A 288,358-nucleotide genomic window follows, 5' to 3' on the forward strand; every position below is an offset into this window, starting at 1 on the left:
ACTGGCCAGTGATCACGGATGAGGGAGGACTTCTGCTCCCTGTTTTTCTCTTCCTTACCCTAGACCTGGGATCCAAGGGATGGAGAAGAGCAAGTGTGTGCATGGTTGACTGCACCCCCAATTCTCAGGTGCCAGGCAGGGGAGTAACCCCCCCTCCCTTCTCCAAGTCCTAAAGTCTCAATGTCTTAGTCTATTTGGGCTGCTATAACAAAGTACCACAGAGTGCATCACTTACACACAACAGAAATTTATTTCTCACGATTCTGGAGGCCGGAAGTGTGAGATCACAGTGTCCACATGCATGGCCAGGTGAGCGCTATCTTCTCACATGTGGACTTGTCATCATATCCTCACATGATGGAAGGGGTTAAGGAGCTCTATGGAGTCTGTTTTATAAGGAACTAATTCCATCCATGAGGGCACCCTCGTGATATCAACACCTCCTTGAAGCCCCACATCCTAATACCATCACCTCTGGGAGTTACGATTTCAGCATATGATTTGGAGGTCAGGGGTGGACATGAGCATTCAGACCATAGCATATTGGTAGGGTCTTCCCTGGGGGAGAAGAGAAGGGGGTACATAAATGGAGTTTCAGGGACTTCTCTGGCGGTCCAGTGGTTAAAGCTTTGCCTTCCCGTGCAGGGGGTGCAGATTCAACCCCCTGTTGGGAAGCTAAGATCCCATATGACTCATGACCAAAAACCTAAAATATAAAACAGTGTCATAACAAACTCAATAAAGACTTTAAAATGGTCTACATCAAAAAAAAAAAAAAAAAAAGTCTTCAAAGAATAAATGGAGTTTCAGATTTCAACTGGACTCAACATCTAATAGTGGCAAGTGACAGGAAAGTGACAGAATCTTGCCATGATGTTGCTAAAGAGAGGAATCAACATACCCAGCTGAAGGCAATGGTTACAGAAAGATGAAACCATCTCACGTTCCTACCCCGTTAGTTAAAACTGTTCAGTGAACAATGCAAACACCCAAAATTTGGTGTCTGATTGTAATATGTACATGAGCAACCAAAGATTTTTTTTAAGTCACCCCCTTCCCCCATTTTAAAGATGAGTAAATCCAAAGAGAGGAGGTGGTATTTTCAAAGATGCATAGATCACTGCAGAACCTGGAGAGATGGGCAGCACTGGCTCCTGATGCGTTAAATGGAGTGTTTCTGTGTGGTTTTGTTCTTAATCATCCAGCTTGAGCTACAAGGGCAGTGCTCTAAATTCAAACCACTGAATAGCCTCTCGTGTCCCAGGACTGCCTGAGGTAGTGTAGAAGCCAGCATAGATGGAAGAGAAGAGCTCTGAGATGGCGCTTTGCATCCATTTCAGAATTTGAGATCCAGGAAGGGGGATAGGAAGGTGAGCTGCCTAATGCACTAATTTGCTTGAAGCCCTGTGAGTTTCAGCACACACACATCTACATTCACACATAAGTCAAATAAAGGCCAAAACAAATCAAAAATACAAAGACTGTTAGATGGTGTACCTCCTTGGGATACCTACCCCTTACTGGTCCCCTCCAGAGCTGCTGATTGCGGCATTTTAAAAGTTAACTGCCACAAGGTCTAATTAAATGGAGAAATGGAAGAAAATGTGAATAATAAACACAAATCTCACGTGCACCTCCAAGGGAAGATGTGCTTTCAAGTTTACCTTAAATACCACTGAACCGTTCCATTTTTCAAAAACTAGAAGCCAGCCTTCCTTTCCTGTTAGAAATTGTGCAAACACGGCACATCGTCAGCATGCCTTGCTAACCACAGATTCCATTATGTGTTTAATAATTGACTATTCAATAGAGCATTGATGCATTTTGTCTGGAACTAATTCACCTTTGTCTGTGCCTCGGCACGAATGTTCGGTGAATCACAGATGGGATCGCAGAACTGTTTCGAGTGCTGCTGCCCAACACAGAGTCACATCTCGGGATTATTCTTGTCAGGCCCTGTGCTCACAAATGTTCCAGCATGCTAAAGCCACCTGAAAACATGATGTATGAAAGCCGCCAAGTGCGGGACAATACCTCTTCCCTTCTAATGAGGACTCACAATTCACAGTCTGCAGGCCACTTAAACCAGGGAGGAAATTGTTGACTGCGAAATTAACAAAAATGGATGCCCTAACAGCCCATTAAGACCGTGTTGCTACCCAGTTGGAAATCAGGCTGAGACGTGTTGGTTGGGGAAGTCAAGGGTTAGTAAATGCATACGTCTTGGACTTCTCTGTATTGGAAAGAAAACCCCTCCTCTTTCCTAAAGAACTTCTATGTTGCTTTTCTTTTTTAAATAAATTTGTATATTTTTAATTGAAGGATAATTGCTTCACAATACTGTATTGGCCTCTGCCATACATCAGCAGGAGTCAGCCATAGGTATACATATGTCCCCACCCTCTTGAACCTCCCTCCCTCCTCCCACCCCTTCCCTTCACCCCTAGGTTGTTGCAGAGCCCTGGTTTGAGTTCCCTGTGTCTACAGCAAATTCTCATCGGTTATCTGTTCTACCTACAGTAGTGTATATGTTTCCATGTTACTCTCTCCATTCATCCCACCTCCTCCCTCCCTGCTGCCGGTGTCCTTAAGTCCTTTCTCTATCTCTGTGTCTCCATTGTTGCCCTGTAAATACATTCATCAGCACCATCTTTCTAGATTCCATATATATGTGTAAATATAGTATATTTGCTTTTCTGACTTACTTCACTCTGTATAATAGGCTCTAGGTTTATCCACCTCATTAGCACTGACTCAAATTGTGTTCCTTTTAATGGCTGAGTAATATTCCATTGTATATACATACCACAGTTATTGGTTGGGATTTATGAATTGGAGCAGCATCGAAAACAGTACAAATGGTGTGTAATTTTGTGATGAACTGGGTGCACCATCCTGCAGGGCTCTTTCCTAGGGAAGAACCAGTGCCATGTCTGGGCTCAAGTGCTGGCTGGGATTGGCATAGTATGAATGCCACAGGTTTAAAAGGAGGAGGGGAAGAACTTACTCCAAAGCTGTTCTTATCCATTGCAATTATCTTGGCTGTTTTTTTTTTTATGAGAAGCAGAGTGCTGGCTGGAGTGGGCATGCCCTCCAGCAGGATAAGGCCCGGTTGCTTCTGCCCAGCCATGAAATTGTATTCTAGTATGTGGAAAATATTTCTTTTTTAGTCTTTTGTAAAAGCTGGGTATATGATTTGATAGTAAGCACACTGTTTCATAAAATGACCCATTTATTTAAAAACCCAGCCACAGTATTCGGTATCAAGACCGCCTTCTTGTTATAGCTTGAATTTATCAGTGGAATTTCCATTGCTTGGGGATATGAGATCATTTTTTTTAATTTTAGTGATTGTCCTAAGGTAATGGGTGATTAAATTCATCTGTTCCACTAAGGGACTCTATAGTCTTCTGTTAATCTCAGGGGAGGAAAACTATTGCCTGGCTTTCTCTGCCATCCTTGTTGCTCTGATTTGCTTCATTTTGTTGACTTCAGTGCAGGCCAGCATATTAGCATAGCCCGTGCTTCTGAGGGCCACCTGTGCTTTTGGGGGCAGCCAAAGCCTATGATTTGAGCTGCAGTTATAATTAAGTCTGAACCTGGGCCAACACTGGAAAAGTTTGGCCTGCTGATCAATTCTTTTTTTCATTAATCAGCAGAGTTGTTAAAATACCCTCAAACCATTGCCTAGACCTCAAAGCCTCTTGAATGAACAGGACCCAGATGCTGTTTTTCCTTTAATATCTTTTTCCAGAATAGTCTAGCTAGAGAATAGTCTAGCAGCTGCTGCTGCTAAGTCGCTTCAGTCGTGTCCGACTCTGTGCGACCCCATAGACGGCAGCCCACCAGGCTCCCCGTCCCTGGGATTCTCCAGGCAAGAACACTGGAATGGGTTGCCATTTCCTTCTCCAATGCATGAAAGTGAAAAGTGAAAGTGAAGTCACTCAGTCGTATCCGACTCCTAGCGACCCCATGGACTGCAGCCTACCAGGCCCCTCCATCCATGGGATTTTCCGGGCAAGAGTACTGGAGTGGGGTGCCATTGCCTTCTCCTATGTTAGTTGCTCAGTCATGTCCAACTCTGTGACTTCATGGACTGTAGCCCACCAGGCTCCTCTGTCCATGAGGTTCTCCAGGCAGGAATACTGAAGTGTGTTGCCATTCCCTTCTCCAGAGCTAGAGAATTAGCTATAATAACAACATAAACTTATAGAGGTGCAGTGCATGCACACTCAGCCGTGTCCAATTCTTTGCGACCATATGGACTGTAGCCTGCCAGGCTCCTCTGTCTATGGGATTCTCTAGGCAAGAATACTGGAGTGGGTTGCCATTTCCTCCTCCAGGGGATCTTTCCAGCCCTGAGATCAAACCCATGTCTCCAGCGTCTCCTGCAGATTCTTTACCACTGAGCCACCTGGGAAGCCATAAACTTATAGAGTGCTTATTCAAATGCAGGTTCGGTTGTGTTTGTACCTTTTAACTTATTTAACTATAATAACCATAAAAGGTAATTATCTCAAAATTGCAAATATGGAAACTGAGGCACAGAGAGGTTAACAATTTGCTCAAACTCACACAACCAGTAATGGAACTGGGCTCGGAACACAGGTGACCTGTTGCCATAGCCTATATACTAAATCACTGTGTTTGCTGCTTTGTGTGAAATAAAAATGCAACATGTGACTGTGTCATTAATGACTAAAGGCTTTTGATCATTCTTGTCATGAATTCCTTCACTCAGAGCCTAGAAAGTACACCGCATTGTGATCAACCTTAAAGGAGTAATAAAATATAGAATCCTTCCCTTCCAAAATCCAAATGGAATAGAAAGCTGAGTATTATGCGATGGTGCAGAGACGAGGCAGGAGAAGCAAGGTTTCCAGCCGTGTTCCTGCTTGCTCTGTGAACCTGGTGATCTAACTCACCTCTCTGAGCCCTTCTGCCCACGTGCATCGTGGAGCACTGCCTCACGGCACCCCATCACCTTGCGGGAGAGGTGTGCACACAGGTGACAGTGGTGGTCGCTGTAAGATGATGAGGGCCAAGGTGTAGGGTAGGGACATACTCAGATATAGCTTTGGTCTGCAGTTCTGACTTCCAGATTTACACAAACTCCCAAGGTAATTGTGGTCTGGAAACAATGCCATAAAAAGCGGGAAAGAGGCCAGGGCAGTCTTCCTGAAGAAGAAGTTGAATTGGTCTGAATCATGAAATTAAAGATGGCTTTCAGATGTTAGGAGCCCATAGCTGTTTGATGGGACCTTTGATGATTCTAGAAAATCCCTATCTCATCACTTGTCTGTCCTGAACTGCAGTGGTAGAATAATAAGACGCTACCCAGAGCGTGGAAAGGGACCCTTCCCAGAAGGTGGGGCAAACTCCCACATGCTTGGTCAAGTCTATCATCCTCTCTGGGAGTAGATGGGAGTAGACTGAAGCGCAAGGGGAAACCCACTTCCTAGGGTAACCTCCCCAGACTTCATGACCTGGGGCCTCCTGCCAGCACTGAGTGGGGCAGGCATGACTCGGAGGGAAGAGAAAATGAGGAGAAACAGATAGTTTGTGCATTCATGCAACCAAGGTGTCCCAGGCCCTGGTACTGCTGGGTGCTGTGGTAAACAAGTACACCCTGTTTACCCCTTCAGAAATGAAAGAGGATACACACACTCAGTCTGTAAACATCCATTCTACCTAAGGCAAGGGCCTCATCCATTGGCACCCTCATCGTCTGCACCCACAGCACACTGGCTGATGACTGTCACTGCCTCCAGGCTGCACAGACACAGAGGGGCTCCCCTGAAACCTCACACCCCAACCAAGAGGCTAGAATCTGAAGCTCACCAGGAGACTCTGAGTTCTAGGGCTCTAGCTACTATATGAGGAGAAGGCAATGGCACCCCACTCCAGTACTCTTGCCGGGAAAATCCCATGGGTGGAGGAGCCTGGTAGGCTGCAGTCCATGGGGTCTCGAAGAGTCAGACACAACTGAGCGACTTCACTTTCACTTTTCACTTTCATGCATTGGAGAAGGAAATGGCAACCCACTCCAGTGTTCTTGCCTGGAGAATCCCAGGGACGGGGGAGCCTGGTGGGCTGCCGTCTATGGGGTCGCACGGAGTCGGACACGACTGAAGTGACTTAGCAGCAGCAGTAGCAGAAGCTACTATATGAGTTTCAAAGGGCTTGGTAATAGGTAATTCTACCAGGGAGGGAAAGGTTACTAGCCAGACTCCGACCTGCCTGGTTTCCTGTCCCACACTCTCTCCAATCTATACACTTGGGGCAAAGAAAGAATTGCCATTTGCTGACAGTCCAAATGGGCCAGACACCGACTTGGAGATTCAACTCTATAAAGTAGGTGTTAGCAAGCATGAGAAACTGTACAATTAGCTAAATAGCTATACGATGTTAAATAGCAGAATTAGGATTTGAGATCATCAGACATACCATGGGCCTGTCTGATTCACTTTTCTCACACTACAGCCTGGCTTATAAAATGCTTCAAGCCCAGACTGCCTCTCCAGCCTCACCTTCCTCACATTCTTGCTCTCCCTGAATTATTTGTATTCCCCAGGTATCCCAGGGCCAGTGCCCAGGCTCTTCTAAGTCCCACCTCTGTCTGTCCAATGCCTCTCAAAATTCAGTTCAGATATCATCTCTGCTGGAAGAAGACACCCTGGATACTCCCCAACCCCCTACTACCACCACCAAGGCTGAGCTGCCTCTGGGCTCCATGGCACCTGTTATCATTGTTGTTGTTCAGTCGCCCAGTCGTGTCTGACTCTTTGCGACCCCATGGACTGCAGCATTCCAGGCCTCCCTTCACTCACCATCTCCTGGAGTTTGCCCAAGTTCATGTTCATTGCATCAATGATGCCATCCAGCCATCTCATCCTCTGATGCCCTCTTCTCCTTCTGCCCTCAATCTTTCCCAGCATCAGGGACTTTTCCTAATGACACCTGTACTGATCTCTATATGACTGACCAATGTCATTGTACTGAACTTTTGTGTCCTTGAGGCCAATGCTGGGTTAGATTTATTCTCTAGCTCAGAGCCTAGACCTTGACCTGGCTCAACTGGGACTCAAGAATTATTTATGGGAAGAAAGGAAAGAAGGAAAAGAGAGAGGGAGGCAGGCAGCGAGAGGGGAAGGGAGGGATCCTGTCCCCACACAGTCTGTCATACCTCCCTTCCTGCCCTACCTGGTCTGTCTGACCTCTCCCCACTACCTGACTCTCAGATCCAACAAAGACTGATTTTTCTATCCCCAGATCAGGGGACAGATTCCCAGGCTGGGGCCGAAAATTGACCCTGCAGTCAATCTTCAGTCTTCCTGAAGGGCACAATTTGTTCACTTGTGTTCCACAGTGAATTTTTAATCACATCAGCTCCTCCCCTCCCCCTGACCTGACAAGTCTCAGTGCTGCCTGTGCTGAGGGACTGGGGACTCTGTTTGCCTAGGATCTGCAGTGGAACTAATCAGAAGGGAGGATTGCTGCTTAAGCCTCTGCACTGACGGCTGAGCCTCCTGCAAACATTTTCATATGGTAACTGTCCCCACAGTTCTGGGGGAAGTTCAGAGCTGAGAGCACTGAGTTGCAGGAAGAGTTTTCTCACACCAGGTTATAAGGTTCATTATTACCAAGAAGGTTATGGAAGTTAGTGAAATAAAATGTGTAATAAGGGCCCACGTGGAACTAGGCTTCCCAAGTTATAAAGCCTTTCACGTGTGTAACCTCAGTGAATCTTTACAATGACATAGGAGAGAGATCATTAAAGCCGTTATTTCACTGGATGCTTATGAGAGGCCAGATCCTGCACACATTTGCTTTATAAATACTATCTATTTATGTCTTCAGCACCTATGAGCCAGGTTCTGTTCAAGATTCTTATTTTATGGATGGACCCCAGGAATGTTGTTTCTTTTCTAAAGTCATATAGTTGAAGGATGGGAGGTCTGGAGCTTGAATTCAGATCTGTCTGGTAACAAAGACCATACACTTGACCAATTTCAGAAGCAACATGCCCATGTTGCAGATGAAATTTAGTACAGGGACTTCCCTGGTGGTCCAGTGGTTAAAAATCAGCTTTGCAAAGCAGGGGATATGGGTTTGATCCCTGGTGTGGGAACTGAGCTCCTACATGCCATGGGGCAACCAAGCCTGTGCACCACGACTACTGAGGCCCCATTCTAGAGCCCATGCATGAAAAGAGAAGCCCACACACCATAACTAGTGAGGCCCACACACACCACAACTAGAGAAAGCCTATGAATTGCAACAAAGACTCGGCACAGCCAAAAACAGTTTTTTTAATAGAAAAGTGCATAAACAGTAGAACCAGGACAGGATCTGAGCAAAACTGCAGAGAAATGAGCCTAGGATCGGGAATCTGATAGAAAGGGCGATCTCTCTACCACTTACAAGATGTGTGTCCTTGGGCAAGTTGCTGAGTCACCATCTTCCCAACTGTAAAACAGGGACACAGTGCCTGTCTTGCAAGATTATTTGCTGCAAAACTCCTCAAGGTGCTACTTTGAGAAAATCAAAAGCTTTTCATTTTGGGCATCTTCTAGACTCCTGGTACAGTAAGCCTTCTGAAGGCATTGAGTCACCACTGGCTCAGGCTCTCTCTGTGTTATATGTTCATTCACTCGATGGCCACAGGGTAAAAGGAATCATTATTATTGTTGAGCCCGACTGTGATTCAGGCCCTGTGCTAGGCGCTGTCACATACTTGCCACAGGCCTGCAAGGCAGGAAGTTTTAGGCATCTTACAGGTAAGGAAACTGAGGCAGAGGGAAGTAAAGTGAGGGTCTCAAGGTCTGGTCTGGGGCAGAGGCCAGGTCGCCTGGCCCCACCACTCTGGCGGCCTCATCCTGCCTGTGATTGTCTCCGCTGTCTGTCACCTCCAGGAAATGGCCTTTCTTTGTTCAGGACACCTGCCTTTGGATGAAGAAACAAAACCAAATCTTGTCTGTATAGGTTTGGCTGAATTTTAGACAGCCCAGCTATACTAAGTATGTGGCTTCCCTGCTGGCTCAAACAGTGAAGAATCCACCTGCAATGCAGGAGACCTGGGTTCTATCCCTGGGTCAGAAAGATCCCCTGGAGAAGGGAATGGTAACCCACTACACTATTTTTAACTGGAGAATTCTATGGACAGGGGAGCCTGGCAGGCTACAGTCCATGGGGTCGCAAAATGTCAGACTCACTGAGCAACTAACACTAACACTACTAGGTTAAGAACTTAATTATTCAGCCTTTTATTTTTTTACTTTTCAAAATAAAATGCATTCATCACCTGGGAAAGAGTTTTTTCCCTCCTGTTTGCAAATAATGTTATTTAGTCTTCTTGATACCCAAGAGAATTTACTTAGAAGTAAAAAAGAAAAAGAGGGAAAAGAGAGAAAAAGGAAGAAATTACCATGAATCGAAGACCTATGGGACATAATTACAGAAATACTGCAGGTTCTGCATTAACCGGAAAATTGCAACCATTTCATTGTGGGAGTAAAGCTATTTTCTTTTATTTTAAAGTGGATCCTTCACCTTCCAAAAGGCTAATTATGGTGCTGCCCACATCTTGTGTTCATAGGCTCCAATTTCATCTTTTCATTAACCACAACGGCAAATAACAAAATTGAGCCAGCACTCTGGAAGCATCTCTGTGACGGCTCTGGTAGCAGGCAGGAGGGACATAGCAATCACTCATCTTGTGACTCAGGCCATGTTTTCCATAATTGAGCCCGCCGCGGACCTTGTCAGAGGCCCCTCCTCTAGCTCAGTCAAGAATTCATAAAACAAAGCAGGTAGATAGCTGGAGCCAGGAGGAGCTCCAGGGGCTGTGAGTGGAAGGGAGAGTAACGCAAGAGCTGTTAGAACATAAATGCCCTAAAATGATGTTTATGGAGAGTTTTTAATGATGTGAGAGAACGTTTGAAATCTTAATGCTTAGGAGAAAAAGCAGGCTATACACTATGTCGACAGTACGATTTCAACTATGTGAAATATCTATATCTCCATCTAGGACTATCATTACGATATTGGACTATATCTGATATTTAATACATCTCAATCACCAGATTTTTTTATACAATTTTATATCTTCTTGGCTGTGCTGGGTCTTCGTTGTCATGCGGGCTTTCTTTAGTTGTGGCGAGTGGGGGCTACCCTCTAGATGTGGTGCATGGGCTTCTCACTGTGGCGCCTTCTCTTGCTGTAGAGCATGGGCTCTAGGTGTACGGGCTTCTGTAGTTGCAGCACGTGGGCTCGGTAGTTGTGGTCCTGGGCTCTAGAGCACAGGCTCAATAATTGAGGTGCAAGGGCTTAGTCGCTCCAAGACATGTGGCATCTTCCTGGATCAGGGATCGAATTGGAGTCTTTTGCATCTCCTGCATTGGCAGGTAGATTCTTTATCACTGAGCCACCAAGGAAGCCCCCAGATTTTTTAAATGTCTAAATATAACTCAATCTCACAGAAAGGCAGGGATCCAAAACCTCCTCCTTGAGATGTCAAGCCTCCCCTGAGAAAGGGGGATTTCATTTTTCTAGAGGTTGCCCTTCACCTCTTATTCCAAAGCCTCTCCTGGTTCTGTTGTCAATCCCCTCAAGAGACCTCAGCACCGGTCCCCTGGTCCCTGCTCCTCTCCCTAAGCCACTTTATCGCTCTCTGAACAGGGACCTATCTTCTGCATTTGCCAAGGCACCAGCAGCATCAGGCTGTTTTGCAAAGAGGCTTTTATCCAAAAGTTTTGAGGATGGGGCAGTAGTGAGTGGGGCTGGGGCTGGGGGAGGGGGAAGTATTGTATAGCAGAGAGTGCGAAAATGCTGAGAGCTAAAAAAAAAAAAAAAAAAGCATTTGTCTCTGAAGTTCACTGTACATGCCAGTGCCCTGACCAAGCAAAACCTGCTTGGCTTCTTGTCTGACAAAGCAGGCTGGTGTCACTGGGTTTCACTCTCCGCCTGTGTAGGTATATGTTCCTGTTCCTCTCTGGTTTTCTATGTGTCCGACTCTGGGTCTTTCTGTGTTACGTGTTTTCCATTTTATCCTTCTCTTTCTTTCTCTCTCTCTGGGTGTTCCTCACTTTTTCCTTACATGTATCTCTGTCTCAGATCAACTCTTAGACTTTCACTCTGTTCACATTCTTTCTTTTTGGAGCCCCCTAAACAGATCCCCTTCCTCTCTGCTTTCAAGAAAAGATTTTAAAAATTCCTGTCTGATTAGCATGCAGAGAATTCAGAAAACTTCTATTTCAACACATCCAGACTAGCCAGGTAGAGCAAGGGAGGGCAGCTAAAAAGCCCATTAAGGTGTCTTCCCAAACAAATGCCTTCCTTGTCCTTCTGCCCAAACACAGAACAGCTGCAGCTTTAAAAATAGCTTGCTTTCATCTTTTGAAGGAAATATGCCAAAATTTTAGCACTGGCTGTCTTTGGGTGGCAAGAAGTGCTTTAGCATTATTTATTTCTACCTATTTCTCTGAGTTTTCCAACTTGCCCAAGGCAAGCCTGAACTACTTTATCATAATAAAATCTCCCATGTATTATGCACCTGCCAGACACCCGATTTAATCTTCACAACAGCCTTAATGGGTAGATGTTATTATGCACATTTAGAGGTTCAGAGAGGTCACGCAATTTGCTGAACGTCACACAAACATAGGTGGAGATCCAACCAGACATTAGGCTCCCAGTCACTAAATCCTCTGCTTCACCTGCAGGTGTAAGGGCTTTCCACACCTGAAAGCTCACAAGACCATTCAAGCCACCTTGCTCTACTCCTCACTGTAAATGCAAGTGGTTCTGCAGGTTGTGACTCACAATACTAGCCTTCCCTGGGAGGATTCTACTTTCCTGCATCAGACCTGTGGCCTGTGGGATGACTACACATCCTAAGCCTGTTGAACTTGAAAGTGGCATATGATCTACTCGGGTTAATAAAACATGAATAGAAAGGCCATATCACTTTTGCGCCAAAGCAGTAAGATCCAGCTTATGCTTCTCCGTCTTTCTCCCTTCTGCCACAAGGCAACATCCCCAAAAAGGTCCAGGTGTAAACATGGAGCAGAGCTGTAGTTAACCCAAGATGTACACATAGCCTGAGCAAGAAGTAGATCATCGTTTTTATAACCCATTGAGATGCGGGGATTGTTTGTTGCCACATCATAGCATAGCCTAAGCTGACTAACTCAGTATATGCAAAAGTTTAAAAGCATAGGGGCTCACAACCATGTTTCATACTTCCACCTCTTGGAAGGGAAAAATAGAGGGAGTCTTGCCCAAAGCATTAGTGTGAAGTTCAACTTGTCCTTTTCAAAAATGATCTCGGGAAAATTATCCCCTCCCGTAGGGTTTATTTCTGCAGCACATTCTCCTGATGAGGCCAGACTGTCAGAATAAGTCCCAATTACATGTCTTGGAACTGCCCAAAGAGACACAGGCCAATTAGTGCACAGCTCTAATTCTGAGAGGAACCCATGGAAGGGAGCACTCTGCCACTGACTGTGGCCACAACTGGAGGCTCAGGTGCCATCTGGGCAGAGGGAAAGCAATAAAGATGGACGACTCAGGGTAGTGCAATCAATTACCACATCTGGTCTGAGATACGAAGAGCAACACAGCCTTCACAGGCAATCTGTTCTCCATGCCTTTAGCAAAGCTGCCTTCGAGGGAAGAATGGAGACTTAATCCAAAAGCTGAAGGCTCAGAAGAAAAAGAATTGCTGTCATCACTGAGGAATGGGCAGGAGAGAAGACACCTCTGCCTCAGAAGGAAGCAGTCAAGTGATTTTTCAAAGAACCCCTGGGGGGATGGACACAATCATCTCATCCCTAAGTGACCCAGTTGGTAGTTCTGTTGCTGAAGTATCTTTATTCAATTTGTTCTTTTCTCTGGCTGTCTCATCATTCCTGCATTCTTTTATCCGGACCGTCCTTCTTTCCTTCACTCACGCCATAGTTCATTCATTCTTTCATTCATTCAGCCAGTGGGACCTCTGAGCACAGCACTGCTCCAGACGTCAGCAGCCTAACAGGCATAGACAAAGACTGGTTGGTAGAAGGTGTGGCAGAAACAGATCCACTGCTCAGATCCACCTTCAGAAAGAGTGGCTCCCATATGGGAGGGGCATGGCTTCCTGACCACCTCCAGCTGGTAGGCCTAGTTTTCAAGCCAAGGTCCAGCTACTTTCACAGCAAACTCTGGCCAATGACTTAGCAGAGTGGGCCTATAGGGCCTGGTCATTTCTATCTAACACAGGATGCCTCTAGAGGGCATTCTGAACCCCAGAGCTCCACCAGCTGTCAAAGACCATAGGGTCTCCATCATGGTCTGCTGGCTCCCCCTGCCCATCCTACTTCTACCCCTTCTTTTTCACAGGCGTCACTCCCCTGTAAACTTTTTACACCTTTAACTCCATCTCAGTGACTGCTTCATGGAAAACCACACAGGCACAGAAGAGGAAACGTGGGAGGGAGAAGAGAAAGCACAGGTTCCTCTGACATCAGGAACTCTGTGGTCTGAGACCGAGTAGTGTTTCTCTCCAGCTCCTTCTCAGAAGACAGATCAAAGCTGATTCTGACTACACCATAAGGCTTTAAATTCAACATTAAAAAAACTAAGATCATGGCATCTGGTCCCATCACTTCATGGCAGATAGAAGGGGAAAAAGAAGAAAGAGTGGCAGATTTTATTATCTTGGGCTCCAAAATTACTGCAGACAGTGAATGTAGCCATGAAATTAAAAGACACCTGCTCCTCAAAAGAAAAGCTATGATTAACCTAGATGGTATATTAAAAAGCTGAGACATCACTTTGCCAACAAAGGTCCATACAGTCAAAGCTATGGTTTTCCCAGTAGTCATGTACAGATGTGAGAGATGGACCATAAAGAAGGCTGAGTGCAGAAGAACTAATGCTTTCAAATTGTAGTGTTGGAGAAGACTCTTGAGAGTTCCTTGGACAGCAAGGAAATCAAACCAGTCAATCCTAAAGGAAATCAACCCTGAGTATTCATTGGAAGGACGGATGCTGAAGCTGAAGCTCCAGTACTTCACCACCTGATGCAAAGAGCCAACTCATTGGAAAAGACCTTGATGCTGGGAAAGATTGAGAGCAGGAGGAGAAGCGGGCGATGAGGGATGGGATGGTTGGATGGCATCATCGACTCAATGGATTTGAGTTTGAGCAAACTCAGGAAGATAGTGATGGACAGGGAAGCCTGGCATGCTGCAGTCCATGGAGTTGCAAAAAGTCAGACATGACTTAGCGACTGAGCAACAACAGCACCATAAGGAACTCTGTCATCTCTTGCTAAAGCTGTCACCATTTAGGAGACAGGAGGTTAGTGTGAAAGGCCAGAACTTAGCCCTGTGGCCCTACAGACTAGCTGGCCACACTGGTCCTGGACAGACGACCCTGAATGTAAGCATTAGTGTTGACTCTGAAAAGCTTTTGGAGTGCTCCAGACGCTAAGGGACCAATGGAGGTCAGGGCTTGGCTGAGAAAGAAAAGTGGAAAGGGCAATATGTTTTGACTGCAAGGATATGAATCATGGAGGGCAGCATGGAGGAGGAGGGATATTTTATCTGAGTCTTAAAGAGTGAGCTCCCTAAGGACACAGGTACAAACCAGGACCCATGGCCTGTTCTGCACTCGTGTGTTTATAAATTAGAATAAGAACAAGGCATCAGCAACAGAAACTGACTCTGGATGATGTAAAGGATTTGCTTGGAGGCCATGGGAGAACAAAGAAGCAGGCAGGAGGCAGATAGAAACCTGGCAGCTCTGGGGCCTTATGTGGCAGGAGCTCTTCAACAGCTCCTCCAGGGCACTGCTGTGAAAATAGGAGAATGCCATTTTAGTGTCTTGGTTTGTCCACTCAGTATTCAGTTTTCAGGGAGGGGCAGAGTGTCCTCACTTTAGCTAGGATGTGATCTGATGCCTTGAGTAGTAGGCCTGCCAAGGCAGGATGCACACTCCAAGACGTAAGAAGAGATCCAGGAGAACGTGAGCTCTCAGGGCCAAGAGAGAAGTTTCTACAAATGCAGTGGTGCGCATTATCAACGGCAGCACACAGGGACAGTCAAACAGGGACGAAGATTTACCCATGGGAATCAGTAATCAGCTGATTGCTTACTTTAGTGTGGAGGCAGGGATGAAGCTTGATGCTCTGGGTAGAGGATTCAATGGGAAGAGAGAAGATGCAGACAGACCACACCATTGAGAAGTTTGAAGAAGAAGAAAAGGCAAGGGATTGGTTGTTTGAGAGGACCCTTGGGTAAGGGTGGATTCTTTTTAGAACAGGAGAGATTTGAGGTTCTTAGATGCTAAGACAAAGGAGCAGAGGAGAGGCAAAGGTGAAAAGATATAAGAGTAGGTTGTACAGTTAGCGCTCAGGGGCAAGAGGATGCTCAAGAGCCTGGGCAGAATGACTGGCCTTTGAACTCTCTTTACCATTGTTCCTCACTGCTCAGAATGTATTATTATAATTATTTTTAATATTTATTTGGCTGAATTGGGTCTTAGGTGCACCATGCAGGATCTTCGTTTCGGAGCACGGGCTCAGTAGTTGTGGTGTGTGGTCTTAGTTGACCCCAGGCATGTGGGATCTTAGTTCCCCAGCCAGGGACTGAACCTACATCCCCTGCATTGCAAGACCAATGCTTAACCCCTGGCCCACCAGGGAAGTCCCTCAGAATGTACTATACATCACAGGCTTTTGCTCTCTACTTTCTTAAGAAGATTATTTTAACTTCAAATCTGCCATCAGCTTCTTGAAGGCAGGAATCATGTCTCTGTAAGTAGAACAGGAAAACGAAAAGTGAAAATGAGCATGTTGGTTGTTCAGTCATGTCTGACTTTTTGTGACTCCATAGACTGTAGGCCATCAGGCTCCACTGTCCATGGAATTCTCCAGGCAAGAATACTGGAGTGGGTTGCCATGTCCTTCTTTACAGGGATCTTCCTGACCCAGGGATTGAACCCAGATCTCCTGCATTGCAGGCAGATTCTTTACCACTGAGCCACCAGGGAAAGGTGCTGTATAAAAGGGATGGAGAGACCAGAGTTCTAGGACCAATCTGTATTATCAGATTGTGAAAGCTGTGTGTTTCTGACACCCAACTCTAGGGGCCTGGCCAAATAGGTTTTTAATTTTCTTACAAAATAAGAAGTCTGTAGGCAGGCAGTTCAGAGTTGGTACAGCAGCCCCATGGTATATTTGGTATATCAGACTCCTTCTATTCATCTGCTCAGGCAGGGGATAAATAGCCTTAGCAAGTACTTTAGAGCGGGGGTCCCCAACCCCGGAGCAGAAAACCAGTACCAGTCCATGGCCTGTTAGGAACTGGGCTGCACAGCAGGAGGTGAGAGGCAGGTGATCGAGTGAAGCTTCATCTGCCGTTCCCCATCACTACCCATCACTCCCATTACTGCCTGCACCATCCCCCTCATTGCTCTCGTGACTACCTGAACCATTCCCTCTTCCGTCCATGGAAAAGTTGTCTTCCACAAAACCAGTCCCTGGTGCCAAAAAGGCAGCCAACCGCTGCTTTAGAGGTCGTGCTTGTCACTTTAGACTCAAGATGGCTGCTTGGCCTCCAGGCCCACATTCTAAGACAGAAGGAAGGAGGAGGTGAGGACTCCCGTGTTTGAAAAGAAAAACCTTCCTAATAATCCCACATGAACTCTTGCTTGCTCCTCATGGCCTTCTCTAGCTGCGCAGCAGTCTCATGCTTTAAACTAAACAGGCGTTTCATTGTATCCTGATTGCCCTGCATCCCTGGCTTCCTTCCAGCAGCAACTTTGGGGGTCCTTTGGGGATTTGCCTCTCTCCACCACGAGGCTTAGCAGAAGAGTAAATTCAGGCAGCTTCCTTTCAATAACCAAAGTTGAAGGGCTTTGCCAACACCTACCCCAGGACAGCCAGGGGATCATGTCCTAATCTTGTCAAATGTAAGGGGCCCTCCTGGGACCTGGGCTCTTGCATGAGTGAAATAAAGACAGAAGTGGCTAAAGCTTAATCATCTATCCCGGCAGTGACATCCTCCCCAGACCATGTTTGCTAAGAGATTATTCCTAGGGTTTTCACTTTCTAGGTTTTCAGAACTTCTTTCTTTCTGCCTGCCCCTTTCTAAGTCTGGATTTTCAACCTTCCCATAAATTATGAAGGTCCAATCCTACCAATAAATTCCCAGTCTGAGCAGAGACTTTTCCATTGCTTATAACAACAATAACAAAAAAATTCTGACAATACTCCAACCCCATCTCTGACAAGCTATGCATAAACCTGCAAAAAACATCTAACTTCTTCAGGTCCTCTCTCCTTATCGAAAAACAATGGTTTATTACTAGCGTACTTTCCAATGTGAATGATGCATTACGACTTTGACCTCTTTCAGAAGGCCTGCCATGTACAAAGTGAGCCTGGATCAACAGTACTGTCTGGATTACAGTTTTAACAACAGGGTTAGAATATAAAAGCTCCATCAGTAAGATGCTGCTACTGGAACATTTCTTGGACAATTAAGCCCAGGTAGAGGCTCACCAAAACCACTCGACTGCTGGTAACACCAGTGTATAATATTTTCATTAGCAAACAGTCACTGTTCAGTGTTATCTTGCCATGATGTCAAGGCCTCACCTACCAATTCTATATTTTCAACTGTTCTCTATTCCAAATCCACTTCTCGCACCACTATAAAACCTATTTTTTAGGGAATCTTTGTCTTCACCTTAAAGTCCTTTCTGCAGCAGACACGCATCTGCCTTACAAAATACAGAATCTGCCTTACCTTTAGAATACAGAGCAGAGTAGTCCATACCTTCAAATAAAAAGTACTTTGTAGGAACAGCAAAGTAGCCCCAGTTTGGCCTTATGTTCTAGAAAAAACTCATTACTTAGCTGCATTTAATAATCCATGAAACATTTCTATTAACTTTTGTGTGTGAATCATGTGCCGCAAAATGGGTTAAAAAAAAAAGTGGGAAGCAGAAATAAAAGATATACAGAAAATAAAAATAAGTGAGATCGTAAATATTTGATTAACGCCTCAGTTTTCAGATAAGCAGTTACCGTTTGGGGCCCTCATATGCCAACAGAAGCCACAAAACGCCATTCTAAATTATTAAAATGACCAGGGGAAAGTTTTCTTACTATGTTTTAATGAGTACATATCCCTTCAAACTAACCTCTGCTTAAATACTAACACAGATATTGGTCAAATGTAAAAGAGTCAAAGTTCTAAGCTGAACATTCACCTGTAATTATGAAGTAGATTATATAATGCATCTCACCACTTCATTTTATTTCACTTTTTCTCTCTCTCTGCTCTCACGATCCTTCCCAACTTAAGAGGAATCCAATCTGGGTGAGTTGAAAGTCTGCACTCTAGGATATTTTTTAATTGTATGCTTACTGATTTTGTTTCTATTTTTCATAAGTTCAATGCATTCATTCATTCAACAAATATTTCTTGATTACCTACTAGGGGCCAGGCACTGCTCTAAGTGTGGGGATAGGGAGCTCCCTGGAGGTCTTTTCTCCTTTGCTTTTCACTTCTCTTCTCTTCACAGCTATTTGTAAGGCCTCCCCAGACAGCCATTTTGCTTTTTTGCATTTCTTTTCCATGAGGATGGTCTTGATCCCTGTCTCCTGTACAATATCACGAACCTCCGTCCTTAGCTCATCAGGCACTCTATCTATGAGATCTAGTCCCTTAAATCTATTTCTCACTTCCACTGTATAATCATAAGGGATTTGATTTAGGTCATACCTGAATGGTCTAGTGGTTTTCCCTACTTTCTTCAATTTAAGTCTGAATTTGGCAATAAGGAGTTCATGATCTCAGCCACAGTCAGCTCCCAGTCTTGTTTTTGCTGACTGTATAGAGCTTCTCCATCTTTGCAAAGAATATAATCAATCTGATTTCGGTGTTGACCATCTGGTGATGTCCATGTGTAGAGTCTTCTCTTATGTTGCTGAAAGAGGGTGTTTGCTATGACCAGTGCGTTCTCTTGGCAAAACTCTATTAACCTTTGCCCTGCTTCATTCCGTATTCCAAGGCCAAATTTGCCTGTTACTCCAGGTGTTTCTTGATTTCCTACTTTTGCATTCCAGTCCCCTATAACGAAAAGGACATCTTTTTTGGGTGTTAGTTCTAAAAGGTCTTGTAGGTCTTCATAGAACCGTTCAACTTCAGCTTCTTCAGCGTTACTGGTTGGGGCATAGACTTGGATTACTGTGATATTGAATGGTTTGCCTTGGAAATGAACAGAGATCATTCTGTCATTTTTGAGATTGCATCCAAGTACTGCATTTCGGACTCCTTTGTTGACCATGATGGCTACTCCATTTCTTCTAAGGGATTTCTGCCCACAGTAGATATAATGGTCATCTAGTTATATTCACCCATTCCAGTCCATTTTAGTTCTCTGACTCCTAGAATGTCGATGTTCACTCTTGCCATCTCCTGTTTGACCACTTCCAATTTGCCTTGATTCATGGACCTAACATTCCAGGTTCCTATGCAATATCACTCTTTACAGCATTGGACCTTGCGTCTATCACCAGTCACATCCACAACTGGGTATTGTTCTTGCTTTGGCTCCATCCCTTCATTCTTTCTGGAGTTATTTCTCCATTAATCTCCAGTAGCATATTGGGCACCTACTGACCTGGGGAGTTTCTCTTTCAGTATCCTATCATGTTGCATTTTCATACTGTTCATGGGGTTCTCAAGGCAAGAATACTGAAGTGGTTTGCCATTCCCTTCTCCAGTGGACCACATTCTGTCACATTCTGTCAGACCTCTCCACCATGACCCATCCGTCTTGGGTGGCCCCACACGGCATGGCTTAGTTTCATTGAGTTAGACAAGGCTTTTCAACTGTGGTGTTGGAGAAGACTCCTGAGAGTTCCTTGAACTACAAGGAGATCCAACCAGTCAATTCTAAAGGAGATCAGATCTGGGTGTTCTTTGGAAGGAATGATGCTAAAGCTGAAACTCCAATACTTTGGCCACCTCATGTGAAGAGTTGACTCATTGGAAAAGGCCCTGATGTTGGGAGGGATTGGAGGCAGGAGGAGAAGGGGACGACAGAGGATGAGAAGCCTGGATGGCCTCACCGACTCGATGGACATGAGTTAGAGTGAACTCCGGGAGTTGGTAATGGACAGGGAGGCCTGGGGTGCTGCAATTCATGGAGTTGCAAAGAGTCGGACACGACTGAGTGACTGAACTGAACTGAACTGAACTGGAGATCTAATGGTTAGGACTCCACACTTTTGCTGCAGGGGGCATGGGTTCAATCCCTGGTTGCGAACTAAGATCCCGCAAGCTGCTCAGTGTGGCTAAAAGTAAATAAAAAAAATAATAATAATAAGGGTGGGGATATATCAAGGAACAAGATATATAAAGACAGAGTCCTTTGGGGACCTTACATTTAAGCAAGGGAGACAAATAATAAAGAAATACATATTCTGGGTCTATGGTGGTCCAGAGGCTCCCAATACAGGGTGTCCGGGTTCAATCCTTGGTCAGGGAACAAGATCCCACACAACACACTAAGTGTTTGAATGCTGCATTAAGACCTATTGCAGACCTTTTTTTTTTTTTTAAAGAAATACACATTCCAATGACAGATGGTAAGTGCTATGAATGGGGTGGTACTTGGGAGTGTTCATTGTTTATGTCTCAGGTAGGTGGTCTGTTCAAAAGCTAATCAAGTGGATAAATTACCTTGGGACCAGGGGGAGTATACCAGTTCAGCCAGTGAGAACAGCAGTTCAGTATCTCTGGGGTGCAAACAGGCCTAGGGTGTTCAAGAAACAGCAGCAAATTCAAGGAGCCTAGGGGTGAGGAGTGGTCACTGTCAGGAGATGATGGCATGGAGAGTTCATCAGGGCAGATCTTGTGAGGGCCTTGGAGGCCATTGGGGAGAACTTGCTGTTTTATGCTAATTGTGGTGGGAGCCACTGAGGACTTCTGAGTTGGGGAGTGCTGTGTCCTGATTCTGTGGAGAAGGCAATGGCACCTCACTCCAGTACTTTTGCCTGGAAAATCCCATGGACAGAGGAGCCTGGTGGGCTGCAGTCCATGGGGTCGCTAGAGTCGGACACGACTGAGCGACTTCACTTTCACTTTTCACTTTCAGGCATTGGAGAAGGAAATGGCAACCCACTTCAGTGTTCTTGCCTGGAGAATCCCAGGGACAGGGAAGCCTGGTGGGCTGCCGTCTATGGGGTCGCACAGAGTCGGACACGACTGAAGCAACTTAGCAGCAGCAGCAGCAGTGTCCTGATTCGTATTTCAAAAGGATCAGTTTAACTCAATAGTAACTATGACCAATGGAGCCAGGTTGATGAAATGGTACCTTCTAGTGGAAGCCTGTTGCAATCAGCCATGTAAGAAAGAATCAGCATAGGCATCATCTGTTCATTACCTATAAGAAAATATCCACCTTTTAATTAATTAATTAACTTATTTATTTTTGGCTGCACCTGGGTCTTCATTGCTGCACATAAGTTTTCTCTAGTTGTGGCAAACAGAGGCTACTCTTCCTTGTGGTACACAGGCTTCTCATTGCAGGGGCTTCTCTTGCTGCTAAGCAAAGAATCTAGGCTCACAGTCTTCAGTAGCTGTGGCATATGGTCTCAGTTGTTGCAGCTCAGGGGCTCTAGAGCACAGGCTCAGTAGCTGTGGTGCACGGGCTTAGTTGCTCTGGGGCATGTGGAATCTTTCTGGATCAGGGATGGAATCTGTATCCCCTGTGTTGACAGATGGATTCTTAAACACTAGACCACAGGAAAGTCCAATATCCACCTTCCAAAGTCCTTAAATGGATTGAAAAAGTTGTCCCATTTGATTATTTTAAAAGTCCACCAATCTCCTTTTTTACATTTTACTTTCAGCAGCCAAAGCTTGCACTTTCTGAGAGCTTAGCAGCCAAGGTTATGGGTTCATCCCACCACAGAGGCTGACTCAGCTTGCAGCACCATCAAGGTCCTGTCTAAAAGCAAGTTTTCCAGAATGTTCATAGGTCACACCTGTAGGCCCGAGATGATATGCAGAAAGTGCTTCATCAGGTGACAGAAGGAAGCTTCAGAGTAGATAGAGCTTGATCTCATCTGGTTACCACATGGTACATGCCTAGAAGTATCTGTAAAATGTTCAGAATAAGCCACCCTGTCAGCTCCAGTGTTTTCCTTTTAGTGACCTCTCTTCTTCACTCTTTCTTAGGTGGGATAATTCTGAGCCAGATTCTTTACATATTCTTTGCTTTCTAGAGTTTTCCTACAGGACCAAAATCCAATTATATGTAGCTGGCTTAAAATGCATCCCAAATAAATTTACTTATTGGCTTCCCAAAGAAAGCACTTGCACTTGAATCCCTGTCTCAGGATCTGCTTCTAAGGGACCCAAACTGAGATGCCCTCTGTGTAAAACCCTCCCCCATCCTGAGGTGGCTTTACCTGGCCACATCCGTTACTCATAAAGGCAGAGAGGATTCAGGAGAAATGAAATTTACCCATAAAGGAGCGATAAAAAAAATTACCCTGTTATATCGGTGATTCATTAGCCCTTTGTGCCCTGAAGCAAAGGGCCTGACCCTATCTAGATAGTCCCTGATTTAGAGTATTAGGAGCTAACTCTCCAGAATGGATGTCTTAACCACTGCTCCTCGCCCCTCCTTGACCTGGGTTAAGTGAAGCAGGGCTATTGTGTAAGGTTCTTACCTCCTACCTAGACACTAGAAGACACTACCTCACACCCAGACACACCCAGGCACTACCTCACACCCAGTTGTTCAGTCTCTCAGCTGTGTCTGACTCTGAGACCCCATGGACTGGTAGCACGCCAGGCTTCCCTGTCCTTCACCAGCTCCCAGAGCTTGCTCAAACTCATGTCCATTGAGTTGGTGATGCCATCCAACCATCTCATCCTCTGTCATCCCCTTCTCCCCCTGCCTTCAATCTTTCCCAGCATCAGGGTCTTTCCCATTGAGTCAGTTTTTCACATCAGGTGGCCAAAGTAATGGAGCTTCAGCTTCAGCATCAGTCCTTCCAATGAATATTTAGGATTGATTTCCTTTAGGATTGACTGGTTTGATCTCCTTGAAAGGCAATGGCTAAAGAATGTTCAAACAATCACACAGTTGCACTCATTTCACATGCTAGCAAAGTAATGCTCAAAATTCTCCAAGTGAAGCTTCAACAGTACATGAATCGAGAATTTTCAGATGCTCAAGCTGGATTTAGAAAAGACAGAGGAACCTGATATCAAATTGCCAACATCCGTTGGATCACAGAAAAAGCAAGAGAATTCCAGAAAAACATCTACTTCTGCTTTAATGACTAAGCCAAAGCCTTTGACTTTGTGGATCACAACAAACTGTGGAAAATTCTTCAAAAGCTGGGAATACCAGACCACCTTACCTGCCTCCTGAGAAATCAGTATGCAGGTCAAAAAGCAACAGTAAGAACCAGACATGGAACAACAGACTGGTTTCAAATTGGGAAAGGAGTACATCAAGGTTGTATATTGTCATCCTGCTTCTTCAACTTATATGCAGAGTGCTGCTGCTGCTGCTGCTGCTGCTAAGTCGCTTCAGTCATGTCCAGCTCTGTGCGACCTCATAGATGGAAGCCCACCAGACTCCCCCATCCCTGGGATTCTCTAGGCAAGAACACTGGAGTGGGTTGCCATTTCCTTCTCCAATGCACAAAAGTGAAAAGTGAAAGGGAAGTCACTCAGTCGTGTCCAACTCTTAGGATCCCATGAATTGCAACCTACCAGGCTCCTCCATCCATGGGATTTTCCAGGCAACAGTACTGTACATCATGAGAATTGCCGGGCTGGATGAAGCACAAGCTGGAATCAAGATTGCTGGGAGAAATATCAATAACCTCAGATATGCAAATGACACCACCCTTACGGCAGACAGTGAAGAACTAAAGAGCCTCTTGATGAAAGTGAAAGAGGAGAGTGAAAAAGCTGGCTTAAAACTCAGCATTCGAAAAATCAAGATCATGGCATCTGGTCCCATCACTTCAGGGCAAATAAATGGGGCAACAGTGGAAACAGTGTCACACTTTATTTTTTTGGGTTCCAAAATCACTGCAGATGGTGACTATAGCCATGAAATTAAAAGACGCTTGCTCCTTGGAGGAAAAGCAATGACCAACCAAGACAGCATATTAAAAAGCAGAGACATTACTTTGACAACAAAAGTCTGTATAGTCAAATCTATGGTTTTTCCAGTATTCATGTATGGATGTGAGAGTTGAACCATAAAGAAAGCTGAACACTGAAGTACTGATGCTTTTGAACTGTGGTGTTGGAGAAGACTCTTGAGAGTCTTGGACTGCAAGGAGATCAAACCAGTCAATCCTAAAGGAAATCAGTCCTGAATATTCATTGGAAGGACTGATGCTGAATCTCCAATACTTATGCTTCTTCTTGAACCAAGGCTTAATCTTCATTACCCCAGAGAAAGAAGCATTCCTTGCAAGGATAGGTCATTGCCCATCCCCTCTTTGGCATTCTGTGTCAAGCCTCTTCTTCCTTGAGTCAGGGCCCTGACTTAAAATGATATAGCCCTTGATTTTAACTCAACCTATAGTTCCAACATGCTACACACAGATTTTAAGTCCCTAACCTTTCTCACAACCTTCCCACTTTGCTGGGAGATAAACCATGTTATCAATAAGAGAACAGCCAAAGATCATTATACTCTAATTTCTTTAAGATCTCAGAGTGGTAATGGTCTTTATGGTACAAAATCCAGAAGCAATAATACGAAAAGGTCAATAAACTTGACAAATATTTAAAATTTCTGAGTTGCTTAAAAAAAAAAAAAAAAGGAGGGGTTTTAAAAAAGGGAAAAAAAATCTTCATGCATATTACATGGGCTTCCCAGGTGGCGAAGAGGTAAAGAATCTGCCTGCCAATGCAGGAGACACAAGAGATGTGGATTCAATCCCTGGATTGGGAAGATCCCCTGGAATAGGAAATGGCAACCCACTCCAGCATTGTTGCCTGGAAAATTCCATGGACAGAGGAGCCTGGTGGGCTACAGTCCCTGGGATTGCAAAGAGTTAGACATGATTGAGCACACAGACAAAATGCATATACATATGAAACCACTTCAGTTCAGTTCTGTTCAGTCGCTTAGTCGTGTCCAACTCTTTGCGACCCCATGAATCGCAGCACGCCAGGCCTTCCTGTCCATCACCATCTTCCGGAGTTCACTCAAACTCATGTCCATTGAGTCAGTGATGCCATCCAGCCATCTCATCCTCTGTCATCCCCTTTTCCTCCTGCCCCCAATCCCTCCCAGCATCAGAGTCTTTTCCAATGAGTCAACACTTCACATGAGGTGGCCAAAGTACTGGAGTTTCATCTTCAGCATCATTCCTTCCAAAGAACACCCAGGGCTGATCTCCTTTAGAATGGACTGGTTGGATCTCCTTACAGTCCAAGAGACTCTCAAGAGTCTTCTCCAACACCACAGTTCAAAAGCATCAATTCTTCGGCGCTCAGCTTTCTTCACAGTCCAACTTTCACATCCACACATGACCACTGGAAAAACCACAGCCTTGACTAGACAGACACTTTTACCTCTGATTTCAGAGAAGGATCCTGAGGTTTGGAGAGGTAAAGAGATTTTGCTCAAGGTTAGCTTGTTGAGGCACATTTCACACCCTAAGGGAGTCACTCCTGATTCTAGGAAGATGGATGAGGAAGAAGAGAGAGAAGGGGACATGGGAGGCAGAGCAGAGGAAGGGGAAGGGCTGAACTCCCAGGAGAGAAGGGGTGTCAGGGAGGGCGTGGACACTGGCTCTTCAGTCTGAGTAAGAAGACGAGGACTAAGCCTATCACCTGTCACCTGTACACTTATTGTGTGCTAGCCGTGTGCCCTGTGCTGTTTCAAGAGGGACAAGTACAGGCCCTCCTAAAAGTAGGGACAGTATGCCACTCCAGCCAGTCTCGTGGGAGCAGTGTGAGGATCAGGTGACCAGGCAGGGGGACCCAGAGCCAGCTTTACAAAACACTCTGTACTAAGAACCTGTCATGGATGCTAGGAAGGGCTGGGAATGAGGTGTGCGGCAGTCATAAAACCTTGACATCATCCTCGATGTCTCTTTCTTGCACACTTCAGTTCACTCCATTAGGAAATCCTATCGGCAGAAACTGATGCATCTTGACCTTCACTTCTTCTGTAAGGACTGGGGGTTATGGAGGGTTCTGGGTGAGCAGAGGAGGCCAGGCCGCACTGGGGAAGCAAATTCAGGAAATAAATTGCCTACAAAGATCTCAGAGAACACGGATCTGAATTTCCAAGGCCCCAGCATTTTGTTGTGATTGCTTTCCCCATTCTAAATAAATTTTCATTCACAAGCCTTGATCCTGTAGGGCTTTCTGTAACAGTCCTCTTTTCTCCCCTCCCCCACAACTATATAAGCCCCAGAAAACTTTCATCCACTCCTGGTTTAAGGTCTCAGAGCTCACCAAGGCAGGACTTGAGAACAGAGGTGTAAATTTGTCATGAAGGTGGGGGCAGAGCTGCAGTAAAGAGTAAATCCTCATCTAACATGGCAGAAAGTCAATAGATAAATCAAGAAACCGCTATGTAAGCTTATTTTTTAGCGACATGGGGGCAACCACTAGAACTCAACAAAGGAAGTGATATAAAGGACCGCGTGGAGGGCGCAAGGGAGAGGACACTTGCTTTCATACTAAGAACACGTAAGTAGGTAATTTTATTTTGTAAAAACGTTCATGCATTACTTTGATATATTTAAAATTTTGATCTTTAAAAAAAGAAAGTAAAAAATAAAAATAAGAAATAAAACGGAATGCAAAACAAAAATAAAATGCAAACGCACACACAATAACAGTGAATGGGGGCAGGGGTGGGAGAGTGGGGCGAGTGAGCGTGGTTTCTAGGGAGGGGGTGGGGCATGGGAACCCGGTCTCCTTTAGGGCCCGCCCCCAGTGAGGAAGCAGGGTGCCCGCGGTTTCTCTCTGACTCCGCCCACCTCGGAGAACCGGAGTAGCGCAAGGTCAAGTTCTCCTTAGATCCTCCCTCTTACCCCCAGCGCGGGGGCGGGGCGGGCAGGTCCCGGGCTGACCCCGCCACCACCCCCCCCACCCCCGCGGAAAGGACGTTTCATGCGCAGGTCTGGCGCGGTTCTCGCCGGGCCTTCGGTGCAGGGCTGTTCGCGGGCGAGGAGCCCCGGTTCGGCGCCTCCGGGCCCCTAGTTCCTTGGAGTCCCCGGAGGCTCGCCGAGTGCCTCTGCGGAGCCCCGCAACGCGCAGGTAAGCGCAGCCATCTCCGGGCCTGTTCAGCCCCCGTTTACCCCGGCTGGCGGCCGCCGACACCTGGCCGGCGCCGGAGCGACAGGTGGAGGCGGGGCGCGGCGCCCGGTAGCCCATCCGGGTCGGGTGGACACTAAAGCGCCTCCTCTCTACCTCTGGCGCCGCCCATTCTAGCCACAGCATTATCAACCTAACCCCAGCAGCCCTGTGGCTCAAACCCGAGCCTACCTTCAGCACTCGTGCACTCAACAAATACAAATAAGGTTTCACCCAACACTGCATGCCGTTGCGCTCCGTGCTGGCGGTATAGTGCGGGCCAACGAACTTGGTGCCCGCCCCCGTGGAGTTTGCAGTCTGGTGGGAGAGACCCACAGCAAATAGATAATCGCAACACGCTAGTGTAAAAGTTGAAACTGAAAGATCGATGAAGATAGTACGTGCAGAGTGCTGGGAGAGTAGGTAGCCGGTGGTCCCTATCTATAAAGAATACCGGGAGCTCACTCTTCAGTATGAATATAAGGGTCCCAAAGCGGAGAACCACAGAGCAAGCACACTTATTGGGAGGGACTGTGGCTTCTTTGAGAAAAGGAAGGTCTGGGGGCCTGGCCCACTGAGAGCTGGAAGAAAAGCAAGTTCCTTAACTTCCTCCTCTGTAAAATGGGACTGTTCCTCCCCATTAGCGATTGAGACGTTGCATGTAAGTAATTTAGAGGTATTCAAACGTGCAGCAAGTGAGGTAAAGGTGAAGATGTTTAGATTGGGCAGGGCATTGATCTGGGCTGAACGCAGTGTGCTGCTTACAGGCAAACTCACTTCCCCTCTCCTGGAGTCCTGTCTCCTTGTCTGAGTAGAATCTCTCAAACAGCTTCTTCTCTGAAATGATGACCAATTTAGTCACTCACTATTTAACTGATGCCCACTCCCCACTGGTCCTGCCCTCCTGGAGCCCACGTTGGGTGAGTCAGGTGAATTATACTGACAGTCCCAGCCTGGTGAGCGTGGTGCTCTGGGAGCAGAGCCTGACCCTCTGGCCTTGCCAGGGAAAGCCCTTCTGCTCCCAACCAGGGCCGGGTATGCATTTCCCAGAAAGCCTCGGTTGCCGCTGCCAGCTCAGCGAGCCCCCTGAGAACACAAGGCTCATACTCCTCAGCTGAGCGTTGACTTTACTATTTTCATTGGTGGCATTACTGCTTCAGGAGACAGCAACCCTGCTGGTCCCTTGCTGGACCCTCAGGGATTTAGGAGCACGTTGAGGGAAGCCTTCTCCCAGGAGAAGACGCCTGGCTGCTGACTGCTTGGTATACTTTATTGTCTTGGATGATGCCAATTCCTTCTTTGGCTCTGTTTATAGTGTTGGTGTTGACTGAGGATTTGCCCCATGAAAACAGGCCAGGAAGCCCAGAGAGTGGCTAACACAGTTGAGAGAGAAGTCTGGCGTGGTTTGTGAATAGGGATTAAAAGAAACAACAACAGAAGGTTGCTCGAGGAAAGGGGAGGAGAGGGCCAGCTTTGGGCAGCCACTATGTTTCCCCTCACAGACTGTAGCAATACCACTTGTGGAGAGCAAAAAGGCAGTGCTGGGTTAGGCAGTCACAGACCTGGGTTCAGATTGTTACTGCCTAGCTCTGTGTCTGGCCCTGGGCAGGTCACTTATTGTCTGATTGTGGGAGCTGAAGACAGCGTTTGATATCTAGTTGGCTCCGAAGAAATGTAACCTCCCTCCCTCTTCCCCTAAATAAACTAAAAGAGCGGTAGTGATAGTGTTTACTTCAGAGCATTATTATGGGGATTTAATGTACATAAAATACATAGGTCAGAGTCTGACATGTAGAAGTTACTGCTGCCATTGCAATTGTTATTCTTTATTCTGGGTAAAAATTGATAAAACGAGATGGGAGGTTGGTTCTGAGGAACTGTGAGGGGTGATTAGTGGAGAAGTTGGGTTATCTATTGCAGTGGTTTTACCGGAAAGCATCAGCCCTGGCAGCAGAAAGGGGTGTTCTGTGTGATAAAGGGCCTTTTGAGCAGCCAGGCTGTCAGAAGACTCAAGCCAAAGAAAAGAGCAAACGCATGGGGGTGGGGTGAGGGTGGGGTAGTACAGTTGAAAGAGACCTAATGTTGTCTTGTTTGGGTTGTCTCTAGCCCACAGCTGGATGTGGGTCCCCTGTGAGGGGCTGGCTGCCCCTGCTCCTTGCTGGCCCCTGCCCTCCTATGGATATGGTAATTGCCTGAGACTGGTTGGTCCAGGAGCTGTGGAATCCGATTCTGTAAGCCCTGTACCCAGCAGAGTACTGGGGGCATAATGAATGAATGAATGAATGAAGAAACCTAAACCTGCAGGGCAAATTTCCCAGTGTATTTAAGTGTGCTGTTAAAAGAAAGGAGTATGAAGATAGGGAGAGATAGCTAATGTTTTTAGGCCCTTGCTAAGGGCTGTTTTCATGTATGTTGCAACTTAGTGGTGAACACTGCAGTTTTGGAGTCAGATGAAATTGCTGGTGTGATCTCACACGCATCACAGAAGCTCTTTAAAGTGCACTTTTGTATCTGTAACGTGGGACTCATTGTCCCTTATTCACAGGACATTCAGTAATGCTTGTATATAAGTATGTGGCTTGCTGTCCTCGGCACACAGGCTTCCCAGGAGATGCAAGAGACATGGGTTTGATCCCTGGGTTGGGAGGATCCACACACACACACCTGCACACATCCTTATCATGCAGCATGGGGTATCAGAAGTACTCAGTCAATAATAGCTGCAGTTATTATTATCTTGATAACTGCAGGTAATATTATTATTATCTTGATAATTCTCCCAGTGATCTCCACTGTGAAGGCAAAGAGAAGGCCACAGACACAGATGGGTGGCATTGATTCTAAGCTCAGTCCCGTCTGGAAGCAGAGGCTCTGTGCAGTTTGGGCAGACACTAACCAGACAGCTTTATGTGCATTTCATTCATTACTTAAAGCTCTTGACTATGTGAAATCTTAAAAGGAAAAAGAATTGCAAAATGATAATTTATGTGCCTTTCAAGTTCAGGTATTTTATCATCGAGATAAATCTTCCATGCATCTATGTTAAACCACTTTGGGCTGTCGAAGCTTTTAAATAAAGTGGCTCATCCTGACCAGTGTCTGTCTTTGCTCATTTATCATAGTTCCCTGATAGACAGACAGATCCCATTTTGCAGGGCAGGCCTCAGGACAGCAACTCCTGCCCCACTGTTTTAGACATGCAGTTCTGCATGGTGTGTTTAACAAACCACAGTGGACTCATGATCCCTTCATCACTGTCTCACTCACGTACTCATAGACCCACAGCACCAATCTTGGAACGAGGAATAGAAAGGCATTCTGTGGTCAGTGTGAACCTGGGGAAGTCAGCTCCAGGGGAATCTCAGGTTCCCAGTGATGGGTTTGGGGATGAAAATGCCTTGTATGAAGGTGGCAGTGTCTTCTAGAAGTCAGGGCTGTCTGCCCTTCCCATCCAGAAGTCCCATCTCTGGGCCTGACCTCCCGCTGGGTAAAGGTCTGATCTGCATCTCTGTGCCTCCCTGCTGCCCCTGCCTCTGGCCAGAGCTTCCCTGAAAGCCAGAACCCCTGCAGCACATGCAGGAGCACAACCTGCTTAAGGAAGCCTTTCTGAATCGACCCTGTATTCCCATGGCCCCAGTGGGCATCTCTGACGGGTATTGCCTCTCCAGCTACTCTGTGGGCTGTGAGCACTTCCACAGCTACTGGACTGAGCATCCCTGGTACCCAGCACCTATCTTGCTCATTGTCCTCTCTCCTCCCCGCCCCCCCACCCCCACTTCTATTCATTCTTCAGGCAGCGTCCTGGGGATTAGAATGCTGAGACGAAGTGACACAGCCTCCACCCTCATGCAGCCCAAAGACATCATGAGACAGATTATTGATAAAGACAGTATTGAGCACATGACCACACATATATTGTCAAATTTTAAACTGAATTTACTGCCTTGAACGAGAAGCCTGGCATGCCAGGAGAAGCATAAGGTGGGATAGATATAGAAATATATCAATATACATAGAAGAGACCCATAAATGTTAATTGGGGGCTTATACTCAGTTATTTATATATCTTTGAAGACTATTGGATAGTATAGTATTTTTCAGTAAATGCTGGCAAATAATATATTTTATGTGACCAGGGTAATCTTATAAGAATGTGTACTTTAGTAGAGTGGCACCTGGTTGGTGGCGCCTGTCTCATATCAGTGAGGGACAAAACAACTCCTTGTTTATCCCAGCTTGGCTTTTGCTCTGTGCCCATGCCTGGTTCATGCCCTGGACACATGGGGAAAAAAAAAAAAAAAAAAGAATGTGTACTTTAAAAATCATTGTGCTTTGGCTTCAAAATGGGAGAATAATGCTAGCGCTCCAGTTTACTTAAACCCCAGGGCCCCCAGGCCACAGACTGGTACTGGCCCATGCTGCACAGCAGGACTGAGCAGCGGCTGGCCTGTTAGGAACCGGGCTGCACAGCAGGAGGTGAGCGGCAGGCAAGGGAAGCTTCATCTATATTTACAGCTGCTCCCGTCACTCACATTACTGCCTGAGCTCCACCTCCTGTCAGATCAGCAGCAGCATATAATAAATAAAATGCGCCTGAATCATCCTGAAACCACCCCACCCCCCAGTCCATGGAAAAATTGTCTTCCAGGAAATCGGCCCCTGGTGCTAACTGCTGACTTAACCCTTTACAGTTACAGAGCCCTGCCTTGGATGTTGTCTTGCTGGGTGTGCTAGTTCTCAGAATCACACCTCTTATACTGGGTGGTGGCAGCTAACGGACGTCCAGCTTGCCTCATGGCAGACCAAGCACAGTGGGCATTGAAGCCCCGTCCCTTCAGAGCCATAGGGTCCACTGAGAGCCTGTTTTCCTCTCCTTCTTTGATACCTCTAGGCCCCAGGCTGAGGTTCCAGCATAGATTTTATGACGTTGCGTCTAGAGACCTATGATTTGAGGGGGAAGGACACAGCTGACTGCTCTTGTCCAGGTCGGGAGGGGCACCTGTCTGCATGCAGCAGAGGGTGGGTGGGTGGGTGGGTGGATGAGCTGGCAGCGACCTGCTCCTGCAGAGCCCTGCCGTCCCAGTGTGGTCCCTCTTGAGGAGCCAGGGTCCTCTCCAGAGGGGCACCACACCTGCCTCAAGCCCAGTCAGTCCCTCTGAGAACCAGGAGAAAATCATACTAGAAGTCCAGCGTTAAATAAGACATGATCCAAACAGCCCCAGGAAACGTTCCCTCTCCACGACTGAATGTTATTAGAGAGTTACTTTGTTTGGCCAGTGCTGATGGCAAAATACATCTTTGATCCCCACCTGTCTTAGAAGTGGACCTTATTATGCGAGATGAGCGGCCGTTTTCCCCGAAGCAAGGGAAGGGAAGCTGCATTGCAGTGCAGAAATTGAGCACCAGTCTTGGTGGGTTGGGGTTGACTGCTGTATTCTCAGGGTACAGCTCTAATAGGATTGCAATCGTGTGGCTCTGGAAATCTGCCTTCCATAAGGCTGACACACAGTGGTGGTATTTATGCCTCTCGGAAGTGCATGTTAAGTGGTAGGTATTTATGAAAAGGGTTCTAAGGAGTAAACATGCCCATCGGTCATCCCGGAACTTTTTAGAGCCCCTAAGATGGTTTTAAATTAGAGCCTACCTTCCTTCCTGCCGTCCCCCTTCCATCAGCAAACTGCTCCCTCCTTGCTTCCTGTTATAAAAATGAACTGTCAAGGCAGGACACAGCCCAGGTAGGAGCGTGGGAACCGACTGGCAGAATTAACATATTCAAGGCAGACATGTAAGGGGTAAGCACCTTGGTTCCGATCCTTCCCACCCAGTCACAGCACTGGCAAGAGAGGAGTGTGGGGCATGACTGACCAACAGGAGCAGCCTAATTGCCCCTTAACCACCAGCACCAGCTGCTCTGCTGTCAGCCAGTCTGCTTGCTGAAAAGGGTTGGCAATTGGGGGGAACGAATGATGAAGACAAGTGATGCAAACTAAGCCAAATTTGGGCTCAGTCAGTGGCATATGGGAGAGGATGAATGTCAGTCAGTCAGGGAATCCCACCAGGCCAGGGAAAGAGCAAGCTTCGAAAGGCTAGAAGTTTCTCTCTGAGCAGGTGATCATTAAAACAGAATGCCTGTTACACGAATTAGGGTGTAGGAGTCTAACTTGAAATTATTGCTAACTTTCAAATGTTCATTTTAAAGATCAGAAATTGGTGTTTATTACTCGAACCCTATAGTTAGTTTCAAAGACTGCTCTGTTTTTTATTTCTCCCATCTGGCCTTCCTTTGAAACTTTTATGATAGTGTTGGTCCATCTTGTGTTAATATTTTTTTGTGTGAGATAAGGGATGCCAGTGTTGCCCAGCTTATATTTTATGACTAATCCAAGGACTGTAGATGATAAAAGTAGAGGGGCTGCCTGTTTCACATGTCACTGAATTGCTACCCTTTGGTTTCTGGAATTCTGTCTCAAGAAAATAATTGAAAAATGGAAAATGCCACTATATAAAGATGTATCATTATTTATAATAGTGAAAACTTAGAAGTGACTTACTCTACAGTATAAGAGGGTTAGTCAAGTTTCAGAGACCAGGTTGGTGGAATATTTAAAAATAGGAAGATTAGTAATGAGGGAAGTCATTACCTGTTCAGTGAACAGAACACTGTTATATGAAAGATGTACTCAAGAAAATAGTCTAGGGATGTCCCTGGTGATGCAGGGGCCAAGACTGCACTCCCAATGCAGGGGCCCCAGGTTCAGTCTCTGGTCAGGGAATGCCACAAGTAAGACCTAGCGCAGCCAAATAAATATTTTAAAAAAATAATCTGTAAGGGATGCCTTGAAGGGACAAGACTTGCAGTTGAACAGTGGAACAATGGATACCTTTTTCTCATATTTTAAACTTTCTATTTTTTTATTACTCCTCTAACATTTTTAAATTCTAAAACAAGCCAAATTAAACAATGATCTTTATGCTAATTGCCGTTTGAAGTTCAATGCCTTCATGGCCTTATCCTGATTAAACCTTTCACTTAACAATTTCTAAGGCCAAGTTTGGCTCCCTGCCTCTGTGTCTCTGGTCGAGGCACATCCTCTGGGTCCACTGGCTGAGTGGCCCAGAGATGTGCTAACTCTGGCCATGCAGACAGATTTTCTGGGTTGTTTGAAGTTAAAGGAAGTTACTGCCCCTCCCTGCCCTGCAGCCTCACACCCTTCTGTCATTATTTCTCTTCCCTATTCCCCACCTAGTCCCCAGTGGTGGGTGGGGTTCGGCAGTTTGGGTTTGCAACCTTTGGAGGCCTCATTGGTAAAGTTTCAGCAAACTCTGTCCACAACACACACACACACTCACACACATACACATTCACTCACACACACACTCACACACACACACACGCTCACTCCCTAGGTTAGTTACCACCATAACTGGTAACCCATAGCACTCTGGCTTTTTGTCCTGTACAGGTCTTGGTATCCTGTACCTCGGGGCCTGGATTTTACATTCTTGATGTCAACTCTCCCTGGGTCAGCCCTGTCCCTGCATCCTCTGCTGCTTAGTGCTAGCAGCAGTTCTTGAACTCAACAGGCCATACACTGGGAAATCATGACATGTGTCCTTACTTGAGACAAAGATTTGAGTCTACATGGCTTATTTGGGAGGAGATTCCCAAATAAAGAAGGGACATAAGGAAGTAGAGGAATGGGCCAGAGAAGCACACATCGAGCAGGTCACCATCGTGAACCACTGAAGTGTAAACCTGCTAGGAGTCTCTAGCAGCCAGTATAGAGCACCCCTCCCAGCATTAACCTCTTCTGGGGATTGGCACCTGCCTATGTATATCTCTCACTGTGATCCATCATTGGTTGAACATTACTCCTTATGGGGAGTGATTTCTCTGGGCCTTCCAGCAGCGTCAAACACCAGGTAAAGCACCAGGGCAAAGGGATGTCGATGCAGACACACAGAAGATGCTGGCTTGCTAAACGACGAGTCCTGAGAGTTCAGGGCTCAGCTCGGACAGTGTCTCCTGGATATTCTTCCCTAAACACCATGAGAATGATCAGTGCACTAAACTGAAATAACCAAATCCATGGAACTTCCCTGGTGGTCCAGTGGTTAAAGAATCTGCCTTCCAATGCTAGGAGCGAAGGTTCAATCCCTGGTTGGGGAACTTAAATCCCACATGCCACACCGTGTGGCCAAAAATAAAAACCAAATCCGTAGTTCTGTGCTGAATCAGACACCTACTTATACTAAACTGAAGACTACATTAAGGATAACCAACCCTCAAAGTTTATGAAAAATCATACAACGAAAACTTTAAGTATGAATACTACTACCATATTTTCCCCTGTATGTTGGGCTAGACTTCCAATATTTTATTTGTCACAGAACATAAGTATTCTGCAGCCATGCACTTTGAGACCCAACACTTTAAAAAAGGGCCTGAGTATATAGTAAGATTTATCTTTATTGTGGCAATGTTCCCCCTCTTTTGCTGTAGCTAGATTTTTTTCCTGTTATTTCTCAAGTACACTAGGATGATGCTAAAAGAAAAAAATCATTGGGAGAAAACATTGAACCTCATTTGTATCAACTCATAATTAAATTATATTTCCAGTGTCATGTTTTAATATTAACACTGGATTCACCATCCTGACACTAATACCAGAGGATGGGAGAGAATTTCTGTAGTTACGGCCTTAGACACTGTGATAAATGTTTTGTAGTCATTACCTCTATATAGAAACACTCCATCTCCAATTAAAGATTTAGTAAGCTCTTCCTCAAAATATCTGTTATTGAGGCGCACACTACGGCTGTGCTGACATTTCAACTTAATTCACTCTATAGTTTAACTCGCATTCCATTTTATATGCCTGTTTGTATTTTTTTGTACGGAGGAGGAATAATGGCAGAAATTTGGGCACATATTGAAGATTCTAGAAATATTTCCATGTATTTATTATTATTGTCTATTGGCATATTTGTCACTACAAATGAAGGCCTTTCTCCAAGAGATGATTTAAAATTGTTCATGTAGCAAGCTCAATAGGATTTAGTAGCTAAATCTCATATGCTTTGAGTTATGGGCATTTTGGTATTTGCATAAGGATTCAAGATCCTGGTGTTTTAGAGAAATGAGGCCATTTCCCTTTAAGGTATGGTTTTGATACACATTCCATAAACACTGAGATGGTGAATGCTTGGTGCTTGCACCCTATTCCCATGTCCTGGGTATATAACAGACCTCATTCCCTGATACCTGAATCTGCATCCTTGTCCTCAAAGTGCTCCCTGCGGCCACTCCAGGTCACTGGTACTGGCTCCCTAGATGAGGCCTATGGGCTCCCCGTGCCATGGCCCACCTTTTCATTGTGCCATTGCTGTGAATGATCAACAAAGGAATCTTTCACAGTCTCTCTACCAAAATAGGAAAATAAGAAGAATTCCAGAGGTGGTTGGTTCCCTTATCTTGTACTTTTTCAGCCACCTCAGTGTTGTGCAGATGGCAGTCATCCAGTGTGTTAATGCTTGTCTCCTTTTTTCCTTTTATTGTATGCATTTTGATTTTTCTCTTTCTTCCGTTTTCCCCTCTCATGTTGCTCAGAAGATAAAGCAGGGAACCCCAAATTATTTGCTATTTGGTCTCATCAAGTTTAGTTGCAGTGCTTTGTGTTGATGGGAATGTGTTGATGATGAACGTTGGTGAGATTTTCCTTTCTTCCCCCCCTCTTCAGGAAGAGCTGTCCTCTAGAGAGGTCACAAGTGACCTCTGTGTTGCAAAATCTTCCAAAACTTTCTCAGTCTGTCTTCGGTGCAACAGTCGACACCTCTGGCCAGGCCCACCTCTTGAACTTTCCTTTCATGCATTTTCCTCCTTCTTCCCTGATGATGATTCTTTGACTTCTACCTGTTCCCTTTCCTCCACTGATGTTTTCAGTGGGGGCATCCCCAGGCCTCCTCTCTTGACTTCCCTTAGACTCCACATGGATGCCTTCATCTTCACCCCTGGTTTTAAACGACCACCTTTACGAACAATATTCCCTGGTGGCTCAGAAGGTAAAGCGTCTGCCTGCAACATGAGAAACTTGGGTTTGATCCTGGGTCGGGAAGATCCCCTGGAGAAGGAAATGGCAACCCACTCCAGTACCCACTTCCAGTATCCTGGAAAATCCCATGGATGGAGAAGCCTGGTAGGCTACAGTCCATGGAGTCACAAAGAATCGGACATGACTAAATGACTTCACTTACCTGAACACCCTCTGCATCCTCAGCTCCATCACAGCTCCTCTCTGGAGCCCAGACCTTGGTACCCAGCAGCCTGCCAAAGGGTGCCTCTTGTGGCCCCCAAGAGCATCCACAGTCACATGTTTCATTTGTTTAGACTATTCTTACTTTCACAGGGCCAACTAAATACTTGCCCCCGGGGTGGTTTCTGCTCCCTCCTTGGGGTTATAGGTAAACTGTTCTAAGCGTGTCAGAAAGCTTCCATCTTGGAAAATCAAGTGTAAGACAAAGGCACAAACCAAGGACTGCTCCTCAAAACTCAAGGACTGAAAAGAAAACAAGTATTTGCTTATGGTCTCTACAATTCTGGGCGTTGACTGGGTTCAGTGAAGCAAGTCTCACCTTAAGGGTCTCATCCAGGGGCAGTTAGTTGGTGGCTGGGGCCGGAGCTATTTCAGTGGCCCTCTCAGTGGGGGCCTAGAAGCTGGGACCTGGTTCCTACCTGCATAAAAGCTGGGTTCTGAGAACAGGCATCCCAAGAGGACCAGGCAGAAGCTCCATCACCTCTCATAACACACCCTCAGAAGACTCAGAGCATCATTTCTTCTGTATTTATCCACCTACCCAGTTGCAGAGGGACAGAACAGAGGTAGGAGGCATGTCAGTGTCATATTGTGACTGTTGGAAATGAACCTAGCTACAGTCTCCAAACGTGTCTATCCCTTCAAGAACTACCCTAAATGCCACAGAAGCTTTACCTTTTAAGTAAAAAAAAATTTTGGAATAGATGACATATTTACATGATTGGAAAGTTAAGAAAAAAGTAAATATAAATATACACAATGAAAATGGTCTTTCTCATCCCATATCCCACACCCCTGCCTCTCCATAGACAGCCACTACCTTGTAGCTCCTTCCATCCTGCACTTACCTGCCTCCTCTCACCGGACTGTGGATCCTCTGGGTCATGAACTATAGCCGTTGTCACTCATCCCCACACTGCCTGGCACGGGGAGCTCTGTGTCCACACCGTGCGGAGGAGGCCTGTGCCAAGAAGCAGGGAAGAAGGAAGAGCAGGGTAAGGTGACTGAGTATAGGTTTCTGGGTGGCCTGTGGTCCACCTTCTCTAATTTCATTTGGAGCCATGTCTCTTAAAGGCAGTTACCACTTGAGGCCTACGTGGGTCCTCTCTCCCTCTGACACTGAGACTGGATCCTGGTCCCACCCTGTCCTGCCTGGCTTCATGGGTATACCACTTCAAGGACCACTCTCTGACAGCTTGTCTTGTCCAAAAACAGCACCAGCAGGGATTGCTGGGGGAAGGTGTAGTTGTAAGATATCGTTAATGAGTTGCTGTCCTGATTAACATCCAGGAAAAGAAAATTCCTGCTTGAGGAAGTATCCTTAAATCACGTAGTTTCACTCTTTCTCTGCTGAAAAATATATTCCCTAAGGAATATCAATTGTTTTTGTTAAATTAAGGAGGCCAATGGCTAACCCCTGTGAGAAAAATTGACAGTTGTGCTAGTTGTTTTAAAAAAGGCTTTCTGAGAATGTTTAAGATACTTATCTGTTACAAGGAAAGAAACTTCACTCAAACTAAGTCAAGCAAAACTAGAAATATGCTTATTAGAATAAAAAAATGTTTCAGTGTATCAGGTACAGCTGGATCCAGGTGCTCAGTTGATGGACTGGGAATTGCACCTTCTCTTATCTTCCCGGAGAAGGCAATGGCACCCCACTCCAGTACTCTTGCCTGGCAAATCCCATGGACGGAGGGGCCTGGTCGGCTGCAGTCCATGGGGTCGCTGGGAGTCAGACACAACTGAGCGACTTCACTTTCGCTTTTCGTTTTCATGCATTGGAGAAGGAAATGGCAACCCACTCCAGTGTTCTTGCCTGGAGAATCCCAGGGACGGGGGAGCCTGGTGGGCTGCCGTCTGCAGTTCCTACCACTGTGCTGGCTTCAGTCTCTAAGATAGTGACAATGGCAGCTCCAGACTTTTTATGGTGTTTACAGCTCCTGATTTCAGGGTTCATATTGAAAAGGGGCTCTGATTTGTCCTGTAGTTAAAGTTTTCTGGCCATCTTGATTGCATGACCTTCCAGAATTGTATGAGTGGTAGCAGAGCAGTTTCCAAAACAGAGATGCAAGACCCACACATAAAGTGGCCCATTGCAGGTGGGGATTCAAATTTCAGACTGTGAAGAGCACCTGAATTGCTGGTGGTAGGCCTAGGAGTTAGTTAGGAAAAAAACCCCATTGTACTGATGTCTCTATTTTTGTATATATTTGATTTTTTTTTTTTTTTGGTAATAGTACATTTTAAAAGAAATACAGTATAAAAAATAAGAGCAGTTTTTTTCTGCCTTGGTTTGGGAATTCTCAGCAAAAAGGCCTGCACATACCTGTATGTTTATTGTCTGATTTTCTCACTCTCTCATTTTCTTTTCATTGTGTAAAGAAACCTTAATCCTTACTCTCCTCTAAGCTAGAGATTGGGACAGGGGAAACACATCATATTTGACTCAAGATTTGTGGGGTGTGCTAGAAGGGGCCTAAGGGTAAGGCAGTCAGGTGCTCTTTTAAGTCCATATCTTCATGGTTCCCAGGACAAAAGGCTTGGAAAATTCCAGCCAGAGGAAAGAACGAGTCTACGCTGTCTCCTTCTGGTGGTCAGTACTAGAGCCTTGGTTAGTGTGGACAGAGCGGGTAAGAGTTTCATGGAGTCCTGGACTTCCCCACATATCTTGCTGGGGGAAGGTTGAGATCTTCAGACAGTCACAGACTGGCTGCTATAAGAAATATTAGAGAGCATTTAGGTAGCCTTTTTCATTTTGTAGGTGGGGAAACTGAAGTCAGAGGGGTTACATGACTTGCCCAAGGTCACACAGTGAATTAGCAGGAGCTGAATCTGGTACCACTTAATAGCTGCATAACCTTGAGTAAGCCCCATTACCTCTTGGAGTTTCAGTCTCCCTCACCTGTTGTGGAGGACAGAATAACGGCCCCCCAAAGTGTCCACATTCCAATCCCCATGATTGGGTTTGAAACCTGTGATTAGGCTTGGTTACATGGCAGGAGGGAATTAAGTTGTAGACAAAATTAATGTTGCTAATCAGCTGACCCTAAATTTATCTGGGATCATCCAAATGGGCACCATGTAATCATAAGAGTTTTTATAAATGAAACAGCAAGGCAGGAGAGGCAGTTAGAGTGATGCAGAGTGAGGAAGACTCAGCCGGCCTTCGCTGTCTGGGAAGATAGAAGGGGCATGAGGCAAGGAATACAGTGGCCTCTGGAAGCTGGAAAAGGCGAGGAATGGATTCTCAGATTTTCCTGGTGATCCGGTGGTTAAGAATTCTCCTGCTAATGCAGGAGACATGGGTTTGATCCCTGCTCTGGGAAGATTCCACATGCCATAGGGCAACAAAGCTCATGGGCTGCAACTCCTGAGCCCGAGCTCATGAGTCTGTGAGCTGCAACTACTGAAGCCCTTGTGCCTAGAGCCCATGCTCTGCAACAGGAGAAGCCACCACAGTGAGAAGCCCGTACACCCCAACAAAGAGTAGCTCCTGCTCACTGAAACTAGAGAAGGCCTTCACTTAGCTATGAAGACCCAGTGCAGCCAAAAATAAACAAACAAAATTTTTTTTAAAACCTCCCTTGTTTGGGACTTCCCTTCCAATGGTTAAGACTCTGCACTTCCATTGCAGGGAGCATGGGTTTAAAACCCTGGTCTGGGAATTAAGTTCTTGCATGCTATGTGGCATGGCCAAAAAAAAAAAAAAGAAACAGATTCTCCCTTGGAGCCTCCAGAAAGGACTGCAATCCTGCCAACACCTTGATTTTACTCATGTGAGACCCCTGTTGGACTTGTGACTTCCAGAACTAGGAGATAATAAATGTATGTTGTTTTCAGTCACTGAGTAAAGGAGGGGAGGTTATCATGTCTTTCTCAAAAGACTGGAGTGTGAAGTCAGGGAGATAATGTCCAAAAATTACACAGCAAACCCCCGGATTGTAGTAGATGCTTAATGAACAGTGTTGATGGTGAACAGTGGCGGTGGTGGACAGTGGTGATCATTAACACAGAATAAAGGGAGAGGAGCTGATGGCAGGTGCTTCTGAAGAGCCAAGGTTGCTGCCTTGGTGAGGTGTGAGGTTCAGAGCTAGCAGGAGGCAGGTAGGAAACACCACATGGCCCAGGTCGGTGGCCAGAGGTCCCATGCAGGGAACCCTTCTGCTCTAATAGTCCACACGGCCTTCCTCCCCCAACTCTTCAGTGCTTACATCTGGCAGCGCCGTCTTACATGGGAGACATGGGAGCTGGGAACGGCTGGCCCTGGGGTCTCCCAGCAGGCAAGCCCTGCTTTAGAGATCTGTGGGATGTGGGCCACTCTCTGCCTGGACCCTGCTCAGCCTCGTGCCTTTGCCTGCCCTGTAGCCTTAAGGGTGATCACTGCCACCCCTGGTGGTGGCCACAGAACCTCAGGGAGCTTGTTCCGGCCCAGGCAGTGTGCCAGGCACTCCACAGCAGAGCCTGTGTCACTGTCTCCTCCAATCTTCATGACCGTCCTCTGAGGCCAGCCGCATGTCCCATGTTACAGAGGAGCAAACGGAGGCTCCAGAAGCTCAGGCCATCTGCTCAAGGTCAAACAGCTTATCAGTGGCAGAGCTGGGCCTACGGCTGGTTTCCTCTGACCAGACCCAGCCTCCTGTACAAGACTGGTCACTGGGTGGGAGAAGGCTGACTGGAGGGGCTTGGGAGCACTGCATTTGGATGCAGTGGTACTGTGAGGATGGGGTCCCACAAAGTCTCCAGAAAGGGCCCTCCCACCCTTCTGGGGATGACAGCGCCCTCTGGTGGGAAGGGGTGAGCAAGTTTGCTTCCCTGGGGGCCTCATAAGGGCATTCACATCTGCTCTGTCTCTCCAGGTCATCTAGGCTGTATCAATATTTTACTTCCTCAAAAGACATATGCTGACATTTGTACTGTTAGATGATATTGAGGAATTTTTGTTGATGTTAATTTTGTCAGGTGTGATCATGGTATTATGAATAGGTAAGAAAGTGGCCGTGTTTTAAAGTGTCCTGTATTTTTAAAGTATTCAGAGGTGGAATGTCATGGTGTTTATAATGTGTGTACTTTAATATAATTCAAGAGGAAAGAAAGGTGAAGTAAATGTGGAAATGTATTAATGAGCGTATGGAGACAGTTGTGTTGCAGTCCATTACACTGTTTCCTCTACTTTTCTCTATGATGTAATTTTTTATAATAAAAAGTTGTTTTTTCCTTTTTTAAAATCATTTGCTGATGCTTTCGGACACACTTTAGACATAGCCCTGTACCCCAGTGGAGAAGGAAATGACAACCCACTCCAGTATTCGTGCCTGGAGAATTCCATGGACAGAGGAGCCTGGCGGGTTACAGTCCACAGGGTCACAAAGAATCGGACAGGACTGAAGCGCCTTAGAACTGTACTCCGGAAATCCACAAATAAATGACAGCGGGAGTGGGCGGGGCTTGGGAGCAGAAGGGGAGGCGCATGCAGGCAGAAGGCGGGGCAGCCCCCGGAGAGCCGGGCTCCTAGGAGAAAGGTTCTGGCTGTCCTAGTTGTAGGTGCTCTTGTAGAGCTGTTTGTAGTCAGTCGGGATCTTTTTTGATGGCTGACCGCAGACAGAGTCCCTGCGGAGTGCTACTGTCCTCCCCCAGGCAGGCTGAATTGTCCTTCGTGGTGGCGTTACACCTTTCATGTGATGCTAGGAGGAAAGGACTGTGGTGTTTTGTCCAACATTTTCTCACGACACAGACACTAGACGAATTCATTTGTCGCTGCTGATTCCCAAGCACATTTTTTGTTTGTTTGTTTGGCAAATTCTGTAATCTTTTGGGTTGCACATGAAAGTTCATTTTTCAAACTTAGCATTGGAAGAGATAATCAGGTTCCCTGATCTCCCGTCAGCCTCCTCTTTCTTTCCATTTTTCCTTATCAAAATAGGCAGCCGGTGAAGAACAGCCCACAGAGTGTTTGTTCTTACTTTATCTTCTCAGTATTTCCAAGGACTTTGCCAAATCTGTAGAACTGTGTTGAACATCTTTTAATACACACATCACTGCCAACCAAGAGGCCAGCCTTGGCCAAGTACTGGTTTAGTTCTCTAAATACCATGTCATTCTTCCATGAGCACTCTGTTTCTTCCCTATAAGCCTTTGGAGATAGGAACACATAATAGGTGACCTCTGAGTGGTAATTTCATAAATTCTGGGTGAAATGAATTGTATCAGATCAATATATCTGTAGACTCATCACATTTTCTGAGCTGCAAGGGACTCTAAGATGAATCTGGTACAGCTCTGTTAGTGGAGGAAACATTCATTTTAACTGCATAGTCAATTCTCAATTAACAAGGGTAATGGAGTGGAAGGAAGTCAGTGATAATCAAAAATCATGGTGAAAATAAAATTGCAGTCAACAGTGGATTTTCTGGGGGCTCATTAACTGGTTTGTGAATTAATTGAGGTTAAGCCACAGTGGATCCCAGGATGTCATTGCCATGGTAATTGGTCAGCAGCTGCTCACCACCTGGGCTCCACCCACCCTGTCTGTCCCAGGGAGGAGAAGGGTTTCCTGGGGACTGGTCAAGCAAAGCTAGCTGACCTTGGCCAGACTAGTACCATGAAGACACAGATTTCAGTGCTGGGAGTTAGATGAAGACTGCTTTTAGGGCTTGTTGCCCCACCCCTTGAGAAGTGGTTCTCAAACTTGAGCTTCATCAGGCCCACCTGGAGGGCTTGTGAAGCCCCAGATTGCTGGGCCCCAGCCCTGGTTTCTGATTCAGTAGATGTAGAGCGGAGCCTAAGAGTTTGCACACCTCACAAGTGCCCGGGTGATGTGATACCTGCCAGTCCAGGGACCTCACTTGGAGAACTGTGGCTTTCCAGACCATTCTGGTTCTCCCAGCTGCACATTAGAACCACTTGGGGAGCTTTATAAACCTACTGGTAGCTGATACAACTTATCCAGTTATACGAGAGGCTGTGGAGGTGGGACCCAAGAGCAGGTGACTTTAAAGCTCCGGGTGATCTGAATGTGCATCTAGGGTTGATGACCACTACTCTCGGGAATGTTCTCCAACATCTCAGTTATCTGCATACAAGTCTCATGGTTTTTCCCCTATCTTTACTCCCTGTACATTTAATATTTCTTTAAAGTTTTTTATGTAAATAAACATTTTAAAAGAAAATTATATTCCCCCTTCATGTAGGAAAATTAGTTTCACAGGCCAGCTGTGCCTGTTACATGCTTGTAATAGCAAACACATTAAAGAGTGCTTAAATATGTATGGCTTAGAATCATCTTGCACCCCATCACACTTTGGGAGTCTCTACTCTAGAACTATGCTTTTTACTCTTTTTTCATAAAGGTGATGGAATACAGTATTTCTGCTTTTCCTCCCCTCCCACTGGTCAGGCAAGGTTGTGCTAACTCTTGGCACACCTGGTCTTTTCCCCTCAGAGATACAGGTTGGAATGCAAGTGAGTGTGATTTCATTACAGAACAGCCTTGGTTGAGAGATAATCTTTACTGTTAAGAAACGAATTCACCAGTGGGAAAAGAATCTAGATAAACTGTGGTATGGCCAGAGAATGGAGTACTACTTGGTGATGAAAAGGAATGACCTATGGACTCACCCCCTGGGTGACTCCCAGATGGTGTGCTGCGTGAAAGCCAGACTCAGAGACTAGACACTGCAATTTAGAACAGTAGTTGCTTGTGGGGAGGGGTACTGGGAGATTGAGTAGGAAGGTGCATGAGAGGACTTTGTGGGGCAGTAGGATGTTCTGGGTCTTGATAGGGCTTGGAGTTACATGGTTGCATGCATTTGTCACAGTTTGTTGAATGGTACCCTCAAGATCTGTGCATTTCATTCTATGTTCAAAAAATGGGGAAAAGAGTTAAACCAATAGTGAACTCCAGTCAGTGATATCCTTGCTGCTGTTTTCAGGGAGAAGGGTACTGCTTTCTGCAGCTTACTTTGAAAGGCATCCAAAAGCTAAGCTGGATTGATGAATGGATGGATGGATAGATACATGACAAAACAAACACAATAAAATATGAATGGTAGAATCTAGGTAGGAGATATCCAGGTGTTCCTTTTAAAAGTCTTTCAACTTGGCAGGATGTTTGAAAATCTTTCCCATGAAAGATTGAAGAAAATTTGACATATGCATTCAAAATAACAAACCAGCACTTCCCCCACATGTCTGAACTCTCTGTATCTGCCAGTGCAAGGACTCCCTCAGAAGACAAGCTAGAGGGTCAGAGGCGTGAGCCAGGTGTGGAAGGATGGGGGACCCTTAAGAGAGGCTGCTGCCCTAGGAGAGAGGCTCCCTGTGCTGGGGCCCCTGCAAGAGGAGAAAGTCTAGACACTCCCTTCTTCCACCTATGCTGTGTCCTGGGTGTTCCCTGGGAGGGGCTGTGCAGAGGCTGTGTCAGATGTGACCTGCAAAGACCACCTGGACCCCGTTATAGAAAGGCAGTAGGAATGGGTGAGGAGTAGAGGGCTTTCCCAAGCTCCTCCAGCCAGCAGAACTCCAGCACATGCCAGCCCAGGGTCTCCCTGGGTAGCCCTGAACCCAGGGATGTGTCTGGGGGAGAGTCGGGGCACTGAGGCTTCCCATCATGGGGATCAGGCAGATGCTGTGATGGACTGTCTAGGGGGCCCACAGCACTGACCAGGGACCTGAGGCATCTCCCTAGACTGTTGGGTCCTCCCCACCCTCCACATGCCCACACTACACACCTGTGACACACCTCCACAGCACAACCCCACAAGACATCCACAAGCTGGGAACAAAACCTATAACACAGGAACTGTGAATCATTTAGTCTGTGTCTTACCCAGGATACAGCCCAGGGGCCAGCCTCTCAGTAGCTCTGAGGATCTGTTCCAGAGAGATGGGGAGGAAGGAGGTCAGCATATCTGAGATTTTGGCGATGGGTAGGTGTAATCAAGCACACGTCTCAGTGGAAGGTTGCTGCTAAGTCACGAGAATCAGACATCTTAGTTAACAGTTTTAGTGCCTTTCCAAGTATGGAAAGGTGCAAGAACTGGAGTTGTACAGTCAGGCCACTCAAGATGGCTGTTCTCTTGTTCTCTGGACATCCCATGCCCGACCAGTGCCTGCTTCACCTACACCCTCTGCACTGGACTGACTGGACTGACTGGACTGACCTTCCTAGCTACTCATCCCCACCCTGACTAGTGATCATTCTTATCAAAAGGGGCTGTGAGTGGTGTGCTGCCCTCTGCTGGTTTCGCTGATGACCGATGAGCCAACCTGAAGTAATCCCCTCTATGACTGGCAACCTCCCCCTACCCTGGGAGCAAAGACGGCCTTGCGTCCTGCCCGCCAGGTGCCATGTCACTCCAGGACTCCACTCCAGACTCGTAAGCTCTCCCATCCTTTAAACCATTGATGACTCTACTGCTGACTGCAGGCTTTCTTCCATCTGGAAGCTGAACAAGCCCAGGGCTTGTAGGCCTGCAGGGTGCGACCCAACAGGGGTTCATAAAAATTTCTCCTGAAAATATCTAACTCTCTGAAGTCCTGTTCTGCCAGATTTTCCCAGAACACAGAGTGCATTCTGCCTGAACCCCTTTCAGGATGTTTTGAAGATTGATGACTACAGTGGCTGAGGACTTCATTCTTGTAGAACTAGGTGGCCAGTGGCATTCTAAGTGGCACACCCCAACTGCAATCCCACCAGGCCCTCCACAGCACCCCCTCAGTGCATACACCCCTGACAACATGATTTCCACCACACACAGTGTAGCATATCCCCTGTCACCTGCCCTTGACCTCCCCACATCCACCACATACCTCCCCATGAAACACCTCGTAGACCATCTGTCAAACCCCTCCCTGACTCCTTGCAACACACACGCCCAACACAGCCACAGCACACCCCCCACTGTGCATGCACGCACACACATATGCACACACCACCCTGCTGAGCTTTAAGTAGAGGCCCCCTTCCCTTTGCTATTGAGGGTCCTCTATGCATTAACCTGGAGATCCAACCAGTCCATTCTGAAGGAGATCAGCCCTGGGATTTCTTTGGAAGGAATGATGCTAAAGCTGAAACTCCAGTACTTTGGCCACCTCATGCGAAGAGTTGACTCATTGGAAAAGACTCTGATGCTGGGAGGGATTGGGGGCAGGAGGAGAAGGGGCTGACAGAGGATGAGATGGCTGGATGGCATCACTGACTCGATGGACATGAGTCTCAGTGAACTCCGGGAGTTGGTGATGGACAGGGAGGCCTGGCGTGCTGTGATTCATGGGGTCGCAAAGAGTCGGACATGACTGAGTGACTGATCTGATCTGATCTGATCTGATGCATTAACCTGCTCTTACCTTTCCCAACTCTCGCAAGGATCTTGAGCTACACTGGAAGGAGAAGAGTTTACTCCTGAGGGAAGGATTTACGATTGACGTCTAAAGGACGGTTAATATGTTGATTACATCTATTGTTTCTTGCAAAAATGAGTGAGCCCATCTTGAATAGCAGAAAGCCTGTGGCCTGGATGGAGGGGCAGTCTGGCCCCATCTTGGTTTCTCTGCCTTCGTGGCAGCAGGGAGTGAAATGACCCAGCCTTTGTGATCAGATGGGAGCTTGTCCTGACTCTGTGTTTTGAGGTACCGCATCCTTGGATGAGCCTCGAGCTTCAGGGAACCATCAGAAACAAGATGATAATGCGTACTTCTCTGCATAGTGCTTGCAAAGATAAAAGATAACACAGAAGACAGCTCAGTCACCAGGCACAGTATAGATGCTGACAAAATATGAGTTAGACCTAAAAAGTTCCTAGTACAGAGTACACTAAATAACTCTTAGCTGTGGCCATGGTTCCTATTGATTATTGACTTAACATGATTGGGATATATTATTGTCATCCACAAGGGTTCAAAATGTGAAGAGAGCAGAATTTAGAATTTCCGTGGCTACAATGACATGAGCTTTTGCTTTGGCCACAAATGGCATTTTGAACATTTAAGTAGCTGCTTGGCACTTTTCCCATGCCTTACCCCCAGCTCCAAAGCAGGGTCTGGGTCCTCTGTACCCTGAGCACAGCACCACAGGGAAGATGTTAGGAATCTGGGTGGTTGGCATGGTTTCTTGATGAGCAAGTCATCCCAATAATGAAACCGTGCAGCTCATCAGAACTGGGCTTTAGAAACAAAGCACCTTCCAAAGCCACAAAGCCATGGTTGTGTTCTCATTTACATGCTACTCTGTCAATTAACATTACATGCCAATTAAATGGGACATTAAGCTGCCAATAGGCATGCAACGCTGCATGCTCAAATCCTCTCCGCTTCACTCAATGACCTGAATTCCTTGTCTCCCATCCATTCTCAGGGCTCTTCCTCACCCACATCCCAACCCTAACAGAGACAAGCCATGCCCCTGTGCTGGGTCTCCTGTGGAAGTGAGGTTCAGGACACCAATGAGTGTGGCTGGATACTTGTGGAATTCTAATCAGAATATGACCAAACGTTTCAGTTGCTTGGATGGATCTGAGTTAGCAACAATCCCATGTTTAAAAATGCCTCCTAGAAGCAGAAAAGACTACAATGCGAGAGACCCGGGTTCGATCCCTGGATTGGGAAGATCCCCTGGAGAAGGAAATGGCAGTCCACTCCAGGACTATTGCCTGGAAAATCCCATGCACAGAGGAGCCTGGTAGGCCACAGTACGTGGGGGTCGCAAAGAGTCGAACATGACTGAGCTCCTTTGCTCCTTTGCTCCTTTGCTCTGCTCAGTGGCTGAGAGCACAAGGGATCCCCCTGGTACCTAAAGCAGCGGATTTTCAAGGAGCTGTTCTGCTGCCAGCCCTGCTCTTCCTAGTTTTAGGTAAGCTGATCACAATGTGCAAACAATTGCACTCATCTCACACGCTAGTAAAGTAATGCTCAAAATTCTCCAAGCCAGGCTTCAACAGTACGTGAACCGTGAACTTCCAGATATTCAAGCTGGATTTAGAAAAGGCAGAGGAACCAGAGATCAAGTTGCTAACATCCGCTGGTTCATGGAAAAAGCAAGAGAGTTCCAGAAAAACATCTATTTCTGCTTTATTGACTATGCCAAAGCCTTTGACTGTGTGGATCACTACAAATTGTGGAAAATTCTTAAAGAGATGGAAATACCAAACCACCTGACCTGCCTCTTGAGAAATCTGTATGCAGGTCAGGAAGCAACAATTAGAACTGGACATGGAACAACAGACTGGTTCCAAATCAGGAAAGGAGTACGTCAAGGCTGTATATTGTCACCCTGCTTATTTAACTTATATGCAGAGTACATCATGAGAAATGCTGTGCTGGATGAAGACAAGCTGGAATCAAGATTGCCAGGAGAAATATCAATAACCTCAGATATGCAGATAACACCACCCTTATGACAGAAAGTGAAGAAGAACTAAAGAGCCTCTTGATGAAAGTGAAAGAAGAGAGTGAAAAAGTTGGCTTAAAGCTCAACATTGAGAAAACTAAGATCATGACATCCGGTCCCATCACTTCATGGCAAATAGATGGGGAAACAGTGGAAACTGTGACAGACTTTATTTTGGGGGGCTCCAAAATCACTGCAGATGGTGATTGCAGCCATGAAATTAAAATATACTTACTCCTTGGAAGGAAAGTTATGACCAACCTAGATAGCATATTAAAAAGCAAAGACATTACATTGCCAACAAAGGTCCATCTAGTCAAGACTATGGTTTTTCCAGTAGTCATGTATGGATGTGAGAGTTGGACTATATAAAGAAAGCTGAGCACCAAAGAATTGATGCTTTTGAATTGTAGTGTTGGAGAAGACTCTTGAGAGTCCCTTGGACTGCAAGGAGATCCAACCAGTCCATCCTAAAGAAAATCAACCCTGAATATTCATTGGAAGGACTGATGCTGAAGGTGAAACTCCAGTACTTTGGCCACGTGATGCAAAGAACAGACTTATTTGAAAAGACCCTGATGCTGGGAAAGATTGAAGGTGGGAGGAGAAGGGGATGACAGAGGATGAGATGGTTGGATGGCATCACTGACTCAATGGACATGAGTTTGAGCAAACTCTGGGTGTTGGTGATGAACAGGGAGGCCTGGTCGTGCTACAGTCCATGGGGTCACAAAGAGTCAGACACGACTGAGCAACTGAGCTGAACCGAACTGATCACAGTGCACAAATGCACTTAATCCAGGGAGCCTGGTCTGACACAGCCCACAAGCCAGCACTTCATTTTTCAAACCCTTACTTTTATATTGCCATTGGCAATAGATATGGCAGTGCTTAATTCTTCCCTCCTTCTGTGGCTCGGGCACTTTAGTAATTTAAAAGTGGTTTTTTTCTTTCTTCATCTAGAGAAGTAAAAATAATTATAATAGAAGATGGGCAATTTGCAGCTACAATGCCAGGCTGATAATCAAAAACTTGTAAGTGGAAACATGAGCATATGTTTATCACTTCTTGAAATTAGGATGCAATTGAAAGTAGCTGTGGCCTCAAAGAGAGGGTATTATGGAAGGGAAAGCAGGCCGAGTTGTTTGTTGGAGACCTGCCTGCTAATGAGGTTTGTAAGTTGCTATTGCCTCAGGAGCTGTGAATAAAGGAAGGTGTCCCTGGGGGACTGCTTTGCTGCTCAGGAGACCCTCAGGTAATCACTTGTGGATTGAACATTCTGTGTAAGTGTGTCTGGGCTCCCCAGCCACCACCATCAGGATAAAGCTCCACCTTGACAACACAGAACACAAGGCCCTTGGCAACCAGGTCTTGGAGCACCCTGTCATTTCCCCCCTACACCACCCCATCCCCCTCCACCAGCCTTAGCTACTCCATTGACGCTCTTACATCCCTAAATCTAGCAAGCCCTGTGGTTTCCCCCTTCCCCAGGTTTGCAAGCACTGTTTTCCCAACTCAGTCCCCTACCTAACTCCTGTTCATTCGTCAAAGCCCCAAACACCTGTTACTTCCTCTTAGAACCTTTCTATGTGCCTTTTGCACACTGTCAGCCTGACTGGGATGGGAACCCTCTTCTGTACACTCTGCCTCCCTCTGTTTCCATTTATGCCGATTCCAATATGCGTTTTGAACAGCAGGTAACTTGTCTGCCCCCGCCCAGCACAGCCCTTTCCCTTCTGTCTCCCCACTTCCTGGCACACTGCCTGACACATAGTAGATGCTGACTGATGTTTGCTGAACGAAGGGATTATTAATGACAGTGAAGGAGTGTGAAACAATTTTAAAGTTTTGTCTTTAAAACACAGTTATCCCATTGATGAAAAAAATCCATAATGCATTCTATAGCCAAGTGGGAGGTTTGGGTCTTCTGGGTCCACATTCATTTTTGTGATGAACTGATGGGTGGGTCATGAGGTTGGCCTGCCCAGTTTTTAAGTCAAGAGCAAAACTGGCCTGAGATACCTAGTGGTTTCACTTCACCTGTCTTCCATTCTACATGTCTGTGTATCATAATCAGGACAACAGTATGCTTACTGCTTTGCATCTTATTTTTGTGATATTATTGGAAGCATGGACGGGCATACAAGTGCTTTCGGCATGAAAAGGAGGTCAGCCTTATTAATAAAGCATCCGTGAGCCCAGGAAACAAGTTCATCTCCATTGTGCCCTTCCTCTGTAACCCAGAGTCCAGCTCGCTCTCTGCCTGCCGCTGAGTAGACACGTTCGCCAGTGATTGATTTTCTCATCACTGCCCTTATTTCTGAGCAGTTCCGGGCTCATGGGCAGTAGAGGTGTGACTTTTACATTTAAATCAGCTTCCTTGTTTGAAGTTGATTTTATTTTTATCTTCAGGCAAGTTAGCTCTCACACCCCAAGCCACGGGAGAGAAGAGGAAGGTGTGTCTCTCGCCCAGGGTCTCCCCTGTAAGACACTCACATAGAGTGGGGATGCTCCAGAGCCATTCTCAGGCTGGGGCTGTGCCATCTCCGGACTCTACATGTGTTCTGTGCTCTCCCAACTCGTGGAACCCAGGGATGAGAGAGGTCTGGGAGGGAGCAGGATCTGACATGAGGTCAAACACTGCATGTCCCGACAGGATCCCTTAGCTTGTCTCCATCCTCCTGACCCATGAAGCACATGGCAGCACGAGCCAGGATCTCTGGTCCCTCGTATCTGCATCCAGCTCTGAGATGTGGTCACGCCCTAGGTCTGAGTTAGAACCTGTTGTCCTCTGTGATTCTGGCAGTGAGTGAGTCCAAGTAGGGAGGGGAAGGGGGTGTCTCGGCCACCTGGATTTGCTAGAAAGGTTCAGGAGCTGGGGTAGGACTGGCCTGTGGGGAGGCCTATTTCTGCATTCAACCAGTGTTTCCTAAGCCCAGATTACCTTCCAGTCCTGTGCCAGACACAGAGATCCTAAAGACAGCAAGCTGAGCCAGGCTCTTCTGGTCTGGAGTGCATAATCCAGGGGGCCAGACAGGCCAGGCATACACACACACTGCCCTCAGCCCCCCGGTCCTGGCCAAGCCCCCTGCCCACCTTCTCCTGCCACACCTCTGGCATGCAGCTCTTATCAGTCAGTTGCATTTGTTTCCAAATGTGTTGGTGCCCACTGTACTCGTAGTAAATTGTAGTCATGGATGACATTACTAAATGTTGCATAAACTGATGGATTAGGGTAGGGTGGGGAAAGAGTAGGGCTTTTTGAGGATTGAATTGAATACTTTGAAAAAGCTCAAAAAGATGAGTGGCTCTCCTTCCCACCCACCAGGTGTTGGTGAAAGAACTTGACTATAAAAAATTGGCGGGGCGGGGAACAGATCAGAAACATCAAGACAGATCCTTGCCCTCAGCTCCCCCGGTACCCTCTCCACCTGGAAGAAGCTGGCATGGGGAACTGATGCTGATGGATAGGGCTTGTGAAGCTCCAAGCCCTGCTCAAAAACAGAGCCTTGGCCCTGCATCAGACCACTCACTTGTATGGGACTAATTTAAAGCTAAAGTTTTGCCTAGACTTTCTGGGGATGATTCTCTGCTTTGACCATTTGTTTGTGCTTCCCCAGCCAGAAATGAGGGTAAGAAGGCGTCTTTAGCAGCTGGGGTGGGGCCGAGGGCTTACTGCTAGAAGCTGAGACTTACACAGCCATGTTACAGACCACCCCTCTGCCTTGTCAACAAGCTTGGGCTCCATCCTGAGGACAGAGGGGAGGATGAGCTCAGTGTATTCAGGAGAGGCTGGACAGGGGAGCGGGGAGCAGGGGAGCCATGTGGTGGCCCCATGAACACAAGGAAGGCCAGGGCCAGGCATTCTGGGGGCTGGGGGGTGGAGAAGAAAGGCGGTAAGAGAGGGACCTGAGATGTAGAATGCACAGGAATCCATGATGGATGACTTGAGAGGAGGGTGGTGGTGGGAGGGGAAAAAGGGGGCCTCAAATCCCTTGCACACAGCTGCCTAGATGACAATGCTGTTCATTTATGGAAAGTTGGAGAAGGTGGTTTAGGTAAACTGAGGGGGTAGGGTTGCATTCCGGGTGTACAGTAGAGCTCCCAGGAAAGGGAGGAAGCAAGAGGTGCCTGGCCAGATGCCTGCCTCATGTGTTCAGTGAACATTGATTAAGCACCTTCTGTATATTAGGTTGAAGGCCAGGAATGCCAGGAACAAGCATGTTGGTCTCAGACACAGAGGAAGAAGGGCCAGCCTGGGAGAGATGCGCAGCTGCTGGGTGGGCAGCAAGGCATGAGGTTTCCACCCCTCAGTGCCATCCCCAGGACTGCTGATGTGGGACAAGGAGCCGCTCTCACAAGGAAATAGTGAGTTATGACCAGTGGAGTTCAGGGAGGTAGTAAACGGTTGGGGGGAGGGTGTTCTGGACAGAGGCCAGAAACTCACCTGAGGATATGGAGGCAGAGAAGCACAGGGAGAGGTCAGCATTCTATAGTTTTCTATTACTTTTTAATTACAGGAGTTTTTTTGTTTATATTTCTAAGGAAAAAAACCTTTTTTATCAGGTTTTTAACAATAGCACTTAATTGAGAGGTGTGAGGTTTTTTGCATCAGAATTTTTTTAAAAATACCTACTCTGAGTCTGGTTTTCTTTGCAGAATGACCTCTTAGGAACCTTTTCATCCAAGCATAAGTATTTTTATAAACTGGAGTAGACACAGGAAATGACAGAATACCACCAATAAGATGACATTTATGAAGCAAAGATTCCTTAAACTGAAACCTCTTGTATTTTTTTCTCACTGTGTCCATCTGTTCAACATTTTAACTCCATTGTTTCAATAAAATAGGGGTAGGATGCATATCTTGAAACCTGTTTTGTACTTTGAATATTTTTAATCGTCTCTTGAGTGAATGTGCATCTCCTTGGTGAAGGACCTCACGCTCAGGATTTTCTTGACTTGCTTCTGGACTTCCAGAGTTACAGCCAGCACTGACAGCGATTGCTAGCTTCTCTCAGGGGAGGGAAGAGACTGTGGTTTACTGGATTTCCATCCTCCCTGCTACTGAAAGAGGCTGTGGGGGATCTGTTTGCCCTTGCCTTCAAAATTAAAGCAACTTCCATTTAGTTTTGAGAATTTTGCGGTTCCACTTCAACACTGTGCTGTTGGGGACCTGGGAATCCAGGCTGTGAAGTTCCCCCGAGTGTGTGCTCACGGGTCCACATGCTGTCGTCTGGTTCATACCCAGGTCTTGGGAGGCAGCCCAAGAGCCCACAGTGTGGGGTCAGGGCCCAGCTCGCTCCTCCACCGTATGTAACCTGGAACAAGGTAGCTCACTTCTCTTTGCCCCAGTTTCCTCATCTGCAAAGGGGGAATAATAGCATCTAATTGAAATAACGTGCGTAAGCCATTAGCAACGGTGCCCCATAAATGGGAATGACACATGTGTGCTCTGTTACTTCAGTCGTGTCCAACTCTTTGCAACCTCATGGACTGTAGCCTGCCAGGCTCCTCTGTCCATGGAATTCTCCAGGCAAGAATACTGGAGTGGGTTGTCATGCCCTCTTCCAGGGGATTTTCCCAACCCAGAGATTGCTCTTGCATTGCAGGCAGATTCTTTACTGCTGAGCCACCCAGGAAACCCCCAGTAGTTACATGATCTGGCGCCACTGCAAACTCCCCAGCTTTCCTTGGCTCATTCACACAGAGCTGCCTAGCCTTGTTTCTGGGCCCCTTTGCATTTCATGAGTACCTGCACTAAATCGGATTATGGTTCATGGGGCTCTTCCACCAGCCATGGACCACCTCTGGACTAAGATGCTATTGAATCTCCTCTGGGAGCCCACACCTGGCCCAGGCACCTGCTGGCTCAGGGTGGACCCCAGAGGGCAAGTCTTCTCCAGGCCTCTGTCCTCCAAGCATCTCCTCCAGCCTGGGCTCCAGGTAAGGACCTGGACCTTTCACTGCTCAGGCCTGAGGCTGGGTGGAAGATGACAGCTGGACACATCAAGCAGTGGGCCCCAGATATCCCATCAGTAGAAGGGAGATTCCTGAACACCTGGGAGGAGTAGAGGGCATTTAGAGAAATACTTACTTTGGAACAACAGAGAAGTGGCTGGAACAGGAGCCCTGAGTCATGGCTTAAAGAAGCTCTGACAGGTCATTAGGGGGTTGAGTGGGAGTAGGGGAAAAATAAAGAAGGGTCATTTTGTACCCTTGTCCAGGATTCTGAGACCAAGACTCTGGTGTGCTCTGTCCTAGGACCTGCCAAGGGGTCCCCCTGTGGGTCAGCAATAAAAAAAATCCACCTGCAGTTCAGGAGACAGGGGTTCAATCCCTGGGTCAGGAAGATCCCCCAGAGAAGGGAATGGCAATCCACTCCAGAATCCCATGAACAGAGGAGCCTGATGGGCTATTGTCCGTGGGGCCACAAAGAGTCAGACACAACTTAGTGACTAAACAACAGCAACAGACCTGCCAGCTTCCCACATAGGCAGCCTGCACTGTGCCATTGGCCTGGACCACCTTAACTCCAGCAGCTGCCTTTGAGCCGCACCCCTGGATTCTCAGGAGCCCAAAATCTCATCATCTGATGAAAAAGCAGTTCAGAGCCATTGGCAGTGGGTCAGCGGTATCGTCTTAGATAAAGTGCCGCACATTATTAGCTTCCGCTCTCTTAATATCACGGATGTTGGGCAGACTTCCTCCTCTCAGAGTCACCTCTGGCTTTGGACTCATTTGGCATGAATATATGTGGAATCATTGGCGGAGTTTTTAATCAAATTTTCCCCCTTTTGGATTACTGAGAAATGTACTTTCTCCAGCTGAGGTGCACTACAAAAACAGCTTTGCAGAAAGAAAAAAAAAAAGGACTTCTTATAAAACTTGGAGATAAAATTCATACAGTGGGAGCTGCTGCATGGTTTCTGACTCGAGAGTTTTCATGTTACAACTGTTTTATTTTCTGCAGGTCTCTCTGTATTATCTTTTCTGCCGAAGTTCTTCATATAATCAAGCTTGAATGAGTCTCCAGTATTCTTATAGATTCCTACAGAAGGCATAGTTAAGGTTTCATGACAACTCTGTGGAGGTCCCAGGTAGCTCAGTGGTAAAGAACCCGCCTACTAGTGCAGGGGATGCAGGTTCAATTCCTGGGTCGGGAAGATCCTCTGGAGGAAGAAATACTCACTCCAGTATTCTTGCCTGGAGAATCCCATGGACAGAGGAGCCTGGAGGGCTAAGTCTGTGGAATAACAAAGAGTCAGACACGATGGAGCGACTGAGCATGCACACACAGAGAATAACTCTGTACTGCTTATTTTCCAAAATGCTTTCCTTTTACGGTAGAAATGTCCATAACTAATTAAATTAGGAGGTGATTTTAAATAATTACTTCTGAGGTATCAGGTGAGGACAGTTTTATGTTTTTTTTATGTAAAAGACCACGAGTTGATTTTCTCTGGTTATTTCTTGGATCCTACTGTTGAGAGGAAATCAGATACTCCTTTTTGTAAGTGAAGTTACAATATCTTCCCTGAAGGGTTTTAGAAATAAGCTCCATCTCTCCTGGAATGATGTCTGAGACTTCTGCTTCCAGGAAAGGAAATATAGTAGAGAATTCCTCCAGGCCCTTTCCAATCTCGTATTTCTCTGAATTTATTACCTGTGCAAAAGGAGTCTTCTGCATTCCCTGCTTTTGTTCCAGGCTGCTGGTCTCATTAGGCCTAGTGATGAGGATTATATATCATGATGCAATCCTTGGATAAAACCTAAAAATCTCCATAACCTAAGAGCTTGGCTTATAAGGCAGCATCACAGTATGTTAGAAGTCTCAGTCCAAGCTCTGATTCTAGCTCTGTTACTAACTTACTGTGTGACCATGGATCAGCAGCTTTGCCTCTCTGGTCCTCAGTTTCCTCAACTATAAAACAAAGGGTTTGATCCAGATGTTCAGATTCTGTGAATGGAAGCACAAAACCAACAGGGTTCAATATTTGTTGGTTTTTTTTTTTTTTTCGCTCACCACACGGCCTGTGAGATCTTAGCTACTGGACCAGAGATCAAACCCACACCCCCTGGAGTGGAAGCACAGAGTCTTAACCACTGGACCACCAGGGAAGTCCCAAGGGTTCAATATTTGGATTAAGCCTGAGCCTTCTAGATATAGCAGTCCCTCTGCTTAAGGACAAATCCATCTCCCAATCTTTTGTTTTTGCAACAGTTTCTTTAAAGGAGATGAAAGTCTTTTTCTGAAATTTGTAGTAAGGAATCATAAAATGTCATGACTTTTGATGATTTGCAGCAAATCTTGGAGAAACATAGTTGGAAAAATAAACACTTCATATTATATAGGAGAGAGAGAGTACTGTTTCCTTTCACTCCACAAAAAGCAGTAATTTCACTGAGAGCCATCACTGCAGAGGTATTGGCAGAGACCTGTTACCTTCACAGCCCTGTGCTCAGAGGGCATGCGTTAGAGATGGAAGTGACCTGCGACCCTGCTTTTATCTGAAAGGGAATTGCACATCATGGTTTCTTATTGTCCAGAAATCTCATCTTTGCTTTGATGTCCCGAGGTACACTCCTATCACATCTCCAGAGCCCCTGAATTGAATAGGGGGAGGTCAATGCATATTTCCCCAGCTTTATTCATGACTTTTTGGTGCACAGTTGATCAACCTGATTGTATGTTGATATCAAAGAGTGCTTCCAGTGGGCAAGTAACTAGGGGACTCTTTCGATCCAAGATCTCTGTCTTCCTGTGTGATGGAGTGTGGTTGGGGTGCTCTTTGGGGTGCACTCTGAGGATCCTTTTCTAAGGCATAAGCTCCTGTCCTGCTGGGCAGCTCACTAAAGGAGAAAGGCTGTGCTCAGACAGTTCTGCTCACGAGCAAGAAAACCACCCTTCCAGGGGGCAAAACCTTTCAAAACATCCTCATGTAGAATTTCTCTGTGCTCCAAAGACAGATTCCCCATGGCTTTGAAGCAAAACAGATGAGCCAGTGAATAGAGGATTTGCCCTGCTCCTGTGGAGGAGACAATAGACACACTACCCTGGGCCTCTGATCTGCTATGTGTGTGTACTCAGTCGCTTCAGTCATGTCCGACTCTCTGCGACCGCATGGACTAGAGCCCACCAGGCTCCTGTCCATGGGAATTCTCCAGGCAAGAATACTGGAGTGGGTTGCCATGCCCTCCTCCAGGGGATCTCACCAACCCAGGGATCGAACCCAGGTCTCCTGTGTCTTCTGCATCACAGGCAGATTCTTCACTGCTGAGCCACTGAGGAAGCCCTCTGGTCTGCTGACTATGCCATTTTTTTCTTTTATAAATAAAAACATGGCAGCACCACTAGAGAACTTTGTATAAAAACCAACATTTTTGCCTCCAGCCCTGCGACATTAGCTGGTTTACAGGCAACCTCGAGAAGTCACAGCCAGTTTCTAAAGATCTCCAGCCGCCCAATCCTCCCTCTGGCCACAGTGAGCCTAGTACCTACATGGCATGTCTTTATTGCGTGTTTATCTTTTCTTTCTTAAACCTGCAAAACCTACACACTTAAGGAGAAAAAGGATTCATGTAAAATAAGAAGTCTGTCCCTCCTCCTACTGTCCCCCCAACAAACCCTCCCCTTTCCAGAGATATGACTTACATTTGATGAGCACTGATCTGGGAGATATACACACATATATAGGTGTATATATTATGTATTATTCCTGTGTATTACAACATAGATGGCTTCATTCAACCAAAATGAGAGTATTATAATACTGTCTATAACATTCTTTCTTTTCCCCTCAACATTTACTCATTGATAACCTCCCATATCAGTGTATGCATAGAGATGCATAGAGTTGTGTGCCAAAATACCCTGTTGGTAGACGTTCTGGTTTCTAATATTTCACTCTTCCAAATAAACCTTCAGAGAATAGTGTTGTGACATACCCTCACAGGCATCTGGCTATGTTTACTAACAACTACAATGAATTTAGGGTTTCCCAGGTGGCTTAGTGGTAAAGAATCTGCCTGCAAATGCAGGAGACTCAAGACATGCAGGTTTGATCCCTGGGTTGGGAAGATCCTTTGGAATAGGAAATGGCAACCCGAGCCAGTATTCTTGCCTGGAAAAATCCCATGGACAGAGGAGCCTGGCAGGCTACATTCCATGGGGTTTCAAAGAGTGGAACGTGACTGAGCGCACTGAGCGCACAATGCATTTATTTGAAGATATGCTCCCCTGACACACACACACACACACACACACACACACACACACACACACACCCACACACACACCAGCCCTATCTAAGCCATGAGGTTAATTTATGCCAAGTTTCTTAAATCCTTGGTACCTCCTTCACACTTGGGCTTCCCAGGTGGCTCAGTGGTAAAGGGTCCCCCTGCCAATGCAGGAGACACATGTTCAGTCCCTTGGTTGGGAAGATCCCCTGGAGGAGGAAATGGCAATCCCCTCTAGTGTTCTTGCCTGGGGAATCCCATGGGCAGAGGAGCCTAGCAGGCTACAGTTCATAGGGTCACAGAGAGTTAGACACAACTGAGCAACTGAACATGCAGACACTCCCTTCCCACTTACATATTCAAATGTTTGCTTTAAGAACTAGACATTGGGACTTCCCTGGTGGTCCGGGGGGAAGACTCTGTTCCTAGTGCAGGGGGCCCAGGTTCGATCCCTGGTCTGGGAACTAGATACCACATGGTGTAACTAAGAGTTTGCATGCTGCAACTAAGACCCGGCACAGCCAAATAGATAAATTTTTAAATAAAAAACTAGATATGTTTGCTTCATGCACTCAGCCCCAAGCTTCAGGAGGGGAGTGGCCCAGAGTCATTCCTGAGGACCTGGGCAGGGGGTGGGGAGTGGGGCTGCCTGCTTTTCTTACCCTGTGCTTGGTGGACCTGACTACTGTACATTCAGCCTTCTCACTGGCCACTTGCTTGGAGGCAGGAAGTTGAAGTCTGCCACCGCCAAAGGAACCAGAGTGTTTGGGATGGTTTTGTACAAACCAAAACCTTCCCCTGCAGCACCTCTAGAAGCATATTAGTTTCCTAGGGCTGGTGTAACAAAAGATCACAAACTTGGTGGTTTTAAACAACAGAACTTTATTTTCTTAGAGTTCTGCAGGCCACAAGTCTCAAGTTAGTATCACTGAGCCAAAATCAAGGTGTCAACAGGCCCACTTGCCCTCTGGAGGTTCTGGGAATGTGTGTGAGGGGCAGGACGTCTGTCTCTTGCCTCTTCCAGCTTCTAGTAGCTGCCGCTATTCCTTGGCTTGTGGCCACATCACTGTAGTCTTTAAGACTATCATCTCCAAATTTCTCTCTGTATCATCCTCACGTGGACTTTCCTCTCTATGCGTGTCAAATCTCCCTTTCTCGCCTCCTTACATGTGACTGCATTTAGGGCCTTCTGCATAATTCAGGATAACCTCCTCATCTCAAGCACCTTAACTTAAGCACATCTGCAAAGACTTTATTTTCCAAATGAGGTCATATTGACAGGTTCCAGGGATTAGGACCTGATACATTTGGGGACGTCTTTCAGCCTCTACTATGGGATTCTCCAAATCCCATAAAGAAATCTTCTTTTCTAGTGTATACTTTAGCTTCCTGCTGGGGCACACTTGATATTTCCTTTGAACTTTGGAAGAATGTATTTTCATTCATAAGGAAGACAGAAAAAAATGTTATTTCACTCTGTGCATTGAAAAGTAGGCAGAAAGTCAAGGTCAGACAGAAAATCTCTGGCTGACAACCTCTTTAAACTGGAGACTACATGGCATGAACTGCATGTACAACTGTGATGAGTTAAATCACAAGTGTGTCTGTCTTCCTATTTTAAGTTGGAAACATTTAGGCTTCCCAAGTGGCTCAACGGTAAAGAATCTGCCTACCAAGCAGGAGACCCAGGTTCGATCCTTGGGTTGGAAAGATCCCCTGGAGAAGGAAATGTCGACCCATTCCAGTATTCTTGCCTGGGAAATTCCATGGACAAAGGAGCCTGGCAGGCTACAGTTCACGGGATCGCAGAGTCAGACACGACTAAGCAACTAAACAGCAGCAGCAGCCATCTTATAGTTCGTATGCCTTCACTAGAAGGAGTGGAGAAGCTGTCTGTTCTTCCGTCCCTCCTACAGATCAAAGCATGAAATTCATCTTTTAAACCTGCACAGAGGGTGCACATACAAGTATTTTACTGTTGTGAAAACAATGGGGCAGGGGAGCAGTTGGGGGAGGGGGCACTGAGCTATATTAAGGGCCTAAGGCCAGGAGCAGCACGTGCGTCTCAGGCGGTTGATGCTACAGAAACACCAGGATGAGGTCCGTGAGCACACATTAACCTACAGAGCATCAGCTCCTTCAAACTCACCAGTGTGAAAGGCCTATTATAGCTTCGGACCTGGCCCTGCCCTTGCCACGTGAATGCTAATGTCGCGTACTTCCATTTCCCAATTTTACAGCAGACCTGCATGCTCGTAAATTAAACTGCATTGCTTAGCATTATCTGTGTGCGTTCCAGGATTTAGTCCAAAATGGCCCAAACTACTGCCTATTTCAGCAGAACTCCCTTTGGCTACCACCTGTTAATATGTTATAGAGACATTAGAACAGTGATCTGAGAGTGCAGACCAGGCAGGTGGAGAACACAGTTTCCTGCACAGAGGTCTGCCAGCAGGTGAGAGTGACCCAGGGCAGTGAGCATGAGGGGATACTGGCAGCAGCCTTTCAGACAGGGGGTGGGGCCCAGGTAGACCCACCTCACCAGAAACACAAGAGGTGGTGTGTCTGCCAATCTTTCTTATAGCGAATCTGGAATATGAATAGCTAGAGTTGAAAGATAACTAATCAGTTCAAAGAAATTAAATAAAGAAAGCCCTGAATAGGGCTGGGTTTTGTCACTTTCTAAGACAGTGAAGGGAATTAAAAAACATACTGAGATGCTAACCACTGAACCAGGTTATCAAAGGTAAAAGAAATATAGCGATGCTTTGCTTCCCAGCATAATAGACTAAACACTGATACTTTTGTAATCAAAATAATGCGACTAATTCAGAAGGGCCTTTTAATATAAAGTTATAGCTTCATCCCTACCCCACTTGCCTGCCTCCCAAAGGTAGCCTTTTTAAATTATTTGGGGGGTTAAACATACGACGGAGAAGGCAATGGCACCCCACTCTAGTACTCCTGCCTGGAAAATCCCATGGATGGAGGAGCCTGGAAGGCTGAAGTCCATGGGGTCACTGAGGGTCGGACACGACTGAGTGACTTCACTTTCACTTTTCACTTTCATGTACTGGAGAAGGAAATGGCAACCCACTCCAGTGTTCTTACCTAGAGAATCCCAGGGACGGGGCATCCTGGTGGGCTGCCGTCTATGGGGTCGCACAGAGTCGAACACAACTGAAGTGACTCAGCAGCAGCAGCAAACATACAAAGATAGCCATTGAGTCCTGTTAAGAAAGATAGGTTTAACTCAATTATATTTGTACCCTCCCCTCCTTCCTTCCTCCCATTTTCGATGTTTTTATTATTTTTTCATTATTTTACTGGTTACCTTTTTATTTTAAATAGTATACTTTTATTTCTTGAGTCACAAATGATGCATTCTTAATATCCACTCCTACTTTTTTCCAAACAAATCCAGTTTTGTTGAAAGTAGCAATGTGCCATCTAAACAAACTACACTTCTCTGTTTTCCTTGTGAAAAGGACACTCATGTCACCGTGTTCTAGCCAGTAAGATATAAGCAGTTGTGGATGGGGCGTCAGGAAAGTTCTGCTGACTCAGCAGGTTGGCCTAGTTTGCCATTCTCCCCACTTTCTTCTTCTTACTTGGAACGCAGATGTGATGGCCATAGCCATAGCAGCCATCTTGTGGCCATGAGACAAGATGAACTAGTCTATATTCTAAGAATGACAAAGAAATCTAGAGGGATCCAGAGATACTTAAGATAGCAGACCTGTATACTACCCCTGAACCGCCTACCTTCTAGCTTCTTTTTTTGGAGGAAAAGTTTATGCTGTATCTTGTTTAAAGCACTACATTCCCCTTATCTGTTAGAATCAAATCTCTGTTTCTTATTCATAAACTGTAGTCAGTATCAAGACTCTCTATGAGGTAAGAAGAAAATACTGGAGCTTCTCCTCTTTGTCCCATTATTCTTTCCTTAACTGTTTCCCTTCTGGTAGCTGTATTCTCACATTGCCCAGGGTGTTAGCATTATCTTTGTATTATGGTTTTATAACAGATTGACTCCAAAGGTTGTATACCATTAAATAGCATGTAAGTCATTTTGACTGTGTGAATGTTCACTCCAGGGTCACTCTTGGCCCATTCAAAGGGAAGTTCCTAACATCAGAGTCAAATGAATTTTCTTTTCTCATGTTCCGTCAGGGCTTAAAATTGTGTCACATTTTAGTTTACATTATTATATAGCTTTCTGTTTTACTTGGATTTTTTTCCTTCTAGTTATAGCTGAGAGAGAAATGCTTTCACTCTCATCTCAGTTTACCCAGGCTCTCAGCAAACACCTTTTTCTTAGAGGCCCACCTTTTCCTCATCTGCCTGGACGTGCTCTGCCACGTGCACAGCTCTCATCCTAGTTTCACCAGCCTCCTAGGTTGTATGCCTTGCCTTCTACTTTATTAGTTTTTCTTCTTGGTTTTGCTGAAACACACTCCAGTGAACTTCTTAAGAAAGTGTGCCTCAGAGGTAAACTTTGATTCCATTCATGTCCAAAAAGTGTATTTACTCGGTCTTTATACTTAAATGATAGTTTAGCCAGATAGAGAATTCTAGATTCAAAGTCATCTTTTAGAAGTATGCAGCCATTGCTCATTATCTTTGACATCTAAGATTGCAAAGGAGAGGTCAGATGCCAGTCTTATTTTCATTCCTTTGTCTATGAACTTTCTTATTCCCTAGAAATCCTTAGCATCTTTTCTTTATCCTTAGTGTTCTGATTACTTCAGATCAAGTGTATTAGCAATTAGGTGATTTTGGTTGCAAGTCACAGGACACCAACTCAAAGCTGCTTAATGTTAAAAAACTTACTGGCCCACGTAATTGAGATGTCCTAGTTAGGATTGATTTTGGGAGCAGTTCAATCAGGGCTCTGGCTTGTTTCTCTGCAATTCTCTTGGTTTATGCAGCTGGGTAGGTCTCAAAACAATCTGGAGAGAATAGAAAACAAAGAAGCAAAGCAGAGGTTAATGAGCAAGACAGTGCAATTGGAGCTTGGCATCAGAGAAGCCTCACCAAAGATCTTTGATTTTAAAATTGTAATTGTGGTAAAATACACATAACATAAAATTTATCTCTTAACCATTTTAAGTGTATAGTTCAATAGTGTTAAGTACACTCACAGTGTTATACAACCATCTCCAAAATTCACATCTTACAAAATTGAAGCTGTATTCCTCACCAAACTCCCCATTCCTGCCATCTAGTGTCTGGCAACCATTCTATTCTCTGTCTTTATGAGTTTAACTACTCTAGGCACCTCATATAACTGAAACCATAGGGTATTTGTCTTTTTCTGATGCTTATTTCACTCACAGTGTCCTCAGGTTTCATCTTATGTTGAAGCATACACTAGAATTTTCTTTTTTGAAGGCCAAAACATAGTCTGTTGTATGTAAATATCACATTTTGCTTATCTGTTCCTCCATCATGAACACTTGGGTTGCTTCCACATTTTAGCTATTGTGACTAGCTCTGCAAATATCTCTTTGAAACTCTGCCTGCAGTACTTTGGGGTATATACCTAGAAGTAGCTCTGATGAATCATATGGAAATTATATTTTTAATTTTTGATTTTCTGTACTGTTTTCCACAGTACTTGCACCATTGTACATTCCCAGCCATCATGCACAAGGATTCCAGTTTCTCCACATCAACACTTGTTGCTTTCTGTATTTTTGGTAGTAGCCATGCAGATGGGTATAAGGTAGAAGCTTAGTGTAGTTCTGATTTGCATTTCCCTAGTGATTCATGATGTTGAATCTTTTTATGTGCTTGTTGGCCAGTTGTATGTCTTCTTTGGAGAAATGTATATTCAAGTCCTCTTTTAATTGGGTTATTTGTTTCTGTTGTTGTTAAGGAGACTTTTTATGTTGCCCAGGGGAGCAAAGTTAGATAGGTACAAATGGATATAGTAGGTAGAAAAAGCATTCTAGGCAGAGGGACCAGGCTTCCACAAGTCACCAGGTTGTGCTGGGCCAGAAGCACAGACAAGCAGGCAGCAAGGCACTGAACCAGAAAAGACATAGCTGTCCCCACCTGGAGAGCTGGGGGGAGGAGAAAGTCCTCCAGGGGAGCCATTGAGGGTGTGAAGACAGTCCCACCAGATACAGAGCTGACCTCAGGTCCCTGTGGGGACGTGGGGACAGTGAATGCAGTTGAGAGGGGTCTCTTAAGAGGCTCAGGGGGCAACTTCCCCTGAGATTAGATTCTGAGGGCCCAGGGTCAACCAAAAATCGTGTTCAAAATAGTCCCTGGAAAATTCCCAGTACATTAGCCACATGGGGTCCAACATACCACCCCTCCCTGGGACCCACACAATTGGATTCCCTCAAGGACAGGTGCAGTGTCTGTCTCTGGCTTGCAGCCCAGATGAAGTGGCTGCTGTAACTTTAGGGACCATATCATGCAGAAGGTCACTGTCTTTTCACACTGGAGTCACACTTGGCCAGCACACACCATAAGGGTGAAGCAAGAACCAAGGCCTCCTGAAGTATATCCGCTTGGATTCTTCAGGCCACAGGTAACTTACTACCTGACCAATAGCTGTGGCAGTTAAGGTATTTTAGCAGCTTAGTAATAAAGTCCAGAGAGAGGTAGTACTAGGTTAAATCAGTGACTTGATGAGACCATGACTTGGGTAGCCCCTTATCTCTGCAGCTCTCTAGGCCTTTCCTACATAATGACAGGAGGGCTGTGGCAGCCCCAAGTGGCTCATCCTATACCAGAGGCCAGAGCGGGAAGAGGCAAAGAAAGGGCCATCATGTTGCTGCTCTTTTGTCTGGTCGGAACATCTTTCCCAGAGGCCCCTCCTCTTACATCTCATTGGCCAGGACTGGGTCACATGCCCACGCCCAACCAATCACAGCAAAGGGGACAGACTGCCATGGTGGATGTGGTGCCATGGTTTCTGTATGGGTCAGTGTGCCTCCTCTTTGAGCAAAACCAGGTTTGTTAACAAAGTGAACAGGTGATCACTGCTACAGGAAGGACCAGCATAACTTCTGCCACATCATACTGTGGAACATCTGCTTGTGGAAGACAGTGAGCTTAAATCATTTCATTTTGGCTATATTTTCTTTCACAATTTAAGTTATCATTTTGTTGATCTAGTGAGGCCTTCGCCTGCAAAATTCACCTGAGCCAGAGGCCTGTGGGAGGAAGCTTCTGTCTTAATTTTGGAGCAGATACCTCCAGATTTCTGTGTCTGGCTTTACCCCATCCTTTGGGCATGTGGTGCTCTGTAATTCATCTGGCCTGAGTGGGTTCTAACTCTATCCATTGAGCTTGAGGCTGGGGGATATTCCTGTTTCCCCTTCAGCCAGGACTCTCCTTGTCCGGGCCTCTGGGTAGCAACTCTGCTCCAACTCCCAGGGACCCTGTATTCTTGCCCTGTACCCTCATAGATTACCATGTAACACAATCTCCTGTAAAAAATGCCAAAAGCCAGAGGGTTCCATTTAAATAATTTGGTTCTTCAGAAATCATAGGAGCAAATTAATATCTTTGCATAGTGGAAAAAGGCACCAAGTCCTGACTTCGTGGGAGGGAGCCTGGTGCAGGTCATCTGGAGTGTTGTGTATGACATGACATGCTGGTAGATATATTGGGCCTCTGATTCTCCCAGCCCAGGCCTAAGTTGCCTCAAACACCGACTTCACTAAATCCCTCATTCGCTGCATGTAGGGCTCATGCCCAGAGATAAATAGTGGCCTCATTTGGCTTGCTCTGGCAGGAACAGATTGAATCTGTCCTGGACCGGTGGAGTCTTTAATCAGGGCTGGCACAGGTGAATCCTGTTTCTTAACTTTTTAATGGAAGGCTTCCTCCTCCTCTTAGAGTTGTGTAAGAGGTGAGGCCCTGATGTGTCTCTTTCATTCATCTTCATGACACCCCCATGGATGGGTATTGGAATATCCTCATTTTACAAAGAACTGGAGGGCTTGTTCAGAGGCATAGAGCTTGGAACAAAAAGACAAGCATTTTCCATTCCAAAGGTCCCCCAATTGCAAGCACAGATAACCTCAATTCGAGGCCAGAAGTGCTCCTTGGGCTTCATTGTTTGAGTACACATGTCCTTGTATGCATGAGAAATGTTGACCTGCATATCAGCTTCCTTGGAGATGTGGGCAGGGCCTGTGCTGCCTCTCCTGCTAGTGGATTCTGAAGCAGTAACAGGCAAGAAACAAGACAAGATTTGTCTGTTAAAGATTCATAGAGGCTGCAGTAATTTCTATGAACTGCCTACCATTTGGCCCTCATCTCTGACAAGCGCAAAAGTGATTGTCCATAGCATTAAATATATGTTGAATGAACTTGGTTAAAAATTTTAATTAATCACAGTCCAAAACCTGGCTCAAGTTGATCTGACTTCATAGATCACTGCACAGATTTGCAGTTATCTGCTCATGACCATCACATTCTGCTTATAACTCAATAAAGAAGGGAAGATGGGCTGCTCGTCTTATAATTTCTGGAGGAAATTATATTACATGAGATGGGAAAGGATTGCTCTGGACTTGGTTATATTGTGCCCAGTGACATTCTCAAGTGAACACCTGTCTTTCAGAAGAAAGACTTGCCAGCATCTCCCTTGGCCTCCACTGGCCTGTCCTGCCTTCATGGAGGTCCCGGCCAGCTCCTCAGCTTTCCAGGTATTTCAGGAGCTCCCTGTCACACCCTCTCCACCCTTCTGCCCCATGCCTGGAGAAACTTGACAGCAGCAGCAACTTGTTTTCTTTTTAAGTGAATGAATAAACAAGCAAGGTAAACAAGCTGCCTTCTTTGTTAGAATTTTTAATTTGATTTTAAGACTGGTCCTAAAATTCAGTCCAGAGGAACTTGGGATAGAATAGAAGGCAGTTGGATGGAGCCCAGAGAGGGGTTGGAAGGTAAGTGATGAGCCTGGTGAAACAGGTCATGACCAGATTATAAGGGTTTATGGATGCCATGCTCAGGAATTTCCACATTACTCAGAATCTGATTGGGTGGCAGAGGATTTAGCAGGGAACCAGATGTGCATGTTAAAAGATCCCTTGGGCAGCTGAGCTGAGGGTGCATCAGAGGTGAGACTGGAGACAGGAAACAGGTTAAGAGTGTACTCAGGTCCAATTGAGAAATAATGAGCCCCAGTCCAAGACAACAACTGTGGAATTTGAGAGAGAGCTGGATAATAAAGATATTACAGAGGTGGAACTGACAGGCTGTCATGGCCAGGGAGGAGGAAGAGCCCAGATGGCTGCCGGTTTTGAGGTTTGGTCCCTAGAAGGGCCCTGGTGCCATCCCCTGCTGTCATTATGAACAGTTCTGCATTTTGCTGCCATATAGGAAAGCCCCCCCACTCCAGGACTATAGAGGGTATGGAATGGCTTTCCCAACACTAACTGTGTCTCACTGCCCCCTGTTGGACTGGAGCATGGCCTTGGGCATGCACCCTGGACAAGGCCTGGGCAGAGACAAGAGAGGGAACAAAGGAGTCAGATGATGTGTCTGAAGGAGGAATCAGGATCCTGGGTGGGGTCTGGACAAGACAGCAGACACAGTTCATGGGGTGAGAGCAAAATTCCAGTCCAGAAGGGAGCTGACACCCCAGATTGCGAGACGGAAGTTTGAATGGGTTAAAATAAAGCAGATTGGAGACCAGAAAGTGTTGGTTGTTGGAAGCAAGAGGGAAAGGAAGTTGGGAGGGTGGACAAACCTGGGGCTCTGCTCTTCTGATTTGGAGGATGTTTCCTCAGTTGCCTCTTCCTGCTTCAGCCTAGATCAGTGCTCCCTGGCTCCCATTTTCATCTACTTTTCACTTTTACCTTGTCCCCCAGTGAATAAGGTGAATATTCCTTATCCGCCTTCAACTCTTCATGAGAAGCACTGGGATCCTTGCCCTCAGGGCTTTACAGTCTGTTCTGCAAGAAAAGTGTGAGGACTCAACCTTATAGACCTTGAAGAGGTCAGAAAAAGGAACACTTGACTTCCAGGTGGGCCACCAGGAGGAGCTCTGTGGGAGGGTTGGCTTAGAAGAGATTCTATCTCTAGGAAGTGGCTTAAACAGAGACGCCCCCCGCCACCCCCACCCCCAGAAGCAGAAAGACTCAGAAGACTCATCAGAATGTGGCAGGTGGTCCCAGCTTGGTGAGGAGGTGGAGCACACGGAGGGAACAGAGAGAACAGTCAGGAGACAACTAGGAGAGGTGGAATGAGGCCAGAGTCTCCAAGTCTACTTCTGATGCCAGATGAAGGACCTGACCTAGCTCATAAATGCCAGTAGACAACAAAATTACTGAAGATTTTATCGCTGGCGTAGCACAAAGGCCCAGATTTTGTCAAGTGCTTGGTGCACAGTGAACACTCAATAGTTTATCACATTGGTCTGAGTGATTGAACCCAAACTTTAGAACTAGTTCATCTGCTCAGAATATTGAGAAAAGATTGGATTGGGGCCATATTGGTGGTGGAGAGGTGATTCAAGAGTTTCTCTCACCTTATCACATGTCAGAGCCCTCACTGGGGCTGGGGGTGAGTGTCCAGTCCACATGCACTGCCCCTCTCCGGGAACAGCACTGTACACTGGTGAGAGCCCCAGTCACCATGTGTGTACCATGGGACCCCACCGGGCTGAGACTGTGACACTGTCCTGTCCCCAGGCCATCCTGAAATCTCACGTTCAGCTCTTCCTTTATTCTGTACAGTGGCCTGATGGCCTTCTGATCATGCCATGCTCCTTCACTGCTTTGCTTCTGGTGGGGAGGGGAATTGAGATAACCAGAGCTCCTGTCTCTTATTTGCACTTGCCCTAATTGGTACAAGAAAGTGATGAAATCCTCTAGTAGAGCAGGTCTCAGTTGTGATGAAAGGTGACCTCATGCAAAGAATATTGGATGCACTTGGAGGCTAATTGTATTGGAGGGACATGAGGAAGGATGAAGAAGTGTCATAGCTAACTGGCAGGTCTTGATCATTGGTGACTGAAAACACAGAGAAGGGGTACAGGCAGTCCAGAAGCAGGTGTGGGAGGTGGTGAATTCTGTTTTGGACACACGGAATAGAAGTTCTGGAGAACCTCTTATGGGCCAGCACTGTTCTGAGTACCCCATCTGGTCAATTCCAATAATCTTCATGACAATCTGAGGAGGTATGTGTAATTATCTCCATTTTCCATATGGGTCACTGAGGCTCAGAGAGTTGATTTAACTCATAACTGCAGGGCTATTCACCAAATATTTCTGGCTCTCTAACTTCAGGACACAGAGTCAGATTATATTTTCTAGCTTGTTGAAGTCAGGTGGGTTTGCTGGAAGTGACATGTGCCCATTTGACCTTCCAGAGCCTTCTTTTTCTCTGCTGCAGTGAATGACTGTTCCAGATAGTGACTCCTCCACTGACTTGGGTTCTGGATTGAAGACAAAGATGACACAGAGCAGAGCCCTCAGTAAGCAAGGACTGGGTGTCTAAAGGAACATGAAATAAACTTTCATTGTTTTAAGCTACTGAGATTTGGGGGTTGTTTGTTAATGTACCTCACCTGGCCTCTCCTGACTAGCATGCTCAAGGTCACTCAGTTTGGAAGTACTTATTGGCTTTGAATCCATGTCTGTCTGGCTTGCTATCAAGCCAGTGACAGATGGCCCTCCATGGACCTATAGGGGCCCATAGCGGAGTCATGAGTAGTGCAATAGATTTGGGTGTCATCTCTACAGTTGGGAGAGGAAGCAGAGAGGAAGGAATGGGGAGTTAGTCTGTGGACTTTGGCATGAGACTTCTCTCTCTCCCTCATGTTCTTTCTCCCCTGATGGTTTGTGGTCGGCTCCACGTGCCTGCTAAGTAAGTAGGACATCATTGCTGCCTGCTGGGTCTGATGGTTCAGAGACGTTGGCTTGAGCTTGTTGACAGCTGCACACTCATAACATTGCTAAAAACTTCATAAACTCTGAAGTCTGGAAATAGCCCAAGTGATTTGAGGTTTTGCTCACTTGTAAATGTTTGAGTATTGTGTCCACAAATTGCAAATTGAGTAACTCAATTTTGAGGCACAGCTGTTATTTGGAAAAGACCCATCTAGGAATGCAAACTCCTTGCAAAATGATTGCGCTTCATTTTTGTCGAGTATCAGAAAACCATTAAACTGCCAAGCCATATGGCAAATGCCCACTCGAAGCAGAGTGCGACAGCGCACCATAATGAATCTGTTTTGGGGGGAAGGAGATAGGACAGAGTCTGGCTTTTGTGATCCACAGAAAAGCAGATTCACTACTGCACATTTCAGCCTTCTAGAGTCCTGAGTAGGGATTTTTCCTCCTATGAAAAATTCATATACAAAATTAAGTGATGGTAGAATTTTTTGTTAGGTATATTTTCCCTTCAAACAATATCCATTTGAGTTTCTGTATATAAAATAGGTTTAACAGGGACAATAGAAACTTAAAAGTTTACACACTTTTCATTGTTTATATCCAAATTCAATAAACATTCCTTGTGTGTGTGTTAGTTGCTCAGTCGTGTCTGACTGTTTGTGACCCCATGGACTGTAGCCCACTAGGCTCCTCTGTCCATGGAACTTCCCAGGCAAGAATATTAGAGTGGGTAGCCATTCCCTCAACCTAAACTGATTTAGGTTTAGTTGCATATAACAGAAAATAGAAAATAATAGTGATTTAGGAGATTATTTCTCTCCTCAGTTTAAAAAAACAAAAAACAAAAACACCTGGAGGTCAGCAATCTAGGTCCTCAGGGTCCTGACTTTCTCTTGGCTTGCTCTTTGGAACCCCATGGATTGTAGCTCACCAGGTTCCCCTGTCCGTGGGGATTCTCCAGGCAAGAATACTGGGGTGGGTTGCCATGCTCTCCTCCAGGGGATCTTCCTGACCCAGGGATCGAACCCAGGTCTCCCACATTACAGGCGGATTCTTTATCATCTGAGCCACCAGGAAAGCCTAGGAATACAGGAATGGGTATCCTATCTCTCCTCCAGGGAATCTTCCTGACCCAGGGATCGAACCCAGGTCTCCCACATTACAGGCGGATTCTTTATCATCTGAGCCACCAGGAAAGCCTAGGAATACAGGAATGGGTAGCCTATCTCTTCTCCAGGGGAACTTCCTGATCTAGAAATCAAACTGGAGTTTCTTGCATTGCAGACAGATTTTTTACCAGATGAGCTACCAGATAAGCCCTTCTCTTGGCGTATTCTCTCCCAAGCCTGGAGTTGATCGTCATCCTCAAGGTCCAAGCTAGCCGTCATACTCCAGTAATCATATTCTAGACAGCAGGAAGGGAGAAGAGGAGAAAGGCATGCCTTTCCCTTTTAAATAGAGTTACTGGAAGTCCCACTCAACACTTCTATTCATAGATCACTGGCCAGGCCTTAGTCATGTGGCCTCACCCTGCTGCACAGGACACGGGAATGCAGCAGCATGCCCAGCCAAAGACTGGGAGAGGGAATGCTGGGAGCTCACTGCAGACTCTGTCCTACCTGATGTCCTCAGTACCTGCAGGATTAGGAGGACAAGGCCAGATTTCATTTAGCCCTGTACCTCCAAGGCACTAGCACAGTCTGCTACTTCATGCTCCTCATAGCAGACCCCAGGCACCGCTTCTCACCAGTTACCTCCTCTGATACCATCTTTATTTGAAGTTGGCGAGTTGGCTGTGATTTGGGGCAGGTTTCTTCAACTTAAGAAGATGCTGTTTCTACCTGAGTGACATTAAACTATTCATTCCTCTGCTTCTCAATATCAACTCAACTCAATTCTAAGATAAGTAATGCTTCAAGTTGATTGTTACAGCTAGAACTTGCCTAGGTGTTCCTAGGTGGCTCAGAAGTAAAGAATCCACTTGCCAATGCAGGAGACACGGGTTTGATCCCTGGGTCGAGAAGATTCCCCTGGAGAAGGAAATGGCAACCCACTCTTGCCTGGAAAATCCCATGGACAGAGGAGCCTGGCAGACTGCAGTCAATGGGGGTCACAAAAAGAGTCAGACACAACTTAGCAACTAAAAACACAAATGAAAAGAAACCACAGCAGTGATATGTGAGAGTGGTCTTTTAGGGGAGCCCTCTCCTATGGCAGCAACTCAAGCTGATCTTAGTGAGTTACCTCCCAGGTTGGGAATGCTGACGTATTCCTAAAGTCTGCCAGGTTTTGATCATGGGTGGCTGAAATGGTAGGCTCTTTTTCAAGCAAGGTGAACAGGTATGTGGAAGTGGATGTGAGGTTGATGAATTCTGTTTTAAGTATAATGGAAGGGAAGAGAAAGGAGCTAATATTCCTGGAGAACCCACTGTGGGCCAGGTACTGTGCTAAGTGGGTCAACTCCGATGACCCTCAAGACAGCCCTAAGAGGTATGTGTAATTATCTCCATTTTCCATGTGACTGAGGCTCGGAGAAGTTGATTAGACTCTTCACCAGAACTCAGGCACCAACCCTTTCCTTCCAGGCACGTTGGAAGAATCAGCACCAACGTGTGCAAGGTTTCCACACAGTGCCCAGCCTGTCACTCAACAAACCCTGTAGCTGCTACTCACTTCCTCCCTCCTATAACAGTGAAATCAGTCCCAGCTCCTGAGTGTGGGGTTGCAAGAGACCGCGTTCCATTCCTTGGCCTCCTCCAAATCTTTTGAAAGTTCTCAAAACTGAAGAGCCAGGCTTCCTGCTTTCCTGCGATCCTCATAATTAGGACAAGTGCTTAATTGGCATGTTTGTTTCCTCCAAGGGGAGCCTGGCGGAGGCGCCTCACAGGACAGAGGAGGCCGGGTCTGCTTTTGTTCTTAGCAGTACTGCGTGCCCATAGCAACAGCGAGCAAATCTGGTAAAGTTGAAAGAAAAAGTGCCCCAGAGTTTGCGTGAAGGTTGATTGCCCTGGAGAAATTGACGCAGTCGTGCAGATGGGGATGATCTCCCTGGGTCCTGAAAACTGTGCTCGTCAACTCAACAAATCATACTGCGTCTCTTGTTTTCTTTAAGACGAGGAGTCCAGTCAAGAGGTCTGTGTAATGAAAGATGTTTGTGGAATCCATTTCTATTCTGCCCGAAGCCATCTGCTTTATGTCTAAAATAAACAGGGATGTTTTCAACCACTTTCCCCAGGCCAAGTCGCATTAGAGTTACTCTCTGCAGGGAAAGGTAAATTGACTGCCTTCCCAGCAATGAGCATTAGTACATTACATCTGCAGCAACAACACTTAACCTTCCCGGCTCGCCTTTCCTTTCTGTGTCTCTGCGATGGCCTGTGACAAATGGGCTGAGTGTTACATTTGTTAGAATTTAGTGCGTGTGGGGTCACTGGCCAGCACACATTACCTGGTGATTGAGGTGAAATGTAGGCAACAGGAAAAGTCATCCTCTCGGAAGCTGGGGACTGCCTAACCTTTGCCAGGCAGAGGGCCCTAGGGGTAGCAGCCATCCTGGGGCTTGCTTCCTTGCACACCATCCTGGGGGGTCTTGAGAGCTCTTAAAATCCTTCAGAGGTTCCTCATTGCCTATAAGATGAAATCTAGACACCGCCCCCAGACCACTTGGAGGCCTGTGTGATCCTTGCACTCTCTGCACCCTTACCTTGGGCCACCTGCACAATGGCTCACGTCACATAGGGTCACATAGCCAGTGTGTTCATCACCTTCCTTAAGTGGTGGTTTCTGAACCTTTGCAATGCTGGTCCCTGTGCCCGACACACTCTTTCATATCCTCCTTACTGGCTCAATCCCTGAGCCTTTCCTGCCCCAGTTTGAAGGTCTGCCCCAAGGAAGTGAGTGTATGAGTTTCCTGCGACTGCTATAACAAACTACCACATATTATTGGCTTAAAACAACACAATTTTATTTTCTTATAATTCAGGAGGTCAGAAGTCTGAAGTCAAGGTGTCAGCAAGGCTGCACTCCTTCTCGAAGCTCTAGGCAAGTCTCTGTTTCCTTGTGGGCCCGACGTGCACTGCTGGGCCATGGCCCCTCCCTCCGTCTTAGTGCTAGCAGCAGAGCATCTTCTTGCCCCTTGATCACTGCTTTGGTCCTTACGTCTTTCCCTGTGTGACTGTCCTGTCTCCTTATTAGGATCCTAATCATGTTAAAATTAGGCCCACCTTGGATAATCCAAGGTACCCTCCCCATTTCTGATCCTTAATAACACCTTCATAGTCTTCTCACCTGGCAAAGCCACAAATGATGACCATCAGGGCAGAGGAATGACCTTGGTGTCAGTGTGCAGGAGGCCCGTATATCCCTGTTCATGGGATCCTGGCATCAGAGGTGGTACAACAGGGCAGGAACATCTTGTTTGATTTCAGCCTGAGTTGGGTAGACTGGGGTCTTGGAGAGGGGCCTTGGGTGCTTCTGGGAAGCTGGGAAGGTCAGCTTATATTCCTGGAAGGCATAGTCTTGACTGCTTTGGACAAGAAAAGAGAGGAAGTCACTATCTGAAAAGGACGTTGCTACAGACTGGTTCCAAATAGAAAAAGGAGTTTGTCAAGGCTGTATATTGTCACCCTGCTTATTTAACTTCTATGCAGAGTACATCATGAGAAACACTGGGCTGGAAGAAGCACAAGCTGGAATCAAGATTGCTGGGAGAAATATCAATAACCTCAGATATGCAGATGATACCACCCTTATGGCAGAAAGTGAAGAACTAAAAAGCCTCTTGATGAAAGTGAAAGAGGAGAGTGAAAAAGTTGGCTTACAGCTCAACATTCAGAAAACTAAGATCATGGCATCTGGTCCCATCACTTCATGGCAAATAGATGGGGAAACAGTGGAAACAGTGTCAGACTTTATTTTCTTGGGCTCCAAAATCACTGCAGATGGTTATTGCAGCCATGAAATTAAAAGACACTTACTCCTTGGAAGGAAAGTTATGACCAACCTAGATAGCATATTCAAAAGCAGAGACATTACTTTGCCAACAAAGGTCCGTCTAGTCAAGGCTATGGTTTTTCCAGTAGTCATATATGGATGTGAGAGTTGGACTGTGAAGAAAGCTGAGTGCCGAAGAATTGATGCTTTTGAACTGTGGTGTTGGGGAAGACTCTTGAGAGTCCTTGGACTTCAAGGAGATCCAACCAGTCCATTCTAAAGGAGATCAGTCCTTGTGTTCTTTGGAAGGAGTGATACTAAAGCTGAAACTCCAGTACTTTGGCCACCTCATGCAAAGAGTTGACTCATTGGAAAAAACCCTGATGCTGGGAGGGATTGGGGGCAGGAGGAGAAGGGGACGACAGAGGATGAGATGTCTGGGGATGGTATCACCGACTTGATGGACGCGAGTTTGAGTGAACTCCGGGAGTTGGTGATGGACAGGGAGGCCTGGTGTGCTGCAATTCATGGGGTCACAAAGAGTCAGACATGACTGAGCGACTGAACTGAGCTGAACTGGTCAGAAACAGTCCTTCATTCTCTCATTCATGCCACCACACACATTCCTAAGCACCTGTGTGCCAGCACTCTGCAGAAGTTAAAGGGCCTAGATGAATAAGAAACTTCCCTGTAGGAGTTCACCTTCTACTTGAGGAAGAGCGACCTGGAAACAAAGCAATGACAGGTCTGTGGTCCGATGAAAGAAGAAAGTGATAAATGTGTAATATGTAACAGGTACAGTTAGTACAGTGGGAGAGGGACGCACTGGGTAGAGACTAAGAAGAAAGCCTTGAAGACAGGACCAAGGTTGGTGTTTCAGATGGTTGGAAGAGTATTTGCACAAGTGAGGAAAAAGGAGTATCGTGTTGTATCTGAGGAAACAATGAGAGGCCATTGGGCTTCCTAGGTGGTACAGTGGTAAAGAATCCACTTAATGCAAGAGACACAAGGGAGATGGCTTCAATCCCTCGTTTGGCAAGATCCCTTGAAGAAGGGCCTGGCAACCCACTCCAGTGTTCTTGATGGGATAATCCCATAGACAGAGGAACCTGGCAGGCTACAGTCCATGGGGTCGGACAAAGCATCAGACATGACTGAGCACACAGCACGATGAGACGCTGTTGGGATGACTGTACAGTAGCAGGCAGGATCCAAAGGTGGAATCTGTTTGTCTTGCCTCCAGGTTAATGATAAATTCCAAGAAGACCGTGTGCCACTTTCTCTACTTGTTAAACCCTTCAGCTGCAATTACTGCTCATTCTGTGGACCTCCCACTAAATGCTTCTTGATGAGAAGTGTTTCCCAGTAGCAAAAGACCCCCACGCTTGCTTCATCTCACTGGATACTCACTGGACATGATAGAACAAATGAGTCACTTTTTTTTTCTCTCTTTTTAATTCTGTTTTATAGATGAGTCATTTATGGCGTGCATCCAGCTTTTGAGATGTGCTCAAATTTGAGCCGGGTTTATTCTCTGGTGGACCCCAGGAGGGAGTCCGTCTCAGACCTGTCACTGTATTCCTCTGGGTTTGGGCTTGGGAGGGTGTTTAGTTGAAGCCAGCTGGAGAGTACAAATGATGCAACAGTGCAGGTGCACTGACTTCATTCCTGAGCCTGGCAGCATATGCCCACTGCACCCTCCCGCCTGAGGCACAGTTAAGACAGGGCAAGTCACTCTCAGAGCAGCGTGGTTCCAGGTGCCCATGCGAGGAAAGAAAAGACAGACAGACACTTGCTACATATGATTTATTCTCCTTCCCAACATGGCACTGCATCACATTGATGCTGCCATTCAAACTAATGTTCTAATTTACAGTTTCTGGGGACTTTGGGAAAATACATCAAAACCCCAGGTTACCTGAGATGCTGCAGTTAGATGTTTTAAGGGCTCTAAAAACATGATATTTTGTCAAAATAAAATAGAATTTTGAAAGGCCTCCTAACAATTGTTTAAAAAAAAAACAAGACAAACAAACAAAAAAACAAAACCAGCCATCCTCTTCAGCTACACTCATCACAAGGCTGCTCCTGTGAGTAGCTCAGCACACTCTGCAAATACTCTCTCATTAAAGATCCACCCTCCCCTGGAAAAAGCCAGGGGCAGCAGTTCTCACACGCAGGCTACTTTCTTCTCACATAGCAGGGGATGTCCCTGCTGCCTCAAAGGAAGTGAGAAGCAAACCACAGCCTGCCTCAGTTGAGACTTTTTTATCTTCACACCACTGTAGCTCAGAATACTCCCAGGACAACTTCTCTTTGTACCTGAGAAAGTGTTTAAGCCTTCCCAGTAATAGGACATGGGTCCACTGGCCAGCTGGCCGGTGCCCTTTCAGTCTCCATCCAGGCCTCCTCTGGGCCAGGCTCTGTGCTGGAAGTTGAGATCAAAAATGAAGAAAACACCACTCCTTCTCTTAAGGGGCTTACTCTCTGGTTGGGAAGACAGACATAAGAATAGGTTTTTCCAAAAAATGTGGTATGTGACTTACTAAAGGTGAGCAGAGATCAGTTAGCCTAGGTGTCAGAAAAGCCATTGTGGCAGATGCTGTGAATTAACTAATCCTATTCCCAACTCCCTTTTCCCTACTGCTTCCAAACTAGAGGCTACAAAGCTAAAGACTTGCTCTTCCAGCTTCTCTTGCCTAGAGTGGCCACTGGACCTATGGCCATGAGGCAGAAGCAAAATCTACAGAAAAGTTCTTTAAAAACTTTTGTGTTCTTGCTTAAGAGGGGCATCTAGTCTGTATAGCTCTTTGCTCCTTCTTCCTGGCTTGATTATAGTCATGATGGATGTGGCTACAGCAGCAATCTTGATGACCTCTTGCGACCATGAGGGAAAAGTGAGCAAACTGTAGGTCATTGTTGAGCCAGTGATCCAGTGCCAGCTGCTGCCTACTTCTAGATATTTCATCATGTGGAAAACAGATAAACCTTTATTTGTTTAAGTCGTTGAGATTAGCTTCTGGAACTTGCAGCCAAATACCTCCCTAACTGATAACAAACACCTAGCAGGCAATCAGGACATAATGATTGAAGTCACATACGTAATATCATCACCTGAGTTGGGTCTTAACAGATTGGGATGTGCTGTGAGTATTCCAGTTGGAAGAAACTAAAGTAGCATATACTGGGTTGGCCAGAAACTTTAAGATGTTATGGAAAACCCAAACAAACTTGTTAGCCAACCCAAAATCAAAGCACTTGAAGGTGAAGCAGGAGGCCATGAGGAGCTCACAGAGAAACCACTGAGAAGAAGTTTGTCACAGCCAGACTATAAAGTGTGAAGCAAGTAGTAGTTGGATACAGCTGGTACAAGCAGCAGCAAGGGCCAGATTAAAACAGTTTCCTCCAGTACAGAGAGGAATCAGTTTCCAGTAACCAAGGACTATCCATGTTACCCTTTTAACTGCAGAATTACAGCCAAGGCCAACATAGCAAGAGGAGTAAGGAAGAAGTAAATGCATCCCTCTTGTTGGTCATTCTAATAGTTACCTGTTGCTGCATAACGAATTACCCCCAAACACAGCAGCTTAAAATGTCACACATTTATCATCTCACAGTTTCTGTGAGTCAGGAATCTAGAGGCGGCTCCACTGAATTGGGGTGTCTGGTTCAGAGTCTCTTACAGGGTTGCAGTCAAGGTGTTTGTGGGGCTGTGGTCTCACCCATTCTCTCCCATGGTTGTTAACAGGACTCAGTTTCTCGCAGGCTGTCATCACCAGAGGACTTTCAATTCTTTGCCCTATGGGTCTCTCCATGAGGCAGCTCACAACATAGTCGCCAAATTCTTCAGACTGAGCAAAAGAGAAATTGAAAGAGGTGAAGAAGAGGGAAGCCAGAGACTTTGTAACCTTCTCTGAGAAGCGGAATCCTCTAGTGAGGAGTCTAGTGGAATCTTCACTAGAAGCAAGTCTGTAGGTCCTGTCCACATTCAACGAGAGGGGTCTACAGGTAAATACCAGGAAGTGAGGGTCACAAGGAGCCTTTTTGAAAGCTGCCAAGAAAAACCCAAGTAAGACGGTAGGCACTGAGAGAGGGCATCAGAGGGCAGATAGACTGAAACCACAATCACAGACAGCTAGCCAATCACATGGACCACAACCTTGTTTAACTCAGTGAAACTAAGCCCTGCTGTGTGGGGCCACCCAAGACGGATGGGTCATGGTCGAGAGGTCTGACAGAATGTGGCCCACTGGAGAAGGGAATGGCAAACCACTTCAGTATTCTTGCCTTGAGAACCCCATGAACAGTATGAAAAGGCAAAAAGATAGGACACTGAAAGATGAACTCCCCAGGTCGGTAGGTCCCCAGTATGCTACGGGAGATCAGTGGAGAAATAACTCCAGAGAGAATAAAGGGATGGAGCCAAAGCAAGAACAACACCCAGTTGTGGATGGGACTGGTGATAGAAGTCAGGTTTGATGCTGTAAAGAGCAATATTGCATAGGAACCTGGAATGTTAGGTCATGAATCAAGGCAAATTGGAAGTGGTCAAACAGGAGATGGCAAGAGTGAACATCAACATTCTAGGAATTGGTGAACTAAAATGGACTGGAATGGGTGAATTTAACTCAGATGACCATTATATCTGCTACTGCAGGCAGGAATCCCTTAGAAGAAATGGAGTAGCTATCATGGTCAACAAAAGAGCCTGAAATGCAGTACTTGGATGCAATCTCAAAAACGACAGAATGATCTGCTCGTTTGCAAGGCAAACCGTTCAATATCACAGTAATCCAAATCTATGCCCCAACCAGTAATGCTGAAGAAGCTGAACCTGAAAAATTGTATGAAGACCTACAAGAACTTCTAGAACTAACACCCAAAAAAGATGTCCTTTTCATTATAGGGAACTGGAATGCAAAAGAAGGAAGTCAAGAAACACCTGGAGTAACAGGCAAATTTGGCCTTGGAGTACAGAATGAAGCAGGGCAAAGGGTAACAGAGTTTTGCCAAGAGAACACACTGGTCATAGCAAACACCCTCTTCCAACAACACAAGAGAAGACTCTAAACATGGACGTCACCAGATGGTCAACACCGAAATCAGATTGATTATATTCTTTGCAGCCAAAGATGGAGAAGCTCTATACAGTCAGCAAAAACAAGACCGGGAGCTGACTGTGGCTCAGATCATGAACTCCTTATTGCCAAATTCAGACTGAAATTGAAGAAAGTGGAGAAATCCACTAGACCATTCAGATATGACCTAAATCAAATTCCTTATGATTATACAGTGGAAGTGAGAAATAGATTTAAGGGACTAGATCTGATAGACAGAGTGCCTGATGAACCATGGATGGAGGTTCATGACATTGTACAGGAGACAGGAATTAAGGAAGTGGTTGACCACTTCCCCAAGAAAAGAAATGCAAAAAAGCAAAATGGTTGTCTGAAGAGGCCTTAAAAATAGCTGTGAAAAGAAGGGAAGCAAAAAGCAAAGGAGAAAAGGAAAGATATACCCATTTGAATGCAGAGTTCCAAAGAATAGCAAGGGGAGATAAGAAAGCCTTCCTCAGCAATCAGTGCAAAGAAATAGAGGAAAACAACAGAATGGGAAAGACTAGAGATCTCTTCAGAGAAGGCAATGGCAACCCACTCCAGTACTCTTGCCTGGAAAATCCCATGGGTGGAGGAGCCTGATAGGCTGCAGTCCATGCGGTCGTGAAGAGTCGGACATGACTGAGCGACTTCACTTTCACTTTTCACTTTCATTCACTGGAGAAGGAAATGGCAACCCACTCCAGTGTTGTTGCCTGGAGAATCCCATGGAGAGAGGAGCCTAGTGGGCTGCCGTCTATGGGGTCGCACAGAATCTGGACATGGCTGAAGCGACTTAGCATCAGCAGCAGCAGAGATCTCTTCAAGAAAATTAGAGATACCAAGGGAACATTTCATGCAAAGATGGGCTCAATAAAGGACAGAAATGGTAGGGACCTAACAGAAGCAGAAGATATGAATAAGAGGTGGCAAGAATACACAGAAGAACTGTACAAAAAAGAGCTTCACAACCAAGATAATCAGGATGGTGTGATCACTGACCTAGAGCCAGACATCTGGAATGTGAAGTCAAGTGGGCCTTAGGAAGCATCACTACGAACAAAGCTAGTGGAGGTGATGGAATTCCAGTTGAGCTATTTCAAATCCTGAAAGATGATGCTGTGAAAGTGCTGCACTCAATATGCCAGCAAATTTGGAAAACTCAGCAGTGGCCACAGGACTGGAAAAGGTCAGTTTTCATTCAAAGCCCAAAGAAAGGCAATGCCAAAGAATGCTCTAACTACTGCACAATTGCATTCATCTCACACGCTAGTAAAGTAATGCTCAAAATTCTCCAAGCCAGGCTTCAGTAATACGTGAACCGTGAACTTCCTGATGTTCAAGCTGGTTTTAGAAAAGGCAGAGGAACCAGAGATCAAATTGCCAACATCCACTGGATCATGGAAAAAGCAAGAGAGTTCCAGAAAAACATCTATTTCTGCTTTATTGACTATGCCAAAGCCTTTGACTGTGTGGATCACAATAAACTGTGGAAAATTCTGAAAGAGATGGGAATCCCAGACCATCTGACCTGACTCTTGAGAAACCTGTATGCAGGTCAGGAAGCAACAGTTAGAACTGGACATGGAACAGCAGACTGGTTCCAAATAGGAAAAGGAGTACGTCAAGGCTGTATATTGTCACCCTGCTTATTTAACTTCTATGCAGAGTACATCATGAGAAACGCTGGGCTGGAGTAAGCACAAGCTGGAATCAAGATTGCCAGGAGAAATATCAATCACCTCAGATATGCAGATGACACCACCCTTATGGCAGAAAGTGAAGAAGAACTAAAGAGCCTCTTGATGAAAGTGAAAGAGGAGAGTGAAAAAGTTGGCTTAAAGCTCAACATTCAGAAAACGAAGATCATGGCATCTGGTCCCATCACTTCATGGCAAATAGATGGGGAAACAGTGGAAGCAGTGGCTGACTTTATTTTTCTGGGCTCCAAAATCACTGTGGGTGGTGATTGCAGTCATGAAATTAAAAGACATTTACTCCTTGGAAGGAAAGTTATGACCAACCTAGACAGCATATTGAAAAGCAAAGATATTACTTTTTCAACAAAGGTCTGTCTAGTCAAAGCTGTGGTTTTTCCAGTAGTCATGTATGGATGTCAGTGTTGGACTATAAAGAAAGCTGAGCGCTAAAGAATTGATGCATTTGACCTGTGGTGTTGGAAAAGACTCTTGAGAGTCCCTTGGACTGCAAGGAGATCCAACCAGTCCATCCTAAAGGAGATCAGTCCTGGGTGTTCATTAGTAGGACTGATGTTGAAGCTGAGACTCCAATACTTTGGCCACCTGTTGTGAAGAGCTGACTCATTTGAAAAGACCCTGATGCTGGGAAAGATTGAAAGCAGGAGGAGAAGGGGATGACAGAGGATGAGATGGTTGGATGGCATCACTGACTCAATGTACATGATGAGTTTGAGTGGACTTTGGGAGTTGGTGATGGACAGGGAGTTCTGGCGTGCTGTGGTTCATGGGGTTGCAAAGAGTCGGACACGACTGAGCGACTGAACTGAACTGAATCACAAACATACTGCCACCACCTTTCCCCTTCCCTTCCTCCATCGTGTGGTCAACAGCAACATCCTTTTTATCATTGCATCATCATCATCACAGTGACAGTGGTTATTTATTAAATGCTTCCTGTGCACCCAGACATTTTCCATCCATAGTTCATTTATCCTTACAACAACCCTGTAAGTGTAAGTAATAATGTCCCCATTATTACTGACATATTACTCCATATGTCTGCATATGGAGAATCTAAGGCTTGAAAGGGACTGTGATTTGCACTAGGTCACATAGCCAGTAAGAGGCAGAACTAGGATTCAAACTAAGGCCTGAACTCCAGTTGAGCACTTCACCAACACTGTAGGAGGCAGTGCCTCAGAGTTAAGAGAGCCCTGTCTGCCAGCCTGTCCTGGAGCCCAGGCTGTTTTCTGCTTTACTTTAACCTTAAACTTCAACCTCTTTACCTTAACCTTACTTTAACCAACTTTCCCCAGTGCTGAAAGCTACAGAGTGAGGGGACAAATGGCTTAGCCTGCCCACCTCAGAATGCTAGGACTCCAGATAAAGGACAATGGGTGAAATCAGAAAAGATCTATAGATTAGATAATACTACTGTAGCTTGCTGCTGCTGCAAAGTCGCTCAGTCGTGTCCGACTCTTAGCGACCCCGTGGACTGGAGCCTACCAGGCTCCTCCGTCCATGGGATAATTTATAGTAAATTAATAGTACTTAATTTTCTGATTTTAATCATTTCTCTGCAGTTATATAAGAAAATGTCTTTTCTCTTAGAAAATATATACTGAAATATTTAGAGGTAAAGAGATATTATGTCTGCAACTTATTTTCAGACATTTCAGAAAAAAATTATTTATAGGTATATACATGTATGCATGTGTATATGGAGAGAGAGAATAAATGATATATAGCAAGTGTGCTAAGATGTTAACATTTAGGGATTCTGTGCATAGGAATTCTTTGTAAAAATTTTGCAGCTTTTTTTGGTAAGTCTGAAATTATTTTAAAATAAGTTTTTAAAAAGTACCACTCCTCTGCTCTGGGGCATTGTGACTTCTATTTGGACTATCAGAGGTGGCATTTGGAGCATCTTACATACTCCTTTTGACCCTAAAGTGAAAGTGAAAGTGAAGTCGCTCAGTCGTGTCCGAGTCTTTGAGACCCAGTGGACTGTAGCCCACCAGGCTCCTCTGTCCATGGGATTCTCCAGGCAAGAATACTGGAGTGGGTTGCCATTTCCTTCTCCAGGGGATCTTCCTGACCCAGGGATTGAACCTGGGTCTCCCGCATTGCAGGCAGACATTTTAACCTCTGAGCCACCAGGGAAGCCCCTGGTGACCCTAAGGTGACCCTCAAAGCACAGGAAGAGTATAGAGGTTACAAGAAAACATGGTTTCTAGGTCAGGCTGCCTGGGTTCCAGTCTTGACCTTGCAGCTTCTAAGCTCCTATAAGTAACCACTCAGGATTAACTTGGAAGGATTTATTGAGATAAGGGATATACTTTGGCTCAGTTCCTGACCATGGTAAGCCTCCTGTAAATGTTGTTATTCTTGCCTCCTCAGTCATCTTACAAGTAAGAAATAATGGCCTGTATGTGGTTCAGAGACACTGATTTGGACAGTTGTCTTTTCCTTTTGTAATCTACAAAAACTTTTTGTTTATATCTGATAAGGCCATTATCCTACATAACCACAACAGATGATCATAAAAATCAAGAAATCCATATTAACTGTAATTTTTAGATGCCATTCAAGTTTCATAGTTATCTCAGCAATTGTACACTTGTCTTGGTGCCAACTCTCTGACTTGAGTTTTTGTCCCAATGAAGGCAGGGTGGCTGCAGCAGCGGGTGTGGATGTGTCTGACAGGATGAAGAGCCGAATCCCTGTGGTGCTCCTGGCCTGTGGCTCCTTCAACCCCATCACCAACATGCATCTGCGCTTGTTTGAGGTGGCCAGAGACCACCTTCACCAAACAGGTCAGTCAAGGGGCCCAGGCCTACGGGAGGAATTGGTGAGTTGGGCTTTGGGGGGCTTTGCTGGCTGCTATCATCATCCCCATTATTAAAGCTGCTTATAGCATAAGTGGTGACATACATTTCTTCCATCATATTCAGAGGGCTAACACTCCTTAGCTATACGATGTATGTAAGTCATACCCCTGGCCATAGAGTTGAAATGCTTCTCAGGATCCACTATCCCCCTGTCCACTTCATGTTGACCATGAATACTAAAAAGACACTGGGCCTGTTATAGAACCTGTGTCTCAATCAGGGGATCCTTCCTGGTGCCCCAGGAAGCATTTACCCAAACAGCCAGATGAATACATAGCACATGCCTTTGAGAACTCCTGCTACTACTCTTCAGTGGGTAAGCAAATATTCTATAATGGGGATTTTGACATTTTCTCCTTCGAAAGAATAGATCTTAGACAATTACAAATTAAGTCTTGTATATAGGGCATTTCTAATACAGATGGCATGGCTTTGCCAGAAATATCTAATCAGCTGGAAATGTTTAATCTGGGAATGTTTCATCTCTTTGACTTTCCATTTCATTATTAAAAGAGTAAAATGGCATTTGGGATCTGCTTGATTATTTCTAAAGACTGTAAGTCATTTATTTGTTGATATCAAATACATATGAAAGTTTTATTTATTATGTGTTTATGTCTGTCTTATGTCTGGAGGAGGAAATGGCAACCTGCTCCAGAATTCTTGCCTGAAAAATCCTATGGACAGAGGAGCCTGGGAGGCTACAGTCCATGGGGTCACAAAGAGCTGGATATGACTGAGCAAGAGCACAATATCTTATGTATTCATATATGTGTTTTGTATTTTTGCATTGCTCAAAAATGTTTGTCTTTAAGGGCCATGTTTTTAATACCAAAATCAATTTCTGTTTACTTTCAATATAGAAAAAAAATGTGAGTAACATGTAAACCATTTCTTCAAAGAAATTGCATACAAATGTTAATTTATTTTAAAAAATCGTTGTTTATAAGATATTTTTAATTATTCACAAAGTGAAATAGATATTTATTCTTAGTAAATGAATAGCTGTTACATAGGAATAAAAATTCAAACAATCCACTTGAAACTGGTCAGTAAACATTAGTAAGCCATATGCAAAGAAGAAATATAACTGGACAATAAACTTGAGAAAAATTTCTCAACTATGATTGCTAATAATTAATGAAATGCAAATAAAAGAGTAAGCATCACAAGATAATAAGCACCATGTGGGCAGCTACTATGACTGCTTGAACACTACACAATTGCCACCATCTGTCACTAGGCTTATAGTTGGTGCTCAATAAATATCTGTTGTGGGACTTCCCTGGCAGTCCAGTGGTTGACTTCACACTTCTGCTGCAGAGGGCACAGATTCAGTACCTGGTCTGGGAACTATCCACATGCTGCATAGTGCAGCCAAAAAAAGTTTTTAATTAGAAAAATAAGTGTCTATTTTAGGAGTAAATAGTGTGAGATTGACAAAGATTAAAGGCTGTCAAATTCAGTGTTGGCAGGAGAGGGAGGGAAACGAACACTCCCATGTATTGGTAGTGATGGGAAATGATAAAACATTTTTGGAGGGCAGTTTGGTTTTCTGTGGAAAAAAATAATTGAAATCTATACTCACATCCATAATGAGGAGAAAAATCAACCAATGAAAATTGAACCAGAACTGATGCAGATGTTAGAATTAGCAGACAAGGATCTTAAAATTTACTATAGTTACATATGTTAAAAAATTAAGTAGAGACATGGAAAATATAAAAAAGACTCAAATATCTAGAGATTAAAACTACAGTATGTGAGATAAAAATTAAACTGGTTAGGATTAACAACAGAGTAAACATTGCAGAAGAAAAATTAGTAAACGTGAAGATAAAACTATCCATCCAAACTGGAACAATTCAAAATGAAACATAAAGAGAAAAAAGAATTTTTAAAAAGAAAGAAAAGAGTACAAGATAATTTAAATCATCCTAATATACTTGTAGTTGAACTAGTTCAATAGAAGGGGAAAAACAGGAAGAACAGAAAAATATTTGAAGAAGTAATCACTGGAATGTTTTCAAATTTGATGAAAGCAGATTTCATGAAGTAGCTCAACAAACCGCAAGCACAAGAAACATGAAGAAAACAACACCAGGGTATATAATAATCAAATTTCTCAAAACAGATAATAAAGAGAAAACCTTAAAGGCAGCTGATGCTACTGCTAAGTTGCTTAGTCGCTTCAGTCATGTACGACTCTGTGTGACCCCACAGATGGCAGCCCACCAGGCTCCCCCTATCGTGGGATTCTCCAGGCAAGAACACTGAAGTGGGTTGCCATTTCCTTCTCCAATGCATGAAAGTGAAAAGTGAAAGTGAAGTCGCTCAGTCGTGTCCAACCCTCAGTAACCCCATGGACTGCAGCCTACCAGGCTCCTCCGTCCATGGGATTTTCCAGGCAAGAGTCCTGGAGTGGCAGCTACAGAAGAACAAATAAAGAAGATAGTAAATTTCTTGCTTCTGAATTCAGCATAAGGGAATTCAGTGGAAAAGATCTTTAAAGTACTGAAAGAAAAAAACCTGTCAATCTAGGATTCTCTATCTGGCAAAAATATCTTTCAAAACAAAAACAAAGTAAAGACATTTTCAAATCTATAGAATCTGGATGATGTCACCACCAGCAAACCTGGACCATGAGAGATACCAAAGTCCTTTAGGCAGAAGGAAGATGATACCAAATGGAAAAATGGACCCCCACAAAGGAATACAGAGCATTGATAACTACATGGGCAATTATATAAGTTGTTTATTATTTAAATTTCTTTAAAAGATAATTGACCACTTAAACAAAAATAACAATGTATTATGGAGTTTATAACATGTAGAAGTAAAATTTATGACAACAGTATCAAAAAAAAACTGGGAGGGGAGTAATAGAAGAATACTATTGTAAGGTTTCTATTCTATACATGAAGTGGTATAATATCACTTACAGGTAGACTGAAATAAGGTAAAGATACATATTATAAACCCTAATGCAACCACTAGAAAAAGGCAAACAGTTTTAACTCATAAGGATTCAAAGGAGATAAAATATAATCAGAATATACTTTGATTAAGAATATACATCATAATCTAAGAAGAATGAAAACTGACATTTTCCAGTCCTGTGGCCACTGCTGAGTTTTCCAAATTTGCTGGCATATTGAGTGCAGCACTTTCACAGCATCATCTTTCAGGATTTGAAATAGCTCAACTGGAATTCCATCACTTCCACTAGCTTTGTTCGTAGTGATGCTTCCTAAGGCCCACTTGACTTCACATTCCAGGATGTCTGGCTTTAGGTAAGTGATCCCACCATCATGATTATCTGGGTCATGAAGATCTTTTTTGTATAAGTTCATCTGTGTAGTCTTGCCATCTCTTCTTCAGCAGAGATCTCTTCAAGAAAATTAGAGATACCAAGGGAACATTTCATGCAAAGATGGGCTCAATAAAGGACATAAATGGTAGGGACCTAACAGAAGCAGAAGATATGAAGAAGAGGCAAGAATACTGAAGTGGGTTGCCATTCCCAATAGCATAGAAAAAATAAATAGAGATAAATCCAACAAAAGTGTACAAGACCTATATGCTAAAAGTGACAAAACATTGTTGAGCTAAAGACAACCTTATTAAAATAGAGAGACATGCCTTGTTTTGTGGGTTGGAAAACTCAACAGTGTTAAAATTTCAATTTTCTCCAAATTTACCTATAGATTCAACTCAACCCCAGTAAGCTTTTCTTGGTAAAAAATGATAAGATAATTGTAAAATTAATATGGAAATGCACCAAAATAATTTTTAAAAAGAATAACAAAGTTGGGAGATTAAATTACTGGATTTTAAGACTAATTATAAAGTTACAGTACTTGTTACAGTGTGGTATTGGTATGAAAATAATTAAATAGATTGATGTTACAGAATAGAAAACACCAAATTTTTCTCCCCACTGACATAGACAATTGATTTTTTGACAAAATTGCAAAGGACAATGCAGAAGAGAAAGAATAATCTTTTCAAAAAATTGTTGTTCAATCACTAAGTTGTGTCCGATTCTCTGTGACCACATAGACTGCAGTATGCCAGCCTTCCCTGTCCTTCACTATCTCCCTGAGCTTGCTCAAATTCATGTCCATTGAGTCAGTGATGCCATCCAAACATCTCATCCTCTGTCACCCCCTTCTCTTGCCCTCAATATTTCCCAGCATCAGAGTCTTTTCCAATAAGTCAGCTCTTTGCATCAGCTGGCCAGAGTATTGGAGCTCAGCTTCAGCATCAGTCCTTCCAATAAATATTCAGGGTTAATTTCCTTCAGGACTGACTGGTTTGATCTCCTTGCTATCCAACGGACTCTCAAGAGTCTTCTCCAGCACCACAGTTCAAAAGTATCATTGTTCAGTGCTCAGCCTTCTTTATGATCCCACTCTTATATCTATACATGACTACTGGAAAAAACATAGCTTTGACTATAGGGACCTTTCTTGGCAAAACACTGTGTAGGCTTGTCATAGCTGTTCTTCCAAGGAGCAAGAACACCTTTAATTTCGTGGCTGCAGTCACCATCCACATTGATTTTGGAGCCTAAGGAAGTCTGCCACCATTTCCACTTTTTCCCCATCTATTTGCCATGAAGTGATAGGACCAGATGCCATGATCTTTGTTTTTTGAATGTTGGGTTTTAAGCCAGGTTTTTCACTCTCCTCTTTCACCTTCACCAATAGGTGTGGAACTACTGAATATTCATCTGTCACCCTCGCCCCAGAGAAAACACTCAACCCAAACCCTGTACCATATACAAAAGCTAACTCAAAATGGATCATAAACTTTAATGTAAAAACCTAAAACTAGAAGAAAACATAGACAATCTTTGTGACCTTATGTTCAATAAAAATTTTTTAAATAAGACACTACCAAAAGCATGACCCAAAACAGGGAAGTGGGCGGGAGACGAATTAGACTAACCTGAACCCTATTATTTAAGGTATTAATAGGTAGAGGAGCCTCACATAGAACCTCAAGCATCTTTTTGCCTTTATTCTCAATCATTCCTCCATAGAAAGTACCCAGTCATTATTGAAAATCCAGAATGGATTCTGCTGGCTGTGTCTTTGCGTGTTACCCAGCAGGTTGACATCTTTCAACATTATTCAGATACCTACTGTGTCTTCTTCACGCCAGGCACTGTTGCTAGAAATAGAATTGATTAAATTGCATCTCCTGCCCAAACTGGATACACAGCATAAGTGATGAGAAATACATGACTGTGGCACTCGGTGCAGAGGAGAGATGTCTCCCACCTGAGGGTTGGAGAAAGCTTTTTGGAAGAGGTGACACCAAAGGCTTAAAGAACATAAGAGACTTAGCCAAGCGCTGTTTAGAGGGCACTGTCTGCAGAGAAAGCAGCACAGGTAAAATGTGGAGGTGGAAGAGAATCTCGTTCCAGCACGTGGGAGGGAGATGAGGCTGGTAGGGAGGACCAGGTCTTGGTGTGTGGTGTGAATTTCTTCTCTGCACAGCTTGGCTTCAGTTTCCCTGACCCACAGCCCCAGTTGCTGGCTGCAGCCTCCCACAGCCAGCAGAACTGTGCACCAAGTCTTCACCCAACCCTTTGTCTCTCCTGGGACAAATATTTAAACAGAGCCTTTTCTCTCAATCAGAATCAGCTCACAATTAAGGTTGGATGAAAATCTGGCCTCACAGCTGACTTTCTTTTTTCATGAAGAAAATGAAATCTCCCTTCTGTTGGTGCATTTTCACTGAAACAACTCACAATTTTAATTCGATATTGTGTGCATATAAATTGAACTAAACAAGCTACAGTAATTTATGTAGTACCTTTAAGTAGAAACTAATAGTGTCTTCCTAGTTTGCTGCAGTAGCTCTAATGACTTTGTTGTTTTGAGCTCTTTCCCCTTTGCCAAGCACCCTTTCTTAGTACCACAACTGTCCTTCCTTTTTTTTCTCCCAAAGCAACAACAAAAGCTTAAAAACTGACAGAAACACTATATCAAAAACTTTTTAACTGTCTTTAGTCCTATAATAATACACCCCTTTATAGTGAAAAAAAAAATTATACATTGGATGAAAACTAGACCTGAAGGTTTTCATTGCTAATACCCTGACAAAGTCATACATGCTCAAAGGAAGAAACGATGAACCAGATATTTTTTTTTATATTCTTTACTTGAAAGAATGTTCAAGAATATGACAAAGGCTGGTAGGAATGTGTGATTTCTGTGTTTTGTAGTGTTGTCTCCTAGCCATGGTGCTTTCTTGCCTTATACTAGGTGCTGCATGGGGACTTCTCCAAGAAGATTCTCAAACCTTTGATGGATGAATTTATGTGGTAGCTGTGGATGGTTTACAAAAAGTTCATTTGGGAGTTTTATTCTTGTTTTGCTGATTTTTGACAGAAATAATTCAGCCCTACCTATGACTAGTCAATAGCATCAGGCATACCTAAAGCTTTCATTGAATATATTAAGAATTTGAGTCCCCATTTCTCTTAAGATGTTAGATGTATTCCCAGTTGTAAGAAGCTGTTTTCCCAGCATGTAGTCACAGACTTACAAATGCATGTTGAATTAAATTTAAATCTTGTTTTCTGTTACTCAGTTTGTTATTTCTAGTCAACACGATTTGGCCGTTGGCCTATATGTGAGTAACAGCCCACTTGTACTTCTTTTTTAAAATCATATTTTCTTTCTGGTTCATTAATACTTATTCATTCAATGACTATTTAGTACCTGTTCATTTTACATGTTTAACAAACACACATCATCCTTACTATTTGTTGGGTAGTATTCTGAATGCATTACATTTAAACAAAGATCACTGAATCTTCATAACAGCCCTATGAGGTGAGTGCTGTCGCTCTCCCTGTTTAACAGATGGGGAAGCTGAGGCTCAGAGAATTTGAGTGACTTGCCTGACATCATACACGGGGTAGAGCCAGTCTTCCCCAGAGTCTATGCTTGTAGCCGCCACATCATGTTGTCTCCATTTACTCAACAAGCTTCTTGAGCACATGTCTTGCTGGGAACTGTGCTAGAAGCAGAGATAACAAGAGTGGACCCTGTGCCCCTAGGGGAGTGCCTCGGTCAGTTTAGGCTGCTATAAGCAAAAATGCCATAACTGGGTGGCTTGTAAACAAGAGAAATTTACTTCTCACAGTCTGCAGGCTGGAAATCTGAGATCAGGGTGCCAGCATGATCGGGTTCTGCTGAGAGTCCTCTTCAAAATTGCAGACTCCAACTCCTCATCATGTCCTCATATGGAAGAGAGCAGAGAGAGAAAGCAAGCTCTTTCATGACTCTTATAGGGGCACGAATCCCAGTCATGAGGGTCCCACCCTCATGACCCCGATTAATCCCAGGCACCTCACAAAGGCCTCATCTCCTAATATCATCACATCATAGAGTAGGGTCCCAAATATGAATTAGGGAGGGAACAGAGGTATTCAGTCTGTAACAGGAAAGCAGGTGTTAATCCGATCCCACAGAGGTAAAAATGCCTTTGAGCCAAGTTCCTAATGCTATCAGTGTGAACAGGGAGGCAGCTAGGCACAGACAGCGAGTCCAGGGAAAGTGTTTCTGAAAATGGAAGGACTGAGCTCGAGAAGAATAGTGAGGCACATTTTAGGTTGAAAGTGAGTTGGCCGGGGTTAGGGGATGCAAGAAAAGAGCGTTCTTTGACCAAGAAAGCCCATGTACAAATGCCCCATGGGGAAGAGGACATGGCTGCCCACTGAGGGATGAACAGATGCAATAGCTGAGAAGCAAGAACAGAGGGGAGTGCTGTAGGACATCAGGAAACCATGAGGGCCTTGCGGGCCGTTGTTAAGCAGTCTTCTTTTCATCCTAAGAGCTGTGAGAAAATCTGCATTTCCCTCCCTCCTCTTTCTGTCTCCCCCCCCCCACACACACACACCCACACACAACATACTACACTGTAGAGTTAGGGAAGGGAGGGGAGCCAGTTAAGGGGCCATTGGAGCAATACTTTGGAAGAGAGGGTGACATGGCAATGAAAAGAAGTTGGCAGATGAGGAAGATCATTAGAGATTCAAGCTGACCTCTTAATGGATTGGGTCTAGGGGATAGAGAAAGTGCCACCACAGCAGAAAGAGTCTGGAGGTAGAGCAGACTTGGAGAGGAACAAGTTCAGCTTCATATCTGTTGACTTTGAGAGACTTGTGAAACATCTGAGAGAAGGCAGTGACTAGAACTCAGAGAAAACAGGCGTGGAGATGGACGTTTGCAAGTTCGCTGTATGTTATAAATGAAGATACCCATTGGGTTAAGTGAGATCACAGAGAGAGCCATAGGAGGCGTAAGCTCCAGGGGGCCACAACATTTAGCAGCCCCACAAAGGAGGGCAGAGGAACCAGAGATCAAATTGCCAACATCCGTTGGATCATCGAAAAAGCAAGAGAATTCCAGGGGAAAAAAAAATTTACTTCTGCTTTATTGACTATGCCAAAGCCCTTGACTGTATGGAGCACAAAAACTGTGGAAAATTCTTAAAGAGATGGGAATACCACTCCACCTCACCTGCCTCCTGAGAAATCTGTATGCAGGTCAAGAAGCAACAGTTAGAACTGGACATGGAACAACAGACTGGTTCCAAATAGGAAAAGGAGTACATCAAGCCTGCATGTTGTCACCCTGCTTATTTAACTTATATGCAGAGTACCTCATGTGAAATGCCAGGCTGGATGAAGCACAAGCTGGAATCAAGACTGCTGAGAGAAATATCAACAACCTCAGATATGCAGATGACACCACCTTTATGGCAGAAAACAAAGATGAACTAAAGAGCCTCTTGATGAAAGTGAAAAAAGAGAGTGAAAAAGTTGGCTTAAAGCTCAACATACAGAAAACGAAGATCATGGCATCTGGTCCCATTGCTTCATGGCAAATAGATGGGGAAACAACGGAAACAGTGACAGACTTTATTTTCTTGGGCTCCAAAATCACTGCAGCTGGTGACTGCAGCAATGAAATTGAAACATGCTTGCTCCTTGGAAGAAAAACTATGACCAACCTAGAGAACATATTAAAAAACAAAGACATTACTTTGCCGACCAAGGTCCATCTAGTAAAGCTATGATTTTTCCGATAGTCAAGTATGGATGTGCAAGTTGGACTATAAAGAAAGCTGAGTGCCGACGAATTGATGCTTTTGAATTGTGGTGTTGAAGAAAACTCTTGAGAGTCCCTTGGACTGTGAGGAGATCCAACCAGTCCATCCTAAAGGAAATCAGCCCTGAATATTCATTGGAAGGACTCATGCTGAAGCTGAAACTCCAATACTTTGGCCACCTGATGCCAAGAACTGATTCACTGGAAAAGACCCTGATGCTGGGAAAGATTGAAGGCAGGAGGAGAAGGGGACAACAGAGGATGAGATGGTTGGATGGCATCACTAACTATGGATATAAGTTTGAGTAGACCCTGGGAGTTGGTGATGGACAGGGAGGCCTGGCGTGCTGCAGTCCATGGGGTCACAAAGAGTCGGACACAACTGAGCGACTGAACTGAGCTGAAATGAACAAAGGAGGGTGAGCTTGTGCAGGAGGGTGAGGAGGCCACAAAGTGGGAAGGAACCAGAGCAGTTTTTGTCACAGGAAAGATGGGGCATCCCGTGTCAGTGCTACTAAGGGGTCAAGTTAAACAAAGCTGAAAAAATCATGTATCTGGGGGTAGCAGCATGGAGCCAGTTCTTTGTGAATTGCTTTTATTGGAGTGGCAGCACTGACCACCAGCATGGAGGGAATGAGAGAGGAAAAGGAGGCAGTGGTGGAGACAGTCCTTCCATGAATGGCAGAGGTCCAGGTGACGTGGGGTTTGAATGTGCAAGAGCAAGAAGGGATTATTTGTAGGGGAGACAGCAAACCCTGGGAAAGCACTCGTGCCCTGTCCAAAGGTGGGGAGAGCCATACCTTCTGATTTCTCAAGAAAAGCTGCAAATATGAGCTTTATGTTTAAAAGATGGTTGGTTGCCACGTTGCTTAGGATCACAAAATCAAATGTAAACAAATATTCAACTCTAATAAGTAGATTTCTTTCTTCCTGAGTTATGGGCTAACAGTCTAAAACTCTTTTCTAGGTATCCTGGTGGTGGTTTAGTCACTAAGTTGTATCAGACTCTTGTGACCCCATGGGCTGTAGCCTGCCAGGCTCTTCTGTCCATGGGATTCTCCAGGCAAGAATACTGGAGTGGGTTGCCATTTCCTTCTCCAGGGAATCTTCCCAACCCAAGGATCGAACCCAGGTCTCCTGCGTTGCAGGCAGATTCTTTACCAACTGAGCTGTGAGGGAAGCCCAATCCTAGGTATTCTAGGATTAATAATTAAATATCTTATGGATAATGAAAGTCAGGCTTCTCATTCTTGAATAATGGAGTTACAGATAGAACAGAAGGAACTTAGAAATACCCTCGAGGTGTGGGATTGCCATTGAAGGTATTAATGTGAACTCATGGATAGATAGGTAAACTAGATTAGATAGATAAACAGATATGTCTTGTCAGTATACATACAGACGCACATACATATACATCTGTAGCTTATTCCTATCTGCTGAGAGGGTCAGAAATAATTATACTCCAGTAGCAATAGTACCATCTAACATTTCTAATCTTGGTTTCTAAATACTATTCTGTATGAAAATCTCTCCTTGGAAAAATGGTCAGTTCTGGGGCTAGGGCAAGGAAGATGTTGAACTTGGAACATCCTATGGTGCCAGAAAATCTGAAAGTACTTCAATAATGGGGACATGTCTAAATGCCCATGGCACACAAGAGCCAGCTTGAAGGGGTTCCCACTGATAAAACATAGGATAATTTGAGCATAAAAATAAATAATGAAGTTAAACATTATAACTTATTGAATAAAGTAACAGTCCTTGAATCTATATTGATATAAAACAGTTTATTAGTTAATTACATGAATAAACGGATAAATGAGGAAAATGTCTCCTAATCTTAAAAGTTGTTTATCAAAAGGTCTAAATGAGATGACACGCGTGAAGGGTCTAACCCACATGAGAACCAATACACTTGGTCTCTCCGCTTGCATCGGAGCAGGCCCCACCCAGTGCAGGCTCAGAGCAGTTCCTTGTGGTCGCCAGACAGGTTAACATAATATTCTCACATCTTTGCATGGAAGTGAGAAAGCCACGGAACAGTTTCTCCTGTTTTCTTTAGTCCCTTCTTGATATTTTATGATGTTATTGCTTAACAATCCTGCCCCGCATGTTCGTAGCATCCCAGATTAAATTGCATCATAAAGATAACAACCCGGTTGAAAGCCTTGTCTGACTTTTTTCCCTCTGGACAACCTTGAGGAGGAGAAAGGTATTTTATGGCTCCCAGGATTTCCTTTCAGGAACTTGCATTTTAAATCAGAGCATATTTATTTCAATATCATTTACACCAGCATTTTTCTGTGTTAAATAAAAATGTCTGGTCAGTGTCCAGTGTGCTACCCCTGTGACTTTAATGTTGATCCTCTATTACACAATGAATATAGAGAGAATTCAATGCACCATGATACACTGGTACATTACAATCTGAGATAAAGAGGGAAATTAAGCTATAATAATTCTACTTAAGGCAGCGGGAACCCCAAATCTGGGTCTTCTGGGCTTTTGGAGATATCATCAGAGAGTGAGTAAATATTATATAAGCTCAGCATGTTATCTTAATCTTGGGCTCACACGGACACTTATTAATCAGATAGAGTGATTTTAATATATATTCATGGGCAGTCCTCCAGCCTGGTCTGAAAAACTCTTCATTTTCACATTTCTAATTTAAGAGATTTTTCTGGAGAAGATAGATTTAAGAATGTTGAATTACTCCAGCAATTGTTTGGAACCAAGATAATTTGTTCCTTATCTTGTGAGGCTTTAAGGGTTTCATATTCTTTCGAGAGGAGATGCTTTTCTGATTTAATAACAATTCAGCATTTTCCTTATCCTGAAAGAGTCTCTAAGTGGGCAGTTTCCACAGCATGGACTCTCGTGCCAGACTCGGTTGTGCCAGGGTAGGGAGTGAACAGAGCCTTACCTGTGAGTGTGCTTCATATCGGGCCCTCAGACACTGCCTGACTGCCCGCATTCTGGTTTCCATCTGCCTCACTGCAGTCCATTTGTACATGCTATGAAAAATGGGAGCCATTGCTCATATCCTCATAAACTGTGAAATGCCTCCCACTTTCCCCTCTCATTCCCCACACTCTTCTCCTTTCCCCAAACAGATAGAAAACTAAAACAAATCAATCAATATTTTTTGTTTAATTTTTTGCTGCTTGATTCTTCAAAAGGAGTTGAAATCGCAAACCACAAAGCCAACAAAAAACTAGTGTCCAGAATATATAAAGAATCTCACCCCAATACCCTGTTGGTGGGAATGTAAATTGGTACAGTCACTATAAAAAAAAAGTATGGAGGTTCCTCAGAAGACTAAAAATAGAGTTATCATATGACCTAGCTATTCCACTTCTGGGTATTTCTCCAAAGAACATGAAAACACTGATTTTAAAAGATATATCCTCATTGCAGCATTATGTACAATAGTCAAGATATGGGTATAACCTAAGTGCCCATGTATAGATAAATGGATATAGAAGAGGTAGTATGTATACACAATGGACTATTACTGAGCCATAAAAAAGAAAATCTTGCCACCTGCAACAACATGGATAGCCTTAGAGGGTATCATGCCAAGTGAAATAAGTCGGAAAGAGAAAGACAAGTACCATATGATTTCACTTATATGTGCAATCTATAAAAACAAAACAAAGGAACAGACAAAACAAAAACAAATTCATAGATACAGAGATCAGATTAGTGGTTCCTGGGGGGAAGGGGTTTGAAGGGGCTGCCAAATGGGGAAGGGGGCCAATTGTGTGATGGATGGTAACTAGACTTACTGTGGTGATCATTTTGTAGTGTATACAAATACCGAATTATTATGTTGTACACTTGAGACTAATATAATGTTATATACCAATTTCAACTCACTTTAAGAAAAAGAATTCTAAAAATTTAATAAAAACACAAACAACCTAATAAGGAAATGGGCCAAAGACACAAAGGCATGTTTCACTGAAGAGGATATACGGATGGCAAATAAACACATGCAAAGGTGTTTGGCAACATTAGTCATTAGGGAAATGTAACTTCTTTATAAACATAAAAGGGTATTATCATACACCTATCAAAATAGCTAAAATAAAAAATAATGACAACACTAAATGCTTGAAAGAATGCAGAGAACAAGACCATCTATAAATGCTGTTGGGAATGTAAAATGGCTCAACCACTCTGGAAACAGTTTGGCAGTTTCCTGTGGAACTGAAAGTGCAACTACATATAACCCAGCGATTGCACTCGTGGCCATGTGTCCCAGAGAAATGAAAACTTATGTTTGCACAAAGCCTGTACTCAGACGTTCATTACAGCTTCATTTATAATAACTAAAAACTGGAGACAGTCCAGGTATCTTTCAAGGGGCGGACACTTAAACTGGGATACATCCAGATCATAGAATAGACTTAGTATAAGAAGAAACAAACTCTATTTGCACAACAACTTTGATGATGTTATATAACAATTTTACCCCACTTTAAAAAAAGGAATTCTCAAAATTTTATAAAAACACAAACAGTCCAATAAGGAAATAGGCAAAAGATCACAAAATTATGCATACGACAACAGTGTGTCACATATTAGATGATATAAATGAATATGACTTCCCTGGTGGCTCAGTGGCAAATCCACCTGCCAGTTCAGGAGACGTGGGTTCAGTCCATAGGTCAGGAAGATCTGCTGGAGAAGGGAATGGCAGCCTCCAGTATTGTTGCCTGGGGAATCCCATGAACAGAGGAACCTGGTGGGCTACAGTTCATGGGATTGCAAAGAGTTGGTCACGAGTCACGACTTAGTGACTGAGCACAAGAGCATGATAAATGAATATACCAGGGAAGTGTTTAAAGATGAAACATAGTATCCAAAAGGCAGCATTCATTGTCTGCTTGTTGAAGTCTGCTGCTTCAACACAAACTTTCATACCAGTCTAAAAGGGGTCAAAATTATTAACTGCAAAGGCTATTCTTGCATGTGATTTTAGCTTAAGAGATTTAAGAAAATGTCCGAAATACCAGTTTTTGTTTTTGTCAGCTGTAGCGTCATGAATATTCAGAACAAGAAAAATTACATAATACAGGAGAGTCCAGGTATATATCTTGTGTGGCTTGCTTCTGTTGCAAGATTGTACAAGGTTATGTGCAAAAACTAAGTCTGTCCCAAATTCCACACTAGCGTAGTTTCACACTTCTGCTAGGTCAACTCCAGGCAGTATTGCTGAGTGGAAAAAGCCAATCCTAAGAGGTTGCATATTAAATGATTCCATTTGTGTAATATCCTTGAAATGGCAAAATTATATAAATGAGAATGGACTCATGATTACCAGGGGTTAGCGTGAGGGCGTGGGGGCAGTGGGAGGGAAGTGGGTGTGGTAATAAATGCACAACACAATGCCTCCTGAGGGTGAGGGAGCTATTATGTAGTTTGCTGTTGACAGTGGATACACAAAACCTACAGATGAGATGAAATTTCGCAGAACTAAACACATGCACACACATGCACTCAAATGAGCAAGTGAGTGTGGGACTGGTGAAATCTGAATGCGGTCAGTGCATTCTCAGTCCCAACGTCCTGGTGTGATAGGAAGTGTCACACTGGAAGATGTTATCATTGGGGAAATAGTGAAGGGCACATGGGATTGTTCCACATTATTTCTTACAACTACTTACAAATCTACAATTATCTCAAAAAGCATAATTTAAAAAACAACAAAGATTGAAACAACATAGTTTGTGGATGAAAGGATGAAGTGAGGAAGTGACAGCATCCTTCAATAGACCGCTTCCATGCCAGGGGTTTCCAAATAGAATAACGTCATCCTCAAAACAGCCCTGTGGAGTGTTAAGATTCCCATTTTACCGCTACAAGGAAGCTTGAGGTCTGGAAAGGTGACACGTTTTACATGTGACCTGCCCAACAAATAAAAGACAAAGCCCCAGACTCTTAGAATGCATAGCCAGGGCTCCTGTCATCTGTCCACAGGGTCCCCATCTCCTGACAAACCATGCTGTCTCTACCTGCTGCTGCCACTGCCACACTAGCCAGTCAGGTCAAACTTTCAACTCCCTGAAGAGACGGCTCCGGGGTTAATATGGAAGGACCTGCAGCCATCTCTGTCTTCTAAATGGGAAGTGAAGATCACTGAGAATCAGGCACCAGCATTTGGCAGCTTTTTTAAGCAGATCGTAAAGAGAACTCATGCAAGCGCATTCAGGAAATCCAGGCCAACATCAGATAAAACAGACAGCAAAGTACCACTCCCAGCAGCACAAAGGGCATTAATTAAAACGCATTGAAAAGATGTGTCTGTATAAATACTCCTAAAAATGAGGTTGTTGGGAAAGAGTTTGACCTTGGGGAGATTGATGAGTTACTGATAATTACAGGGGAAATAAATCTTAAGAGGACAAAATCATTTAAGAATGGATTTTATAAGCTAATGATGTTGGTTCCTTCTAGTGGGTAAATGGGACCAGAGTGGAAAGAACACAGGGTGGGAATAGAGTAGAAAATAGGATGAGGGAGGAGACCACCTTCTCTGAGTGTATACCTCTGTTTTCAGTCTGATTCTTGAGAACCATGAAACCTCATACTCCAAAAACTAAATATGTGGTTAAGGTCAACCAGGATGTGGGGGAACCTAAGTGTAAAACAGGCAGTAACAAATGAGCCTCTCTCCATTATAAACAAATTTGTTGTTGTCCACTCCAGTGTTCTTGCCTGGAGAATCCCAGGGACGGGGGAGCCTGGTGGGCTGCCGTCTCTGGGGTCGCACAGAGTCAGACACGACTGAAGCGACTTAGCAGCAGCAGCAGCAGTCACTAAGTTGTGTCAGACTCTCTTGTGACCCTATGGGCTGTGGCCTGCTAGGCTCCTCTGTCATGGGATTTCCCAGGCAAGAATGCTGGAGTGGGTTGCCGTTTCCTTCTCCACTAAATGAATACATAGCCACAATGAAGCCAATGGGAAAGGAAAGAACCAACCTTGATAACTTGGAAAGCATCATTGTGACCAGACATTGCAATGCTAAAGACAAAAAAAAAAAAAAAAGCATACATAAATATTGTTATCTAGTTAGAAAAGGTGTTTTCCACAGAAGTGTAGGTAAACACTTTTGAAACTGTGTGAATACTAAGGGGCTTCCCAGGTGGCGCTAGTGATAACGAACCCACCTGCCAATTCACTGGAGTAAGAACTGTGGGTTCGATTCCTGGGTCGGGAAGATCCCCTGGAGGAGGACAACCCACTCCAGTATTCTTGCCTAGAGAAGCCCATGGACAGAGGAGCCTGGCAGGCTACAGTTCATGGGGTCACAAAGATTCAGACACGACTGAAGCAACTTAGCGCACATGCACACTCAAATACTAGGATCAAGCAAATGAGTAAATTACTGTGGTGACAGAGCCAGGTATCTCAGTACTGAAGAAAGGAATTGCAAATAGAGAAAGGAGAGAAACGCTAGAATGAACTCTGTGGTGTTGGACTAGAATGGGAGGATTCAGTATGATCTCATGGCTTTTAATATATCCAGATGGATGGTTATAGAAATAAATATGGTGAGGTGTGTGTACATATGTGTATGTGTAATTTCTAGTGTCTTCTCAGAGGTTCCTGGAAACCACAAGTCTCCAGTAGCAGTGAGCACAGCTAGCCTTCTTGGTTTCTATGTGTCATTCTCCAATAAAAGAAATCAGAGCTTCTTGGAAAAATGATTCCAGAGTTGGGGCAGAGAAAGTGCAAAACAAACCTGAGTATCTTGTGGTTCCAGAAAGCAAGGGAATACTTAACAAATGATGGGAGTGTGTCAGTTCAGTTCAGTGCAGTCAGTCAGTTGTGTCTCACTATTCGTGACCCCATGAACCGCATCACGCCAGGCCTCCCTGTCCATCACCAATTCCCAGAGTTCATTCAAACTCATGTCCATTGAGTCAGTGATGCCATCCAACCATCTCATCCTTTATTGTCCCCTTCTCCTCCTGCCCTCAATTTTTCCCAGCATCAAGGTCTTTTCAAATGAATCAGCTCTTCACATCAGGTGGCCAAAGTATTAGAGTTTCAGCTTCAGCATCAGTCCTTCCAATGAACATCCAGGACTGATCTCCTTTAGGATGGCCTGGTTGGATCTCCTTGCAGTCCAAGGGACCTTCAAGAGTCTTCTCCAACACCACAATTCAAAAGCATCAATTCTTCGGCACTCAGCTTTCTTCACAGTCCAACACTCACATCTATACATGACTACTGGAAAAACCATAGCCTTGACTAGATGGACCTTTGTTGGCAAAGTAATGTCTCTGCTTTTTAATATGCTGTCTAGGTTGGTCATAAATTTCCTTCCAAGGAGTAAGTGTCTTTTAATTTCATGACTGCAATCACCACCCACAGTGATTTTGGAGCCCAGAAAAATAAAGTCTGACATTGTTTCCACTGTTTCCCCATCTATTTGCCATGAAGTGATGGGACCGGATGCCGTGATCTTAGTTTTCTGAATGTTGAGCTTTAAGCCAACTTTTTCACTGTCCTCTTTCACTTTCATCAAGAGGCTCTTTACTTCTTCTTCACTTTCTGCCATAAGGGTGGTGTCATCTGCATATCTGAGGTTATTGATATTTCTGCTGGCAATCTTGATTCCAGCTTGTGCTTACTCCAGCCCAGCGTTTCTCATGATGTACTCTGCATAGAAGTTAAATAAGCAGGGTGACAATATACAGCCTTGATGTACTCCTTTTCCTATTTGGAACCAGTCTGTTGTTCCATGTCCAGTTCTAACTGTTGCTTCCTGACCTGCATACAGATTTCTCAAGAGGCAGGTCAGGTGGTCTGGGATTCCTATCTCTTTCAGAATTTTTCATAGTTTCTTGTGATCCACACAGTCAAAGGCTTTGGCATAGTCAATAAAGCAGAAATAGATGTTTTTCTGGAACTCTCTTGCTTATTTGATGATCCAGCAGATGTTGGCGATTTGATCTCTGGTTCCTCTGCCTTTTCTAAAACCAGCTTGAACATCTGGAAGTTCACGGTTCACGTATTGCTGAAGCCTGGCTTGGGAGTGTCAGAAATACGAAAAAAAAAAAAAAAAAGCCAATTTAAAGCAGCTTCCATTGGACAAATCTGGGATAATCTATGGAACAAAATAAATAATGATAGTGGATTCTATCCCATAGAATAAATGAAGTATTCATGAGTCCATATTGATAGAAATAAGTGATTGAATGAATATGTAATTGCAGGAAAGGCAACATTTCTTTCTTCCAGTAGAATTCAAATTAATAAAGAATGTTGGAAATAGAAAATCACTATTTAGCCAACATCATAGTAATGAGTATTACACACCAAAATACTCAATGAATGCTAGAATTAGTGGGTAAAAGTATGATATTTGCATAGTCTTAAAGCATTTTCCCACAAGATCTTTATTAATTACAAATATATAGGAGAAAGTAAGAACTTTACAATGCAGAAATCTGGCAGACACCACCTCAACCAAGTATTAAAGGTAATATTAGCACCAGAATGAAAACAGATCAACATCATGTACCTCAGATACTATGCACTGAGAAGGGCACGTCATCTCTGAGACATTCTTGCCTAAGATTCCATGAAAGGGGAGAGTGAATAAACTGGTTTAAAACTCAACGTTCAAAAAACAAAGATCATGGCATCTGGTCTCATCACTTCATGGCAAATGGATGGGGAAAAGTGAAAACAGTGTTCAGTTCAGTCGCTCAGTCATGTCCAACTCTTTGCGACCCCATGAATCGCAGCACCCCAGGCCTCCCTGTGCATCACCAACTCCTGGAGTTCACCCAAACTCATGTCCATCGAGTCGGTGATGCCATCCAGCCATCTCATCCTCTGTCATCCCCTTCTCCTCCTGCCCCCAATCCCTCCCAGTATCAGAGTCTTTTCTAATGAGTCAACTCTTCGCATGAGGTGGCCAAAGTATTGGAGTTTCAGCTTTAGCATCAGTCCTTCCAGTGGCAGATTTTATTTTCTTGGGCTCCAAAATCACTTCATACAGTGACTACAGCCATGAAATTAAAAGACGATTGCTCCTTGGAACAAAAGTATGACAAACTTAGACAGCGTTTTAAAAAGCAGATGTCACCTTGCTGGCAAAGGTCTGTATAGTCAAAGCTATGGTTTTTCCAGTAGTCGTGTATGGATGCGAGAGTTGGACCCTAAAAAAGGCAGAGCACTGAAGAATTGACACTTTTGAACTGTGGTGTTGGAGAAGACTCTTGAGAGTCCCTTGGACAGCACGGAGATCAAACTAGTCAATCCTAAAGGAAATCAGTCCTGAATATTCATTGGAAGGACTGATGCTGAAGCTGAAGCCCCAATACTTTGGCAACCTGATTGGAAGAGCTGACTCATTGGAAAAGACCCTGAAGCTGGGAAAGATTGAGGACAGGAAGAGAAGGGAGCAACAGAGGATGAGATGGTTGGATGGCATCACTGAATCATTGGACAGCTTGAGCAAGCTCCGGGAGATGGTGTAGAACAGGGAAGCCTGGTGTACTGCAGTCCATGGGGTCACAAAAAGTCAGACATGACTTAGCGACTGAACAACAAATAACAAGGTGCATAAGCTCAATCTAATCATAAGAAAATAGCAGACAATCCCAAATTGAGGGATGTTCTACAAAATACCTGTTCATGCCTTTTCATGAAAGACTGAGGAAGTGTCCCTGATTAGAGGAGACCAAGGAGACAGGACAGTCACACACAACATGAAATCCTGAATCAGACCCTACATTAGAAAAATGCAACTGTGGGACAATAGAGGGGAAGTATGAACATGGCCTGTAGATTAGTGAATAGAGTTAATATTAACTTCCTGGTTTAGATCCCTGTACCATGCTTATATAAGATGTTAACATTAGCAGAATTTGAGTGAAGAATGTCTGGGAAGTCTTTGTACTATCTGTGTTATGTCTAAAACTATTTTGAAATAAAAAGCTAAAAGATGTAAAATTACTAAGGAAGCCAGTAATTATATTGAAATCATTATCCAGATAACTAAACAAATTTGTAATATAGGAAAAAGAATTTTATTACTTGAAACCAAAATAATTGTAATAATATCACATTTGATTGGCTCCTGTTGGTCTTTGTAGACTGTTGGTGACCTTTTCAATGTGTTGGGAGTGGTAGAAGTCGTGGTGTTGGTCAGAAGTGCTGATCATTATTTGAGGATGGTGGCAGTGAGTGTTGGTGATGACCAAGTAGACTATGATTCCCTTAGTTGAGATCAGTGCTTGAACTTGAATGTCAGATGAGAGGTTTGTGTTTGAGGGGGCTGCTCATGTGATCTCATATACACTCCCAGTTGTGATACACTTTCCTAGGACTGGGTCTTAAGGGCAGCACATCTAAGCATAATTCCCCTGAAATAGTTTGCCAGTGGGTTAAACTGAGTGTTTGACAACTAGTGGTCCTCTCAGTGCTCATCCAATAGAACATTCCATGAAAGCTAAATGAGCTTGGCAAACCCTAAGATTTCCATCCTCTTCTTGGAGTTACTATGCATATCCACATATTAGGGTCTCTCAGAGGATCTGTAATCTATAGTAAAAACCTGTTTCACTTTGTCTTCCCCAGGGTTTCCTAAGCCTATTGGATCACTGAACCCTTTTTCATTGGGGCAGCTGGTGCCTATTAACCATTACACAGAAGAGCTACAGAAACACTAATCTAAATAGCACTGGAAATAGAAATTAAAAACTTTTTAAGAAAAATGTTTCCCCATAGAGACTAGTTTTTTAGTGCTTGCTGAGAATGGTTAGCTTTAGGTTAGTTTTGCAACTCTAAATTATGGCTTATTATTGCAAGTGAATAGGATCATCTATAATTTACATAAATCAGAATTGACCGATGCATATATTAGACATGTAAATTAAGGCTATCATTAGAAACCAACCTCAAAATGAAATTGCATTAAACTATATAAAACACTTACAACCTAAGAAATACATATCCTTTAAAAAAAAAAAAAAACTAAACATTTTTAAAATTGAGATACAGTTAACTTTATCCTTTTGTTCCATACTCATAAAATTGGGTCATTTGGTCATAATAGCTAAGTGGTCCTTGTTTACCTTGCTTGCTTGCTTGCTAAGTCACTTCAGTCATGTCCGACTCTGTGCAACCCCATAGACAGCAGCCCACCAGGCTCCATCATCTTTGGGATTCTCCAGGCAAGAACACTGGAGTGGGTTGCCATTTCCTTCTCCAATGCATGAAAGTGAAAAGTGAAAATGAAGTCACTCAGTCGTGTCCAACCCTCAGCAACCCCATGGATTGCAGCCTAACAGGCTCCTCCATCCATGGGATTTTCCAAGCAAGAGTACTGGAGTGGGTGCCATCACCTTCTCCGTTGTTTACCTTAGAGCTCAGTTACTTTAGAGCTAGGTTAATCAGAGCACCATGAATAACTGAAAGGAAGTGGTCCCCCTATAGCCACTGCTGACCCATGCTTCTCCACTGATGCTTAAGACTCACCTGAGATACTTGGGATAAATGAAAGTTCATAAAGAGTTTGTGAATCTCAAACCAGAGAGCACTTCCAGGTGCAACGTGGCTTATGCATTTTTAATCGTGACACCAATGCAGACCTCACTTTGAGAAGTACCAAAAAAGTGCTGGTGGTAAAATGTTGTCACCCCTCATTCTTCCCAAGGTCATCTTGGGAAGAATTCCAGTTTCAGGCTCCTTGCCCCTACTGCAGTTTCAGGAGCAGCCCCAGTGGTGGAGGTGGGCTAGTGGGCTGCTCAGATCTCTTCCCAGTGCAAGATCTGTTAACCCTGAGGGCAGAGTCCACAGCCTCACCAGATGTGCTTAAAGAATAGCAAGATGGCCCCCTGATTCCTACAGTGATCTCTTCCCACTCACTGAGCAGCCATTAGTCTTAACATGAAGAATGCAAAAATGCAGCTAAGCAATTTAAATTTTATCCATAAAATTAAGCCCTAGGTTTTACCACGTTTAACTCCATAACCTATTCTATTGAATCCCTTAGCAGATCTTGGACAGTTTCCTTGAGTGTAAATTACCATAAAGGTAAATTGAAAACGTATCAAGAAATGGGCAGGGATATTAGTGGAGAATCAAGGAGTCATCAAGCTTCAGTTGTTCTGAAGATTTTCTAAGTCTCTTTTCAGGACAGTTAGAGTGGAAAGAATTGATTTGATTAACAAGACTTTACCTTTCATGGGTCACCATCTGCCTTCAGCAGTGGCGTGACTTGGTTTAGATGCCCCCGTCCAGAAAATCTGCTCTGTCTGTTCAGAGCCTCTTCAGGGCTTCCTGTGTACGTCTCCCCTACGTTGACCACCCCATGGTGACTCTCCATCTACCAGGACTAAACCTCCGTGAGGGCAGGGCTCCCACCATATTTATTTTAGAATTCACAGTGCTGGTGCATTATCCAGCTTAAAGTGCCTGCCAAGCCAGCCCCTCATGCCTTCATAAGAGAAATGGTGCTTGTAGTGAAAACAGGACAGAAGGAGAGGGGAATTCAGATTCAACTGATATTTCTAGCATGTTCTCCATCCATGTGTTTGCCCTGAACTGGTCTCTGTCTCCTGCATGAGCTCATTTGGTTCAGGAGAAGAGAATGGAGAACTGAGAGGTTAAATAAGTTGCCCCAGGTCAGAAGCTCAGGTGTGTCTCTGCCTGCTCACCATCAAGTTCCTGCCACCACAAAGCCTATGTTGAGAGGACAGTTGAAGGGACTGATTGCCCAGGACCAGTTATTCCTTAATGGGAAATGAGGCTTCTTTGCATAGATTCCACATGCAGAGGCTGCCTGGGGCAAGGCTGCCCGGGTCAGTGTTTGGGCAGCTTTCCCATGACCCACTTCAGTGGACTACACACAGAGCCAGAACTGCCCAATTGCAGCCTGCCCCCCACTGCCTTGCTTCCTGTATGAAGTTCCAGCCAGATTTAAAGCCTTCAACAAGAAGCCACGAGACCCTGGCATTTGAGATTCTGCTGAGTTCTTTTTATAATCCTCTCCTCTGAAAGGATAGTCATTCCATTCAGCAGGCAGAGACGCAGCTGCCAGGAGTTAAACAATGGAAAACAGAGACATGCAAAAGAAAGAGTTTCTGATACCCTGAAAGCACACAGGACCCCACAGAGCCAGCCACCCTACCCGAGGCTTTGTCAGTGCTCAGGCAGACAGAAGGCACTGTCAGTGGGCCAGTGCCAAGGCTCTGAAGCTTGGGGAGATGATTGCAGAGATTGGGTTAGAAGAAAGAGGAAACCAAAAAGTCCTTTCTACCCAGGACCAGAGGAAGTTTTAACTCTATGAAATATTACCACTTTGTTGTTTACTCTGTCAAGTGTTTTTTTAAGAAATTGCACACCCAAACTGGGACGTTTGGCAGGGAAAGAAAGAGAAACCTCATGCTGACCAGCTCAAGCACTGAAAGGCTTGAGACCAGAGGGGGCTTTGTCGTGTGCAGGAAGAGTTTGTTGGTTGACAGAAAGACTCTTTCCCAGAAAGAAGTGAGGGAAGTAGAGGGCAGGCAGAAAAAGAGGAGCATACACCAAGGGCCCTGGAGGCAGGATGGTCATTTTTCCCGTAACGGCCACCAGGGTCCTAGCCAGCCCAGTATGTTGCCAGAGGGCCTTCCCTCTCCATGGGGTCCTGGGAATGCTGAATCTGGTCTTCTCCCTGCTGCAGACTTCTGCCATCGAGACCTGCAGTGGGCATGGAAATTGATGAGTGTTCTGGCCAGCAGTGCCCTGAGCAAAGCAATAAATAGGCAGTCTCCAGTTCATTTGGACCATGAGAGCTAAGAGCGATCTGGCTGAAGAAACAAACAAACACATGAAGAAAAGAGCAAAACTTGTTAAATAATCTTGAGAGCTGATGATGCCAAAAAAGAAAAGATGCCAAAAAGGCCTCAAAGCCTCAGTAGCCTCAGCCAGGTCATATTCACTAGGCTTAGTGTGAACAAACATAGGTTCGTCCGCTTGCCACTCAGCCAGTAAGTTGAGGGGCAAGCTTCAGTAGAGAAGAAAAGTACTTTATTCAGAAAAGCTGGCAATCTGGGGAGATGGTGGAAGGTGGTGGACTTAACGTCCAGAGACCACCTCCAAAGGTTCTGCTCAGCCATGACAATTTTTAAAGGAGAAAAGAAGCGGACACAATCTCAGTTAATCATCAGGTGGGAGGTCAAATTCTTCATCATCTTTCCACTGCATGCAGACCTGCTGACTTCTCCAGATCTTCCTTGGGACACTATCTTGCCCACGTGGCCCTCCTGCAATTGGATGTTCTCTTGCCCACATGGTCTGTATGGGTCTGCCTATAAATTTACTAAGCAGAAGCTCAGGGTAGAGGGTCAGTCATCCTTTAACTACTTAATTCTTCATTTTTATTCTTAATGCAGGAAAGGAATCAACAGGTTAGGTAAGGTATTATGTATGTTTAGTAAAGCAGAAATCAGGAGCTAAGTAAAATGTTGCCTAATGCTCTCCTCTTTATGATTAAGGCCTGGAGAAAACAGGGATGATCAAATAGAAAAGAGGCAAAGGAGCTGCTGACATTAGCTTGGAGGCCCAAGTAATCACACGAACTGCACTATTAAGGCAGGTGCCTGTGCGCTAAGTTGCTTCAGTCATTGTATCTGACTCTTCACAACCCCATGGATTTTAGCCCGTCAGGCTCCTCTGTCCCTGGGGATTCTCCAGGCAAGAATACTGGAGTGCGTTGCCATTCCCTCCTCCAGGGGATCTTCCCAACCCAGGGATCGAACCCCAGTCTCATGTCTCCTGCATTGGCAGGTGGGTTCTTTACCCCTAGTGCCACCCGGGAATCCCCCTTTAGTTTAGTTTAGTCTAGTTGAGAGGTTACCTTCTTCCTTCCCCCCGCCACCAATCTGCTTATGGTCACTCCAGCTTCTTTTCCTTGTTTCCATGTTTCTTAATTTCTAACAGCACTTGCAATTGTTGCTCCTGATATTTTTGACAGGATTCCTGCCTTTCAGGGCTTTGTTTCTCAGGATGCTTTTCAGCAACAACAAAAGAAAGAAGAAAATGAATAAAAGGGTCCCTGAAGTGGATAAGAGTTGGACTGTACTGGTGCCCAGGGGAACAGTGAGCTTTGCCCGGCAAAAGTCCCAGAACTGAAGGCTGCCAGATGCCTGCTGGCATTACCTAACACTTTTCTCAACTGTTTTGACAAGTGTAGTTTTGTTTTAAATATGTATGGTAATTCTTAATAACATGCTGATAAATGTGCCAAAGCATGCTCTGTGGAAATAATGAAGTCTTTACTGTTTGGGATGCTGTTAAGTCTCTGCTTCATGGCTCGTGAGGCTGCTAAGCGTTTTAAACAGCAGAAACATTCTATTGAAGCCCAGTCCTGTTGGGGGAGTGGTCTCATTTGTCTAAGTCTACTCTAGAGGCAGAATCTTTGTCATGTGCCCAACAGACCTGGTTTGGGGATGTTCACAGATAGAGGTGGGACTACCTTCTGAGGCCTGGCTGCCTTTGTTGTTGTCATTCAGTCACTAAGTCGTATCTGACTCTTTATGACCCCATGGACTGCAGCACACCAGGCCGCCATGTCCTTCACCATCTCCCAGAGCTTGCTCAAACTCATGTCTATTAGTGATGCCATCCAACCATCTCATCCTCTGTCATCCCCTTCTCTTCTTGCCTACAGTCTTTCCCAGCATCAGAGTGTTTTTCAATGAGTTGGCTGCTGCTGCTGCTAAGTCTCTTCAGTCGTGTCCGACTCTGTGTGACCCCATAGACGGCAGCCCACCAGGCTCCCCCGTCCTTGGGATTCTCCAGGCAAGAACACTGGAGTGGGTTGCCATTTCCTTCTCCAATGCATGAAAGTGAAAAGTGAAAGTGAAGTCGCTCAGTCATGTCTGACTCCTAGCAACCGCATGGACTGCAGCCAACCAGGCTCCTCGGTCCATGGGATTTTCCAGGCAAGAGTACTGGAGTGGGGTGCCATTGCCTTCTCCGCAATGAGTTGGCACCAGGTAGCCAAAGTATTGGAGCTTCAGCTTCAGCATCAATCCTTCCAATGAATATTCAGGGTTGATTTAGGCTGCCTTCGGGCTCCCCAAAGCTCAGTTGGTCATCAGCACAGTGAAACAGAAAAAGCACAGGCAGACCTGGATTCAAATCACACTCCTGCCGTTTGCTGGTAGTGTAACCATGGGAAAAATCACATGACCTTTCTGAATCTCTTTTCCTGTTCTAGTTATCATGACTATATAACAAGCCACCATAAACTAATGGTGTCAACTGACCACTTTGTTATGCTCAGAGCCTCATGGGGATGGCTTGTCTCCACTCCACGATGTCTGGGGACTCAGCTGAGAAGATTCAGAGACTAGGAATGAGTGGACAGCAGGAAGCACAAGTCAGCTGGAGACCTCTTCATTCACATGACTAGCAGTTGATGCTGGATACTGCCAGGGACGTCAGGTGGGACACTGACTCTAACCATACTCAGAGCTCTGCTAGGGGGACTCTGCATAGGCTAGCTGGGGCTTTCACAGCCTGGTAGCTGGGCTCTAAGACTAAAGTGCCCTCAGATCACAAGGTGAAAACACAGCCTCAGAAAACACACCTTTTCCCCTAAGCAAAGGTTCCCACCCAGATCCAAAGGGACCTCTAGATGGAGAATTGGCCAGATCTAGAAGAGTATGTTGGCTGGGAGATGATAATGGGACCATCTTTATCACAGTTCCTTCCTCTGCTGACCATCCAGGCCAGGGAGTAGAGCAAGGCATAATGGCTGAGCGCCAGCCACGCATCATGAACTATTCATATGTTATCAAATTCTTACTAGTGTAAGGCATTTAAATAATTCTGGGGACTGGGAGAACACAAGAAGGTAGTGGCTACCTCATTTATCCTCTCACGGGGATGGCATGTACATAGGATGGCCCCAAGCAAGCAGGTTTTAAGTTTTTGTTCATATTGCATCTGCTAATCTTTTATTGGCCAGAGGAAGTCTCACAGCCAAGCCCAAAGTCAAGTGGTGGGGAAGTACGTTCTGCCTCAGTGAGGCTGTGGCAGAGGTGTGGGTGTGCAATATTATAATGGCAGAGTGAGAAATTAGGACTAATAATCCAATCTACCATTTCACTTTCTAGAACAGAGAAAATTGGATAAGGATATTATGACATTATAGCTAGTGTTAAACAGTATAATCTTGGATGCAAAATACCCATGTAAAGTAGTAGGTTATCAACTGCTACTAAAAGAATAAATTCAACATGACCAGGTAGCATGTATCCCAGTATTCAAGGACAGTATAACATAAAGGTATCTATTAATATATCACATTACTAAGACAATATATTTTTATGAAACTTATCATCTCAGTACACACTTAAAAGCCATTCCATAAAATTCCACAGCACCTACTCAGGGATTTTTTTTTTTTTTTTTTTACAGCTCTTAGTAAATTAGAACTAGGACACTTATTTAGCATGATACACAATGGAATAACAGCCCTTCAGAACCCTTGCCACAGAAGCAAGAAAATAGAAAAGAATGCCTACTCACCACTATCATTTTCTGATGGCATCATTCAAAAATAAGAAATATCACCATAGAATTGAGACTCAGTTTTCATTATTGCAGGTGGTATTACTATATCACTAGAAAATCCAGGAGAGGCATTTGGAAAACTGTTAGAACTAGTAAGTTTAGTAGTGCAGCAGAGTTTTCTGTATAACAGCTATAATACAATGTAATGGAATATATAGATAGAGAGAGAGATAAAATATGAGGGGATAAAAGATCCATTCACGTGAGAAAAAGCTAAGGACATCTGCCCTCAGGGCTAACCAGAACCAAAAATGTGAAGGGTACTGAAGGCAGTGGCTCTGTCCTCTGCTGAGAGACTTGACCCAGTGAAATATGACCAAGTGCTCATGAGAACTGGCATTCATTGATTGGCTTTTTAGTGAAAATGCCAATGGGTATTTTTCTTTATTTAACTCAAAAAAGTATGCCAAATTTCTCCTGGAAGACTAACCATGTGCTCAGAAAGCTCTCTTAAGACATTGAAATGTAATTTTAAAAAGAGATTAGGGACTACCTTGACGGTTCAGTGGTTAAGACTCTGCACTTCCAATGCAGGGGGCATGGGTGCCATCCCTGGTTGGGGATCCCGCATGCTGTGAGGTACGGCCGAAAAAATAAAATGAAAATAAAAACAGATTAAATGAGTGTGACGGGGACTCAAGACAGCACAACAAAAGCTAAAATCTATGTGAAAGAAAATATGCTGTAAGGAAAAAACAAAAAAATCAGTGATGGGGGTACAGATTATTTAGTTAAACAGGAAATGAGGAAGTCACCTAAGTATTTGAAGAAAAAAATCAGTAATTTCCTACCTTATGAAATTCAGTCAGCAAAATGCTACAGATAAACCTTAGAAGTAGAGAAATCCCTGTCAATGGTGTCTCCTTTGACCTGTAGCTCCCCCTTGAAATACTTCTAAGATGGAAAGAACGATTACAAAAAGCCTAAATGTTGCCTGAATCCTTTAACTATGAAGAAAATAATGAAACTAAGATCTACCCAGACTCTGAGATGGTCGCCCAGCCTTCCCACTGACAGATAGACCTTTCTGAAGTCAGCTGACTGGTCAGAGGGAAGTCACGAATCATAAAAGGAATTGCATTTCCAAAGAAGGCCCTACCCTGCAGGTTCAGGCCACCTAGCCTTCCACTTACAAAGATAAAAATTTTAAATCCCTGGTTCTTATGAGATTCAAGAGCAGAATGTGATAAAGCGTAGCCTGCTTGAGGACAGGGAAGGGCTTTTGGAATGAAAAATGGCACCACCACATTCATGCTCAGTGGAGACAGGGAGCAGGGAGACAATTTCTGGCAACTGAATAGGAAATTAGGTCACCAGCGCAAGGAATTCTTCCAGAACACAAGAAAACATAAGGATAGGAAAATTATGAGATGAGACAGAGAACCAATGCAAGACTTGAGTAGAGGAGCAGCAACAGTCAAGAAATGACAGAAGAAAATACAGAAGGACTCTGACCAATAATGGTTAGTCTTACAGTTTTTTAGTTTGTAAAAACTATACATGTATTTATTTATCTGGCTGTGTTGGGACTTATTTGCAGCACTCGAGGTCTCCCTGGTGTCATAACGGGTCTTGTGTTGTAGTGCAGGGATTCTCTAGTTGTGTCTCAAGGACTCAGTAGTTGTAGTGCACAGGGTTAGTTGCTCCACAGTAGCATGTGGGATCTTCCGGGACCTAAGGATTGAACCAGTGTCCCTTGCATTGCAAGGTGGATTCTTAGCCACCAGACCACCAGGGAAATCCTAGACTTACAGTTTTTTTTACTTTATGATGGTGCAAAATCAATACACATGTAGTAGACTTTGTACTTCATATCTTGACTTTTGATCCTTTCCTGGGCTAGTGATGTGTGGTATGGTCCTCTTGTGATGCTAGGAAGTAGTAGCAGCCACAGCTCCAAGTCAGCCACGCAATCATAAGGGTGAACAACTGCTATACTTAACAGCTGTTCTGTACCCATCCAACAATTCTGCAATACATTATCCATTAAATTTCAGGAGATATTCATCCCTTTATCTGAGTATACAGCAAAAGTTCAGAATATTCAGATATCTGGATCACAGACGTCTTCTGGAGATAGATTAATTTTTACAAGTAAATCAATGTATGAGTAAATGAAGAAATGTAAAGATGGGTAAATATAAAGAAAGCTGGGCATGGACCAGTTATGTGAGTATGTAACAAACATGGATTATTATTATACATTACTATAGCACTGAATGGAGAAGGACATGGCAACCCACTCCAGTATTCTTGCCTGGAGAATCCCAGGGACAGAGGAGCCTGGTGGGCTGCCGTCCATGGGGTCACAAAGAGTTGGACACGACTGAGTGACTAAGCACAAGCATCATAAAATTGACTTTGTGTTAGAAGATCTTGCCTGACTGTAGGTTAATGTAAGTATTCTGAGAGTGTTTAAGGTAGGTGAGGCCAAGCTAGGATGTTCAGTAGGTTAAGTGTATTAAACACATTTTTGACTAAATGATATTTTCAACTTATGATGGGTTTATCTGGACTAGCTTATCATAAAATGAGGAAGAGCTGTATCCTCATTATATGCAGACTTGAGGCTTTACTGCCTCAAGTAATGAGGCAGTAGTGAGGATATGGGGAGTTCTTTGGTGGTTCAGGTGGTAAAGAATCCATCTGCAATGCAGGAGACCAGAGTTCAATCCTTGGGTCAGGAAGATCCCCTAGAGAAGGAAATGACAACCCACTCTAGTATTCTTGCCTGGGGAATCCCAAGGACAGAGGAGCCTGGCAGGTTCGGTGGGTCCTGTGCGTCTGACGCAGATTCGTATCTCACTTTTTGCATCCATGGGGTTGCAAAGAGTTGGACACAACTGAGACACTTAATACTTTCACTTTCACTTTCATGAGAAGTTCTAGTTGGATGAATGCATGAGAGCTCAGTTTCTCAGTCACAACCAACTCTTTGTGACCCTATGGTCTGTAGCCTGCCAGGCCCCTCTCTCCATGGGTTTTCCAGGCACAAATACTGGAGTGGGTTGCCATGTCCTCCTCCAGGAGAATGTTCCGACCCAGGGATGAACCTGAGTCTCCTGCAATAGCAGGTGGATTTTTTATCTCTGAGTCACCTGGGAAGCCCCAGTTGGATGAATACCTGGACCTAATTGCTAGCTGCTAGACAGAAGTTGGGGAAGGTCCATGATTTGAAGGAGAATTCTCTCTATATGTTTGCCAAGACTCAACAGGCAAACATTTAACATGCTTGTTTAAAAGAATTCATACACATCAGTAGACAAATGAGCAACAAATATGAGCAGGAGGTTCAAGAGAAATATAAATATCTAATAAACAATAAAAATTACACAAGCCATTTTTAATGCAAATATTAAACCCCAGGAAATTCCTACTAATTGGCGAATGTTTTTAAATTGAGTACTCCCAGTATGACCAGTACTGACCATGTGGAGAGAAATGAGCCATCTCATACTCTGCTGCAGTCTCTCTCCCCTTATTCAGAATTTCTGAAAAGAAGTTTAGCAAGATGTGGCAAAAGCACACAAAATAGTGAAGCCAGTAGTTTTCCTTTCTAAATTTACCATAAAAATGTATCCAAAACTTAAAAAAAAAGATAATCATCATATAAATGTGAAAAGAAGTACCTAAAACTTGCAGCCAAGATCTACAAAGATGATCACAATATATTGATTCTATCATAAATTTTTTAAAAATCTCTATTACCATGCATCTATTACAAATGGCATTTTCAGAGTTCTAATGACCAAGAAAAATACTTATGATATAATCTAAATAAAGAAGATAAAAAATTGAATTTACATTATATGAAGAAATAGAAGAAAAAGACAAAGTTAACCAAAAATTAACCAAAGTATAAATGATATTATCCTCTGTTAATTTTTGATTCTTTACACTGTTAATATACTAAAATATAATATTTCTATGAAATGCATTAATTTTAAAATTTATTGTGATATTTATAGCCATTCCCTCTCCAGGGGATTTTCCCGACCCAGGGATTGAACTCAGGTTTCCTCCGTTGCAGGCAGATTTTTACCATCTGAACCACTAGGGAAGTCCATATATTTATAAACATATGTAATAAAAGTTAAATTACTATAAGACTTGTAGTAGTACTTGTTCCATTCTTCCCCAGCACTGACTCCTGGTTCCCAGAGCAATCAGTTTTGATTTTTTATTTTAAGCTGTTCTCTCTGCTTTTTGACTCCCTGTTTCTAAATAATATGCTTACACTATTGTTTCTTTTTTTAATATAAATTTATTTTAATTGAAGGTTAATTACTTTACAGTATTGTATTGGCTTTGCCATACATCAACATGAATCTGCCACGGGTGTACACGTGTTCCCCATCCTGAACCCCCCTCCCTCCTCCCTCCCCGTACCATCCCTCTGGGTCATCCCAGTGCACCAGCCCCAAGCATCCAGTATCATACATCGAACCTGGACCACTGTCAACTGAGGGCTTCCCATCACTGTTTTCCTAGGGACTGCCTTTGCCTGTCTCCTGATTTGGAACCCTTGTTTCTTGCATCCCATGCCTTTCATGCCTTCTGTGTTTATTTTGTTTGTTTGTTTAGGTTTTGTTTGGAGGGAGTGGATTTTCTGGGGGAGTTGTTTTGTTTTGGAGATTATTTTGTCCTTTTTGTTGTTTATACTCTTCTTTTGGTGGGGTGCATCCTCTAGCATCTTTCTGAGAAAGAATCTATGGAAGATAAAGTTTCTGAGACCTTACATACATGAATGCAAGTTTATTCCATTCTTCAGCTGACAGGTCAATAAACTATAGCCCATGGGCCAAATTTGGCCTGTAGCCTATTTTCATGTGAGCTAAAAATGATCTTTTTACATTTTGAAGAGGTGTTTTTAAAAAGGAATGTGCCATCAAGATTATATGTGGCCCACAAAGCCTAAACTATTAAGTATCTGTTCCTTAATATAAAAAGTTTGCCAGCCCCATCCTAACTGATTGGTTGCTTGACCAAATAAAGAATTCCATGCTGGAAATAATTTTCCTTTCATATTTGAAGACTTTGCTTCATTGTCTCTTGGATCCCAGAATTGCTGTAGAGAGGTCCAGTGCTGTCCTAGTCCTGTGTAGTCAATCTCTTATTTTCTCTCTGGGAACCTTTAGAATCTTCTCTTTAAACCTGGTAATCTGAAATTTTACAGTGGTCTGCCAGTGTGTGGAACTTCTTTTATTCAAAGTGCTGAGCACTTAGAGAGCCTTGGACTCTGAAAACTTCTCAGACTCCTTCTAGTCTGGGAAGATATTTGTATTCTTCCTTTGATATTTTTCTCCTTCTGTTCTCTCTTTTAGGGATTTCTATTAGTTAGACGCTGGACCTTCCAGATCTTTTAAATTTATCTTCTTTTTAGCATTAAAATTTGTACCAATTAGCATTAAGATTTGTACCATTAAGGTACCAATGTACCTTCCAGTTCTCCTAACTTATTTTGTTGCTGCTGTCATCCACCAGAATGTAAGCTCCTTGAAGACAAAAATTGGTCTGCCTCATCCCTACTGTATTGCCCCAGCACCCAGCCCAGCACCTGGCATGTGATAGGCAGTTGGTGAATATTGTCAACTGAGCGAGTATTTTTTTTTAATTGGGGTATAGTTGCTTTACAATTTTGCATCAGTTTCCGCTGTACAAGCAAGTGAATAAATATGTATACACACATTCTTCTCCCTCTTGGAGCTCCCTTCCACTTCCCCCCACCTCAACATTCTACCCATTTGGGTCATCACAGAGGACCTAGGGTATCAGGTATAGCAAACTCCCTGCGCTGTACAGTAGAATTCCACTAGCTGTTTTATACATAGCAGTGCACATATGTCAATCCCAATCTCCCGATTCACCCACCGCCCATGTCCACATGTTCATTCTCTACGTCTGCATCTCTATTCCTGCCCCACAACTAGGTTCATCTGTACTACACGACCCAGTAATCTCACTACTGAGCATATCCCCTGAGAAAACCATAATTCAAAAAGACACACGCAGCCCAGTGTTTACTGCAGCACTATTTACAATAGGCAAGATGAGGAAGCAACCTAGATGTCCATCAACAGATGAATGGATGAAGAAACTGTGGTACATGTATACAACGGGATATTACTCAGCCATAAAGGGAACAATATTGGGTCGTTTGTAGTTTCACAGATGGACCTAGCACCTGTTATACAGAGTGAGGTAAGTCAGACTGAGTATTTTAATTTCTAAGAGCTTTGTCCTGTTCTCTGATTGTTCCTTTATAAAATATCCCATTCTTGTTTCACGGATGGGATATCACCCCTTGTTTTCTGAAAATACTATTTGAAGATTTTTGAAGTTACCTTTTGCTTTCTGCCTTGCTTTTATGTCCTCCAAGTTCCTTTCCTCCTGACAGCTGTTTTGGTCTCTGTCTTTCATGATCAGCACCTTTCTAAAACTGGTCTTTCCCTGGGCTGTCCACTCCCATCTGCAGATCAGGCCCTAAGTGTCATCGGGAAGCTATGGGTGTGTGGGCGAAGCTGGTGGTCCTTATGATATATGTCCAGCCCCCATGTCCAAGACCCCAGAATGTGTCCAGAGAGGTGGCTCCAATCTGGTATTCTGGGAGCCAGACTTAGCCCTCCTGTCTTAAGGACGGTAATTCTTCCTCCACTCACCTATGCCCAGGAGTCAGGGGTCTCTCTGGTCCAACCTCGGCAGAAAGCAGAAATCTGGTTTTTTGCCAGGATGGGAGAATAAGGTAATCAGTTGGATCCAAGGGCTCCTTAGACAAACCCTCAGCCAGTCCTCCTGTGTTCAGGCCCTCTGGCACCCTCACTGGGAGGTTGTTGGTTCCTCTGGGCTTGTGCCGTGCATGGCAGTCTGTACCTTACTGTCTCCCCTGCCTGCAGACTCTGCCAGCTCTGGTACCCTTGTTCATCAGTTCACCAGCTTCCAAAATTGTGTTGACCTCTCCTATTGCTGTTTATTTCCCTACTCTCTTTCCTTGTGATTTCATACTTCTTTTATTCCTTTACTGCCATTTTGTTGAGTTCCAGAGTGGGTGGAGATAAGCAAGAAATTCTTTCTGCCATGTTAAATGCGTAGCCACCTGTTACTATGATAACCCCAAGGTAAGGAAAGGATAGCTTCGTACTAAGTGATGTGCTGGCCATGTTACCCAGAATAAAATGATAGGTTCACATCCTTAAGGAACCCTCAACTTCATGCATAGGAAATACAAAGACAAACAGATAATTACCATAGAAGTGCTGTATTAGAGGTGTGTCTGGGCCACAGTGAGGTCACTTGAAAAGTACCTCCATCTAACAGGAGGGAGTGCATGTGTGCATGCGTGCTAAGTTGCTTCAGTTGTATCTGACTCTTTGCGATCCTAAGGACTGTAGCCCACCAGGCTCTTCCATCCAAGGGATTTTCCAGGCAAGAATACTGAGGTGGGTTGCCATGCTCTCCTCCAGATATCTTCCTAACCCAGGGATTGAACCCATGGTTCTTATGACTCCTGCATTGGCAGGCAGGATCTTTACCACTGGCACCACCTGGGAAACCCAGCAAGAGGGAGAGAGGGGATCACATAAGAGACAACACAGGGATTGTAGGGTTGTGGGGAAGGATAAACACTTAAATTCATAACCATTTAGCGGGCAAGACAGAGTTTTAGCTCAAATTGTTATTTTTATTGACTCTCCTCTCCTGGGAACTATAACAAAGCATTGATTTCTCAGTATATAACCTCCCCTGTCAAAATGAGCTAAGCCATCCCAGGTGACACCTGAGTATGTAAGATGCTCAGCAGAGCTGCCTGGAGGAGCCCCTGTCCTCCCACCCCCTGAAAAACAGAGATTAAGGTGAAGATTAAATGGATGTAAATTTCCCAAGAGAGTTGACACCCACTAGGAGTTAGTTCTCCTAGCCCCCATTTCTTTTAAAGAGGAAAAGAGAAAGAACTAATACCCTCCATGTGTAATGTGAGACTCATGTGCAGAATTACAACTTCCTTTCCTTTCTGTAACACTCGACTTGTTCTAAACCACCATTTCCATGAATGATTTTAAAAAAAAAAATTGCCACTTTAAGGTAACTATCTTCTGATTTTAAACTTATTTTTTTATAGGTCAGTTTGCAATCAAGTTTCTATTTTCCTGCCTACTTTCCCAAGAGTGAGTTAAGCATTTGAGATGGCTTATCATCCTGGCATCTGAATGCCCTTCAGCTGAGGGATCTGCCCTTGCCCTTGGGCATCAGCCTCTGTCCTCTCTGCCTCCACTTTTGAAGCCTCCTTGGCTTCTCTTGGCTCAGGCACTGCTGCTTCTATCTGGGCCCAAGCTGGGCTCTCCGTGGTACTGCCAATGCCGTGGCCCCTGACTTTAGGCTGCACACCTGTACCCTGTACCCACACCTAGTATCGCTCCTGACCTTTAATTCTCAGCACCCCACCCCCCTAGTACTCTTCTTGAGGAATCGGGGATATTCATGGACCTTTGCCATGTCCTGCTAAAGCTGATAGGGAACTCAGAAGGCAGGGGAGAGAGTGTTTTCTGACACCATCTCTGCCTGCACTCACCACACTGCCATTTCCACTCTATTGATGCCGTTCTGTGTTGGCACAGGACAATGGGACGCGGTCTCCTCCTAGAATTCCAGGTGGGAAGCAAAATGTGTGTCTGTCTCTTCTGCAATTTCCAAACCCAGCTGGACCCCTTCACTATGCCCTCCCCCACCTAACACACACCAGACTTTGTCTCTGAGGGGTGGTAGAAGGGTGTAATTTTTTGTGTGGGATATTTTAAACTTTTTTTCTATTGGAGTAGGGCTGATTCACAATATCGTGATAGTTTCAGGTGCACAGCAAAGTGACTCAGCCAGACATATACACGCACACCCTCCCATCCAGGCTGCCACGTAACACTGAGCAGAGTTCCCTGTGCTGTACACTAGGTCCTTGGGTTGTGCAGTAGGTACCTTCAACTAAGAAGACATAACAGTCCTAAATGTGTGCACACCAAAACCTGAGTCTCAAAATACATGAAGCAAAAACTAGTAAGAGCTGAGAAGCAAAATAAGCAAATTCACCATTATACTTGGGACTTCAATACTCCACTTGCAGAAATTGACAGAACTGCTAGACAGAAAATCAGCAAGGTTATAAGAGAACTGAACTAACACCATCAACCAACAGGATCTAATTCATGTGCATGTAACTGTCCACCAATAAAAGCAGAATACGCTTTTTTCAAAGACTCATGAACATGCACTAAAACAGGCCATATTCTAAGCTATAAAACAAACTTCAACAACTTTTAAATAAATGAAATCATTTGGATTACAGTCTATGACCATAATGGAATCAAACTGAAATCAATAAAACAACAGGAAAATATTAAAACATTTGGATATTAAGCATACTGCTAAATAGTCCATGGGTCAAAGAGAAAATCTCAAAAGAAATTTTTAAAAACATAGAACTGAGTGAAAATGAAAATACATCATATTCTAATATGGCCAATCACTAGATTGTACATCTAAAAATGGTTAAAATGGTCAATTTTATGTATATTTTACCACCACAAAAAAAATGCAACCCCCACAACAATAAACCTTGTTCTTTATCACAAAAAATTAGTAAAATATGGCAAATAACATAGCAGCTAAAGCAGTACAAGAAGGAAATTTATAACACTAAATGGTTATTTTAGGGAAAAAAATCAAGAAATAGAAGGCATACATATAGAAAAGAAGAAATAAAACTTTCCTTGTTTGCACATGACATGGTTGTCTATGTAGACAATGCCAAGGAATCTAATTTTTTTTTTAATTTCATAGAATAAGTGAGATAAAGATAAACAGGGTTCACCTGGTTGTCTGGTGGTTAAGAATCTGCATGCCAGTGCAGGGGACATAGATTCCATCCCTGGTCCAGGAAGATCCCACATGCCACAGGGCAGCTAAGCCTGTGTGCTACACCTTCTGAGCCTGCACTCTAGATCTTGTGAGCTGAGCCACAACTACTGAAGCCTCCACACCCTAAAGCCAGTGCTCTGCAACAAGAGAAGACACAGCAATGAGAAGCCCGTGCACCACAATGAAAAGTAGCCCCACTTACTGCAACCAGAGAAAGCCCATGCATAGCAATGAAGAGTCGGTGAACCACAATGAAGACCCAGCACAGCCAAAAACAAATCTTTTTTAAAAATCACCAAGTCAATCACATTTATGTATATTAATAACAAACATGTAAAAACCAAAATTAAAAACACAATTCCATTTACAGTTGATCTAAAGAAAATGAAATGCTTAGGTATAACTCAACAAACTATTCAAAATTATAAAATACTGATGGAAGAAATCAAAGAAGACCAAGACAAATGGAGATGTTTACATGGCTGTGGATTGGAAGACTCAAAAAAATAAGTAAATAATTCAATGAATGATTTGGAATCAGACTAGAGAGAGAGAAATACAAACTTAGTGAATTGGAATATAGATCAGATGAAATTATCAAGAATGGAGTGAAGAGATAAAGAGATTTGTTTCTAATTCCAAGAAAGAGGGTAAGAGACATGGGAGCTATATATACACAATCAGCTAGAAGAAGCGGGCAGAGCACAGGGGACAGAGGCATTTTCTGAGGAGATAATAACTAAGCATTTTCCAGGTCTGATAAAAAAGATACCAATGCCCAGATTTAAGGGATCTGTTTATCCCAAAGCAAGGTAAACAGAAACCCCCTGTGTAGTCAAAGGAAATATTAAAAGCAACCAGAAAAATACAGGTTACCTTCACAGAAATGGCAGTTAGATTAAAGATGGTTTCAAAACAGCATCAGTTAAAAGTCAAAAAACAGCAGAACCTTCACTTCAAAGGACTGAATAGAAATGATAGCCAAACCAATGAGTTCATACACAGTGCAAGAATATTTTGGGGGTGAGAGTAGTATCTTGAAAATGTCTTTTCAGGCAGGAAGTCACTAACTTAAGAAAATTCTACAGGATATATTCTGTCAGGAGAGTGATTTCCAGAAAGCAGGTCTCGTATGCAAAGAGAAATGGAGTGCAAAGAAAATGTCAAATACATGGGTAAATGTAAATGAGCATTGGTTGCATAAAACAGAATAATAAGTTCTAATAGCTAAGGGGAAACAATAGGTTTAATATATGTACAACACTAGCATGGACAGAGCTCTCCAGTCCTCATGTGATTCAGGAAGAGGGGAAAGGTCTTTATTTACTTTGGATGTAAGACTACATTTAATTCCAATCCAGGAGAAAAAAAAAAAGAAGCCCAAACACAAGCAGGACAAGAGGGGAAAAAAAAAAAACAGAACATAAATTATGTTACAAGAAGGAAAATATATGATGGTAGCTTTAAACTTAAGTCTGTTAGCATTCACATTGAATGTAAATTAACTTATTCCAAGAAAGAGTCAATAAATGTCAAGCTTGACCAAAAAAAAATTATTTTTAATTCAGCTACAGGCTATTTACAAAAGACTTGCCTAAAACAAAAGTACAGAAAGGTTGAACATAAAAAGGTAAAAAAAATATATGATATGCATATACTAATCAAAATAAAACTGTTGGGGACTTTCCTTGTGGTCAAGTGGTTGAGACTCTGTGCTTCCAATGCAGGGTGTGCAAGTTCAATCCCTGGTTGGAAAACTAGGATCCCACATGCTGTACAGTGTGATCAAATAATAATAATTTTAAAATAAGTTACACTATTGAGGCTAGGGTCTATATTACTATCAGGCATACAAACTTTAAGTAAAAAGGATTACTATAGAGAGAGACTTGACTCATAGATATGTTAGAATCACAAATATGCTGCTGCTGCTGCTGCTGCTGCTAAGTCACTTCAGTCGTGTCCAACTCTGTGCAACCCCATAGACGGCAGCCCACCAGGCTCCCCCGTCCCTGGGATTCTCCAGGCAAGAACACTGAAGTGGGTTGCCATTTCCTTCTCCAATGCATGAAAGTGAAAAGTGAAAGTGAAGTCGCTCTGTCGTGTCTGACTTTTAGCAACCCCATGGACTGCAGCCTACCAGGCTCTTCCGTCCACTGGATTTTCCAAGCAAGAGTACTGGACTGGGGTGCCATAGGCACCTAAATAACATAGCCTTAAAATATATGAAGCACAAGTTAAAAGAACTAAAAAGAAAAAATGGAAAAATTCACAGTCATAGTGGGAAATTTTAACATGCCTCTCTTAGTAACTAATACAACAGACAAAATAAGAACATAGATTTTAAAAAAGCAATTGGCAGTATTGAGTAGTTGGACAGAAGATCACACAGCAGTCATAGAATACACATTTTTTAGGTACTCATGGAACATTGACTAAAACTGATCATTCCCTAGGACATAAAGCAAGTATCAACACATTTCAAAGGATTGAAATCAATAGAGTATGTTCTTCACAGCTGCAACTAAGCCAGAAATCAGTAACAAAAAGGTTACCAAAAATCTCAATATGTTTGTTTGGGTAATTACAAAAAATACTTGTAAATAATTCATGGATCAGAAAAGGTATAAAAATAGAAAGTATTCTGAACTAAATGATCATGAAAACTTTACATGCAAGTAAAAAGTAAAAGCAAGTAAAGTCATGTTTCAAGTATACAAGTAAAATCATGCTTATAGGGAAGTTTTATAGCCAGAACTATATAGGCATTCCTAACTGTATTAGGAAAATAAGACAAATAGCAAATTAGTTAGTTACACATCTATCACCATTAGAAAAAGAGCAGCAAACTAGCACCAAGAATGTAGGAGAATAGGATTAATAAAAATAAGAACAGAAATTGATGAAATGGAAAACAAGCATTCAGCAGAGAAGTTCAATATAGCCAAAGGTTGGCCCTTTGAAAAGACTAATAAGATTACAAGCCTCTGGCAAGATTGAGCAAGGAAAAAGAATGGAAACACAACCAACATTAGGAATGAAAAGAACATCCCTGCAGATGGTATCGACACTAAACAGATAAGAGAATATTGGGAACAACCTTATGCCAGTACATTTCAAAATTTAGATAAAATGGACAGAATCCTAGAAAGATGAAAGTTGCCAAAAATTATAATGAAGAAATTAAAATCCGAATTATTTTACAACCATTACAGAAATTAAATCAGTAGTCAAAAAAAAATCACACAATTTAAGCTCCAGCCTCATAAGACTTCACCAGTGGCTTCTACCAAACACTTATGGGGAAAATGTTATTCCAAACCCATACAGTCTTTTTTAGAGCATAGAAAAAGGGAACTTCTAACAGCTTTTATAAGGCTAGCATAACCTTGATATCAAAACCTGATTAGGACATTAAGAGAAAAGAAAATTATAGACTTCTCTTGCTTCCTAAAAAAATATTACCAGAGTAAATCCATCAGCACATTACAAAGATAATATATCTTGACCTAACTGTTTATCTCAGGAATGCAATGTTAAAGATTAGAAAGTTAATCAATGCAATGCACTGTATTAACTGACTAAAGGAGAAAAACCACATAGTCATTCCAAGAGTTGCAAAGAATTCATTTATGACAAAAGCTCTTAAACTATGAATAGCTGAGAATATCTTTTTTATTTTATTATGGTAACAATGACTTATAACATTATGCAAGTTTCATGTGTTCAACATTATATTTTTACTTCTGTATACCCTCACCAGACTTCCCAGGTCACACTAGTGGTAAAGAACCTGCCTGCCAATGCAGGAGACATAAGAGATGCAGATTTGATCCCTGAATTGGGAAGATCCCCGGAGGAGGGAATGGCAACCCACTCCAGTATTGTTGCCTAGAGCATCCCATGGCCAGAGGAGCCTGATGGGCCACTGTCCATAGAGTCACAAAGAGTTGGACAGGACGGAGGCAACTTAGCACACATGCATGCATACCATCACCACTGAAGATTTAGTTCCCAGCTGTCACCATACCATTGATCTCCTCTATCCATTTCACCCTCCCTCCACCCCTCCCACTCTGGTGATCACTACTCTGTTCTCTGTTTGTGTTTCTTTTTGTTGGGTTTGTTCATTTGTTTTGTTTTGTTTTGTTTTTTAGTTTATTTTTTATATTCCACATATGAGTGAAACCACACAGTATTCGTCTTTCTTCTGACTTATTTCATTTAGCATATTACCCTCAAGGTCCATCCGTGTTGTAACAAATGGCAAGATTTCATCTTTTCATGACTGAGTAGTATTCCATTGTATGTATGTATGTATTTGTATATGTGTATATATATGGGCTTCCCTACCACAACTTCTTTATCCATTCATCTGATTAGGAACCTAGGTTGCTGCATATCTTGGCTGTTGTAAACAATGCTGCAGTGAACATAGCAGTGTGTATATCTTTTGAATTAGTATTTTTTGTATTCTTTGGATAAATATCCAGAAGTAGAATAGCTGGATTATATGGTAGTTCTATTCTTAATTTTTTTGAGGGATCTCCATACTGTCTTCTCCACCAAGAGTGCAAGAGGTTTTCCTTTTCTCCAGATCCTCACTCACACTGATTTCTTGTCTTTTTGACAATAGCTGTTCTGACAGGCGTGAGGTGATATCTCATTGTGGTTTTGATTTGCATTTCCCTGATGTTTAGTTATGTTGAGCTTCTTTTCATGTGTCTAATGGTCTTCTGTATATCTTCTTTAGAAAAATGTCCACTTACCTCCTCTGCTCATTTTTAAGTTGGGATTTTGTTGTTATTGTTGTTTAATTGTATGTGTTCTTTATGTATTTTGGACATTAAACATCTCTTTTAAAATAGCATATTTGTCACGACAGACCATGCTAGGCTAAAGAAACAAATGCCACAAGTTGAGGAGCTTAATGCACTAAATAAGGTTTATCTCTCATCAGCTAAATCCCATGTAGATTCAGAAGATCTACATGGATAGTTTCCTCCCAAGCTCAGGAAGGAATCCTGTGTCTCAGGGATCCTGGTAGGTCCCATAGACTTTGCTGTCTTAATAGTAGCTTTCAGATCCACTATGAAGAGCTGGAGGGTCATGCAAGGGTTTTTATGGCCAAGTCTACTTGGTGCATACATCAATTCTACCCACATCCCATGACTCAGTCTCTTCAGTTAAGTCCAATTCTGTCACCCTATGGACTATAGCCCACAAGCTCTTCTGTCCATGGGATTCTCCAGGCAAGAATACTTAAGTGGGTTGCCATACCCTCCTCTAGGGGATCTTCCCTACCTAGGGATCAAACCCACATCTCCTGCATCTCCTGCATCTCCTGCATTGCAGGCAGATTCTTTACCAGCTGAGCCATCAGGGACTATAACTCAGCCAAATCACAAAAAAAACCCAACCTAATTTCAAGAGAAATGGAAATATTAGCTTCCTATAAGCTCTGAAAGAGGAAAAATAAAAATGGGTCCTGATGAACACATAGCATGTTCTCTGCCACACGTGAGAAAGGATATCCACAGAAAACTTATAGCAAACATCATATGTAATAACAGAGCTTGGAAGTTTTTCCTCTTGTAGTGGGCATAATACAGGATTCCTGCTAATACCATCTCTGTTCAGCATAATACCAGAGGTCTTAAACCATGCAACAAGAAAAATAAAGTGTAAAAGAATTGAAAATGAAATGGTAAAACTGTTGGTATTTTGGACATAGAAGATTAAGACTCTGAAGGTAAACTATTAGAATTAATGAGAGAGTTTAGCAAGCTTACCAGATACACATTCAAGATACCTAAATCAGTTATATTTCTGCACATCAACAAGGAGAAAAAAAAAAGTATTTTTAGAAGTATCATTTATAATGGCATCAAAAAATATCAAGAATCTAGAAATAAATCTTACAAAAGACATGTTAAGTGCTGTACAAGAAAAATTGTAAGACTTTGTTTAGAAATATTTAGGAAGACCTAAACAAATGGAAATGGAAACCCATTCCAGTACTCTTGCCTAGAAAATCCCATGGATGGAGGAGCCTGGTGCAGGCTACTGTCCATGGGGTTGCAAAGAGTTGGACACGACTGAGGGATTTCACTTCACTTCAAATGGAAAGAAATACCATGCTCATGTAATGGAAGGCTCAATATTATAAAATGGTCAATTCTCCCTAAATTGAATTATAGATTTAATCCAATTCCTATCAAATTTCAGCAGGTTTTGGGGGCTGTTTCATCTTTATGGAACTTAACAAATGCTTTCTAAAATGTATGTGGAAAGTACAGAGTCAAGACTTGCTGAAACACTCGAAGAAGAACAAGTTAGGAAGATTTACTTAATCACATTAAGAAGTGTACTAAAGCTCCATTAAATAAGGCAGTGTGACGTTGTCTAGGGACAGTAAATAGTAAATAGAACCACAGAACATAGCAGAGTGGAGAAAGCAGCTGGTACACAGATGGACGCTAGGAATCCCACGTGGTGACACTGCACAGCAGGGGGGCGGAGGCTCTTTTGGTAAATGATGCTGGAGTAATTGACTATCCAAATGGAAAATACTTTTAATAGGACGCCCGTCATGCGCAAAGACACCAGTGTGAAAAACAAAACTATAACACTTTATGAGATAATACAGGAAAATACCTTTATAACACAAAATGCACTAGCCATAAAGGAAAAAACCTAACAACCCAGCTACATAAAAATTCAGGACATTCGATTCCACAAAAAGAACAATAAGACAAGTGAGAGAAGTTATTTAGGACATGTACAACCAACCAACAAAGGGCCAATATTTGAAATAGATGAAGAACTTTACAAATCAATGATAAAAAGGCAGAAACCTGAAATAAAGGCAAAAGATTTAAACAGGCACTTCACAAAGACTTAAGCTTGAATGCTTAATAATATATATGAATAAATGCTCAGGCTCATTGGTAAGCAGAAAAAGGAACATTAAAATCACGATGAGCCATAACTATACATCCATCAGATGGGAAAATCCTGACAATAACCCTGTATGGTTATTTGCTCGATGGTGTGGAGCAAATGAAATGCTCATACACTGCTGATTGGAGAGTAAATATCTATAACCGCTTTAGAAGATTGTTTGGCATTATCTAGTAAAGCTGCAAATACATCTACCCAATGGTTTAGCAGTTTCACTCTTAGGAAGGGTACATATCCTAAGAAATATATGCTTGTGCACACAGGGAGACTTGTGCAAGCATTTTCAGACCAGCATTGTCGGTAATTGTCTAAAGCCAGAATCAAATGAAATCTATCAACAATAAGACAGATCAATTATTTGGTATATAATCATGCAATAGAATATTATGTAGCAATAAAAGTGGTTGGACTACATGAATTTTATTAACAAAACGAAAATGGCTTATGGAAAGAACAATTCAGTATGATTCCATTTTTTTAAAGTTTCAAAAGCAGGCAAAAATCTTTGTTTTTTCAGGCTGCATAAATACATGGTAAAGTTATAAAGGAAAGCAAGAGAATTATGGAAAAGTGAGAATTGTTGATCTTTGTTCAGTTGCTCAGCTGTGTCCAACTCTTAGTGACCCCATGGACGGCAGTACGCCAGGCCTTCCTGTCCATCACCAACTTCCAGAGTTCACTCAAACTCATGTCCATTGAGTTGGTGATGCCATCCTACCATCTCATCCTCTGTCGTCCCCTTCTCCTCCTGCCCTCAATCTTTCCCAGCATCAGGGCCTTTTCCAATGAGTCAGCTCTTCGCATCAGGTGCTTGTGTGCACAGGGAGAAAAGTGAGAATAGTGATTAGTTTTTATCAGAGTGTGGGGGTGGTGATAAGGAACTTCTCTGTATCTTAACCTGGGCAAGGATTAGAAGAGGATGTACTTTATAACTCTTTGTAAAAACTGTATTTTTTCTTGCTCTTTTATGTGCATGTTTATATCTTATAATACAATTTTTAATATAGCATGTACTAAGTTAAAATATTAACTCCCCTCATAGATATTATATTTCATCCTTCCCACAAGGTGCTGCCAAGCACCTATTATCCCATTTTACAGAAAGGAAAACTGGAGCTCAATTGACTCAGCATTTTATTCTTTCAAATATCTTGGTAACTTGCCTAAGGCATCCTAGTGAGTGATGGAACTGGAGCTCCCACCTGAGTCCCACTCAGAGGCTCTCTGAGACCCATTCATGCTCTTTCCACGATGGTTCCCTATAGCTTCTACAGTTCACTGCAGCTCTAAATCTATACCGCCCTGTTCTGTCGCTAAGCCATGCAGCATTGTTCATAGACGGCCCACGTCATCGTCAAAGTAGGTCTTCCCTCCCTTAGCAGCACAGTCCTCCAAAGCCAGTGGTGCCCCTGTGCAGTCAGTTTGCATCCCCTCACCCACCTGCTCTGGGGGACATGTCATTCCTTTGTCTTTGATCCACAGAATCTCCTATTTGAGCTAAGAAGCCATGTGTAGCTATTGTCCCACGCGTGATTAGAGGAGGCGCACACAGGGGAGCCATTGTATTCCCCTAACGTGTTCTGACCCTAACTGTCCACAGTGCCACCCAGGAGCCTTGGCCTGAGCCCAACCCTCCCAGCCCCCTCTCAGCTACTCCAGGGCATAGAAGACTCTGGAGAAGAGGCACATGATGCCTAAGGCAGCACCTTGACCTGACCCAAGGGAGCTGACCTGCCCAGCAGAGAATGCCAGTGTTTGTTCCCACTCAGGATGAGGCCCCGAGATTTTTAGTGCCTGCCTGGATTCCAGTGGCCAGCTGGCAAGCCCCCGTGCCAGCAACACCTCTGCTCTCCCCTGCCTAGGCAGGTACCAGGTGATTGGGGGCATCATCTCTCCTGTCAATGACAACTACCGGAAGAAAGGCCTTGTGGCTGCCCGGCACCGTGTGGCCATGGCCCGGCTGGCCCTGCAGACGTCCGACTGGATCCGGGTGGACTCCTGGGAGAGCGAGCAGACGCAGTGGATGGAGACAATCAAGGTGCTGAGGTAACAGTGGGCATGCGCGCGTGGGATGGGCAGGGGCCCCGATCATGTCCGCAGAGCCCGCAGGGTGGGAGGCGCGGATGGAGGGTTGAGTGGGGCTTCAGCCAGATCCTCGCACCCAAGTCCTGCAAGTGTTTATCCGTAGAGCGAGAGAGACCGACAGGTTCACCTTCGCAGAGAGACCCTGAGTAAACAAATCACAAACCACTACCCTTCAGGGTACTCTTTGTGGAAAAGCCCAGTCTCGATTCAGAAGGCTGAAGCATCCAGGGTCCAGGGCTACCACTCAGTAGCTGTCTGACATTAGACACATGATGACTTCTCCAGGACACATTTCTCACATGCAAAATGGGCACAGTATAACCTAACAAGGATCACAAAAATGTAAATCATTTTTCTGACCCAGAACCACATAATCATACACAGTAAGTCATCATCCACTAGGTTGAAAACTGCATCTACATAATGGGCCATCTTTCTAATTGTACAAATCCTGGGTTCTCTAAATCTGGACTTGAAAAAGAACTATGAATCTAGAGATAGTTGCACAGGAATTTTTTTTCTTTTAGAATTGCTATTAGTGTTCAGCATTAAGTAATGGAGCTGTTTAAAAGCCCCAGCAAGCCCTGTATATGAGGACAGTCAGTCTCTGACTTGTGTCAGGGAAACCTTCCTGGGAGTTTGCTAGGGAAGCAGGAGACCCCACCTGTCCTGCCTGTCAGAGGGGACTGAGAGGCGGGTCTGCCTGTCACTGCCGACAGCCAGCTCGGCTGGAAGGGACTGCAGACTGTGGGCTGTCTTTTATTCATAAGGAAGCACTAGACTCGTCAGAGACTAGACACAAGGGGCCAGGTTGAAAAATTGGCAGGCCTGCCCATAATTTGGTTTTTACTTTTTACTCTTGAAAGTCACTTGGGAGAAAAAATGTTTACCTTTAGCAAAAAAAAAAAAAAGGTAAATATTTAGTTTCCATATCCTGTTCTTATTACTTACCCTTTACAGGGGAAAGAACCAGCTAGAAGTATTCAGTTGTAGTGCTTCTTCAATATCTGTTGCCAAATTGAAGGAGAGCAAATATGAAATAATTGTTAGATATATGCTCTTTTTTTAACATAAGGAATAAATTTACACCTAGATCATCCTTTTAGAATAAACAATGTAGTCAGCTCTCCTTTATCTAGGCTAACAGAGGGGAGTAGAAACAAATCAGATAATCCCACAAATCATTTAGCTTTAGTATGCAGTTAGAAACAAAGAGACGCGGTCCTCCTCCACCCTGTGGGAGGCGCTGTGGCCTCGGGCCCAGATCTTGGAGCCAAATTCACTAGTGAAGTGACTTGAGGTAAGTGAGATGGGCTCTCTCTTCAACTAATAAGATAGGGATGACATCATCCACTTCACTGGGATACTGTGTACATTAAATGAGGTGGTGCAGGAAAGCACCTGGCTTATGTGCTGTGCTTAGTCGCTCAGTCCTCTCTGACACTTTGAGACCCTATGGACCGTAGCCCACCAGGCTCCTCTGTCCATGGGGATTTGCTAAGCAAGAATACTGGAGTGGGTTGCCATGCCCTTCTCCAGAGGATCGTCCCAACCCAGGGATCGAACCCAGGTCTGCTGCCTTGCAGGCGGACTCATTACCAGCCTAGCTACCAGGAAAGTGCCCACCTGGTTTATAATAGGGGCTTAATAACATTAGGGGCTTCCCTGATAGCTCAGTTGGTAAAGAATCTGCCTGCAATTCCACCTCAGTTGGTAAAGAATACCTTCCCTGCGTCCCTAATTGGCCCATAGTTTATTCTCATAACAGATAAGCCATTCACGGGTAAATAGGATTTGACCACAGTACCACATATTAATATCCTGCTATAAAATGCAGGCCTAAGATTTACAGGATGCATTCTTTTTCTCCTTTTACTGTATCCTTTAGACAGATGCTTCTCAGCCCTGGCTGCACACCAAATCACCAAGAGAGCTTTCAAAAGCACAGAAGCCTGAGTCTTACCCCAGAGACTGGGATGTCATTGGTCTGGGACGGGGCGTCAGGATTGTTAAGAGCTCCCTAGTGGTTCTAATGTGTGGCCAGGGTTGAGGCCCACAGTCTCAGTCACCAAGTGTGTGAATCATGTTTTATGATTAATACCAGGATCGATCCAAACCAGTGGTCTCAATCCTGGCTGTAGGACTCACCTGGGAAGCTTTTTTTAAATGTTCAACCTCTCCTACCCAAGCTTATGATTTTTCTAGGGTAATAGGCAAGGTCTAGGCATGGATATTTTAAAGGTTCCCAAATGATTTATTTTGTGCAGCCAAGGTTGAGAATCCACTGATAAAGGCAGCAGTGTTTTATCAGCCAGTTAAGAGTCTTTTCAGTATTTGGAGTGGCCTTCATTAGAAATTTTGTTTAATTACTAATGTTTTCCTAAAATTATCAAAAACATTTTTTAAGATTGAAAATCTGGTTAAAATTGTAAAGTGAGGTGATTCTAGAAACATGGTAGAATGCTCTAGAATGCTCCCACCCTTTTGCTCCATTTAGTATCCTCTTGGTAGCTCAATGGTAAAGAATCTGCCTGCAGTGCATCAGACCTGGGTTCTCTTCATCGGTTGGGAAGATCCCCTGGAGAAGGAAATGGCTACCCACTCCAGTATTCTTGCCTGGTAAGTCCCATGGACAGAGGAGCCTGGTGGGCTACAGTCCATGGGGTTGCAAGAGTCAGACAGGACTGAGCAACTAACACTTGGTGGAGTCAACAATGAATCTACATCATGGCGACAGTGACATACATCACTATGAAGTCAATTCACTGTAGGGTTTATCGAGTGTTCTCTTTCTCCTTATCAAGTTGCTTATTTTTATTCTAAATTTTTAAAATCTGGGTCAGCTTCCATGCTTCTAGAGCACTTGATAGCTTATTTCACTCGCCCTTTCCCCATGCTGGGCAGGCCTTGGTCATGATGCCATTCGATGTGGTCCAGCAGCAGCAGCTCATGTGCCCCTTGGCAAATATGAGCCTGTGTTGTCCTCATCCTACAGATGAGGAAACTGAGGCTCAGAGAAGCTAAGTTAAATAAGTTGCACAACAGATAAGCAAGTGGTGGAACCCCAGTCTGTTGGACTCTGAAGCTATACGTGTGGCCATCTTCAAAACCAGTGATCTACAGAGGGGAACACCACGTGGCTGACTCTGTTTCTTCTGCAGTAACCCTCTGATCAGGCTTATCTGGAGACCAGGGGATGCTGAGGACACAAAGAATATGCTGCCAGGGTCAGTCATCAGGCCCAAGGCCGGGGACACCAGGGTACCACTCAGGCAAGCAACAAAAGGAAGCAATGACCCCCCCCCCCCACCCCACAAAGGCAGAGTAGAGGTCTGTGAGGAAGATGCATTTGGCACTGAAAGTAGCCTTTTGCACACCAGAGTTCCAGCTACTATTCAAAGCAGGGTCAACTTGAACCAGGGGCTTCAAGGTCAGTAAAAATAAAATGATAATACCAGCTTTTACTGATCACCTACTATGTGTGCCAAACATAATAACTAGGCAGCTCAGCAACTCTGAGAAGTAGATGAGTTTGGCCCCATTTCACAGATGAGGAAACAGGTCCTGAAAGAGTCAACAACATATTCAGAGTCCTACAATGAGAAAGTAAAGATGGCACCCGAACCTGTTTCCATCTGTTGTGAAATTCCAGACTAATCTGGGAGTGAAGCCTCAAGAGGTGATGCTTTCTAAAACTGAAGCAGTAAGACAATAATGGCGGGACTTTCCTGATGGTACAGTGGCTGACACTCCGTGCTTCCAGTGCGAGGGCGCTGATTCACTCCCTGGTTGGGGAACTAAGATCCTACATGCCATGTGGCATGGCCAAGAAAATATTTTAAAAATAAAAACTGCACATTTATATTTTTAAAAAAGACAATAATGGAAGCACAGACGAGTCCAGCAAGGCCCTAAGAAGACTCAGGTGAGTCTCTGAGACCATCAGGAAGGACTTTAGACCTGAACTAAATGTATTTATTTATCCCCCTTCCATCTTTCCTGAATTCAGCTGACTTTAGGTAAGCAGTTTCCTAGGTACCAAGAATATAAGGATAAATTAAATGAGTTTCCTGTTCACAATCTGGTGGGGAAGAAAGACTGAGAGTAAGGCTGTTAATAACAGCTCATGTTGATTGGGCACTTTTCTGTGGATGGACCGTGCTCAGCTCTTTAATTCAGCCTCATTATAGCTCTCTGAGGTGGGTACTGTCATTGTCCCCCATTCTACAGATGAGGAAAGGGAGGCAGATTGCTTAAGACACCCAAGAAGATTCCAGCGCTACTATTTGGAACCAGTATACCACCCCAGGCAGTGTCATTCTAGAACTTAACTTCTACACTGCACCTTCTCCTAACAATCCGCATCAGCCTCTTCCCCAGCCAGGGAGAAGCTCTTGCTCCTTAATGGTCTTGTGATACTCAGTGTAGACAAGGTCGCCATTAACTTTCCTGACCAAATAACAGAGGTCAGTGAGGCTCTGAGAGTGTTCATGACTCACCCAGCAGCGTACAAGCAGGAGAGCCTACACTTGAACCCAGCCACTCGTACTGAAAATACCTGCTTCTCCCATCAGGCACTTTTCCCCAAACACAGCTCCAGTCAATGGATAATACAGTAGGCGGAAGACAGAAGATCAGATTTATACAAGACTTAGTGCTTACCCGTGTTTGATTAAAAAGAAGGCACAGGTATCTCTTGACTTTCAGAAGACAGATTGCTAAAAGAGCCAGGCCTACCAAATGGGTGTAAGTCTAATCACATCCAAACTGCTAACATATAACGAGATTTGCGATTTGCTCTGCGCTCTACACCCCTCCGTGGACTTTGCACATCTACTCCTTGCATCTTCATAACCACACTTGGGAGGCAGACACTGTCATCGTTCCTCGTTTTGCAGGTACTGAGACATGAAACACCCACCCAGGGTCCTACTGCTGGCTGATGGGAGAGACTGGATTCCACCCCGGCAGTCAAGCTCCAAACCAGGCTCTGAGCCATGACCCAGTCAGGTTCTAAAGTACTAGCTTATGATCCGAGCAAGCCTCTGTTTTGAGAGGCAGCTGTGGGCCACGCACTGCGCCAGCGCTTGAAAGTGTTAGCCGCTCACTCGTATTCGACTTTTTGTGAACCCATGGACTGTAGCCCGCCAGGCTCCTCTGTCCAGAGAATTTTCCAGGGGATCTCCCCAACCCAGGGATCAAATTCAGGGCTCCTGCATTGCAAGTGGATTCTTCACCTGCTGAGCCATCAGGGAAACCCGGTGCCAGCCCTTACTGTGTGGTAACGTCCTTACATTCACAGAAGTCTGAAAAGTAGCTACATTATTCCAGCTTTTTACAACTGAAAATTTGTACTCGGAACTCAGGTCTGATTCTAATAGCCCAGGTCCTTAATCCCTATTCAACTTTTATAAAAAGTGAGCTATGGAAAGAAAATACTTAAAAGAGTAGAAATCTGCTTGTTTCCTCCTTTCAGCTGGGGCTCATAGAAGGCAGTCTTGGATGGGGTGGTCTGTGAGCACCCAGATGCATCACCTGGCACAAGGCCCAGCACACAGTAGGCCCTCAGTACGTATTTGTGGAATGAGCTACCTTAAATGGACAAAGGCAGAATGAGACTTAAAAACCAGAGACCCACCCTGGGTGGTGGGGGGACTGTAGGCCACACGGATGCACCCTGAGCCCATATGCTTACCCCACAGGCATCATCACAGCGAACTGCTCAGATCTCTGCCCCGGATGGAAGACCCAGACCAAGGCAGTGCCAGCTCCCCCGCCTCCGCAGGTAGGTTCTAACCCTCTGCTCTGTCGGGGGTGCGGAGCATGGGAGAGGGGGTGAGATGTCAGGGCTTCAGGTGAGAACCCATGTGAGCCACAGCCCCTGGGCACAGGTAAGAGTATTTGAAGCCTGCTTGGGGTGACACTTTCCGTGTTGAAAAGTCAGGTTAAACAATCTGCCACCATCCCTTGTAAATCGTTGTTTACTAAAGTGGGATTTCCTGCCCCAAAGGAGTTTACCTACCTTATGACTTGCGCTTGTGACCTGGATTACAGCCAGGACAAAGCTGGGATCAACTTCTGGGTGCTGCTGAGCTAGTTTGAAAGCCTTTTTGAATACAAAATGTGCCATTATATCGCTTAACCTACCACTGTATAGCATTGTTACTCAAGTGTTTTACTCGGAAAAGGAAACCTAGTTTTAAGGGATTTAACGTCTGTTTGGATCTTCCTTTTAATCTGTAACCCTGGGTTTCTGCCCTGTGGTCAGCTCCTGGTGTTTGATGGAACCTTGTCAGCTGTGATTTCAGAGCACCTCCCATGGCAGCCCTGGTGCCAGGGGTTAAATGCACAGCCCCCTCAGGCACATAAACCAGAGCACAGTGATGGGGGACAGGGTGGGCCAGGAGCAAGGGATCACTGGTCCCACCCGGCCAGCATTCCAACAGGCTCTTCCGTGGGGTTGCCTCCAGCAGCCCTCCCAACTTTAGCTGGTGGGACACTATTTCCCTATGAGGAGACCTCCAGATTGTCATGGTTAAACACGCTTACAATGCCGTCTTAGAATTTTACAGGACTTTTCAGAGCCTTAACTATGTTCCTGTATATGGGACTCTAATGAGGAAGGGATGTAGATTGAAGCCATTCTTAGCACTTTTTAATCATGGGGCTCTTTTTAATGCATATTAGTATTCCTCAGAACTGGTGCTCCCCAGAACACAGACTGGGAACTGCTCTCCTAAAAGGACTTGAAAGGTGGGGTGAGAAGAGATAAACTAGGAGTCTGGTATTGACATGTACACCCTGCTATATATAAAATAGGTAACAACAGGGGCCTACTGTATAGCACAGGGAACAATAACCTATAACGAAAAAGAATCTGAAAAAAATATATATTAAAAATAAATTAATTAAGAGGCCTTGAAAATGCCCTCAAGTTTCCCACTGCAGTCCTCGGATGCTGATCAAAGCATCACTCACAGCAGAATCACCTGGGTGGCTTATTAAAAACACTGAAGCCCAGGCCACATCCCAGACCTCCTGTGGGGAAGAGGCCTGGAACTCAGTGGTTAACAGGCACACTGGGGATCTGCTTTACCTCCAGTCTGGGGAACTGTGCTGTTGAGTGGGAACCCAAGAAAGAAGGAGCTACAGAGTTTCCTATATGATCAGCTTCTCCAGTATTGATTACATTCCTCTGGCCTCCCTGTCCGCCTCTCCTCTGGAGCCAGCAGGGGCTCCTCCTCACCTGACCCCAGCCCTGAGCACAGCACACAGTGCTCATTCTCAGCCCTCTGTCTTCTTTCTGAATCACCTCTGGCTCAGCAGTCACTCCTGATAGAGTTCTCGAGACGCTGGGTGAGGACAGAGGTGGCCTGCCCAGCACCTGCCTTGATCTGGAGACCATCTATGGATGGCAGTGAGTCCAGGTGTGGATAGGGGAGCAGTCTGGAGGAGGCAGCGCTGCATCACCACTTGCAGGACCTGTAGGTTATCTGGGGTGGGGGACACTGGGGGCAGAGGAGCAGCTGAGTAAGGCACGCAGGGCAGGAAGTGCTGGCCACCCCATGCCATTCAGGATGCTGGAACCTGTGGTGAGAGAAGGGAGTAGCTGCCAGTGAGGCAGGAGGGATTCCACACTGAAGCTCCCAGCTTCTCACCGCTCTGCAGATGCTTCCAGAAGCCCTGTCTCTTTGCCTGGCCTGCCTCTTCTCCCACCTCCTTTTGTGGCTCTGCTGTTGAAAAGCTGTCTGTCCTGTAACGCCCTTCTCTAAGAAAGAACCCTCCCTAAGAAACCAGCTCCCCCTCCACCACTTCAAGTCACCCCACTTTCTTTTTGGATGTGCTTGTCCAGGGGCTACTAGCCTGCTCTGCTTGGCCCTATGACATTGGGGGTTTGTCCCTTATTCCCTTTCTGTCCGTTCAAACCCTAAATCCTACTCTTGTTCTCTTCCAAAGTAACTGTTAAAAAAGGAAGTTTGAAAAAAAAAAAGTTTACATTGAATGAAAAGTGGGCTTTTCAATTTACCAAAATATATCCAGGGCTTTAAAAATGTGTGTGCCCTTTGCTTGATAAATTCCCCTTCTAGGAATCTGCCTGAGGAGGTAATTAGAAATTAGGACAAAGACTTATGAGAAAGAGGTTTATCACAGCAATTTTTATAATGGCAGAACATAAAGCAACCTCAGTGTTAAAATGTTAGGGAATGTATAAGTAAATTTACTATATATAATATAGGATGAAGAACCCACACAAAAGGTTTTCATGATATGGCGAAACACTTAGGAGGTAAGTGGGAAAAAAATCAGGATACAAGACTGGATAATCTCAAGTATATAAACATATGTAAATGTACTTTCACATCTATTTGCATGTTTAAATAGAAAAGACTAAGAAATACACCAAAATATTGACAAATTTTTGTAGAAAGCAGAATTATTGTTGTTATTTTCTATTTTAAATACTTATATTTTCCACACGGTCCACAGTCGACACAGATTTCATGTTTGTCATCAGAAAAAAAAATAGAGCAATTAAAAAAGAAAGGTGGAGTTTTTCTTGCGTAAGTTTGGCTTCTGATGAGGTACCTTACATGCTACCGGTGACCTGTTGCCAAAGGACCATGCTGTGTGCCGTGCACTCTGCCATGTGCTGTTTTACTCTGCAGCTGAGCTCAGCATCTTCTGGCTGCCAGGGCCCTGCTTTGCCCATCACCGCTGTGATTTGTGGTCCTCCTTGGACTCACCCAGAGGCGTGTGGATTGCCTTGTCCTGGGCCACGTGGGTGTCACACTTTGGGACACTTTCAGTCCTTTAATTGGAGAAGGCAATGGCACCCCACTCCAGTACTCCTGCCTGGAAAATCCCATGGACGGAGGAGCCTGGTAGGCTGCAGTCCATGGGATCGCTAAGAGTCGGACACGACTGAGCGACTTCACTTTCACTTTTCACTTTCGTGCATTGGAGAAGGAAATGGCAACCCACTCCAGTGTTCTTGCCTGGAGAATCCCAGGGACGGGTGGGCTGCCATCTCTGGGGTCGCCCAGAATTGGACACGACTGAAGCGACTTAGCAGCAGTCCTTTAATAGCCCAGTTCTGTCGCTCGTGAGATGGTCCCTGCCTTGGCTGCTGGGGCCGAGCACAGCTCAGAGGATCTCTTTCCATACAGCCAGAGCAGACGCTTCCTCTGTTTGCATTTCACACTGTCTGTTCCAAGGCGGCCTTGGTACTTGTATGATTAGTTGGGGCGTTCCCCTCATATACCAGTGGGCTTCCTGGTGGTTCAGTGGTAAAGAATCAACCTGCCAGTGCAGGAGATGCTTCAGTTCCAGGGTCAGGAAGATCCCCTAGGGTAGGAAGTGACAACTCAGTCCAGTGTTTTTGCCTGGAAAATTCCATGGACAGAGGAGCTTGGTGGGCTACAGTCCATGGGGTTGCAAAGAGTCGGACACAACTGAGCACGCACAACACTTCAGATCCCAATACCTGGCTTCATCGTAGGTATCCTGTCTAGACCCAGAAGTCCTACACTCCAGACACCACCCTCCATGCCTGTGTTCATTTGCTGCACTAGGCAGGAAGTTTCCATTACAGTCTCACCATCACTCAACTTCCATAACTCCCATAGGAGGCCTTATTATCCCTACTACAGCTGAGGAAACAAGCCCATCAGCTGTAACTACCCCAAGGTCCTCACAGACCTGAGATTGGAACCCAGGGCTGACTGGCCTCAGGGTTGGTGCTCTTTAATGTCAGAGTGTGGGCAACTCTGACATTCAAACAGACAGGTCCTGGTGGCATTTCTCTTGCTTTCTGTGTGAATCTGCTTCATCTGCTCTCCAGAGCCTGTGGTTATTCAAAGACAGAGCACACTGCCCCAAAACGCCCATGGACATGTATTTATGTCACTGAGTCACTGTTAAGACAAATCAAATTGGCAGCTTTTATTCAAAACCTCAGACTTACAGACTGGACTCCCAGAGTAACTGGGTCTGCAGATCTCGTACCAGTGATATGAATGGGTCTGAAAGGAAATGTAACTGCCTTTAAAGGGCCTGATGACAGGAGTGCCCAGAGTTGGGGTCTAAGGTGTGTGTGGCTGGCAGGAGGGACCCATCGCACCAGCCCCATGGCATGCTTTTTGGCATGGGGGAGGGGGCAGGTGTGGGTACTTGTTCCCTCTGGGCAAGGGCTCAGAGTGAATTGTATTCCATACTGTCATTGTTAATAAATTCAAACAGTATTTAATATTGAAGCAGGTATGTGGAGATCATCCCCACAGAAACCCACAGGAGAAGAAACCCTGACCTGTGGGAACAGGAAGGTGTCCCCAGACCCCAGGAGGCCCTGGAATTCAATGCACATCTCTTAACCTCCCCCATAGGAAGAGCACAAAACAACAATTCAATTGCTTGAAAGATCAAACACTGGTCTCTTTCAATATTACAGTGGTCAGATAAATAAGAAAGTAGAGTAAAATCTCACAGGTATAGAATAGCTTGAACCCACATACATGTTGTAAGCAATGAAAGTGAAAGTGAAGTCACTCAGTCATGTCCGACTCTTTGCAACCCCATGGACTGTAGCCCACCAGGCTCCTCCATCCATGGGATTCTCCAGGCAAGAATACTGGAGTGGGTTGCCATTTCCTTCTCCAGGGGATCTTCCCGACCCAGGGATCGAACCCAGGTCTCCCGCATTGTGGGCAGACGCTTTAACCTCTGAGCCACCAGGGAAGCCCCATGGGACCTATGTAAGCAATGGGACCAGCCCAAATGAGTGAAAAGTCTAAGTTACTGAATAATTTTTAAATGCACTTAGGACACTCTCCATGAGCGCTTGGTGAATGTGCCAGTGAGTGGATTGGTGGAGAAGTAGGTGTATGGATGGATGGATGAATGGATGGATGGTAGTTAACACATGCCACACTTTTTCTGTTCTCTGTTCTAAGTGTTCTATAAGTTCATTCAATTCTAAAGTGATCCTATGAGATAAATAGCGTTAATATCCTTATTTTAAACTTGAGGTCATATAGCTGTCAGATGGCTGAGTCAGGATCTGAATATAAACAGTCTGGCTCTAGAGTCCTAGTTCTTAACCTGGAGAATTCATGAATACATGTCTTAATAAATATTTGAATATCATTTTATTATACCAGTAGTACACTGCTAAAGTTTTTGAAGTATGTTTCTATAATTACATATGATGCCTTAAAATGAGTAAACAAGTCCAGTGCCATCGTTTCACGGACAGGGAAACTGAGGCCCAGGGAAGGATCTCAGCTCCAGCCCCGCAGCAGCCAGTACCCAACCGAGGCGAGATCTCTGACCTCTTTATGACATGTCCAGCTTCTCACTTTCCAGTGCATCGCTGGCCGAGTGCTCCTTTGTAAACTCGTCTCTCTAATCCATGTCCAGATTCCCTTAAAGTTTTCACAACAGAGGAGCCTAAACTGACAATTTATATCAGGTTCCCCCCCCCCAGCAGATGGTATCCCTGAAGCCCTTCCCAGCGGAGGTTTCATGGTGACTGAGATGTTCTTGCTCTAAGAGCCCAGCCTTTGCTGTTCACTGAAGCTAGAACTGACTTCCAGAAGGACTGGAGGCCCTGCTGGTTGCTTCTAGATGGACTTAGTTTTTCTTTTTCTGATTAGCCCATTCAAAGCGGACGGGAATAGGAATGGTGCCAGGAAAATACAGGCAGAGTGATGCATGTACAATTCCTGCCAGCAGGCGGCAGCAGAGCCCAGGGGTTTCAAATGCCCCCCAGTGGAGGCTGGCCGACTGCTAGCAATGAATAACCTCAGGCAAGTCACACGCCTCTCTTTCCCCGTCTGCACAATGGGCATGACAATAACACCTATCTCCTGAGGTTACTCTGAGGCTCAAATGAAATTAAACACATAAAGCACTTAATAATAGTGCGCATAGTAAACAGCCAATAAATGTTAAGTATTCTTTAATCATCACAATCATCATTCTCTGTTAGAACAAATGCTAAAGGATTATCCACATTGATCAGTTGTTCTAGAGCTTTGTTTTATTGAAAACAGATGAAAAGGTCACCAGCTGAGGTCTTAGAGACCTTTTAGTTACCCAAAGATTGTTTATAATTAACCTTTAAGATGGGATTGTACTTATAAAGGTCCCAGAAGTTAGGGCTGAAATAGATTGGCCCTAGTGGTAAAGAACCCGCCTGTGCTCCACGTAAGAGAGACTTAAGAGACACAGGTTTGACTCCTGGGGCGGGAAGATCCCCTGGAGAAGAAAATGGCAACCCACTCCAGTATTCTTGCCTTCAGAATCCCATGGACAGAGGAGCCTGGTGGGCTGCAGTCCATGAGGTGGCAAAGAGTCAGACACAACTGAAGTGAAGCAAGCAATATAAATTTATTTACTTTTTAATTTATTTTTGGTGGCACTGGGTCTTTGTCGCTGTGAAGGCTTTTCTCATTGCAGCGAGCAGGGTCTACTCTCCAGTGTGGTGCGTGGGCTTCTCATTGCTCTGGCTTCTCTCGTTGTGGAGCACAGGTCAGTAGTTATGGAGCAGGGGCTTAGTTGCTCAGCAACTTGTGGGATCTTCCCAGATCAGAGATCAAACCCATGTCTCCTGCACTGAAAGCCAGATTCTTTACCACTGAGCTCCCAGAGGAGCACAGGGCTGAAATAGATTTTGAGAAAGGCGGTGACTTGCTGGAGGTCCATCGTCTATTAGTCCTAGGGCTTTAAGAACCTCACCTTCTATCAGAAGACAAGAGTTCTAGGTTCAGCACAGCCACCTTTGGCCTTTCTGGACCTGCTGTGGGCTCCAGCAACCACAGACAGCCTTGTGGTATGACACTGAAAAAAAATTCATTTTGGATTACTTGGCATATTGCCAAGGTTAAACAAAAGATTTATTGATTAAAGTATTACTTAACAACTGTATGTCCCTAAAGTAGCTTCAGATTCATCACATGCTTTTTCTCCTTAAGTCATGAACACATAGACATTGAGTTCCCCATACATTCCAAGAAAAGCGTTTGGTGAAAATCTCAAACAGAATATGATGCTATCTTTCCTGGCCATGACCCTCCTGTTACTTTCTTGAGATCCACCCTTGTCTTCCAGCTGTGCCTGAGCTGAAGCTCCTCTGCGGGGCAGATTTCCTCAAGACCTTCCAGATCCCCAACCTCTGGAAAGACACACACATCCAGGAAATAGTGGAGAAGTTTGGCTTGGTGTGTGTGACCCGAGCAGGGCATGACCCCAAGGGATATGTCTCAGACTCGCCCATCCTGCAGAGATACCAGGACAAGATCCACCTGGCCAGGGAGCCGGTGCAGAACGAGATCAGCGCCACATACGTCAGGTGGGCCCTGAGCCAGGGGCAGAGCGTGAAGTACCTGCTCCCAGATGCTGTCATCTCCTACATCAGGGAACACAACCTTTACATCAGGGATGCCAGCCCGGGGAGGAATGAAGGCTTGCCAACCTAGGGAGGGCCAGCCCCTTCTTTTCCAACCAGGTCGTCCTGAAGACAGGGCACTTATGGTCTTTGTTTTCTGAAATCTTTCCATTTTGCATTTGGTTTGTTTCAACAATGATTTTGCTTCTGTGGCATCTTCTGTCCCAGGAAGAGATACCTTCTTCAGAGAGGAGCAAAGGTCTGCATTACAAGGATGGACATTTATCATCAAGGTTAAAGTGGCGTGGCAGTGCATCAGGATTAGACAAAAGCTCTCAGAACCTCTGGTGGAAAAGGCCTCCTTGCTTTGTAAATGGTAGTTATGGCAAGAACACAGAAGGCGGTTCTGCACATGGCAGGGGCCCCTGAGGGTCAGATCAGAATTGCCCACAAAGCCTTTTTTATCTGGGACCAGGTGCAACCTGTGGGCCTTGATTGGAGAGACTTGACAGGATGCTAATTACCAAACAGTGGGCTTTGTCAAGGCCTTGTTTCAACAAAACAACACTCATGGAGGCCTACATTCAGGAGCAGCACTTTGTTGATTGACACTGAATCTTCTTTTACGAGCTGTTGTCTGCCTGCCTCCTGGTCATTGGTAAAATTTAAACCAAAATCTTTCTAAGTAGTGATCCTCAAACAGTATTTTTGATACAGTATACATATATATATATTTTTAACACGGCTATTCTATTATATAAATGCCAGGGTTCCTGATTTCCAGGTTTCTAAAAAAGAACTGAGTTAAAACAGATGCCTTGACTGTTTTAGAGAATCTTTTTGAATGTTTTATGATGGCCTGCCTGTTTGAATATCGGTGAAGGGATAAATAATAAATTGACATCAAAAAGTACTAATGAAAAGTTTCTCTTTTTCTTTCTTTGTTATATTATTAATGCCTGATATAGCAGCTGTTGCTTTTCTTTTTAGCTACTCCATAAAATCTGTTACTGTTCCAGTCCAACTGGCATGAATTTAAAAGTTTCTAGTCCCAGGTACCGGAGAAGGTGATGGCACCCCACTCCAGTGTTCTTGCCTGGAGAATCCCAGGGACGGGGGAGCCTGGTGGGCTGCCATCTATGGGGTCTCACTGAGTCAGACACGACTGAAGTGACTTAGCAGCAGCAGCAGCAGTCCCAGGTACCAGCAGTGGAGGAAGCAATTGCTTTCCAAGTGAAAGGTTCTCTAAGCTCTGGGTCAATGGCTCTGTTCAGGTGAGCCCTGGAAGATGCTCCCAGGAGCCCGGTGTAGGTCCAGGATTTGTCCTTCCACTCCTGATTAGGAGGAGATTTTGATTGGCCAAACCCTGTTTAAGTTGACTCTTTCCACTTGCTGACTGAATGCATTTAGAATTACTTCTCCCAGACTTTGCCCTGGTTCATACTTGTTACAAATTTAATCGTGCAGAAGCACAGAGTTGGTGGGAAGAATCTGGTATCTCTGTCGTCCTCCTCTGCCGTCCCCTTCTCCTCCTGCCTTCAATCTTTCCCAGCATCAGGGTCTTTTCCAATGAGTTGACTCATTGGAAATATATCCCAGTGTCTGCAGGTGTGTCAGGATGGACATGAGTGAAGTTGGGAATCAGGGTTCCCTGTGAGGAGAGTGGAGTGGGGGGAGCCTTCACATGGGAGTCTCCAGACTTCTGTCCCTGTAACCTCTAAGCTGCTGACTTTTCCCCACTCTGATGAGCTATGCCCTCAGAGTCTCCCTAAGGACTCTGCTAATTCAAGGGAATAAGAATCAAATAGTCTTGGCCCAAAGCTGGCACAGCAAGCTGTGTTATGTAAACTGGCTCCCTTCTCCATGCTGGGCCTCAGTTTCCCAGTCTCTAAAATGGGGAAGTTTGGTTAGACATCCTCTACATTCTCTTCCAGCTGATTTTCTAAGACTCTGAGTACCTCTGACTTCAATATCTCCATCCTTATTTGGGTACAATACACTTCTAGCCCAACTGGACACTCCCCAAGGGCAGGGGCCTTTGTATTCTTTGCTGCTGTATCCTAAGTGCGAAGAAATTTGCTACTACAAGTGTGCTTGCAGGCCCAGGGTTCGCATCCCCGGGGAATGACTAGAAAGACAGACTCTCAGGCTCTAGCCCACATCTACTGACTCACTCTGTATTTGAATAAGGTTCCCAGACCATTCAATGCACTGGCCTAGAGTTGTCGTTCAGTCACCAAATCATGTCTGACTCTTTGCAACCCCATGGACTACAACACGCCAGGCCTCCCTCTCCATCTCCTGGAGTTTACCCAAGTTCATGTCCATTTAATCAGTGATGCCATCCAACCATTTCCTCCTCTGTCGTCCCCTTCTCCTCCTGCCTTCAATCTTTCCCAGCATCAGGGTCTTTTCCAATGAGTTGACTCTTCACATCAGGTGGCCAAAGTATTGGAGCTTCAGCATCAGTCCTTCCAATGAGTGTTCAGGCTTGATTTCCTTTAGGATTGACTGGTGTGATCTCCTTGCCGTCCAAAGGATTCTCAAGAGTCTTCTCCAGCACCACAATTCGAAAGCATCAATTCTTCAGCGTTCAGCCTTCTTTACAGTCAAACTCTCACATCTGTATACATGACTACTGATAAGACCATAGCCTTGACTATACAGACCTTTGTTGGCAAAATGATATCTTTGCTTTTTAATACACTATTTAGGTTTGTCATACCTTTCCTGCCAAGAAGCATTTGTCTTCTAATTTCTTGGCAGCAGTCACCATCTGCATTAATTTTAGAGCCCAAGAAGAGGAAATCTGTCACTGCTTCCACCTTTTCCCCTTCTATTTGCCATGAAGGATGGGACCAGATGCCATGATCTTAGTTTTTTTAACGCTGAGTCTTAAGCCGGCTTTTTCACTCTCTTCTTTCACCCTCACCAAGAAGTTCTTTAGTTCCTCTTCACTTTCTGCCATTAGAGTGGTATAAAAATTATTCGTTTTGTTTTGAATAAACTGTACGTATAGCTGAAACTGCATCACATTTACTCTGGTAAATTGCCCCCACTGTTCTGTGTGGAGTACAGAAGGCAAAGGAGGGAAAAGAGAAAAACAGCACACAGCTGTAGTATCCAGAAAAAGTGATGGAGAGGGAGCCTGTGGGTTTGAGGCAGGGCTTTTCACCTTGGGCATTACTGGCATTCTGTACCAGAGAATTCTTCACCGGGAGGGGCTATCCTGTGCCTTGTAGAATGCTTAGCAATATCCCTGCCTCAGTTCAGTAGCTGGTAATAATATCTGCCCATTGTAACCAAGACAATCACCAGACCCGCTAGTTTAAGACTATGGCTTAGAGTGGGAGGGGGATGTTTATAAGATGGGGTCTCTGCTTCCCAAGAGAGAAGATTAGGAAATGGCAGCTGAGTATCTTACAAAGGTCTAGTTTGGGGGTAGGGGGATCCCTACCAGTCATGAAGTCATGTTTATTCTGGGGGACACAGTGCTGTTGACAATAAGAATCAAAAGCCACATCCTTGACTCAGAGGCACCCCACCTTCAGTCTCCCTCTAATCCCAGTGCCCAGAGTAGTTTTCTCTTCCTTGTTTCACAGGCCGAGTCTTCCAACATACCCTGTACCCTCAGTCCTGATGTTCAGGGCCTGGCGAATGGAGACTCCCAATGAGTGGGAGCTAACAGTTCTATGATTATAATTATTCAAATTTCAAGATTCATTTATTCAAATCCCATTTATTGAGGACCTTGCCTGTGCTAGGCACTAGACTAAACACTCGGAGAAATGATGTGAGCAAATGGACATGGTCTCGCCCCTCGAGAAGCTTACAGACCATTGTATGGATGGGAATCAAGCATTTCCATGACGAAACATGATTTCATACCATCTTGAGGGCTCCAGTGGGCAAATCCACCATGTACTCTGCCAGCCAGAGGCAGCAGGTTCCCTGTGAAGTAAGGAAGCTTAAGCAGCTCCTCATTTGCCTGGAGGGATCTTCATTATGTAGGTATCTGATTTCACATGCAAACTTTTTATTCTTTTTCTGGAAAGGGGCCTTCAAGATCATACAAAGTTTAGGCCCCATAAGACACCAGGGATTCACCCTGATGACAGAGTATAGACAGCAGAAAAGAGAGGATGGATCTGAGACCTGAAAGACAAATCCCCGAGACTTGGGGATGGGTGGAGGCAACTGACTTTCAGGCGGAATGAACAGCACACACAAAGGCCCTGTGGCAAGAGAGGGCCAAATAGACAACACGACAAGCTAGATTCATCAGCACTCCTTAAGAAGAGGCTGAGTGTTATAGCGTGCATCTGACGGGAGGCATCTTGGCATGCCAGCATTGGCCTCCCTGACCAGCCTCCCTGTGGGCTCGGGGGCACTAGGCCCAACTAGGCTGGAGAAGACCTCCTGTCTGACTCATGGTCATACCTTGTGGCTCCCACCAGGCAAAGCATTCATTCCTTAGCCTTTACATATTTGTGGTTGTTTAGTAGCTATCATGTCTGACTCTTTTGTAACCCCATGGACTGTAGCCCGCCAGGCTCCTCTGTCCACAGGATTTCCCAGGCAAGAATAGTGCAGTGGGTTGCCATTTCCTTCTCCAGGGGGATCTTCCTGACCCAAGGATCGAAGCCACATCTCCTATATTGCAATCAGATTCTTTACCACTGAGCCACCAGGGAAGTCCACCTTTATATATATTGTCCCTAAAATAAAACATCACAAAAGATCTACTATATATATACATATATATATAATGGGTATATATCTACTATATATGTAGATATATATCTACATATAGTATGTATATGTATATATACCTACATACTATATATGTAGATATATATCTATATATTGTTAGATATATATGGAATTGTTATAGAATTTAGAATATTTTAGAATTGTTAAGATAATCCCCAATAGACATACATCTACCATATGTGTGTGTGTGTGTGTGTATATATATATATATATATATATATATATATGTGTGTGTGTGTGTGTGTGTGTATATATAGTATCCGGAGAAGGCAATGGCACCCCACTCCAATACTCTTGCCAGGAAAATCCCATGGACCGAGGAGCCTGGTGGGCTACAGTCCATGGGGTCGCTAAGAGTCGGACACGACTGAGCGACTTCACTTTCACTTTTCACTTTCATGCATTGGAGAAGGAAATGGCAACCCACTCCAGTGTTCTTGCCTGGAGAATCCCAGGGACAGGGGAGCCTGGTGGGCCGCCGTCTATGGGGTCGCACACGACTGAAGTGACTTAGCAGCAGCAGCAGCATATATAGTATCAACTATACATACATTATATTTCTGCACGCTCACTTGTCTCATTGATCCACATAGCCTCCCTTTTTTTAGTATCAGAAGAGAAAATACGTGTCACTGCTGTGCTCCTGGTTTATTGCACTGACACTGACCTGCATACCTGATTTCACATTCTTCTCCATTCCCTCAGGCCGTCTTTGCATCTCGTTTGCCAGGGTGTTTTGTTTATTCAGCGAGAACAGGTAAAACAGTGGTTTGGGCTCCTGGGTAAATAGAATTTCCAGCCTTAAATAAAGGTTCTCCTGTGCTAGTGTATGCTGCCCAAGTGAGCGCAGCTCTGTATTCTGGCCTGAGGAAAAGATTTTTCATTTATAATCCTGTCTGTGTCACTTGGGACAGAATGATGTGAAATCCCATTTTAAACAGATAGTGCTCCGGATTTGCAAGGCACACATGGTAATTGAGTTAATACATGAATATGAATTTCTTCTCCCCAGCCTCACACTTTCTATGCTAACAGTGTTTCCGCCTTTGCTTTTTGCAAGGGTCTCAATGCATAGACCGTGTTCCATTTCGGTCATGTTGTTTTCTTGGACCACAGCTCTGCATGTTAAATATACATACGTGTGTGATCTTAATCAATCATAATGCACCTAGGCACAGACCTCAGAATATTTTAGAATTGTTAAGATAATCCCCAGAAGGCTTGTTTGTGGCACTAGAAGGGACCCTAAAGTTAATCTGGTAGGTCCCACCTTTCCCAAATTATCAGAACACTGAAATCCCAGTGTTCTGTATCGCTATTAGAAACAGTAGTACCGTGTTTCTTTGGGGAGCCCTACCTCTCTTTCTCCTGCTGGAAATCCATTATGAGCATTTGCATGCCTTGTCAGTCTTACTTTCTGTACATGCCTCATATGCAGCCTCTTTTCTCCATCTATCCTGTCCCCTCTCAAGCCAGACTCTCCATTATCTCTTACCTGGCCCACTACCACTCCCAGCCCCTGCAGTCCCTTCTCTATACTGGGGCCAGAGCAGTCATGTATGTGTACAAAACTGGGTATATTCCTCCCCTGCCCATATTCCTTCCAAGGAACACCAGGAGACTCCAATAGAAGCCACAGACTTGAAGAGCATGTTTACAAAATGTAGATCTAATAAATGACTGGTGTCTAGTATGTAATGTTAGTCTTTCAGTCATGTCCACCTCTTTGCGACCCCATGGACTGTATCCCACCAGACTCCACTGTCCATGGAATTCTCCAGGCAAGAATACTGGAATGGGTTGCTGTTCCCTTCTCCAGGGGATCTTCCTGAACCAGGAATCGAAGTTGGGTCTCCTGCATTACAGGCAGATTCTTTATCATCTGAGCCACCAGGGAAGTCCCTTAGTACATGTAAGAAACCATAAAAAACAAGACTAAAAACCTAATTAAAAACCCAAAGATTTGACTAGTCATGTTCAGGAGAGGGTTAACCTAGCAGGCCTGATGCAGCTCTACAGAAGGCTGGCCCTTGGCTGGCATCTGAGAAATTGGCTTTTGGAATATTGCCTACGTGTCTAACTGATAAGGCTGTTTTGCCTGCCTGGGGCACTGGACCAGCTTGCCTAGACTGTTTTTACAAGCAGTGTGATTTGTAGGGAACACCTGCCTTCCTTCTAGGAGTTTGGAATGTCAGTAATCACGGCTGGTCGCGCAGGCAGAGTGCCTCCATCACCAGCCCATGAAAAAAAAAAAAAAAACCTGGATTCTGAGTCTCAGACAGCCTCCGCTGCAGAAACAGTACACAGTGTTTCTGCATTTTGCCGCTGGAGAAAAAGCACATTCTGTGCACGTTCTTCCCAGGAGGCAAAACTTTGGATGTCTTCACCTGGGCTCCTCCACACTCCTCCCGATGTGTTTTTTCCCCTGGCTGGCCCTGCTGTGTGTCCCCTCACTGTAGTGACTCATTGTTAAGACAGGTAACTGCCTCTGAGCCCTGCGAATCCTTCAAGCAGGTCACCAAATATGGAATCCTAGAAACAAGGACACTTCACCAAAGACGATGCAGGAATGACAGACAAGCACAGGAAGAGATGCTCAGCCTTCTCAGTCTTTAGAGAACCACAGTGAGCTGCCATCTGCCACCCGCTGGAGTGGTTAGAACCAACTGAGCAACCCTAGGTGTCCGTGCAAGGGGGATGAAACCATGCGTCCACTCACACTTGTATGTAAATGTTTATCCACTAGAGCCAAAAACTGGGGAAATTCAGATGTCCATCAACTGGTGCTTGAAAAAACAAATGTGTTGCATCCATGTAGTGGAATACCATTAGCAATTACAAGGAGAAAAACTAGGGATGGATACCTGCAACAAGGTGAAATGAATCTCAAAGACAGGTCAGATGGAAAGAGCCAGGCATATGGAATGAAATATTGTACGATTCCATCAATATGAAATCTCTAGGAAAGACTAAACTCTAGAGGTGGAAGGCAGACCAGTGGCTGCCCAAGGGTAGGCATGGGGATTGACCGTAAGTGGAAACAAGGGAACTTAGGGGGTGATAGATATATTCTAATTTAGATTGTGGTGATGATTGCACAAGTATATAAAGTTACCAAAGCTCGTCAGCTATACACATAGAATAGAGTTTGTGGTATTTAAATTATACCTCAATAAAGGTGTCCCCTGGTGGTGCAGTGGGTGAGAATCCTTCAGCCAATGCAGGAGACTCAGGTTCAATCCCGGATCCAGGAAGATCCTACATGCCGTGGAGCAACTAAGCCCTGTGTGCCCCAACTATTAAGCCTCTACTCTAGAGCCACAACTGCTGAAGCCCAAGGGCATAGAGCCTGTGCTCAGCAACACAAGAGCCCACCACAACCAGAGGCCCAAGCGCCACAACTAGAGAGTGGGCCCCGCTCACCACAACTAGAGAAAAGCCCACACAGCAACGAAGATTCAGTGCAACCGAAAATAAATAAAATTGTTTTTTTTTTAATCCTCCTGAGCTTCCATTACATGCTTTTGGAGTAGAGACCTGGCTCCTCCCAGGGTTGGCCTCCTCCTCCCCCTAGTCCTCCCTGACCCACCCCAGGCCCCCAGCCCTTTTACCCTCTGCTCCAGCCTAGGGCTTCTTTCAGTTTCTCACACACTTCTCTGAGTCTCGATTAAGCCAGACTTGCCCACTGGACTCCCAGCCCCCTACCTTCCTCTTTGGTGAGAGAATTTCATCACTCTTGAAATGACTGATTCAATAGCAACATCAAGTTCCCTGAAAGCAAGGATTTGCCTTGATCATTGTGCTTTTTCTCCAGTATGACTCCTGACTTATAGTAAGGACTCAGTAAATATTGCATAAAAATAATACCTGAATAAGCATCTTAATAGCTCCAAGAAGCTCATGATAAACACACCTGTCTGTATAAATCCGTGTTTTTGAAGCATATTTGCACTCAGAATCCTTTCTATACACACACACTTAACAGTATGAGGAACATAGAACTCAGAGTGTAATTTACAAAGTTCTTATCTAAAGTTTTTTTCCCTAGCTTTTTGCTGCAATAGACATCCTTGTATATAAACCCTTACAAGCTAGTGCTCTTGTGACATAGATTCCAGGAGTGGTACTGCTGGGTCAAACAGTATGTGTACTTTTTATTTGAATCAGTGTTACCAGATGGATTTTTTTAAGTACATTGAATTTTTTTTAAAAAAATAGAATCTCATAAAGCAGCTGAAATTTCATTTCCTTATTCCTTTGCAGGGAGTCACCTTCATTATCTTTCATACACACCACTGCAATACCCGTCTCTTTATTCCAACAGATAATCTGTGTGGAAGAGTTTCAGGGACTCTCGCACCTTTTAGAGAGCAATTTGCCACACACTGTTCCCGGTGTTTGCTGGGTGCCTCCGTCAAGGATTATTTTTTCTTTTTGGTACACAGGAGCTCCTCAAACTCACCCAAACAACAGAGGTGGGAGCACAGGTGTCATCAGGATGTCAGGAATGGCAGAGCCCATGGACAGGACATATATACCAGTTCATGAGAAACTGGAGAGGAACTTCCCTGGTGGTCCAGGGGTTAAGAATCCACCTTCCAATGCAGGGGATGTGGGTGGGGAAACTAAGATACCATTTATCACAGGGCAACTAAGCCTGGTCACCTCATGAACACCCAGCAGAGCCAAAACAAAACAAAGAAACTGGAGAGAAAGAAGAAATTTATATTCCCCACCTTCCCTTTTCCTCCCTCCTCCTCCCCTACTTCCTCATCTCCCTCCCCTTCTGCCCCCACTACTAACTGCTATGGTCCTCAGCCACTGCTCATTCTCCAGCAGCTGGCACACCTGTACCCACGTGACCCTCCACCTTAAGCCCTGTCTCAGTGTCACAATTCTAGATTCCCTGACTCACTGGCCCCGGGTGGACTTATCTACCTGGTCTATGTGGCAGTGACATTTCTACAAGGGTGGAAGGTGGGCAGGCAGGAAAGAAGTGAAGGACACTTCCCACTTTTGGGTAAGCACCCACAAAATTGCAGAGTAACCTAGCATCTGTGTATATGCCTCTTGCTCCTGTTCTGCTGCAGGTGGTGCTGCTAGGAAATGTGCCCCTGGGGGGAGAGGGGGAGGGAGGGCAGGATGACAATCAGATGTGAGTCTCTCCTTCTCCACTCTTCCTTATGCTGTGGGCAGACGGACCAGACCCCAGGATGGGTTGGGCAGAAGCTAGAGGGAGTCCCCCCAGGGCCCAAAGGCATGTGCTTGAGTAGCCGTGGGTCTGGGAGGACCAGGGAGGGCAGAGTACAATGGCTACAGCTGGATCGTGAGCCGGCCCCCTCAGCGGGATCCTGCAGAGGGGGCAGGGACTTCCTCCTCAAGGCTGCGTGGATTACAGGACATGGAGGGTCAAGCCAGGCGCGGGTCCCCATGCTCCACAGCAGCCAGAAGCCATGTCTGGACCCTCACAGCATCACTGGGAGTCCTAACTTGGCCAAAACTCAACTGGCTTCTTGGAAGAAGGATGGCAAGTTGGTACAAACGGATGTTTGCAAGGTGAGTGTGGATTTCCCTGGCATCTCAAGATGTTGTGTCACCAGAGACCTGTCTTTCCCAACCTCTGCTCTAACATCCCTCTCTCTTCTCTGGGAACAGCCTCTACTCAGTGATGCTACAACCCCAGCCACCCCAAGTGCCCCTGTTTCTGTGGCTGTCTCCCTGACTTGACTGCACCCTGAGAGTGTTACTGAGTCCAACTTGTACGACTCTCCCCATGACAGGTCAATAAATTGAGAGACGAGTCTTTGAGGCAAGGAATAGCAACTTTATTCAGAAAGCCAGCAGACTGAGAAGATGGCAGACTAGTGTCCCAAAGAATCGTCTTTGCTGAGTTAGAACTCAGGCTTCTTTTACACTAAAAGAGGAGGGGGTAAACTCCTGGATTGGGAATGTATTCATTTCTTCCTACAGCCAGGTGGGCCTGGTCAGGATGTTTCTTGTGACCCAAACAAAGGTATTTTAGCTTAATCTTCATTACCTGGGAGGCAGGGTTCCCAGAGATGGACCATTATGTATAATAAGCTTATAGGCAACTTCCCTTTAGTGATTAGCTTGTATTCAAAGCAGTGGAATGTAAAGGTTAGAGTAAAAGCAGATCCAATATGGGGTCAGACTTGTTCTCCTCCTTGTAAAGAGGAGGGGCTCGGTGTCTCACTGTGCCCAGACCAAGCCCCCCATGGGTGGACATCAGATGGTCTGGTGAAGGCCTGCCACCTACCCTCCTTCCTAACAGCACCCTCAGTTTCTTTTAAGGACTTATCTTCCTCACTGGATTCAGCCTGGTGAGCACACCCAGATGTTCACTCCCTGCAATTTAAATCTAGAACACAGTGACCACTAAAAATGGCCAGAATAGGTTTATCCTGTGGCCAGTTCCAATACAGGGTCTCATTTGTTTTTCCTATTTCTCTCTCCAAACATGATTGTGTCCTTGGTAATCCTTCCAGTGTATTTCCTCATTTTTTAAAAGCTCCAGAATCTGTTTCTGTTGCTTGTAACTGGGGACTGCAGAAGAGGAGGAGGAGGGAAGGAGAAAGGGAGGGAGGGAGGAAAACTAACTCCAACACCCAGTGAGTGAATGAGACCAGACCACAGTCTAGCTGGAAAGCCTGCCATCAGCAGGGCAGCCATGGACAGGACAATGGTGGCTGCGATGAGCAACACTGTCTTCCTGGAACAGCTAGGCCAAGCCCGCACATTCACATCTGTGGTACCACTGGGCCAGCCACGGAGATGATTTCAGACAATTCTCTTAGCTTCTCACAAATGATGTCGGGCTCACGGGGTCCTCCCATCATGGCACTACAGACACCTACAGAGCTCCTGCTATTAGATACAGGAAGGCCTAGGGCCCCACCATCAGGTTCCCGAGGCTCTTAGGAGAGCTCCATATCCAGAGTACCCCCAGCATTATCTAGTACAGAGTTGAGGTGAAGGGAAGGGGCCAGGACAACTGAGCAGTAAAGAAGCTAGGGATCATTTTTATTCTATTACAGATATTTTCTAATTTTCCTTGTTATGGCTTCTTAAATATATCCCTCACTTAAAAGCAGACATTTAATTTCCAAATACAAGGGATTTTTTTAAGTATCTTTGAGATTAATTTTTCATCTTGATATTTCTCATTTAAATGCTTTCTTCTCTGCAATCACCCTCTGTGTTTTTTCAGTCTTCTAACTTTATTGAGGCTTTCAACGGCTAAGTCAAAGCTTTCTCTTGTTAAATGTCATACTGCACTTGAAAATACGTGGGTTATTTTCAAATATCTTTTGATCTCTAACATAATTCCATGGTAATAAGAGAACAGACTCTATGACTTCAACACCTTTAGACCATGACATTTCTGTACATGGTCTTATGTCTCTGGATATGTTCCAGTGTCTCCTAGTTTATAGTCTATATAGGAACTTGAATAGAATTTGTATCCTACTGTTGTGTGAAAATTGTAAATCTCAGTGATGTTGAATTGGTTCATAATGCTTTTCAGGTCTACTATATTTTCCTACTTCTCTGTACATTCATTCTATTAATTTTTGAGAGTTTGGTATTGAAGCACCAACTAAAAATCTTAACATATCTACTTGAAACAAGCAATTGTAATATATAATGGAACAATATGTAACTTTGTTCTGTATTTTTCAAGTCTCCTTGAAATAATAAATGTATTATCGTATTTTCATAATTTAATAAATAAAAAATAAAGATTTTTTTAAATTGGTAAGAAAAAAAAAAAAAAAAGATGCCAGGGGTCATGTCTTCAAAATGCCAGGGGCATAAGCATCATCTGGAGAGCCTGGTAAAAGTACCCTTTTCTGGGCTTATCCAGACTGTGATTCAGTGAGCTGAAACAAACCCAGGGATCTAAGTTTTAACAAAACCCCAGGAGCCTGAGGCAAGTGGTCTCTCTGGAAGATGCTATCTAAGACTCAATCAAGTGAAGGAAGAAGGCATGCAGATGGGTGTGTCCTGTTCAGCATGCAGCTTGGCTGATCCTCTGTAGAGCTTTTATAAGATGGAGAGTATCTGTCCTTCGCCCCCTCCCAAGGCAGCTCCTCCTAAACTGTCTTTCCATTGTGCTGCTGTCACACGGGCGTCAAAGACATTCAACATCCTCCCATCACCTCATGGGGAAAGGCTGACGTCTCAGTTAGCATCTGAGCCTCCAGGTCCAGTCATTCTCTTTCACTCTCGCCTGTTCTCTGCATGGCCATCCACGAACCCTGTCCTCTGCATGGCTGGAGATCCTCTCTGTCTGTAATCAACCACGGTTTCCTGCTCCCCAGCGTTTGTGCAAGCCCTCTCCCTAACCTAGGACGCGCTTCCTGCTTCTCTAACCCTCTCTGATCACCACTCGTCCTGGTGACCCTCTCAAGCTCCACCTTCTAAAAGCCCTCGCTCCCCACCCTGGTCCCCAGGGACCTCCCTTCCTCCAAGTTCATGTTAGGGTCGCTTTGTGTCAGGTGACTGAAACTGACAAAGGGTTTCCTGTCCCTCTGAATCAGAGGAAGGTCAGAGGGTCAATGAGGAGAACTCCATTCTGACTGTCTGACCTGGAAAGACTGGAGTGGACTGGCAGTGGCTGTGGGGGGCAGATTTGTAGACCCACTCTGAGCTGGACTGGGAGGGTCTCCAGCCCATGCACAGGTTCTCAGTGGCGCACTGGGCATCTCGGTTCAACCCTAAGCCTAAAGTTGACCAACCGTGCTCCTGTTTTACCCCTCTCCCACTCCCCCCACACCTAAACCTCCTGCCTCTCCCCAGTCTTCTCTCCTGCAAGCTGCACTCCACCCACCTGCCCTCAGATCCAGTGTCATTGTCATCCAGAGGCCCAAACATAACTAAGGCCACCTTAGTTCCTCAGGTAGATCCCAAACAGACAGAAAGAACTAACTGGAACTGGTGTGAACCCAACAAAGATGGAAGCCACCACCCCCACCCCCGCCCCTTCTCTCCAAGAGAGCACAGAGAAATCACTCTGCAGAGTAGCAATAACAGAAAAGGATGCTGGCTTTGGGATCACACGGAACTCAGTTAGCATCATGATTTTTTTTAACCTAAAACGATGTGGCCTGCACCTTCATCTCCCCAACTCTGTTGTTTATAAGAGAGTGATAAGAAAACACCTACCCCATTGTGTGTCTCAGGATAAAGTTAGATAGTGTTTTTCTCTTGTTTGTCACATGAGCTTCAGACAATGGCTGGCATCATCTTCCGTCATCCTCATCAGGCATGTTGGAGATGAAGTATTTGAGCTGTCCCTGAAGCTTCTCACCATCAATCATCACACTACCACATCTCCTCTGGGGTGGCTCCACATCCAGTCCCTGCTCCGCCAAGAAAAACAAAAGCAAGTGCCTTGGCCAGGACCCCAGGAGCCTAAGTGCAGAGAGAATTCCTCTCAGTGGAAAGAGGCAAGATTTTGACTATGCTGTTCCCTCGCATCCTTGTATCAATGAGCCTTGGCTGTGGAAAAAAAAAAAATCACTCTAAGTCTCAGCGGCTTAAAACAAGAACCATTTATGATTTCTCATGAGTCCAGCAGTTAGCTGGGTGCTTCTAGGCCAAGATCAATTGATCTTGGCTGGCCTTAATTAAAGGTTTTGTTCCAAAAGGCTTCTGGAGGCCTCACTCAGAACTGGTATGACATCACTCCTGCCACAAAGCCTACTGATCAGAGCAAGTCATGAGGCCAGTCTCTCCATGAGAAGAATGACCAAGTATTGTACATTACAGACATGTCTGCAATCAACCACAGGCCTCAAGCTTTTCTCTGCATCCCTTATAGTTCCTGATTATGGCTTGAAGTGAAAAAACTCTGTTATAAAATAAAGATGGGTGGACGGTTGGGAGGATGGACAGAGGGTGGCTGGGTGGCTGGGCGCCACTATGTATGAGTGGGTGGATGGGTGAATGGGCAGATGCAAGATGCATTTAATGGTGAAGTATGACAGGGTGAGTGAATGGAGGTGGTTTGCATGGATGGTGGGCAGAAGCCTCACATCCTACTCTCATCCTTAGAGTCAAGGGGCATGGTCACACAGGAACAAGAAGACCACGCTTCCATCCTACATCCCTTGCAATCTCCTGGTGGGCAAATGAGTCACCTTGCTGCACACGGCACCGCACCGGAATCTCTGTTGCTCCTGGGCAGGCTGGCCACGCCCAGGGCCTGTTACCATGACTGTGTGTCTCTCCTTTCCCTCATGATGACACCCCTTAAACTTCTCAGTGCTCCCATTTCCTACAAGATAGAAGCCAAGTAACTTGCTGCAGCATTGAAGACTCCCCATGGCCTGGCCCCACTTGTCTCCCCAACGTTTTCTTCTGCTATGGCAGACCATGCCTTCCCTCTCCCACCTGCTCCCCACTAGTAATTGCTGTAGCCACATGATGCTCCCCCACTTTCCTTGAAGACGCCAAGCTTTCCTACACCTCCCTGATTTTGTATGTGCTGTTCCCTCTTGGAAGTGATCCCTTTGCCCTCAGTCAAGGGGACGTTTGCTTACTTGTCCTCTAAGACTTCATCCCTGTGCTCCACCACCATCTTGTCCTTGAGGGCATCTTGTACAAGCCTCCACTTGTTATATTTCTGTCTCCCCCCTGGACTTACCTTCCTTGGGGCAGTGAGTCTGGCTCATGGCAGTGTCCTCAGCATCTGGCCCAGTTCCAGGAGCCTAGAAGATACCTGGTGTTTGCTGAAAGGATCCATCCCTTGCAGCTTTGACATGTTCCCCCTGCCCTGTCCTCTCAGCGAGTGTCCACTGTGTGTCCAGTTCCTGACCAGATGTTGGACTAGCCACAAAGCATTGATAGTCTCGTGGAGGGAGCAAAAGCAGGCATACACACATGTGCACACGTGATCTCCCAGAAATCAAAGCTCTGTCCACCAGAGATAGCATGACACCAGCACCTCTGGGAGAGCTCAGGGTGCCCAGAATTCATGGAAGAGATCACAGTGAAATTGGGACATGGGGACTTTGATGAGTGAGGAAGAGAAGAAGGCTTTGGGGGCCAAGGATCTGCATGAGTGAGGCTTGGCTGTGAAGACACATAAGAGCAAGCCACCAGCCCAAGAAGGTGACTCAAGGGGAAACAAATATAGCGCTGGGAAAAGATGCTGAGGTCAGATGGTCAAGGGCCTTGAATGACAAGGACAAGAAGGAAGCTAGAATTTATTGAGCATGAGAAGGCCAGGTTCCTCAAAACTATCCTGTGAGTAAAGGTTCAGAGACATTAAGTGACTTACCCAAGATAATACAGCTAGGAAATGGTAGGCCTGGGATTCAAAACCAGTCTGACTCTAAAATCCACCTCCTCAAAACTAAAAACAGAGCTACTATATGATCCAGCAATCCCACTGTTGGGCATATATTCAGAGAAAACCTGGTTCAAAAGGATACATGCAGCCCAACGCTCATTGCAACACTGTTACGATAGCCAAGACATGGAAGCAACCTAAATATACATGGAGAGAAGAGTAGATAAAGAAGATATGGTACATATATAAAATGGAATATTACTCAGCCATAAAAATAATGCCATTTGCAGTAACATGGATGGACCTAAAGATGATCATACCAAGTAAAGTAAGTCAGACGAGAAAGACAAATATATGATATCCCTTATATGTGGAGTCTAAAAAGTATGATACAAATGAATTTATTTACAAAACAGAATCAGACTCACATAGGAAACAAACTTATGGTTACCAAAGGGAAAAGGTGGGAGGCAGGGGAGGGATAAATTGAGAGTTTGGGATTGACATATACACACCACTATATGTAAAATAATCAATGAGGACCTACTGTATAAACACAGGTAACTCTGCTCAATATTCTGTAATAACCTAAATGGAAAAAAAAAATTTTTAAAGAATAGATATATGTGAACCTGAACCACTTTCCTGTACACCTGAAACTAACACAATATGTTAATCAACTACACTACAATATAAAATAAAAATTGTTTTAAAATAAAATAATACCCATCTGTTCATTCCACTGGACTCTTATCAGTCAGGAGGCCGAGAGCAAGGTGTAGCAGGAAGGGAGGTTATGGATGAGATGGGTCTTTACAGATATTATCTTAATGCCAGTTGGACTGTGTTCTCTGTCCCTGAATCAATGAGCTCCTGGCCTATTTCTTCTCTGGTTGGAAGCAAAACCCTCTATGAGCCACCTAAAGTGTGTGTTTACCTCCACTGCTTCTAAGGAGACAGGACAGAGACCCAGGCCTTGAGGTTAGCCCTGGACTGAACAGGTGACTACAGCCCGCCCTACCCCATTGAGCCTCCCTGCCAAGGCCTCCCCACCTCCCGGTCAGCACAGCTGGATCTGTGTTCCTTCTCAGGGAATTCCTTGGAGGACAGGTCACGTGCTGCCTGGAAATCAATGTGTTTGACCAGTTGCTTCCCTTTCATCTTTTCATTGTATAATTCTGCCCCCCGAAGGCAAAAACACTGGTCTGGCAAGATTTGTTCTTTTTAAATCTGGCTGGAGCCTCACTAAAGTCCATTAATCTTTAACTTTTTATAGATTTTTCTGCTTAGAATATATGCTCTGTGCTTGCATTTCACGTGGAGATTGAAGCTCTGCTTCCATATTGATGATGACTCTGAAGACTTATGTTCTCTCTGGGGTTTTGTTCTGTGGGCTTATTTATCAGTGCCAGCATGCCAAGAACCCCATAGATCTCTGCCTCACTCAGGAGCCAAGCAGTGGCTAAGACCCTGGGCCTCAGGTCACACAACTGCTGCTGCTAAGTCTCTTCAGTCGTGTCCGACTCTGTGCAACCCCATAGACGGCAGCCCACTAGGCTGCCCCATCCCTGGGATTCTCCAGGCAAGAACACTGGAGTGGGTTGCCATTTCCTTCTCCAATGCATGAAAGTGAAAAGTGAAAGTGAAGTCGCTCAGTCGTGTCCGACTCTTAGCGACCCCATGGACTGCAGCCTACCAGGCTCCTCTGTCCATGGGATTCTCCAGGCAAGAGTACTGGAGTGGGGTGCCATTGCCCTCTCCGCAGGTCACACAGAGCCAGACACAAATCCAGTCCCAGCCCTGCCATTCTACCTGTTCAACCTCGAGCAAGTCACATGCATCTCTAAGGCTCATTGAAAATGAAGACCCAAGGGACTCATATCTCACCTGGGTTTGTATAATCAGCACAAAGCCCATATACAGCCATAACAATTACTGTTGAAGAGTCCTTGACTCTGCAAGGACAGCCACTCCTTACCCCTATCCCTTACCTTTTTTCCAGTCTCCCCTTCTCTTCCAAGAATAACTGCTGGCTCTTTCTCTATCTACTAAGTTAGCCTTTCAATGCCACCTCTAATCCTCCCTTCTAACCAGCATCTCTGATTAACCTCATAAGAAGGTCTAGGGTAAAGTACACAGAATCATGGTCCTCTGTAAAAAAGACAAGGAGATGGGAAAAATTTTGATATGTACAATGCAGTTTTTTCAAATTTATTACTGGCCAAAACTATATTTAAAGAGTATTTTATTTATATATATATATATATATATATATATATATCTGAATCACTTTGCCATACAACAGAAATTAACACAACACTGTAAGTCAACTATTCTTCAATTTTTAAAAGAGTATCATCAAAGTGAAAACACAAAATTTATATATATTTTGTTAAATCTCAAATCCACAAGGCCGAGTACACCAAGTACTTGGGAAAGACAGCTTAAGAGAAGTGATTTAAAAACAACAACAACACGGGCCACCTCTCCCCAGACACTGGCCACATTAGCCTACTGAAACCACAGCAAACACCATGTGGGTCAAGAATCTGCCGACACCTATTTTCTGTCTAAAAGTTGGCAAGGACTGCTCTTAGTTGCCGAACTTCACAGATAAGCTGTGCCACTCCACACATTAGTCCTTTTGTGGGCACGTCCTAGGGGAGGTATGCTGACTGGCCACCAGTAGACAGATAAATTATATGGACCCTTTTCCCACCTTTTGGTGACTCTGGTTTAACCTAATTGCTGATGACAAATCATTTAAAAATTCCTTTACTAATTGCTTCTGACCAAAACCATTCCCACTTCGCTGTCTTGATACTGCGAGGCACGGAACTGTGACATCTCTAGTCTTTCCACCCACCATATCTCCCATCGCATGAAATGGCCATTTAAAGACCGAAATCAGACTGGAACTCAAAGACTGACTTCTGATTTCCTACCAGCTACGTCTCTATTTTAGATGCTATCTTTCAGCCAAACCAGTATTCTGGAGGACCATCCTGTCAGACATCTGTGAGAGTGAAAGCATTAGTCGCTCAGTCATGTCTGACTCTGTGCAACCCCATGGACTGTACCCATCCAGGCTCCTCTGTCCATGGAATTCTCCAGGCAAGAATATGGAGGGGGTAGCCATTCCCTCCTCCAGGGATCTTACCAATCCAGGGATTGAACCCAGGTCTCCTGCATAGCAGGTGGATATGTTACCATCTGAGCCCCCAGGGTGGCTGAGGGACATATCAAAGGAATGATTTCAATGATCCCAGAATCTTGCATCTTTTATACATACAAAAGTGCTAAATTCATTAAACTGAGATGCCTGCTTTACTTTAATTAACAGTAATCTTTTGATGGTCTAATTACCTGGTCTTTGTTGCAAAAACTCCTATAAATCCTGGCTCCTCCCTTACCTCTTTGGAACAGTTCCTTAAAATTGTCTGGAAGGCTGTGTCCTGGGCTTAAGACCTCATTTTTGTCCACTGAAAACATAATTCTCAACCTGTGCATTTTTTTTTTTAAGTCAACACAGCTTATGGGTAATCCCCTCCATGTGACATCTATGCCTGCCCCACAGAAATCACAAGATTCCACAGGACCCAGATTTCGTTTTCTAGGAAGCATTTTCCTTGCAAATATATGGCTGTGTGGTTGGATCCCTGGGTTGGGAAGATCCCCTGGAGGAAGGCATGGCAACCCACTCCAGTATTCTTGCCTAGAGTATTCCATGGACAGAGAAGCCTGGCGGGCTACCGTCCATAGGATCGCAGAGTCGGACATGACTGAAGTAACTTAGCTGATTGTACAGAGCCTCCAGATTAGACAGTTGGGACCCAGGTATCTTTGCAGAAGGATGTTAGGCTGGGGAGGTGGGCTGGAGTAGATAAGTAAAGGTGTCCTTCACAAAACTACCACAACCAGCATCTCCTCGTTGAGTGTCCTGGATCTACCCACTGGACGAACGTCCTCACTATGGGAAAACTGAAACGAAAATTAAGAGATGAGTAAGCATTTTCTGGGTATTTGATAATATTTAGAAATTAATATTATTGATTATTAGCTGTGATAATGATGCTGTGGTGTTTTTTTTTTTTAAGTCTATCTTTTAGAGATACTTCTTGAAATGTTTCCAGATGATGCAATATGATGTCTGGTATTTGACTCAAGATAATTTTGGAAAATGGGGAGTGGGCAGGGATATGGATGAAACCAGATCAGCCATGGGTTAATAATTGTTGAAGCTGGTGATGGATCCGTGGGAGGTCTATGTACAATTATATCTCTGTTTATGGAAGTTTAAATGTTGCCATAATAAAATAGTTAAGAAAGAGAAAAAAAAAAAAACAGAGGAAAGAAAGGAAGGAAGAAGGAGCGGGGGAGGGAGAAAGGAGGGAAAAGAAATGAAGAAACACTTCCCATGCAGTGTATATCACAATCTGTAGAAACAACTGTCATGTGTCGATGAAAAGTAACTGACCCACTCTGCAGAACCATTTTCTGGACAGAAATAAATCCCCGGGCCACCTCCCCAAAGTGGGTTTAAGATTCTGGGGCTTGTAGACCTGGTGTTTCATTTGCATATCTGCATATTCATGGATGCATTAAAGAGGAGTATCCTGAGCAGACCTTGGTGCCCCCTCAGCTCCTGTGGCCTCTTGACAAGCCCTCTCACTTCGGAACACGGTGGACACAGGGAGGCAGCTTTGTTGGGCCACCCTTATCCTTTCAGACACTAACCTCACAGATGGCTCAGTAGTAGCTCGGGGACTGGAGTGAGGTGGTTCTCTACAACATAATTCCAGACACATATTTGAACACAGGAAGGGAGAAGATTTTACAAGTCTCTAAAATAAAATGAGCTCTTGAGAAGAGAAACAAGGATGAAGGAGGATTTCTTTATCAGCAAGAGGCAGAAGTATGAGCCACCTGTCCCCCGCTAGGAGACTCAGTCTGGGATGGCGAGACCCAGCAAAGAGGACAGATACTGGAAGGCACCTCCTGCCCCACCTCTCGTGAGGAGCATCTCTGGAGGAGGGACAGGACTCAGGGTCTGTCCCAGGGCTCTCTGCTCTAACCCTGCTGCCCTCCAGAAGCTCTACTCCCCCATGGCTGGGTACACAAGGGCCAGTTGCTTGACCATTCAGTGAAACGGGACAGGACTTCCCACCTCACACGGTGATTGTAAGGATCATGGGAAATTGAGGCACTGATTCATCGAAATGGCTCACTGAGTTTTGATTTATCTCCATGGAGCTCATGGCTTATCCCCATTTACCTTCCCCTCCTTCTGGGAGGAGACACAGCAGGGCAGGCATATACTTAGCCACTGGGAGACTAAACAAAGGCAGATAGGAACCAGGGAAAAGCAGGCCGAATTAATTGCCATGCACCCAGCCAGCCAGCTCAGAAGACTGAGGCTAGGTGAACAGGAAGTGTCTAAAGTGGCTGGAGGAGGTAGGAGTGGCCAGATCTCGGTTCTTGGGAATGAACAGCAGAGGACCTACTGGAAGGGGAGGAGAGGGGCAGACCTCTGCCTGGAGCATGAGGGGACCACTCTGGGCATGCAAAGAGCCAGCAGTGACTTGGCCCTTTTTATGTGCCAGGCACTGTGCTGGACATTTGGCATAAACATCTCAGGAGACTCAGCACAAAAATGGGGGAGGGTGAGACATCCACCTGCCTGAGATGGATGATGTAGGGAGCAGGGAGAGGAGTTTAGACTAGTCAAAGGTGACCAAGGAACAGTCAGTTCACTGCTTAAGCCTTTGGCTGATCCTCTGTTCTGGTGAGTCAGGCTAACAAAGAAGTTCAGGGCCATGGCTGGTCCTGATTAGATGCCTTAGAGAAGCCAAATCAGGTGAGAACCCACTATCCACTTGACCAAGCTACGGGGCTTTCTTCTTGCATCTTTAAACTAGGCAGGACAGGGACAGGCTGCCCCATAGTCCCTGAGATGAGCTCCAGGCTGGCCAGGGAGGATGCAGAGCCAAGGCCTGTGTGAACAACTGATGGTGTGAGCATCCCAGTACAGCTGAGAAGAGATGGGAAATAGGTCTGATGAGGGCTACAGCTGTCCACAGCACTGGCCTCAGCCAGGGGTGATTTTGCTCCCCTCCCCCGCACCCCACCCCCACCAGCCTGGGGCATTTGGCAAGACCTGGAGACATCTTTGGGAGGTATCAACTGGGCCTGTAGATGCCAGGAATGCAGCCTAACATCCTACAATACATAAGAACCCTCCATCCACCAAAGAATGACATGGTCCAAACTGGCAACAACGTCAAGGTTAAGAAACCCTGGTGTTGGACTTCCCTGGTGGTCCAGTGGATATGATTCCACCTGCCAATGCCTGGGACACAGGGTCAATCCCTGGTCTAGAAAGATCCTATGGAGCAACTAAGCCCAAGCACCACAACTACTGAGCCTGCACTCTAGAGCCACCACAGTGAGAAGCCTGTGCATTGCAACAAAGAGAGGCTAAAATCCAACCCACTGCCTGGAATGAAGCTGCCCCTAACCTGAGGAAGAGGCATCTTTTTCTAACTCAGCCAGATGCAGTGTGAGGATTTACATGAGCCTGGAGATGGGGGACAAAGCAGAGGTGCCTGGGGATTGGAGCCACAGTCATATTGGAGTGTGAGGAGAATGTACCTGCTGTCACCCAGACTGCGAGTTGTACAAAAAGCAATTTAAAAGAGATATTTAGTCTTAATAAAGAGTCAAAAAGTCAACCCACATGATTATGTCATCTTCTTGCTGGCAAAGACAGAGGTTTTAAAGCACGATGACATACCTACCAGGTGAGAAATGAGATGAGCTCAAAGATCTTCACTGCAGTACTGTTTCTAACAGTACGAGATCAGAAAACAATACTCCCATAAATGCCCATCAGGGCAGGACAAGCTGGATAAACAATGGCATATCCTGCAAAAGAATGAGGTCTCCAGAAATAGAGTAAGTGAAAAAAAGCCAAGTGCACAACCCTGTGGAGTTGGCCTTTCACCGGGTGGCCTTCCACCGCCACCAGGTGAAAGCCGAGTGAGGAACAACGTGGTACTGATAAGTGCTTATATTTGCATAATCCTGGTGGCTCAGCCAGAAAGAATCTGCCTGCCAACGCAGGAGGTGCGGTTCAGTCCCTGGGTGGGGAAGACCCCCTGGAGATGGAAATGTCAACCCACCCCAGTATTCTTGCCTAGGAAATCCCATGGACAGAGGAGCCTGACCGGATACAGTCCATGGGCTCGCAAAGAGTCTGACACGACTTAGCGACTAAACAAGCGGATTTCAAAACCACCCAGAGGGCCTCTTTTAGCCATACTTACTTCAAGTAACATCAACTTTGCTTTTATTGGGGCGGGGAGGGGGAGGTGGGAGTGTCTCATTTTTCTCTCCCGCAGTTGAACTGCCCAGCCTTCCCGATCCTGGACCCCCACAGGCCGAGCCACTCGCGGGGATTTAAGACAAAAGCCTGTGAGAGATACCGTTCCCTAGTTACTCCAGCCAACCCCGAGACTTTCCCAATCCTCAAGTGGCCGCTGAATGTGAAAAGTTCAAGGAGTCTGAAGGAATCCCGCAGGAACCTAAGAGTTTGGAATCATTTAAGTACCCTTCACCCTCACCCCATCTCCCTTTTACCTCTCAGGGAAGCGAACTGAACGTCTGAGGAACCTGGCCCTCCGACCTCCCCGCCCCCGCCCCACTGAGAGGGGCGGAGCGACCGCTACGATGGATCCTCCCGCCGGCTTTGTGCGCGCTTGCAATCCAGCTGTCGCCGCCCCAAGAGCCCCCTGCCCCCGGAGGACGCACATTTCCGGGCCGCCCACCACCCAGATCGCACCGCCTGCCCACATCTGCTCCGGCCTGTTTGGTCCCCGTCGGGCCCCAGTCGTCCCCCCGAAATGCCGGTCGACTTTACCGGGTACTGGAAGATGCTGGCCAACGAGAATTTCGAGGAGTACCTGCGCGCGCTGGGTAAGCGCTGCCCGCCGCGCTCTGCCCGGGCGCCCCGCCGGACCTCTGAGGGTGGGATCCCCGCGCCCTTCCGAGCCGGCCGCCCATCAGCCTGCCTCGGTCAGGCCTTATCGCCGCCCAGAGCACCCGGGCCGCGGACGGGGCGTCTCCGGGAGCCAGAGACCTGCGAATTGCCGAACCCGGGTTGTTAGGGTTCATGGTGGTCAGTGTCTGATAGTTGGCTCTCGACGTAGAGGATTTCATTAGAAGAGCTGGGCTTGGTTGGCTAGTTTTTGTTTTCAAAGGTTTAGCATAGGGCAGAAAACTTTGTTGTGGAAAAAAAGGAAAGAAAGAAAAGGACAGGCCAGCTGCACGCAGAGGCCGTGTTAATCGAGCAAGGAACTCCAGTGGTTTTCTTGGGGTGGGGGGAGCAGGCTCGTAGGGCCCCCCTACCTTGGCAGCAGTTCTCCAAATGTTTTCAGCCAACTCTCTACCCTGGCACTCCCTGCAGATGTCAATGTGGCCTTGCGCAAAATCGCCAACTTGCTGAAGCCAGACAAAGAGATCGTGCAGGAAGGCGACCACATGATCATCCGCACGCTGAGCACTTTTAGAAACTACATCATGGACTTCCAGGTTGGGAAGGAGTTTGAGGAGGATCTAACGGGCATAGACGACCGCAAGTGCATGGTGAGGCTTTGCGTTTGCCTGCGCATCTCCTTCCCAGGGTTCCTGACAAAGATGGGGCTGGGTGATCCCAGAGTGGAGCAAGGGCCCTTGTGTTCTGAGGGGCAGGAGATGTTCCCACTCCCAGCCCCCAAGGTAGGCAGCACCTGGCTCATCAAATTCCCCTTACCTCCTAACCAGACAGTAACAGGAAAGCTGTGGCTTGTTGACTCTCTACTATGTCCTGGCTTTGAGCCCATGCTTTCTTTATATGCTTGACTTCATCCAATCATCACAACCCCTGAGGGAGGTCTGAGGACGCCCATTTTACAGATGAGGAAACAGTCTCAAAGAGATGTGCCTGGAGTAGCGCGGCTAGGGCAGGGCTGGGCAGGAATTCCAGGCAAATCTGTTGACTCTATCTGTACCATAGGGTTGAGGAGGAAGGAGAGAAGGGAGGAAAGCAAGACCAAACATAGGCAGCCTTTTTCAAGTGTAAACTTTCTACATGGCAGAGCAGGAAGTCACTCTAGGGAGCAGGGGCACTGTGATCTATGCCTTCTGACCTGCCCCTCCTCATCCCCAAACTGGGGTTTGGCTCCTGGCCAGTGCCTTCCTTATCTTCCACTGCTTCCAGGCGGCTGGCTGCCTTTGAACCCCGCAGCCAGCACCTACTCAGTGGGTCAATGCCCCTGCAGCCCAGGCCGGAAGGAGCAGCAGTGGAGGAGGGAAGTAAGCCACCCGTAAACAAGGATGGGAAGTTGGTGACCTGGAGACCCCAATTAGCGCCACCACGCTGCCTCCGGAAGGTCAGCCTTGGGCCTCCATCAACATTCTGGGGGTCGCTGGGAGGTCAGGGTGCCGTCTGCCTCGCTCTCACAGTCGTGGGTCCAGACCTAGGGGCCTGCCTTGCTTCCTGATGAGATTCACCTCATTCTTCTTCCCCGTCCCCTCCCACCCTTCACTGAGGGGCTACTCCATGCCCTGCACTGTGCCAGCTGTTTTACTCCACAGTGAAGGAGGGATTACTAACCCCATATTTCTCAATAACTGAGGCTCCCGGGCGAAGAGATTGAAGAGGTGGGACTTTGAGGCCGAGACTCCTGCTCTGGGCTAAGCTCCTCGGTAGATAGCCTTTGCGGAACCCTGTGCCTGGGCTTTGGTTGACTGTGGTTGAAGGAGTGCCAGTGTCTGGGGATAAAAAGCCCCAGGCCAGGATGACTCACCCTTCCCGACTTGTTGATTCATCCGAAGGGGATCAGGAGTCAGTGATTATACTCGGAATAGTGGCGGAAGAGGGGGTGGCTGGCAAGGCGGATCCTCGGAGAGGCCACTGGTGGGAGAAAACACTGTGGTTGTAGTGAGATGTCAGGTCACGCTTCTAAACGCCCAAGGCCACTTAATCCTCAGAGAGGCTCACAGTGGGAAAGGAGACTTTCAGTCAGAGTCCGCCTTGATAAAGTGGGGGCCCTGCCTGTCGGACCACTGCCCAAGGTCTGGTCCCTGGCTCATTGCCTGGAACCGAATGTGAGAACAGTCCTTGTCCCCAGCCTACTCTTGAGGTACTTACAAGGCACAGCAAGCATCTCTGTTTATTTTGGGTCACTGCCACTTCTGGAATGTGCTGGCTTATACTTGCTTGGCTAATTATCTTTGCTCTTTCATTCCCACTCTCATCCATTAATGCATGAAGCATTTATTGATCACCTGGTAATACTAGTTAATACAAGCAGACCTCAGAGAGATTGCAGGTCCAGCCCCAGATCTCCACAATAAAACGAACATCGAAATAAAGCGAGTTCATACAGAGTTTTCCTTTTCCCAGTGCATATAAAACTTTTGGCTATACTAGACTGTGGTTTATTAAATGTGCAACTATATTATGTGTAAACAACAGTGTATACACCTTAACTGAAATGCTCACCATCATCTGAGCCTTGGGCAAGTTGTAATCTTTTTGCAATATAGTACTGTCGAAGATTACTGATCACAGATCACTATAACAAATAGTGAAAAAGTGTGAAATACTGGGAGAATTACCAAAGTGTGACACAGAGACCAACTGTGAGCAAATGCTGTTGGAAAAATGGCATCAATAGACTTGTCTGATGCAAATTTGCCACACACCTTCAATCTAAAAAGCGCAATATCACCAGGGACTCCCCAAGTGGTCCACTGGTTAAGACCCTGCACTTCCAATGCAGGTTCAATCCTTTGTTGGGGAACTAAGATCCCACATGCCCAGCAGCATGGTGAAAAAAAAAACCCACAGTATTTTCGAAGTGCAGTAAAACAAGGCATGCCTGTACTCGAGTGCTAAAGTAGTGTTCCTGTTTTATTTTAACTCACTGAATTTTCACAACACTGATTTTAACCCCATTTTACAGTGAGAAAACCAAGGCGAGATTTCTTGTTGTGTGACCTTGGTGGATTAAGTAAGTGGCAGAGGGAGGGTTTGCATGTGGTCTGACCCAGTGGAACATGTCACAATCTCTGATGTCCAGGAACTCACTGTCTTTGTGGTGGAGACAGATGCACACAGGGTCAGAACACAGTGTGATCAGTGGTGACAAAGGGAAGCACCAGAGGAGGGGATCCCAGAAGGAGTTCCGGAGGTGGTGACGTCACAACCTACTGTAACAGAAAATGGGAAGGTGGGTGGGTGGGTAGGAGGGAGGGGTTTGGCCACCCTCTTTTCTTAGCCATTAGTTCTGGGGTAGGTGAACAGATCAGGGAGCCCAGCAGCTGGGCAAACTCAGTGACATTGGGTGAGGACTCACAGTCACATCTGCTGTCTCGGGATTCAGGGAGGCCCCCTCCCGAGTAGACAGCAGGCACTCACCTTGCTGTTGCAAATGGAGAAGATGGACTGCCCTCTGCTCCGGCCTTCCTTTGGCCCCTGACTGCAGAAAAGTCCTTCTTCCCAGCTGTCTAGTCGGATTGGGTAGCCACAGGGAGAACATGGCTAGGGGAGGCTGCAGGATAATACAATGATAGCAGCTATCTAGCCTGGTGCTTGTGAATGGATGGGAGCTGCCTGCAAGAGGCCACATGGCCCAGGCCAGGGCCCCCAGGGGGTCCTGAGCAAGGTGGTTGCCAAAGATAATGTACCTTCTGCTCCCTGTGCTCTGCACCCAGCAGGAGGAACTGTGGCTGGAGGAAGCCAGTTGTCAGCATCAGCTGGCCTCATTCTAACACGTTCTTCCCAGCACATTACAAGTAGCTCATTTCTCACCTGTTATGTTCATTCCTCTCTTGGTCCTATAAGCATTTCGTTGGTGTTTATCTTTGCAGCCCTCGTGTTACTGACATGAATCACATGGGAGTCCTGCCCTCCTGGAGCTCAGTGTAATGGAGGCAACAGACCAAAACAGCCGATCATACTGAGATGGTGTGCTGACGGGGAGGGACAGGCAGAGAAGGACCCCCAGGTCTGAGAGGTCACAAGCTGTTCCCGCAGAAAGTAGAGTCTCAGCAGTGGCTTGAAGGGTAGGCAGGAAGTGGGCAGACAACAGAAAGGGGGTGAAAACAAAGCCAAGGCCAAGAGAATAGCTCTTGTTGTTATCGTTGTTCGCTTGGTTGTGTCTGACTCTGCGACCCCATGGACTGCAGCCCACCGGGCTTCCCTGTCCTTCATCTTCTCCCAGAGCTTGCTCAAACACATATTCATTGAGTCAGTGATGCCATCCAACCATCTCATCCTCTGTTGTCCCCTTCTCCTCCTGCTTTCAATCTTTCCCAGCATCAGGGTCTTTTCCAATGAGTCAGTTCTTCCCATCAGGTGGCCAAAGTATTGGAGATTCAGCTTCAGCATTAGTCCTTCCAATGAATATTCAGGGTTGATTTCTTTTAGGGTCAATCCTAAAAGATTTAGTTTGATCTCCTTGCAGTCCAAGGGAGTCTCAAGTGTCTTCTCCAACAGCACTTGGTACTTGCTATTTCAAACCTGTCCCACACCAGCCTTGGGCTCAGCCTGGGGGCACAAAGGCAGCCAGGCCAGTGGAGGAGCCAGACACATCCTCAGGCCTTCACCACCCGGTGCAGTGGTGGAAGCACAGTGGGCTGGGAACACAGGGCTGGTAGGGCAGGAGCAGGCAGTGGTCAAGGAGGGTTCCCTGGAGCTGTGGGGAGCCTTGAAGGACACGTAAGAATTAGGGTGGATGTGAAAAGCATTTCAGGCAAAGGGAACCACATGCACAGAGGCCCAGAGGTCAGAGAAGGCCTGGCTGGGAGGGGTTTTATCAGGGAAAGAGGTGCCGTCTGCAAAGACTTCATGTGGCCAAAGTGTAGGGTGTGGCTGGAGAAGAGGTTAGTGCTGGGGCGCCAGTAGGGGGCCTGGAGGTGACCAGATGGGCGCCACAGAGCCTGGGAGAGGCGTGGTCAGGCTGCCATCCTCCCCAAAGAGCCCACAGAGCTCTGCTCCTGCCTCTTTCCCTGGGAACCTTATCTGTCTTCTAGAACAGAGGATGAAATCCGGCCTGCAGATGTGTTTTGTTTGGCTTGCACCATGTTTGACAAATTTCAAAGCCAATTGCCAGTGATTGCCAAAGATTGTTATGTCATAGAAAAATCCATATTCCTGGCTGTTCATACCTCAACAGAGTCAAGACTGCTAAAAAGGCTGGGTGCCCTTTTAGTTCTGTGCCATGTGGATCCCCGGGACATGGCCACAGTTGCTCCCATTTGATGGGACCTTTTCCACTTTACCCCAGCCCTCGCCCACCCCATTACCTGAAGTCCAGGATCAAACAGCCATATATCACTGTTTGCCTTGTGCATTCCTTAGAGCAGTGGTTCCCAGAGCTGAGAGCAGCAGCAGCAGCAGTGTGTGAGGACTTGTTAGAAAAATGTGTTCCAGCCAGACCCCTGGCCTCCCAGATCAGGGACTTTGGGGGTGAGGCCTACAATCTGGGTTTCAATAAGCCACCGGGTGGTTCTGGTGTAACTAAACCTTGAGAACCACCACTTTGGAGAAAAGAAACCTCTCTGTAACTGCGTCTCTAGAAAAAGTGGAAAACACTCAGTGATATTTTTTAGGCCCGGTGTAGAGGGCCACATGCCACCGGATGGCTTAGCCCATTCCTGGACCCCTCTGGACATGGCAGCCATGTCCAGCACCACCTGAAATGGCTCTGCGGTCTCTCCCCAGGCTGACGGGTGGAGGCACTCAGATCTATGGAGCCCAGGATCACTCAGCTCACATTTCCAGCCGGTTCTGTTCAGATCTTTACATGACTGCAAGCAGTCAGGGCTGTCATCTTGGTGGAAATGTGTCAAGCCTGGGTCCAGCTTTTCTCCACCACCTCCTGCATGCCTTTATCCATTAAAATGAAATTGCAGGCCTAGTTTGAAACCAATATTATTTATTGAATCTGGCAGATGGAGGCCTTGGCAGAGTAGGGGACCTGCCAAAAGAGAGGTGCTCCCTCACTTCAAATACTGTTCCCCACACCCAGGCCAAGGAGCCCCTCAGTGCAAAGAATGATCCGACTCCTGATTTCAGCTCCCCTGGCATGAGCTGCTTTTATGGGAGAAGACGAGCCTCAGCCAGGGTCTCAGCCAGGAGCCTGGCTCTGTGTGCTGGTGACAGAAGGGCCATTTGTCATCCCACTGTGGACCCCTGGGAAACTGCAGCTTTGTTCACTCAGGAGCGGGCTCCTCCTCCCAGGCAGAGGCCTCGCCTCCAGCTCCAGCCTTGAACTCAGGATGACCCCTTCCACAGAACCTGCCTTCTGCTTCCAGCCTTCTGTTGCTGCTGTCTGTTTTTAGGTAAAAGGAAAAAAAGAATTCAAGCAGCACAGGAGAAAGTGGACTGAAAAGGAAAGGCCCCTTCCTTACTCAGCTTCGTTTCCACTCCCCAGAGGTAATCACTGGTACTGTTTCTGGCTGGTCTGTCCCCAAATCTTCCTCAAATATAGAAGCCAGCAGCTCTGTATCTATTGAGTAGGTAATTGGTCAAATGTTGTTAGTGAACTAAGTCGTGACTCTTGCGACCCCATGGACTATAGTCTGCCAGGCTCCTCTGTCCATGGGATTTTCCAAGCAAGAATACTAGAATGGGTTTTCATTTCCTTCTCCAGGGGATCTTTCCGATCCAAGGATCAAACCCACATCTCCTGCATTAGCAGGCAGATTCTTTACCACTGAGCCACCCGGGAAGCCCCCCAGAATTGGTCAATATTTCTACCAAAAGCCGGAAAAGACAGAAAGAAAAACAGAGAGAGAGAGAGAGGAGGGAGGTAGGGAAAGAAGGAAGGAGAAAAAGAAAGGAGAGAAGAAAGAAAGGATCTACTTCTTTGCACATTGTTTCTCAATATTTCTTCAGCATCTTTCTATATCAGCACTTAAACATGTTTCATTTCCTTCCCTCCTTGACTTACTTTCATCCATCCATTCATGCATCTAAGTATCTACCAAACCTCTGTTAACAGTTTGGTTTAAACTCTTTTGCCAGCTTTCTGATCCTATTCTTGATTCATTAAAGAGATTTCTTTGATTCTTATTTTAAAAAAACAAAAACACGATGTCAATGGCAGAATTCACTCCCTGGGCCGCAGAGCTGAGAATGCCACTGGGTTTGAGAGCTTTCTGAGAGCCGCCCCTGCCCAGATCAGGGCCCCAGCATTTGGCTGGGTCCTTTCCAGGAAGGAAACACGGAGTGTCTTTCATGTCTTAGCTAAAGTTCTTCGACCTTTGAAATGAGTGTCAGCAGCATGCTTTTGAGGATTACAAAAAGGAGAATTAAAGCAACCCAAATAAAATTCACAAAGTAGCTTTCAAGACTCACACTTGTTTGTTAGGTTTGGGGTTTTGTTAGGAACAAAGGGAAATAACATGTGCTAAATCCTTACCAAGCGCCAGGTCTGACCCTGATGATTTTCGCACTTTTTTCTCTTTTGGTGCCCACAACAAATGCTGTTCGGTAAGTATCGTTATGCCCACTTTACAGATGGAGATCTGAGGCTCCTGGGTGAGGAATCTTTTTTAGCCCAAAGTCACTCAGTCAGCTGGTGGCAGAGGAAGGATTCCAACTTGTCTGTTTATAACACTCTACATTACAGAGCTCCATGAAAGCAGAGCTTCATGGAGTTCTGCTAAGGACCAGCACCTCAATTCTGTATTGTGACCCTCATCACAACCTGGATGAGAGTGGTGAGAAGGCTTGGAGGTATGGAGAAAGGAGTGCTGATATTAGTCAGACATCTGGTTTTGAATCCTCCCCTCTTAGTTAACAAAGTGACCTTAAATGACTGAACACACTGCCTCTGTTTTCACATCTGCTGAATGGACATTGTGATTGCCGCTCCACCTGGCTCACAGCTCATTCTGAGGACTAGGGCAATGGCACAGGAAATAGGGCCTTGTGAAGCCACCATACTATGTCCAACAAGCAGGGGGAAATCCCTCCGAGACCCTGGCCTACAGGCAGTGTTCTTGTGATGGCCACGTGTTTACTGGAGAATTACAACTGTTTGTTTTTCTGATCGACATTGCTCTGCTACCCACCCAGAGAAGCACCTTCTTTGGGGTGGGAAGGACCCCTACTTACCTGTGGGTTCTGGTGAGGCTGCACATCCCAGTACGTCATCTCTCCGGGGTCGAGCACCTTAAACCAGGACTGTGACAGTGTCCTGCGGCCTGACCCGTGATTGTGTGTGTGACTGGGCCAGTCGTATGTTTTCTGCCACCTTCCATGGCTGCAGGAGAAATCGAACAGAAGGAAAAAATAAAATGAGGCCAGTAGATAAGCAGAAATAATCGAGAAAGAGAGAGGGAGAGAGAAACCACAACACTGGAGGGCTGCTGGAACTCCTGATACAACACCATTCCGAGACTTTTCACGTCCTTGAAGCAGCTAGTATGTTCCCTTTGTTTTTCCCCTGAAGTGTTTTGCAGTTTTCCTGCTGCTGCTGCTACTGCTAAGTCGCTTCAGTCGTGTCCGACTCTGTGCGACCCCATAGACAGCAGCCCACTAGGCTCCTCTGTCCCTGGGATTCTCCAGGCAAGAACACTGGAGTGGGTTGCCATTTCCTTCTCCAATGCATGAAAGTGAAAAGTGAAAGTGAAGTCGCTCAGTCATGCCCGACTCTTAGCGACCCCATGGACTGGAGCCTACCAGGCTCCTCCGTCCATGGGATTTTCCAGGCAAGAGTACTGGAGTGGGGTGCCATTGCCTTCTCCATTGCTTACATCTAAAAACATCTTGTGACATAGAGTCCTACAGATCATAGGTTAAGAACCACGTAGGAGTTAGAGCAGTAGTTCTCAAACTTAAACTTGCCCCGCATCCCGATTTTCTGATTCAGAAGTCTCAAGTAGGAACCAAGAGCTTTTCTAACAAGTTCCTGACTGATGCTGATGCTGTGGGTTCAAAGACCATGCTTATAATAACTACTAAGAAAGAGAAATGAGAAAGTGGGCTGGCCCGTGCCCAGGTTCTGATGATGTTCTTTTCATGGTTCAGTGTGCTGGAATTAAGGGTGCCCATTTATGGGGATTTAATGAAAGAGGAGAGATGCACTCCAGTCCATGTGGATGCCTGGAGACACCAAACTTGCAGCAGCCCACAATGGTTTGTGACTCAGGGTCCAAGAAAGTGATACCAACAGTGTGTGCAGCTGGACAAGTGCAGAGTACAGCAGAGCAACTGGGAGGCTTGGCTTTGAGATGGACCTGGATTTGAATCCTGGGTCCACCCTCCAGCTGTGTTTCCTTTGGGAACATACTCTATCTCTTTGGACCTCAGTGTTCTCATTTGTAAACAGGAGCCAAAGATATGAACAGTACCACTAACAGGATTGTTGTGAAAACTATGTAGTGATGAATTATCTCAAATTTCTATTGCTGTGTAACAAACCACTCCAAAACTTAGTGCTCCAAGACTCCAAGACAGTAACAGTTCTTTATTTTCTTCATGAATCTGCAATTTGGGCGGGGCTCAAAAAGGGAGGTTCATCCCTGCTGTGTGCCACATTTGTGAGGCATTGGAGGGCCCACTTTCCAGATGGCTCACTCATACTCTCTACTGGCTGCTTGAGCTTCCTCACAACATGACAACCGGGTTCCAAGAAAAAGGGGGCCAAGAGAATAAAGGAGAAGTATATGACATTCTTATAATCTACTTAGCCTCTGAAGTCATATAGAAAGAATGTTGCCATATTCTGTTGGTTCAGGCAGTCCCAAAGGCCCACCCATCTTCCCAAGGAAGGGAACATGGACTCCACATCTCAGTGCAGATGTGGCAAGGTTCTAAAAGAGCACGTCAAGTGGAAGATACTTTACAAAATTCAATGTGCTATATGCAAGCTAAGCGGTTACCACAGTGTTGGTGTATGGTGAGTACACAGTGGGAGTTGGAATATTCTCTGACTAAAGCTTGGAGGTCTGCCAGGGCTGGGCTCTTGTTTCTGACTAATCTCAAGCAGTAGCTGAGCCGACAAGGACTCTGAGGGGTGTGGGAGAGGGTGTGTGGTACCTGGAGATGGGTCTCTGCAGGCCGAGTGGGAGCTCCACCTCCCTGGGCCGCCCACCCAAGGCAGGCCCCACATGAGAGGCTGGAGTGTGGGTTGACGGGGAAAAGGACAGCCTCAGGGTGTTGGGAGTGATCCAGGGCTTCACCTTCAGCCCTATTGTACCCACCTCCAAAAGTCCCGGATAGACAGGTCTAAACACTGTGTCTAAACACAGCTGAAACTGCTTGTGCATGTGCACTCAGCGTGGGAGCCTCCTTTGTGCTGGTTTACCACCCTAGTTACTCAGGATTTCTAGGCCCTCACAGGTGAACCCAGACCCCTATCTGCACAGGATCTGGAACTGGGAAACCCCCTCCAGGCGCCCAGAGGCTGTAAACATGATTCCCCTTTCTCCACGGAAGTCTGCCTGGAAATCAGCATTGGCAGACATCTCACCTGGGCTTGGGGATTTATTCCTGTATGACTTCAAGTTGACTGGAAGCTCCTCTGACAGCAGAGACTGTGCCTGATTCACAAAAGCTTCCTCCCTGGGAAGCATTTTTGTAGCTGTCTGTGTTGTATAAATGGAGTTGTGCTAGAGCGTCACACACACACATTCACACACACCACCCCTTGTCCTCAAAAGAGGAACCCCAGGTCACCTCATGCCACCTGAATTTCTACCATGAGAGCACATTTATTTTGGTTAAATACCTAAAGACTCTACTTGTTTCCTATAGTATGCAAATAGCTTAGATTCCTTCTTCCCTCTCTCCTTTCTTTCTTGACCTGAGGGTCCAAGGACAACATAGGAATAGTCTGGGGGAAAACTGTATAAAACAAGACTCGTGTGCAGAACATGAAGTCAGGACTGGGGGAGAACCCAGCCTGCAAAATCAGTCTTTGCCAACCTTACAGTAAAACTGGCTCTGCACTCAGAAAATGAGCAGGGGGTCAAGGGTTGGGGTGTGTAGGAATCCTATCTGATAATGTGCAATGAGTCAGAAAAATCATCTTATTCTTTGACTCAGAGATCCCACTTATGGAATTACATTCCAGGAAAATTCAGAAGATAGGCTGTATCTATTAATATTTGTACAAAGGAATCTGTAGAAGCTGGTCAGTAATAATCCTCAACAGCCCATAGAATCAGAGCCACCCTCTGAGGGCTATATACGGCAGGCTCCGCCCTAGTGCCTGATGTATAATGTATTATATATTCAGTCCTCCAACAATCCTAGAGCCGAGAAGTACTCTTCTTTTTAACAGACAGGGACCCATGGTCCTGCCAGGGTCACACTCCTGGTTAACCGTAGTCCAGGATTCAACTTCAGACCTCTGACTCCCAGCTTTGTGTGGTTTACACAACAGGCCACCTCCTGCAATTGTCCCTAAACGCCTGGGACCGCAGGTGTTTAGAGTGACTGTGGGCTTTTAATTCCATAGACCAGTGTGTAGCCATGAAGGTGATTGCTGTGAAGATAAATGGAAAGTGTTTATGGACAACCCATCCACAAGTTGCACAGATCTGCTGCTTAATCTCTCTCCCCTTTCCCCATCGTCTGAGTATCTCTTGCCCGTAATAATAATAACAGTTAACGTCTCTTACACTCAGTATGTGCCAGGCTCAGCACTTTCCATGGAGGATTTCATTTAATTACTCCAGTATCTTCACACCGATCTCCCTTCTACCATCCTTCACATTCTGGAAAGGGAAACGGGGATTTCCCTGGCAGTCCAGTGATTAAGACGCCGCACTTCCAATGCAGGGTGAAAGGGTTCAATCCCTGGTCAGGAAACTAAGATCTCACATGCTGTGTGGAATGGGCAAAAATTTAAAAAAAATAAAAAGAGAAATGGATCACGCTTCTACTCCCCAGCTCAAAAATCCGAAGAGTCTCCCCAGGGCTGATGGGCAAAATCCAGACAGCCTTCAGGACCTCAGAACATGGCAGCGCTTGCCTATCCAGCCCCACTCCCGCCTCACACCTTTCACTTAGCCCCATCCCACCATTCACACATACCATCCTCTTTTGCACCTCTTTGCGCTCTTCCCTGGGATAAGTCCCCTGCTTCCTCTCCCTGGGAGGATACTTACTCATGGTCAGGACCAGCCCAGGTTTAACTGCTCCACAGACCTCATTCTGACGCCCCATCCACCTTCATCCTCCCCTCTGCCTCCTTGTCCCTCTCCGCAGGTGCTGCCCCAGGGCGCCTGTGATGCTCAGTGCATTTGAGATGCTGAGCAGTGGGGCCCACACCTTTGTATCTCCAGTGCCTGGCACAACTAGCTCCAGTGTGTTTATGAAATGAGTATAAAAATAGTGGAACCTCAAACAGTATAGGTGTCGTCTTTCACCATATCTACGAGATCTACTTGCCATTAAAAACTAGCTAATGTGTGTTGGTATTAAGGATTCTAAACACTTTCTATGCACTAATTCTTTGAATCCTCACAATTCTATGATAAAGATGCCAAAATTCTTCCTAGATTGAGGGAAATATTAATAAGAAATGAATAGATATCATTTGTCTGAGATCAGGGAGCTAGCTGGTGGAGCCAGGATTTAGATCCAGGCTGTCTAACTTCAGGTTGTTACCAGAGGAAAATGGAAGCATTGTTATGTTAAGGGGTCAGGGCTCTGAGTTAATTTCTCTGTGAGACTTTTGCAGTCTCAAATGCTGTGTCCCCCAGGGAAGCTGTGATGTCCTGGGATGGGATTGGCAGGGGAGGTGAGAGGTTTGGCTTCCATCTCATTCTCCCTGGCAGTGGAGGCTGCCCTGCTGGCCAAGATCTGCAGCTTCCAGGCTGAGGGTAGCTGTTCTTGGCCCTCCTCTAAACTCTTGCTTGTCCACAGTCCATTTCCCTTCAAGGCAGGGCCTGGCAGTCCGACTACATCATAATCAGTTCAGTTCATCTTTGGAGTCCCATCTCTGCCGCTTAACAAATTGGGTGTCATTTAGCAAGTTACTTCACCTTCCTTTGCCTTCACGTGTCTGTGAAATGGGAATAATTATCAAGTAAGGGATATCTGCTTCACAGTGAGGATTAGATGCAGGAAAGCCTGCAGTCAACTGCTCCATCAGTAGGAGCTGTTATCGGTAGCTCTCTCACTTTATAAACTGTGTCCTCCAGGAGACAAATTCTGCAGGTGGTATTGTGTGAAGAGACACCTGGCCACTTAGAGAAGAGCTAGCAGGTTACACGTGCAGAGGCTGGGCTGCAGGGGCACCTGCCTGTTTACACCCACTGAGAACAGGGGCATGGAGGGCAAGACCGAGAGCTAAGAAGAGTCCAGCTCTAAGACAGGTCCTTCCAAACCCTTCCAAACCCTTCCAAACCCTTGTTTCATTTCCTCCTGATGGCTCTGTTCTGTGGCAGGACTCATTAGCCCCATTTTGCTGATGAAGAGTTCAAAAGGTAAATAGCTGGTGTCACCCAGCTAGAAAGAGGTGGAGATGGATTGGAGTCCAGACCAGCCTCTGTCCAAGGCTGTCATTGGGTCCCTTGCCAGTGCCCAGCTAGGTCAGACAAGTTGTTGTCTGATGGCCAGACCAGCCTCACACACAGTCTGCCGGGTTCAATGGGAATGGCATCCATGGGAGCAAGATGTTCCTGTGGAGAAATGGGCAGGCTGTGGGTTCAGAGTCAGGGAGACGTGGATGGAAACCATGACTCCTGCTCATTCTGGCTGTGTAGCGCCGGGCATGGCCCTAAGCACTCCAGGCTTCAGAAACTCAGAGCCCATGTCGTTCCAATGGCTAACCTGTTTCTATGAGGCTAATCTATGAAAGAACAAACAGCCACATTGCCTAGGATGAAAAAGTGAAAGTGTTAGTGACTCAATCGTGTCTGACTTATTGTGACCCCATGAACTATAGCCTGCCAGGCTCCTCTGTCCATGGAATTCTCCAGGCAAGAGTACTGGAGTGAGTAGACATTCCCTTCTCTAGGAGATCTTCCTGACTCAGGGATTGAACCTGGGTCTTCCGCATTGCAGGCAGATTCTTTACCATCTGAGCCACGAGGGAAGCCCCTTGTCTAGGACAGCTTGTCTGTAAAAGAAGAAAGGGGGATGTTCATTGCCTGAAAATTTATGAGTACCCCTAGAATGTTTTCTGCCATTTTATTTATTCTATTGAGTCAACAAACAATACTGTGTGTTTCCTCTGCTCTAGATGCTAAGATGGGGGCTGGTATCCTGCAGTGGATAAAAGTATAGACTCAAAGGAGTTCTTCGTCAAGACATCCTGACCTGCTTGACCTTCCCTGGTTACTGAGCTGCCATCTCTTATCTTCCGGGAATTGTTTATTTCTGTTTGCTTTGAAAGATAAACAGAAAAATAGAGGCCAGAAGTCCCCATGGAAGAGATGAGGCCTCCCCCGAGTAGGCTCTGCTCTTCTGGGCCTCTCTGAGCACCTTCTGGCAGGACAGCCCCTCCTTTATTCCACCCCCACTGCAGGTGGACTTGGGAATAGACCAATTCCTTGTACCTGCCCAAGTAGTAGAGCCAACTCTGCCTGCCAGATAGGCAAATATTTAGATTTTCTATTGTACCAGGTTTGGCGGGTTGGAGCCACAAAGTTGTGAAGTGAGAAAAAAGAGATGCTGGTACATTCTGGGGTTGGAGGTGCAGAGTTAGTCTCCCTGAGGGGTATCGTTCCAGAAGGGTCCAGCCAGGCAAAGCCCATTTGGAAGCCTCACTCATGCAACCCCCTGAGCTCCCTGCATCTGTACAGGCTATTCTCTGAGCCTGAAATTCCCTCATTCCTCTTTTCCAATTTCTGTTTCTTAACCTAACTCTTGCTGTTTTTTGGTGTCGATTCCAGCATCACCTCCTCCAGGAAGCCTTCCCTGATGGACCTCTCTCTCCACTTCAGAGTCTGATGAGGTGCCCTCCCACTTCCACAGTCACCATCACCTGCCTCTACCAGCACTTGCCGTTCTACAGGAATTCTCTGTTTGTCTTCAATAGTCTGTGAGCTCTTTAGAGCAGAATCTTCACCTTCCCTGCCTTCTGTTTCTAGCATGTGAGGCTGGTGTGCAACCTATCTCTGCTGAATGTTGTTCACTTACCCAGAAAAATGACAGTTGTTAGTCACTCAGTTGTGTCCCAAGTCTGCAACCCCATAGACTGTAACCCACCAGGCTCCTCAGTCCATGGGATTCTCCAGGCAAGAACACTGGAGTGGATAGCCATTCTCTTCTCCAGGGGATCTTCCCAACCCAGGAATTGAACCCTGGTCTCTCTCATTGCCAGCAGATTCTTTATTGTCGGAGCCACCAGGGAAGCCCTTGATTACACAGAGCTGTGTTGCAAAACCTTAGTGTTCATTCAAGAGTCAGCTTATACTAGGGAAACGCAGAGCCCAGTAGCCAAGAGCATATGCTCTGAAGTTAAACCTCATCTCCCCACTTCATGACTGGGGGACCTTTTTTTAAAAGTTATCTATTATTTTTGGCTTCGTTAGGCCCTCTAGTTGTAGGGCTCTTTAGTTGTAGTGCGCTGACTTAGTTGCTCCAGGGCATGTGGGATCTTAGTTCCCTGACCAGAGATCAAACCCATGTCCCCTGTATTGGAAGGTGGACTCTTAACCACCAGACCACCAGGGAAGTCCCAATGGCTGAGTGACCGTAAAGCCTCAGTCTCTATATATGTAAATTGGGGAGAAGCATCACTGCCCCAGAGGCTTAGGGAATCAAATATGTTAATCAAATCAAACAAATCAGATATGTTGTCACCAAGTCATGCCTGACTCTTCGCAATCCCATGGACTGCAGCACACCGGGCTTCTCTATCTCTCACCATCTCCCAAAGTTTGCCCAAGGTCATGTCCATTGAGTCAGTGATGCCATCCAACCATCTCATCCTCTGTCGCCCTCTTCCCCTTCTGTCCTCAATCTTTCTCAGCATCAGGTCTTTTCCAGTGAGTCAGTTGTTCACATGATGTGGCCAAAGTGTTGATATGACCCACACTTTAATACCCTGCCCAGCATGCAGTGAGTATTCAGTTCCTGATTTGGGGAGGGGATGATGATGATGGCAGTAATGACAGGATGCTGTTACTTCCACGAGGAGGTACCCAGCAACAGGACACAGGTGGCACTGGTGCTAGTTGGCATGTCTGCCTTCCCTCCAGGCTGAGCTGCTTCATGGCAGAGCTTGGGTCCAGTCCAGACTTCGGGCCATCCTCAGTACTGAGCCCCTGGAATGACTGAGCCCAGTTCCATGGGAACCCCATGACTTTCTCCAGCCTCACTCCCTCTTCCCCAGAATGGTGGCCTCACGGGACCTTGAGCTCTCTGATGGGTTGTTGTTTTAAAATTAATCCTGGGTACTTTCTGGAATTTTTAAGGACTTTTTTAAATGACTTGTCAAGATTTAACATTTTATTGTTTTGTTTGTCCTAAGATTCACAGTATCATTTGCTCTTGGCTTCTTCATGGTATTGGAATCACATTTGTTCATGCCCACGAAGGCCTACTGTGGCTTTATGGGTCTGTAGCTGTTGCTTCTGATGGCTTTTATGTACCTAATTACTTGTTCGTGTTTTAAGGTCTTATTAATCTAGTTTTAACCTGCTTTTAGAATGAATCGGCTTTTCCCCTGAATGTGCTAATTTTAAGTCATTGCCAGCCCCCTTGTAATGGATCAGAAGATCACCCAGCCTGGCCTCCTGGGCAGGGGAGCTCATGGAGTCAGCCAGAAAGAAATGGGTTCAAGTGATGGCTCAACCCCTAACCCTGAGATGGCTTGGGCGGGTTACTTAACAAGCCTAATTTTGATCAGCTGTAAAGTTCCCAGTACCATACCCAGCACTTGGCAGGTTCTCATTTACTTTCCCTGTCCTTCCTACCCTCCCACTTCCACATTTAACAGTACTAGAGTCTAAAAACATCCTCCTTGTTCCAGAAGCCCTCAAAAGGTGAAGCACCAAACTCCAGGGGGAATGGCTAATTTGTATCTTTTTTTTTTATCCTAATTTTATTTTTATTTTTTTTACAATGGTTTTTTTTTTTTTTTAAACTTTACAATATTGTATTAGTTTTGCCAAACATCAAAATGAATCCACCACAGGTACACCTGTGTTCCCCATCCTGAACCCTCCTCCCTACCCCCTCCCCATACCCTCCCTCTGGGTCGTCCCAGTGCACCAGCCCCAAGCATCCAGTATCGCGCATCATCGAACCTGGACTGGCGACTCGTTTCACATCACGTATAGAAAGTGTCTGGTCACTGTCTGGATTTTCAATTTTCCCCTTAAATTTAAAGAGCACAGGCTTTGGAGGGCTCTGGCCTTTGCAGGCAGAACCAATCGTGGACAAGACCTCCCCTCTTAGGACTTGGCTGTGGAACCACAGAAGCAATCAGGTCCAGCCCGAGGCCTCCAAGCAGAGGCACCCCAGAGCTGGGAGGGCGAGTGCAGAAGGACCACTGAGCCATCATCCCCGTGATTGTGGGAGTGGATGTTTGGGGCTCTAAGGATCGTTATAAATCCTTGGCAGCTAAGTTCACTGTCTGTGGTTCATGCCAGGTCACTGGGTCCATTTAGTGGGAATGGTCTGTCACTCACCGTACAGGTCACTCAGATGGAGTGAGAGGCCTCAAGGTATCCTTGGAACCAGCTTCCTCAGGCTGCTGGTGGGACCTGGGTTTTCTATGTCACCTCCACGCCAGCTCGGGTTTCTAAGTGGTCAGGGGAGCTGGATAATGACTTTTGAAGTGGCAGTCCCCCATCAGAGGACTGACTGTCCTCACTCATCTTTTGGTGCATGTGTTTCTGGGAAAGCTGCTGACAAGGACAAAGTGTTGGGGGTTATTAGTTTTTAATAGAAAAGTTGGACCGGCTTTGCTTTATAACCAGCCGCCTTGAGCTGCAGCTCATTTGCAGACTTCAGATGGTCTGTGAGGATTACTGTTAGGAGGGGAGCTGAAGGTGGCCATACGTTCCCCTTGTCCTTGACTTGTCTGGGCTTCAGTTCCAAGGTGGGGCCCCAGAGCCCATGGTGCAGGGGTTGGGGGGGACAGCACACTGTGATCTGTACCATACCCACCTCAGCTCCCACTGGCACCTGCCTTCCTGTGCCTCTTAAAAAGCACCAGGAACGTCCTCTTGCCTAAAAGTGCCCCCACTAGACCCTGATTACAGGATTAAGCCATGATGAGTGTCCAAGCTAGGAAATTGAATTGAATGACCTCTTAAAGACCCTTTCAGATTTGCATTCACAGTGCAAGCTGAGCCTCATTCCAGACTTGGCCTGATGTGCCAAAGGTGGCTGCTCACCACAGAGGGAGGTCACAGAAGTCCTTGGGTTCCGGGAAAGGTTGTTATCATAAGCTGTTTTGTGTCATAGAAAAACAAGCAACCATTGTTTGTTACCCACCCATTTCCCAACATTCTTTCCTTCTGTCCTCTTATGCGTTTGTAGATGATCACCCCCCTCCCTGACTCCCCACCCCTTTTCTGTTCTTAGAACAAATCTGTTCCTCTGGGAAATGGCTGGTTTATTCCTACAGGATAAAAAGCTTAAAAAAGAAAAATCCATGTCCACCAAGTATGAACAGGGAACAGCAAAGTGGGAGAACTCAATCGCATTTTCAGAGCCACTGCAGCTGTCAGTGGGGAGTCTCCAAATAGGTCTTCTACTTAAACAAAGACTAATTAAATTTTAGGGGAAGCAGACATCAGAAGGCTTCCGGGCACCCGAGTCAGCAGGCAGCCCTGCAGGGTCTCCTCTTGGATCCAAGTCTTCTGGAAGGGAAGGTGCTTCTGAAACATTTAGCCATGGTAACTAGCTTGTCCATCACTTCTCTAATCTCCAACTTTAAAAAGAAAGGCTTAAACAAAAAAAGAAACAAATGCTTTAGTTATTGTTCAACTTTGACAAGCAAATCCCACCCTTATCTAAGTTTTGGATGTCATGATCACCATTACCTAGGACCCCATACACAGGCCCTATGCATTTTATGTATATTTTCTCTCATCCTCAGCATAAACTGGTAAAGTGGGTCTTGTCGTTATCCAAAGCCACTTAACAAACCACCCCAAAATATAATACGTTAAAACAACCACCATTTACTCCCTACTCGTGGTTTTGTGGATTGATTGGGTATTCGCAGCTTCATGTGAGTGCATTCAGCTGAAGGCTCGGTTGAGGAGCCTCAGTTCTCCTACAGTGATCACTTTTTCTCATCCTCTGGAGAGAATCATGCGGTCTTCACTCCAATAGAAGAGCCTCAGTTCAGTTCAGTCGCTCAGTCGTGTCTGACTCTGTGACCCCATGGACTGCAGCATGCCAGACTTCCCTGTCCATCGCCAACTCCCAGAGTTTATTCAAACTCATGTCCATTTCAGTGATGCCATCCAACCATCTCAGCATCTGTTATCCCCTTCTCCTGCCTTCAATCTTTCCCAGCATCAGGGTCTTTTCCAGTGAGTCAGTTCTTCGCATCAGGTGGCCAAAGTATTGGAGTTTCAGCTTCAGCATCAGTCCTTCCAATGAATATTCAGGACTGATCTGCTTTAGGATGGACTGGCTGGATCTCCTTGCAGTCCAAGGGACTCTCAAGAGTCTTCTCCAACGCCACAATTCAAAAGCATCAAATCTCTGGCACTCAGCTTTCTTTACAGTCCAACTCTCACATCCATTCATGACTACTGGAAAAACCATAGCCTTGACTAGAGGTATCTTTGTTGTTGGCAAAGTGATGTCTCTGCTTTTTAATATGCTGTCTAGGTTGGTCATAACTTTTCTTCCAAGGAGCAAGTGTCTTTTAATTTCATGGCTGCAGTCACCATCTACAGTGATTTTGGAGCACAAGAAAATAAAGTCTGTCACTGTTTCCCCATCTATTTGCCATGAAGTGATGGGACCAGATGCCATGTAGAATAGCCTGTACTTCCTTAAAGCACAACAGCTCCATCCCAAGAGGGAGGATCCTGAGATGATGAGCCCCCAGTGAGCCCCCCGGGCTTCTGAAAGCACTGTTTGTATTGTGCTTCCTGCTGTCCCATTGGCCAAAGCAACTCACACCACCAAGGCCAGAATCAGTGTGGGAGGGGGCTTCCCAAGGGTGTGAACGTCATATGACCCACTGGGGATCCTGATGGAACAGTGCCACAGAAGGTACTGTGAATCCCTCTTTTGTAGATGAGGGCCTGAGGCTCAGAGAGGTTCCTCCTGTTGCCCAAGGTCATTCCTACAGCTCGGGACAGAGGGTCCAGGTCTGTTGACTCCAGGGAATGTGTTCTTTGCTGACAATACTGGGTCAACCTGATACAGCATGGGAGGGAGACAGATACCAAGAGCTGAGCTTCCCAGCCTCTTTAACCCAGAGGACGGCCCAGCAGGCTCCCTGGCCCCTTGGTGAGTGTTCCACCAGCAGACCAGAGCCATGGGGCTGTGTGAGGGCAAAGGCAGCGTCAGGAGGCATTGAAGACATGCACCAGGCCACAGTCCCAGTTATAGTGCAGGGTTATGACCCTGTCTACCTCCCCCTCCTTCAGCACTGACTCTGTTTGGAATGCCTTCCCACTTTAGAAAGCTAGTCATATTTCCTTGAGAATGAGGGCCCTCCTGCCTCTGTGCTTCCCCTGACGCCAGCGCCTATAACACTGAGCTATAACCACCTGGCATGTCACTGTCCCTCCTTCTTTGTGGTGGTCTCTTAGGGGCATGGGTCTTCAGGACCGAACTCTGGCTCCCAGCACCTACACCCAGCAATGGTTGGGCTGAACTGAAGAGTGTTCCTTCTGGGGCTGCTCAGAGTCTTAGCATAATGTCCATGTTTTCTCTGCAGCCCCTCAAAATTTACCAGACATCTGCTGGGCGCCCTGCATGGGCTGGGAAACGAAGGCACTGCGTCATGTAAGGCCCATGTTCCAGCCCAGGTTCTTTTCCTCATTAGCTGGGTGACACTGAGAAAATCACCTAACCTCTCTGAGCTCAGCCTCTCTGTATCTTCAATATAGACGAGAACCGGTCTCTTTTCTGCCTAACTCACCCAGGGTCAAGAGTCAACAGGAATTCTAGGCTGAGAAAGTACCTCCTGTGGAAACTGACATAGCATTTGTGTGTTTGGGATCCTTCTCTTTGAGGGTCTGATTTGTAGGGCTCTAACAAAGAGTTCTCTACAGTCCAAGAGCCTTCTACTCCCTGAATCCCTAGGTCTATCATGAAGCCTGAAATTGCACCATCCATCATTCTTTTGATAAGGTATTTTTATTATCTATATCCAAATGGTCCCTGTTAAAAGATGCCAAATGATCTGGAAAGGGTAACGTGTTAGCACCGGAGCAAAGCCTGCTTTACCATTAATGAACATCTCTTTCAAGCTCGTTCTCTGACATTGATGTTGGAAGGGAAGCAGGTGTGAGTCTTCTGGAGATCAAGGTGGTGATATATATCAAAAACCCTAAAAGTATGCTCACTCTTTTATGCAAGTCTTTTTGCCTCAGAATTTATTCTAACAAAACATTGTGTTCAAAACTATGTACGGAAGTCTTATTTATAGTAGCACAGAATTATAAATAACCTAAATGTCCAAGAATAGGTAACAGGTTAAATAATGGTGCATGTACAAGGAAATACTGCCAGGACTGCCTTCCATGGGCCTGCAGTCAGGGGAGCTCCACAGGCTTCTGTTCCCAGAAGGGCCCCTCCCTTGGTTTAATGCTCTGCTGTCACTGTCTTAAAATTCTTGCATGCTTGCTAAGTCTCTTCAGTTGTGTCCGACTCTTTGCAACCCCAGGACTGTAGCCTGCCAGGCTCCTCTGCCCATGGGGATTCTCCAGGCAAGAATACTGGAGTGGGTTGCCATGCCTTCCTCCAGGGGATATTCCCAACCCAGGTATCTTACATCGGCATTGGCAGGCAGGTTCTTTACCATCCTTTACCATCCTTAATCATTTTTTATAAAGGAGTCTTCATTTTCATTTTTTGCTGGCTGGGCCTTACAAATTATGTGTCCATTTCCTAAATATTACATAACAATTAAAATAATGCTTATGGAGAATATTTGTCAAAGTGGAAAATTGCTTCTATTAAATGAAGAAACAGGTACAAAACCATATATGATGCAACCCTGAACCTTATGTCTCTGTATCTTATGTCTCCTGCATTGGCAGGAGGGTTCTTTACCACTTGGGAAGCCCACTGTTTTAAAAACAAAAACATTATACATAGAGATCCTGGCAGGTTACAGTCCATGGGGTTGCAAAGAGTGGAACACAACTGAGCGACTAATTCTTTCAACTTTCATACATAGAGAAAAAAGGACTGGACAGAAATGCACCAAAATGTTAGAGTAATTATCTCTGAAGAAGCAAGATTACAATATTTTTATTATTGTGATCTTTTTTGAGCATTTCTTGCATTTTATAGGACGGAGGGTAGGAATACGCTCCTTGGCTCGAATGTTTCCAGTAGAGACAGAAGTGTATTTCTTGTAACTGAGCATCACGGTTCTTTCTTGGCCTCTGGGTGCATCTGGAGCCCTCTGTATGCATCTGTATGCAGGGGAGGCTTCTGAATAAACATGAAGAGCAGCTCAGTTGATGAGGAGGCCAAGTGTTCTTATGAGCTCCTTGAAGTTGATTTCAGTCCCCACTTCCCTTCACAGGCTGGGTGTGCACAAGGCGCTCAGCAAAGGGTCATCCTGTCTGTGGCTTGAGGTCATTGGAAGCCTTTACCCTACACCCACCTTCTCAGACGTTCACTTCATTCTGCTCTGACTTGGAGGTGGGACCTTCCCTCTGGCTTGGGGCTGGACATGTGCCCCGAGTGATTTCTGGACCAGGGAAAGAAGCCGCTCTCACCCCAAGTCCTCCCATATCCCTCCCGCTCTGGGCTCCGGGAGCAGAGGGCAGCTTGATTCCTGGGCGGAGCTGGGGACACACCGGCTCCACCTGTCCCCCTTGTGCCCGCCTCTCACGGCAGGCTTCATCCCAACAGTAGGGGGCAGTAGAGATCAGCAAACCCAGGCTGGAGACTGGGGGGTGGAGTAGGAAGGGGCAGGTGGTCCTCCTGTAGGGAGTGCACCCCTCACTCCACACCCACTTCCCAGATTCCTCCTGCTCTCCTAAATCCTTTTCAGGCAATTGCTAACCGTCTTCTCAGCTGAGCAGGGCAGGAACACAAGAATCCTAGAAGCTTACCTCTGTGAAGCCAAGGCTTCTTGAGTTCATGGCCTCTGACCGCCTCATATGACAAATGAGGACACTGGGGCTCAGAGAAGTGATGGACTTGCTCAGAGCCTCACAGTGAAGGGACGCATGGGGTTCTAACCTCTCCATGGGGTAGGGCAGAGCTCAATGGACCAGAGGTGGGCAGCTGCAGATACTGGATAAGCCCACTGTACACAGGTCCCAGTCTAGCCCATGGGCTTCTGGGCTGTCTCCCATCTAAATTCCAGCACTCCCAGCTCTGTATTTCTGGGTAGGTCCAGGTGCAGAGACTGGGCTTCCTCCTGCTGTCTGTCTGGCCATCAGCACACCCAGTACCTGTGGTGGCACACGAGGCTCAGGGAAGACGTGAGAGCTCAAAGGTGGGGCAGGGCGTAGGGGGTGGTGGCCTGACCGGAAGGGCAGACAAGTTGCTTCCTCCTCTTTCCCCACCGTGGTCCCCTGGAACCTGGAACCGGACACGAAACCGTCTTGAGGAGCTTCCTGAGCATGCTCCACATCCGTGCCCGCCCCAGCCCCATTCTCAGCCTTTGCACTGTCAGCCCCACCCCAGTGACTTTTTCTCTCCTAATTACCCATTTACATTTATGAAGGTTTTTGTAAATTTTAAAACTGATTTGCATGTGATGGGCAAGGGGCACAAGGCTGTAGATTTCTCTAATGAAACTGACTTGAGCACACCCTGGATTCTCAAGGTTGGGGCTGCCCCTACCCCAAAGCCCAGGGGCTGCTGGCTCCAGAATAACAACTGTATTTTTTGCCTCGGTAGACCACGGTGAGCTGGGATGGGGACAAGCTCGAGTGTGTACAGAAGGGCGAGAAGGAGGGACGTGGCTGGACCCAGTGGATTGAGGGTGACGAGCTGCACCTGGTAGGTTCTGGAGGTTGGGAAGGTGGGTGGGTAAGCCACGCTGGACCCCACAGGTCCTGGTCGCGTTGGGGCCTGGGTGGACTTTGGAAGAATGCACCATGTCTGGGCCTTGGCTTTGCTCTGACACTTCTCTTCCAAGGCCCTGGAGAAGATGCTTGAGTGATTTGAAGAACAGAGCAATGTGTTTAAGGTCTGGGCTGACCCAATTGTCCAATCAGAGGGAGGTGAGGACATGCATCTGCTAACCATCAGATGTGGACCCAAGCTCTTTAGCATTCCATATCTCTTTTCCATTGTCTCATCAACCATATGGCCAGGTACTGTTATGGTTCTTATTTTGGAGAAGACGTGGAGGCTCACATCCCAGTAACACAGCTAGAAGATGACAGAACTTACATGTGCTCCCAAATGATACCCGTTTTCACCATGCCAAATTGTGGCTAGCCAGAACCAGGGTGACTTCTCTAAGCTTCTCAAGACATGATCTTGTTACTCTAAAACTAGGTTCACCTCTTGGTGGGTGTCAAGCCCAAAGATACAACCAAGCCACAGATTGGGAGAAGGAAGCATTTATTACTTGCAGCAAGTAAGAAGAACACTGGGCATTTTTCTGAAAGCCATGTCTTTCCAAACACCAAAATTGGGGAAGTTTTAAGCCAAGGGCTCATACGTATTCATGAAGGGACTTGAGCAGAGGAGAATTCAGCATCGAGATGGGGCAAAGGTCAACAGAGTCCAAGCTTTAATTGATGGAAGTCACAAGGGTCAGAAAATGTCCATCATTCACCTCAGTGGGGGCTTTAGTTCCTTCAGAACCCAGAGATTGTCATGTGTATCCCTTGAGAAGAAACTCAGCCCCTGTTTTATCACAGTTCCTTGACTGCTTTTCCTTGATTCCTGCATTTCTTCACTTCCCTTAAGATCATTACTTACTCAGACCTGTTCGAGGGCAGGCATTAGATCACAAAGTGGCTTCAGTCAAAAATGGTTTCTTTTATGTCCAAGGACCCCCTACCCTATCTGCTCACAGTCTCAACAGTCTGGGTCAGGAGAGGAGAAGCCTTTCTTGGCTCAGGTGTGGGCCCCTCCCTCACGCTGTCCTCCAGCCTGGGACCGCTGGTTAAAGCCACGTCTATGCTATCATTATCGGGAAAAAGCACATCCATATCCAGAGTAGGTGCCTTAGCCCCTGGGAGTCTAAAATACCACCTACCCTCTGAGCAGAGACCTTGCATCACTCCTGCTCCCTTGGAACTCTGTGTTCTGAGAAAGGAGCCACGTACAGGTGACCAGGGTTCTATTCTGACTCACCAGGTACTTTTGGGAGGTGCTTTCTTTCTGTCAACCTCATCTGGAAAACACCATCCTACCACAAAGGGCTTCTGCCGAGATCAGGATCTGTAGGAGCTTCAGGACATGTGTGCAGTAAGAAGAGGCACCAGGACATCATATTCAGAGGCAGCTTACAGCCTGGGCTGCAGTGCCTGACCTTGAACCAGTCTCCTTCTTGAGCCTCCACTTCCCCAGCTGCAGAGCAACCAGGGTGGGTTATGTGATCTTCATTAGCCCTTTCAGCTCAAAAGTTCCATGACTTTTTGCCAGAGGTTACAAAGTAGGGACCACAGGTATCTTTTATTTGGCCATCCATGGGCCTTACACTTTTTCAGCTAACAACTTAAAAATTAGGAGATGTTACATAAATATTCAAGTTTCCAGCCTCCTATCAAAAAAAAAAAAAAAACAACCTTGGAAAGTGTAAACACTGTGCTGTCGTTCTCTCTGGCGACATTCAGCAGGGGCTGCCCTGCTGCATTTTAGTACAACCTGGGAGCTTTTAATATAGCAATTCCAGGACTCCACCCACTGAAATGCTGATATAACCAGTCTAATCTGGGACCCAGGCATTTTTCAAACTCCCCAGGTAACTCCAGTGTGCAGCTGGAGCTTGGAACCACCATGCCAGTTTGCAACCCTGGTCTCAGTGACCTGTTGAGCCCTTTAGGGGTTGAGCCTTGCTTCTGGCCCTGATTTCTTTCAAATCTGTGCACAGTCTCTGACCTGGGCTTAGACCTGGTGTTTTTAAAGCCTTTTGGCTCCTGGAGGGTAGTAGGAGGAAGGAGGCATCCGAGGGTCCTGTTGATCAGCTCTGAGCCACATCTGTCTCCAGCCAGCTCTATCTAGAGGGCATAGCCAAGACTGATGTCCCCTGACCCAGGTCATCTAACTCTTCAAGGAATTGTCTCATTCAGACCAACTCATGAGGAAAAAATAGCAGTCACAGAGTATTTTCAGAGTTCCTGCCCCTGGACATGCTGAGCCTCAAGTGTGACCTTGCTTTGGCCAATAACAAGAATCTGTTTTTGTTTCAGGAGATGAGAGTGGAGGGTGTGGTCTGCAAGCAAGTATTCAAAAAGGTGAATTGAAGCTTGAGCAGATCTTGGTCTCTAGGAATGAGTGACATGACGGGGGCACCGGGGTCCCCCCCTTTCTGCACAGCATGGGGCAGAGACGCCTGGCTACCCCCGCCTGTTAGCAGAGTCTGTCTCTTGGTGTTGTCTCTTTTCCTTTTCTTCAAACGAAGCCATCCCAATAAAAGTGGTTTCTGCTTGAGATGTCTGTTTTGGGGAAGCTTCAAAACCCCACTGTGCTCACATTTTCTCTGAAGGCTTCTGAAGCTGGCTTCTCTTAATGCCAGCCCAGAGCAGAAGTGAAAAATTCAGCCACATGCCTGCAGGTTTAGTCCTGAGGTTAACCTATGTGGTCTCTCCCTGGGGCATAGGCTTGGGTTCGAGATGGGTGGCCTGACATTCAACTGTCTATGTGCCAAATACCTACCATGTCACGTGTCCAGTGTGGGCCAAGGTGTAGTGAGTGCCACGGAAGAAGGCCAGGATGCCCTTTGCCTGGGAACTTATAGCCTTATGAATGAGAACCAGCCAACAGTGACTTCGTGACTGCACTTACAAGTGTACAGGAGACGCTCCAAAAATTATTTGTAAATGAAATGGAGCTGGATAGGATTTTCAGCTCAAAGCTAGAATGAGGTGAACATTAATGAAAGGCTGTTACCAATTGGATTTGATTCTAGAGGTGTCAGAAACACACTCCTCACCACCTCAAAACCATCCCCACCTCATCTGTGGGCTAATGCAATGCCATCTTCTTCACTGTTAGAGATGAGGCATAACTTGCAAATCCCCCTGGAAGACAAAAAGCAGTCTCATGTTCTCACTAAAGTGTAAATGACTGTTAGCTGCACCTTTGCATAAAGAAACAGGGAAACAGTGAGGGAATGGGAGCTAAGGGATAGGAAGAACCACTGGGAAGGGAGAAACTCACTCATGACCCTCAACATCAAGCTAGCCCAGGCTGGGCCCTGCCCCTTGGGAGGAGCACTGTGTTAGGAGTCAGATGAGCTGAGTTGGAATGCCAGTACCACCACTCACAGGGCCACCATACCTCTCTGGACCTCACTTCTGTAGTCAGAAACCCACAACAATAATCTCCCTCTTCCTGCACAGGAAGGTCATGAAGCTTATCATGCATGTAAAACTTGTGGACTGCCCAGCACTAGACCAGTGGCTCTCAGACTGGGCTAGACCTTACACCCACCTAAGAAGCTTTGAAAATTTCCCATCCCCAAGCCACTCTCCAGAACCAACTACATCAGAATGTCTCCAGGTGAGACCCAGGCATCAGTATTTTTTTTTTTTCAAGCTCCCCAGGTGATATTAGTATGCCACTGGAATTGAGAATCACTGCCCGAGCTGGGTGTTTCTAACCTGGGGGTAATCCAACCCCAACTCCGGAGCATTTGGTAATGTCTGGAGACATCCTTGATTTCACAGCTTAGGTTGTGGGCGCTGCTGGCAACTATTTGGATAGAGGCCAGTGTGTGTGTATTAGTTACTCAGTCGGGTCTGACTCTTTTGTGACCCCGTGGACTGCAGCCTGCCAGGCTCCTCTGTCCATGGGATTTTCCAGGCAAGAATACTGGGGTGGGTTGCCATTTCCTTCTCCAGGGGATCATCCCAACCCAGGGATCGAACCCAGGTCTCCTGCATTTCATGCAGATTCTTTACCATCTGAGCCACAAAGGAAGTGGGCAGGGATGCCTCTAAATATCTTTCAATGTCCAGGAAAGCCCCCACAATGAAGAATTACCAAGCCCAATGTGTCCACAGTGGCAAGATTGAGAAGCCCTGACCTAGAAAAACATAAGAAATGTTTGTTTTTTGATTACTGAGGTTATTTCCCTAACCCAGACCAAGGACATGAAAGTCCAGAATGGCCTAAGACTCTAAAGACCCCTTTACATTTGTAGCTTTGGTCTTTGTCCTTGAGGGTATAGAACTCAAAGACCAAGATTCTTGTAAAGACCATCCATTCATTCATTACATGAATGTTGCATGAATGCTCAGTCCTTCAGTTTGCGACACTATGGACTATCCTGCCAGGCTCCTCTGTCCATGGAGCTTTTCAGGCAAGAATACTGGAGTGGGTTGCCATTTCCTTCTCCAGGAGATCTTCCCGATCCAGGGCTTGAACCTTACTCTCCTGCATTGGGAGGCAGATTCTTTACTGCTGGCACCACCTGGGAAACCTCACCAATGCTTAATAAGGATCTGTTAAGCAGCAGGCACTGAGCAAACACTACACCTGTTGGCCACCAGGCATTCCCATCCCATCCCTGGTAACTGAGATCCCATCAGACTTCCGCTCTCAATACATAAATGCCTCACTCAACCATTAGGTTCTGAATGGGGGTGGTCTCAATGGTGTGGCCCTACTGGTGTGAGTGTGATGTACAGAGACTCCCGGGAGTCTCTGTTCCCCAGGGGAGACTCAGCCCCACTCACTGATTAGCTTGAATATCAAGACCTATTTCACTGGGCAGTGGGAGCCACAGGAGGTTTCTGAGTAGGAGAGTGGCAAGATCCATCTTTTAGCAGAACTAATCTGGTAGCCATTCTCTCCAAAGTAAGAAGAGAAAAGGTGAGGAATAGCAGTTGGAGTTTAGCACAGGGCAGTCACATTTAATTGAAATTCACTTCACATGAGATTAATCTTTCCAAAGAAGTACATGTCGAGTGGGAGGGATGTTTCTTACTGTACATAAATCTATCACCACAGAAGCAGGCTTTGGGCTTTTAACTGCTACTTTCCGGTTGGAAAAGCCATTTCCGATGGCTTGCAAAGGGCTTGCTCCTAAATTGGCAGCAGTGTGTATCACAGTGCTTGCTCAGCCCTCTTTGAGGCATTTTAGTACTTCTCACTTTCAATACAAAGCTATTGATGTTGGCTCCATCTTGGGAACACTGCTGCCAGCTCCACCACCTAATTGACACTTGGATGGCATTGTTACCAGATATAAAAAAGATTTTCAGTTCTAACAACAGTGGTTGATCACATAATCGGGCTCTAGGAATGGATTCACTCACTGATCTTCCAAAGAATGGCAGCAATACTGTGATACCCACAGGACGATAAAGGGTGGAGGCTACCTATTTATCGGCTCACTTGGTGCCATGAGGCTTTGGAAATCGTGTCACTACATCTTGAAAGTCCTGGGGCCTGTCAAGTTGGAAAGGTCCTGGTTTTTATTTTGGAGTTTTTTTTTTTTTTTTTTTTCACATTTTTTCAAATGGAGGGGTTGCAACATTTCAAAATACACTTGAAGTGAGGCCTTATATATTTACATCACATAATTTCAAATATTCAAAAACTAGGGCTGCCACATGCAACAGCTCAGGCACCTTGCTGAAGCCAGACCTCAGAGAATGGCAGGCCCTCACTGGGACAGCAGGGGGTGAAGTTGCTGAGTAGCCAAGCACTGGCCATGTAGCCCGGGTTTGCATCCCATCTCAGTCTCTTCCTAGCTCTGTGAGGTTAAGGCAAGTCATCACAACCCGTCTGTGCCTCAGTTTATTCATCTGTAAATTGGCGCTAATAATTCCTCTTTGACAATTTGTTAGGATTTACTTAATCTATGTAAGCGACTTAGAACAAATACGTATTTTATCTGCAAAGAGATTTAACAGTGCCTGGCATATAACTAGCCAAATCATATGTGTGTGGTTAAAAATCAGAGATCTGAGAGGCACTTCAGGGTGGAAGCAATGTGAACTCACTGTAGACACGACAACACAGCATGGGTGATGAAAGAGCCAGAGAAGCTAATCTCACGGCAGCCTGAAGCTGTTAACAGGAATCAGGAGGGGTGGGTTTCTAGGGCAGGAAACTTCAGACTGCCTCAGCAAGAGATCTCGCACAGGGCCCCTCTGACCTGAGGGTGTAGAGTCCAGCGTAGGTCTGCCACCCCCTCACCCCCACCACAGGGCACTGACAGACTCTGGAGTTTCTGATGGAAACACCATGCCATCCATCACAGGGCTGGCAGGAGGATGGACTTCTGACCAAGACCCCCAGGGCTCCTGAAATGTCATTCTCTGGGCAGCTTCCCAAACCTTCCCACAAGAAAGTCCTGACATGTGACCACCAAGGACCTCTCTGGAAAGTCCTAATTTATAACCTCTGTCTCGGTTAATTAGAACACCTCTACCATTCCTTTCAAGGTGCAAATTAAACAGCTCATCGCTGTTTGCAATTAAAACCTCTGCTCAATTCTCTAAAATGTCCCTTATCCACACCATCCCACCTCACCTGCAGAATTGTGTCTCCAGGATCTCTGCCCACTCAGCCCCAGCCACACATCCCACCCTGAGCTGGGACCTGCAGACCTGCAGAGCAGAGTCAATAGCAGCGGTGAGGATATATACTAACCACCCACATCACAGGAATGGCTTTCCTCTCAGGGAAAGTTGGGACAAGGAAAGGGATGGCTGTCTCTTTGTTTAAAAAACAAAAAAAGACTTGATTTGCTCTGGGAAGGATACTTACCAATCATGACATCCCCCATTTCCCCTCCAATAACCAGACCCCCACTCATCCTTCAGGGACAAGTTTTGGGTCCTCTTTTCCCCCCCTCTACAACCCACAAACCTCCCATCTGTGAGTTCTGATCCTCTTGAATGTGGTTCTGGCTATTTCCCCTTTTTGAGATGCTCCCAATACAGAAATACAGATCAATATGACAAAATTGTTGTTGAAGTGGTTGCATGTAACCAGTAGTTTAGCAGACAAAATTACAGAGTAATATAATTATGCTGTGCAAATTCCAAACTCTTTACAGAATTTGTAAGATTAATGAATTCATGAGTCCCTGAGGCAGTCTGGTCCAATCATGGTTCACAAGTTTAAAGGTGGAGAATGAACTTCATCACTGTTTCTCTGTGACCTTCATGTGTAACTTCCTTTGATGATAATATCCAAAATTGAAGAGCCCTTCATGAATGTGATGTCTGGGCCAATGGGTCCTTTTCCCCAACACCGTGGGCTCCCACTGGAAGCCCTGTTTGAATTCCTAACACTTAACTCTCAGTCCCACCACAGTTATAGACACTCCACTGGACATTTATCACATTTGTGGCTGTCTACCATCTTGTGAACAATTCTCCCACGTTTAAAGAACTTTCTTCATTAGGAATTCTGTCTCTCCAAGATTAATGGGAAAGAGAGTTACCTTTCTCAGCCTACTTGCACCCAGGCTCCAGATGTAAGACTGAGGTGCCTTCAATTATCTTGTGAACTGAGAACTTCTGGAAGTTCAAGATGGATTTAGAAAAGACAGAGGAACCAGAGATCAACAGCCAACATCTGTTGGATCATAGAAAAAACTAGAAAATTCCAGAAAAACATCTACTTCTGCTTCATTGACTACGCCAAGGCCTTTGACTGTTTGGATCACAACAAATTGTGGGAAATTCTTAGAGATGAGAATACCATACCTTATTCCTCCTGAGAAATCTGTATGCAGGTCAAGAAGCAACAGTTAGAACTGGACAGAGAACAATGGACTGGTTCAAAATCGGGAAAGAAGTACTTCAAGGCTGTATATTGTCACCCTGCTTACTTAAATTATATGTGAAGTACATCATGTGAAATGCTGGGCTGGAATGCACAAGCTAGAATCAAGATTGCTGGAGAAATATCAACAACCTCAGATATGCAGATGACACCCCCCTTATGGCAGAAAGAGAAGAGGAGCTAAAGAGCCTCCTGATGAAAGTGAAAGAGGAGAGTGAAAAAGCTGGCTTAAAACTCAACATTCAAAAAACTAAAATCATGGTATCTGGTCCTATCACTTCATGGCAAATAGATGGGGAAACAGTGGAAACAGTGACAGACTATTTTTTTGGGCTCCAAAATCACTGCAGATGGTGACTGCAGCCATGAAATTAAAAGATGTTTGCTCCTTGGAAGAAAAGCTATGACAAACCTAGATAGCATATTAAAAAGCAGAAATGTTGCTTTGCTGATAAAGGTCCATATACTCAAAGCTATAGTTTTTCCAGTAGTCATGTATAGATGTGAGAGTTGGACTGTAAAGAAAGCTGAGTGCTGAAGAATTGATGCTTTTGAACTGTGGTATTGAAGAAGACTCTTGAGAGTCCCTTGGACTGCAAGGAGATCCAACTAGTCCATCCTAAAGGAAATCAGTCCTGAATATTCATTGAAAGGACTCATGCTGAAGCTGAAACTCCCAATACTTTGGCCACTGGATGCGAAGAACTGACTCATTGGAAAAAACCCTGATGCTGGGAAAGATTGAAGGCAGGAGGAGAAGGGGATGACAGATGATGAGATGGTTGGGTGGCATCACCAACTCAATGGACAGGAGTTTGAGCAAGCTCCAGGAGTTAGTGATGGACAGGGAAGCCTGGCGTGCTGCAGACCATGGGGTCACAAAGAGTCAGACACAACTGAGCGACTAAACTGAAAAGATTTAGAAGAACTATGTGAGATTGATAATGCAGACTGGATTCTTTGGGAGTACACAGGGACTGGCTTTGGGGTGGTACCAGTGGCAGAGGTTCTGGCTCCTGGTGTCTGGCGTCATAAGTGCCATCTACACTGATGGTGGACACAAAAGAGGTATGTCCTGTACTTCCTATAGTTACTACCTCTGAAGTGGTCTCTCCAAAACCCAACTTTGAATCTGGTCAAGTCTCCAACCTAATTACATATTTACAAGCAATGCAGAAGCAGAAGGACATGATAAAGGCCATTTCAGGGATGCAACCGGCAAAACCCAGTCTGTGAGAAGCTAGAGGACAAACAACCTGGTTTCTGTCAACAAATGAATCACGAGGGACCCCCACACACAAGGGATATAGAGGGATTTCTTTGGTGGCCTGGTGGTTAAGAATCCACCAATGCAGGAGACATGAGTTTGATCCCTGGTCCAGGAAGATTCCACATGCTGTGGGGCAACTAAACTTGTATGCCGCAACTACTGAGCCCGTGCTCCAGAGAAGCTTCTCCAATTGCTGCCACACTGCAACTAGAGAGTAGTCCCTGCTCCCCACAACTAGAGAAAAGCCCACGCAACAATGAAGACCCAGTACAGTAAAAGATAAATAAAATTTTAAAAATTAAAAAAAGAGATGGAGAGGGATTACTGTTGTTGTTCAGTTGCTATGTTGTGTCTGACTCTTTGTGACCCCATGGACTGGAGCCCACCAGCCTCCTCTGTCCATGGAATTTTCCAGGCAAGAATATTGGATGCTATGCTATGCTATGATAAGTCACTTCAGTTGTGTCCGACTCTGTGTGACCCCATAGACAGCAGCCCACTAGGCTCCCCCGTCCCTGGGATTCTCCAGGCAAGAACACAGGAGTGGGTTGCCATTTCCTTCTCCAATGCATGAAAGTGAAAAGTGAAAGAAGTCGCTCAGTCGTGTCCGACTCTTAGCGACCCCATGGACTGCAGCCTACCAGGCTCCTCCGTCCATGAGATTTTCCAGGCAAGAGTACTGGAGTGGGGTGCCATTGCCTTCTCCAAGAATATTGGAGAGGGTTGCCATTTCCTTCTCCAGAGGATCTTCCTAAAAGTGTCTTCTAGAAGAGACTCAGGAGATATATCAACTAATCACACTGTTTAGCCTTTATTTCAATCCACAAAAATGAACTGCAAAAAACAAAGACTAAAACAAGCCAAAAAGAAAAGGAAATAATTAGTGAAATTTTTACATTGACAATATTTGATAATATTACCAGAAATACTGTTAAATTTTTAGGTGAAATGATGGTAGTATGGTCATGGATTTTTGAGAGTTCTTATCTTTTAGAGATGACACAATGAAATGCTGCTGCTGCTGCTAAGTCACTTCAGTCGTGTCCAACTCTGTGCGACCCCATAGATGGCAGCCCACCAGGCTCCCCCATCCCTGGGATTCTCCAGGCAAGAACACTGGAGTGGGTTGCCATTTCCTTCTCCAATGCATGAAAGTGAAAAGCGAAAGTGAAGTCACTCAGTCATGTCCAACTCTTCGTGACCCCATGGACTGCAGCCTACCAGGCTCCTCCATCCATGGGATTTTCCAGGCAAGAGTACTGGAGTGGGTTGCCATTGCCTTCTCCAAATAAATCAATGATCCTACATTAAATCAAACTTCATCTAGCTTAACAAAGAACACCCTTGCAGAACTGATGGGCTGGGTTAGCCAGGTACTTTCCATTTTAGATCAAAGCATGGACAACAATGGCTTCTTTCTGTGGGAGATGGAAAGTGGAACTACTTGGATGGGGAGGCTGTGAATCTGTAGTACACTCCAGCCAACTGGTCTCCCTCAGCTCAGAGATGCTCTGGTTCCCAAGGTTGCTTTGGGAACCATGGTGCCCAGCGCCGTGACTACCATGCATCTCCACCCCATCGCAGCTAGTTAACCCTACAGCCACTTGCAGCCAGCTTTCTCTGACAGAAACCATCTGCATGGACCTCTGCAACCAAGGGGACACTGGAAACTGTGAAGCTGGATCTCTCAGATTCAGATTCTAGTTGATGTGCTCTGAGAGAGATGGAGATCTTGCCTGGAAAATCCCATGGATGGAGGAGCCTGGTAGGCTGCAGTCCATGGGGTCTCGAAGAGTCGGACACAACTGAGTGACTTCACTGTCACTTTTCACTTTCATGCATTGGAGAAGGAAATGGCAACCCACTCCAGTGTTCTTGCCTGGAGAATCCCAGGGACAGCGGAGCCTAGTGGGCTGCTGTCTATGGGGTCGCACAGAGTCGGACACAACTGAAGTGACTTAGCAGAGAGAGATGGAGTGAGGTCAGTGAGATGGTCCTCCAACAATAGGCCAGGAGAGTGGCAGTGAGAGGCCACAGCAAGGCAGTGGGGTGGAGGAGGAGAAGCTGCAAGCAACAAAGCTAAAGGGGATTCCACTGATGTATCAAGTGGTTAAATACAGAGAGAGGAACAGAGAAGAATTCAGAAAAAAATATTTCCCAAAAGTGCTAGGCAGTTTACATACTTTATCTCCTTCAACATTCACCATCAGTGTAGCAGACCATGCTAGTTTGCTTGTTCCATGTCTGGTCCCCTTTCTTCTGGTAATAGCACTTGGTTCATGTCTTTCAGACAGAACACACCTCCCTTTTCCCTAGCCACTTCCAAGTTGGGCACACAACACAGCCTGGCCAATCAGACCCAGGGTCACTGGTCCTGGCACAAGTACGTAATCTTGGGTGTTCAGTTTAAACCACTGGGAAAGAGATGCTCTCTCTCATATGGGGATGCTAAGAGGGTATAAAAAGTGAGAGAGTTCCAGAAAAACATCTGCTTCATTGACTATGCCAAAGCCTTTGACTGTGTGGATCACAAAAAAAACTGGAAAATTTTTAAAGAAATGGGAATACCATACCATCTGACCCATCTCCTGGGAAATCTGTAAGCATGTCAAGAAGCAACAGTTAGAACTGGACATAGAACAATGGACTGGTTCAAAATCAGGAAAGGAGTACGTCAAGGTGGTATATTGTCACCTGATTATTTAACTTATATGCAGAGTACATCATGAGAAACGCTGGGCTGGATGAAGCACAAGCTGGAATCTAGATTGCCAGGAGAAATATCAGTAACCTCAGATTCATAGATGACACCACCCTTATGGCAGAAAGTGAAGAAGAACTAAAGAGCCTCTTGATGAAAGTGAAAGAGGAGAGTGAAAATATTGGCTTAAAACTCAACTTCAGAAAATTAAGATCATGGCATCTGGTCCCATCACTTCATGGCAAATAGATGGGGAAACAATGGAAACAGTGACTTTATTTTTGGGGGTTCCAAAATCACTGCAGATGGTGACTATAGCCATGAAATTAAAAGACACTTGCTCCTTGGAAGAAAAGCTATGACCAACCTAGACAGCATATATTAAAAAGCAGAGACATTACTTTGCCAACAAAGGTCCATCTAGTCAAGGCTATGGTTTTTCCAGTGGTCATGTATGGATGTGAGAGTTGGACTATAAAGAAAGCTGAGTGCCAAAGAATTGATGCTTTTGAACTGTGGTGTTGGAGAAGACTCTTCAGAGTCCCTTGGACTGCAAGGAGGTCCAACCAATCCATCCTAAAGGAAATCGGTCCTGGGTGTTCATTGGAAGGACTCATGCTGAAGTTGAAACCCTAATACTTTGCCCACCTGATGTGAAGAACTGACTTATTGGAAAAGATCCTGATGCTGGGAAAGATTGAAGGCAGGAGGAGAAGGAGAGGAGAGAGGATGAGATGGTTGGGTGGCATCACCAACTCAATGGACATGAGTTTGAGCAAGTTCCAGAAGTGGTTGATGGACAGGGAAGCCTGGCGTGCTGCAGTCCATGGGGTTGCAAAGAGTCAGACATGACTGAGCGGCTGAACTGAAGAGGGTAGAATGTTAGCCGGAACAGCTGAGAGCCATCGAGTGGAGAGAGCCTTACTGTCATGAAGCCTTCATTACAGGGAGGAAAGCAGGGGCGAGAGATGGAGAGATGCTGATGCTCATTTGAACACCAGGATCCAGTCCTGCCTGATGCCAGCCCTGATGCTGCTGCTGCTAAGTCGCTTCAGTTGTGTCCGACTCTTAGTGACTCCACGGACTGCAGCCTACCAGGCTCCTCCGTCCATGGGATTTTCCAGGCAAGAGTACTGGAGTGGGGGTGCCATTGCCTTCTCCAGATGCCAGCCCTAACCCTGAGCTATTGATTGATGAGCCAACTAGCTCCTTTGTTTTTTCTTAACTAGCATGAATCAGAGTTCTGTGACTTATGACTAAAATAGTCCTAATATAAAAATCTTGTGTGACAAATATTACCATCTCCAACCTCCTGATGAAAAAAGCCGAATCTCTGACAAATTAGTGAAATTGTTTAAAATTATGCACTTTCATGGGCTTCTGATGTGGCTCAGAGGTAAAGAATCCACCTACCAGTGCAGGAAATGTAGGAGACGGGGGTTTGATCCCTGAGTTGGGAAGATCCCCTGGAGGAGGGCATGACAACCCACTCCAGTATTCTTGCCTGGAAAATCCCCATGGACAGAGGATCCTGGCAGGCTATAGTCCATAGGGTCACAAAGAGTCAGACTAGACTGAAGCTACTGAGCACACACCCACCACTTTCATAAGTCAAGTAGGGTGTTTTCTTTCCCCAACCCCTTTCTCTCTCTCTCTCACTTTTTATTGAGAAGATTTTTTGAACACAGAACAGGAAGAGATTTTTGTGAGCTAATCCAGCACCCCATCACACACACACATACACACCCCACTCTGGCAGAGACCCTAGACCCTGGGAGTCATGGAGAGAAGGTGGGGGGTGGGGAGCAGAATAGTAATAAGACCAAGTAGCTGAAGACAAAGGAGAAGAAAGATGGAGTGTGGAAGAGAACTGTCATGGTTTTAAAATATTTTGGCGAATTCTTTGACGTGTCTTCTTTCAAAAGATGGAGCCTAACTGCTCCCCACCCACCCTGCCTTTGAATATGGACTGGTGGCAGAAGTGATGGGATGTGATTTCCAGGGCCAGGTCATGAGAGGATACAACTTCCTCCTTGCTCTCTCTCAGATCACTTGGTCTGAAGGGGGCTAGCCACTATGTCATGAGGATACTTGAGCAGCCTCGCCCACAGGGAGAGCAGCCTACCAGGCTGTGAGCCACTTTCAACATCAGATCCTCCAATCTAAGCTTCTCTCAAACTCCTGACCCCCACAGAAACTTTGGGATAATAAATATCTACTTTTAAAATATATATTTATTGTTTGCTTGGCTGCATCAGGTCTCAGTTGCGGCATGTGGGATCTAGTTCCCTAATCAGGGATCAACATGGACCCCTGCACTGGGAGCTCAGGGCCTTAGCCACTAGACCACTACAGAAGTCCCATTTATGTTGTCCTAGGCTACTAAGTTATTGGGGTAATTTGTCACACAGCAAGTAATAACTAAAACAGGAACTCTCTGATACACGCCATCAGGGTGGCCTCTGGCGGACTGATGGTATCTCCATGGAAATCATAAAGGACAGCTATGCCTCGTCCTCTGAACCCATGAATATGACATATCTGCCAATGGCAAGACTTCCTTTCTTCTCTGTAGAACTTTCCAGGCAGAACCCAGAGGCAGTACCAGGGTTGGCATCTGGGTCTTTGTGATGCCAAAGACTGTGCCTCTCCATGAGGTCACAGTTCAAAGTCTGGATGTCAAGGAGCTAGAAGAGCAGGAAGGAACAGCTGAGAAACTTAAGGTGGTTCTTTTGAATCAGAGACCAAGAATTAGAGGATAGAGTAAGAGGGTGCTTCTCTTATTAATTTAATTATTTAAAACCCATTGGAGGGATCTCTCCAATGGTCCAGTGGCTAAGATTCCAAGCTCCCAGTGCAGGGAGCCCAGGTTCGATCACTGGTCATGGAACTGGATCCCACATGCTGTAACTAAGAGTTCACAATGCGCAGCAAAGACCTGGTACAGCCAAACAAATACATCAAAAAAATTTTTTTTGATAAATAAAGCTGAGTAGAGATGTGATTAAGGTAGAGATCAAGATGAAATCATACTGGATTAGGCGGGGGCGGGGGCTTTGAAATCTAACTAGTCTGTCCTTATAGGAGATAGAAAGGGACACACACAGAAGTGGGTGATTTGAATGTGGAGGCAAAAATTGGGGTGATGTGTCTACACACAAAAGAATGCCGTGACTGCCAGCAACAACTGGAAGCTGGGAGAGAAGCACTCAGCCAATCCTTGCTCAAAACCTCCAGAAGGAACCAACCTTGTCAGTAACTGGATTTTGGACTTCTGCCTCCCTGAAGTGAGAGACTAAATTTCTATTGTTTCAAACCAAAAACAAACAAACAAATAACCCCTACCAATGATATTAATGGCAACCCATTCCAGTGTTCTTGCCTGGAGAATCCCAGGGACGGGGGAACCTGGTAGGCTGCCGTCTATGGGGTCACACAGAGTCGGACACTACTGAAGCGACTTAGCAGCAGCAGCAGCAGCAGGACAATAACAGATAACAGTTTCAAAATGGCCTTAGTGGATTGAGATGTCCCCTGATGTCATTCATTCTCCATAAATGTATGCTGATCACCTGGCTAGTGCCAGGGCCATGTCTGGACCATACACACAGGAAATGTTACATTAGAGCCAGGGACCAAATGAACACCTCAGTCAGCCCAAGCTCACTGGCATATGGAGGGCAGGGTTGGGTACAGGATCTAGAAAGACCCCCTGCAGCAGGGTGGACTGAGCAAGCTGGGTAGAAAATTGGAAAGGTGAGAGGGCAGAAATTTCTGGCAGGCACACAGATGCAGCCCAGGTGACGCACTTTGGTGCATCATGTGGGTAGAAAAACAGAGGGACAGGCGGCACATTAACTTCTGTCCTATGGCACCTGCCTCCACATTCTGATGTTTAAGATCTCATTCACAAGTCCCTCCTCTGAAGCTCCCAGACACACTCTTTCTGTTTGAGCCAGGCTTGTCTCCCAAAATCATGTGGTAGTTCCGGCCCCACACTAGTATTCTTCCTGACAGCCCTGAAAACTACCTAATTCTTCTCCTCCTAGAAAATTCTTAAAATTTGCTCAAAAACTTCTTTATCCTGTGAAGAAAAGAGAATCCTCCTACACTGTTGATAGGAATGTAAATTGGTACAGCCACCATGGAAAACGGTATGAAGTTTCCTTAAAAAATTAAAAATAAATTTGCTATATGATCCAGTTCATTCCTCAGCAAATATCTAGAGAAAACTCATATTCAAAAAGACACATGCATCCCAATGTTCATAGCAGCACTATTTACAATAGCCAAGAAATGGAAGCAACCTAGGTGTACATCAACAGAGGAATGGATAAAGATGTGATACACACACACACACACACACACACACACACACAATGGGATATAACTCACCCATTAAAAAGAATGAAATATTGCCATTTACAGCAACATGGATGGACCTAGAGATTGTCCTATTAAGTGAAGTAAATCAGACAGAGAGAGAAAAATATCATATGATATCAATTATATGTAGACTCTGAAAAAAATGATATAAACGAACTTATTTACAAAACAGAATCAGATTCACCGACCCAGAAAAAACAAACTTCTGGTTACCAAAGGGGGGAGGAATAATTAGGAATTAGCAGATACACACTTAGTTCAGTTCAGTTCAGTCACTCAGTCATGTCTGACTCTTTGCAACCCCATGAATCTCAGCACACCAGGCCTCCCTGTCCATCACCAACTCTCGGAGTTCACTCAAACTCATGTCCATAGAGTCAGTGATGCCATCCAACCATCTCATCCTCTGTTGTCCCCTTCTCCTCCTGCCCCCAATCCCTCCCAGCATCAAAGTCTTTTCCAATGAGTCAACTCTTCACATGAGGTGGCCAAAGGACTGGAGTTTCAGCTTTAGCATCAGTCCTTCCAAAGAACACCCAGGACTGATCTCCTTTAGAATGGACTGGTTGGATCTCCTTGCAGTCCAAGGGACTCTCAAGAGTCTTCTCCAACACCACAGTTCAAAAGCATCAATTCTTCAGCACTCAGCTTTCTTCACAGTCCAACTCTCACGTCCATACATGACCACTGGACAAACCATAGCCTTGATTAGCCAGACCTCTGTTGGCAAAGTAATGTCTCTGCTTTTGAATATGCTATCTAGGCTGGTCATAACTTTCCTTCCAAGGAGTAAATGTCTTTTAATTTCATGGCTGCAATCACCATCTGCATTGATTTTGGAGCCCCAAAAATAAAGTCTGACACTGTTTCCAGTTTCCCCATTTATATACACATTACTATATATAAAACAGATAAACAACAAGAACTTACTGTATAACACAGGGAACTATTATATATTCAATATCTTGAAATAAACTACAATGGAAAAGAATCTGAAAAGAATCATGAATCAAAGAATCTGAATCACTTTGCTCTACACCAAAACTAAAACAAAATCAACTATGTTGTTGCCATTTAATCACTAAGCCGTGTCTGAGTCTTTTGTGAGAGAATGGACTCTTTGCAACCTCCTGGACTGTACTTCCCCAGGCTCATCGGTCCATGGGATTTCCTAGGCAAGAACACTTTGCAACCACTGACCCAGGACTGAACCAGGGTCTCCGGCATTGTAAGCAGTTTCTTTACTGTCTGAGCCACCAGGGAAGTTGGAGGAGGGAAGGACTTCTTTTTTTGTTGTTTTTTAGATTGAAGTAGGGCTTCCCATGGCTTCACAGTGAAGAATCGGCCTGCCAGTTCAGGAGACACGGGTTAGATCCCTAGGTCGGGAAGATCCCCTAGACAAGGAAATGGCAACACACTCGGTATGCTTGCCTCAAAAACTCCATGGACAGAGGAGCCTGGAGGGTAACAGTCCACGGGGTCATAAAGAGTTGGACACAACTGAGTGACTAACACTCCTCCAAGACTTTCTTGACTTCCTCTTTCCTAAGAATTCCAATCAATTTTGATTGGTTTTGTGCTGCTGTGACCTTGGCAGGGACGGGCCAGTCAGGCTGCCCATCTCGGAGTTCTCTCTTGGCCTCCATCAGGCTTCCTCCAACCAGGTGAGACCCAGGCTCTTGTCATTCTCCTTGCTCTCCTCACTTCACCCTGAGTTCTCTGAGTGACTAGACTGTGCAAGTAAGTTAATGAATAGACTTAACTTCACACACTGTGGTTATCAGCCCAACCTCGACTACACTTTCATTTATGGCTCTTCTAAGACCTCCAGATTATGTTAAGAAATGTTCCTGCCACGCAGCAGTAGGTGAGGACCTTTGGCCAACAAAATAAGGCCACGTCTGAGAGGTTGCTGCTCTTCAGGTGAAGTGGGCATTGCAGCATCTAATCGAGGGTAACAAGATAATGCCTGGGGATGTCTTAAGAAACTCTCTTCTGTTTTGTACTTTGGGACTCTTACAATTTTATAACCCCTAATTGATAACCCTCAAAGTTGCTGTAATCACTACAGACTTTTTCTCCCAGCCCTACTTATTCTTCAAGAATCAGCTAAAGGCCCTGCTTAAGCAAGACAATGTTCACATCAACCCTGGGTGACTCTCCTGACTAACATTGGGTCATTGTTAAATTCCATTTTTTTGGTTAACCATTAACTCAATTAAAAATTTTTTAGATCAAACAATAAATCAAAACTGAAATCACTATATGTGTAATCTAAAAAATAACACGAACAAATGAATATGACAAAACAGATTTGTAAGTACAAAGAAAAACAGTGGTTACTAGTGAGAAGAGGGGTGGCGGAGGAGCAAGATGGAGAAAAGGATTAAGAGGTATAAACTACAAGGTATAAAGTCAATGAAATAGAGCACAGAGAATATAGCTAATATTTTGTAATGACTTTAAATAGAGTATAATCTACAAAAATTGAATCACCATGTTTTACATCTGAAACTAATACAACATTGTAAATAATATAATTCAATTAAAAAAACCTGAAATTGTAAAATAGTTTAAAATGAATAATTAAAAAAACTGTATGGGAGAAAATATTTGCAAAGAACTCATAAAAAATATGTTAAGAATGTTCTGAACTCAACAGTAAGAAACCAAAAAATCCAGTTAGAAAGTAAGTAAAAGACTTAAATAGACCCTTTACTAATGAAGGCATAAGGAAAGCAAATAAATACATTAAAGATGTTTAACCTCATTAGCCATTGGAAAAATGCAAATTATTAATTAATCACAATAGTATATCATGACTTACTTGTTAGAATGGCTTTAATTTAAAATTTGATAATACCAAGTGTTGACAAAGATACAGCAATAGTAGATAATTCACGTATTTTTTATGGGGATAAGAAATGGTAGTGCCACTGTGAAAAAATCAGTCTGGAAATTTCTTTAAAGTTTAAACATATACTTATTATACATCTCAGCAATCTCAATACAGGGTATTTTCCCCGGAGAAATAAAACCTTATATACATACCAAAAAAACCTGTACATGAATGTTCACAGATGCTTCATTTGTAACATCTGAAAATGAAAAAAGTCCAAATTTCTTTTTAACGGATGAAATGTTAAACAAACCGTGGCATATCCATACAATTGAATGAAAGTGAAAATTAGTCCTAAGTCCTGTCTGACTCTTTGGGACCCCATGGACTGTAGCCCACCAGGCTCCTCTGTCCATAGGATTCTCCAGGCAAGAATACTGAAGTGGGTTGCCATTCTCTTCTCTGGGGGATCTTCCTGACCCAGAGATCAAACCCAGGTATCCTGCATTGCAGGCAGATTCTATACCACTGAACCACCAATGGAATACTACTCAGCAATTAAATAAACAAACTATTGATTCTTAACAATAATTTGGATGGATCTTAGGGCATTAAGCAAAGTGGTGGTTTAGTTGCTCAGCTCAGCTCAGTTCAGTTCAGTTCAGTCGCTCAGTCGTGTCCGACTCTTTGCAACCCCATGAATCGCAGCACGCCAGGCCTCCCTGTCCATCACCAAGTGTCTGACTCTTATAGACCCCATGGACTGTAGCCCATCAGGCTCCTCTGTCCATAGGATCTTCTAGGCAAGAATACTGGAGTGGGTTACCATTTCCTTCTCCAGACCCAGGATTGAACCCACATCTCTTGTGTCTCCTGTGTTGGAAGGTGTGTTCTTTACCAACTGAGCAAGGAGGAAAGTCCTTAAGCAAATGGAAAAAGCCAATTTCAAAAGTTGCATACTGTAAGATTTCATTTTTATGACATTACATACATGACAAAATTATAGAAATGGAGGACACATCAGTGGTTGTTGGAAGTTAGGAAATGAGCAGGAAGATGTGACTACAAAGGGGCAGGATGAGGAAGTTCTTTTGTGAGAAAGAAATCCTGTGTTTTGATTGTGGTGGTGGTTATATGCATCTATGTTGTTGCTGTTCAGTCACAAAGTCATGTCGATTCCTTGTGACCTCATGGACTGTAGCACACCAGGCTTCTCTGTCCTTCACTATCTCCTGGATTTCGCTCAAAGTGATGTCTATTGAGTTGGTGATGCTATCTAACCATCTCATCCTCTCTGCTCTCTTCTCCTTTTGCTTTCAATCTTTCCCAGCTTCAGGGTTTTTTCCAATGAGTTGTCTCTTCACATCAGGTGGCCAAAGTATTAGAGCTTCAGCTGTGAATCAATACATGTGATTAAATGGGCTTCACTGGTGGTTCAGTGGTAAAGAATCCATCTGCCAGTGAAGGAGCTGCAGGAGATTAGAGTTAGATCCCTGGGTTGGAAAGATCCCCTGGAGGAAGACATAGCAACCCACTCCAGTACTCTTGCCTGGAGAATCTCACAGACAGAGGAGCCTGGTGGGCTAGAGTCCATGGAGTTGCAAAGAGCTGGACATGACTGAGTGACTGAACATGCATGCACATACACAAAGACATACAAAAACTGAGGGCATGCAAAAAAAATGGTGAAATCTGAATAAGTTCTGTAGTCAATTGTATTAATGGTGCCAGCCAATTTCTTGGTTTTTATAATGTTCTATACTTACAAAAGATGTCGCCACTGAAGGAAGCTGCTGCTGCTGCGGCTATGTCACTTCAGTCGTGTCCGACTCTGTGAGACCCCAAAGACGGCAGCCCACCAGGCTCCCCCGTCCCTGGGATTCTCCAGGCAAGAAACCTGGTGGCTTGCCATTTCCTTCTCCAATGCATGAAAGTGAAAAGTGAAAGTGAAATCGCTCAGTCGTATCCGACTCTTAGCGACCCCATGGACTGCAGCCTACCAGGCTCCTCTGTCCATGGGATTTTCCAGGCAAGAGTACTGGAGTGGGGTGCCATTGCCTTCTCTGTGAAGGAAGCTAGATGGTGGTTATATAGGACCTCGTCATACTCATTTTGCAATTTCTTCTAAGTCTATAATCATATCAAAGTAAAAAGCTTTAAAAATAACACTACTTATAAAATCCTAAGGGATGTGATTTAAAAAGAGCTCAGAGGAAATATTCATATCCTTAAGCAATTAACACTCAACAAAGAAGTTATGAAAATAATTAAATTATGAATTTGGTAGTTAGGAAAAGCAGTAAAATAAGCATAAAAATAATAGGAAGAAGGAATTGATAAAGCAAAAAGCAGACATTACTGGCACTGAAGATAGAAAAAGAACAAACTTGAGTGTTGGATCTTTAAAATTAAAATATAGAAACCACTGTTAAGTTAAGTGAAAGTCCCTCAGTCATGTCTAACTCTTTGCGACCCCATGGACTGTGCAGTCCATGGAATTCTCCAGGCCAGAATACTAGTGTGGGTAACTGTTCCCTTCTCCAGGGGATCTTCCCAATGCAAGGATCAAACCCATGTCTCCCACATTGCAGGCAGATTCTTTACCAGCGAAGCTACCAGGGAGGCCCAAGAATTCTGGAATGGGTAGCCTATCCCTTCTCCAGCAGATCTTCCTAACACAGGAATTAAACCAGGGTCTCCTGCATTGCAGGCAGATTCTTTACCAGCTGAGCTACTAGGGAAGCTCCAGAGAAACCACTAACCAACCAAATTTTTGAAAAAATAAGAAACCATAGTACACAAAATTAAAATTGGAATGAAGAAATAGCCACTGATACAAGGAAATAAAAGTAAGTAATTTCAAGAAATGGGAGCTTTTCAAGTAAAATATTTTTCAAAACTCAAAACTGACCTTAGAATAAACAGAAGATCTAAAGAGATCTTTAAATTACTTAGTTGAAACTGAGTAAGCTGTCAATGAACTACCCTTCCTCAAAAAAGCACCAGACCCATAAGGTTTCAAAAGCAAATGTTACTAAATCCTATAGGAATAAATAATGCCACTTTGTTTATTTTTCTTTCAAATTTTCATGGCATTTTTATGAATATACTTATTCCTTTTTTTCTTTGTACTCTCATTCCCTGTATACCATAAGCTACCATCTTAGTAAGTTTAGTGTTGGCATATTTTTGCAAGATATGCTTTGTTTTGTGATACTGTATTTTTTATTTATGTAAATGGTATTTTGTTGCATGTGGCTTGTGCTGCTGAAATTGCAAGAAGTATCTCCTTGCCCTTAGGTTCAAAAACAGTCCCCTACATTGTCATTCAAAAATGTTACAGTTTTACTATTCACATTGAGGTCTTTAATTCACTTAGAATGCACGTTTGCATGGGCTATCAGGGAAATATATGGTTTTATTTTTCTCTGTATATTGAATCAGATTTGCTTGCTCTTTGACTCTTTCCCATTGATCTGTGGTGTCAGTTCTATGGCGTATTAACTTCCTGTGCACACAGGGCTCTTTTTCTTAGTTCTCTATTGTGCTCCTTCTGTCTGTGTGTACTTGTGGTAATACTATATATTTAGTGCATTTATGACTTTAGCATTGTAATATCTCTTAACATTGTTAGGACAAATCCCCATCTTTAACTCTTCTTAGACTAAGCTATTCATGGGCCTTTATTCTTCAATATAAATTTCAGAGCAAGTTTATCATGTTCCCCCACCAAAAATTTCCACCTAGAATTTTGTTTGGGTATACACTGGATTTATAGATGAATTTGTGGGGGAATAGAGGCCTTCAGAATGCTAAATTATCTAATCCAAGAGTATAACACATCTCCACTTTTATTCAATTATCTATGTGACCTTTAATTGAGGCTTTTAAGATTTCTCCAAAGAGATTGTGTATGTTTTCATTTTTATTTCATTTTTCATTTTTTCCCATATTCTTTGTGGATTTCTTGCCCTTGTAAATAATTTCTCCTTTTTTATTATACTTTCTAGTAAATTATGGCTGACATAAAGCAATGCTATTGATTTTTGTTATTTCCCCTTATATCTGACCAAGTTTCTGAAGTCTCTTATCAGTTCTAACAGATTGTGTGCTGATACCGACTTTTCCTAGGTAAATGATTATATCACCTCAAATAATGACAGTTCTAAGTCTTCCAATCCCTATACTGCTTATACAAAGCAGTCAAGAGCAGAGAGAAAAAGAAGAAAAGCTTCCAAATTCATTTTAAAAACTAGTGCAGTATTTATACCCAAAGCAGACAAGATAGTCTAAACAGAGAAAACTACGTATTAGCCTAATTCATAAATATCTGTGTAGACATCCCAAATAAAAATAATCAAAATGTACTTTAAAAGAACAAGTCACCAGGAAAAATGGTGTTAATTCCTAGAGTGTAAGGAAGATTAAATGTTATTCACCATGTTAATATGTCAAAGGAGAAATTGATATGACCATCCTTTTGGATGTGGAACATCCATTTCTAACCTAAAAATGAAAGTTTAGTAAAATAAACATGGATGACTGACTTAGGTTAAAAACTGATCAGTCCTATTGGCAAGACATTAAAAACATTTCTATTAAAAGTCAAGAATAAGCTATAGATACCACTAATATTTTCCTGGAAGGATTAGATATTGCTGTCAGACAATCAAAACGAGTAAAGGTGTAAATTGGAGTCACGTCCAAATAAGAGTCATGTCCCACTCTTTGCAACCCCATGGGCCATAGCTCGCCAGGCTCCTCCGTCCGTGAAATTTTCCAGGCAAGAATACTGTAATGGGTTGCTATTTTAGGGGATCTTCCCAACCCAGGGATCAAACTGTGCCTCTTGTATCTCCTGCAATGGCAGGTGGATTCTTCACCACTAGCACCACATACAGATGACATTATATTCAGGAAAATACAAGAATACAAGCAAACCAACTGAGCAACTATTACAGATAATAAGAGAATTCAAAAAGGCCACAAAATATGCTCATAATAGCTTTTCTATGTATGAACAAGAATTAGAAAATACAGAGGGACAAAAATATTCCATTTACAGTGGTAACAACTGACAAAATGTTTAGAAGTAATTACCAAAAATAGGAAAGATATATTTACAACAAACTTTAAACTCAGTCTTCATATAAAATAAGATGTGAATTAATGAAAAGCTCTACCCTGTTCTTACATAGGAGAACCCAACATTATAAAAATGTCCTTTCTTCCTAAATCAATACATAAATGGAATATGAAAAGTTTCTCATTTTTATAACAAAATGGAATTTTAAATTAGTGAGGAAATGACTTGAAATGGTGCTAGATAATCATTCACACATTTGCAAAAATAAGTAAACCAAATCAAAGTTTATAAGCTAAAACTGAACATGTAAAGGTTCTAGAAGTAACAGGAATTTTTTGTTTGTCTTTTTTAAATTAATCTTAGGGTAGGGAAAGCCACTCTAAAACACAGACTTCAGAACCAATGAAGTAAAAGTTTGATACTTATAAATTAAAATGTCTGCACAAAACTTTAAGTCTAAAAATTTGCATTTAATACACAGATTTATCACTGTTTTTTCCAAAATTTCACTTAGACAAAGTGTTGAAGAAAACATATTTTAAAGAAGAAGAAATCATGACCCTCATACAACGTATACACTTGGCAGAGATTTTATTTAACTTCTTAATTAATGAGGGAACCAGTAAGATGCTACATTTCTTACAATGGAGGCTTTAACTTACAGGTTTATTATACCCCACCTAACAGAATCTATTCATTTTTGCCACATTCAGAAGTCATTTGCATAGTTATAGACTGGAAACATTTGCACTATTATTATTTTTTAGAGGTTTTTTAAAAATTGAATTTATTACAACATTGCTTCTGTTTTATGTTTTTGGGTTTTGGGCCACAAAGTATGTGGGATCTTAACTCTCTGACCAGGAATCGAACCTGCACCCCCTGCATTAGAAGGCAAAGTCTTAACCAGTCTTAATCAGGGAAGTTCTTGCATTTTTATTAGTTCTAACTTCTATCCCTGAAGTGTTGGAAAAGAGCCTAGTCAAAGACAACCAAGGATAATTTGGATGGCTAGGCTAGACAGGACACTTAATAATATTTTTTTTGCCCATTTCAAAGACTTTTACAATTTTCCTGATACTCTCCCCTACTTGTAATCATCATAATCTCAAGAAAGATTATTCCTGATGACAAATAACACTCTTCTCCTAAGGTTTGACCTGATTATCTACATAGGTGCTGGAGGAGTGTTCAAACAGGTCTCTAAATTTTCTGTGTGGTATCTAGAGTAGCCTGCCAAAAAGGAGACACAGGTTCAATCTCTGCATCAGGAAGATTCCCCTGGAGAAGGAAATGGCAACTCGTTGCAGTATTCTTGCCTAGGAAATCCCATGAACAGAAGAGCCTAGTGGGCTACAGTCCATGGGATCACAAAGAGTCAGACATGACTTAGCAACTAAAGAACAACCAACAATATCTAGAACAAAACAAATTTGAACAATTACAAGATTATCTTCTATCTGAAAGTCTTCATAAGGCAACTCGGATTGAACTTTCAAAAACATCTATTATTTGCCATCCCATGGCTAAGAAACTCTCTACTAGATTTTACTTGCAAAGTTCAATGACTCTCTTTTTCTCAAGGCTCCTAAAATAACTTGGGTTTCTTCCCCTAAAGGAAGTCACCTTCCTTACTATCTGTGAGTCTGGACCCTGTAAATAAAGCACTCAGACCTGTTTTCCTGGGAGGCCATAATAGGCAATGTCTCTTTAAGTACTACCAGACTTTGTTCCTTAAGAATGACTTGTCATGCCTGATTAAAAGAGCATTGTACTCAAATATAATACTACAGGAGGACCTTGGATGTTTAATCAATTTGTTTAATTATGTTCTCATATAAAGAAAAAGTCTTATTAAACTTACACAAATAACTATATTGCCATGAAAAGGAGACTCAGAAAGAGCTTCTGAATTAGTTGGTAAATTAGATATCACTTTTAAATGTTTCATTTTAGTTTAAAAAAGCAGAGTCTACCAATTGCTATAGGCCACAGGGAGCATGAGAAGACACAGAAAGGGCGTCCTTTAGATCTGGAAAATATATAGATCTGGAAAAACTCATATGACATCAGCAATATTCCAAACAAATAACCACAATAAAATGTTGCACATCAGCTCATTCAGTTCTACATAATTAATTCTTGCTCCACTGGATCTTGGGTTAGTAGTCTCACGAAGCCATCTGTTTCCCAGTGGAAAGAGCTCTGGAAATCCCAAATCACTCCACTGATATGGTCTGAAAGTTGCCTAAGTGATTCCAGCTCAGATGCTTCTATCCAAGACTTGATATTTTGAAAGGTCAATATTTTGCAGTACCTGTTTTCACAAGTCTCTGAGATTTTCCTTGTTTGTTGAAGACACAAACTCTGGCCTGTTGCTTGTAAAAGAGACTTTAGCAAAAGTTAGAGTAAAACACAAGCTATTTATAAAAGACAAAGTTATAGTTTTTTGTCATTGAAAAATTTCAAGCGTAGAAGGACTGATGAGAGTTTGTAATAAACAAAAGAATAATACAACTGGGACTTCCCTGGTGGTCCAGTGGCTAAGACTCCATGCTCCCAATGTAGGGGACCTGGTTCAGTTCCAGGTCAGGCAGTTAGAGCCCATGTGCTGCAACTAAAGATCCTGCATGCTGCAACCAACGCCCAGTGCAGCCAAATACATAAATAAATATTTTTAAGAAAAGAATAATACAACTGACAAGGATATTTGGGTGTTTGGTTGGTGGCATGCAAAACAAAGATAACCCATTCTCCAAGAAAACATTAAAAATAAATATATCTTAGCTCAATGATAAAGTCTATTTTCTAAGAGGCCAGTGAATGCTGCCTCTGATTTATAAAATTGGATTTATTAGGGGTAAATATCTTGAGAGACGACACACGATAATCCTTTGATATACTATATAATGTTCTTAGACTGTTGAGTAAAGAGATTCCATAAACCTGAAAGGGCTTAGACACCTATATAGCTGTAAAACTTCAAGATTACGTCTGATGTGCATTGAGAACCACTGGCCTAAAGGTTACTCTGTTTGAAGTCTTTTTAAAAAGAAAAAAGACTGGCAATCAATATGCTAAATAATAACTGAAATATATTGTTGCTCAATATTATCAGGTACTGATAACACTACCAAGATTCAGATAAATAGGGGGAAATTCAACAGGACAATTTTATAAGACCTTCAATCAGTGTTTTCCCTGAAATTAAAACACACAGAAAGTGAGGCACTGAAAAATCTCCTGGAGCATCCCATAAAGCATAACATTTCTGAAATGCTTTTATTAATAACACCTTACCTATAAAATTTAACTCAGGGAAGGGTGAGCATCTCTTCTGATTTAACTCCTTCCACACAACTCTCCGAACCTGATTATTTCTAGCATCCCTTTTTATAAGGTTAAAGGACAAAATTTCGTGAGTTTCTTTAGGAATCCTATGGGAAATCTCAAAGGCTGCTTTAGGTGTGTAAGACATCTGGCCATTTTTATTATCTTCTATTTTTCAGATCTGATTTTTAAAAAGCAGAAATCAAGAGCTGTCAAAGGAGATTTGGACACTTGATTAAGACATAATAACATTTATTATTTGTTATTATTTGTAGTCTACAAATAATAAATGCTGGAGAGGGTGTGGAGAAAAGGGAACCCTCTTACACTGTTGGTGGGAATGCAAACTAGTACAGCCACTATGGAGAACAGTGTGGAGATTCCTTAAAAAACTGGAAATAGAATTGCCTTATGATCCAGCAACCCCACTGCTGGGCATACACACTGAGGAAACCAGAAGGGAAAGAGACACGTGTACCCCAATGTTCATCGCAGCACTGTTTATAATAGCCAAGACATGGAAGCAACCTAGATGTCCATCAGCAGATGAATGGATAAGAAAGCTGTGGTACATATACACAATGGAGTATTACTCAGCCATTAAAAAGAATACATTTGAATCAGTTCTAATGAGGTGGATGAAACTGGAGCCTATTATACAGAGTGAAGTAAGCCAGAAGGAAAAACATAAATACAGTATACTAACGCATATATATAGAATTTAGAAAGATGGTAACAATAACCCAGTGTACGAGACAGCAAAAGAAACACTGATGTATAGAACAGTCTTATGGACTCTGTGGGAGAGGGAGAGGGTGGGAAGATTTGGGAGAATGGCAATGAAACATGTAAAATATCATGTAGGAAACGAGTTGCCAGTCCAGGTTCGATGCATGATGCTGGATGCTTGGGGCTGGTGCACTGGGACGGCCCAGAGGGATGGTATGGGGAGGGAGGAGGGAGGAGGGTTCGGGATGGGGAACACATGTATACCTGTGGCGGATTCATTTTGATATTTGGCAAAACTAATACAATTATGTAAAGTTTAAAAATAAAATAAAATTGGAAGAATAAAAAAAAAAAAAAAAGACATAATAACAAGTACCTGAGAAACAATACTTGGTTGCTTATGAATCAAAGGAACAATAAAACATTTTAAAATAAACAAGAACCTTAACACTTTAATAATTGAGGAATCTTTTTCTTTCTCCTCTTTTTTGGTAATTAAGAGTATAAAGTCAACATATAGCATGTAAAATTACTCAAGTTAATCACAGAATCTGTGCTTTCTAGGTAGATTATACAGAGAATATATAAAGTAGCCAGTCATCCTGATTCCCCCAAAACCGTCCTGGTTTCAGTACAGAAAACTGCATATCCCCAGAAACCCCACAGTTCCAGGCCAATCAGAAAGGTGGGTCACCCCAGAAAGAATAACCATTCAAACTGTAGGTGAAAACGTTAATCGGAAAACCAATGGAGCAAATCCATCAAGACTGAGAACTTTGCAAACATTTTAACAAATTTTGTAGCTTGTGAGATTTAGTATTATAAATCAAGACAAGTAAAATTTACTTGTTTGACTCAGGACAAATCCAAGTTTTATCTTTTATTATGCTCTTTTATACTCACCAAGCCTGATTACTTCTAGCATCTCTTTTATTCTAACATCTCTTTTATTCTAACACAGATCTCAAGGGGTCCATATGTTCAAAACTAATTTCATAACAGTATTTAAAGGCTATTTCAGTTAGCATGCTATGCATTCATCATTGCTATCTTCAAGTGGATAAATGAATATCTTAAGTCTTTCTCAGTTTTGCTTTTTAACAAACATGCTGCTGCTACTAAGTTGCTTCAGTCGTGTCCGACTCTGTGCGACCCCAGAGACGGCAGCTCATCAGGCTCCTCCGTCCCTGGGATTCTCCAGGCAAGAACTGGAGTGGGTTGCCATTTCCTTCTCCAATGCATGAAAGTGAAAAGTGAAAGTGAAGTCGCTCAGTCGTGTCCAACTCTCAGTGACCCCATGGACTGCAGCCTACCAGGCTCCTCCATCCATGGGATTTTCCAGGCAAGAGTACTGGAGTAGGGTGCCATTGCCTTCTCTGTTTAATAAACATAACTAGCTATAAACACATAAATAAAAGTGTTTTGTGCCCTCAATAGGCACAAAGTGGTTTAAAAAACAAAAATCCCAAGAACCACTGCTTATGGAAAAGCAAAACCATACTCTCAGTCATATTTCTGTCATTATTGCAGTTGTAACCATTCATATTAATTATAACTTTTCACTAAAGTAATTAACTTCTATTTCACAGAGAAAATAATTGAGTGTTCTGTCATACTGAACCATTTTAGCAGATTAGAAAAGTTTATAATACATTTTTTCCAGACACATGCATTCCTGTGTGGCAAAAAATAAACACATTCATTAACATGACTCATGTCTATAGCTTCTCTTATAGCACGTACAAATATGCAAAATTATGCTTTGTAATCAGTGTGTTAGTGTTCTAGGCTCTTAGTACCTAGATAGCCATCAATTACATAATTAATTTAATTTAATATTAGCTTAAAATTTTAAGTTACCGAGAGATCCTGGAAATGATCTTCAAGCTGACATACTACAGAACACAATTACTGCTGAAATTGTTTATCAGAATCATGATTCGATGGAGCTGGACATAAATTTACATTTTCCATCCTCAAACATTATGGAGGAGTCATGTGAGCTAATTCAATCAACAAACCTGTAATCATTTGGGGAAAATATACCCAATTAGAAATAATTGTTTGCTAAATTACAGCTGACACTTGAACAATGGGAGGGTTAGAAACACCCATCCTCCATGCAACTGAAAATCCCCATATAACTTTACAGTCAGCCCTTCTTGTCCACAGTTCAGATTCTGCAGAGTCAACTGTGGATCCTGTAATGAAAAAAATTATTTAGCAAAAAGTCTGTGTATAAGTGGACCACTCAGCTCAAACCCGTGTTGTTCAAGGATCAACCAGATACTTAACAGTGATAACTCAGAGAAGACAAAGTTGTTTTTATTAACGCACATTAGTACTGACCTTGTTTGCCAAACATTTACTTTAATTATGTGAATTTGGATTCTTAAAAAGGTTTCTGAGTGAGCTGCAGAAAGAACAATTTTTAGCACATTTAAAGTGTTAGAAGTTTAATTATCCTATTTTTCAGGACTTTATATCAGCACTTATTTATTCCATAAACCAATCACAACAAAGCTTCTTTCATTCAAAAGATTTTATAATCTAATTAATTTATACCCTCCAGAAACAGAAAAATATACACAAGCACATTGAGAGGTAAAGTTCTTTCTAAATTATAGACAGAGAACTTACAGCTTCAGTTTTATGACTTGTCACACAGGTTAAATGACGCAGACACTGAAATTAAAGAAACTTTTTTTAACATTTTATTTATCAAAAACAACTGCTCTCTTAGTGGGCATAGATTTTTTAACTAATTTGTATTCAGACACATGAAAAAACAAATAAATAGCCCGATTCTCTGTTATCTCTCACCCAGCAGAAAATAGATATCCATCATTCATCTACAAAAATCACCAAATGGTCAGACCATTAAGCCAAGTTCCCAGTCATTGCTGTTGGCAATGAGGTATAATTTATGGGCTCTAAGTGAAATAAAACCAAAATACAAAATTAATTGAGAGGGAAAAAAATCCCAGAGAATACAGAGCTGGAAAGGTTAAAATTCTATTGACATTTGGAATTCACCTCTAGGAGCCAACAAGTAAATACGCTCTGGCTGAAGCCGTCCATGAAGGATACTCTGGGCACAGAGCCTAGGTGACTCTCTCAAGGTAAATCGATTGTGTGTCTGAGCAGCAACTCCAAAATTGTTAAAATATGTTTTTTTAAAAAGATGAAATCATAGCTCTCATATAAATATAAAATGAACACTTAAATTAACTCATTAATTAATGAGGCAACCAATAAGATGTTACAACTGGTTCAAATGAGGATTTAACTTACAGAGATTTGTAATCTCTATTGGACAAAAAAAAAAAATATATATATATATATATATATAATATACATATTTATACTAGACCATTCAGGTATGACCTAAATCAAATCCTTTGTGACTATACAGTGGAAGTGAGAAATAGATTTAAGGGACTAGATCTGATAGACAGAGTGCCTGATGAACTATGGATGGAGGTACATGACATTGTACAGGAGACAGGAATCAAGACCATCCCCAAGAAAAAGAAATGCATAAAAGCAAAATGGCTGTCTGTGGAGGCCTTACAAATAGTTGTGAATAGAAGGGAGGCAAAATGCAAAGGAGAAAAGGAAAGATATACCCATATGAATGCAGAGTTCCAAATAATAGCAAGAAGAGATAAGAAAGCCTTCCTCAGAGATCAATGCAAAGAAATAGAGGAAAACAACAGAATGAGAAAGACTAGAGATCTCTTCAAGAAAATTAGAGATACCAAGGGAAAATTTCGTGCAAAGATGGGCTCAATAAAGGACAGAAATGGTATGGACCTAACAGAAGGAGAAGATATTAAGAAGAGATGGCAAGAATACACAGAAGAACTGTACAAAAAAGATCTTCATGACCCAGATAATCATGATGGTGTGATCACTCACCTAGAGCCAGACATCCTGGAATGTGAAGTCAAGTGGGCCTTAGAAAGCATCACTATGAATAAAGCTAGTGGAGGTGATGGAATTCCAGTTGAGCTATTCCAAATCCTGAAAGATGATGCTGTGAAAGTGCTGCACTCAATATGCCAGCACATTTGGAAAACTCAGCAGTGGCCACAGGACTGGAAAAGGTCAGTTTTCATTCCAATCCCAAAGAAATACAATGCCAAAGAATGCTCAAACTACCGCACAATTGCACTCATCTCACACACTAGTAAAGTCATGCTCAAAATTCTCCAAGCCAGGCTTCAGCAATACGTGAACCATGAACTTCCAGATGTTCAAGCTGGTTTTAGAAAAGGCAGAGGAACCAGAGATCAAATTCCCAACATCCACTGGATCATGGAAAAAGCAAGAGAGTTCCAGAAAAACATCTATTTCTGCTTTATTGACTATGCCAAAGCCTTTGACTATGTGGATCACAATAAACTATGGAAAATTCTGAAAGAGATGGGAATACCAGACCACCTGATCTGCCTCTTGAGAAACCTGTATGCAGGTCAGGAAGCAACAGTTAGATCTGGACATGGAGCAACAGACTGGTTCCAAATAGGAAAAGGAGCACGTCAAGGCTGTATATTGTCACCCTGATTATTTAACTTCTATGCAGAGTACATCATGAGAAACGCTGGACTGGAAGAAGCACAAGCTGGAATCAAGATTGCAGGGAGAAATATCAATAACCTCAGATATGCAGATGACACCACCCTTATGGCAGAAAGTGAAGAATAACTAAAGAGCCTCTTGATGAAAGTGAAAGAGGAGAGTGGAAAAGTTGGCTTAAAACTCAACATTCAGAAAACTAAGATCATGGCATCCGATTCCATCACTTCATGGCAAATAGATAGGGAAACAATGGAAACAGTGGCTGACTTTATTTTTCTGGGCTCCAAAATCACTGCAGATGGTGATTGCAGCCATGAAATTAAAAGACGCTTACTCCTTGGAAGGAAAGTTAGACAACATAGACAGCATACTCAAAAGTAGAGACATTACTTTGCCAACAAAGGTCCGTCTAGTCAAGGCTATGGTTTTTCCAGTGATCATGTATGGATGTGAGAGTTGGACTATAAAGAAAGCTGAGCGCAGAAGAATTGATGCTTTTGAACTGTGGTGTTAGAGAAGACTCTTGAGAGTCCCTTGAACTGCAAGGAGATTCAACCAGTCCATCCTAAAGGAGATCAGTCCTGGGTGTTCATTGGAAGGACTAATGCTAAAGCTGAAACTCCAATACTTTGGCCACCTGATGCAAAGAGATGACTCATTTGAAAAGACCCTGATGCTGGGAAAGATTGAGGGCTGGAGGAGAAGGGGACGATAGAGGATGAGATGGTTGGATGGCATCACCAACTCAATGGATATGGGTTTGGGTGGACTCCGAGAGCTGGTGATGGACAGGGAGGCCTGGTGTTCTGTGGTTCATGGGGTCACAAAGAGTCAGACATGACTGAGCGACTGAACTGAACTGACTAATATCATATATGTATGTATGTGTATATATATAGAGAGAGAGAAAGAGAGAGCAAATAGAGGACATGAATGTACATGTGGGAAGGGAAGGAAGAGCTGGTATGAGTGTTACATCTTCACCATTCATTGACAGAAGTCAACAAAAAATGTTTAAAATTGATATAATTTTAAAAGTGATATAAATTTTTTTACAAATGCAGAGGCAAGGGCCAGCAAAACAACTAAAAGTCATTAAAAATAAAAAAAAAAAAAAGAGCATCTTCTGAAAAGTAGGAATTAAGTAAGTAGGAATGGGATAAAAGACTTCTACATTTAAAAAAGATTTTATTGAGATATAGTTGGTATATTTATACAATATTATGTAAGTTTCAGATGTACAACACAAGGATTCACAATTTTTAAAGGTTAGACTTCATTTATAGTTGTTATTAAATATTGGCTATAGTCCCTGTGCTGTACAACATCACTGTAGCTTGTTATACATAGGAGTATAGTAGACCTCTTAATAGTCGTACCTCTTAATTCCCTACCCTTATCTTGCCCCTCCCTCTTTCCTCTCCCCACTGATAATCCTACTTTGTTCTCTCTCTATTTCTTTTTCATTATATTCACTAGTTTGCTTTATTTTTTAGGCTCCAGATGTAAGTGATATCATACATATTTTTCTTTTTCTGACTTATTTTACTAAGCATAATACCCTCCATCTATGTTGTTGCAAACAGCATAATCTCATTCTTTTTGATGACTATATACTATTCCATTGTGTATATGCAAAGCACATCTCTATCCATTCATCTGTTGATGGACACTTAAACTGCTTACATATCTTGGCAATTATAAATAATGTTTCTATAAACATTGGAGTGCATGTATCTTTATGAGTTAGTGATCTGGGTTGTTTTGGATATGTATCCAGAAGTGGAACTGCTGGGTCATCTGGAAAGCTTATCCATTTATTATAAGCTTGTAGTGCTTCAATTTTTGTAATATCTGTATGCACTCTTTTCAAAAATGTAGAAAAATATGAAAAAAGTGTTGTAACAAAAGGTAAGAGCAACTAAGAGAAATAATTATAAGAGTTGCACAGTAAGATTAATTTCCTTAATATATAAAAAGCTCTTTAAATCAATAAGCAAGACTAACAGCACAATTTCAAATGAACAAAGGGCATGAAAAGGAAGCTCATAGAATAAGAAAAGTGGTTCACAAAAATTTGAAACTATGTACAACTGTACTTATAAGAATCCATTTTAAAACAAGAAGATACACTTTTTTAAACCTATCTGACAAAGATTTTTTAAATTATTTTCTCATACACGGGGCTGCCAAGAATATGATGAAATAAGATCTCTCATAACCGGGAAAACCTACTTGAAAACCACTTTGACATTTTCCTTAATGTGTACAAAAACATATGTACACAACAGATCAGAATAGCACAGTTTGTCATTACGAGTAATACTAACAATCCGAATGACCTTCAGCTCAGGACCAGCTAAATTAAGTATGGTACTTGCAATCAATAGGATACTATACAACGGTCAGGAAGAACGAAAAAATTCTCTCTGTATTGTTATGGAAAGTTTGCCAAGATAAGTAAAAAGAAAACTGTAAATCGAAGTTTGTATACTTTCCTTTTTGGATAAACAGGCAAGAGGGAGAAAATATTTCATATTTGGCTTTATACACATAAAGAAATTCTGAAGAGATACACAAGCAATTGATACAGATGATTTTGCATTTGGCAGTGGCAGCAGTGGGACCTGAACATAGGTGAACGAGCATTTTCATTGTGTTTTCTATGTTTCCATACTACCTGAATTTCTAACCATGTGAATATGTTACCTGTTCAAAAATGCAATAACATATGAATAAATAAGTAAATAAGAACGAAGTAGATCATGTATGCTGATTTGGAAAGATTTCCAAGATATATTAAATGGAAACTTCAGGCAGTCCTTAGGACTGGTGGAAGGAAAGCTCAGTGGAAGAAGTTTCCATCAGGTGTGACTTTCAACGATAATCCAGGGATTCTTGGAGAGGAAGGAACAGCCCCCTTGGGAAGAGGTGGTCTGGGATGACCCCTGCCAGCTCCTTACCTCCTCCTGACTATTGGTAAGAGGATGAGGAGGGTGGACGACAAGAGAATTGCAATTGGGCCCCTTCCTGGGCCAGAGCAATTTGATCCTGATATGAGGGTTTGTGACCTCCTGCTCTCCTAGCCTGCTTTCTGGGAGCAAAGTTGGAGAAGCACAATTCACATAAAACTAAAGCCAGACACAGTGCTGCCTGGTGGCTAAAGGAAGTCTCAGATCTCCTTCTCCCTGTGTCTTCAGGTGAAGACAAATTCAATGGCTTCTACCCGACCTGAGTAAACAAAAATTTACTCAAGGCCACGTGGGGATCTGGGTCTGGAGTCCCACCTCTGGCAGCAGGGGGCACAGACTTACCTGGTCTCCATAATCTCATAGGAGCATCTGGTTGGGAAACATTCAAACAGATTCACATCCATGGCTGAGGTGGGCAGTCTGCTCAGCCAAGGGCAGTGCAACCAGGCGCTCCTCACCAGCCCAGCATTGATTCAAATGCAGTTACATGCTCCTATGTGGCTTCCTTGAGGCCACTGTGGGCACAAGGGTGGCCATGGCCATTACTAATACCTATTTCTGAGGTTTGGCTCTCCTGAGTCCAGGGGGCAGCACCTGCAGAAAGTGCTTTTGTGGTCCCCTTTTATGAGGTTCCTCATAAAAGGGGACCACGAAAGGCTGGTGTAGGGACTTTCCTGGTGGTCCAGTGGTTAAGACACAGGTGGTCCAGGGGACATGGGTTCGATACCTGGTCCGGGAAGATTCCATATGACACAGAGCAACTAAGCCTGTGCACCACAGCTACTGGGTTCACAGTCTAGAGCTGAAGAGCCAGAACTACTGAGCCCATTTGCCATAGCTACCAAAACCTGTGCGCCCTAGAGCTCACGCTCCACAACAAGAAAAGCCGCCACAATGAGAAGCCCGCACACCACAGTGAAGAGTAGTCTCCACTCACCCAACTAGAGAAAGCCTGAGTGCAACCAGCTCAGCCAAAAATTAAAAAAAAAAAAGAATCCCTGGTCAGGGAGCTACGATCCCACATGCCCCGGAGCAGCTAAGCCCACGCACCACAACAAAGATCCCATGCCGGCAACTAAGAGCCAACACAGCCAAATAAACATTAAAAACAACAACAACAAAAACGAGTGCTTTTTCTGGCTCAACATCTTTGGCTACCCTCTGCTCTCTTTTCACACATGCATGCATGCATACTAAGTTCCTTCAGTGGTGTCTGACTCTTTGTGACCCCATGGACTGTAGCCTGCCAGGCTCCTCTGTCCATGGGATTCTTCAGGCAAAAATACTGGAGTGGGCTGACCTCATTGGAATTCATACTTGCTTGCTTTTTTCCTAGCTTCCCCATGTTTTGATGTATATAATATGCTGTATCAATGGTTCTCCCACTTTGGCAGGTATCAGAATCAGGCCTGGGGAGGAAATAGGCACACAGAAGCTCAGCATCCTTAAAGTAGCATAAGGCCTGCCCTCTGTGTTTTTACCAAGTTCACCAAGTGATTCCTATAGGACCAAAGCTGGAGAATGACCGCACTAAATTTTTTCAGCCATCCAATTTAATCTTCAATACTGCTTTAGGCTGTAACCACTCTGTTTCTCAATTAGAAAATAAGATCCAATAGGCCAGATATAAAAGTGTCTGGATTCAAGTCTACCATCTTCTTACTAGCTGTGTGACCTTTGGGAAGGCACTTAACCTCTCTGAGCCTCATCTTCATCATCCTTATAGTAATATCCCCCTATCTAAAAGGGTTGCTAAGAGAGTTAAAAGAAATAAGCCAGGGCAAATTCTCAGCACTCACAAGGTCATAATTGTTTTGTAATCGAGGGTCAAGCCACTTATTGGAAACAAAACACTATGTAATAAAAGTTCTTGAATTGGAACCTCTTCATTGATTTTAACACATCAAATGGCATTTGACAAATGGTTGGAGAGTATATGGACCAATACATTATTGATTAACTCACCAATGCTTTCATTTAATTTGAAGTCTTAAAAAGAAAGATTGTCAGTAACTCATAACTCCATTGGTAGTCAAAGTCTTTCTGCTCTTCCTTCCACAGAAAATTGGGTCTTCTGCTGCAGAAAGTCCCCCTCCTATTCACATGCAAGATGAGCAGTTTTCACTCCATGAACATTTGTTGATTTCTCATCTGCCATTTCCTAGGCAGTGAGGATGTGGTGGTAAATAAAACAGAAAAGGCCTCTTCGTCTCAGAGAGACAGACAGTAAATAAACAGATTTTGCCTAATTTGGGAAATGTGAGACATTCCTTCAGTCTGGTGAAAGGAAAGGTTAGTGGGAAGAAGTTTCTATTGGTTGTGAAGCCAGTGGCAACCCAAAAATCCTTGGAAGAAAGGCAGAAATAGCCCCCTTGGGAAGAGGTGGTCTGGGGTGACCCCTGCCACCTAAGGACCTCCTCTGGACAGTTGGTAAGTCGGAAGGGGAGGCAGAGGATAAGAGAATTGCAAATGGGCCCCTTCCTGGGCCAGAGCAATTTGATCCCTGTGGCCCTGGGAGGGATGAAGGTTTGTGACCTCCTGATCTCCTGGCCTGCCTTCTGGAAGCAAAAGTGGAGAAGTACAGTTTGCATAAAACTAAAGCAAGACCCCAGGTGGCTCAAACGGTAAAGAGTCTGCCTACAATGCAGGAGACTTGGGTTCGATCCCTGGGTCAGGAAGATCCCCTGGAGAACGAAATGGCTACCCACGCCAGCATTCTTGCCTGGAGAATTCTATGGACAGAGGAGTCTGATGGGATACAGTCCATGGGGTCGCAAAGAGTTGGACATGACTGAACGACTAACACTTTCAAAGCCAGGCCCAGTACTGCTGGCAGCTGGAGAAAGTCCCATGACCCCTTCCTCTTGGGTCTTCAGGTGAAGACAAGTCTGAGGGAAAGTCTGCTGCTGCTGCTGCTGCTAAGTTGCTTCAGTCATGTCTGACTCTGTGCGACCCCATAGATGACAGCCCACTAGGCTCCTCTGTCCCTGGGATTCTCCAGGCAAGAATACTGGAGTGGGTTGCCATTTCCTTCTCCAATGCATGAAAGTGAAAAGATAGTGAAGTCGCTCAGTCGTGCCTGACTCTTAGCGACCCCATGGACTGGAGCCTACCAGGCTACTCCATCCATGGGATTTTCCAGGCAAGAGTACTGGAGTGGGGTGCCATTGCCTTCTCCAAGGGAAAGTCTAATGCCCATAATCGGCACATTTTGCTGGATGAGACAAGCAAGTCAAAAGGGTGTTGCTCAACAGAAATGGGAGGAGAGGAAAGGGCTCTGCAGAGAAGCTCAGTGAACACCCAGTTGGTGACATTTGTCTTCAAAGGGCACACCTTTTCACCTCATGAGAAGGAGAGAGGGTAGAGCTGGGCAGGCCTGGGCTGGAGAGGCTTCCAGGCTTCCTGGAGCCAGCCTGGAGCCCAGCTGCCTACAGTCAGATGCTCTGAAGGACTTCAGGTAAATACCTGGGGATCTCTGCTGTGTGTGCTCTCAGCTGAATAATTTATCTCAGATCCAGGCTTCTTGAGAAGTCCACATCTTCACTTTTTAGTGTGATCTCAAGAAAGTTTCTTCCAGCTTAGAAAGATTCATCTATAACTGATGAGTTTTCCCAGTCCTCAGAGTCACCTGAGGATTCTGCAAAGAGTCAGTAAACAAATGCTGTAGTGGAGACACCCAGGCACCTGAGAAGATGCAGCATCCAAGTATGTGATTTGTTAGTATGAGTATGTTAGTATGAGACTAACTAACAGGAGACTTAAGGGGCCCTGTGCTGTGCTTAATCAATCAGTCGTGTCCGACTCTTTGCAACCCCATGGACTCCAGCCCGCCAGACTCTTCAGTCCATGGGAATTCTCCAGGCAAGAATACTGGAGTGGGTTGCCATGCCCTCCTCCAGGAAGGGGCCCTAAAACAGAACTTTTGAAACTGGAGCTCTGCTGCCAATTCTAAGATGAGTGCATGCATGTTAGTCACTTCAGTCACGTCCAACTCTTTGCGACTCTACGGACTTGTACCTGCCAGCCTCCTCTGTCCATGGGATTCTCCAGGCAAGAATACTGGAGTGGGTAGCCATTTCCTACTCCAGGGGATCTTCCCAACCCAGGGTTCAAACCCAAGTATCTTGTGTCTCCTGCATTGGCAGGTGTGTTCTTAACCACTAGCACCACCTGAGAAGCCCTCTAAGAAGAGTGGTCCTCCATGAATAGAAGGTGTAGAGGAGTGTAGAGGACACTCCTAGCTGAGTTGTTGAGTGACAATTGCTTTCTTTCAGTGGTCCCTCAATTTTCCCCCTTAGAACCCTCTCCTGTTGCCCCCCCATCCACTTCACAGACAGATCTGAGATGGAAGATCGTGCCAAAGCTGTGTTTCATTGAAGATCTGTCACATACTTGCTAGGAACTTGAGCTATGACCCTTGCCATTGCCACTACCTTGGAATTAAACCCATGCTATGTGCTAGGAACTCTGGCAAGAGCTTTATGTTTATGACCTCCTTTAATTCTTACATGAACCCAAGACTCAAAAAACAAATCTGAAACTCAACTAAGTTTCCAAGGATCCCACTGCTAGGAATAGTGAAACTGGATTCAACACTGGGTGTGCCCAGCTCCAAAACTTCTTAAGATTTTATTTTTCCATTGTTTCCCTTTTTTTCCCCCATTACTCTCTAACAGTAGTTCTCAAATTGTGGTCCTGGACCAGCAGCATTAGCACCACCAGGGAACTTAGTAGAAGTGTAAATTCTTGGGTCGCACCCCAGGCCCTTTGAATCAAATCCTAGGGGTAGTATCCAACAATGTATGTTTTTATAAGCCCTCCAAACGAATATGATGTTGTCTGCAGCTTGACAACCACTGCTCTAGAGGCTCCTCTTAAGTTTTTAAGATATTTACACCTACGTTTCTTATAAACGTCTAGTCAATCAACCGTTATAGCTTCCTTTAGTACCTGTTTACTTCATGTCAATCAGCTAACTTCTCATGTGTTCAAAACACAAGATTTTAGTTTGGGTTGAAACTAAATGTTTTTTACATAAACAATCATGAATGAACTCATGAATAAAAACAGTTGTATTCATTTTTGTTAAGTAAAATTTACATACATTAAAGGAATATATATTAATTGTAGAACTTGAGTTTTGGCAATATTCTTACAATCACCGTCTTAACTATAGAGCATTTCTATCTTACCTCTCTAAGAAATTTTTCATGCGCCTTTTCCTATCTTTACTTCTCTTCCCATAATATCAGATCACTGACCTATCTTATTATCATTGTAGATAAGATTTGCTTTTTTCTAGACTTTCATATAAGTGGAACCATGTAGTACGTGATCTTTTGTGTCAAGTTTCTTGCCTTCAGCATAATGTCTGAGATTCACCCATGCTGTTTTATATATATATATCAGGAGATTGTTCCTTTTAGCAGTATTCCATTTTGTGAATATATCCCAATGTATTTATTAACTTGCTGATGAATGTTTGAGTTATTTCCAGTTTGAGGCTGTTAAATGTGAAACTATTTTCGTTTTTAAAATCCTCACATTTTAATGACGTTTGCTGGGTCTGTAATTTCTATACCAAACTATTTCCGCTTATCACTCTCAGATATTATTCCTTCGTTATCTTCCATCAGAGTTGTTTAGAAGTGTGATATCAATTTGATTATTGTGTTGTTTATGGTAATCTATATGGTTGTTTTTGTTTTCTCTGTAATATTTAAAGTTTTGTTTTGATGTTCTAAACTTCCGCCAGTAGTTTCTGTGTTACATACATCCTGCATATCTGTCCTCAGCTGTGTTTAATCAGTTATTTAACTCCTCTGTTATATTTTAAATTTTAATGACTCTATTTTAAAATTTTTACTACTCTCGTCATTTTTAATCTATCTTTTTAAAAAATCATTTTATCCTTTTTTTATGTTTTTAGGTGCTTTAAATTTATTTAATTTTAACATACTTATTTATAGTTTATTCGATTATTTTTATTATCTGAAGCTCTTGTAAGTCTAATTGGACTGTAAGTTTCTGCTGATGCTCGCTTTCTGGTGGATTAATTTAATGTGTGCTTTGTAATTTTGGATTATGAGCTCACATTCAGCATGGCTTTATTACAGGACATTCTGGTTGGTCTGGTTTGAAGGTGTGTCCCCCTAGACAGCTTTTACATTTACTTCTTTCCAGCAGCCTACAAATATTACAAGCTTAAGACTCCATTTATTTTAATATATTGGCTACCAGGAAACATAAATTCAAACCCTAAACCAGAGTGAGAGCAGGGAAGAACCTTTTTTTTAACTTAAATAATGCGTGCTCAGTCACTCAATTGGGTCTGACTCTTTGCCCACCAGGCTCCTCTGTCCATGGAATTTTCCAGGCAAGAATACTGAAGGGGGCTGCCGTTTCCTATTCCAGGGAATCTTCTCAACCCAAGGATCGAACTCCTGCATCTCCTGCATTGGCAGGCAGATTCTTCACCACTGAACCACCTGGGAAACCCAACTCACATAGAACCCAAGCCAAATAAACAAACTTTCTTGTTGTCTCTAGGTAGATTTTGGCCTTCACATTCTCACTGAGGGACTAATCCATCAAGTGTTTTGACTTTACGCAAGCCTCTCAGTTTCAGCTTCCCGCTTACACAGGGTAAATGCTCCCCACCCCCATCCCCAAGACCTATGAAACTCAAGTCCCTGGCTTTTTGCAGTTGGCAAACCCATTCTTTTTGTCAACCTCCTTTCCTACCAGCATAGGTTTTTTTGTTTGTTTCGTTACTTTCTTGCAAGGAAGGCCTATAGAGCAGGAGCCCCCAACCTCTGGGATCTAATGCCTGATGATCCGAGGTGGAGTTGATGTAATAATAATAGAAATAAAGTGAATAATAAATGTAATGTGAGTGAATCATCTCAAAACCATCCCCCTACACCCAGTCCATGGGAAAAAATGTCTTCCATAAAACCAGTCCCTGGTGCCAAAAATGTTGGGGACTGCTGGGAGGGGTCCCCAGCAGACAGGTAGGGGTAGGAATCTGAACCTGGAGGGGAATACCTATCTCTTCAACCCAGGAGGCTGAATGCTCAGCCTACAGCAGGTTCTGGCCAGACTTCAAAGGATGAAGCCCGAGGCTCCCTTATCTGTCCACTTCTGCTGCCTTCACTTATCCTCCATTTGTTGTAAAGTTTTCCCTTATTCCTCTTTCCCTTTCATCCTACATTGGCCTTTGGACAACAGATGGGCCATTTTTTTGACTGTGTGTCTTTCTGACTCTAGTATATTTACTGAAAAAAAATAAGAAATATACTCTTTTATACCCCTAAACCACACACACTGTTACTAAAAGGCATGGGGTCTGGCTGCTCACCACCCAGAAGTCAATAAACAGGCCAGGCTGGTGGGAAGGAGAGTTTGCTTTATTTCAAATGCCAGCAACTGGTGGGGAGGGCAGACATCTGTCCAAAGGCCAACTCCCCCTACTGGCAACAAGTAGGGTAAGAGTTTTTATAGACAGAAGTGGGGGGGCTACATGTAAAAACAGCACAGTCAGTTCTGACAGTCATTTTCATATTGGTCATTGATGGTCTGATCAGTGCATGTTGACTGTTTCAGCTACAGTTAATCTTCAGTTCTAGGATTGGTGAGTTTCCATTTCTTTGAAGCCAGTTCTTAGAACTGTGGCAGCTCATGTCATGGGTACAGTCTGATCATCATGTAGTTAACTTCTCCACCTGGGGTTTTCGGTATCTCTAAAACAGCTCACCAGAGAAGGCAATGGCAACCCACTCCAGTACTCTTGCCTGGAAAATCTCATGGACGGAGGAGCCTGGAGGGCTGCAGTCCATGGCGTAGCTGAGGGTCGGATACGACTGAGCAACTTCACTTTCACTTTTCACTTTCATGCATTGGAGAAGGAAATGGCAACCCACTCCAGTGTTCTTGCCTAGAGAATCCCAGGGACGGGGGAGCCTGGTGGGCTGCCGTCTATGGGGGTCACACAGAGTCAGACATGACTGAAGCAACTTAGCAGCAGCAGCAGCAGCAGCAAGACAGCTCACAGGATATGGCTCAGAATATTGTCTATTGCCCTTGAGAAAGAACTAAAGATCCTTGACTATGCTTAATGAATACAGTATTATTATTTGGTCTTCTGTGACTATTTTCCTTTGCTCTTCTATGTTCTCATTTCTCTGATTAAACTTTTTCTTTGATTAAAGTTTTACTCTGGCAAAAGGCAACCAGAGGATGTGGGGAGGGGGCAAGGACCATAAGGTCCTTCCCTGTTTCAACAGCAGAACCATTTGCTTAGATTTAGAGCTTAGAGCTTTAAAGCATCAAAATTAAAATCAGAGACTTGTGGTTTATCCATCTCAGTCCACACCTCCATTCTTCAGAGTGTCGTTAGGGCTCAGGTCACAACTCTCAGAACCATGTGTCAGAGCAGTAAGTCAACCTACCTTCTGACCTACTGGGATAGCCCATTTGAAGAACAGTCCTGAACCAAGAGTCCTTGTCCAAATGCCAGCCATGCACCCCTCCTTGGTCAAGGTAATCTTCAGCTCTTTCCTGGGGTCTCAAGCAGAGTCCCACTACCCCCACTACCTTCCATCTGGCCTTCCCCAAACATACTTTTCTTGAGTAACCCCACTGCTTAGATGCCTTGGGGAAACTTACTGGGAAGCAAGTGAGAATAAAGTTCTCAAATCAAACCCCAATCCAAGCTGCCTTTTCCAAGTTGAATTTGTTCAGTCACTCAGTCGTGTCTGACTCTTTGCAACCCCATGGACTATAGCCTGCCAGGTCTCCCTGTCCTTCAGTATCTGCTGGAGTTTGCTCAATCTCATGTCCATTGATTTGGTGATACCGTCCAACCATTTCATTCTCTACTGCCTCCTTCTCCTCCTGCCTTTAATCTTTCCCAGAAGCAGGGCCTTTTTCAATGAGCCAGCTCTTCATATCAGGTGGCCAAAGTATTGGAGCTTCAGCTTCAGCATCAGTCCTTCCAATGAATATTCAGGACTGATTTCCTTTAGGATTGACTGGCTGATTACCTTGCAGTTCAAGGGACTCTCAAGAGTCTTTTCCAGCACCACGATTTGAAGGCATCAGTTCTTCAGCACTCAGCCTTCTGTATGGTCCAACTCTCACATCTGTACATGACTACTGGAAAAACCAAAGCTTTGACTATATGAACATTTATGAGCAAAGTGATGTCTTTAGCACCCTGTTTTAACAAAACTCTTTTCCTTAGAGCATTGGAGCCAGACAGACCTGGATTTGAATCCCAGGTTGGTCAGTGACCAGTAATTACTTGGCATGTGATTTCACCTCCTTGATACTTTTTCATCTGTAAAATGGAGATGTTTAAACATAGCTCAGAGCTCTTGTAAGAAAACAAGATGAAAGATGTCTGGTGCCCAGCCCAAAGTAGAGTAGAGGTGCACAGGTGTGAGTTCTCATTTCTTGGCTTCACCAGCCAGGCCACAAATGCTGCTGCACAGCCGAGAGACTCCAGCTGTCTGAAGCCTGGGACCGGTGACCTGTTGTACATGAGGGGTGAGCACTGGGTATTTGCTGGACAGTGTTCTGTATGGGTCCAGGGGTTCTGTGGGAGCCCAACCAGACAAAAATGAGGTCACCAGGACACCCATGCCTGGCTGTGCCAGGTTCTGAGCGTACATTGCTCATAGTCCTGCTGAGCTTTGCAAAGGAAAGGAAAGTTCCTTTGGGTTGTACTTGTGATCTTTGAGCTTGTTATCTTCAAAGTCGTAAGCCTGGCCCACTGGATTATAAAAGTAGCTCATTCTAACATGTTCTTCCTGCAGCTTGCTCCTTGCCATCCAGCACATACCCACGGTAACCAGAGGCCACCACCATGACAAGGGACCAGAATGGAACCTGGGAGATGGAGAGTAATGATAACTTTGAAGGCTACATGAAGGCCCTGGGTAAGGTGGGAGAGAGGGGAGGTGAAAAGGGGAGACAGAGGGCAGCTTTGTAAGGACTGTGATCTGACCCCTCTGACAGTGCCACTGTGGAGTTCCCCAGACCTGTGTGCAAGTCTTGCTCCCCACTTCTTACCAGCTGTATAGTATTAGGCAGGCCATACTCATTTGCTGAGGCTCAGATTCCTTGTTGGCAAGCTGGGAACGATAATAAATGAGGCTATGTCTAGAAGGTTCTTGGCACACAGAAAAGATTCACTGAATGAAGAATGCACATACACACACACACACACACACACACACATGCACACAAAGGCACATGTATGCACACATGAGGAAAGCCAGACTTGAGAGGAAAACACAGCAGGTCTCCTTGCCTTGTGATCGCCACCAGCTGGATCTGATATTATACACAGATGAGCCCTGCATTGCTCCTTTGTTAGTCTTGCAGTGGAGAAGCAAAAAAAGAGTGGCTAACAAATCTCTCAGCCGAGGAAAAGTCAGGCCCACAGAAGGCTAGGAAGGGCTTTCGTCACATAGATCAAACAATCAGAAGCTCACCTGACTTCTGAACTAGATGCCAGCCCAGGGGCTCCACCAGCCTGTGTACTGAGTTAATCTCTTGTGGGATCTCTTCTGGGGCAGGCAGAAAAAACATGAAACCAGAGGAGCTGGGCCCATGGAGAGGAGTTCACTTTTGGGGGCAGCTACTATAGGCCCGAGGTGGTGCTAGTGGTAAAGAATCCTCCCGCCGAAGCAGCAGACACAAGAGATGCAGGTTCAATCCCTGGGTTGGGAAGATCCCCTGGAGAAGGAAATGGTAACCCACTCCAGTATTCTTGCCTGGAGAATCCCATGGACAGAGGAGCCTGGCGGCCTACAGTCCAAGGGGTCTCAAAGAGTCAGACAAGACTGAAAGTGACTTAGCACACACTGTAGGCCAGGCCCCAGACAAGGAAGCTTGCCTGTTCTTGTTCCTGTGATGGCTTCTGGATCACCTTTTCTAGCTTTAGATCTCTCCACATAGAGAGTTCCCAACTGGAACTTCTCTATACCAAGTAGGAGAAAAACGGCTGCAACTGGAGTTCAAGGCCCAATAATTTGGATATGATGATAGACTGTCTCATCAAGAATGGGAATCATAGGTTTTTCTGTGCAATTCACTTCTACCTTGATGACACTTCCACCGTGGCAATGAATAAGGAGAGCTCATGTGACATGTTGTGCAATTTTCAGAGACTGGAATTTTTTCATGGACTTTAGACATGTTTCCAACACCGAATGGATTTTTTTCCTCCTGGCTACAGTGTTGGGCTTCCCAGCTGGTGCTAGTGGTAAAGAACCCAGCTACCAATGCAAGAGGCATAAGAGATGTGGGTTCGATCCCTGGGTCAGGAAGATCCCCTGGGGGAGGGCGTGGCAACCCACTCTAGTATTCTTGCTTGGAGAATCCCATAGGGAAAGGAGCCTAGGAGGCTACCATCCATAAGGGTTGCAAAGAGTCAGATTCAGCAGAAGCAATCCAGCCTGCACTCACGCACAGAGTGTTACCAATATACTTGGGAGAGGAGGGAGGAGGTAAAAAATCCTCCTACCAGAGCCCTAACCCTGTTGCCTCTGCTTTTAATACTGAGTGAGGATAGAAAATGGAATCCTGCCTCTAACATGTGGGTAAATGCTCTGGAGCTCAGCTCAGGACTAGGATTCTGAACAACACCATACAGAGGAGGAAACCAAACCAAAAGGTCAGCTGAGGCTTTCTCTCTGACCAATTTTTTAACCTTTCTGACCCAGTCTCTTCATCCACCAAATAGAGATAGCAGCCTTGCCTGTCTCTCCAGATGATGTTGGATGTGCTTGTTATTTGGAATGACTGAAAGTACTTTAACAAGAGCTATTTGGTGGGTTCAAGCTTTCTGCAGTAAAACTGCACAAGCCCAACTCAGGGAATATAATCAAAAGGCAATTTTGTGTCCTTTGCTGCTTATTCTTAAATAATAAAAAGTCCTGTGGCGACTTTAGGCACAAAATCAAGTCTCAGTTTAGTTTTCTTCTGTACAGGGTGGGCCCCTGGAGCCCCTCTTTCTAGGCTGGAGGTAAAAGACATGCAGTCCTGTTACCATCCCCTGACCCCTCTGGGGGGTGCCAGAAAGCAGGGCACCCTGTCAGCTCTTTCAAACAATCCTCTTCTAAAGCAGCCTTCCACTGGACTCTTTCACCTCAACTTACAGCCTCCTGATGGAGGAGGGGTGTTTGGATTGTGAATGTGATGTGTGGATGTCTTGTTGCAGGAGGTTTTGGAGGGAGTGGCCTTTCTGGTTCTCCTTGGCACTGGACACCTCTTATCTCTTAGAGCTGCAGTCACGACTTTCCATTCAACATCTTACTATGTTGATTTCACTCTAGCGAGCCAGTGGGTTGGCCTCTTCGTGCCAGTCTCTGCAGTGCTGAGAGGTGGGCTCACAGTTCCGGGTGGAGACTAACGCCATAGGGAATGGTAGTAGCTAACCCCAGAATGCGGATGTGGGGTGCCTTGGCGTGCCCAGCTGCCTCAGTGTTCCTACGGTGTCCTAGGAATGTGCCCCAGCTCGAACCCATGACTCTGTGCAGAAACGCTGCTGCCAGAGTCACCTTCCGACTCCAAGAGAGAACACCTGACCCCACTCGTCTGCCCGTGGGGACACAAGTGGGCCAGACAGGCGCTGGCGGTGACTGGAGACAGGTCTCAAGGGCTCAGCCAGAAGCAGCTGTGCGGGGCTCCCCGACCCACTCACCACCCTTCAATTGAATCTGCTAACAGAAACCCAGCAGATCCATACAGTTCCCTCCACATCCACCCCGCAAGACAAACGTTACTGCCCCAATATTGACAAGCTGAAGCCTGACTTTCTTGCCCCTTGGAGCATGAGGCCCATGGCATTTGGGAAGAACATATGTGGAGATCCTCCCAAGTCCCCAGAAGCAGAAATATCACTAAGTATAATTCCAAAGAGCCTTCACTTTCTTAGACCTTAGTCCCTAGCACCAAGGAGTCGGCTTTCTCTGTGAACCTGGAAGCTAGTTCCGGAGGAAGGAAGTACTCTTCTTTAGCAGGGGGAGGGGGGTGGGGGACAAACTGGCTTTGTTCCCAGCTGGCAACTCACTCCATATCTGGCTTCCCCACATGACCTAGCTGCCAGCCTCAGCAGTGACATGTCAGGGCAACCTTTGGGCTTGCCCCAAATTAGCCAGATCATTAGCTGTTCAGAGAGTGAGTGCCAAGGGTCAATGGTACCTTGTTTTCTGGTGTTCCTTAAGGCCCTAGATTCTTTCTTGACAGTAAGGAGAGCAGCCAGTGAACTCCTCTTCCCTGAGGAATCTGTCACGTCCTGAGGTTCTCCTTCAACTTGGATCAGGGGGTCAGAGATTCCCAGTGCTGTGACAGAACAGCAGGGGAGAGTCCATTCACTCTGCTCCAGAAGAGTGAAGTCAGAACTGCACGTACAAGGGGGATCATTCAGCTTCTCTACCAAAGCTTTAGATGTTGCCGTGGAAGCCAGGGACTGTGCCATCTGAGGCAGGCCCAGGCCCAGTCTCTATTCTCAAAGAGCGCAAAATGGTGCAGCCAGTCAAGCTATAGCCATGTACAAGTTGCATTCCTGTTTTCTATTATAGTGTGATTAAATCGCCCCCAAAACGTAGAGGCTTCATTTTCTTACACAGCAATTTTATTATTGCCTCTCTTAGATGTGGGAGCTGACTGGGTTCATCTAGAGAGGTCTTGCTAGGAGGCTCTCACTCCATTGTAGCAGGACAGTGGCTGGGGCCATCTCAAAGGCTTCCTCGTTCCTGTGTCTAGCATTCAGTGCTGGCCAGCCCCTGAGACCTCAGCCAGGGCTGTGGGTGTCTACCTGTGGTGTCCCTCATGGCCTGGGTTTCCTCACATCACCCTGGCTGTGTGCAAAGAGAGAGGAGGCAGCAGCTGAATGACCTTTTATGACCCAAACCCAGAAGTCACATAGCATCACTTCTGTTGTATTCTATTGGTTGAAGCAGTCCTGAGTCCACCTATATTCAAAGGAAAGGTACATAGACCCCGCCTCTCAAAATGTCAAAATCACATTGTAAGAACATCCAGTAGGATGAGACGTAGTGTTGCAGCTATTTAAGAAAGTATAATCTGCCACAGATGGGACAGCAGGTGATTCTGTCCCTTGGGCCTGAAAGGACTATAGTGACGATAGAACAATGGTGGCCGGAAGTGTGTGAGCTGTGTGCTGATGGGCGGTAACCAGGCTTGTGGTGAGAATCACTCTACAGCCTACACAGATGTTGAATTATGATGTTGTACATCTGAAATTTACATAGTTTTTTTTTTTTTTTTTTTAAGTGTGTGTGGTTGGGGGTGGTGGTGGGAGACCTACAATAGACGGGTCATTGAAGGCTTCCTGGGACTTCCCTGGTGGTCCAGTGGCTAACACTCTGTGATTCCAATGCAGGGGGCCTGACTCTGATCTCTGGTCAGGGAACTGGATCCAACATGCTGCAATTAAGACCCAGCACAGCCAAATAAAATAATAATAATTTTTTTAAAACCCAATTAGCTAAAATTGTAGATGCTTATTCTTTGGACTTCCCTAGTGACTCAGTGGTAAAGAATCAGCCTGCAATGCTAGAGATACAGGAGACTTGGATTCAATCCCCAGGTCGGGAAGTTCCCCTGGAGGAGGAAATGGCAACCTACCCCAGTATTCTTGCCTGGAAAGTCCCATGGACAGAGGAGCCCAGTGGGCTACAGTCCATAGGGTCACAAAGAGTTGGACGTGACTGACTGACTGAGCAGGCATGCATGAAGTCTTTCTAAGTACTTCTGGATGGAGTTTTGAAGGAAGGAGAGGAGTGTTCCACACAGAGATGGAGTTAGCTCTGGCCCTGTGGGCACATGCCAAGTTTGGGTTGATAAGGATGTTTGTGGACAAGGGAAGCAGGAGTCATGTTACCAAGGCAGTGGGGCAAGAAGAGTCAAAAAGGCACCAGGGCTTGATCATAAAGTGGTGTGTCACCACAGGTGGACGTCACCCAAGGACATCATGCAAGAAGAGAATCCTGGGAAGAACTATAGAGAGGAGAGAGAGAGAGACCATGAATGCCCCAACAGCCAGGGTGTAAACAGGTGTAAACAGCAGAGATGATCAGAGAACTGAAGAAGCGGTTACAGTGGCCCTGGGAAGATGCCAGAGCGGTGCCAAGGAGGGCCGCCGGGGGGTTGTCCATAGCAGGAAACAGACTAGATTTGGTGACTAAGGGGAGAAGAGGCAAGAATGAGCCTAGAAAATAAAACACCACCATGTAACTTTAATCAGGAAAATAGGAATGTATAATGGAAGGCATCTGTTCTGAAAATACCCAGTTAACTTTGAACTTAGAATCTTTGGGGAAATTTTTATTCCAAACATTGTACACATCAGGAAAAATACAATCCCCTTAATTCACACAAAAAAGTGAGAATCATCTTCTATGAAGAGCATCTTTTCATTGAAATTTTCATGCACAGATTTAAAAGAGCAGTGGCCACTGCACAAGTCCTAGTTGCGGCTGCTGCTGCGTCGCTTCAGTCGTGTCCCACTCTGTGTGACCTCATAGACGGCAGCCCACCAGGCTCCCCCGTCCCTGGGATTCTCCAGGCGAGAACACTGGAGTGGGTTGCCATTCCTTTCTCCAATGCATGCATGTATGCTAAGTCCCTTCAGTTGTGTCCAGCTCTTTGCGACCCTATGGACAGCAGCCCACCAGGCTCCTCTGTCCACGGGATTCTCTAGGCAAGAACGCTGGAGTGGGTTGCCATTTCCTTCTCCCATGTGAGGGTACTAATATGGAGTTATGGGAGAGGGAGCTTCAGAGTGAGCAAGGTTCGTCAGGATGAGGACCTCCAAAGAAGGCAGGAGAAACATTCAGAACACTGCAGAGACCCTGCAGAAACACTGCAAGAGAATAATTCAGAGTCCCTGGGTAGAAATGAATGAACAAGTGAATATGTGAATGAATGTCTGATGACCTAACAAAGAGTTAGTTTCACGACATTAAATTGCTGCTGGTGCTCACAAATCAATGAAGTTAGACACTTGCGAAAATCTTTACTTGATTGCATTTTCACACAGGGACAGTGCTGTGGGAAAAACCCAGGTGAAGATAAGTTTGGTCCCTTTCTATGGGTCTTCCCTGGTGTGTACTGGCAGCCCCATCTCCCTGACCTCCATCCCAATGGTGGGGACCAGACTTTGGGTGGGGCACCAAGCCATTTTTTCAACCTGGAGAAGAAGGAGTGTTTGATTCAATTTGCATAGAGATGAAAAGTACAAGGGGGCATGGAGACACCTCAGGGTCTCCAGCCTGCCTCTGCTGCCTAGGGAAGGCTTCGAATATATTTGGAGAAGTCCATGAGGGTGAGAGAGGAGGAGGCAGGAGAGGGCAAGGACAGTTCCTCTCTTAATGGATTATCCAGAGGAGGAAATGGCATGGAAAGATGGAGAAGATTGCTCTTTCACTCTGCTTCTCATAACTGCCTGAGTGCTGATGACTTGTGAATTAAGAGTCGAGGTTTGAAGTCCACGGAAGCTGCACTTGGAATGGGTCTCAGATTTCATGTGATGAATCCGTGTGCATCTCTGCTCTTTAATTTACAAAGCTCGCCTGCCCTTTTAGCCTACAACTTTAGCTTTTTCCACAAGCACATTACAAAGCATTTTTAATGTTGAGTAGCATACTCATATTTCAACTTTATGGCTTGCATTGTTCAAAATGCAGTTATGAAAAGTATGCTTTAATAAAGTCACTTCCGTGGGTTTTTTTTTTTCTTTTGCAGCAGCTACAAGCCATATATACTATTCAGAAATAGCTTGCCTTTGGACCTTTTCCTCTGAGATAGAAATTCATTTCACCTGGCTATAAATCAAGCTCAGAGATACCTTTAATCCAGAAAAGCAGATCAAATATATTTGATAACCCTGGTGTTAAAATACCGTATCAGGAAAATAATTTTCCCTGCAAAGTACAAAGAGGAAGTGTTTTTGTAATCTGTGTGTGTGTGTGCTTGTGTATTCTACAGCAGCAGTTAAACCTTGCCTTTTGATTAGAAATATCGAGAATCCAGCAAGAGAACGTTCGGCTCCCTTCCCTGGGGTGGAGCAGAGGTGACATGATTAACTAGCCAGTGCACGTGGTAAAGGGTAGCCAAGAGACCAAGATATTTTTCAATCCAGAGAAGAAACGATGCTTGATTCAATTTGCATAGAGCCCCTAATAAGATTCCCTGGCTCTGGTCAGAAAGACTGACTGGGGCTGGGATTTCCAGGACAAACCCGCTCTCTTGGCAATAGACATTTTTAGGTGCGCTCTACCTCTCTGAACTACCAGGGACAAGCAATAATTTCTGTTTGGGGAGCCTTAGTTGTAAATGATAAACAGAATGTACTTGTAGGCAAAGAGGCAGGAGCGTTTCCTAGCTGGGTACCTCTGAACTGGTCACTTAAATTCTCTGAGCTTTGATTTCCATATCTGTGGAGTAAAAATAGACTTGCTCTCTGAAGACCACTTACATTTAGATTTCTAAATTGCTCTGTAATTCCCAATTCTTCCTTAGTACAGCTGACCCTTGAACAATGGGGGCAGGGTGGTGGGGGGCGCAGTGGGGGCATGTTAAGGGTCCTGACTCTTCACGCAGTCAAAACTGTGCACAGAACATAGAGCTGGCCCTCCCTTTGTATGTAGTTCCTCCGTGTCCGTGGTTTTGCATCTGCAGATTTAACCAACCACAGATGGTGTAGTTCTGTAGCTACTATTGAAAAAAATCCATATATCAGTGGACCTGCACAGTTCCAACCTGTGTCATTCAGGAGTCAGCTGTGGTTTTGTATGACACCCTCCCCTCTGTTTCATCTGGTTAACACATGATCCGTGGTTTTATTTCCTCATCTCCTACCTATGACTCCAGCAGGGTTTAGCATAGCCTGGACCTCACTCAGCACAGAGGGCTAGAGCAGGAACTCAAGTTTCTACCCTTTGGCCAAACTATGGAGTGAGGAAACCAGTCCATGCAAACGAAGGTCTGGTCAGGCTGGATTAAATGCCCTTGTGGCAAGCCGGGGCTGTATGAGGGAGGGAGAGCTTAGATTAGTCAGCATTCTGACTGTTCCTCCAGAACCCAGGATCCTTGGGCTGTGTGGAGTGACAGATGGCTGTGGAGATGCATAAATAGGATCTGAATGCTGATCTGGCCACTGTTTTGTTTTTTAAGCATTAAGAAAATATTTTTATTTATCTTTGGCCATGTTGTGTGGCTTGCAGGACCTCAGTTCCCTGGTAAGGGATTGAACACGGGCCCTGGCAGTGAAAGCCTGGAATTCTAACCATTAGAACAGCAGGCCTCCCTGACCACTGTTTGGCCAGAACAGAAAAGACCAAAGAGTGGGGGCCAATTGCATCAAATACCCACCAGCTCCTTGGCACTGGGTAAAGCACTTACTTATCATTCTAAGGGAATCCTTACATAAATAATGCTATGAAATGAGCTTTCTTTCCCCACTTTACTATGAGAAACAGACTCAGGACAGGAAAGTGACTTCTCTGAGGTCACACAGCTGGAAGATCAGAGACAGGATCTTTGCCCAGATCTCACCCTCACTCTTTTATACCAGGGATTCTAAACGTGTACATGTGCAGAATTACTTGCAAGGCTTGTAAAAACAAGAAGGGCCCAACCCTCTACTGTAGGTTTAGGGTGGATCCCAGAATATACATTTCTAAAAGGTTCTCATGTACTTGCTTGCGGGCCCAGGGGCCTCACTTGGAGAACCCTGGTCCTAGACCACAGTGCCCACATTAACAAATCCATAAGTATCTCTTGAGCTCCCACTGTGTGCCCAGCCCTGGGTCTGGTTCTATGGGGACACAGAGCAAAAAGCCAACATTGTCCTTGTCCTCATTGAGATGAGACTTTGGAGAAAAGAACAACGAACCCCATGAAAAAGAGGAGAATATCAGGTAGTGCCTCCTGGGAGCTAAAATTCTGGGCCTGGAAAGCAGGTGAGGAAGGAGGCAAGAAAGGGTAGGACGTGCTGGAGCAGGTGAGGCTGGGTTGAGAGGGGAGCAGAGGGAGCAGAGGTACAGGGAGTATCTGGAAAAATGCAAAGGACTCTGAGGAAACCAGCCTCTGCAATCAGGGGGCTGATTTCAATGATGCCAGCAGCTACACTTAAGGAGCCATTACCATAGCCACTGGATCCCAGGCAGAAACTCTCCTACACCATCACATTTAATACTCAAAATAGCCTGATGCAGTTTGTAAATAACTCCACTTACAGCCGCTGCTCTGTGCTGCTTCCAGATCTGGACCCTAGTGACCAGGGATGTGGCTGAAGTTAGACCCCCAGACATCACTTGGCTCATTAGGCTGTATTTCTGGGGCAGAAGGAGAGAAACAAGAGTCGGAGGATGATATTAGGCTCTGCCTAGCATAAGCACATGTTTATACCGACTGTAAGGTGGAAGACATTCTTTTTCAGCTTTTTGCAATTTTAAGGAAGGATTCATTTTTAAATCAGAAATATTTGACCACTTGGTCCTGTTCCTCCATTCCAAACAAAGCAACTGTTGCCTTAAAGGGAAAAAAATTGAACAGGGGATATTTTCACAATTGCAGGGACCAGGAGACAGAGATAAAGGCCTCAGGAGGGGTTTTGTCAGCCCTTCCTGTATTATGTTCTGTGAAACCCTGACCAGCTGGAAAGCCCACCATGGAGGGTTCTACAGCCACGTAAGGTTGGGAAAGGGCTTCCCAGGTGGTGCTAGTGGTAAAGAACCTACCTGCCCATGCTGGAGATGTAAGAGAAGCAGGTTCGATCTCTGGGTCAGGAAGTTCCCCTGGAAGACAGCACAGCAACCCACTCCAGTATTCTTGCCTGGAGAATCCCATGGACAGAGGAGCCTTGCAGGCTACAGTCCATAGGGTTGAACAGAGTCAGACACAACTGAACGACTTAGCACACACGCAAAGTTGGGAGAGGCTACATCTTGTACCCTGCTGTTGGAGCTACAAAGGATCTTTTCCAGATTAAAGGCTCCATAAAGTTTTTCAGCATAGAAAACAGCCAGACTGTCTCGGCTTTAATTCCTCGTTTCTCAAACTTAGTTGATCATGAGTTCCCATTTGAAAATAATTTTGACCACTAGTCTTTTATGGACTGAACCCATGGCAAACACCATGGGGCACCCTGGGCTCTGTGAATGCTGGTCAAGATGCCCAGGGGCTTCACAGTGGCAGAGAGGGCATTTATCTCCCCCCAAACCCGGGGCCTATATACCTTCCCCCCAAACACCCAGGCTGTATGGCTTGAAAGTGCCCAGGTACCATTTTGTAAGTCACAAGGCTGAAGCTATCAGAAAACATTCAAGGTTGGAGTGTATTTCCTCCAGTTCTGAATTCCTGTAGAGTCATAGGCCTAGTAAGCAATTGATGAGTGGTGGGGACAGTTCACATGAACTCTGGGGAACATCAGCTGCTCCAAACAGGGAGGGCTCACACAGTTGGATCAAGAAGCCCTGTGGCTCCAGGGGAAATGTAGAATCAGAAGTTCTTAGTATCTTGGGTAGTTACTGGAAGTGCACAAATTGGAGTGGTCTGATGTGATGCGATGGGCCAGCCCAGAGCTTGTGGAGCACAGAGCTGGCCCTGGAGACAGGCCATCAATTACAGGTTCTATTACCACCTCTATTGCTTCCTCACTATATAACCCAAGGCAAGTGGCACAGCCTCTGTAAGCCAGGTTCCTCATTAGTAAAATGGATATAATATAGAATTGATATTCATCTGTGGGTTTCCTGAGAGAATGGAGTGAGTGAAGTTTCCCAGGGGAGGTTCTACCATGGGGCACCATTCCTGGTTGATTCCAAGGCATGTCTTAACTATCACCCCGAAGGTTCTCACACAGCATGGCCCCCAGAGTCACCTTAGCTAAAACTTAGCTCCTAAGTGCCCCCGTAAAATTTTTTCTCCAATTTGTCTGGTTCTACCTTGGTTCCCTAAGCCCAGAACCTCTGTTTTAACCTCCCAACTTGATCTTCCACACATCCATCCAATTGTCAAACCCTTCTGATTGCTTCTCAACTGTGTAACCTTAGACAAGTCACTTAACGTCTCTGGGCCTCCATGTCATCAGAGACATTTGCGAGTGAGATGCCATGAGAGATTTCTGCCCTTTGAGGAAAGAATTCAACAAAGAGACCAAGATTATAAAGCAAGCACAGAGTTTCTTAGAAGCACAGTATGTGTGGAAGAGTGTACAAAGAAGCAGTTTATTTAGGGCAGAAGCTGAAGTTGGATCCTCGAAGAAGAAGAGCACAGGTGTTCTTACATGGAGGGGTGTGAATAGGGGTAGCTTAGTTTGTGAATATGGGCTTAATCTTCCCAGGCTTAGGTGGGAGTGACTCCCCTTTCTCTCTCCTATGATTGTATCATCTGTAATTCCTTATTTGGACTTCCACCAGGCTCCATTTTGAATCTTTCCCACAGCACCTACTCGAAACCCACAGGCATGTGGGTGGGGTCAAAACCGCAATGCTAATCATATTATGATGATATTACAATGTGGCCAGGGTTATTAGAGGACGACTTGACATCCTCTCTGCACCTGTGTTGGGTGAAGAAATCCTCTCCATCACAAGAATGAGGAGGCTGCCATGGCTGATTTGTCTTTCATCCAATCATCTGCAGTCTGTACATTTTTATTGAGCCTGCTCCACGGTTTTCATGTCAGAGTCCCTTGCTCAGATGCTACAAAGTTTTTGTCTTGGGTGCCATTCCTCCATCATGGCCTCATTACGTGCAGAACAAGGAGATGGCTTGCCTTCTGCATAATACCTATGCATGAGGAGCCTGTTCTCGGGCCCAGCCTTGACTTTCCCTACCTCATGCTTAAACAGCAGCTTTCAAATTTCTTAAACAATTGAAGTCTTTCCCCAAAAAGCAGCCCCCTAAGGAAATCTAAGGTCTAAAATTGTCCAGAGGTTCAGGGTCTGAGATGAGGCTCAGAAATCTATACTTTTTACATCTTCCCAGGTGATGCAGATGGGCAGTCAGTTTTGGGTCCCATCAGTGAATTCTTATATGTGGCAAGTTCTCAACAAATAGTATTAATAATGAACAGTAGTTGAGCAAGGAGCTGGCATTCATGTACCAGCTTAGGGCAACTTGAACCTTTTGGTCTCTTCAATTTATGGTATGTAATCCTTTTACCTTCTGGGTTGCCTAACATAACTTGAAATTATTCCCTTATGATTAAAGTGTTTGTTGCTCAGTCGTGTCTGACTCTTTGCAAACCCATGGTTGTAGCCCACCAGACTCATCCATGGGATTCTCCAGGCAAGAATACTGGAGCAAGTAGCCATTCCCTTCTCCAGGGGGTCTTCCCAACCCAGGAATCAAACCCAAGTCTCCTGCATTGCAGGCGAATTCTTTACCATCTGAGCCACCAGGGAAGCCCCTTATGATAAAAGCTGACTTTATATTATTTAGGACCCCAAAGACCATGCAGTTGAGATCCTTCCTGGATTCTACTGTGGTCCAGGCATCCAGCTTGGACCTCTTCTTGGTCCTTTGTGAAAGAGAAAGCGGTAGTGACCAAAGAGGGATTCAGAAAGAAACGGGTCAGAAAGGAAATGGGAGAAGAAGGTGAGTGAAGTGATGCTTCACTTCAGGGAAGTGAATCGCTGCTATACGGGGAAGGATAGCAGAAAGAGTCGGGATGCAACCACTGGAGCTGTTCATTCTCTAAACTGAAAGTTACTCCATGAAGTGTTGATAACTACTGGTCTCACTCTTGGGCACAATAGTGTTTATCCCCCAGCAGATAGTACACAATGTGAAGTTTAATCACCTACAACCATAGAGATGGGACTGGAATTCTCAAAGAAACAGCACTCAGTGAATTTGAACTGTTCTTATTCTTGAAGTCATTATTACCTTGGGTTATGAGAGAATCAATCTCAGTGTGTTTTGAAATCATCTAGGTAAACTGTCTCTAAAAAAAAAAAATTAAAGATTTAGATTGACATCCAAAGATTCTGGAGAATTCACAGCGTGTGTGTTTGTTGCTCAGTCATGTCTCTTTGCAACCTGACCTCTTTGCAGTCTGACTCTTTGCAACCCCATGGACTATAGCCCACCAGACTCCTCTTTCCACCAGGATTCTCCAGGCAAGAATACTGAAGAGGGTTGCTATTCCCTTCTCCAGGGGATCTTCCTTACAGGGATCAAACTCCGGTCTCCTGCATTGCAGGCAGCTTCTTTACCATCTGAGCCACCAGGGAAGCAAGAAAATTCACAGGCATTAAGGTCAAATATCAAATATGATTTGGCTAGAGACTGAAAACTTAATAACATTTGTAACAAGGATATGAATGTAACAGTTCTGGTATTAGCCTCTGTTTCTACATCATTTTCACAGGCCAGTAACATTTTGGCTTGGGTGCCATTTTATGTACAGAGGTTAGCAGGAGGTGGGATCAGCACTTAGATTCTTGCTGTAAAATGAAAAGCTTAGGAAATGAAATACACTATTAAAGGACATGCTCCCTTTTGCTTACAAATAGTGTCTAGGAAATGAATAAGATTTTCTTTAAAATATCAAGGCAAAGAAAAGGTATAAATGGAGTAGCTGCAACAAAAACTGGACAGTAGTGAACTCTGCATGGTGAGTGTGCTGAGTTCCTTGTACTCTCCCCTCTACTTCGGTTTGTTTGGAATTTTTTGTAATAAAAAGATAAAAAATTATTCATCTTTTCCTTAAAGACAACAAAAGAAAGCTCTGAGCAAGTGTTGGTTAAGTGTCTGATGCATGTTTAAGCTGCACTGGGGGCCATGACTAAGGCACAACAGCCTCCTAAAGCTGCTATAGAATGGACGTTTGTATGTATGCTTCCTTTTGGAGAGCATGAACAGAAGTTCTGTCTTTACCCAGGATCTAGACTGGTTGCTTTTAAACAGTCTTTTTTAAACCACAAAGACTTCTGTTCAGCAGACTCTTGGGAGGAAACCAATATGTCAGTAGATAGAAGGGAGCTCCTGTGGGGGAGGGGTGTGTCCACGTTGTATATATGTATGTATGTGTGTGTATACGTGTGCACACACACACCCTGGGGAGTTGCAGCTCAGGGGTGAACCCTGCCTGCTACCTCCTGTTCCCATCAGGGCTCCCAAGTAGGTGTGCAGAGACCCTGGGTTTCCTGACAGTTGGCTGAGATGCCCGGACTGGCCATATACAATACAGCTCTTGCTTCCCACTTAAGCGAAGAAATGTGGCCAGCCTGAGATCCGCACCTCTGGTCTTAAGTCCTTGGCCTTGTTAAAGAAATGAATGAGTCTGGCTGAGCACCTCATAACCTCCACAACTCCTTGTGCCAACAGATATTGATTTTGCCACCCGCAAGATCGCCCTCCATCTGACTCAGACGAAGATCATTGAGCAAGATGGCGATAAGTTCAAGACGCAAACCAAGAGCACATTCCGTAACTATAATGTGGATTTCACAGTTGGGGTGGAGTTTGAAGAGCATACAAAGGGCCTGGACGACCGGAAAGTTAAGGTACTGACCGGGCTAGAGGTTTCACTGGCGTGCTCTTGGTGCAGGGGCTGGGTTTTGGCTTTACAAGGGAACAATGACTGAAACAACCTGGAGGCATCAGGAGAGTGGCACCAGGATGGACTCAATGATGCTGGATAAGCAAGTATTGAAAGTTTAGTGGGAAGAAGCAGGCTGGTCTCTGAACAAAGCTTATAAGCCAAGGAGAGATTAAAGGATACTGACCTCTCAAGTATCCAGAGTAAGAGACTGACTCATAGACTGACATGGGCCTAGCAGGCAAAGGGAAGAGGGCCAGGGGGAGACATAGGGAAGGATGATAATGGTGCCAAATAAACAGCATAGCTTCATCACAGGGCAGCCCTCCTCAGCAGCAGCCAAGCATTGCCATAGAGGATGAAGCCCTCATGTTGCTAGAGTTTTTATTCTTTTCAGGAGCTGTTGAGCATGCATATGTTCTTACATGAAATATCTCCATTTTCGATGATCCCAACTGATTTATCTATTTATCTTTTAGAAAATTGCAATGCAAACCACACCCAAAAATCAGTAGACTAGATGAAGTCAGGCTTTCTCCAATCCTAGTAACTCAGAGAAATCTCTGTCAAGTTTGCATTTTCAGTCTCAGCCTCACCTTAACTTGCAGGACATAATCAAGGAAACCCTCTGTGCATCAGAAGGCAGACTTCCAGCTGCTTAAACTGTTTGAATATAGGGAGGCACCTAAGGCAAGCAGACGACTGAGCGCAGAGTGGGAAGTGATCTTCAAGCCTGAGAACTGGAGTCTGCAGAAGAGGCAGGCCCTCACCCAAGGGGCCTTCAGGAATAAGGCAGAAATTGGTAGTAGCAGGGAGAAGTGGGGTGGTGGTGGGGAACATGAGGCCAACAGCAGGTCCTTCTCTCCTCCTGTGTCACCTCATGGTATCACAGCCCAGTGACTGACTCTTGTACTGTCCACGCTCATGCTCAGTGTGAATGTCTTTGGTTTTCCAAATGCAATTACCTGGGTAGTCCCAACAAACACAAATGGGGAGAAATCCAATCTCAGTCATGTCCACACTCACAATCAGTGTGAACGTCTTTGGTTTTCCAAATCTAATTGCATGTGGGTAGTCCCAACAAACACAAATAAGGAGAAATCCAATTTAAGGGTGCCCACACCCAAATCTTAGCATCATACAAGTGCCCTGAGATTGCACAGTCCAGCACAAGCCCGTGCAGTTCATACAGGAGTGGGCAGCTTGAAGCCTCATGGTACCCACTCCCTCTCTGCCAGTGCGGCCACCAGGACCTCTCTCTTGACTCCCAAGCTGAGGAGAGCTGGACTAAGGCTCCTGTGCCCAGTTATCCATGCTCTCACCTCCACAGAGAGCCAGCCTCTTGGAGGGTCACAAGGAAGCAGGACCCACCAGCCTGTGCTTCCCCTTTCCCTGTAAGCACCTCTCACCCCAGAGTCCCACTCTTTCTGGTGCTTCCAGGAGCTCCTTCAAAGTTGCAGATCTCAACTCTTCCCCCAGAGCTCTGGCTCCTCTCCTGGCATGTGGAGGAAAAGAGGTCATCATTCTCTGAGGACGACTCTAAAGCCAAAAAAGCAATATTTTATTTCTCAATCAAGTTGTCCTGAGACATTGATCATCTCAGCCATTGAGTCTGGGTTGAATGGCGTTTAATGCCCCTGCTGAAGAAAAGTGGGAAATGGAAAGCACTTTGGAAATGTTTCCATCAGAGCAGTCTTGGCAGGAGACCCGAAGCTCAGTCCTTGTGGAATCACTCCCCCAGGGTTTGCTGGATCTTCAAGGCTTTTCTGAACTGTGTAGCTGCAAGGCCAAATCATCAGACACCAGAACTGATAGGAAGATTTGTCTCAGGATTTTTGCATCCCTCTGCTGTTCTAACCTAATCAGTTCTAAATGATTCATTTTCCCCTCACTTCTCAGTTTTGGGTGTGGGCTGTTGAAAAGCAGGCCTGTCCTCTGACTCATTCTTTTATCACCTTTGATGTTGAAGAACTCACTTTTGCTGAAATAGATCATGTCCTTTTGATCCTTCATGACTCTTAAAGGACTCCATCTGATTATGCCTACCCTTCTGCCTCTCCCTTCCGCACACTGTCCCCTCTGAGAGCCATCCATCCTCTCTCCCAGATCAGCTCTTAGCCCTGCAGAGAGAGATAATTCTCCTTTCTCACTTCTGGTTGATGTTTTGCCTGCAGCAAAAACCCAGGGCTGATAAACATACATAACACACACACACATACACAGACACACACACACACACACACACACAATGGGGAGGGGCTGAGAAGTACCCAGACAGTTTTCCCAGCCTCCAGCATGGGCTGTTCCCATGAGAAATACAACAGAGCAGGTGCCCTCAGCACTACCTTCTTCTTGTAACCTAACTACAACCCTTTAGCTGAAGAGGGAGGGGAGAAAGTGGGTGAGTCTAAGTCTCTGATTAATTTCTATTGCTCACGCTTGATAGCACACCCGAGTGCACGCAGAAATTGCTCTGTATGCATGTGCACGTTTGCGTGTAGTGCTCCTCTACTCCTCGTCCTCTTAATCTCCAGGATCTAGGACATCACTTTCTTAACTCCTTGGTCATTTGCATGAGCCCCTCTGAAAATCTCGTCCAGCAGTTTGGAGGAAAGAGGCTGGGGGTAGGGTTGCAGCAGAGGCCCTTCAGGGCCCTGCAGGGCCCAGTTCTGTGATGTCCAAGGACAGGAGTGATGAAACCACATTGATCATGCATTTGACTCTTTTCTGAGGAACTCAGGGACCGCCTTCTTCCTTCCTGTGGGTTGTATACATTACTAGCTTCCTACACTTACTTATTTCTGAGAATTTAAAGCTCTATCAAAAATACACAAGCTAGGGAGTTTTGGGGAGAATGGATACATGTATAGGTATGGCTGAGTCCCACTGCTGTCCACTGGAAACTATCACAACACTGTTAATTGGCTATACTCTAATATAAAACAAAAAGTTTTAAAAAATAAAATACACAAGCTATCCAAAGTAAAACAAAACTAAGAAGCAGTAATTGATGTTCACGCCACAGAATGTCATGCAGCCATATAAAGGAATGAAGTGCATTCACACGTACTATAACATGGATAAACTTGGAAACTGTTATGCTAAGTGAGAAGACAAAGCCAAAAGGCTACATATTGTATCATTTATACGACATGTCTAGAAAAGGTGAATCTGTAGAGACATTAATGGTTGCCATTACTAACAGGTATTGGGTTTCTTTGGAGAAGGCAATGGCACCCCACTCCAGTACTCTTGCTTGGAAAATCTCATGGACGGAGGAGCCTGTTAGGCTGCAATCCATGGGGTCACTAAGAGTCAGACACAACTGAGCGACTTCACTTTCACTTTTCACTTTCATGCATTGGAGAAAGAAATGGCAACCCACTCCAGTGTTCTTGCCTGGAGAATCCCAGGGACAGGGGAGCCTGGTGGGCTGCTGTCTATGGGGTCGCATAGAGTCAGACACGACTGAAGTGACTTAGCATAGCATAGCACTGGGTTTCTTTTGGGGTTGATGAAAATGTTCTAGATTTAATTAGTGGAGATGGCCTTACAACCCTGTGAATATACTAAAAATGACTGAATCATATGCTATAAAAGGCTGAATTTTATCTTATCAGAATTATATCTCGATTAAAAAATAATGGTAAAGAAAACAGATATAAAGATGGTGGTTAGAGTCATGATTTTGAGAGGACCCATGAGAGCCCAGGGAAAACCGACTCTGCAGGAGGGGCCCTACCTGGGGAGGCAGGAGGCAGAACTGCCGCTTAGAAGAGAACAGATGTACTGGGGAGGGTTTTAACATGCTAATAGTGTCCTTCACTGCTCATAATTTAAAGAGCTGTTACTTTCCTTTAAATAAAACTTATTTCGGAGTGATTCAAATTTACAGAGAAGTTTCAAGAGTATAACCAAGACTATCTGTACACTCTTCACCAAGAGTGACCAATTGTTGACATTTTGCCTCATTTGCTTTATCATTTGTTCTTACTCTTTCTAGTATATACACATTTTTTTCTTTAACATTGACACAATACCTGTATCTAATTTACCACAAAAGGTTGTTGTTATTGTTGTTTTCTTGTGGCCATTTTCAGGGGCCTTAATGACTTCAGTGTCTTATAGTCTCATAACATGGCTTTTGCCAGCTTTTTCTAAACGTGTTTCTGCAGAAACACATTCAGGTAAGCAGATTCATTGGCTATCATGGGCTGTTTTTAATGGTGTTAACTTTGTGGGCTTCCCTGGTGGCTCAGATGGTAAAGTGTCTGCCTGCAATGTGGGAGACCCAGGTTCAATCCCTGGATCAGGAAGATCCCCTGGAGAAGGAAATGGCAACCCACTCCAGTACTGTTGCCTGGAAAATTCCATGGACAGAGGAGCCTCATAGCCTATAGTCCATGGGTTCCCAAAGAGTCGTACATGACTGAATGACTTTACTTTGGACACGGTGATGGGGAAATTGCAGTGTGAGGCCAACTGCCTTTTCTAATTTCCTACAAGTCATCCTCTTCATCTTCATGGAACACCACTCTCCCTCTTCTGCATGGCCCAGAACCAGTGGTTTTCCGCTCTTATATCCATCTCCTCAAACTCAAGATCTGTGAAGGCAATTGAATCTCTTTTTAAAGCCTCTTCCAATGCATGGATAAAGGACACCAACTAAAAGCAAATTGAGTGGTGGCATTTTAGTTCCTATAACCATTTTCTTCTCCCTTCTGATTGTTTGCTTCATGTAGGAGTGTAGCTACAGTATTATAGGTATTACCACAATTCATTAGTAACCAATTTACTCTGGGGTCAGAATAACTTTTAGTTAATCTTGTTCCCTAACATGAGTTATTAAAAGAAGACATTGGGACAAGCCCTCATGCGCCAACATTTTTCTCCTTTGTTCCTTCCACAAATTTGTTAAGCCCCTACTACCTGTGAGGCCTGGGAGCTATTGATAAATAATGAATCAGACCCCCTTTCCTGCCCTCAAAAATCTCACAGCCTCTTGAAGTAACAGACAAGTAGATGACAATTACCATCTAGTGTCCATGTTAATGGACCCGTGTACACTCCGGTGATACCAGAACTAAAGCAAGAAGGCGGGATGACTAAGACACTGTCAAGAACTATCAGTGAAAAACATATACACATGCTCATTTATTTCCCCATGTGGATTTATCCTCAAGATTCCATTTCAACAAAATCATTTAATCACAGACTTATTCAGCAGTGCTTCTCAGGGACCTCCTATATGCTGATGACTATGCTGAGTCTGGGGCTGAAGAAATGAACAGCTGCCATGGCCTCTTCTTTTATGAAGTTTATTGTCTATTGGAGACAGACATTCCTTCAGTCAACATGCATTAGGTGTCCTTGGTGTGTAAGACAATATGGGCTGGGGGACTAGAAGACACTGTCCTTGCCCAAACAGAAGATGTGAGTCCTTTCTTGTCTATTTGGGAGGAATCTCTGGAATATTCCAGATAATAAATTCCTTCCAAAAGGACAAAAAGAACAACCTATGAATTAAGTTTCTCTAAGACATTAAAAAATGTGAGGCTTGGGATGGCCCTGAAGGAAGAAGAGATATATTTTCTTTATTAAACATGTAAAATTTTATCGCTAAATTAATTGGGGGAATATTAATATATATACACATTAAAAAAAAATTAAACACTAAAAAGTGAAATTCCTTCCTATCCTGGCCCCCAGCCCCTCAGTTCCTTCCCCAGGGACAACCACTATTAAAGATTTTCTTGCCTCCTTGCAGAGAACATATTCAAAACATATGCATGCATCCCCAATCCCTCTTTCTTTCATGTACATGGCCTTCCTCCTTGCTTCTTTAACTTAAACTATACACTATGGAGATTGTGCTTCTCCATAATATAGAACTGCCTCCTCCTTCCAAGGACTGCAGAACAGGGAGGAACCACACTATATTTAACCAGTCGCGCACTGATGGGATTTATGAGGCTTCCAGGCCTTTGCTGTAACAAACAATGCTATGATGGGCTGAGGAGTCAAATAAGGAGAAATAAAATTGTACATAAAATATTTAATTTGGTCAAGGTCAAATATTATTTTAGAAATAGGTAGACTTAACAATCTGTAGAAAACAGATTTCTACCAAAAAAAAAGATAGACCTGAAGTTGCAAGGACAGTGAATTAAAATAAACACACAGATTTGTTTATCACCAACTGGGTTTGCAAGATAGAGGGGAAATAAATGTCTGGTCCTTAGCATAATATCATTCATAGAGGTATAATATGGTTTGCACATACTTGGAAGAAAACCAGCTCACATCAGGGTCATCCTTGAAGAATGGCAGTACCTACACACCACCACTGCCTGGATGGGAATGATATCATCACTTCATGTGCAAGCCTAATGTGGGCACAGAGGTGGGTGGCTTGGAGGACCACTTAGGGATAGCACAGATTGTCCTTAGGCAAGTAATAAGACGGTAAAGAGGGAAAAGAAGGAGGAGAAGTGGGGCGGGATGTGAACTTTGTAAATATATAAATTTAATAAGAGGTTGGAGCCCTTTGTGGCATCTCCAACCCGCTGGTCAACTCAGCCAGGTTGTCCATCACAAGCTCTGCATCTCTGCTACCTTCTCTGTGCTAATTGGTCAGCAGGGCTGCCTGGAGAAAACCCAAGACCAAGGGAAAGTCCACCTCCTGGTTCTGGATGACAAGGTTAACTTTGGAGTGATCCGTGCAGCCCCCTGCTAACTAGGGAGTTTCCCTGCCTTTATTCTTGCCCTCCAATGGGCAGTCCTCCAATGTGTTTCCTGCAGGGAGAATTCCCAGAAGTAGAATTTCTAGATCAATGTTATATTTCCAAAGGTAATGTAAAATTGCCCTCAAAAAGATTCATACCGATTTATATACCCACTGGCCCTGTATGAGGGCCCATGTTTCTCAGCATCCCCTCCAACTCAATGTGTTATTAGACTCTTTGATCTTTGACCACAGGATGAATTGTATCTGAAAAACAAACAACCTTAAAATGTGCATCTCTCTTATTGTAAGTGAGGTTGAATATGTTTTTTATGTTTAAAAGCCACCTGCTAGGGTGGTTTTGGTTTTGGTTTTGTTTTTTTTGCCTGTACTTTAAATTTATTTATTTTTAATTGGAGGACAATTGCTTTACAATATTGTGTTGGTTTCTACCATAGATCAACATGAATCAGCCAGAGGTAAACATATATCACCTCTTTCCTGAACCTCCCTCCCATTTCCCACTCCATCTCAACCCTTCCGGTTGTCACAGATCACCGGGTTTGAGCTCCCTGCAAAACACAGCCAAACTCCCACTGATTATCTATTTTACACATGGTGATGTATGTTTCCATGCTACTCTCAGTCTGTCGCACCCTCTCCTTCCCCTCCTATGTCTACAAGTCTGTTCTTTACATCTCCGTCTCCACTGCTGCCCTCCAAATAGGTTCATCAGCACCATCTTCCCAGATTCCTGTGTGTGTGTGTGAGTGTGTGTGTGTGTGTGTGTGTTAACATATGATATTTATTTTAATCTTTCTGACTTACTTCACTCTGTATAATAGGCTCTTAGGGTGTTTTTTTTTCTCCTTATAAGTTGTTGGTTTGGTGTCCTGTGTTGAATTTCCTATTAGATTAATGATCTTCGCCTCATTGATTTATAGGAGGGCTTCCCTTGTGGCTCAGCTGGTAAAGAATCTGCCCACAATGCGGGAGACCTGGGTTCAATCCCTGGGGTGGGAAGATCCCTTGGAGAAGGGAAAGGCTACCCACTCCAGTATTCTGGCCTAGAGAATTCCATGGACTGTATAGTCCACAGGGTCACAAAGAGTCAGACATGACTGAGCAACTTTCACTTTCACTTTGCATATAAGGAAATCAGGTCTTTGTCTGATATGAGTTACAACTACTTTTCCCAGTTTGTTATGTATCTGTTGACACTGGGGTATTTTTCCCTCCCAGAAAATTTACATGGCAGCATAGTTAAATTCATCATCATTTTCCCCCACTGATCTAGAATACTGTCTTTACCACATGGTAAAATGGAAGAATAGAAATCTTTCCAAGAGAACAGAACTAGCCATGATTAGCCGGTCTGGCTGGAATGAAGAGTGTGTGTGGAAAGGAGTCTGGGGCGGGGTAGGGAGGGTGATGCTGGCATGGCTGTGGCTTGAGGGCTCTGCCCTGGAGCCAAACAGGCACCCGAGAGTGGCTGCAGGGTCTACAGCTGCGGGTTACTTGCGTTCAGTCCCCATCAAGACCATGTGTTTGATTTTGCCTGGAAACCTCTCATTGCAGACTCTGGTCGTCTGGGAAGGTGATGCCCTTGTGTGCGTGCAGAAGGGGGAAAAGGAGAACCGAGGCTGGAAGCAGTGGGTTGAGGGGGACAAGCTGTATCTGGTAAGTCTCAGGGTCCACCTAGCTCCCCTCTACTGTGCTTTTGTCAACTGCTGGTTCACCTCGCCATGCACTTTGACAAGAAAAATGGCCCTCCCTCCTCCCCTAAGCACCAGCCAAACAAGTGTGGTCATACAGTTAGAAAGTCATTCCTTTCTGGCTCAGGGGACTCCAGGAGGAACTCTATATGGCTATTTCTGTGAATGGCTGCAATTAAAAGGAAAGTTCAAAATGCTGAGTTAGGAAGCTGAAATCCAAGGAGAAATGTAGAGAGTCTGTTAAAGACCAGCTAGGGAGAAATGTGAGGCACAGAATTAAGAGGCCCTGGAGGAGGCTGAGACCAGGCCTCAGTGATGTGAGCCTCGGAGGAGCGGGGTCACCATAGGGGTGGGATGTCGTGGGGACAAGTTGTACTGCGGGCCGCTGGGCCTGGGAACTGCCTGTAGACGACAGGCACTCCCCTCCCATCCTAAGGTACATCCACCTGATCCCAAAATATTTTATGTTAATTTGGCACCAGAACAGAGCAGTTGGAACGATTGCTGATTTCCTTAAATAAATTACGCCTGTCTAGATAGCTTAATTTTTCACACTTCAGTCTTTAAAATTGATGCATCCAACATTCAAAGAGTGAAAAATCTTTCACTCCTTCATGCATTCAGTCACTCATTTGTTAACTGAATGACTCATTCAGTGGATGGCTCTTCACTCGTTCATTCATTCACCTGTAGAGTCAGGCAGATACCTGCCTCCAGCGTCAGTATTCAGGTCACAGGGTGTCCTTCAGAGCCAGTCTTGCCTCACCTGAGATCTTTATTTCAGAGGCAATGTCAACCAGTGATGAATGGGAGGGAGTCACCATGTTTTCCATCGATGGTTTTCCCTACATGCTCTGGTTTGGATGATAGATTTTTTTAATTGTAGTACAAACCCTGGTGGTCCCTGTGGCTAAGACAATGGATTCATTGTCAACTGGAAAGATTTTTGTAGTTGTCCCACACTTGTGTTTTTCCTCTCCCCTCAAAGGGTCATGAGATGTGGGTAAGGCGTGGGGACTCCCTCTGTCCAGATGAAAGGCAGCATCTATTTTACCCAGGCAGGCCTGGAGGAGTCCCTCTACAGCCCAACCTACCAGAGGCCAGAAAACCCCTCACCAGGCCTTCCAAACACTCCCCTTTCAGATCCTTCCCTTCACCGTGGCTTTGCTGCCTTTTGTAAATTAAGCAATGTTGCTTTAATGATGAGAGTAGGAGAAATCCCGCCCAAGAGGGTAATTTCTTTGCATTTTTCATTTTTATAGCTGTTCAAGCTCAATTCAAGTGTCAAAATCAAATTACTGCTACCTGCAGGGCACGCCAGCTGATTTGGTCTCTGAAATGCTCTTTGCCTGGAATGACTAACTGTTCTCTTTATTCCAGCTCCCCTCCTCTCCGACTCAGACACCCAGAGGGCTGGGGGTGGGTGGAAGAAAGGCCTCGCTTGTTAGTCGCTCACCTGCTTTTTGGTGTTGCAGGAGCTGACGTGCGGCGACCAGGTATGCCGTCAAGTGTTCAAGAAGAAGTGATGGTTTGAGGAGGGCCTGCTGAGCATGCACTCCATGCTCGCCATGAAGGGTTCTCTGCCAGCACTGGGGAGCAGCCATGGGGACCCCCCTGGTCCTGACAGAGCCTATTAAGATATCTGGGCCTCTCCCACTTCTGAGATGGTCCACACTATGTCTATGGAGTGTGTTTCCTCCCTGAATAAATCTTTTTCTCTTTCAGTTCAGTTCAGTTCAGTCGCTCAGTCTTGTCCGACTCTTTGCAACCTCATGAACCACAGCACACCAGGCCTCCCTGTCCATCACCAACTCCCGGAGTTCACCCAAACTCATGTCCATTCAGTCAGTGATGCCATCCAACCATCTCATCCTCTGTCGACCCCTTCTCTTCCCACCCTCAATCTTTACCAGCATCAGGGTCTTTTCAAACGAGTCAGCTTTTCGCATCAAGTGGCCAAAGTATTGGAGTTTCAGCTTCAACATCAGTCCTTCCAATGAACACCCAGGACTGATTTCCTTTAGGATGGACTGGTTGGATCTCCTTGCAGTCCAAGGGACTCTCAAGAGTCTTCTCCAACACCACAGTTCAAAAGCATCAATTCTTCGGCATTCAGCTTTCTTCACAGTCCAACTCTCACATTCATACTTGACTACTGGAAAAACCATAACCTTGACTAGATGGACCTTTGTTGGTAAAGTAATGTCTCTGGTTTTTAATATGCTGTCTAGGTTGGTCATAACTTTCCTTCCAAGGAGTAAGCATATTTTAATTTCATGGCTGCAATCACCATCTGCAGTAATTTTGGAGCCCCAAAACATAAAATCAGCCACAGGTTTCCAATGTTTCCTCATCTATTTGCCATGAAGTGATGGGACTGAATGCCATGATCTTAGTTTTCTGAATGTTGAGCTTTAAGCCAACGTTTTCACTCTCCACTTTCACTTTCATCAAGAGGCTCTTTAGTTCTTCTTCACTTTCTGCCATAAGGGTGGTGTCATCTGCATATCTGCGGTTATTGATATTTCTCCCAGCAATCTTGATTCCAGCTTGTGCTTCTTCCAGCCCAGCGTTTCTCATGATGTACTCTGCATAGAAGTTAAATAATCAGGGTGACAATATACAGCCTTGACGTACTCCTTTTCCTATTTGGAACCAATCTGTTGTCCCATGTCCACTTCTAACTATTGCTTCCTGACCTGCATATAGGTTCCTCAAGGGGCAGGTCAGGTGGTCTGGTATTCCCATCTCTTTCAGAATTTTCCACAGTTTATTGTGATCCACACAGTCAAAGGCTTTGGCATAGTCAATAAAGCAGAAATAGATGTTTTTCTGGAACTCTCTTGCTTTTTCGATGATCCAGCAGATGTTGGCAATTTGATCTCTGGTTCCTCTGCCTTTTCTAAAACCAGCTTGAACATCTGGAAGTTCATGGTTCACGTATTGCTGAAGCCTGTCTTGGAGAATTTTGAGCATTAAAAAAAAAAGACATCTATATGAGTTTTAAACAGGAGTGTGTAACAGTAACAGACACAGTCTTCCTTCCTTGAAAGCTGGCATTAAACCAAAATCAAAAATCACTCCTCTTCTTTGAAACCCTTTAGTCTATTCCCATTTATTTCTAGAACTGTCAGTTTTATTCATAAGCGTAAGTGATTGGCTACATGGTGGTTTTCTATGAAGCTTTTGTTATTGTCTAGTTTTTAGTTTAGTTTAGCCTTGTTTGTTTGTTGTTAGTTTCTGTGTGGGGTTGTTTTACCTGGAAACATTCTCTGACCAACACAGCAGCCCCTATTAATTCTTGGACATTGCCTATTTGAGATTCATTCCTTTGGATAGCACATCTATGTCTTCAAGATTCTATTTTAAGAAGCATATGCCTTCCAGTTTGTTCTTTCCCTGGAAGAGCCTGAGTGGAACTACCTCTAAAAGCCTCTGCAGGTCTGCAGTACCAGCTGCTCTTGGTTCAGGTCAGCCCTTTGCCCTACAGCTCCAGGCAGACCAGCACGCTGGCAGAGAGGTCACGAAGCTCTGCGAGGTAACCTGAGTTCAGGTCCTATTGCGCCACTTCTTACCGGGGTCACCATAGGCAGATCATTTGACTCTCTGTCCTTGTTTTCCTCCTCCATAAAATGGAGAAGATAAAAATAACATCTTCTCCACTGGGATGGGTCACTGTGAGGATTAAGTAAGTTAATACAAACAGATTGCTTAGAACAGGACCTGGAATGTGTAAGGGCTCTCCTAGCTCTAGTCATTATGTAGAGTTACTCCCTCCACAACCCCAGGGGTCCAGATGAGTGGATGCTAAATAGCAAGAGGTCAGCTCCTCCAAGGCCTCTGGTGCTTCCAGAACATTAGGTTCGTTACTCTGAGCGGTACACAAGTGGAATAGTGCACCTGAAACAGCAGAGTAGTTAACAGGGATGGATTTAAGGTGGATCATTCGTGGGGTCCTGGGAAGGCATCTCCTCACTCCTCAGTAATGAGGATCTCACAATCAGACAAGCCTTGCCTTTGAAAAGTAGGCTCATGCCAGGAGGGGTAGCATGTAGTGTTAGCACACTCTGGTATGATTTGAATGATCATTGATCCCAAACATCCTAAATGGGTTTGGGGATGGAGAGAAAGGCTGCCAGCTGCCTGAGTGACCCAGGGTCAGTCTTGGCTCAAGCCCTTGTGACAGGAGGCTGTGACATGGGCCTGCTGGCAATCTGTGCTCCCCCAAAGCCATGTGATGTCCAAGGAAGTGACCCATGGAGCTTCACGCTGGCTAGGGACCCAGGGGAGGTGGGAGTTCTCCCCATGGTTGAGAATTACTTATATATTACTTATATTTATTAGTAATTCTTGATCCTAGTTTCTGCAAAGTGTATTCTAGGGAATGGTAGCCCCCCAAGATTCTGTGCAAATCTTCGTGGTCAAATGAACTTCAGAACTGCTGAGAACTACATCCTCTTCTTGGGAATGCAGAGTGAGAATTAGTGTCTTTAAAGCCCTGCAAAGGCCTTCAGCCAAGAAGCTTGACCTTAAACCCCAGCATTCCCTTCACCCTGTAGTGTTTCCTGTCCACAGGGTGTTTTGGAAACACTGTACATCTGCACTCAATGAGAGAGGACAAATGACTTCATTTAAAACCCTCATTTCCCAAGTGGGATTTTCTCAGTATATTTTTTTCCTGCAAATGGAGAGTAACTGAATTACTTTACATATGGTGTGAAAGACTTGCTGTGGCAGTATTCATGCTACTGATCATTCTTTTTCAACTAAAATGCATCTGAACTCATCAGAAATGGTCAAATGAGAGGTACCCATTTTATCTATGTTTTATGATTTTATTTATTTATGCTTTAACTTTATTTGGCCACACCATGCAGCATGTGGGATCTTAGTTCCCTGAGCAGGGATCAAACCCATGTCCCCTGTATTGGAGTGTGGAGTCTCAACCACTGGACCACCAGGGAAGTCCCTAGAGGTGCCTATATTAAAGCCAGGGGAAATATTTGGGACCTTGGCTAGTCGCCCAGTCCTGCACTCACTGTGAGTGAGGTAGAGGAAGTTGCCTGCCTCTTGTTTCTGTTCTTTCAGCCTATTTGAAAACCAAATCATGACAGGATTGCCTCGCCCTGGTACTGACAAGGCTGTCTGGGGACAGAGTGGAAGGGGTTACGCTGGTGGGAAAGATTCCCAGACTTTCAGGACCCCAGCCTTCAAAGTTGTTATAAGGCTGGGGTTAACTATAAGGCTGGGGTTAACTGTAAACCTGGGAGCTGAATCTTGAAAGTTAAAGAGAACTTGTCACATGAAAACCTCAGCTCACAAATGAGCAGCGCTGCCAAGTGGCTCAGTGTGGACTTACATGTCAGCCCTTGGATCAAATCCTGCCCCATCTCCCTGTAGCTGTGTGACAGTCTGGCAGTTACTTCTCCTCTCTGAACCTCTGTCTATCAGCAAAGTGAGGAATATGGACTGTGATTCATGAGGAGTAGTCAGGATTGAGTAAGATCTTGGCAAGTGACTGAAACAACAGCCAATATCACTATTATCCAAACTTAGACCAGTGGTTGGCTGGATTCATGGATTCAAAACCTGCAGATGTGGAGAGTCAACTGTATTATGACATTTCATATAAGGGATATAAGCATTTCCAAATTTTTGTTTCCATGGGTGGCCTGGAATCAATCCCATGAAAACTAAGGGACAAATATGTGTGTATAAATATACAGATGTATATAGATATATGAACTTCCCTGGCAGCTCAGATGGTAAAGAATCTGCCTGCAATGCAGGAGACCCAGGTTCAATCCCTGAGTCAGGAAGATCCCCTGGAGAAGAGAATGGCAACCCCAACCCACTCCAGTATTATTGCCTGGAAAATCCCATGGGCAGAGGAACCTGGCGGGCTACAATCCACGGAGTCACAAAGAATCAGACACGACTGAATGACTAACACACACATGTATGTATACACATTCTCCATCCCAGTTCCACATATTTATATGTACATATATAATAAGTGATCCCCTTCATTAAAATTATTTGCTTTCTAAAAGCTTTAACCCTAAGATTCTGACTATAGTCCTCCAAGTAAAGATCACCAGGAAGACTTTGATTAGAAACACAGATTCCTGCCCCTCCCTTTCAAGATTCTGGCTCTAAGGTCTCAGGCACAGTCCAGAAATGTGCGTTGTTATAAGCTCCCCAGGTGAGCACCCACAGGTGCTTGGCAAGCACATTGACAAACACTACCTTGTTCAGGGAAGCATGATTGATTCACTTTACATACACACTATCAAGCAAAAGCCAGGCCCATCTCTGCAGGTGGCCAAAGGTCATGTGAACCACCCACACAGTTCTTTCTGCTGTGTGGAATCAGGACTGCTGCCCATGTGGCTGAGCCCTGTAACAGAAGTGATGTCACACTCTGGAGCCGGTATGTGACAGGGGAGGCATTCAGGCCCTGGAGGATGATGGTGGATGATGGGGACAGGGCACAGCAGAGAAGGAAGTGGCCGAAGCAGGAGGCAGAAAGGCAGCGAGGGCTTGGGGTGGTGGTCGCGCCACATCCACCTGTGATGGTAAGTGAGGAGCTGGGTGAAGAAGGTAGTTTCTCAACCAAGGTAGGTTATGAAGGCCTTGCTGGGCCTCAGTGGGAGCATCATGGGGGTCAGTGCAGGCTTCTGAGAGCCAAGTGATGTGATTCAACTCATAGGCAGCAGTGATGCTCGGCCACTGTTGGCAGGAGGGATGGAGGTGAGGAAAGGGACTCAGGCTGCTGCAATAAGTCATTCATATGAAGAAGCAATGAGGGACCCATATTAGGGCCAGGGGGTGGTTTTAGGATGCAGGCGAGGAAGATGAGAGAGGCTGGGAGGGGCCCCTGTACTAGGTGGTGGTTGCACGAAGCTCTGAGAGGAAGTGAGGCCACAGGATGGTGTGAGTTTGGGGAAGAGGGAGAAGGAGCCTCAATGCAGCTTAGCAGCCGAGGGGAGAGAGGGCCAAAGAAGGTCGTGGGCTTGGGTTAGGCCTGCTGCAAAGGACGTTGACAGAGCAGTGACTGCAAAGCGCATGTGCCTTTCCCATTACCCACTGCCACGCTCCAGTGGCCAAGTGCCACCCCCTACACCTTACCTCCCTGCTGGGTCAGGAGGCCGGGCTGGGGCTGAAAGAGGGCCAGGCTGCAAAGACACTTTTGAGGCCAGGAAGTGATGATGACACCAGGAGGGAGGCCAGAGAGGAGGAGAGGGAGAGGGGGGAGAGAAAGGAGGGGACAGGATGGGAGAGGGGAGGGGGAAGGGCAGAGGGAGGAGAGGGGAAGGGCAGAGGGAGGGGAGGGAAGAGGAGAATAAGAGAAGATGGGGCAGGAGGGGGAGGAGGAGAGAGGAGGAGGGACTTGGGATGGAGCCCCGGTTCACCTTGAGTAAGGGCAGAGAGATGCAGACACAACCTTGACTAACCAGGCAGAGCAGCAGCTGAGACACACCCCAGAGACTTTCTCTAGTTTTGTTCCCCCTACACACACCCTGAAGCATGAGTGCGTGCTCGGTCACTTCAGTCACGTCGGACTCTCTGTGACCCCCTGGACTGTAACCTGCCAGGCTCTTCTGTCAGTGGGATTCTCCATGCAAGAATACTGGAGTGGGTTGCCATTCCCTTCTCCAGGGGATCTTCCCAACCCCAGGGATGGAACCCGAGTTTCCTGCATCTGCATTGCAGGTGGATTTTTTACCACTGAACCACCTGGGAAGCCATAAGCATAGGAAGTTTTATTTAAATGAAATTGGCAAGTCAATACAGAGCAGGTATGTTTACAGAAGCTCAATAGACCTGGGTCCTTAATTGGTGTTCAGAGAGGGGATACAGGCCACTTTTGTTAAGTACCTCATCAGTGCTAGAACACTCTCTAAGATTAGGACAGAGGATCCCATTTTACAGAAGAGGAAAGCTCTGACTGGCTCTAACACTCACGCAGAACTTCACTTCTGGTAAGGCATAGAGCAGAAATGGAACCCAGGTGGGTCTGTCACCAGAGTCAGAGACCTTTCCTGGGGGAGGTGGCCCCTGGCAGGAACAGGGTGGCTCTCCCCATTCCTTGATGTCCAGATCCATCCCAGTAGGATGCTCAGGAGACCAAAGGCCATTTCTTCCTTGTTATTTGAAATCAGGTTTTCTTTTTCTTAAATTAACATTCACTATGTCTCTTCCAAGACTAAGTCTGTGGACAAGACGTCACTGGAAGTGACTTGTTTGCATTCTCCCGGTTGGGGAGTTGGGTCACGCCTCTGTAAAGAGCCTGACAGAACTGATGTACAGAGCAGGCTTCCTGGAACTGATTTTTCCACTTGAACTGGCTCCTTTCACTCATGATTTGTGATTGGTTAGAAGGTCAGGGGTTAGGGATATTTAATTTTGGCTCACTGATTACATTGGTTATGTAGATGGATGCAGTGAAAAGCTGGGGCTTAAGAAAATGAAATAGAAATGAACTAGACAGAATTTTCAAGAACTTCCAAGATTTGGTCATAGATTTTTCTGGGGCTGGCCTCACTTTAGTTGCTCCTCATGCTTCTTGGATTGCCAAGGTTATGGAAAGTGAAGGGGCACCAAGGAGAAAACCTGGAAAAAATGGTCAAATTCCACCTTTTTTTAGAATATTCTAACAGAAAATGCATTCTGCCAATAAGAGATTAGTGAGCACCTGCCAGGGTCAGAGGCTGGAGACACAGATGAGTCAGTTTACTCCTGTGAGGGAAGCAGCCTTGCTAGGCATTTCTTATGAAGGGGATTTGGTACCGGGAATTGCTTACACAGAAGATGGAAAGCTTAGAAGCCTAGTAGGAGATGTGGAGCATCCAGAAGCTTGGCAATCGCAGGAAGCTGCCAGTACCACGTACAGGGATGGATGCATCAGGAGGAACATAGTTATCAGAAGCCAGAAGCCAGCTGCCGGGCGGGGCTGGACCACAGCAGGAGGAGCTATCAGAGAAGGCCAAAAACAGAAGATGGAAGAAGAGATGGAGAATCACCCTGTCTTCTTCTTCTTTCCACCTTCCAATCTCCCATCAGTCCTCCCACAAGTAGAAAGTAGCCCAAAGCCTGCTGCCTGGAAGCCTGGGAAATGGAGTTCCCTGCAAGGCAGAGCAGCACAGGGAAAGGAGGGGAAGGCATCTGAGAGCAAGCGGGCACGAGGGGCACTAGGGGGAGTGGCACCCAGGCGCTGCCCTTCAGGAGCTTCCAGTCTGACTCAGGCCATCTCTGCAGTACAGGGAAGAGGGGGAGGGTCATCATCAACTGACCCCTCCTGTGCCACAAGTGTGCCAGGTGCTTTCCGTAGGGAGGTAGATCTCTTAATCCTCAACACAACGTTGCACAGCCGTTCCATCCCCACTTTCCACAAAAGGAAACTAAGGCTTGGCAGGGCAGGGAGGGTGACAGCCAGGCATGGTGGGGGTGGGGAAGCTTTGGGTACAGCCTCACAGAGCTTAGGCTCCTGTTTGCATCTCCCGTGCCTGGCTCCTGACATCCATCACTCTCTGGGCAAACGTGACCTTTTCCAAATGCAGACAAACCTTAACCCCAATCTTAAAGGACGATGAAATTAATAAAAAGAAAGCACTTACTGAATTGAAACAAAACAGACTATTTTATTCACCTTACTTTTAACTCCTATTAAGTACTTAAAAGCTCAATGGAAACGTTTTATTAAAGTTCACTGTTTTAAACTTTAAAAACCATGGAAAGTTCTCTAAAACTTCCCTGGAGCCCAGATCCTTGGCTCTCACCATAACTCCACAGGCCACACCACAGCTCTAGCAGATCTGCTTACGTGTGTCCAGGTGAGTGTTGGGTGTGAGTGCCTCTGAACCCTTTCTTTGTGGCACTTTTCAAATTGGTAACTGCTTAGCGATTTGGAATTCGTGTTCTTTGTCATTCGCATCCTCCTGGATCACAGACAAGGGCAGAGGCAGCTCTGGTTTGCATACTGCTCTCTGTAGCCTCCATGCCTGCTGCTGCCTCTGCCCTTTGCCTGTCTGCATCGCAGACGTGGTCAGTCAGGAAGTATTCATCGGGCACCCTGGTGCCAGGGCCTGTGATAGATGCAAACATTTTTCTTCATCAACCTATTCATTCCAGGAGTGTTACTGATCATCTACCAGGCCCAGCAGGCGGACACTGATGGGACAGAGGGAAGCCAAGCAGCCATGTTACCTCCTCCCACATTTTTGGCCTCACAGCTTTGCAAGGCAGGCATCATTATCCACATTTATAAATGCAGCTCAAACAGGCTGAGAAGGATTCCAAAAGCACACTCCTGATTTGGAAGTGACAGAGTCGGGCATCTCTTCTCCCTGCTTGACGCTGCTCCTCCTCCTTACTGGATGGGGCAGGAGGCAGAGGGAGAACCTGCAAATTAACTAGAGAAATCAGAAGATGCTGCTGCTAAAACTTTCCTGGTGGTCCAGTGGTTAAGACTCCGTACTTCCTCTGCAGGGGCTGCAAGTTCGAGCCCTAGTCAGAGAATTAAGATCTTGTAGGCAGTGAGGTTAAAAAAAGAAGATGCTATTGTTTTATGTGTTTTCCATAATGTTGTTGTTGTTTAGTTGCTAAGTTGTGTCTGACTCTTTGGGACCTCATGGACTGTAGCCTGCCAGGTTCCTCCGTCCATGGGATTCTCCAGGCAAGAATACTGGAGTGCGTTGCCATTTCCTCCTCCAGGGGATCTTCCTGACCCAGGGATGCAACCCAAGTCTCCTCCATCGGCAGATTCTTTACCACTGAGCCACCAGGGAAGCATGATAAGAGAAGAAAATAAAAAGCCCTTATAATCTACTATCCACAGATAAACAAGATCTTGTCTGTAAGGCCTGTGACCCAGAGCCTGGCAGGTAACAGTCAGGCAACAAATCTAAGACAGTAGTCTGTAATTCCTTTTTTTAAAGAATAAAATGGCAGTATTTTTTAAAACCAGAAAGGAAAAATTTTGCCCTCCAGGGAACATTCAGCATTGTCTGGAGACCATTTTTTGGTTGTTGTAACTAGGGGTAGAAGGCACCAGGGATGCTAACACCCTACAACACACAGGACAGCCCCCCCAAAAAAAGTGTTGTGGCCCCAGATGCCAAAAATGCCGAGGATGAGAAGCTGGTCTTATGGAGACTTCTCTGGCAGCATTATTTCTTATTACATTATTTTCAGCAGACATAGAGTGATCGATTCCCTGGGTGATGATCTAGAATTAGTTGGAAGGCTTTTTTTTTCCTTGTAATCTAAGTATAGGATTAATCGGCTTTACCCCAGCTTCACAGATGGGCTTCGGGTGTTGCCACTGTCTGTCTCATCCCACGTCCCCTCTGTTTTCTTGGCTCGCTCAGGGACCACGGAAGTTAGACAAGACCTACTTTTTTGCAGAGTCAGGACTTCCAAGATTTAGTTCCTATATTTTAAAAAGGATTTCTTCAGATCAGATGACAAGTTAAGTATGTATTTATTTATTTTTGGCCACTCCATGAAGCATGCGGGATCTTAGTTCTCTGAAAGAAAAGTGAGAGTTGCTCAGTCATGTCTCACTCTTTGTGATTCAAGAGTCGACCCAAGAATTCTCCAAGCCAGAACACTGGAGTGGGTAGCCTTTCCCTTCTCCAGGGGATCTTCCCAACTGAGGGATCGAACCCAGGTCTCCCGCATTGCAGGCAGATTCTTTACCAGCTGAGCCACAATGGAAGCCCAAGAATATTGGAGTGGGTAGCCTATCCCTTCTCCAGGGGATCTTCTCAACCCAAGAATTGAACTGGGGTCTCCTGCATTGCACGCAGATTCTTTACCAACTGAGCTATGAGGGAAGCTGACCAGAGATCAAACCCGTACCCCTGCAGGGGAAGCTCGGAGTCTTAACCACTGGACCGCCAGGGAAGTCCCTAATTCCTATTTTTAAGTGCTTGCCCTGTCTGAGTTCCTTCTCTCCCTGTTGCAGGCCTGGAGACCCCTCTTAGCCCCATTAAGACCTTGGGGGAATGTTAATGCACTTCCAATAACGGGAAATCTGAAAGCCCGTGCCATGTGACGTGAGCCCAGCCAGATTAGAACAACTTCAAATCCCTTTGGACTCAAGGAACAATGGCCTTGTCAGAATTGCAGGGATAATTAGAAAATGTGGTGCTGCTTTCTCTAATCAGAGTGAGGTTCTGGGACCGCAGAGGCATCTGCAGGGACATGGCTACATTTTCTCTAACAGGTGAGACTACAGAAGACCTTCCATGGTCAAAACTCGAGTCCCTTGGCCAGAAGTCAGGTCCGCAGTTTGCTGTATGTTAATTATACTTCAATAGAGCTCTTTTGGGACCTGGTTATAACTCTGGCTGTTAGGGTAGGGATTTCAATAAAATTCACAGAACTGAAGCTAAGATGTGACTTAGTGGTCATCTGACACTCCTTCCCTGCTAGAAGCCAGAGAAGGGACTTGCTAAGATGCCTTAGTGATGAGGACGCCGGGACTCAAATTCAGATTTTCCCAACTTTCGCTCCACAACGCTTCCCAATTACGTTTGGCTTAAGGAGAATAACCTCCTCTTTGAAGACTTGCTGCCCGCTCCCATGTTCTTCTTTCCAAATGAGGATCACAAGGGAGAGCACTGGGGTCACTAAAAGGGCCACTTGACAAGCATGAAGCATCTTTCAGTTTGTGCAGCGTTTTCATACTTGTGTGCGATCTTCGTGAAAACCAGGAAGAAAAGGCAGGTAGTGTCACGATCCTCTCGGCAGAGAAGAAAACTGAGGCCCAAGAGGGTCAAGTGACTTTTACCAGGTCACTCCAATGCTTAGAGCAGAGCCGAGCTTCAGATGCAGTTCTCCTCGCTCCTCTGGGGACCACATTTGCTCCAGCCCCGGGAAATCCAAAAGGCAGGAGAAACCCCAGAGTGCCCAGAAATTCCTGATGAGGGCCATCCAAGTTTGGGAGACTCTTTGGAAAAGGAGAGAAAGAGCCTGAAAGAACCAGGCACTCACTGACCTGGAGGGTGGACGTCTCAATGACCAGAGGAGCCCGCAGCCTCCTGTGGCACTTGGAAGGTACAGGGAAGGGGGTGGAATGGATAGTCCCTGATTCTGGTTCTCTCATCAGAATAAGAAGGAGGAAAAGGCCATACACACCCATCTCCCTGTACCCCTCCAGGTGACAAAGATCAGGCCCCACCAGCCCACAGGTGGACTCTGCTCCTTGAGTACTTTGAAAACCAGCTTGTCCAAAGTCCTGTTTCCAATCCCTTATTTTGTACCAAACATCAACAGAGAAACTTCATGGAAGGAACCACATCTTCTAATGGATGAGTCAGTGTCTTCTCCTTGATGGCATTGATGGTCCAGCTGGGAGCACCCATACAGATTGGCTCAGATCTGCTCAGATGGGCTTCACTGCCACATAGCCTGGAGTGGGGGTGGGGAGCAGCTGCCCCAGCCTCCCTGCTTAGGAATGTGCTTCTCTCTCCTCCCTGTCCCCTTCCTATCACACCCACACTATAAGGACTTTGTCATTAACTGATAGTGGGGAGTCATGAGACAAAGGTACTCAGAGGTGGGAAGGGAAAATGTGAAAAAGCAGAACCTGTGGGTAGGAAGCAGAGGAAGAGCTGGGTGATGGGGAGCTGCTGGTTAAAGGTTAAGGGCTGGGGGCTGGGATGAGTCTAGCACCAAAATTCTAGGATGTGCAGGTGATGGGGTTGTCCCAGAGGGCATTGTTATGTACCAGTCATATACACAGCAAAAATTCAACATCTCTGGGCCTCCATGGGGCACTAGATCACAAATGAGCTCTGAGTGGGCAGGGAGGGGAATAAAGACCTGCTGCTGTTTCTCTACCGGTGTGACCATGAATGCATTTCTTCACCTCTCTGAGCCTTGTTGTGGCAAGTAGGTAGACTAATCCTTGCCCACCTCTCAAGGTTGCCATGGGTCTTTGTATGATCAGGCCACTCAAGATGTCCCTTCTCTTTCTCTCCGGACATCCCCTGCCTGACTAGTGCCTGCCACACCTACACCCTCCGCACAGGATCGACCTTCCTGAGTGCTTGCCTCAGGCCCCAGCTAGTGGTTGTTCTTATCAAAGAGGCTGTGAGGAGCATGCCCCTCTGCTGGTTTCCCTGGTAACTAATGAGCCCACCTGTCATCAATTCCCCTATAACTGGCAATCTCCCCTTCCCCTGGGGAGCGGAAACTGCTGCCATGTCCTGCCTCCACTGCACACAGTGGGGTGTTGCTGTAAGTCCTTGCTTCAGATCTCTATTGCTAATTCTGGGCTCTTTCTTTGGTCTTGAAGCTGGACAGCTCTTGCAGGCCTCCTGGGTATAGCCTAACACTCTTCAAGAAGCTAGAAGATGTCATAGTCCTAAAATTCTGGGAGTGCTTCCCGTGAACTACAGTAAAGCATGTCTCTGTTAGGACATGCTGGAGAGTTGCTTGCCCACCCAATCTACAGTTCTGCCCTGCGCCCCTCCTAGTTCAGTCTCAAGTTTGTTCTGGGACCCACTCACCTCTAGAGGGAAACTTATTGATTTTGGGGCACCCTAAGTTGCCCAGTCAGGCTGAAACGATTTACATTTCATGACTGGGGAAGGGGACTCTTGCACTCGTCCCCCACCCTCACAAGAAGGCAGAGACTAGCCATTTTGAAGAAAAGCATCTTGGGAGGATGTCCACAGCAAGGATGGCAGAGCCCAGACACAAGGACAGCCTGCATTCTTGACAACGTCATTGAGCCACCTGTAGCCCCTCGCCTGTGTAGCTGAAATTTGGCCTCTGTATCCTGACTCCAAACTGAATCTCAAGGACAGAGTTCTGGATGAAGTAGAAAAGAATAGCTTTATTGCTTTGCCAGGCAAAGGGAGACACTGCAGCCTAATGCCCTTAAAAATGTGTGTCCCAACCTGGAGTGAGGAGTGAGGAGTTTTATAGAAATGGTTTCAAAGAGGGTGTGACCAGTTCATGGACCTTATTCTGATTGGTTGGTGGTGAGATGAGTGGGAGTTAGTATCATCAACCTTCTGGTTCCAACTGTTCTGTGGTCTGCATGCTTATGGGCAGCACAAGTTAACTTTTCCTACCTGACAGGGGTTTCAGTAACTGCAAAACAACTCAAAGATACTGCTGTGTGTATCCTTTGATGGGAAATCAGGACCCTGCCCCAAGGCTGCACTATTTCCTCCTTCGTGTCCCCACATCCCCTCCCTTCCTGATTAACAACCGTTTGAACCTGCCCATTGGAACTCAGGGAAGGTCAAGAAGTCTGAATGAAGCCTACCTGTAAAGAAAGAAACTTTGTGGGGTGAAGGGGTGGAGAGAGGAGCAGAAAGGCTTTCACACCCAGGAGCCCCACGGGGTCCTGCTCAGTTCCACCTGTACCTCTAAAATTGTGAGAAAACAAATAGCCTTATGCTTCAAGCCTATTTGAATTGGAGTTCCTGTGACTTGCTACTCAAACATCTTAACTGCCCGCAGTGATGGTGTCTTTCTCCCACTAGCCACTGAAGCCATCCCAGGTGCTGCTGGAAACTGCCACACTTCTCCACACACACTAGGATGCAAAGCAGTCACACGGTGTTGGGACAGAGCAAGGTCACCACCCCCCACCCCCAGGATCAACGGTCACTCTCAGGTCCTGCTCTTACCCTGGCCACCCCTCCTGCCAGCCTGCCTTAGGTCCTAGAATGCCTGCCCCAAATCTCTGCTCCCATTCTGTTCCTGAGTCTTCTCTAGACCTGGATTGAACCCTGGGCTCTGATGCATGAAGGCCCAGACCCTTGCCCTAGTGAGAAGGCTCCCCGCTTGGGCCCATATACTTGCTTCTACTCCAGACCCAGGAGTCCACATAACTCAGAGGAACCCTCCATCTTGCAGGAAGCCCCAGCTCCTATCCTGGGGTCAGTGGCAGCCACTGAAGGGCTTCAAGTACTACAAAAGACATGTTTTTATAGCTCCATGTTTAGAAAGACCCTACTGGTGGCCATGTGGAGGGTGGACCACGGAGTGGGCCCAGTGGGCCTGTGTCTGGGCCTCCAGGCCCCAGGGTCTGTGTAAGGCTGTAGATTGATGGATCCTCTCTGGAGTTAAAACTTTGACATTGAGCTATCCTTTTGAAACGAATAGTAATATAGTAATAGTTTATAGTAATATAGTAATAGTAATATACTATATAATAGTATGTTATATAGTAAAGGCTACCATTTGTGAGTACTTACATATGAGGCACAGTGCTGGGCCTCTCCCATCCATTCCCTTCCTGAGTCCTCACAATAACTCAGTAACCATTTTTCGTCCGCATTTTATAGACAAGGCTCCCTGCTGTTCAGAAAGTTTAAGTAACCTGTCTAAGTGCCTCCAACTGCAAAGCAGCAGACCCCTCAGTAAGCCCAAATCCAAAGCTCCCATTGCTCTTAAGCAAGTGCTGGTTCGTCCTATACATCAACAGCACATTTCATAGTGCAGGAGAGGAGAAGTGTTGGCCAATGGGGCTTTTTGAGGAGCACGCTGCCACATAAGCTTGCATTTGTTCATTGTTCACTGGGTGCAGAGCTTTCCCTGAAGAGGTCTCAGGGCCCTTCAGAATCTTGACCACCCCTCCTCTGCCCTGAGTGCAGGGATGTGAAAGTGATACATGTGAGAACAATCAGCCCCTTTGTATTTAGGTCATGCTCTCTTTATGGGTGGGTATGATGCAGGGGGGAAAGGATGCCAAAAAGTCCTGAGGCTCTTGTGTATCCAAGAGATGGGCCCTGGGTGAGCAAACAGTTCAGTCTACAAGCAAGACACCTGCAAACACAGAGGAGGGAGAAAGTTTACAAATTCTGTCTCCTTCTGGATTTCTGAATGCCAATGGGAAATTCTGCCAAGAATCCAGCCAGACCTCAATCAGTAATGCTGTTAGCTCTCTAGAACCTTAGATTTTGTTTACTTTCACTTGTCTTTTATTTTTGCTCATTTACCACCGTGCTTTAAAAATTGGTTCCATCCCAGGTCAAGGAACTGAGATCTCACATTTGACAAGGCAACTAAGCCCTCAAGGCACAACTACTGAGCCCATGAACTGCAACAAAGAGCCTGCATGCCGCCAAAGACCTGATGTGGCCAAATCATAGTTTTTAGTTTTTTTAAAAGAGAAAAGAAATCTTCAGCTGATTGCACAGCAACATCCCTGATCAGCCCGTTTTGGCCGGGTCCTGCCTTCCCCTGTAGTATTTCCTCTGATTCAGAGGCCAGGCAGGCCGCTCCAAAGCCTGAGAAATCCCTGAAGAGTCTAGCTGAACCCCAAGCTCCCAACCACAGGCCTTTCCCTCCCTGGTTTCAACTTTGTTAATTAAGAAAACAGACCGGGCTTGGTGTGAGGGAGACTATTGTGCCTGCCTCTCAAAAGCAAAGGCACCGCTGTAAGAGCCAGTTGGCATGGCGACTGAGCCAGGAGGATGCTTTCAAAATGGGCAATTTAATTTAAACAATCATTGAGTTTTTAAATAAATGTCACATTCCCATAATTGTGAGGACAGCTAATTGGGCAATTAATTGTTTGGAATTTTTTATTTCTGTTCTCTCGGTCCACTTAATGTCTGTGCATGTGTGTGCATGCATGCACACACACACACACACACACACATCACTCACAGTATGGGCCAAGTTACTAATCCCATGTGAGGAAAATTCTGAAGAGCTCAGTCTCCATGATTGACCATTTGATGGTGGTTGATTCATCAGTGTCATCACTTCCTAATCATGTTCAACCCAAGACACTGCTCCTAGACGCCTCAATCCCCAATTCCCACACCAAGGATGTTGACAAGGGTCAAGGTATTGTCAAGCCCCCCTGCAGACACACACCCACTGGACGGAAGTGAAATTTACCTGGTGGAGGGACTTGAACTTGTAAGGTTATCACCTGGACCTTCATGCAATTTTTAATTCTGAAGCCCTTGGGCTAGGTACACATCTAGGTTCACTTGTATAGCCATCTTTTTAAATCACTGCATGCATGCTCTGTCACTCAGTTTGCCCAGCTCTTTGTGACCCCATGGACTGTAGCGCACCAGGCTCCTCTGTCCGTCGAATTTTCCAGGCAAGAATACTGGAGTGGGTTGCCATTTCCTTCTCCAGAGGATCTTCCTGACCCAGGGATTGAACCCAGGTCTCCTGCATTGGCAGGCGGATTTTCTATCACGGAGCCACCTGGGAAGCCCTAACCTCAGTAAAAAATGCAGATATTGTCCTCTGAGAGAGAAATTGCCTGGACTGTGTGCAGGTATGTTATTTGCTCTGGTGAATCCTGGATTCCGTGGTTACAGGCTTGGGACCTGAACTGGAACTCAGCCCTTTGAGTTCACTGCTTTGATATAATAATTCCCATAAAATAATCTTTGTTTTGCATGCATGCTCAGTCGTGTCCAACTCTTTGTGACCCCTTGGACTGAAGGTAGCCTGCCAGGCTCTTCTGTCCATGGGATTTTCCTCTGCCCATACTATATGGGCAAGAATACTGGAGTGGGTTGCCATTTCCTTCTCCAAGGGATCTTTGGGACCCAGGGATCGAACCCACATCTCCTGCATTGGCAGACAGATTATTTACCACGGAGCCGCCTGGAAATCTTTGTTTTAAATGTTTCCAAAACTCTGATCCAGTGAACAGCTGTTTTGCTGGGTTCCTGAGTAAGCTGACTTCAGAGGGAATATTTTCACCATACCCTGCCTGGGACAGACTCTCCCTCCAAAAAACAATGTGGAGTGCTGGTTCACTCATCTTAACTATTTTTAAAAATTCAAATTGCTCTTCTGAATAAGCTAGAAGGAGCCAAATGTACTCAACTTGTGTTTCCGCCCAGGTCAGCAGGCTGACTCTGGTGTTTAATTGAGCTGAAATCCAGAGATGAAGAGGTGGGAAATAAGAGTCTATCACCCAGAGGGAGAAATGGAAACACTACTCACTTGTCTCGGATGACAAATGCCATTCTGACCTCTCAACATTGATTGTGAGCCTTTTCAGTGCAAAGCATCCCCTTTTGTTCTGATTTTCTGACAACTGTTTAATCATAGTCTATTCATAGAAATTATAGTAGAAATCTCTTGTTTCCCACATATCAAACAAGATAATGCACAGGGAAATCAAGTTCTGGAAACAAATAATTGAGTTGAAAGTCTCCCATCAGGAGTGAAATCCTAAAATGTGTTTAAGGCTAGATATGTGGATACAGACTAGAGGACAGGGAGAGCATTTGTCCTCCACAAACATTTCCACATAAATTTGCCCTCAACCTAGGGTCCAATTATCAATAAAATAAAAATAATCTAATTTTAATGGCACAATGGAAAGACTTTAAAGAGGGAAACTGACATGTATTGAGTATCTCTCATGTATATTATTTTATCTGATTCCTACAATGACCCTATAGCATAGGGTCTATTAAGTGCATTTTATGGACAGAGGAGGGTTTCTCAAGTGGTGCTAGTGGTAAAGAACCTGCCTCCCAATGCAGGAGACATAAGAGACATGGGTTCGATCCCTGGGTTGGAAAGATACCCTGGAGGAGGGCATGGCAACCCACTCCAGTATTCTTGCCTGGAGAATCGCATAGGAGAGAGGCGACCAGCAGGCTATGGTCCACAGTGTCCCAAAGAGTTGGCCATGACTGAAGCGACTTAGCATGCACACATGCACTCATGAACCAAGAAACAGAGGCTAGAGAGGAGAAATAAGTGTCCAAGATTGCCTGCCCAACAGTTTCTGGGTTCTTTCTCTTTTGCCACCCCATTCTACTTCCCAAAACAATTCATCTGCCACAAGTCCAATGTCCCAACAGGTACCTACCTAGCTGGCGATCAATAGCTTTAGGTCAAGCAGCTGTTGCTGAAACTTCCCAAGGGCTTGGGGCTGTAGAACTGTCCTAAGGCCAGACAAGGTGTTTGGCAAACTCACTACAAAGCAAACATTGACCTGGTCTCATTCTGTCTAGTCCATCGCATCCCAGATGGCTACAGGGACCTTGCCAGTCCCCTGAGCTCAAGAAAGCAGAAGAGTGTACAAGCTTTTTAAAAAAATAAAATCAATACATATATGATGTAAAAGAAAAAATTCAACTCAATACAGAGAAGTGCAGAGAATGAGAAATGAGAGTGAAAAATGAGAAATCCTATCATCCAGAGACAGCCATTGATAACATCTTAGAAAACACTCTCTTGAGCACTTTTCCAAACGTAAGCACACAACAGCAAGTATGTAGAACGGCATCAAAGGGGTCTTCCTTGGGAGTTCCCTGGTGGTCCAGTGGTTAGGACCCCACACTCTCATTGCTGAGGGCCCAGGTTTGGGAAACTAAGGTTCCACAAGCCACTCAGCAGGTTCAAAAACAAGGCAAAGAGTGTCTTGCTTTACATGTTGCTCCATATCCTCATTGTTTTCACTCAGAAATGTTTTAAATATGCAAGCCCCAATATTCAGTCTCAACACTGCAAGGTATTCCACTGTATGAATTTCTACCATTTACTCAACCAATTTTTGACTCTATAAATTATTTTTGTATAAATTATTACTATGATAAACAACAGTAGAACAAATATCCATGAATATATATTGTTTTTGTTTGCTGAGGGGCCCTTCTCTGATTTTGTCCTTAAGCATGAATTGCCAGAAGTAGAGGGCTAATCAGAGATCTAAGACATTTTCTTCTTGTCTTTTTCTTTCATTGTTATAAAAATATGGTGAACGGCCAACTGGACAGAAACAGCTGCCTCAAAATGGCTGGAGGGAATTTTCTTTTATTCCTTGGGTTTTTCTTCTAGGCAATGTTCTTCACCTCTCCTTTGCCTTCTTCATGTTGCTTGCTCTCATATTTATTTATTTTTTTGGTCATTATAATGTAGGCACCTCTGACAAAACTTCATTTGTAGACTCTGTCCCACTGTACCCAAAGGCTGTTTGTCTTCTCCAAGCTCTGGAAGCTGGCGTAATGCAAGTCTCTCCAGTCTTATGGGTGCAATAGAGAGGAGGACTCATGGATGAGTTCCGTGAAGGCTGGAGGATTTCAGTTTTCTCTCCTGGGAGTTTATTTAAGCTATAGGCATCTCCCCTAAGGTTTTAGAATGGCCCCTCCTATACCTGCTTCCCTGGTGGCTCAAACGGTGAAGAATCTGCCTGCAAAAATGTGAAAGACCTGGGCTTGGTCCGTGGGTGGGGAAGACTGCCCCTCCTCGAGAATGGAATGGCTATCCACTCCAGTACTCTTGCCTAAGAAATCCCATCGACAGAGGAGCTGGGTGGGCTATAGTCTGTGGGTCGCAAAGAGTCAGACATGACCAAGCGACTATCAATTTCACCCCTTCTTCATAAAGGAGACTAAGAAATGTTGAGTCCTATTGCCAATGAGACCTTTCTAGGGTAATTAGGGCCTTGTTTTTTAATACTATACAGAATATCTGCTTATGATCTCAGTCTAATGTTGCCAGATTTAACAATAATAATAATAATGATGCCAGGACACCCAGTTAAATTTGAATTTCATATAAACAAAAAGTAATTTTTAGGATGTGAAAGACAGTGAAGTTGCTCAGTCGTGTCCGACTCTTCGCGACCCCGTGGACTGTAGCTTACCAGGCTCCTCTGTCCATGGGATTTTCCAGGCAATAGTACTGGAGTGGATTGCCATATCCTTCTCCAGGGGATCTTCCCAACCCAGGGATTGAACCCAGGTCTCCCGCATTGTAGACAGATACTTTACCATCTGAGCCTTAGGGTAGGTATGTTCTAAATATTGCATAGAATAAAAATTACATTGTAATTTTATGAATATAATTAAAAATTATATTACATAGATAAAGAACTATTATTGTTTATCTGTAAATTGGCAGCCCTGCCTTGGTCAGTCTTGCTCCAGATGGGGAACAAGAGTTGTGGGAATTCTCAGAATTTTATTCACTCGCATTCTTCTGGAAAGTTTACGAGTCATGGCAAGTCAAGTCATGTTCCTTGACCACCACTCTTTGGGCTTTTGGTCATAAAGTTGTACCCCTTTCCTTGATTGGCTGCTACTGATTTTTATTTTCAGGGCGAAGATGAGGTGGATGGCCAAGGGAGATTGGTTTTAATTCTGTGATTCTTTCATTAAGTATTCCAGGAAGGTGAGTTGTGATCCAACTTCATATTCTCTCTAGAGCTCAGGAGTTATATTCTTTACTAGAACCTTTAGAAAAAAACAAAGGTGAATCCAATCCATAATCCCCAGCAAGTCTCCTGGGAAATCTGTTTTCTCTGTTTCCTAATTCTCTTTTACTCCACTCTCTCTGAAGCCCCTCACTAGCAAAATGCCCTCAAAAGTATGTCTCTCTACCTCCAGACTTTGAAACTTTTTTTCATCTCCTCCTTTCTTTCTATCAATTCTTTTTACTCTCTTGGTGTGGAGGTGGAGTAGGGAAGGATTGAAGTAAGGATAAAGTGAAACCAGGTAGAAAATTAAGAGGGAGTGGGTTCTCTTTGGTAGGCTGGGGAAGAGAAATATCTTGAATATCTCCAAGCTAATAATTGATATCTCATCTCAAGTTCAGTAGAGATCTTTATAGTTTAGTGATCAGGGAGCTTAAGTTGATTTTTCCAAGGTCACATAGCTAGTCAGGGATACAGCTTGAACACACCTTTGGATTCCAAAACCTTGGCAGTTTCTATCTCACGACCCTGCTCATCTCATATTTTAAGTGTACATCATAGTAATGATATTTGTGCAACTTTCATTACCTGATGGCAGATATGGTGATCAACTCCCTAACATTTAGTCCACCTCTATTTTAGTTTGCTGGGGCTGCCACAGTGAAGTATCACAAAGTGGGTGGCTTAAACAGAAGAATTCATTGTCTCATAGCTCTGGAGGCTAGAAGTCCAAGGTCAAGCTGCCTGCAGGGCTGGTTCCTACTCAGGGCTATGGGAAGAATCTGTTCTCAGCCTCTCCTTGAGCTTCTAATGGTTTGCTGATCAGCTTTGGTGTTCCTTTGCTTCTGCTGCATCACTGCAATCTCTGCCTTCATCTTCACATGCTGTTTCCCTGGGTGCAGGTCTGTGTCCAAGTTTTCCCTTTTTATAAGGATAATGGGCATACTGGAGGAGGGGTTCACCCTACCCCAGTATAACCTCATCCTAAATAATTATGTTTGTAATGACCCCATTTCCAAATAAGGTCGCATTTTAAAGTACTGGGGGCTAAGAATTCAACATGTAAATTTGAGGGGTGGGAAATGGGAACATAATTCAACCCATAACATCTTCCCCCAAATCGATATGCCTTTGCTGAGTATGGACTGCAATATCAACTTGGCTCCTTCCTCATCTGTATTGTTCATGATGAGTAAGACATCACTTGTGGGAATAAACTGCCATCCAGGGAGTGCTTTCCCGGGTGTCTTCCCATCCTCTCTGTCAGGCCCCAGGAAGCAGTGCCTTATCTCTGCAGTGAAAAATGAAATGCCCGCTCATCTAGAGGACTGGGCTGCTCTGTGATTTGTTCTGTTCTGCACATTTCTTTTTGTTGGCTTATTCTCAGTGTAGGGGTATTATGGCTGCAGAGTCCCTTGGACTGCAAGGAGATCAAGCCAATCCATCTCAAAGGAAATTAACCCTGAATATTCATTGGGATGACTATTGTTGAAGTTGAAGCTCCACTACTTCGGCTACCTGATGGCTTCCAGACTCACTGGAAAAGACTCTGATTCTGGGAAAGATTGAAGGCAAAAGGAGAAGGGGTGGCAAAGGATGAGATGGTTAGCTAGCATCATCAACTGAATGGACATGAATTTGAGCAAATTCCAGGAGATAATGGAAGACAGAGGTATTCACCATGCTACAATCAATGGGATCACAAAGAGTCGACATGACTTAGTGACTGAACAATAACAACAATTCTAGAAGTCATACCCAGACTTGTCAAACTGCGATAAACTAGTCTATTTTGGGGGCTTTTTCTTTAAGAACTAGGAAGTTTTTTCTACAAGGTCCTGGAAGTCTTCCCTCTGGGTCTCATTGACTGTTTCAAAACTACATGCCCACTTGTAAACCTGTAACTAACAAGATGATGCAGTTCCCGCTCAGCAAAGACATACAAAATGTGCAGGCCCCAGCCAAAAGTAGACAATTCAGTTAGATTGGTCTTTGTCGTTGTTGTTCTCACTGCTTTCAGCTTGGTGGAATTCACAGGAAAACTAGAAATTCAAGAAGGTGGGTTGCTGCCAAGTACCATTGTTCATATGAAGCTACTGATGGTCAGCTGTTCTGGGGAAGAGAGCAGGTCAGTGCCTCTAGACCCTCAGGGACTGAGTCCTGAGGAATGATTTTCCTCTGAGAAAGGACAATGTCCCCACCCCACACCCCACAACACCTTTCAGGGTGGGGGGTTGTTCAGGAGGGGAAACAGGAACCACTCTAAATTCACTATC

At 44.9% G+C, this 288,358-nt stretch overlaps 2 protein-coding genes, 1 long non-coding RNA gene and 2 other non-coding genes across 5 annotated transcripts; 3 read left to right on the forward strand and 2 right to left on the reverse strand.

Annotated features, from left to right (window-relative positions):
- The first annotated feature begins 27,086 nt into the window (after positions 1 to 27,086).
- On the forward strand, positions 27,087 to 197,679 carry LOC113894447. The gene is given in 10 exon segments (XM_027544885.1): positions 27,087 to 27,323; positions 86,558 to 86,707; positions 133,245 to 133,428; positions 139,170 to 139,252; positions 170,587 to 170,721; positions 170,724 to 170,915; positions 171,406 to 171,584; positions 172,259 to 172,369; positions 194,968 to 195,069; positions 197,439 to 197,679. Coding segments are annotated over 9 exon segments (1,149 nt in total). The 5' UTR covers positions 27,087 to 27,323; positions 86,558 to 86,598; the 3' UTR covers positions 197,493 to 197,679.
- LOC113899696 lies at positions 31,514 to 31,643 on the forward strand. The gene has a single exon (XR_003512963.1). It is a non-coding gene; the product is annotated as a small nucleolar RNA SNORA48 (small nucleolar RNA).
- LOC113894454 lies at positions 173,870 to 175,198 on the reverse strand. The gene is made up of 2 exons (XR_003511590.1): positions 174,403 to 175,198; positions 173,870 to 174,194 (listed from the first exon to the last, which is right to left on the reverse strand). It is a non-coding gene; the product is annotated as an uncharacterized LOC113894454 (long non-coding RNA).
- A 43,003-nt stretch (positions 197,680 to 240,682) lies between the features above and the next one.
- Positions 240,683 to 265,649, forward strand: RBP2 (retinol binding protein 2). Its single transcript, XM_027552563.1, has 4 exons — positions 240,683 to 240,833; positions 255,268 to 255,446; positions 263,784 to 263,885; positions 265,396 to 265,649. The coding sequence occupies exons 1-4, from the start codon at positions 240,761 to 240,763 to the stop codon at positions 265,444 to 265,446; spliced, it is 405 nt and encodes a 134-aa protein (XP_027408364.1). The 5' UTR covers positions 240,683 to 240,760; the 3' UTR covers positions 265,447 to 265,649.
- LOC113899652 lies at positions 259,564 to 259,692 on the reverse strand. The gene has a single exon (XR_003512951.1). It is a non-coding gene; the product is annotated as a small nucleolar RNA SNORA33 (small nucleolar RNA).
- Positions 265,650 to 288,358: the final 22,709 nt, after the last annotated feature.

Source organism: Bos indicus x Bos taurus, chromosome 1, assembly GCF_003369695.1.
Source record: "Bos indicus x Bos taurus breed Angus x Brahman F1 hybrid chromosome 1, Bos_hybrid_MaternalHap_v2.0, whole genome shotgun sequence".
Classification (NCBI taxonomy): Eukaryota; Metazoa; Chordata; class Mammalia; order Artiodactyla; family Bovidae; genus Bos; species Bos indicus x Bos taurus.

Excerpts from the sequence above, each read along its gene's own strand:
- RBP2 (XM_027552563.1), top strand. The coding sequence starts at position 240,761 with ATGACAAGGGACCAGAATGGAACCTGGGAGATGGAGAGTAATGATAAC. Across the intron at positions 240,834-255,267 it reads AGGCTACATGAAGGCCCTGG|ATATTGATTTTGCCACCCGC; the intron begins GTAAGGTGGGAG and ends TTGTGCCAACAG. Across the intron at positions 263,886-265,395 it reads AGGGGGACAAGCTGTATCTG|GAGCTGACGTGCGGCGACCA; the intron begins GTAAGTCTCAGG and ends TTGGTGTTGCAG.